General features: G+C 40.2%; 7 protein-coding genes across 12 annotated transcripts; 3 read left to right on the top strand and 4 right to left on the bottom strand.

The window, feature by feature from the left end:
* Positions 1-33,603: 33,603 nt before the first annotated feature.
* Positions 33,604-158,751, bottom strand: LOC102778662 (metabotropic glutamate receptor 8-like). Of its 2 annotated transcripts, none has more exons than XM_006782287.2 (11): positions 158,412-158,751; positions 152,116-152,917; positions 107,385-107,601; positions 75,101-75,236; positions 72,668-72,822; positions 72,440-72,577; positions 64,042-64,242; positions 48,079-48,218; positions 46,882-47,817; positions 35,005-35,251; positions 33,604-34,255 (listed from the first exon to the last, which is right to left on the bottom strand). In XM_006782287.2, the coding sequence occupies exons 2-11, from the start codon at positions 152,764-152,766 to the stop codon at positions 34,206-34,208; spliced, it is 2,871 nt and encodes a 956-aa protein (XP_006782350.2). In that variant the 5' UTR covers positions 152,767-152,917; positions 158,412-158,751; the 3' UTR covers positions 33,604-34,205. The 2 variants fall into 2 exon arrangements, with proteins under 2 accessions (XP_006782350.2, XP_087699476.1); XM_087843350.1 differs by having other exon boundaries at positions 152,116-152,914.
* Positions 158,752-171,448: 12,697 nt separating this feature from the next.
* Positions 171,449-172,138, bottom strand: LOC148102025 (syncytin-2-like). The gene has a single exon (XM_087844409.1). It carries the CDS (start codon positions 172,052-172,054, stop codon positions 171,449-171,451), a length of 606 nt encoding a protein of 201 aa, XP_087700535.1. The 5' UTR covers positions 172,055-172,138.
* A 5,408-nt stretch (positions 172,139-177,546) lies between these two features.
* Positions 177,547-193,097, bottom strand: LOC102778935 (peroxisomal succinyl-coenzyme A thioesterase-like). Of its 2 annotated transcripts, none has more exons than XM_006782288.3 (11): positions 192,852-193,097; positions 191,972-192,173; positions 190,844-190,943; positions 190,577-190,767; positions 190,327-190,496; positions 188,872-188,991; positions 188,551-188,633; positions 188,341-188,434; positions 179,910-179,990; positions 178,584-178,725; positions 177,547-178,332 (listed from the first exon to the last, which is right to left on the bottom strand). In XM_006782288.3, exons 2-11 carry the CDS (start codon positions 192,165-192,167, stop codon positions 178,202-178,204), a joined length of 1,308 nt encoding a protein of 435 aa, XP_006782351.2. In that variant the 5' UTR covers positions 192,168-192,173; positions 192,852-193,097; the 3' UTR covers positions 177,547-178,201. The 2 variants fall into 2 exon arrangements, with proteins under 2 accessions (XP_006782351.2, XP_006782352.2); XM_006782289.3 differs by having other exon boundaries at positions 191,972-192,168.
* Positions 193,098-193,143: 46 nt separating this feature from the next.
* LOC102779401 (serine/threonine-protein kinase pim-3-like) lies at positions 193,144-208,704 on the top strand. 2 transcript variants are annotated; one of them, XM_006782290.3, is made up of 6 exons: positions 202,170-202,441; positions 203,003-203,112; positions 204,175-204,225; positions 204,866-205,229; positions 205,458-205,634; positions 207,723-208,704. In XM_006782290.3, exons 1-6 carry the CDS (start codon positions 202,369-202,371, stop codon positions 207,923-207,925), a joined length of 978 nt encoding a protein of 325 aa, XP_006782353.2. In that variant the 5' UTR covers positions 202,170-202,368; the 3' UTR covers positions 207,926-208,704. The 2 variants fall into 2 exon arrangements, with proteins under 2 accessions (XP_035769616.2, XP_006782353.2); XM_035913723.2 differs by lacking the exons at positions 202,170-202,441; positions 203,003-203,112 and adding an exon at positions 193,144-193,380.
* Positions 199,359-201,342, bottom strand: kbtbd13b (kelch repeat and BTB domain containing 13b). The gene has a single exon (XM_006782291.3). The coding sequence runs from the start codon at positions 201,237-201,239 to the stop codon at positions 199,797-199,799; it is 1,443 nt and encodes a 480-aa protein (XP_006782354.2). The 5' UTR covers positions 201,240-201,342; the 3' UTR covers positions 199,359-199,796.
* A 2,914-nt stretch (positions 208,705-211,618) lies between the features above and the next one.
* ftsj1 (FtsJ RNA 2'-O-methyltransferase 1) lies at positions 211,619-218,928 on the top strand. The gene is made up of 11 exons (XM_006782292.2): positions 211,619-211,714; positions 211,980-212,117; positions 212,422-212,491; positions 213,564-213,684; positions 213,777-213,855; positions 213,952-214,004; positions 214,079-214,132; positions 215,029-215,131; positions 215,477-215,560; positions 216,979-217,082; positions 218,351-218,928. Exons 2-11 carry the CDS (start codon positions 211,997-211,999, stop codon positions 218,522-218,524), a joined length of 963 nt encoding a protein of 320 aa, XP_006782355.2. The 5' UTR covers positions 211,619-211,714; positions 211,980-211,996; the 3' UTR covers positions 218,525-218,928.
* A 776-nt stretch (positions 218,929-219,704) lies between these two features.
* On the top strand, positions 219,705-234,384 carry LOC102780366 (bromodomain-containing protein 1-like). Of its 3 annotated transcripts, none has more exons than XM_006782294.3 (12): positions 219,705-220,004; positions 221,518-222,902; positions 223,365-223,521; positions 223,615-223,743; positions 224,153-224,281; positions 225,770-226,082; positions 226,266-226,997; positions 227,111-227,240; positions 228,588-228,718; positions 229,758-229,852; positions 232,027-232,181; positions 232,781-234,384. In XM_006782294.3, exons 2-12 carry the CDS (start codon positions 221,536-221,538, stop codon positions 232,965-232,967), a joined length of 3,525 nt encoding a protein of 1,174 aa, XP_006782357.1. In that variant the 5' UTR covers positions 219,705-220,004; positions 221,518-221,535; the 3' UTR covers positions 232,968-234,384. The 3 variants fall into 3 exon arrangements, with proteins under 3 accessions (XP_006782357.1, XP_006782356.1, XP_006782358.1); XM_006782293.3 differs by having other exon boundaries at positions 226,266-227,003; XM_006782295.3 differs by lacking the exon at positions 229,758-229,852 and having other exon boundaries at positions 226,266-227,003; positions 232,781-232,942.
* Positions 234,385-258,631: the final 24,247 nt, after the last annotated feature.

Here is a 258,631-nt window from a genome sequence, read left to right as displayed (position 1 = left end):
GCGGTCGCCACTCTGTCTCTGCTGAGCCACTCCCCGTGGTGAGGTATAATGACTGTTTTTATTCTGCTCCCTCTGAGCTGGAAAAAGACAATCATGTGCACACTGTAAATTCTGAGACTGTGAAAACTGTTAAGACTGTTAGACGTGGTGGTGGTAGGAAGCTAAAAAACATTTTAGAGGAGTCTGTGTTTGCTGAGCCTGCTCCTTTGCACCGTTGTGTTCCTGCTCCCAGGGCAGCTCGGGCCCAGCATTCCCCTGCACCTGTTTCAGTGCTTCAGGTGAGGGAGGCTGAGGTCCAGCTGGTCCCTGCTCCGGTGTCCAGGCCGGCTGAGCCTCTGCCTGTCGCTGCACCCATGCCAGCTCCTCGGGTGGGGACAGCAGCTGCCCAGCCATTGACGGTGCCTGTCCTGGCTCCCAGTGTGAGGATGACCGGGAACCAGTTAGCTCCGGCACCCGTACCTTCTCCTCGGGTGGGAGTGGCTGGTGTCCGGCAGGTACCTGCACCTGTTTCTGACCTCGCTGGAGGCTCAGGTGAGCCCGTCCAGCAGTTTTCTTCAGGTTCTGGAGGCTCAGGGGAACTAGCTCAACTTACTGCGGATCCACCACCTTACCCACCATTACTACCATCTTTACAACAGTCGATGCATATTAAACTTCTCTCCGTAGCTCAGACTTTAGCTCACCTATCAGCTCAGTCACCTGCTCAGTTTTCACCTCAGTCATTTGCTCCACCGCCACTGCTGGAGGGTCCGAGGGGCCCATCCATCCTTCGCCTGCCTCCGCTGGAGGGTCCGAGGGACCGCTTCAGCCGCCTGTTCCCGCTGGAGGGTCCGAGGGGCCCGTCCAGCATCCTGCCTCCGCTGGAGGGTCCGAGGGACCGCTTCAGCCGCCTGTTCCCGCTGGAGGGTCCGAGGGACCGCTTCAGCCGCCTGTTCCCGCTGGAGGGTCCGAGGGGCCCGTCCAGCGACCAGCGCCACCACCTGCTGCTCCCACGCCGTTCCCTGCAGCGCCGCCCTCGCCTGGTCCAGCCTCCGAGTCTTCGCCCTCGCCTGGTCCAGCCTCCGAGTCTTCGCCCTCGCCTGGTCCAGCCTCCGAGTCTTCGCCCTCGCCTGGTCCAGCCTCCGAGTCTTCGCCCTCGCCTGGTCCAGGTTCAGCTTCAGCCTCTGCGTCGCTTGGTCCGGCCTCCGTGTCTTCGCCTTCGTCTGGTCCAGGTTCAGCTTCAGCCTCTGCGTCGCCTGGTCCGGCCTCCGTGTCTTCGCCTTCGGCGTCGCCTGGTCCTGCCTCGCTCCGTCTATCTTCGTCTGCGCCTGAGGTCCCCATGCCGTCTGGTCCTGTCCGGCCTGCTCGTCCTGTCCGGCCTGCTCGGCCACTTTCCGGGCCGATGACTGGACATCATTGCCGTCCCGGACAGCCCCCTGACCTGCTCGGTCGCCGCCGGTGCCTCCCGCCTGCCCAGCCCCCTGAACTGTCCTCTTGGAGATAGATAGATAGATAGATAGATAGATTAAAATATATATTAGTGTTTACACTCACTCTTTCAGATGCAAGTAAAACACAGCAGAAAATAAATAAAGTCAAAGACTAGCGGTCCTTTTGCTCTATTTTCACCTGTAAAGCAGGAGTAGAGTAGGCGGAGGTTTATCCTGGTGCAGGTGTGCCGCAGCGGTCAGTGGAAGGATACCGCAGTTTCTCTGTGAGTTTCTCATTACCACGTAGCTACTCGGTGCTTGCTTGGAAGTTTAGGGGGGGGGGGGGGGGGGGGGGGTTTCGCTGTAAAAAGAAGTTTTCTTCCCACGCACAACGGACACTAATGTTTTTGTCACTTTTTACGGAATCAAACTCAAAATAAGGTCAGTACTTCCACGCTTTAAACGCTGCACGCTCATACTCTCTCCCGCACTCGATATATTATCCATTGTTGATCTGCACACAGCTGTTGACAAGAACATCACACTCGCTTACGTCACTGTCATGAGACATTCTCGCAAGAAAATCACGGTTTTAGTAACGCAGTAACGCAGCGTTCCTACGGGAAAGTAACGGTAATCTAATTACTGTTTTTTTGCAATAGTAATCCCTTACTTTACTCGTTACTTGAAAAAAGTAATCAGATTACAGTAACGCGTTACTTGTAACGCGTTACTGCCCATCTCTGGTGTTAGCCAAAAATGTTATTAAGCTAACCTAAATCTAAGTGAGTAGTTCTGCTCGCTAAATCTGAACAAACTGCAACTGAAATTTTTGAGCATCTTTGAGCTTCTTTGTTTTCGCCAGAAAACGTCTCCCGGCTTTGCAGAAACTTTATTTTGCAAAGCTATGTGTTCACAGCAAAGTGTTTGGACAGTTTAAGTGTTGCTTGTGGAACAACATTAATTCAATAGTAAATAGACTGTTTCCTATGTAGTTTTCCTACGCAAAACTTGTTTCATTCACCCATTCAAACACATTCATACAAGCACTATGCCTTATTTTCTCTCTCCACTGAAATGCTTTCTATCAAGGATACTTGGCATGTAGACTGGAGCAGCCAGGGATAGAACTACCAATATTCCAACTAGTAGATGACCTCCTGATGCACTACAGGCACTCGATAAATAATGATGTTAGGTAAATTTAAATAATTGTGATATTGAAACACAAACACATACACTGCAAAGCCTTGTGTATGCATCTCAGCTCAGCAGTCCACCACAGGGTAACGGTAAGTAAAGCTCTATAACAGTTTTATTACTGTCAGTTCAACACTAAGAGGCAGTTTCTGGAACAGTTTGGTCCACAGCACCTACATTTAGTGTGAACACGTTTTTCTGTGTCATGATCCCTGAGTCTCTCTCACTTCCCTGCTTCTCTGTGTTGGTGTTTGTGCACATTGTACTTCGTTTTGGGTCTTTCTGTCTCTCTGTCTCCCTGTCAGCAGCTCACCTGTCAGTAATCAGCTGTCCTGACTCACCTGCTGTTCATTGTCTATTCGGCTGGCTACTCAAGGCTTGAACAAAGATTTAATCATTGCCAGTTCCTTGCGTCAGCCAGTTCTCTCTGTGATTCCCATACCTGTGAGCCCTTAGAAGCCTGCGATTCCCTGATCACCTCTCTCTCAAACATCTTACAGACACAGAAACAAAACCTAACAACTAGAAACCACCAAAACACTAAAGGATGACTAAATGAGCAAGAAATAAAAAACTAAACCATAAAAAACCACTAAATCCCAGAATTCCAATAATCAAAACACATAGACACTGGGCCTCCAGACCCAGCACCATGGCAGTAAGGGTTTAAGCATGGCACTTTAAAGGACTGTGGCCCAGTAATGAGAACAGACTCATCATATTTGTAAATTAATATGATCAGTCTTACCATTAATTCATAGTAGGACTTCTCTGAGCAGTCTTGTAGGAATGACGTCTAATAAACATGTTGAGATTTGGAGGAAGTAATTATTGAAGTTAACTCAGTAAATCAAATCAGTTAGAAAGAGTATATGTAATAGCAGTACTCAAAGTAGCTGTACACAATTATATGTCTATCAAATGGTTATAAATCATTTTTTCTCAAATAGTTAAAATTTTATTTGTGAAGAAATTCATGAAGTCATTGCTGGCTCCTTTGACTACGATGACCTGGATGACTGAGAACCTTCACAGACATTGCTGGTTAAGGTTAAAACCAATCTACTGGAAAATTGAAGGGGGGCTAATTTTTCCTGAGTGGTACACAAAAGTGAAGTTTTCACAAGAATGCATTATACATCAGTAATGCAGTCCTTTTAAAATGTGAAGAACCCCAGGAAGCTCAAAAGACATTGAGAAGAGAAATAGAAAAAAATCCAGAAAACTCTCTGCCCTGAACACAACTGTTAAATGCAACAGTCCTCTGATTTATAATATTTTTTCAAAGCTTTACACATCCAAGGTTTGATATTTGAAAATATGTCCATTTCCTCCTTTGGGATTAACAGGTCCTCACACATATGCTGTGACAGTCTGTTATTTCATTCAAGTCATAGCAAACATTTTAGAATAAGGCTCAGTCAATACAAGAAAAACACAAGTATCTCCGCTGACCACACCAGAATCAAGTGGACTTAAAACCATTGATTAAGCCCTTATTGTAAGTCCCTCCATCAGGGTAATTAGGCTGACATTCTTGTGCTTTGTTAAAAAACTGACATTTGACTGAAGACAGTCAGTTTTATTGCGTAAAGATTGTGCATTGGCATGGATGATTGTGACAAGAGGGATCCTCCAATGGCCTTGCCACTGAAGTCTCTGTCTCACTCCGTGTCTGCCCCTCTTCCATTGATTTAGTTCTCCATTCTCTCATTTTTTAACTAGAATATGCCCTTCAATGTGCATATCAAATAAATGTGTAGGACTGCTTTCTTACATTTGTGCAATATCTCTAACATTAGAAACTGGAATGATGCTGGAAAAAGTAGCTCATGCATTTACTAGTCCTAGACTTGACTGCTGTTCATTATTACCAGGTTGTAATTTAGGTTGCCTGAGAGGCTTTCAGTTGATCCAGAATTCTGCAGTGGGAGTAATGACAGGGACAAGAAAGAAAGAGCATATTTCTCCCATATTCTTATGCCATCTCTTTATTGGCTCCCTGTTAAATCCAGAACACCAGTTAGGACTATATCATCCTAATAGAGTACTTTGTTCTTGGACTACAGACATACTCATGGTTCATACAGGATATAACAATAGAATGGAAAGCAGAGGCAGCAAAGGGACTCAAACCCGGGTCGCTGCATTTCAGCCATTTGGCAAGTCTTCACCTGCTTACTCAATAATATTGCTTAAATCAAGTTATTCCAGAATTCCTCTTGTATTTGTGTTGGTTCTTTCGCCTTTTGAATTAATCTTGTTGTTTTAACTTCTGATGCATTATCTTTTGTTACATTAAATGTTTTGTTTGCTCAACTTGTCAATCTCTGTCTTGTTCTGCATTCCAGTCTACTTTAAACCGCTCATAACATGCTTCTTATATAAGACTCTCTTTGCACAAATAGCATTCTCAAATGAAGGCACAACTTATATGGACCTAATATACTACAGAGCAGTTTTGTACATAACTGTATCCTAAAATAAACTCCTCCATCAGCAGTGGCAGATATTCCATGTTGGGGTTAGCAAAAGGTTATCTGGACTGTCAATAAATTACACTTAAATTCATTCAATGTTTTTTTTATTATGATGCTCAAGATGATGATGGTTATTAGCTTGGAGGATGTTAACTTAGGCCTCAGTAAACATGGTACATTGTACCATTGTTTATACATTGTAGTTTACTGTGTAGTCTCCAACTGGAGATTAAACCCTTATGAAGGGTCCTCATTAAAAACAAACAAACAAATCAACTGGAAATATTAAAGTCTGCTGCAGGTGGTATTCTCAGCTTATGCAGACAACAGGATTAGAAGAACAGTAAAATGCTGCATTTGTCCACAGCCATGCTGGCAGTGGGTGAATAAAACACATTCAACCTAGTTTGATGAAGATATTATTCTGTCCTTAGGAAGTTAATAATAATAATAATAATAATAATAAATTGTATTTATAAAGCACCTTTCAAGACACCAAAGGACACTGTGCAATAAGATAAAACACATAATAAAACAATGACACAATAGTTGAATAAGTATAGTGAGTTGAATAAAATGAAGACATCAGTAAGACAACTTCACAGTGACAGTGGATGGGGTAAACAAAGTTCAGCCTCCTTATAGCATGGTGAATAAAGCTGTTCAACAGTGTAACGGAGCAAGCACTGAGCCTCCGATATCTCCTCCCTGAGGGCAGTAGGCTCAGGGTGAGGTGCTTGCCAGCATTGCTGATGGCTCTGCTGATGAGGCTGGTTTCAAAAATGTCTATTAAGGAGGGAAGAGGGACACCGATAATCTTGCAGACTGAGCCTTTTTGGCCAGTAATGTTGTGTCGTTGGACCAGGAGAAGTTCTGAAAGATGTGCACCGCCAGGAACTGTGCTGCCCAACCAAAAGTGAGTTCTTTCTCCCCACTGTCACTATTGCTTCCTCCATTGCTGGGGGTTGACTGTTCTCTTTATCACATTGTAGGGACTTTATCTTTTAATACAGGGCATGTTGTTACAAGTGCTGTTGTGTAATGGTCAGAGGTGGCAAAAGTACAGGCATTCTGTATGCAAGTACAGACACTAGAGTTGAAAAAATACTCCAATAAAAACACCTATTCAACCTTTTTACTCAAGTAAAAGTGAAAAAGTGCAGGCTCTGAAATGTACTCAGAATAAGAAAGCAAAAAGTAAGTCTTTGATTTTCATTTCTTTGAGCTGTTTTTGTACAAAACTAAATGAACCATGCGCTATATTAATGTAATAATATATAAATTTTAATTCAGTTTACATTTTTATTCTAATTAGTCTACTTAGCTTGAATCACCTAAGTAGAAAAAAGGCAGACAAAATAGGAAAACAAAATAGCTCTTATTTCTGTTGCCTACATTGTAGAGAGTGAATTTGATTCTAAACAGAAAATTAGTACAGTTAGAGGTTAATGTGGAAGTCAGCAGTTGGCAGAACCCTGAAACAGGTTGTAGTGGCTCAGTATGTGCAAAAGAATCAATTTCTATTATGGGCTCTGGCACATTTTCTTTGTGTACATGCTGTGATCAGCTGATCTGGACTACTGCTGCCCTACTGCTCTTTGTGAATTTAACAAGATGTAAGCAGGTGTTTTATGAGTTGTCCTGTTCCATCCGCTACACTGACAGTACACTGTTCATGCTGCCTTTATACCAAATAGTATGAAGTGGAATTCAGTGAATGAATCTAAACACCATCAGCTTAACTTCAAATTCATCTCTACTATATTTAATGTGATCCAACTCTGACCATGAGCACCACAGTCTCTGTGCACCAGTCCAACACAGTGCTTTATTTTAAATTCTTAACATTAATGCAAGCTAACCAGTTTATCATGCACTAGACTGCAGAGTATTTTCATGCAAATTTTAAATAACATAGTTTACCTTAGTTTGTTTTGCAGCATGTTTTACAATATGAAAAAGCATATTGTCACATGCACACACCCAATATCTGATTTAAAATATGATGACTTAAATGTAAACTTTAAATTTCAAGGGTTTTTTTTATATCGCACTGAACAGTCTTTACCTTTGAAACTAACCTGTCTTCTTCCTCTCCTGTGGTGTCTTTCCTACCTTTCTTCATCTCTGAGTGCAGTCTCATTCTCTCCCTGTGAAAAATAGCAGCTGCACCTTTAGGTGTGTGACAAACAGCACACACAGTTTGTGTTTGCTGATGTTTGTTGAGCTGATAGAAAAGTTGCATTTAGAATTATGCTACTTAGGAATTACCTGCTACTTAAAAAACATTATTCACTTTATGCTTACTCCGCTTTTGCAGCGCTAGCTAGATACTGAAGTATGGCAACTGCAACTTATGGAATTTCTGGTGTTGCGTTCAAAAAACTTTCAAAGTTTAGGTGTGGTAGAGAGTAAACTAGCAACAGTTTGCAGTATTATTACCTCCACTGAATAGTCAGTGTAGTGAAATTGTTCTGTCACACTCAGTAATGGTTTTCCGGCGCTAATAGCAACCCATGCCTACGACTTGGAAAAGGGTATTTTTTCTGACTTCCTGTTGCTTGTGGCAACTGTTTTAACAAAAGGCTTGATTTTAATATATCTAGACAACATGATGGAGTTCAGCTCTTCCATCTTAGCATGAAGTGAAGACAACATGTTAGATGACAGCAGGAGAGGACTGATGACTAATAACTGAACTAAAGGCTCCAGTGCAGCTCCAGGCTTCATCTGCACTGACAGATTCAGGACGGCAACTTCGCAGCATATCGCAATCTTCATTAGTAATACTCAGGAAAAAATAACAACAACAGGAATGGCATGTTTTATCTTTGGTATTGAAGAGTTCAGGTTGTGAATATTCACATTTCATAATCTGTTTTGTCAGGTATAACAAGGTAAAGGTAATGCTATGAAAACATCATCTTTTCCCTGATTATTATCAAACAGGTATGTTAGCAAAGAGATAATGTCTTCATATTTTCATATATGAAGTACTTTTATAGACAGTTTGGTGGATTTACAGAAGGCATATATAGTGACAGTTTGCAGCTTTGTATTGATAGTTGTCAGATGACAGTTGACAGTTGTTTTGTTAGTTGTCAACACGTTCTCATCCCAACGTGAAACATACCGACGAATGTGACAAACCGACGGTATGTTTGGAGGCAAGCGTGCCAGTTGGAATGAATCTATACATCTTCTGATCCTGAATCACTTTGGAAAATTCTATATGATAGGGTTAAGGTCATGGTTATGGTCCCTTGGTCATGGTCCCTTGCAAAGGGAGAAGAAGGCCCAGAAACAACAGTAAGAGAGGTTATTCAGACTCACCTGAAACTATTAGAGGACACAATGAAAACCATCAGCTTCCATTGTAAACTTCACCATTAGCAACACTATCATAGATTCAGAAGGTTGATTTATAATACGTATACTAATATATAATATTTATATATTCAAAATCTGAATTTATTTATTGCCATGGATGAAATGTTGATAACCCCTCCTTTTTCATACCTTCTTCACTTCACTTTTTGATTGCTCTGATACCACACACTCTGATACCAAGTATCAGCTTATCATTTAATCCATTGATAGGTCCAGTAAAGCACTGAATCAGAGGTACTGGTAGTCTATAACCATTCTTAAACAATGCATGAAGGATTTTGGTTTTTACAATGCAACATTTTCAAGGATTGCAACTTCTTTCCATCAGTACACCTCTTACATTTTTGCTTATACTACTTTTTAGCAGCTTCATTATAACGGACATCCAAAATGCTCAGATTCATCCCATTACTATAATGTGATTATGCACCAGTGTCTCTCTTTAATAATAATGAATTGGATTTATATAGCGCTTTTCAATGCCGCTATTCATTCACACACTGGTGGAGGCAGCTACGGTTGTAGCCACAGCTGCCCTGGGGCAGACTGACAGAAGCAAGGCTGCCATATCACGCCATCGGCCCATCTGGCCAACACCAGTAGGCGGTAGGGTAGAGTGTCTTGCCCAGGACACAATGACCAAGACAGAGAGCCCGGGGATTGAACCGGCGACCTTCCGGTTACAGATACGCTTCCCAAACCCCTGAGCCACGGTAACTTTCCTCTTTGACAAATAAAAGGAAGTGGAGATTTAATACATCATTATTTAAAGAGCAAGATTTTCTTAACTATTTCAAAAACAAGTGAGTAACACATATGTGTTCTTTTTGGAATGCAGAGTAAAATAGTATCTTATTGTTGAATTAAGAAAAAAACTCTTTAATATTAAAATTACAACAAAAACATCATCATAAGATGCCTATGCTGCCTCACCACGAGAACATATAATTAGGAACATAAGAAAACAAAAATGATAATTTAATGAAATAATTGATAAGATGGTGCAATTTCTAGTTGAAAGTTGAAAGTTGATAGGCTTTTGAAAGTTGAAAGTTCTAGTTGAAAGGCTGCCTTTGGAAAACTTTGAACATGGCAATAATTCCATGTCAACTTATTAATGGTAAATAAGGAATAGCTGTTTATTTAGATGGAGATAAAAGCATTTAACGGGTTAACTGGAAATTTATATAAGAAGTTCTACATAAATTACGTTTGGCTCATTCTTCATTGACTGGATAAAAATACTATACAGCTCTCCAAATGCATGTGTTACCACAAAGTCACTTGACCCAAACATCTTAGTGAAACTTAAAAGAGTGTGTTTAATATATAAAGTCTTACACTCCCTTGCTCCACCACCACTAAAGCAGTTCATTAGGCATAAAGAAAGCTCAGACAGGACCACTCGAGCTACAATCTGAGGAGACTTGTTTATACCCCACAGCATTTGGGCAGAACGTCCTTTCTGTCCAGGGTGGCCATCTGTGGAACAGTCTTCCTCAACCCATTAGAGAATGCTCTACATTCATTTTGTTTAAGGCAAAGGTTAAAAACTGGTTATGGAAAAATCAAGTGTGTGATCATGTATAAGTTGTATAGTTTTAATGTTTTATTTGGGAACAGAATGGTGTGTATGTGTAAGTTTGGTGATGGAGTTTTTATTTTCAATGAATTATGAATTTTCATGAATTATTATGTCTATTTTTTTATGTTTAAGGACAACAGATGGAAATTAGCCCTAGGCTATAATCTGGTATGTTTACATTCATGTAAAAAAAATTTACATTTATGTTCATTAACATTCACTGTCCTAAATAAATAAATCTCAAAATTCTTATAGAAAGACAAACCACCACAAAAAAGTTTAAAAACTCCAAAAATATTGGTGGTCTGGAATGACCAAATTTTGTATCACTACTTCTTAGCCACTTCTTAGCTAACAGATTACTGTATGTTTTAAAATGGATCAAATCAAGTTTGTTAGACAGTCCTTGCCTAAACCAAGCACTCTAAGTCAAAATGTTTGATCTGCCTGCCGGGGATCTTTCTGACCATTAAGATTCATAACTGTTTTAAAAGCCTTATAAACACTTCCCTCAAGGCATGGTGGGAATTTTTAAACATAAAAAAAATTTACAAGGTGACGCCTGTGACGGCTGCCTCTATGTTTTGATGTGCTCTTTTTTTAATTTGTTTGCCTGTTAACTTTGGGCTTTGCCATACAACAAGAACATCTTGGACCAGATATGGGCTCATGATGGGCTCATGAACATCAGGGCCACTGGTGGTTCAAGGCTTTTTCACAGCACTGTTTACAAGACTAAACATGTTTTTAAAAATTCCTGAACTGAATGAGTTACCTCTATTTTTATAGTTATCTTAAACTTAATATTAAGGTGTGCTGGCTTCCGGAGGTCTTGTTCAACTTGTCCCAAAGGGGTTTTTTTTTGGAGAGTATTCAGTTCAATTTTATTTTATTTATCCACCATCAAATCACAACAACAGTTGCCCGAAGAAGACCTTACAATAATACTACAGAGAAAACCCCAACAATAATATGACCCCCTATAAGCTAGCGACAGTAGAAAAGAAACACTCCCTTTTAACAGGCAGAAACTTGGGCTCAGGAAGGGGTGGCCATCTGCCATAACTGGTTGGGGTGATGGGAGGAAGACAAGACAAAGACTAAAGAAGAAATAGTCAGTGCATCATGGGAATCTCTAGCAGCCAACGCCTAAATATAGTTCAGCCTTTTTTTTTCCTTTTTCCTTTCCTCTCCTGTCCTCCATTTATTGGCATGAACATATCTAATTTTTAGTTCCACTGACTTTTCTGAAAAAGACAAAAAAAAAAACCAAACAAAAAACATGGGACTATATTTAGTAACTCAAATCCTTGTTTATGCACATGAACACAACAAGGTACTGAATGTGTCTTTTATTTGAAGGTGTAACACAAGCAAGTTGGTGTCATCCCACCATCCTACCTGTGATCCGCTGGTAAATTTCTGAACAATTAAAAAAACGAATGATTTGCTGAACCTGTTTAGGTGTTACTCATCACACTTATCTGTCTGCAGCATATGTTATTCTTGGCTTCTGCCTCTTTCTAAATTCATTACTCAAAAAGCATTCATCCCATGTCAACCAGTATACCTGTATGCCCAGATACACTTCACTGTTTCCTTTCTATCCCTGCTCTATTTACATGGCCCACACTGCTTGTTTGATGAGGAAGGCCTTCATCCAAGAAAGACTTAAAGTCTGTGCTGCTAAACATTCCTTAACATAGAAATATCATTTTAAAAAAGATGTTTAAAGGTAAAGCATCAGTGTAAGTTGCAAACTCAAGTTTATTGCTTGCTCTAATGAGTGGACCCACCAGCTGCAACAGGAGTATTAAGGTAACAAAATATTTATCCCCCTGAAAAACAACTCATACTAAGCAGAAAGCAGGAACTCATTAACTAATCATTATGGCAGAAACACAGAAAACACATCAAGAGGTAAAACTCGATAAAACTCAATAAAGCCCCGCTTTCCCCTCCTGAGCCACTTGATGGTTTGCCAGAATTGTTTCGAGGCAGTTTGAAAATCTTTTATCATGGCTTCACCATTTTTGCTTCCGCCACTGCCCAAGCCACATTCTGCTTAAGTGTCTAGAACATATGGCAGCACATCTGATGATACGATTACACAACTGATCATCGACCTGTGGCCTAGGGTGTTTTGGTGCCATGTGCACTTATGGACATAAACATGTTTTTCGTTATGGACAAACTGTGGTCTGCACAGAAGTCCAATAACAGAACAAGTCAGGCAGGCTGTGCCTCTCATTCATGCCCCTCCAACTGTTGTTGCCCATGTGACCATTGAAATCTCTCAGTACAACATCAGAGTCTCCAGGTGGAGCACCCTTAAGCACCCCATCCAGGGTCTACAGCAAGGTTGGATACTCTGAACAGTCGTTCAGTGCAAAAGTGCAGACGACAGTCAGGACCTGCTCCCTGACCCGAAGGCGCGGGGAACAAACCCACTGATCCACTGGGAATAACTCCAACATACAGACATAAACCTAAGGGGATACCCAGCCCACCGCCTCTCACCAAAGGCAACTGCAGACTGGGACAGTCTAGCCCCTCTCCAAGAAACTGGCTCCAGAGGTTAAGCCGTGGACACTTGTGGGCTTTCCAAGTAGGAAGAAAAAAGGATGCAAGTATAAACTGTTAAAAAAAACTGTGCTCCGCTATATTAAAATGAACAGGCTATTACTGAAATATAATCAACAGACTTAACATATCAATAACATACAAGTGCTATATAAACTATGATGATAAACTAGATCTAAAGGACACTTTCCTTCTTTTCCAGTCTTATTCATTTACCTTGTTGGTTTTCTTCTAAAATCCAGAGATCTGTAATGTTCACAATGTCTAACAAGCCTTCTACATGTCTGTGAAGGTTCTCAGTCATCCAGGTCATCGTTTCTTTCCAAGCTCCTTAAGCCTTCTACAGTTCAGCTTAATAGTTATTACATGACTGAAACATAAACATCATCCCTTTTAATGAGGATTATGCGTGTATACAGAGGTCATGACGTGCTTGTTTTTTTCTTAAGGAAGTACAGGAGAATGTCTGTCGTTTTAATGATTTAATTTAAAAGTTACAGCGTTGGATCTCAGTGTGAAATCAACGGTCTGCTTTCACAAAAAGGATGACCCTCAGATCAGGCTGTACAGTTTTATGCTACTGTCTTCTTCCGGAAGTGATGTGGTGGTCCTGCCGTCTCCCTGAGGATCTTCTCCTCTCTCTGTTCTCGTCTCACCTCACCTTGTATCTACTCCTCTTCCTGGAAAAACAGAAAAACATCTCCCTGCCTAGCCTTGATTATTAATATCATCTAGCAATCGTAAGCCCACTGATTCTACTTATTATCTAAGTTCAGGACATTCTGTTCGGACTCCCTTGGCCCAGAAAATATAACCCTGACTTTAACCAGTATGATGTATAAGCATGTTTACAAAACCCTCTGCACTTCTACATGTCAATCGTGATAATTCAATTCAGTGATAGAGCTGAATGAAGCTTTTGACCCTTATTACATGGCGGTACATACTCTTTATTGAGCACATAGCAATATGTATATAAAAATAATTAAAAACTGCTTTATTTAATCATTTTATTCCTAACAGTCGCACTGATTTTTGAACAAAAAGCACACACGTTAGATGTTGATCTGATTTTGTTGTTATCTTAGAGTTCCAAAACTTACAACAGACAGCTGGTGTTTAAAAAGCAAATGAATAAATATTAAAAAATACTGGTGGTGGCCAGTGGTACCCCTCAGCCTCCCAGTAGGTACACCTATGCTATAATTTCAAAATCCTAAATCACTTTGTTCTCAAGTTATTCACAATGGAGGTAAAAGTCATGAACTCTCACTACTCTGTCAGTTGACAGTTAGCGAAGCTAGCCGGTTGCTAGACCAGTGAAAACATACATCTCCGGAAATGTCACCCCCTTTTGCAACGAGGCTCTATCTTTATAAATTGACCAAAGAGATGTATCCACAATGTTTACAGCCACTAGCAGTCAAAAGGGAATAAAATAGAACTTCCTTCCTATTCCCGTTATATTTCTTTTATTTTGTTAACTCCTTGTCTTATGTGTTTGGTATTTGATTTTACTTTCTACAGTCTCATTTCCCTGATTGTTTGCACCTGTGTGTTGTCCACAGATGGGATTACTTCCCTTGAGTTGCTCCGTAAGTAGCCTAGGTTTTCCCCTTATTCTTTGTCACTGCATTTGTTATTCCTTCCTGCAACAAGTTGGATTTTTGTGTGTTTTCCTGCTCTTGTAGTTTTCCTTGACTGTGGATTTTGTTACCTTTTAGAATGTGTTTTCCTTTGAATGAGTGTTAGGCAGATGAAGTGTGGTGTAGCTTTGAGGCTTCTTCCTGATTCTACTGAAAAAAGATTCGAAGCCTCAGAGACTGACCCTACCAGTGACATCTAGTGGTTAGCTGCAATTATTTGAGCCAGAAACTTTCAAATGATTCATAAATCTTGTTGATTCCACTTCGAACACAAAAGCAATAAATTTACTCACAAATAGCTATGTCTTCATTCTGAGACTGTCCATAGATGCAAGTGGTAAAACAGGAACAAAAAAAAGTCAGTTTAAAATGTGACTAAATGTTGGTCTGTTTAGTATGTAGAATTACTTGAAAAACAATTTAGACTGATATGACAGGTTTGTGCTGTGAAGTGAGATGACTGTTATTCTAACATCAGTTATTTGGAGCATTGACTGAAGGCTTGTGAGATGTTCTTATTAAGTGGAAACCACTAATAGTGGTATTTGCAATTCAGTTCAATTTTATTTATATAGTGCCAAGTCACAATAATTGCCACGGATCTGGGTCAGCATTTTCAGTTTCTTGTATTTTGGTATTTTTCTGTATTATGGTTAATGTTCTGATTCTTTAGTTATCCTGTTAAGGGTTTAGTTCTTAGGTTTTGCTTTTGCACCCTCGTGTTTAGTGCAGGTTTAGTTCAGTGTCAAGTCTGTGTCTTTGTGAAATGTTTCTTGTTTCCTGTTTTACTTTGAAGGTCCAGGTCCTATGTCAGTGTATTCAGTTTTGCGTCCCCCGTCTCGTCAGGCTCATCAGGTCCAGCGTCCCCCACCTGTGTGTAATCTCCCTGTGTTCTTCAGTGTGTATTTAAGTCGTGTCAACTCGTGTGCTGGTCGCTGGTCCGTCTGTGTCTCTATCGTGTGTTCTCCCTGCTGTCCACCTTCACATGCCTCTGCTTACCCTCCTTCATGTTCAGGTTTGCTGTTTAGTAGTTTAGTTTCTTCCAGTTTAGATTATCTTTAGTTCCATTTTGTCACTTTCACCTTGTGTTTTATTTTGCAATAAACCTCATCATCCCAGCGAGTGTCTGCTCTTGTTTCCTCATTTATTCCTCAATACGGCTTACCGCATTAGCCGTAACAATAATTGTCTTCTCAAGGTGCTTATTATTGTAAGGTAAAGACCAAACAATAATACTCAGACACTTTGTCGACAGTGGGAAGGAAAAACTCCTTTCTGTCCTGATTTTCATTAAGAGAATATTATTCTAATGTAACACATAATATGATAGGATTTAAATTCACCATTGTAGAAGTACTTTTGTGGGAATGGGAAGGACTGCAAATGAAAATTAAATGAAAATTTCTATCACAGTTGAAGGTTGCTTGAAAGTATTTTTGCATCTTTTTATAACAAATGAAATGGCACATATATTATATTAATATCTTTGGTTCATTCATATTTTTCTTTTAGCAACATACTGGTGTTACCTTGACCAATCTGTCATGTTTTCTTGTGTGTTTTGAATCAGTACTTGTGTACTGAATAAACATCTGTGGTGTAAGAATACTGACTTTAACTTAGGGACTAAGGGAGTCATAGTAGAACACTTGGCAGCTTGAATGTAGGCCCAAGATTAAGATGCTAAGTGGGATGCAGATCTCAACTGGAGGAAGACAACACATGCTCACATTTTCATACATATTGTGATCTCATAGATCTCATAGAAAAAAATGTAATAGCATTCAGAGATTGTGACTAGTTGTCTTTTGCAATTTGAACGTTCATATTTATGTGTGCTCAAATATGGCAGTTTGCAGGACTGCTGGGTATCAATCTGGGTAGGGAGGAACAATGTTCTAACTTGTTCTAAACCACACCCCCTCCCAAACACTATTCCTCCACAACCCACCCTTGCCCACTCACCTCACCAATTTGAGTAACCTCAATTTCTCAGGCCACTCACACACAGACTCTATTCAGACCAAGTCTTTTTTCTTTGAACTACTTCCAAGCACTTTACAATTTGTTCTCTGTTGTGTGGCTTTCTCTTGCTTTTGTATATATTTCTCTTGATTTGTGTACATATCCCTCCGGTGGGAGAAGCTGAAGCAAGAGGGGCTGGGTTAGCAGATGGATTCACCTTACCTTTAAATGAAGCGAGTTGCTTCATCAACTCATCTTGTTGGATGACATGTGGAGCAGCATGGCCTCAAGTTTGTGAAAAGTTTGAGCCCTGACCTATTTGCAGTATTTGTAGCACTGAACTCCCTATAATGACGTCTGCAGACAGGTGGTAGGATGGAAAGAAAGAAAATGAAAAGGACCTACAGCTATCAGCACTGACGTGTCCTTGGTTCCTGAGCAGGTTTCTGTCTCCCACAGTCCTCGGGGTGTATTTCTGAATAAGCACGCTGCCTGGGAGCTATGCCGTAATGAAGAAAAATACAGCATTTCCTCCACAGCCAGAGCTAATGGTAAATAATAACAGGACAGCATGTGGCTCATTAATTTCAAGCTTCAACGATGGGTCATCTATGCCTGTAGGGAGCCCAGGGGGCCAGAGCTAATTATAGCCACTGCCCGGGAGGGAGATGAAGAGGAGGCTGTTAAAGCAAGAGAGTGTTTCCATCATGTATTGGCTTTATTATTCCTGAATGTGCAGGTGTGCCTCAGTGTGATTGCATGTGTCGTGCGCATTCAGCAAATAAATACATTTTTAGTTTAATTTGTCTTACTGTGAATAATATGCTGGGTATCTTAACAATACAGTAATTAATTGGCTTGTAATGGATGACTCTTTGACCTACCAAATAAGATAATGCTTGTATATAAATAAGAACACACACACACACACACACACACACACACACACACACACACACACACACACACACAGTGAAACAAAAAAAAAAGAAAGAAAAAACAACAACAACTTTTTTCGGATTTAGTTGCCACACTCTTGGTGTCAGAAATAGTGTGCTGTTTAACAAAAATAGCTTAGAAGTTGATGTAATTTTGTATCACCATTTCATAAAAATGTATTCGTTTGCAAGATGGTGAATGTGTTCTGCCTTGTTTCAAATTTAGTCTTTGACTCAGCCATTACATAACGCCCCAATTTTTAAGTCATTTGTTGTGGATATGCTTGTGTGATTATTATCATGTTAAAAGGTCAGCTTTCATTTAAACAGCATTTTAGTACATATGGTCTCACATTGTCTCTAATTTACTAATATGTGTGTGGAAATATTCTTATCCTAAAATAACAAAGACAGGCTAAAAGACTACAAAAAACCCAAAACAAACAACCAAAAAACAGGCAAAGGACGAGATCTGCCAGCTCAGATGAGAAACTCAGTAATGGCAAAAAAAAAGAAAGAAAAAAAAAGACCCAGATTCTTCACCTTCTATAAGATAGTGTGTGACTGTGTGATCATGAACAATGATTAGGCTGGGATGTTATAATATTACTGTATACTAGGGTAATTAGAAAATCAGACAGTGAGATCAAAACCACCAAAAACAAACAAAACTGAAATGGAGATCACAGTTAGCTGACATCACTGAGCTAGATAATATCAAGTACTAGTAAACAAAGGTCAGTAAACTAAAAATATTTCAAATTTAGTCCCAGGGATGAAGGTGAGCCAACAGCATGGCTCATCCATGTTTGTAGTTTGTCATTTTCAGTGGCTCAAAAATAAGTGGGCAAACTAACATAGTTTTAAATAAATAAGGGTTGTTTTTATTAATAACGTTATCAATTTGCACTGTCAAGTGCTGTGTGGTTTCCCAGCATTTGGCTGAATCTGAGCAGTGAGTATAAGACTACATGTAGACACTTCAAGAAACACTTACTGGCTCAGTTCCATTGGCAGCAATATCTGTGCCCATACCATAACATTGCTTCTGCCATATTTGACAAATGATGTGATGTGCTTCCAATTATGGAATATTCCTCTCCTTCTTCATACTTTCTTTTCCAATCAGTCTGGTTCAAGTTCATCTTGGTTTCTTCTGTCCAAAATGTTTATTTTTTCAGAAATGCTCTTTTAGTTGTTTTCTGGCAAAATCTAATCTGGCCTTGCTGATCAGAAAAGTGTCTTTAAGTCAACTGTTCAATTTATTTTGAGTGTCTGAAAAAGGGGAACTATGTTGTAACTAGCTGTAATTCCAAAGCATGCACAAAAGTTTGGTAAACCCCTTGAATTAAAGTTGAATGTCTACACTTCAATGAAAACTACAAAAAATGTGTCTAATACAAATTATTCAATCCAATTCAATTCAATTATATTTATATGGCGCCAAATCACAACAGCAGTCACCTCAAGACGCTTTATAGATCGTACAATAATAGATACAGAGAAATAACCCTTGTGAGCAAGCACTTTGGCAACAATGGAAAGGAAAAACTCCCTTTTAACAGGAAGAAACCTCCGGCAGAAACAGGATCAGGGAGGGGCGGCCATCTGCTGCAACCAGTTGGGGTGAGAGAAGGAAAACAGGATAAAGACATGCTGTGGAAGAGAGACAGAGATTAATAACAGGTACGATTGAATGCAGAGAAGTCTATTAACACATAGTATTATGGAGCTAATTGCCTCCGGAGTCATATGTAGTTGTACATATGATTCTAAGCTGATCCATTTTCCAGCACACACTTGAGGGATCAGAATGGTCTTTTTCTGCTGTCTGTATGTAAAGAAATGAGTAGCTGTGTTTCCGCTTTCTTCACACTCATATATATGTATTAAAAAAAATTTCTTGAAGCAGTTTTCCATGGTTTATAAATAGGCAAGTCAGATGCCTGTGTGATGCCAGTGGCAGATTTCTCATGCTAATCATGAATTTGATTTACATGCTGATATGACGAGAATACCAGTGAATGATCTGTGACCAGCCTTATTTGAGTATGAATACGTCAGTTCATGTTTGCACTGGTATTATGTTCAGTTCTATTCTGTGCCAAGACTAATTTTCAAAGCCATTTCTATTAAAAAAAAGTTGCTGATGGTGAGACTTAAAAAGATTACTTCTGTTACTTTACACACTTCTGCTATTTCACTAAAGATGGCATTTTGGTTTCAATTAAAAACATATTTTATTCCAAGTCATAAACCAAGAATGTGAAATGCAAAACTGAGCAGTTTTGGGTTTCTGTGTTCCACTTTGACAAATCCACATCTTAAAAGTTCTCTGTTCAGACTCATTTATTCAAAAATAAAAAATACCAAGTCAACAAAGACATTTTGAATTATTTATTGTGATTTACACTTTCACTTACATGCACTACCAGTTTGATAATATGATTTAGTACATTTAGAGCATTTACCCAGCTGATGGCAGAGACTGGTAGACAATTTTGCATAAAACCAATAAGGCAAGATTTCAGGATGTCCTAAAACTTCCTGAAAAGGCTGCGTTGGTCCAAAATGCGGCAGCAAGTGTACTGAGTGACTATAAAGAGATAGCATATTTCTCCAATACTTTTTTTCCATTAGTATTAAATTAGGTTTAAACCTTTCCTTTTTGACAATGCTTATAGTTAGGGGTGGTTCAGGTGACCCTGAAAGCTCTCTTAGTTACACTGCAATAGGTTTATTGAGTGTTTCTTCTTTAGTCACCTTTTTAACCTATTATATGTTGTTAGCACACAACTCTGCATGTAGTCAGTAGTTATTGTTAACGTCTGGCTCTCTTCCACAGTGTGATTTGTCCTGTCATCCTCCCATCACCCCCAAGTGGTCACAGTAGATGGCTTCCCCTGCCTGCGCTTGGTTCTGCCGGAGGTTTCTTCTGTTAAAAGGGACCATTTCAATGTAGTATTTCTAAGGGGTCCAAATTATACCAAGAAAGTACCCCACACATCTATACACTATCTGCACCAGCCTGAACTGCAAATACAATGCACGAGGCATCCATGTTGTTTATCCCAAGTTCAGACCCGACCATCTAAATGTTGCAACCAACTCAACAGACCAGGCAATGTTTTATTTCCAGTCTTCTATTGTCCAATTTTTGTGACCCTATGGAAACTGTAGCTTCAATTTCCTGGTCTTAGCTCACAGCAGTGAGACTCAATGTGGTCTTTTGCTTGTGTAGCCCTTTTGCTTTTTTCTTTTCTTCTTTTGCTTTTTATTTGACTGTTGATATAAAATTCCCACAAAAGCTGCTGCCTACTGATGATGCCTTGCTCCCCCTCTCACTGTGTGTAAAGTTTCCTGCACTGCCTGCCAATGGAGAGTTTTCTAAAACTTATGTCCCCACCTCACACTCTTACAATCAGTGTTGGTCAAGTTACTTGAAAAAAGTAATCAGTAATTAATTACTGATTACTTCCCCAAAAAAGTAATCCCGTTACTTTACTGATTACTTATTTTCAAAAGTAATTAATTACTTAGTTACTTAGTTACTTTTTAAAAACATGATTTACAACCTGAATAGTTGATAAAGCGATAGATCTTTCAGCCCAATTCTACTTTTTCTACATAATCCATCATACAAAATGTAATCAAATGGAAAAGTCTCTTTTTAAAACTTGTTTTGTTAGTTTTAATCTTTTAACTTTATGCATGAAGCAAAATTTTTTTTTGTGTTTACACTCACTCCTTCAGATGCAAGTAAAACACAGCAGAAAATAAATAAAGTCAAAGACTAGGGGTCCTTTTGCTCTATTTTCACCTGTAAAGCAGGAGTAGAGTAGGCGGAGGTTTATCCTGGTGCAGGTGTGCCGCAGCGGTCAGTGGAAGGATACCGCAGTTTCTCTGTGAGTTTGTCATTACGTCGTAGCTACTCGGTGCTTGCTTGGAAGTTTAGGGTTTTTTTCGCTGTAAAAAGAAGTTTTCTTCCCACGCACAGCGGACACTAATGTTTTTGTCACTTTTTACGGAATCAAACTCAAAATAAGGTCAGTACTTCCACGCTTTAAACGCTGCACGCTCATACTCTCTCCCGCACTCGATATATTATCCATTGTTGATCTGCACACAGCTGTTGTCACGAACATCACACTCGCTTACGTCACTGTCATGAGACATTCTCGCAAGAAAATCACGGTTTTAGTAACGCAGTAACGCAGCGTTCCTACGGGAAAGTAACGGTAATCTAATTACCGTTTTTGCAATAGTAATCCCTTACTTTACTCGTTACTTGAAAAAAGTAATCGGATTACAGTAACGCGTTACAAGTAACGCATTACTGCCCATCTCTGCTTACAATGGACTGTTTGTCTTTGTAAACAATAGCCTTTGCTAGAGAGTGTTCAAAGAGTCAACAAATGAATAGGTTGATGGAAGGTGTTTTATTCTCTGCAATACAGCTTTAAGACGACGATGTCTGATTGCAAGCTCAAAATAAAATGACTACTACTAGCCTCACAGGCTATATGTATTACAAGCACCATTATTACTAAAGGAAGCTGAGAAGTAACTAAACATCTTAGACACTGAGCAGGAAGATGCAGAAGGGACAGGTGAAGAGGCCATGCTGCTAGCGAGTTGGCTATGAATTAAGCTAAGCTAGCGAACCCTAAAGACAGTGAATGAATATTGTGAATATTGTATAATATTGTTGACATAAAAAAGACACTCACATGTGTTGGTAACCCTAGATTTATTTGGCACTTGATTATTAACAGTCCATTGGTATAATGTAGCTTGAAATTACAATTGACCCCAGAGTGGATAGCTTGCCTGAAGCAAGCTAGAGTTTGCATTCAGAATACGTTACTCACACTGAGTAACTTAACGGAATACGTTACAACTAAATTTTGGGGAATGTATTCTGTAATCTGTAGTGGAATACATTTTAAAAGTAACCTTCCTAACACTGCCTGAGCACTCACCACCAACCTTCTGGTTAGTAGATGGCCTGCTAACCCTCCAGAGCTACAGCCATCTCAAATAGTTCCAAATAGAAAAGATGGTGAGAGCAGTAAGTTGCAGTTACCGGTTTCAAACCAGCTGCAACTTAACCATTACTGCATCTTGTTATGTTAAGTATGTGGTAGGTTAAAGACAAACTGTAGTTCTTTGTTAAATGAACTGAATGTGAATATCTCAAAGCAGGAAGTACAATCTCTAAAGTATGTGTGAGCAGCCGAACCTGGTCAAACAGGAAATATTAAAACATAACCTCTATAGAAATTTAGCTGAGCTGTTTCATCTTCAGTATTATATTCATTGTAGTTCTGTTCTTTCAGTTGGCTGCAAATACAAGAAATGAGAGACGTCCGGGGAAAGTAGTCTGGATGCTTCATCACTCAGACTCTACTTGTTCCTTTTTCCTGCCAGTACATGCAGAAATATTCATTACATGCACGAGGAGTTCTCTCCAGCAGCTTGTATTGATTCCCCCCTCTCTGATTCCACAGAATGTATTGATCCCACGGACTGTCTTTTTTGTATTGAGATGCACACTGTGCTGAATTTCCTGCCAGGTTGTTAAGATGTTGAAGGTCAAATCCAGTGTAGATAAAGTTACTGTTTCTTTCGTACTAAAATATAGTAGTTTTTTTTAATCTTATGTGGATCTTGTGGTGTTGGCTGATTTCTCACATTTCCTCTATTGTATATCACATGAAAGTTATTCTCTCTTGCTAATGGAGAACTCTCCTTTACATGACCTTCTTCTAGTGAGTCTCTGGACAAATGCCCAGCAGGTGTTGCAGACAGGAACCATTTCAGTGATCTGCATGAGCAACTTTACTTAACTCATATTCACTAGAATGAATGGTTTCATACGTTCTCCGTGTAAATACTGAGGACTACCAGCTGGTCTTTGTTACTAGAAGACAGCATAAATCGATTAAACTGAGATTAGTCAACCTTTTTCCAATGTCTTGTGGAAGCACTACTCTTTTTATCTTTGGGAGCACAACACTGAAACAACAACAAGGCTTCTGTGAGAGGCCCCAGTATCAGTATGGTATAAATATGGACCCAACTTTAATGTCAGAAAAGATAAATCGATGCAGCTTTTTAACCCTGACAGAATATCCACTATACTATTACTACTATTAATAGAGCACTGCATTGCTGGAATATAAATTTAACTAAAGAGATTTCCAGTATGAAAGTGTAACCCCTATAGACATGGTTACTAGTATTTTCTTGTTTTTTACCTTGCATTATTATTTCCGACACCCCTTGAACACACTTTGATTTTCCGTTGTTCATTGAATGCAACAAAAGCACGTTGCTGCATTAAGCTAGGCAAAACGGAGCAAGACACCCGAGAGCAATTAACAAGCTACACAAGGCCTTTATGTGTTTTACTCTCGACCAAAACCAGGCAGAGCGTGTGTTTGTTTCTTGGGAACTCCGGTGAGTTACTAGAGATGATAAGTTAGCAGGAAAACTTATGCTAATTTTACATGTGGTAAACACTGCAACAGTGCGAAGTCTGTATTGTCTAAAAAAGCTAAAACCAGTCGGAGTACTTGAATTGTGTGTGAAATGGAGTGTCGTATTTTCTTTTATTGTCTATTTGATTGGGCATCTTCACAAATGTGCAAAACTAACGCAGGATGCACTTTTCTTTTAGCCATAAATGTTGTCCAATGCTTTTTCTGCACTTTGTCATTTCAGTTATAGGTTAATACATGTAAATAAGTTATTTAAAACTAGTTACGTTACAAACATTTCATGATGTGATTACATATGCCTTAAAAAGGGGTATATAAATACAATTGATTGTAATGTTGTAAAGCAATACAAATGGAATTCATAGAAACAGAACAATGTTAAAACAACAGTGTACTTGATTTTGAAAACTTTATGAGATCTCATTTTATTTAGAAAAACTGTTAAGAACTATTTTGTTTATTGCTCTGTACTGTATGTGCAGACTGGTTTTTTGTGATCCTGGATCTGAAGTGGTTCTGGATATGGATGGCGAGCCAGACCCTGTGACAACTCTCGGCGAATCCAAAAGCAGTGTGGCCAGCTGTTCTGGATGCAGGAGTAGAGCTACAGTCTGAATTACTTCAAATCACAGGATTTCAGATAAGCAAGAGCAAAAAACTGCTTACTTGATACGGATTGTTTCTCTGGGAAACTGTTGAACTCCCAATATCCTGCTCATCAGGAGTCAGGTCTAAAGAGACTATTCATTTTATTTTATTTTGTTGTTATTTTCAAAAGAGCGCTCTTCTCTATTGATCTTGTGTTAATTTTCTATGCTGTTTACATTGGGTTATTGCACCACTGTAACATTGTAATAAATCTGCCGGCTGTTCAACACTCAATTCTCTCAAATTTATTTTACTCCTCTCGAATCTAGTCTATAAGCTCAACCCTACTATACTAAGCAGGTGTTACATAAAAGTGGCGAGCCAGCCAGGAGGAGTTTGGCTATTTAATGCCTTTAATCTAATCATTGGCACACAGTTGGCAGTTTTATGACAATTTTTGCTCATTTTTCCACTGAAGTAACATGGATGTCATTGAACGTGAACGTATCAACGTACCAAATGCTGTACTAATCAGTGGGTTTTCTGGTACAGAAACTGATGAAGAAGTTGTCAAGTTTTTGCAACACTATGGTTCTATTGCACGAACAGTGGAAATTGCTAGTTCTGACCCTGACTTTAAAGATACAGTTATAGTTGAGTTTAAGTATGGCACAGCCATTGAGTCGATTCAGGGTGAACTACCCTGTCAAAGAACAACATCTGACCCAAATGTAGTTCACAGCATCCAACTCTTATCCCCAATTTACAGTGCTAAGCTAACGACTAGTACTACAGAGTCTTACCTTTCCAATTTAAAGGGTATTGCTAAGGTGAGTGGGGTAGATTATGAGAAGATGCTACTCAGTGAACTTAACAAACTTCAGGCCTTTGCTGGGGAAAGGGAGGGTACAGCCCACTCTAAGGTCATTTCAGTAGATGACCCAGTCCCTTTAATACCTGGTTCCGTTTTGAGACGACCAAGCAGTGAAACTATCCCACCCACTCTGACCACTGACACCATCAATCCTTCCCTAACTGACAGACCAGCTTCTATTTTGAACCCTGAACACTTGACCACACCTGAAGTCCAGAGGGTCATTGTGGAGCACATTGTCAAAAGTACTGACATGTCCCAATCCTATCCAAGCTCTGCAAAATTCAGGTCCTTTTCTGGAAAAACTCCATGCCCTAATACGGAGGTTGACTATGACACTTGGCGAATTCATGTTGAGTTTTATCTTGCAGATTCTTCTGTTCCTGAAAGACAAGTAGTACGGAAGATTATTGACAGCCTCTTACCACCAGCTGCAAACATTGTTAAACAATTGGGTCCCTTGTCCAGCCCCAAAGACTTTTTGAGCTTGCTTGATTCTGCATATGGAACTGTAGATGACGTTGATGAGCTGTTCGCAAAATTCTTGAGTACAAACCAAAATGCTGGCGAAAAACCTTCAGCCTATGTGCACAGGCTGCAGACTACCCTTGACAAAGTTGTAAAAGGGGGAGGAGTCCCAGTTAGTGATTTCGATCGGCAGCTTTTGAAGCAGTTCTGTAGGGGATGCTGGGATGATAACCTAATCGCTAGCCTCCATCTAGAGCAAAAGAAATCCAGTCCACCCTCCTTTTCTGAGCTGCTTTTACTCTTGCGAACAGAGGAAGATAAGCAGGCAGCCAAGTCAACTCGCATGAAGCAGCACTTGGGAATTTCAAAAGTAAAGGTGCAGTCCAATCCTTTAAATGTTTACGCAAACACTGAGTTTCAAGCTGCTGCTGCTGCTGCTGCTGACAGCTCAGCTCAAGCATCTGCCAAGAGACTGCAAAAGCAAATTGCTCAGCTGCAAGAACAGTTAACTTCCTTAAAAGCTTCAATGGAAACCATGGTTGCAAAGAAACCTCAGGCAAAGTTCCCAAAAGCTGTAAAGAAACAGCAGCTAAGGGAGGCACAAACACAGAACTCTCCGTTGAAAAATGAAGGCTTTGGCAAAAACAAAAAGCCTCGCCCATGGTTCTGCTTTAACTGTGGCGAGGATGGCCATATAGCTCCCTCTTGTGACAATGAGCCGAATCCCAGTACTGTTGAAGCCAAGCGGAAAGAGCTAAGGGTGAAACAAAAAGCTTGGGAAGACCAATGTGACTCTGATTTAAACTAGTTCCTGTTTCAGTTGAGGGACAAACTGGAACTAGAAGTGACAAAAGTCCCACTCAAAACCCCCCAACAAAACAGTCTTGTGCACAAGCAAGTATGCGTCATCCCAGATTTCCAAAGGGCTTAATTGGCAAGAAGTGCACAGCCAATGTCAACATAGCTGGAGTGAGTTGCAATTCTTTGTTAGACTCTGGGTCGCAAGTAACGACTATTTCACACTCATTTTACCAGAGACATTTGTCTGATCTTCCCATCCAGCCAATCAGTGACTTAGATGTTGAGGGTGCAAATGGACAAGTTGTACCTTATCTAGGGTATGTAGAAGTTCCAATTGGTTTTCCAAAAGAGTTTGTTGAGTCTGAGCCCCAAATTTCTACATTAGCTCTCATTGTCCCTGATTTACGTTCCAGCACAGACTTACCAGTTTTAATTGGTACAAATGCCCTTGATGTTTTATATGAAGAACACTGTAGGGATACTTCCATTTCATCAGCTGTCTATGGCTATAGTCAGATTTTAAAAATCCTTGAACGTAGACATGAAACAAAAAGCTCAGGAAAGCTTGGACTAATGACACTGAGGGGCAACGCACCTTACGTAATACCAGCTCATGAAAGGGTTTGCCTAGAGAGTTACGCCCACCTAAATTCACCACCCACTGACAGATGGGCAGTTGTAGAGCAGCCAACTTCCTCAGCCCTTCCGGGAGGAATCTTTGTAGATTGCTGCCTTATCACAGTACCACGTCAAAGTCCTTACAAGCATCCTATTTGGATCAGAAACGAAACCGATCATGACATCATCCTTCCTGGCAACTGCGTTCTTGCTGAACTACACATTGCAGACCAAGTCCTTGAAACTCAAACCACGTCGAGTGCAAACACTGCAGGCTGTTGCAGCCTGTCTGCAGACTCATGTTCATTACCCAGTGACCAGTTGACCTTTGATTTTGGCGATTCACCTCTGCCCGAGGAATGGAAAAGTCGGGTCACGCAGAGTCTTAGTGCCTACCGTGACGTTTTTGCATGCCACGATCTCGACTTTGGCCATGCCACTAAAGTTAAGCATAAGATCAAGCTTAAAGACGAAACGCCTATAAAACAGAGATCGCGGCCCATTCATCCAAATGACTACGAAGCAGTCAGGAAACACCTTAAAATGCTTCTCGACGCTGGGGTAATAAGACAGTCAGAATCTCCCTTCTCATTCCCCATCGTTGTAGTCAAGAAAAAGAATGGTGAGGTACGCCTCTGTGTGGATTACCGTAAGCTTAATGTGCAAACGGTAAAAGATGCTTACGCGTTGCCAAACCTCGAAGAGACCTTCTCCGCCCTATCTGGTTCAAACTGGTTCTCTGTCATGGACTTGAAGTCAGGTTATTACCAGATAGAGATGGAGGAGGAGGATAAAGCCAAAACAGCCTTCGTATGCCCACTGGGGTTTTATGAGTTCAATCGAATGCCCCAAGGCATCACAAATGCTCCCAGCACCTTTCAGAGGTTAATGGAGAGGTGTATGGGAGACATTAATCTCAAGGAGGTACTCGTCTTCCTAGACGATTTGATTGTTTTCTCAGACTCCCTCGAGCAACATGAACAGAGGCTAAAGCATGTTTTGGACCGTCTTCGTGAATATGGCTTAAAGTTGTCCCCGAAAAAATGTTGCTTTTTCCAGACATCGGTTAAATATTTGGGCCATATTGTCTCCAAAAATGATGTGCAGACCGATCCTGAAAAGGTTGCTGCTATCAGGACCTGGCCAGTGCCACAAAACTTGAAACAGCTGAAGTCATTTTTAGGGTTCACAGGCTATTATCGCCGATTTGTTAAGGATTATTCAAAGATAGTCCGGCCCTTAAATGATCTCACATGTGGCTATCCACCTCTCAGAAAAGGCCAGAAACAAACAGGCACTTCCAAATATCTCAATCCTCGAGAACCCTTTGCAGGCAGATGGACACCTGTTTGTCAGTCAGCCTTTGAATGGATTAAGGAGAAGTTAACATCATCCCCTGTATTGGGGTTTGCAGATCCAAAGCTCCAATATGTTCTGCACACTGACGCTAGTACCACGGGCCTGGGTGCCGCTCTTTATCAGGAGCAGGATGGTAAAATGCGCGTCATTGCCTATGCTAGTAGGGGATTGACACCAAGCGAGACCAGATATCCAGCTCATAAGCTAGAATTTCTAGCTCTGAAATGGTCCATTGTCGAAAAATTCCATGATTACCTTTACGGTAACGAGTTTATTGTTGTAACGGATAACAATCCGCTTACATATATTCTGACCACGGCAAAACTTGATGCAGCGAGTTATCGCTGGTTAGCAGCGTTGTCTACCTTCAACTTCCAAATCAAATACAGAGCTGGGAAGGCTAACCAGGATGCTGACGGCCTATCACGGAGGCCCCATCAAACTCTGGCTGCAGATAATGCGACATTGGAAGAGGAAAACAGGATTCAACAACTTACCTCACGTCTTCTCGGATCCCTTCCAAGCTCTAACAGTGTATACCCTGATACTGTAGCAGCTATATGTAATAAGCATCTTCTCAATGAGAACAGTGAGAACTCACCTTGTGTCATTCTGGTTGAGTCCTTGGCTATGAGTGCTGATGCCATTCCTGATGCATACAGTGATGCTGAAACATCTGGTCAAGTAGCTGCTCCCTTGTTTTCTGAGCATGAGCTTAAAGAACACCAAAGATCTGACCCAAGCATAAACCACGTCATTCAGTTACTAGAATCTGGTGCTGATGTTCCACGTGAAAACAGGTCTGAAACATTCGACATAAAACTGATGCTCAGAGAATGGAAACGTTTTGAAATGAGAAATGGCCTTCTGTATAGGAAACGACAGTGTGACTCAGTTACAACTTACCAGCTTGTACTCCCTGTCTCTCTTAGGTCTACTGTTCTCAAGCTGCTCCATGATGATATGGGTCATATGGGGTGGGAGAGGACTCATGATCTAGTGAGGGCGAGATTTTATTGGCCTAAGATGGGTGCTGATATTGAGACCAAAATAAAGAACTGTGGTCGTTGCATTAGAAGGAAGTCCTTGCCTGAAAAAGCAGCACCACTGGTTAACATCAAAACCACACGCCCAATGGAATTGGTGTGTATGGACTTTCTTTCTATTGAACCTGACAGTAAGAGTACCAAAGACGTGTTGGTCATTACAGATCATTTCACAAAATATGCAGTGGCCTTGCCCACCCGAGACCAAAAGGCAACCACTGTGGCAAAAAACCTTTGGGAAAACTTTTTAGTTCACTACGGGTTCCCCGAACGCCTCCATAGTGACCAGGGGAGGGATTTTGAGTCACATGTGATTAAGGAATTGTGCTCAACCACAGGCATTAAAAAAGTAAGGACCAGTCCTTATCACCCGAGAGGTAACCCCGTTGAGCGATTCAATCGCACCCTGCTTGGTATGCTGGGCACTCTGAAGGATGAGCAAAAGATTCATTGGCGTGATTTTGTCAAGCCTCTTACCCACGCCTACAACTGTTCAAAGAGTGAGGTTACCGGGTTTAGCCCTTACGAGCTAATGTTTGGTCGAAAACCCAAGCTACCAGTCGACCTTGCCTTTGGGTTGCCAGTTACAGGGGACTCACCAACATCCCATTCCCAGTATGTGCGCAATCTGAAAGCTAGGCTTGAGGAAAGTTACCAGATTGCACTCGAAAACTCCAAGAGAGTTGCTGAGCGAAACAAGAACAGGTTTGATAAAAAGGTCAGAGAGTCCACACTTCAAGCTGGGGACAGAGTCTTAGTCAAGAACGTTCGCTTGCGCAGTAAACACAAACTTGGCGATAAATGGGAACACATGGTGTACCGTGTTGTTAAGAAACTGGAAAATGTTCCTGTGTATGTGGTCCACCCAGAGAAGGGTGGTGGTCCGAGCAGGACTCTTCATCGAGACCTTTTACTTGCATGTGGTGATCTCTCAGACATTGAGGATGAGGTTGAGACAAAACCCAAACCTCCACGTCGACCTAAGACTCGTCAGAGCCCTTCTGAACCTAAAGATACAGAAATGTCAGAGTCTGAGGAGGAGTATGAATGCATTTCAGGTCATCCCTCAATCCAAACCGAGACGTTTATCAGGATTTGTGACCAAACTCAAAACCACTCCAATGTGCAAAATGAGACAACAAGCTCCGAAGTTCAAAATGATCCATGTACACTCAAAAGTGACAACTCTTTGCTTCAACCAATGGAGACAATCTCGGACGAGACTGGCCATGGACAGAGAAATCAAACTGAACCTGAACTGCTCAATGAGGAATCTCACTCCAACATCGTGGGAGAGAATCATAATGCCCAAGTTCAAGGAGAACCAGATGTTGAGATAGAAAACACAGAGCAGAGTGAAAATATCACTGACCAACATGCTGAACAAACACCTGAAATAACTCCTGAAACACCTCAAGTGAGAAAATCTGAGAGATTAAAGCGACCCCCAGGACGGTTTCATTACCCCCAGTTGGGTCAACCCCTTATATCCTTTGCACAACGATTTCTGGATAACTTTAACCAAGCTCTTGAGTCATTTAGTGGCTATGAAAACACTCAAATCTATGATGTTTAGATAAATTTTAAGTACATGAAGGGACTCATGTTTATTCAAAGGGGGAGGGTGTAACCCCTATAGACATGGTTACTAGTATTTTCTTGTTTTTTACCTTGCATTATTATTTCCGACACCCCTTGAACACACTTTGATTTTCCGTTGTTCATTGAATGCAACAAAAGCACGTTGCTGCATTAAGCTAGGCAAAACGGAGCAAGACACCCGAGAGCAATTAACAAGCTACACAAGGCCTTTATGTGTTTTACTCTCGACCAAAACCAGGCAGAGCGTGTGTTTGTTTCTTGGGAACTCCGGTGAGTTACTAGAGATGATAAGTTAGCAGGAAAACTTATGCTAATTTTACATGTGGTAAACACTGCAACAGTGCGAAGTCTGTATTGTCTAAAAAAGCTAAAACCAGTCGGAGTACTTGAATTGTGTGTGAAATGGAGTGTCGTATTTTCTTTTATTGTCTATTTGATTGGGCATCTTCACAAATGTGCAAAACTAACGCAGGATGCACTTTTCTTTTAGCCATAAATGTTGTCCAATGCTTTTTCTGCACTTTGTCATTTCAGTTATAGGTTAATACATGTAAATAAGTTATTTAAAACTAGTTACGTTACAAACATTTCATGATGTGATTACATATGCCTTAAAAAGGGGTATATAAATACAATTGATTGTAATGTTGTAAAGCAATACAAATGGAATTCATAGAAACAGAACAATGTTAAAACAACAGTGTACTTGATTTTGAAAACTTTATGAGATCTCATTTTATTTAGAAAAACTGTTAAGAACTATTTTGTTTATTGCTCTGTACTGTATGTGCAGACTGGTTTTTTGTGATCCTGGATCTGAAGTGGTTCTGGATATGGATGGCGAGCCAGACCCTGTGACAACTCTCGGCGAATCCAAAAGCAGTGTGGCCAGCTGTTCTGGATGCAGGAGTAGAGCTACAGTCTGAATTACTTCAAATCACAGGATTTCAGATAAGCAAGAGCAAAAAACTGCTTACTTGATACGGATTGTTTCTCTGGGAAACTGTTGAACTCCCAATATCCTGCTCATCAGGAGTCAGGTCTAAAGAGACTATTCATTTTATTTTATTTTGTTGTTATTTTCAAAAGAGCGCTCTTCTCTATTGATCTTGTGTTAATTTTCTATGCTGTTTACATTGGGTTATTGCACCACTGTAACATTGTAATAAATCTGCCGGCTGTTCAACACTCAATTCTCTCAAATTTATTTTACTCCTCTCGAATCTAGTCTATAAGCTCAACCCTACTATACTAAGCAGGTGTTACAAAAGATTACGCTAAACCTTAGCAATTGAGCTTACTAACTGGTGGAATTTTTTTTATCTATTATAAACAATAGAAAAATATCTGTAACCATTTTGACAAATGAGCTCATGTAGGCCCACTACCTGCAGGAGGCTTGCTGCCTGCACATTAAAGTTTTCATCAGCAGGGTTGTTTACTTGCCCCTTTGGGCCGCAAACAGGTTGTGACTGTGGTTTACGCTGTATCCAGCCTTCTTGGAGTCCCTGGCTTTAATGGTCAGGTGGGCAATGGGGCAGTGAGACCTGGAGAGGTGTGATTGTATTTAATTTTGTAAATAGAATTTTTTTACTGGCTAGCCACACTGAAAAAAGAGAATCCACCTGTTTGCTGTAATGCCCAGGTTTTTAGAGCACTTTAAAAATGATGTTTGTGTGGAGAAGAGTCTGTTTAAGTTGACAGTGTTGATTTTTTGATTTTTCCTTGTTGGGTCAGGTCAACGGACTCAGTGGCACAATCAGCTGGCAGAGCAGATATCCATAAGATATGGTGAGCACTATTTTATGCAATAAAAGTATTTTTCCCAAGCACATACAAACACTCTATACGTTCAGATTACCATATATGTCACAACACAAACATAACCAAATTTCTTATTGAACCATGTTAGGAATCCTAACATCCATCAGCAGGTCTTTAGGGAAAATAGGTTGACGTGTGTGTGACAGACCAAAAAGAAAAGAAGCCTCCAGAGAAGAGATGCCATACTTTTGGAGACCTTATTCACATGCTTTGGTTAAGAATTTCTTATATCACTACTTCTTACTGAGTGGATTACTTCATATTAAAAGGGAGGAGAATTGAAGCCCAAATGTAAATGATGAAGACTGTAGAGTAGGGTTCCATGTTTCAAATTAACCTTCCATGTCCACTTTAAAGACTCTTTCTTTTGCTAACAAATTGGCCCTATTGGTCTTTAGAAAGAGATGTTTAGGACATTAATTGGATTCACTTTTGAATCTACGACCACCTTAATATACACTTATTTTATTCAGTAGCATTTCCCTAACACCAGGTTGCATGTTGACATAAGAAATCAACCCACCCTCTATCAAGAACATTAAGAAAATGCACTCCTGAAGCCTTGCACTTAGGAATCAGCAGTGTTTCCATAACATAAACTTTTTGTCATTGAGATGACAACGCCAGTTTGAAATAAATGGGAAATCAAAAAGTTGCCACAGCCATTATGTAAAGAAAAGTTTTAATTTTGTCCATTTATTCTTTTTCAGACTTCCCCCTTCAAATAGAACAAACAATGGCTACAACTTGAGAAACATTCTTTTATTATAAATAGAGCCTTTGTATAAAAAGTGCATGCGTTAGTTAAACCATGGCATTTAATCATATCACAACCAAAACCTGCCAACCAGTTAGTCAAAAACAGTGACAGTATCATCTAAAAATGCACGTCAATGGACACACAACATCAGACAAAATCAGAATTTTCACAACCACTATTAAGTTGTTTTTGTTGTCAACATACAATTAGAATAACAACAAACACAGTTGGTCCCCACAATTTCTTTCAGAAGATTTTTAAAAAATGTATTTAAACAAAAATTTTGCTTGAGTCTCCAGTTACCATCTTCTTGTTTCCTTAATGTTTTTCAGATGGATTTTACTTTATTTTTAGGCTTTTTGCTCCGCTGAGGTCTGTTCCCTGCTGTCTGTAAACAGAAAAAAAACAAACAAACACAAAAAACTCCACAGACTCCCTCTGATCTTGAAATTGTTCAGAGTACCTTGTTTCCGTCATAGCCTGTGGTGGTGTCCTTTCCTCAAAATCTGACAAAAATGTGCATATTAAATGTCCCAAAAGGTCTTTGTGCCAAAGTTGTTATATCTTCACATCGCATGGTTGGTGTAGCTCACATAGGTCGTTTTTGGAGGTGGCACTAACAAGAGGATAGAAAACAGCAGGTTTATGAGTTGAGATATTAGAACAGCAACAGACAACTCTCACTCTTCTCTATTGGTATTTTTTTTTTGTCTCTTATGGTTTCATCAATCTTCTTTAGCCACAGTTCGCTGTATATACCTATATGGTAAGATTATGATTTGAATAATTCTAACATAATTCTTGGATTCTACTGAGACCAAAAAATGACTGATAATTATATTCTGTATACCACCTTAATTCTTATTTCTCTTGGAAAATTGAATGTTTATTACTTCTGCAGCATAAAAGAAGACCTCTTTTATCCTGTAAGAACATCAGCCTTCTATAAGGCAGAGAAATTAAAAGTGATGTGGAAGCTCCTGCTTGTTAAAAAAAGAAGAGCAATTCAGTCAGCACATCTCGAATGAGTAAACAATCTGACGTCTCATGATTTTCTGCTGATGGACTAAGAAGGAGCTTTGAAGTGTAACTCTGAGCTATAAGCAGTTTTGGCTTCAAATCCAGTCTCAGGTGACATGTAAATAAACTCCAGCCACTTCATGTTAAATGCTTATTACTGAAGAGAAGAAAAAAACTCTATTTTAACAAAATATATATTTTCTTGCACATCTGCCCGTTCTAACTGATTCTAACAACAATACTTTTACCATAATTTAAAGGATAATGTTTAACTAGATCATCTTGTTCCCTGTCTCCTCCTGATCTTTTAATGCCAGCTATCAAACATCTCCTGGTCACACTTACCACTAGCTTCCATACCCTCACAAAGCTCTGTCTTCACTTCGCCGTTGGGCCGCTCAGCTGCCAGGTGTGACAGCTTGCTGGTCACAGTGGCAGCGGTGACGATGGCCTTGAAGCTGCGTTTACGTTTGGGGACGTTCCGCTCGGGGTGGAAGATGATGATGTACACCTTTGGCATATAGAGCATGCCCAGAGAGACAGAAGCACTGAGGCTCAGAGACACCGTCAGTGTCGCCGTCTGGATGTACATCTGTGGATAAAACAGAAGGAAGAACTGGCTGAGAATGAGATTCAAAGAGGCAGTACAATGACCAAGACATCGACCTCCTAATAATGCTCAACTGCGGTGCAAAGAAACTATGAAACAGTTGGTGCTTTTAGTGACCTATAATAATTCCAAGGATTACTTTAAACAAAGTTTATATTAAAAATGGACGTTTAATTTCAGTGATCTAGTAGCTCATCCAGCTCACAATCATTCCCAATTCAGAAATTAATGTAATGTGTTAAATATAGAAAGAATGTGATTTGATATTTTGTCATTTATTGGCTGTACTGCACAAACCAATGAGAAGCCAAGAAGGCTCGCATTAATCTAGTTCAACACTAAATTAAAGTGTTTGTATTATGCATTATGAGTAAGTATTATGATTACTGTAGTAACTGTCATTAATGTCCCCTGTTTCCCTCTGTTCAGTGACAAATCAAATTCTTTTGATCCTCACAGTTTTGGCTGTAGAGTCAGGATAGGAGGAAAATGTGTTAAGTGTGCTACCATGCCCTCAAGGTCCATCCGAAGAATGAAAGAGACCCTAGGAAGAATTTTTTTTAGAAGAGCTAATTATTCTGGCTGTTATAATAGATAGTTTTCTGAAGGCCTTTTCTATACAGCCTCACAGTGCAGCCTGTTATTAGTATAATTTCATAAACCATATTTTTTTTTATTTATTATATGGGTTAAACTTAAACGTACTTAATTTTAACATACCTGATTCTATTCTGATCAGTACTAAACAATATTTGTTATCTTTTCTACATTTTTATTTTGATTTATCTTTGATTGAGAATAAAGGGAATTTACTACTAGCAAGTAAGGAATAGTGCTATTTTAGCACTCTGATCATGTTTAACAGATAAGGCTGGATGTTGAAACCTTTTACCACCTCCCAGATGTGATGACAGGGGAAAGTCAGGGGGACTTCAATCTCTCTCTGCCCCACTTCTCTCGACAGTACTAAAATGTTCTTTTTCACATAATGTATGTTTCATGCTCACATGCAAAAAATAACCAAAGCGTCCAATGATGATGTCAGTGTATGTAGAAGTATTGCTGAATGGTGATGATCTAGAAACTCCCGCTTCAGAGTGGTGTAAATAGTTTTTCTACTTGCTGAACTGTATGATGTCAGTGAAAGGTGATATCTTTAATATAAGACCTCAGTCACACAGGCCTAGAGATTGCTGCCAGAGAAAAATGTGCAATCCTTGGCTAGTTGAAAAACGAGGTGAAGATGTTAGAGGGTGCTGGCTATTGCTCTGTGAAATCAGTTGGAACGAGGGTACTCTTTGTGTTTACTTGGTTGCTCGTTAGGTTGCTGCATTTACCTGTGTTCTGGCATTAGCTGCACTGAAGCAGCTAACTAACCACCAACTGGAAGAAACCAGAGGCTGTTCAGCTTCAAACTAAAAGCCTTATTTGTTGAAGTGGTAAGGCATAAATTTTACTTTGAATGGGAACTCTTCAGTTTCACAACTGCTTAATAATTAGTTGTTGAGTAGTTGCAGACATGTTGTCATCTCCTTGCAAACAAGTGACAGTGACCAAGTCAATAGTATGTTTTTTGCAACCAATTTCACCCAGCAGCAAACAACCTGACAGTGGATAAACTGAAATACATAAGATAAATGAAAATTATTTTGAACTGCTAAGAAGCCTCTCTACTAGCGACAATAAAAACATGGAGCTGAAAATGAAAACTATGAGTGACGTAAGGGCGATCTTGGCTCAAGAGTTGGGAGTTCGCCTTGTAATCGGAAGGTTGCCAGTTTGAGCCCTGGCTTGGACAGTCTCAGTCGTTGTGTCCTTGGGCAAGACACTTCACCCGTTGCCTACTGGTGGTGGTCAGAGGGCCCGGTGGCGCCAGTGTTTGGCAGCCTCGCTTCTGTCAGTGTGGCTACAATGTAGCTTGCCATCACCAGTGTGTGAATGGGTGGATGACTGGATATGTAAAGCGCTTTGGGGTCCTTAGGGACTAGTAAAGCGCTATACAAATAAAGGCCATTTAGCATGCAAAGTTAAACATACACAATACTAACTTAAACAATATTTGTCCTTCTAAAACTTTGGCCAGAAGGGGTGAAAGAAACAAAAAACTATTTGGCTTTATTGGAAAAATGTACAAAAACCAAATAATGAATTATTTTGCACCAGAGAGTACTGATTTTGAGTCAGCTATTGAGAAAAACAGTAACTCCTGTACATTCAGGTGGATTTTATGCAGCAGAGACATGAGCTGCTGCATGAATAAAATAGGAATAGCTGAGCAGGAAAACCAGTGCAAGTGAAACAATGAAGTCACAGATCAGGTGGACATCACTGCAGCAATTTTTCTCCAACTGCTTTAACTGAACCAAAATGAAACATTGCAGCATTGAGCAGATTCTCGGATTTAAATGGAGAGCATCTTTGTGGTCTCAATTGAAACAGGAAGTATTAAAGTGTTTGTCTTCTCCGTCGGCTGACAGATGTGCTGCAGTCTGTGTTGGGATGAAAACCAACTGTCTGATGCAGCAAGGAAATTGTTGACTCAGTTAACAGAGTGAAAGAGAGAGAGAACAGTTTTCAACCTGACTCAAGCACACACACACACACACACACGCACACACACACACACACAGGGAGCTCAACCAGGCACCAAAAAGCTCATACCTGCCTTGCAACATCTGTCACAGCACACCTTCTCTTATGCTCCCAAAACAGAACGCCACCTGCTGTTACTGACTGTTTTGACACCAACTTCATTACCATGACAACCACCTCAAGGAAGCAGAGCCGGGTTAATGGCCCTTTTAACCGATTGTCAAACTGACAGCTGAATTCCTCAGTGGTGCTCTGCTCAGCCACCAGGAAAGAGAGGAAGTAAAGGGGAGGAAGGAACATTGGCGACAGATGGTGAGTTCCGTATTTAAAAGCCCAAAACAAGTAGGTGGCAGTGATTCCAGTGATGCATTAAGGAATCGTTATGAAAATGCACGACACAATTAAAGTATAGAGAAAAACAAGTTCTTAAGTAATTTATGTGGCCTCTTAGATATAAACTGTTACTATAAAACCAGTGTTTGAAGGGCACAGTAGTCTAATAATAAGTGTTAGGAAACATAGAGAAAAAAGGTAAGCCAGCAGCGTACTCATAGTTACGCACTGGTTTTTAAAGGAACATTTTAACGTGAAATGGCATTACAATTATACTCTCAAATATAGTCTTAGTCTACCAAACTTCAGATTTGTGCAAAAAGGATATAGGTTATCCTGTTATTAAGCCTAACAGAAATAGCCAATTTTCAGGATCAAATGCTCCCTGAGTTCTTCAAATCAAACTGAACTTGAGGTGCTGAAGGGTAAAAAGTAGGAGTGCAACGATACACAAAATTCACAGTTCGGTTCGATACTTTTGTGTCAAGGTTCGATATTTTTTCGATACAAAAAAAATGTTCATGCCTTTTTAATTTGTCATTTATTAAAATTATAAATATATATTTTAACTCAAAAGTACAGTTTTTAAATTTAATGTTGCTGAAACAACAAAATGATAAAAAAAAAAAATCTATCTGATCAAGAAATCACTCCATCTTCATCCGCTTTATCCGAGGCCGGGTCGCGGAGGCAGCAGCCTAAGCAGAGAGGCCCAGACCTCCCTCTCCCTAGCCACCTCCTCCAGCTTATCCGGGGGAACACCAAGGCGTTCCCAGGCCAGCCGAGAGATATATATCCAGCGTGTCCTGGGTCTGCCCCGGGGCCTCCTCCCGGTGGGACATGCCCAGAACACCTCACCTAGGAGGTGCCCAGGAGGCATCCTTGTCAGATGCCCGAACCACCTCAGCTGGTTCCTTTTGATGTGGAGCAGCAGTGGCTCTACTCTGAGCCCCTCCCGGATGGCTGAACTTCTCACCCTATCTCTAAGGGAGAGGCCAGCCACCCTTCGGAGGAAGCTCATTTCTGCCGCATGTATCCGCGATCTCGTTCTTTTGGTCACTACCCACAGCTCGTGGCCATAGGTGAGGGTAGGGACATAGATCGACCGGTAAATTGAGAGCTTCGCTTTTACACTCAGCTACCTCTTCACCACGACGGACCGGTGCAGCGTCCGCATTACTGCAGCTGCAGCCCCAATCCGTCTGTCGATCTCTGGCTCCCTTCTCCCATCACTCGCGAACAAGACCCCGAGATACTTGAACTCCTCCACTTGGTGGAGTGCCCGGAGTGGGCACTCCACCCTTTTCCGGCCTTTTCCACCAGATTTGGAGGTGCTGATCCTCATTCCCGCTGCTTCACACTCGGCTGCAAACCGTTCCAGTGCGAGCTGGAGGCCCCCACCCGATGAAGCCAACAGAACCACATCATCCGCAAAAAGCAGAGATGAGATTCTGAGGCCACCAAAGTGAAAGCCCTCCGCCACTTGGCTGCGCCTAGAAATCCTGTCCATAAAAATTATGAACAGAACCGGTGACAAAGGGCAGCCCTGGCGGAGCCCATTACCCACCGGGAATGAGTCCGACTTATTGCCGGCAATGCGAACCAAGCTCTTGCAACGGTTGTATAGGGATTGAATGGCCCGTAGCAATGGGCCAGACACCCCATACTCCCGCAACACCTCCCACAGGACACCCCGAGGGACACGGTCGAATGCCTTCTCCAAGTCCACAAAACACATGTAGACTGGTTGGGCAAACTCCCATGCACCCTCAAGTATCCTTGAGAGGATGAAGAGCTGATCCAGTGTTCCGCGACCAGGATGAAAACCGCAGTGTTCCTCCTGATCTGAGGTTCGACTAGCGGACAAACTCTCCTTTCCAGCACCCTGGCATAGACTTTCCCAGGGAGGCTGAGGAGTGTGATCCCCCTGTAGTTGGAATACACCCTCTGGTCCTCCTTCTTAAAGATGAGGACCACCACCCCGGTCTGCCAATCCAGGGGTACTGCCCCTGATCTCCACGCAACATTGTATAGGCGTGTCAACCAGGTCAGCCCTACAACATCCAGAGCCTTCAGGAACTCGGGGCGGACCTCATCAACACCAGGGGCTCTGCCACCAAGGAGTTGTTTAACTGCCTCAGTGACCTCGCCCCCGGAAATTGGCGGGTCATTCCCCTCATCCCCAGACTCTGCTTCCTCCTCGGAAGACGTGTCAGTGGGATTAAGGAGGTCCTCGAAGTATTCCTTCCACCGCCTGACAATTTTCTCAGTCGACGTCGATGTCCTAGGACGGGAAAGCGAGAAATGACTCATCTTTGGAAAAGAGAGTTTAATACAGAGAAATGGCTCTTTCCAAAATAAAAGCTATACTATACCCTTCTTCTGGGCTATATTCTCAGCAGCATATTAAACATATCAGGTCCCCATAAGGAGAATCATGTGCTAACGGCTGTCTAAATCAGCGGTCCCCAACCCCCGGGCTTTGGACCGGTACCGGTCCGTGAGTCGTTTGGTACCGGGCCGCGAGAGTTGAGGCTCAGGTGTGAAATGTATAGTTTTCAGGGTTTTTATCAGTTTTCCGCGTGACTTTGTTATCGTTTTTATCGTTTACTCGGTTTTCCTTGGTCTTTTCACGTGTGTTATGAATAAATTTTCTTTTTTCCGGTACCGGTACTAGTTTTATTTTGTTGTATTTATCCGCGACACCTTAAAGGCCGGTCCATGAAAATATTGTCGGGCATAAACCGGACCGTGGTGCAAAAAAGGTTGGGGACCGCTGGTCTAAATGACTCGGGTAAAGTTTGTAGCATGCGCGCTTGTTGTTTTTGTCTGCTTCCACTTGTCTTTGCACTAGGATGATGTCGGCGTAAATGTGCAGACATATTCGTTCTGTTCCCACTAGTGCTGTCAGCGTTAAAGTCGTTAAAATGGCGTTAATGCCATAACGCGGCAAATCTCTGTTAACGAGTTACCGCGGATCGCCCTGTGCATGGGGCTGGACAGCGTCAACACGTTAACGAGCTAACTGCGCTAACGCACTAGTTCCCACCAATGTAATTGAGCATTGCGTAGCACATCCGACATACAGTTTTACTTTTGTCCATCAGGGTCATGCTTCACATGAAAACCAAAATAGTTCCAAACGCCAGATGTGAATGAGGGTGGGGGAGGTTCAATTTGCCATGTTGCAACGAGCTTAGCTTCTGTCTCACTAGCTTACGCTGTGCTCAGTGGATCTGCGCTTGACAGTGCAGCCTAGGTGGAGTAGTCAAACGCAGATCCACTGAGCTCTCAACACAGACAGCATCGTCAGACGAAAAGTTGATAAAATAAATTTTGTATTGTTCGATACATATGCGTACAGAACGGAAAGCACTGTATCGAACGGTTCAATACCAATACGAGTATTGTTGCACCCCTAGTAAAAAGATCTCAAATTCTTTAAAAACATTCTTTAAAAAAAGTGATCAGTGTAGTATTTCTTGTTGGTGATAAGCATTAGGACAAAAGAGGTCTTACAAGTTGAGCAGATTTAGAAGTTAGCAGTAAGCTACACAGTTAACTTCCTAAAGACCTTACTGTTTGCAGGTCATCTACTAATAGCAAGGTTAGTGGTTGACTGCTCCAGGCTGCATGCCAAAGTATTCTTAGGTATGATACTCAACCCTGTTGTTCTCCAATATGTTCATCGGAATATGTGTGAATGGGAGAATGAGGAATGTTACATAAGGTTCATTGAGTTCTCAAAGCAGAGTAGAAAAACTCTGTATAAGAACCAGTCCATTCACCACTGCTATTACTTTGGATTTTGGAGTATCTGTGAAATTATGCTAGTTCACATGATCTGCCACTCCATGGCAAACTACAGATACATTCTTAAGCTATTTCCAAACTGGAAGTAATTAGCTTGTCGCACATTGCTTTGAAGCTGAAGGCCAGTCACGTACGGACAGTCCTCCAGCTACCTGGGTAGCATTGTAATGTACTATACCATACATGCCATACCAACTTCATTTTTAAAGCACTTTGGGTATTTTCTTTGGCCTTCAGACAATAATTCTGATTGCCACAGTGCCAGACAGGACAGGCAAAAAAATAAAAAAGCACTTTAGCAAAAAGTAAAAATAACACCAATTAAAAAACTATAATAAAAACAAAAACAAGCAACTATAAAACAACAAAACAAATTCAAAACAAGTAAGATCAATGTCTCATGATGGGTTGAAAAGCCAGAGAGTTTTAAGATGAGTTTCAAAATGGACAATGTAGGTGATTGTCTAATGTGCAAAGACAATTTATTCTATAATCTGGGGTCAACAAAAGAAAATACCCTCCAAGCTTCCAGTTTTTGTGCATGTATGAGCAGCTGGTCAGATTACTTGACCTTGGACATGTATGTGTGTATGTGTATGAGTAAAGCAGCTCAGAGAGGTACCACAGGCCAAAACTATTTAAGGATTTAAATAATTTAAGGATTTAAAAACAAAAGAACTTTAAGAGGGATTCTAAAGTGCACATGCAGCCAATGGAGTGTTGCCATAATAGGCTTAAGGTTCACTTCTCTACACACTGCAGTCAAAAGTGGCATTTTGAACCAACTGGAGATGTGAGAGGGAAAACTGTCTAACTCCTGCATAACCTCCTCAGGCCCAGCCTATTCTATTATGTCCTCTGTATGGACATTTGTTTTTGGTCAATATCTTGTGACTTATTTGAGCTATCTTACTAAGTCCTGATGTATTAAATAGAGGACAGCTTGGGCTTTCCACTGATATCTCATGTGTTTGAGTAGCCCCTTTAGCTCCAAAGAGGCAGCAAATCACAAATAACATTAAATGGGATTATTCTTTTTTATTTCTTGGTTCATATAGCGCATTACAGTAATCCCACAGAGACATAATAATGTCACAGTACTGGGTCTGGGACACAGTGTTTTGTGTGTCTTGATTAACTGATATTCTTTGTTTTAGTGTTATTCATGGTTTTGGTTCTCCTTATTGTTCTCTGTGTGTTATAGTCTTATTTTCTATTTCTGTTTGGTTTCTGTTACTTTGCCTTCCCCGTGTTCCACGTTTCATGTCTAGTCACCCTTCCCTCTTGTCTCCATGTCTCAGTGTCAAGTCTGCATCTTTGTGAATGTCTCTTGGTTCCTGTTTTACTTTGACAGTCTCGTGTCCCTTCTCTGCTCTTCTCCTGTGTCCCATTCCCTCGTTTCATTAAGCCAGGCATGTATTACTGTCTCCAATGTTGCCTATAGAGGATAGATTTCACCTTGGCCATGAAATGAAAAAAGGCCTTAAATGAAAGAAGCTAGACATCACTACTGCTCCAGTTTAAACTCACCATCTGTTATAAAGCCCAGATTTGCAACTGTGGACATGACATGTAGAAACCATGGGCTCAAAATTCACATGGGGAAACTCACAGGAACTAATAGGTCTAAACACCAACACTTCTCTACTGTAAGGTCGGGAGGCGGGTTCATTCCACTGCAGGGCAACTTGCATGTGGCAAATAAAATTTGAACTTGAACTTCAGTCTTCTTTTCATTAAAATGTAAATGGACGTAATATTGAGCCCTGTGGAACTCCACATGAGACTGGGGACACTGAGTCTGAATGGACCATGTTCAACACCTCCATTGGTGAGGCTGCTACACTGAGTTGTTGGTAAAGGTGGCTGGTGCCTGTCGTGGTGGTAAACCCTGAACCAGCTGGTGTACACTAGAGGTGAAGGGAGTGATCAGGCGGAATAAGGCGTCTTATCGGGCTTGGTTAGCCTGGGGGACTTGGGAGGCAGCCAATAAAATCAGTGAAAGGAATACCTCAAGGAGCTCCTTAATAGGGCTGCCACAAACGATTATTTTTATAGTCAACTAGTCACTGATTATTTTTGCGATTACTTGACTAATCAGATCACGTATCCACTGGACGTGAAACATACAGCTTATTGCACCAGCATGCATCTGCTCTTATATAACTATCATTCGCTTACAGCTTTAAGTGTTTAAGGTATGTGCTAACTAAAAATAAAGACAAGACGAAAGTTTATTAAACTTTTAATGAAATTTGCAGATTGTCTCGGTGGAGTTTAATAAACTCAGCCGTCTGCTCCCTTCTATCTAAAATATAACAGGACATTGGAGTAAACTCTCGACCATCTCACACTTCTGTTTAATCAGTTTTCTGTTTGACGATTATTCAGCTGTGTAAAAACTATAACTTTAATCTCAGCCAAACCGATTTACTCAGGAACAAATAAAACACTGAAAAAAGCCAAACAATAACATTTTTTAAGTTATCTAAGTGACTTATATATCATGTTTAACCTGAGTAGCGAAAGACTGCGGTGGTCTGAAAATGATGTGCCGAGAGTTTGCTGTTCTCGCCGGCTCTAGTGCACCTTGAACCCCGGCTAGCTATTGAGCTGGTGGGTAACAGACGTCTCCGAAAATGTTGGAGCACTTTTGCAAATATGTGATGTCTTGATAAACTGAGCAGATATTTGAAGTTTGCACTGCTACATTCTCGCCTGAAAATATCTTATAAATTTATTTTGTGACCCAGAAAGAGTAATAAGAATAATATTTAAACTAAGTAGCTGCCGCCATTGTTTGAAACTGGAATTGGCTGGGCTGCACTATAAATTCTGGGATATGCTGGGCCTTGAAGGACACCTGACCTGATTCCCTTTCGGTACGGATCAGGTAGTGACACTTTCAAATCTGGGGAAATGAAGCACGCATTTGTCGGCCGCATTTGGAAGCGTCTTCAAATTTGGACAGCCCTCGCATCGCTGTAACGCAATCGGCCTACAAATGCAGCCTCCGGAGGATGCAGCCCCTGAATTTGGACAGCTACGATCTTGGAGACTGCTTCTTCCTCTTCTGGGTTTAAGGGCAGGTGGCATCCTTGTACATGCGGTGCTGCCATCTTCTGTTTCAGTCTGTTATTACACTCTTAAATTCTACTACTTATTCCTGCGTCTTTCAGGATCTTACAAAGCTTCAAACGACGCAACCACTTGGGTGGTTTCAGAATTTCATCTCTGCTTTTTGCAGATGATTTGGTTCTGTTGGCTTCATTGGGTGATGGCCTCCAGCTCGCACTGGATCGGTTTGCAGCTGAGTTTGAAGCGGTGGGAATGAGAATCAGCACCTCCAAATCTGAGGCCATGGCCAAAAGTGCTGGCTGACCTCTCCCTTAGAGATAGAGTGAGAAGTTCAGCCATCCAGGACGGGCTCAGAGTAGAGCCGTTGCTCCTCCACATCGAAAGGAGCCAGTTGAGGTGGTTTGGGTATCTGACAAGGATGCCTCCTGAAGGAGGTGTTCTGGGCATGTCTCACTGGGAGGAGGCCCCGGGGCAGACTCACGACATGCTGGAGAGATTATATCTCTCGGCTGGCCTGGGAACACCTTGCTGTTCTCCCGGACAAGCTGGAGGGGGTGGCCAGGATAAGTGGAGGAAGAAGGATGGATGGATGTAAATTTGAAAAATCATGAATAACAATAATAATAATTAGAATTTTCAGTTCCTGGAGAAATTGCATTGGGATAGCAATAACACTAAGTGCATTACTCTTTTCTGGCATTGTTGTATTATACTCAATAGCATAGCATTTGTGTTCTATTTTATTCAATTTTATATAGTATTTTATTTATTCTATTCTATTGTGTACAATTCAGCCCCCTGTAAGTTGATTTTCATTTTCATCAAAAAAGTGTGGGTCTTTTCATTTTAAAGTTATCCAGTTCATATGATATTAGATATCCAACATGAATTCTTTCCTGTTAAGATATTATACATCTTGAAAGTGTTCTATGTTTTTTGTTTGTTTTTTTAGCAGTGTAAAGCACTGTGTAGTTTTTCTTTGGACATTGGCTCCTTTTTCACTCATTTTAAATCCAGTCCTTTTCAGAGGAATGTCTTTTTCTTAGGCCAGTTAACTCACTGTCTTTCCATGCTTCAATGAATCATTAAAGCATGAAAGGACAGTGAACAAGTATTGTAGTTACACATAGCAGAAAAATTAGAAAACCTTTGAATTCTATCTTTTGTTACAGCCTGTTGAATCTAAGAAAATAGCAAAGATAACACATTTATCTTGAAAGACATAAAATAGCATTCTTGCACCAACAAAGAACTATTAGTTGAACCTTGGCATATCTCACTATATTTCCCAATTTTCAAGCAAAATATAATTAAATGATTAATGGTTAATTAATGGTGATAAATGGTAAAATGGCCTATAATTACAGATGACGATGTCAGTAGATATTCAAGCAGATCCTGTACATCAACAGCAAAAGCTCTAAGCACTCTGTTTCAAACTGTTTTTTTCTGGTGGAGAGGAGATATCCTCCTTACTATGGTCATCTCAGGCACAGAACACAGAAGCCACACTTACCTGGTATTCTGGCATTGTGATTTTTCGGTTGATATAAAGGCAGGTGGAAAAAGAGCTTGTTACATGCAGTGAATGAATTAACAGGTTTTATCTAAGCCCAATATAAGATACATTATGATTTTCTATGAACTGGTCTTGTGTCATTTATCATTTGTGTACACACAGCATGTGTGAGAGCATATTTAGACATTGCTGATTTTTCTAGTTTCTATTTGAAAACGCTGTTAGATGGGTAAATATTACATAAATATGAAGGTGAATTATGCTGATGTGCACCCACCCGCTCTGCTGACTGTGCTGTGCCAAAGAAGATAGGGATGAAGGCAAGCCAGATAATACAGGTGGTGTACATTGTAAATCCAATGGGTTTGGCTTCATTGAAGGTCTCTGGTACACTTCGGGTCTTGATAGCATAAACAGTGCATGTGACCATCAAGAGAATGCTATATCCCAAGGAGCAGATAAGTGATAGGTCAGAAATGTCACACTTCAGGACACCCCGTGCATTCTCAGGATCCTGTGTGCGCTGCTCCCCGTAGTCCACAAAGGTATGTGGTGGGTCAGTGGCAAACCACAGGAGGACACCCAACAGCTGAACTGAGATGAGTGAGAAAGTGATAACTAGCTGCGAGGCTGGTGAGATGAAGCGTGGTGCTGTCACTGCCTTCTTTCCCTGTTCAAAGATGCGATGGATACGGTTAGTCTTGGTGAGCAGCGCAGCATAACTGAAGCACATTCCAAGGCCCAGGAAAATGCGGCGGAAGGAGCAGACGACAATATCAGGAGCAGCAATCATGGGGAAGGTGATGATATAACACAGGAAAATACCTGTCAGCAGGACATAGCTCACTTCCCGACCTGAGGCACGCACAATGGGTGTGTCATTGTAGCGAATAAAGGTTACGATGATAAAGGTTGTAGCGATAATGCCTAGGACAGAGATGAAGACAGGCACCACTGCCCAGGGCGAGTGCCATTCTAGCTTGATGATGGGGATTGGTTGGCAGCCAGTACGGTTTTGGTTGGGCCTCTTCTCGTAGGAACAGAGCTCACAGGTGAACTCACTGGCCTGGAAGTGGTATCCCTCGCAGCGCTCACAATGCCAGCAACACGGCACACCCTTTACTACTTTCTTCCTCTCACCAGTGCGGCAGGGCAGGCTGCATACTGAACCCGGAAGGGACAAGTCCCCAGTTGTCCACTGTAAGGCCTCCATCTAAGGAGAGGGAATAGAAAACTAAGCACTCGGTACCATCATAGTTGGGTCTAAATCAAAGTTCAAATATATTATAGAACTGCACACAGCAACAGTTTTTAGATAGAGCTAAACAGAACACAATCAAATAAAATACTGATTCTTCTTGATGCAGTGCGAAGAATCAAATTGAGAAACACAAAAACTCTTTCTTTGCGCTTGACTGGGGAGCATATTTGTTATTTTCATGTTTTATACCCCTTGCAAGTTAGCGGCCCTTACATTTAGATGCAACTGATTGGTCCAGTGCCCGATGACCTTGTACTCTGCCACCGACCTGTTGTTGATCTGATATTGGAAGATGTCATAGCGTCCGGGAGCATCCCCATTCTCATTAAAGATGACTGGAGTCCCTGCACTTCCTGAACAAAGCAACAAAGCAACAAAAAAGAGCAGAACATTCTGTTTTCAGAAATTGATGGAAAAGGGAAACACAAGATAAAGAGTTATCCTAATACGCGGAAAGAGACGTAAATTTGGAAAGAGAGAGATATCACATTAAATTAAAAAGGGGTATTTATAAAATAGTGCTAGAAAATACTCAAGTTTAAAATTAAAATCTTTAACTGTATATTTATTTTATAACTTATATGCACGTTTTAAGCAATTTGGAGTTCTCCAGATGTCCTGATTGATGATTTGCTGATGCTCACAAAGTAATCCATTGTAACAGGAATTCAAATACCACTAATTATTAGCAAAAATTTAACTAAAATCTTAGTAGCCTATTTTTATGTCAAAAAATTTTGTTTAATCAAATGGAATTCTTATTCCTGCCGTTTTACACTTGGGTGCAAATCGCAAACTGGAGGTCAACATCTGATGAAGCCAACAGAATACCATCATCAACGAAAGGCAAAAATGCAATCTTGAGACCACTACACCACTTGGCTATGCCTAGATGTTCTATCCATAAAAACTATGAACAGAATCAAAACAATGAGTAGTCCTCCAACACACACCAGAATAATCTTACTGCCAGCAATAAGAACCAAGCTCTTTACAGTTGTACAGGGACTGAATGGCCTGTAACAGCTGGCCCATACTCCCATACTCCATACTCCAAAAGCACCCCCTACAGCAGGGGTGTCCAAACTTTTTGCAAAGAGGGCCAAATTTTATAAAGTGAAGATGTCTGGGGGCCAATGGTTCCTTTTGACTTTTTTTTCATAACAAAGTTACATGAAAATATAATGAAGAACAATTTTAATAGTCACAATTACCTTTATTTTTAAAATAAAAATGTACCTAAATAAAAGACACTCAGGCAAGCATTTACAACTCTAAAGACACAATTCCGCCTTTCATTTATATCTGGAGAGTCAGACAACATTGAACAAACTGTATAGAATACCCTAAATTTCCATGCGTTTGCAATATCTTTGCCTAATGAACATTTAAACAGGAGTTATAAGTAATGAAAAGTGTTCTGTTATCAATAAAGTTTTTATTTTAAAGTGAATTTCACCCTTTGACTTTTACAAGTCCTTTCAGGAAGCCAAAGTTTTTCACATCTATTTTGCACAACTGAAAGTTCACTTGCCGCAAGAAATAAACACATTTGTAAATTTACACAATATGTACACAACACACTCAACTATGAATTAAGAGCATAACATCAACAGTTAAAACCAAATCTTAAGAGTTTAACAAAATACGTTTCCTTTTGTGTACTGCATTAGCGTGCTTTATGCTTTTTACTGTTCAGGAACACATGAGTAATGCAGGGATGTCACTCCTGGAGGCCTGCTCTTCATTTGATTCAACTGTGCTAAACCAGAAAGAACTAAAACATGCAAAGCAGCTCTCCAGTACAGAATTTGGGCATCCCTGGACTAATGAGAGGGGTGATACTGAGATCTAGATTTTAATAAAGCAATTAGGTCTGGTTTGAGGGCAGTGGTTGAGATGCGCAAAATATCACGCAAGTGGGAGTCACTCATCCTTGATCTCAATCGGTTCTTGTTTAAGTTCATGACAGAGAATGTTTGCTCACACAAATATGTGGAACCAAATAAGCTCAGCATTTTCTTAGCAAGAGATCGCACTTCAGGAAACCTGTCTTTGTCTAGCTGCCGATAAAAGTCAACAAGAGAACACTGCCGGTGTTTTCCGCGGCACTCATCGTCACACTGCAGCTCAATGAGCTCCAGCTGAAGCTGCGGAGGAGCATCATCAGGGTCCACGGAGAAGGGAGATGAGAAAAGCAGCATGTCTTTTTCAATAGCTGCAAAGTCCTGAAAGCGTTTATTAAATTCTCCAGAAAGAGACGCGATAGCTGTTTCGTACCTCTTCATTTGGACATTAATGTCCTCTGGGAAACTGTCAATAACCTCTTTCAAAGCTGGGAAGTGTGCGGTACAGGGCTCTGTTCGGGACAAGTGTCTTTGGAAAAGTTGCAGTTTGGTTCCAAAGGCCTTGATGTGAGCGTATAGTTGGCTCACCACTGCGTCTTTTCCTTGAAGATTAACATTCAGCGCATTCAGATGCTTCGTAATGTCAACCAAAAAAGCCAGATTTGCCAGCCATACAGGATCAGACAGTTCTTCCATTGGTTGTCCCTTCTCATCTAAAAACCGTCTGATTTCCTCTCTGAGAGAGAAAAATCGCTGTAGTGCAGACCCCCGACTTAGCCACCTCACGTCATTGTAATAAATTACGTCACCATATTCAGCCTGGATGTCATGCAGAAACTGCTGAAACTGTCGGTGGTACAGAGCTTTAGAGCGAATACAGTTGATTGTCTTTGCTACTGGTTTCATAACATCATCAAATTTGAGATGTTTGGCACAGAGAGCCTGCTGATGAATGATACAGTGAAGTTTAACAGCGTTACCTGCTTCTTCGCTGACTTTATTGCAGATCAGTGTGGACAATCCGCTTCGCTCACCAGCCATGGCAGGTGCACCATCAGTAATGATCCCAGAAACTTTACTCCATGGTAGCTTCATATCATCAACAGCTTCACAAACAGAAATGAATAAATCCATTCCTCTGGTTTGACCCTTAAGGCTTTTGAGATCCAGCAGCTCCTCTGTCACGTTCATCTTGTCGTCGACTCCTCGTAAATAAATCAGCAGTTGCGCGGTGTCAGATGCATCGGTACTTTCATCGCAGGCTAATGAGAAATAATCAAAATCCACTCCTCTGTCCCGCAGCTGTCTGTGAATGTCTGACGATATATCCTCAACTCTTCGTGCCACAGTGTTGCGTGCCAAGCAAGCATTCAGAAATTCTTGCTTCTTCTCGGGGCAAATGTTCTCCACCATCTTCATGACACAGTCTTTGACAAACGTTCCTTCAGTGAAAGGTTTGCCATGTTTAGCTATTAACATAGCCACTTCGTAGCTGGCTTTCGTGATATTTTCATGTGTCTCACAGGCCCGCGTGAAAAATCGCTGTTGCGAAGCCAGAGCAGCTTGGAGTTGCTTCACTTTTTCAGCGCGCTCACTCCCTGTTAGCTTGTTATATGTTGCAGCATGTTTAGTCTCGTAGTGTCTCCTAATGTTAAAATCCTTAAACAAGGCAACAGTCTCTTTACAAATCAGGCAAACACAATTGCCTCGAATTTCAGTAAAAAAATACTGCAATTCCCAGCGCTCCTGAAAGCGGCGGCCCTCACCATCAACCTTTCTCTTTTTTCGTACAGTCGCCATGGCAGAAATGAGCAGAAAAGGGCGGGCTCGCAGCACAGGTGCATATAGCAGAAAAAATGTGCAGCCACCATGTGGTTAAAAAAGGAATTACACATTTAAAGCCAGGATTTATTTATTCAGACTTAGAAAGTGAGCCATAAATTATACATAATTAGACTGAAGCTGTGGGCCACATGAAATCTGACCGCGGGCCGTGATTGGCCCGCGGGCCGGACTTTGGACATGCCTGCCCTACAGGATATCTGGAGGGACCCGGTTAAATCCCCCCTCCAAGTCCATAAAATACATTAAGCAGGCTGGGCAAATTCCCATGCACCCTCGAATATCCTTGAGAAGAGTAATGCTATGTCCACACGTACACGGGTATTTTTGAAAACTGAGATTTTCTGTTTCAGTTTTTTTTTTAAAAAATCCCGTCCACACGTGCAGTTTTGAAAAATATCTCCGCCTACACGTAAAAGCCAAAAATGCAGTCAAATGTTGTCAAGAACACGCCAAATCCTAGCTGTGTAGAAATGTCGGCCAATCAGAAGTCTAGAAGCCTTGGAGGGAAAGAGTAAACAGAGTTTTATGCAAATCTTAAGTGCTTCTGAAATGTTTTTGTGTTTTTCTGGCAAGGCAGCTAATTTTGTGTTACTTTTCAAGTGCCTTCATCATTTCAAATGTTAATAACCAAAAACAGCATTTTGGCTGGTGTAGGAAAGAACAAAATGCATACAGCATGCATAAATTTTAATTTAAAAAAATTAAATATACTTGCAACAATGCATCAGTCAAATGCCATCAGTCCTTCAGACAAATGATGTTCTCCGGGGGACCATCAAACTCAGACTTACATTGCACATAGTCCACCGGATTTCTAGACAAAGAAGCGTGATTTGTCACTCCCAAGAGTAAGTCCCCAGTGCACTATTGGCATTGTGCTTTACAACACTGCACCAGGTTGCATTGTGCTTGGTCATGTAAGGCAGCGGTCCCCAACCGTTTTTTCGCCACGGACCGGTTTATGCCCGACAATATTTTCACGGACCGGCCTTTAAGGTGCCGCGGATAAATACAACAAAATAAAACTAGTACCGGTACCGAAAAAAATGTATTCATAACACACGTGAAAAGACCCAGGAAAACCGAGTTAACGATAAAAACGATAACAAAATAACGCTGAAAACCGATAAAAACCCTGAAAACCACACATTTCACACCTGAGCCTCAATTCTCGCGGCCTGGTACCAAAGGACTCACGGACCGGTACCGGTCCGAGGCCCGGGGGTTGGGGACCGCTGATGTAAGGTTTGGATGCAGCTGATGGGCCATGAAAACCTCAAGCTCTTTATGCACTGTTTTGGAGCTAATCTGAAGGCAACGTCAAATTTGGAGGTTTATAGCGACTTACTTTGGAGATTGTACCTTGGCATCCACTGACCCTATTCTGTGATTTTGTAGGGCACTTCATAGCTGAGTTGTTGCCATTCATAGTTGCTTGTAATATGAATATACAAGTATAAAGAAAAAAACTGTTTTGACTGGCATATTAAAGCACAATTTGTAAACCCAAATGCTAGATCCCAATGCTTATACATTAAGGAAGAGCATTCAGAGTCTTGGTTAATCTTGCTAAACCTCTAAATGGATTCACTCTATCTTTCTTGCAGCCGCTATATTTACTGTATTGTGGTGTTAGTATACAGTTGAGCGGGATTTCTTTGCTGTGGGGTAAATAATACTGGGGACTCGAGGCACATTAGTTTAGATGTGGAAAAGGAAGAGCAGAAGATAGAAGCTAATTTGCAGAACATCAACAACAAAAGAATTCACATTCATAATAAAGTGAGTGGGTGGCAGTTTGATTCGATGCTGTCCTGATTTCTTTCTTCAGCGTGAATAAAAGTAGTCCATAACACATCACTCCAGAGATGAATCAGCACAGCTTGCCTCAAGATGCACAAACGCCCCTCCACCACCTCCTATCTCCTCCCCCACTTCACTTCACTTCACTTCACAGACTCTGCTTTGATACAGAATTAACATCCTGACTTCACATCACTTCAAAACATGATAATCACAATAACTCACTGGTGATCTCTGTCATTTAATACAATAAGAAACAGACTACAAATAAAGACTCTGTGAACAAACAAAAACAACTTGTACTATTGGTTACACATAAAATAAGACAGTTTCAATACTAGAATGTTGAGTCCAGATTGGTTTTCTATGAGTTTTGGTAAGTTTTTTATCACGTGACAACTAACTAAGGTTTTAGATCTCAGCACTTAGCTATTACGGTGGAAAGTTACAAATTTTTGATGCATCAGCTCTATTATACATTCAATAAAAATCAGTCCATCATATCAACACCAAAGTGTTGATGGGCATTGACACATGTAACAAGAAATTAATCTCTGGAGAACTTGACCATAAATATTCATTAATTCTCCTGTTCAACCTGGATCCAACAGGACCGCATCTTTTTTAGTACACTGCCAGGAAGCACAGTGCAGCAAGGTATCTGGATTTTATGGAACCGCTACAGCTGAAGCTTGCCAGGTCGTCCATTCATCTGCGTGATAATGAGTCTGAACCTATATATTCACTCTGCTCGTATTTCTACATCCTTGCTCTGACTTTAATGTGTACTCGTCTGCAGCTTTCACATTTGTTCTGCTACCTTCACACAACATCCTGAGCCACATCCACTTCAGGAATGGCCATGGCGGCTCAGGTGGTAAAGCATGACCTTAACCTTTTTTTTTTTCCTGCTAGTCTTTTCAGATGTCTTGATCTCAAGACATCTCTCAAGATGTCTTGTTCAAAGTAGAGTATAAAGAATTATATTTTAGCTTAATAAAACTGAAGAGAAGCTGACGTCTGTTTCAACAATGTCTGTTGTTGAGATTAAAAGTCCACTAAAACAGCTGAATTATTTGTTTCCTCCTTATGCCTCGCTTTGCACTTTTTTGTGAAGTCGCAGCAGGAGATGCACTTGTCACATATTCATCAGTTCACTCACTTAAAACATCTCTCCTCATCCCTCCCCAATCCAATCTGATTGCTGCTCCACAGGGTCAATCACACTGCTTTAAAACATCAGAAAGGTCTTATTGATTTTTAATAAGCATCCAATATCCAAATAAATCTGAGGGAATCTCCCTGACCTCTCCCTCTTTCTCCCTCACCCACTGCTCTACTTTCCTTAGCTAAACGTGTTCAAACAGAACGTTGGTACAAAGGCCTCATACAGATGGCTACATTGCATCTAACTAACATTAGGACAATTTTTCCGATTAACCTTCTGACGCTCCTCTAAAAATAAGCACAATGAGCAGACGGCTGAATTGGCCATTAGCCCTCTGCCTGGCCACAAAACACCACTTTGTCCTGGATTGTAGCATTGCATACATGGAATTATGACTAACCACTCTCCAATATGTTAAGAGATGTGAAGCATGAAGAAAAACATAGAAGGAGATCAAATTTGATTCATGTCAGTACAGCTGAGTATACTCCTAACAAAATCATACCAGAAAGCCTCAAACATGTGTGACATGAGTGTTTGTGTGTGTCTATACTGCAATAAAAAGAAACTAATTGAGGCACAAAGCACACATGGGCCATATACTGGTCAGCCAGGATTAATTGGTGGTGCATAATTGATGCTGCAAAGCTAAGGTGAGTTGATGTTTTCAGAGGCTGCAGATTAATTCACAGTTAACCGATTCAGTTAATTTGCTTCATCAGTGAACTGACTGGTTTATGTTTAACAGGTTTAGTTAAACTGATATCACCCATGTAAACCTGCCTGAAATGACATCTACAAGTTTTCTGGGTCCCCTCCTCGATCACCGTCAAGCCATGGAGAAGGAGTGTTCTCGATTGTCTGGGGCACAACCCTGGAAGATCACCGGCGCCAGTTCAAGGGGTGCCGGATCGAGGCAAAGGATCACCCCTTCGCCAATGCTCAGAGGGTCAGGCCATGCAGCAGCCAGGCAGATGCAACCAGGCCCTGGGGAGGAGGAAAGGTGGCTGTTGGAGCTTATTGTCTTGGAACAGCTCAGCATGTAGATACAGTTGCCAGTGGAAATGAACCATAGCTCAACAATGGCTGGAAAAGGCTCCTCAGTCCACCTCCGGTGTCACAGACTACCATGGAGCCTTACTAACTCATTTTTATCTGTTTCCCCTCCTCAGGTGCTGGTGGCTACAGGTGCTTCACCCATTTCATGGGGAGTCACACAGATGCTGGGGCAGGAGTGCTGGAGGTGGGGGTGTCTGGGATATCTCCGCAGGGAGTGTCCACTGATAGAGGTGGGGCAGATGTTTTACATCTTCAGCATCCCAGCATGTTCCCCCAGTCTGGGAGGGACATACGATGTTGAACCTGAGACATTTTTGGAGGTATAGCGTGTGGAAATTCTTTGTGTGCATGGGGATGTTGGGGACAGAGCACCTCGTTCATGTGTCGCATATTAAAAGAGCCATATGAATTTCTGGGTGTTAAATCTGTTCGGACCAGCATCTATCACGCTCAAACTGATCATCTGACTAAGACATTAAAATCCATGATTTGTAAGTTCATTGCGAATCATGAGGTGACTGTAGCTCAGGAGGTAGAGCAGGTCATCTACAGATTGGAAGGTTGGTGTTTTGATCTGCAAGCCAAATATCCTTCGGCAAGAAAAGTTCCGGAAGTTGCTCATATGAATGTGGGATTGTTAGACAAAAAGCATTTAGGTAGAAAAAGAAGACACAAAAGTGCTTGTGGGTGTGAATAGGTGAATGAGGTATTAGTATATTATAGGGCTATATGGTATAAAGAGTACTTTATACCATATATATTATATAGAGTACTCAGCTTTGAGTACTCAGAATAGAAAAGCACTGTTTAAGAACCAGTCCACCCACAAGGAAATGGGACCACTGGCTAGCCCCTATTTTGCTGGCTGTACGAGAGGTGCCCAAGGTTGTCCAGTTGGCCAGGTCTCTCTTGGAAATGAGATTTAAATCTCAATGAGACTTTTCCCTGGATAAATAAAGGATGACTTGAAGCCACCATGTTGTCTTGCTTTTTTGAATACAGTGGCCATGATGGACACCACTGTTCTGGCTAATCAGACTTTATGTACATGGCTAGAGAACAGCCAAATATGTAATATGTAGTAGTACTGTCGCAGTTACTTATTATCAGCAGATTAGACCCTGCTGTCTCCAGACAGCTGACAATAGGTCAGCTAAACAGTGGATGGATTTTTTTGTCATTATTTTTACCACTCAATTAGATATTTCACAGTACTTTTTTGTAGGTCCTAGCACACACAAGGAGATGTTTGCTTGAAAAACATAAGATAGAAAGACAGTGAGCAATTTAAATATCACTTTCCGTTTGAAGAAAAACTAAAATTACTTAAGGCGTGTATCTCCTTTCTTGTAAAATACCTGAAGTTTCAAATAAAGTGCCTTAAACTTACATAAATTACGTACACCCTATGTAAAAAAAGGTATAAAGTGTTACCCTAAAATAACTTTAACATAATAATACCCACTTGATCTTCAAAGTGATGAATTGCAAAACATAAGCAATTTTTTTATGATAAATGTCCTTAAAAGGGAAACAGCAAAACTGGTGCACAAAAAGATATGTAGATGTACACATAAATGTATTATTTCCTGAATATGCTTTATTGTCCTGAATTTCTCCACTGTTAAATTTTTTCTCTGGGTTTTAATCTGAAAGATGATTGATTTATGTTCCTACATTTAACCTGTTTCTGCTTCTGTCCTTATTTGCCTTAATTTACTGAACATAGTAACAAACAGTTTAGCATTTAAAAATGACATGCGGCCTTCAGTTCAGCCTTCACTGAGCTCAGATTAACTGTTTTGGCCCTAAGGGTGAAATTCATGACTGTTTCTTTGCTTCTGCTGTGGAAATAACAGCAGCCTTGCACATTCATCAGACCCAGTACAGAAAAAAATGAGTCCCAGTGAGCTTAGCACATCTGCTATGGCTCCTCCTCTTGCTGTTTCATATTTGCGTCTCATCTTTGCAGAACAGGCAGATAGAAAAATTATTCAAAACTCTCGTCTTCCGGGTGGGGGATACGAAGAAGGGAAAAGAGCACTAAGAAGATAGGTGCTATGTAAGGTTTGTATAAGAGATAAGCTTCTGTCTGAAAATTGAATTTAGAGGAGGATGTGGGGTAAGGAAGAGATACCGAAAAGAGAGAAAATATTTGGGTTTTTTTTAATCCATATAGAAATGAATTTATTGAGTGATCTTATTCAGATTCAGTGTTGTAATATCAGAAACTCTGACCATAACCCTCAGTTAGATTTTTACCTTATTTTATTTACTTACATTTTGCTGAATATTGTGTGCTTTATCCTTCATAAACAGCTCAACAATCTATAGCAAAACTCTACCAGCCTCGTGGGAGAGTTTTTCCTTTAGACCTATTCACTAGAAGGTTTTTGTTGTGGATGGCTTTCTTCACATTGTCTGTGAAGGTTCTCAGTCATCCAGGTCATCGTAGTTAAAGGCACAGACAACTCCTTGGAGGACAGGACCAACTTCACACCCGATCAGATTTGCACACTGTTAGACCTCTGCCTCACCACTACATATTTCAAATACAACGAAGGCTATTACAGACAAAAACATGGCTGTGCCATGGGCTCCCCCGTGTCACCTATTGTAGCCAACCTTTACATGGAGGAAGTGGAAAGGAAGGCTCTTGGCTCTTTCAAAGGAAGAGTACCCAGCCACTGGTACAGATATGTGGACGACACCTGGGTCAAAATCAAGACACAAGAAGTGGAATCCTTCACCGCGCACATCAACGCTGTGGATAAAAACATCAAGTTCACCAGGGAAGACACAAAGGACGACTGTTTGCCTTTCCTGGACTGCGCTGTGCACATTGAAGAGAATGGCAACCTCAACATCGAAGTTTACCGGAAGCCCACACACACGGACCAGTACCTCCTGTTTGACTCCCATCACCCTCTGGAACACAAACTTGGAGTAATTAGGACCCTACACCACCGGGCAGAACATGTTCCCTCTAAGCCTGAAGGGAAAAAGAAGGAACACACACATGTAAAGGAAGCACTCAAAACGTGCGGCTATCCTAAATGGGCGTTTTTAAAGTCAGCAAAGAGGCACAGAAAAGAAGATCAGACACCAGCGAGGGAGGATAAGAAGGACAGACACAATAACATTGTCATCCCCTATGTAGCCGGTGTATCAGAGAAACTCAGGAGGGTTTTCTCCAAGCATGACATCCCGGTGTACTTCAGACCCAGCAACACACTCAGACAAAAACTGGTTCACCTGAAAGACAAAATGCCAAAACACAGACTTAACAATGTGGTGTATGCTGTACAGTGCAGCAAGGAATGCCCAGACCTCTACATTGGAGAGACCAAACAGCCACTTCACAAGCGCATGGCACAACACAGAAGAGCCACCTCCACAGGACCAGATTCAGCTGTCCATCTGCATCTAAAGGATAAAGGACACTCTTTCGAGGATGCCAATGTTCACATTTTGGACAGAGAGGACAGATGGTTTGAAAGAGGAGTGAAAGAAGCCATCTATGTCCACTGTGAGCGACCATCTTTGAACAGAGGCGGTGGTTTACGACACCAACTCTCTGCCATCTATAATCCAGTTTTGAGATCCCTTCCCAGACGCCTTAAGGCCCACTCACACCCTGGGCCATCTGACCTCAGGAATTCGCATGATAAGGTGGGGCCAGGTTTCACAATGAACTCACCCGAAACTCTGGCTGATTGGGACCCACACCCAGTTCCACACCTTGGCTCAGGCGATTAGAGGATCATCAGGGGGTCCTTTTGTCCCTCTGTGGGGGGACACTCCCACCAGGTTTATATCTGGGACTCTCCACCATTTGACCTTAGAACTGAAGAAGCCTCTCGGATGAGAGGTGAAACGTCTTCAAGTAACTTAAAGAAGTCCAGACGCTTTTCTTTGCAAGCTCCTTTGACTTTCTTCACATTATTTTCAAGTTTTCAGTCACAGTTTGGTTAGGTAAAAAAATACTTGGTTAGGTTAAGGAAAAGATCCTTGTTTGGAGTAAAATCCTTAAACCATTAAGGAAAACCATTAAAACATGTCTAAGAGAGCCTGTCTGGTAGAAGCTCTGAAGGGAACTACTCCTATTTGAGACGTTGTGGTGTCTGACTGATAAAACTCAATCTAAAGTCTGGCTTTTGCTTACAGAAACAAATCATTCTCTCCCTTTTATTATGACTTGTAAATTTCTGATGCTTTTAATGCTGTTTTTAGAACAAGTATTTTTAGGCATTCTTTCTCTCAGTTTATATCAGTGGTTCCCAAACTTTTTTTGCTAGGCCCCCCTTTCTTTTACAAGAAAAATGCCCCCCCCCCCCCTAAACAACGCAGCTGTTTCGTCCACACGTAAACCAAAAACTGAGATTTTTTTAAAACTCCTTTTTTGCGTTTACATGTGGACGAGGAATACAGAGTTCGTCACGCAATGTCAAAGGTATGTGCCTTTTCTCACGTCACGCTGTTCGCCACGTTATTGTTTACATGAGATGAATTGCAGAACGGCAGATAGAGACAAAATACTGTTAATCTGACTATCTGCAGTTTTTAAACGCTTACATATACACACACTTACTGTCCCTCCGTTTAGAAAGGCAGAGGCATCACGGTGTAATTATTTTACGTGTAGCTGTTTTTTCCTGTGTAATAATAGTCAACATTGCTATCAATACATTTCTCAAAAAATGCCTCTCTGTGCAAAATGGGTTTAAAAACATAATCAACTGTGGGATACTGTTTGTCCGTGGTTTGAACCGGGGAAAGAAATCGTGGCAGGATCAGCCTGATGTTATTTGTATCCCGCTGTAACTTTACTGTATAAAGAGCTAACATCTCCAAAATGTCAGGAGTAGTTTAGTCATTACAACAAGTGTTTGCGAACTAAAAATCAAGAATGTGGGATACTGTTTGTCCGTGATTTGAAGAGCCCAGCGCTGCTCCCGACGAAGGGAAAACCAATTCTGCAGGGGAGACCCTGCAGAAACTTTGGCACCTGTGTAGGTGAAACCAAAGGGAAGATATGCTTCACCATATTTTCTAGTCTTTGGCTTAGAATGAAGTTGGTTTGAAAACATATTCAGTGATGCTTCATCTCCTGCTTTGCGTTTGTGTGGGCGCCCCGTGCTAGCAGTGTCCAAGCGTTTTGTTTTTTCCCCCCCCTTTTCATACCCCCCCCCCCCCCCCCCCCCCGCAATGGCTCTGTGCCCCCCCCAGGGGGCGGGCCCCACACTTTGGGAAGCTCTGGTTTATGTTATGCCGTGCAGATTTGCCTTTAAATTTTTATTTGTACTGTTGTTTAATGACATTCCTTCTTCTTGAGAGAAATATGGTAAAAGAAATCTATGAGCTACTGTCACTAGTCACTTTGTCAAAAAGTATGTCTACCCCATTGATGAGGGTTTGAAACAACACATGAACCCTTCTCTTGATTACACTCATGTAAAATCATGGGAAAAAGTTGTTTACATTCACATCTGTGATTGAAGATTATGTAGCATAACATAAACAATTATTTATGTCACGTACCAGCAAATAAAAATGTCAAACAAATATAAATAAACAGGCATGGTTCAACAGCTTGTGAATTGAAGCAATTGGAGTAAATATATTTTGTTTCAATTTCATATCTCTCTTTGTCAGTTGCTCACATTGTTTTGATGAATGTTGGCACTCTCTTCTTTACAGTGTTGCTTTAGTTTACTGAGGTTTGCAAGCATTTGTTTATGCACAGCTCTCTTTAGGTCCTACCACAGCAGATTCATCTTTAGGGTTTTATGTAATTTATCCAATTTTATTCAGTATAATTCAATTCATATAGCACCAAAATATTACAGTAAGTGTCTCAAGATGTAATATACTATAAGATAAAGATTCTACAAGAATACAGAGGACCTGAGCGACCCAGGGTCCCTGAGCAATCATGGACATGTGTGTTTCTCCCTGCTTGCAGGTGTATGTGTGTGTGTGTGTGTGTGTGTGTTGGTATGTGTGGATGCAAATGTATCTGGGAGCACCTGTTTACAGGCACCTTCAGGCCTGGTGGGTGTGGCCCTGCCAGGTGGTTGGCTACACCTGAAGACCATCACACACCTGCAGCTGATCAAGCCTCGTCAGAGGAGCTACTTTAGAGTGTGGTGGAGCTCTAAAGTAGCTCTAAAGCTCTAAAGATGCTGGATCATTGCGTAGCTTCACGTTAGTCTCTTGGCCAGTTAGTAAGTTTAGTCTGCTGCATTGTGGTGTGCTCAGACACTGAGGAGTGGGGACAAAGAACACTAACACTGGGAAGAGGACATGTCACGGGAGTGCCATCTAAAATTTCCTCAGAAGTCAGTGTGCCATATGATTGCATTAGCAATAAATTTAATAACACTCTATTTTAACACACTACATAGAACCACTTTATTATTTATATTATATTATATTTGTTCGCACATGTTGGCAGCTATCAGTGAATAGTTATCAGCTATTTTGAAACAAAAAAAGACACTTTTTATCCATAACAAAGACTCCATAACAGGAAATGAACTGTACAACAGAAAATACAAATGCTATTTATGGTCTCCTCACAACAATGATAAGAAAAATAAACTGGGTCAATGTGGCATGTTTGTTAATACACTCTGATCTCTGGTCTCCCACTCAGAGACACAGGTCTCCAAGTGTCCAGCATTCAGACGGCTACCTGAGGACTCATGTGAGAGAAAATCTGCTCACACAGATATGTAGAGCCAAATACTATGAATAATGCCTCTGCAATGTTCTGAAGCCAGTTAAACTTGTCAGGTAGTGATGTCCAGCAGGTGAAAATGCAAGCTCCATGAACACGCACATCTATTGATTCCAGCTGCTTCGATGTTATATGTATGATTTCTATACATTTTACGTCAGATAAAAACTTTGGTTGTAAGCTTCAGATAAATATTTAATAAAAGCGAGACATTTTAAATGAGATTAAGAAAGAAAAGTATTTATTTGTGCCCCCCCTTTCCCTGTTAATGCCCTACCTGACCCCCTGGCAAAACTTTGCTAGATCCGCCCCTGCACAGTTACCAGCTGTCAGCTACATAAAAAAGGATGCTGGTGTTATTTGTCTCTCAGAAACAGTTCATAACTTCCCTTCAACTCATTCATGTCACCTAAAAAGTAAACCTGTTTCTCCATCACCTGTTCAGCTCTGATGATTCAGTAAGAACATCTCCTGGTTTCATCTTCATGTTTCCCTCTCACCACATATCCAAACGACATCATGACCAGCAGCTTTACAGCTGTGGCTCCAGCAAACATCAGCTGATAGTAGAAATTAATATTAAATAAATTCTAACAACAGCTGATCAAGCTCAAACGTGCTGCTGTTGTTTAGCGCGACATCTGCTGGTTTCCTCTTTCTGGCGCAAAGTGGGCGATAAACAAACAAGAGAGAAAAGCCAATCAGCTGATCATTGATCAGTTTCATGATTGAAGTAGCAACAGGAGAGGGAGGGGGGAGAATGAGAGAAGAAGAGGCAGCTGTGCAGCAAAGACACAGAATAAATCCACCTTTGTGTCTTTATCCATTCTAGCTGAAGTCCGGGACAAACTGTGTTCCTTTTCAGCTCAATACGAAACGCGTAATAATTTCTCTGAATACGAGACGATTCCGTCGTTTTACGGGACGGTTGGCAACTCTACTAACTAACCTTATGAATAAAATAAAGTTCACTATCAGTAACATCATAGCACCCACCCAGCAGTATATAAACTCCGTCATGCTAGCGAGTACGCAGTATGAGTTATTGTAACTGACTGCAAAAAGTCAGCACAACGAAAATAAACTCCACCTAAACTTGGTTTATATCTGACCCAGATAGACTGCAGGTCATAACTTCTTACCTGAAGTTCAGTTCACCTGACACTCGGACCGGTGGCTGCCTCGGGGCTCTCCTCCTCCTGCCTCCCCTTTTTCTCATCCACCTGCTGGCCTCCACCACTTGCTAATTTTACTGAATCTGTGGAAGCTCCGCCATAGCCAGCACCAAACAACCGAGTTATTTTTACACACCGACCAGCATCTGGCCAATCCACCACCTTTCATTGTTTATACCGTTACAAAGAGAAAAAAAAAAGATCACCGGGCCACCGAGCAAATGCCCAGTATGCCCAATGGCCAGTCCAGCTATGGTCGTGCCATCAGTTAACCCTTTGCGTGCCAACTGTGGCACGCGTGCCTAGGGTTGCCGACCCCTGACCTAAAGAAAGGGTAGTGGTTTTAATAAGGCATCATCATTTTAAGCCTTTTGCTGTAGCAGCTTCCCTGTGTGTTTGCTCATCATCAAGACAAAAAATATTGTCCCAGTCAAGCACAACTTGAAATTTTAGAGGCATTTTTTGAGATCTTCAGTTCTCAAGAATGAATTGTGTTCACCTTTGGCTATGGAATTTTGAATCACGCCAAAGTCTCACCATTGAAGTTGACGGCGTGGATATGGGTCAGCAGCTCTTTTCCATCAATGTTGGTCATACGAGGGCACAGGCCAAGGTACCCTGGGCAGAGCTCACGGTGCATGTGGTGCAGAGAATGAGCCATCGCGTAGACGGCGTCCATCACAAACTGCACTTTCCCCTCTTGTTCATAGATGGAGTCACGGCCAACTTTCTCCAACCCTGAAACAAAGTTGATCGACTTAAATTACCAAACATATAAAATATATTACAGGCTGAAAGTTCAGTGAACCCACTATGGTCAAATGGGGGACTCAGCTGGGGTCTATTTTGGACCTTCTAATGGTTGCTTAAAGTAATGACTTGAATGAATGACTTACACATAACTTAATAATTATCATCCAATAATATCATATATAAAAAAGAGAATATTCTGCATAATTAATACTTTGACTTTTGACTAAGTTTTTTTTTTTATATAAAACCATAAATATGATTAAGCAGAATTATGACTTTCTTAAGTAAGCGGTAAAAAAAATAAATTCACCACTTGCAAAATAGTTACTATGTTAAAAAATGTATAGTGTCACTTTTTCTTTTTTAGAGCACAGAGAGCACATGAGACTAAAAACTGTCCAGTGTTTTTCTACTGTGTGCCAACTGTACATATTTGTGATTAAATGGTTTCCTTGGCAAAGTTCTTGGTCTTTTTGGTACCACTCCATTGAAAAAAATCAAGCAAGTCCAAACTGCCATGGAAAATGCCTTAAAAGGAGTTGTTTACTGAGGACCACAAATATCACTGTGGGTTTCATTCAGGCAGCAACATTAAAATGACTAAGAAACTAAAGCACTGACATATTCATCTTTAGGCTCCACAAGGAAAAAAAGAAAAGAAAGAAACACACCACACATTCAGGGAGCAAAGCAATAAGCACAATACTGTTCAACTACCTTTACTAACATATATCTGAGTCAATCTCATCCCACCTCTTTATTTGATTAATTTTTAACCCAAAGGTTACGGCACTCATCCTTTCCGTTAGGCAAGAAGTTAATAACAAAGATCATGGGAGTATGAAAAGAGCAACATTTCCTCTAATAAACCATAAACCACCTTAACCATAAACCCATTAACATAAAAAGATACTTGATCTCATTCGTTGATTTAAAAATAAATCAAAGAAGACATTATACAAAGTTTTTTCCAGATTTTCTACAGAATTATTGGTGTTACTAGAGGCACGCTGCACTATGATGTTGGTGCACGCCAAAAAGGAAAAGAGAAGGACAGGAGGGGAAGACTAACTATTGGACTGGACCCTCCACAGACAAGAGACAAGGCTTTGTTGGATTAACAGGAGCTTCAAAAATCCAATTTAATTTTGATGGCAGACAAGAGAGGAAGGATCTGTCCAAATGGAGACATTTGCTCTGACTAATTACAGATAAAGAGTGATTACATATCTATATGGCTGACCCATGAATGGTGAGCAGACAGCACAGGATGTCAAACAATTGAGACTGACAGAATGTAAATGGTAAATGGCCTGTATTTGTATAGCGCTTTACTTGAAGAGTCGGTGCAACATCATCAAAGTAAAATTTGAATGTAGCTTCTCACAACGACATAGAGAAGCTGAGACACCATCACACACTAAGACAAGCACACACACATTTTGAAACGCATTTTTGAGTGGCGCTAAATACTAAACAGCGGCTCAGACATTGTTGCTGCTTTCAAACAGAGAAAGGAAAGAGGGAAAGACGCTGAGCCTGTATCTAGGTACATCAGTTCATCTGGTTATGTCCCTAACTGAGCAAACTGCAGCACAAACAGGAACATTTACACTAGAAAACACAAGGCATTCAAATGCAATCTCTCATCTGTAATTAGCCGCAGCTGTGCTTCTGGTCCCTTTCCCCTCGTTACACTGGGTGTATACATTGTCTCAGTCTTCCTTTTGCTCTTGGTCATGTTCTCCCTTCTAGCTGTGTCCTTCCTTCTCGTGTGTTAGGGCTAGAAGAGTTTTTGGTTCTGACCTGTTTTGTTTTTCATTGTGTTTTTATAAGGCCTTTGCAATAAAACTATTTTTTAGTTTTACACCTTGTCCTCCGGGTCCTGCCTGCCTGCCACACAGAAAATTTTGACAGTTTGTCCACTAGGAGTTTCGAACTTTTGTTCGAAAAAACTTGTTACTTTAAAATTCAACATTTTTTTATTTTTTTTTATCCGATTAACTAGGAACAGTCTGTAAACCCATATGGAAAAGAAATAGTAAAAACTTATAAAAGACTTGCATAAGATGTGGCCTACTTCATAGAGGGAATCGTATAAGGCTTATATGATTTACTCATGAAAGTGGCCACTTTCTCATTACTTTCATATATTGTTTTAGTAAGTATCCAAAAGATACAAGTTTCATTTATATAATTTTTCAAGGGATCTTATATCTGTTTTCACTCTTGTATGCTTTTCATACAAGTTTCACACAAGACAGATACAAACTTTATAAGATTTATATATATATATCTTTTCCATATGTGAAGCTATAATTATCTAAATTTAAGATGCACATAGCCAGACTAATGATTGAAATAATAATAATAGCAATAAGAGTAAATTTAAAACAGGAAAAGCTGGTGCATTCACTTCTGTTTGCAAGTGTAAAATGGAGAATAAAAACAACAACACTGATGTTTTTAGTCCCCCTAAGTTATCATTTAAGTCTATCAAAGTTGATGAACAGCATTTAATTTAATATTTGCAACTTCAATATAATCTGTGTATACTAAGTAAAAACACAGCAGCAGCTTTTTTATGTTACCCTACAAATGGCCAAAGTGTTGAGTTTGTCCTTTAAAGGTGTATTAGGATAACATTAGGATTCACTCTCTTACTCTAACATGCATCTCACAACCTGAATTAGAAAACAACATGGTCATTCCCATTATCTAAACAAGCTTCTCTGTCAGCTGCTTCAGCTCGCACACAAAAACAAACAGACTGGTAATTCTAGATTGCAATCAACGACAGGCAGACAGAGAATCCATGCACTGGAGGCTTCAGAGATCAGAGACAACTCTGGGGCAGCAAAGGTTCAGCTCTCAGCCGTCAGAGAAGACGACAAGCTCACCTGTGAAAAGCATCTGTCAGGTAATTTGGCTGAAAGCTGCTTTTATCTGAGTATGTGAGTGTGATGTGTTTCTGTTGCAGTGCTACACTTCAAACAGAATACTTTCATTTTCATTAACCCCCCTAATTTATCCATTAACAAAAGGTTATTGATGTATTTTAATCATATTATAGTGGAGTGGAAAGATTAAATGATTTCAATATATGCACATTTTTGTTGGATAGCATGCACAATTTAAGGGCTGTTTAGAATTTTGTAACAAAATGAAATTAATGAAATGTCACTTATTTATTTGGACTTTAAAAACTCCCTTCATATTCCTATGGAATTAGAAAAATTAACAGATTCATTAATATATACAGGGTTGGTTTTATTAGGTGGTTTAATTGTGTATTTGAAAACAAACAAACAAACAAACAAACAAAAACAGTACCTCTGCTAAATCACTGACTGGCAATTTTTTTCAAAGAACAGAAATATTTAATATTTTAAGACACACATTTAGAATCCACGTATTTATACAAATATGATTAAAAAACTGAAAAACATGTTCTCCTATTAAATTGTCTGTGAAGGTTCTCAGTCATCCAGGTCATTGTAGTCAAAGGAGCTTGCAAAGAAAAGCGTCTGGACTTCTTTAAGTTACTTGAAGACGTTTCACCTCTCATCCGAGAAGCTTCTTCAGTTCTAAGGTCAAATGGTGGAGAGTCCCAGATATAAACCTAGTGGGAGTATCCCCCCACAGAGGGACAAAGGTGTGAAACTGGGTGTGGGTCCCAATCAGCCAGAGTTTCGGGTGAGTTCATTGTGAAACCTGGCCCCACCTTATCATGCGAATTCCTGAGGTCAGATGGCCCAGGATGTGAGTGGGCGTTAAGGCGTCTGGGAAGGGATCTCAAAACTGGATTATAGATGGCAGAGAGTTGGTGTCGTAAACCACCGCCTCTGTTCAAAGATGGTCGCTCACAGTGGACATAAATGGCTTCTTTCACTCCTCTTTCAAACCATCTGTCCTCTCTGTCCAAAATGTGAACATTGGCATCCTCGAAAGAGTGACCTTTATCCTTAAGATGCAGATGGACAGCTGAGTCTTGTCCTGTGGAGGTGGCTCTTCTGTGTTGTGCCATGCGCTTGTGAAAGCGCATGGCACAACACTCCTATTAAATTCCTACCTTACAATGACCCCATTGTTATTTTTTCTTCAGCTGTAATTAAAATACCATAAAGAAGGTACTTCTTCTTTTTAAGTCAGAGCAAAACAGCAATCAGCACGTTTTTCAAAGAATTGTTTTGTGGTATTTTAAACACAATTGTTATCTTCTAAGAATTACATTTACAATTTAAGTATCGTTTGTATAATTTAAAGTGTTTTTGTACCTTTAAAGGCATTAGTCTCAACATTAAACCATTGAGAAAATCCAGTCAGCAAATTATTTTAGCTAATTACATACTGAATGGTAAAAAATAAGAAAGTGTCATAAATTAGATTTTTTTTATTAATTTATTAAAGGTATTTCAAGGAAAATTGTTTTATCCAATGTGTAAACTCAAGTAAAAGATGGGATAGAAAGAAGATACTCCCATCCAAGCAGGCTGGGGAAAAATGCTTTGCTCTTGAATGAATTTCTTTTTAAGAGTGACACACTTGACCACATGAGTTGAGCTCAGAGGAGGTGCTGACAGACATAACAGATTATTCCTAATTAGCCCAGTTAATTACAGTTAATAAACAAATCCTCTCATAGAACATATCACACAGACACTGAAGTTTTGAACACACTGAACACATTTCCCCTCAAGTGATCTCATTCAAGATTTTACAAAAATTAAGACCTGGCTAAAGATTATACAGAAACTTACATTTAAAACTTGTTATATCAAAACAAAGAGCAAAGCTGTGAGTAAACTTCACTACATATTTGAAAAAGGAATAGAAGTTGAGTCTCCTTTAGTTTGTGCAGTTAGGCTACGTTCACACTGCAGGCGAAAGCGCATCAAATCTGATTTTTTTTTTTTGACCCTATGCGACCCATATCCGATCATGGTATGACAGAGTGAACAGCACAAATCCGATATTTTCAAATGCGATCTGGGTCACTTTCGTATGTGGTACTGAATCCGATACATATCCGATGTTTTAGAAAGCGACTGCTGTTTGACGGTCATGTTGCATTAAATCCGTCTTTTACGTCACTGACACAAGACAGACGCCAATTATCAGCTCCGGAGAAGACATCGCGAACGCTTCCTGGCCATCCAGTGTAGATGTTAGTGAAACTGTTGGGAAGGCAACGTTGGAGAAACGTGAACATTTTATTTGTACTGTATAATCTGCAGATTCTGACAGAAATCTGCAACTATCCTTTGAAGCACCGCTCCTCTAAAACAGCAATAAGGATAATTATTAGGCCATATGTAAATAACAAAATAACTTTAACTTAAAGAAAAATTGGGAACCGTAAAGTTTGAAACAAGTCTTTATATTAACGGCCATCAGTCAAACAATACTGTTTGCTCTGGGTCTAAACAGACCGCGTTGTGTGTGACATGCGGGCCGCTTTGAGCGTTCACACTAGAGCGCGTTTGCTGTCGCATTTTATTTGTAGTGTGAACAAGCAGACAAAAAAATCGGATTTGATCAAAAAATCGGAATTGAGCATTGAGACCTGCAGTGTGAACGTAGTTTGCAGTTAGTCTGGTTGTGACAGAAACCAATTAGTAGCTGTTAACAGAGAAGAATCAATGTATTGAAAACAGTTGATGGTGAAGTCGTTTTTATCTTTCAGTCTCCTGACACAAACGGATGCAACCACAAAGACTATAAAGCTCCTGATTTCAGCTGATTTGCATCCGCAGGACTGAGTTTTTATCTTCTGACTTTTAGCAACGCATTTGGAAACAGCCTAGAGTTTGCACATGAAATCCAATCATAAACTGATTTCATTTTCAGTGCAAGCAGTCCTGTTACAGAAGAGATCACAGTTCAGGGGAAATTGGAGTCCAAGTCAACAACTCAAACTCATTGCTGTGCTACTAAAACCATTGATGGAGCTGGTTCAGAAGAAAAATGCTGTGACTGCTATGATCAGGATTGTAAACGAGAATTCAGGAGAGTGATGGCTTGTACCAAAATAGCTTAATACCTATCTATAATCACTAATTACACGAGGCTAAATCATTAAGTCACTCATCACTGCATGATTCAGTGTTGTCCCTCTGGTAAAGCTAAAGTTACTTTTTCCTCATCCTCAAAGTCGGAAATAAAGTCCCTGGTGTCTCTCTCATCAGTCTGTACAAGTGAGAACTGCACCTACGCAGTTCTGCTCTTTCATCTGTGCCACACAGCATGTGTTATAGTGGATGGATAGTGCCAAATTAATGAAGTGCAAAGATGACACCCATCCTCTTGGGCTTTACCACTGTTAGCTAGAAAGGCTCTTTGCATTTTTATTACACACAATACAGTTCCATCAGTCTTTAGAATAAGAAGGTTTGATACTCACATACCACTCAACACTCATGTTGGTACAATTTAGTCTTTCAGCACTTTACAGCACTGACAAAGATACTATACACACACACACACACACACACACACACACACACACACACACACACACACACACACACACACACACACACACACACACACACACACACACACACACACACACACACACACAAGACTGCTGACCTGCCAACTCAGCTGTTTTGCCTGTGTGATGATGCAGCTCCAAAACTCAATCTGGAACTTCTAATAAAACCTTTTGAGATCTGCCCGACAGCAGCAGTCTGATCAAAGCTCAGGTAACATTATCAGGGAAGCAGTTGGTACACTGCAGCTTCTTCTAAAATGCTGACATTGCCTTGTGCTGTTTTACTTCTATCTCCAGCTGGAGGTACTCTGTTTGTTTGTACTTAGCCAAACACCTCCACAAATGCTGTTTTGCGTGTCAGACAAGTTTTTAAAGGATTTAGCCGATAGTGCACCTCTGCTGAGTGTCTCCCTGCTTAATAAGTCCTGATTCAGGGCTTCTCATGTAACAAACAGCTGCATGAGACATGGAACGAGAACAAAAACTCATTTCAGATCAGATTCACTATCAGTTAATGAGTCCAAATTTTATGCAATCATTTTGTTTGTCTTTCTTTGTCTTAATAAATTCCTTATTCTTAATTTTTGGGTGAGAGTTTAGTTCACTGGGTGAGCAGGTACAATATGCCTTAAGGCCAAAGTAGAAGTGGCCCAGGCTGAGTCTGGGGCCTTTTGTTGTGTGCATCCCCCTGCTCTCTCCTCCTCTTTCCTGTCTGCACTCCTGGTTAGGAGTGTTGCGTGCTAATGGCAGTCCCAAGCAGATTTCTTCTGTTTGTCTTTTGGGATAAAAAGCAAACTGTTGTCTTTTCCTATGTAAGGTTGTTTTTTTAACTAGTGTTTTCCCAAATCTGGGACTTTGCAGGATTATCATGGTTTTATCTGAGGTATTCAAAACAAGTCAGCTGGTCTGAGCCTTAAAAAGAAAAAAAAAACCCAACATCACCACCAACAAAAAACAATATCAATATATCAAACTTTTCTTTCATAATTTTTTTTTAATATAAATTGAAAAAAATGTCATTAAAAGCATGAAATATAAAAATGTACTTTTCATAAATTGCCACTTGCAGCTGTGTTTTGCAAGATTAAGATTTTATTAGTGTGTACTCAAATATTGGACCTTGCACGGCTGCAAATTTCTGAACACATTTCCTAATATCAGGGAATGTAACAAATGGAAAGTACCTGTTTTTTATTTCCTGTTTTAGTCCTCTGAAATCAGAGTGAGTGCAGGAAAACATTAGATTTCCATGATGTTACTTTAGGCTGCCACTTTAGGGAGAAGATTACTGCATGTGTTCTGGTATGAAGAAACAAGTGTTTATAAGGCAAAAACGTGTTTTCTTTAATTTGTGTATTGAGAACATCATCAAGGAAGTAAATTATTAGTTTTTCCCAGTGAAATCTGCTTTGGATAAAATCATACATCAGCTTCAAACTACTAAAGTATTTAAAAAAAAGGAAACTATGTCTTCAACCCATAGCTGGGTCACAGAGGTAAATGAAAATATATGATTAAGAAGAAAAGGAAAGGAATGATTTGTGATTTGTGTATCCTATCTATTAATGTCACATATGTGATGGTCTTCTCATGCAATAGTGTTATGGGCTATTGGTGCAATGGTGCATTGTGTGAATAACTGTCATTGTAAGGAAGATACATTGATAATGACAAAGACAAAGATACCTGTACATTTCTTGGGACTGCCAGGTCTCTTGCCATGCATGCCCAGTTTACAGCCAAAGTTTTCCTCCCAGAACTCAGCAAACCATATGTTCCTGCGGTTATTGGACAAAGAGCGACTCTTGAAGTAACGGTCAAATGCTACCAAAAGAAGGAAAACATCATTAAAATCAGGATTTCTTTCAAAACATTCTGAAAATCTGGTCACGTCAAGGTTGTTTCTGGCCTCACCATCCACAGATGCCCTCTTAGGAAGGATGGTGATGGCGCCTTCGGCTACCCGCTCCTGCTGGACTACCGGAGAGATTTTGGACCCCCAGCTGTCGGATCCCACCCACAGGAAGTGACCTGTCAGATTGTTGCTTTTTGCTGCATCCAGGATTCTCCTTTTAGCATCACAGGTGACAGATGAGACAGTCAAAGGGGAGAAGAGGGAGCCAATTCTCATTCAATATTTTATTCGTATGTAGCATGAACATGCAGCATAAAAAGACATCAAGAAAGTATACACACAAGACATACACAACTAAAGCACCACAAAACAAGACGCTGCAGATCTTTCATGCTTGATGCCTAAAAACTGTCTTCATCCAAACTAAAACTACTAAAAAAAACAAAACAAAAAACTATTCCCTCTACTCGGAAATAAAAGAATTTCCCAGATGAAGCTGTTTGTTCAACAACCATTGTTATTAATGTAATTTACTGGTTATTTAAATTGTTATTTTACAAAGAAAGAAATGAGGAAATAATGTTTGTAGTTAATTATTAACAGAATAATTTAAGTTTATTTATTTAAATTTTTTGTGTAATAAAATAATTGCTTTATGAATTATTTAATGTATGGCAGCTGGTAAGTAACAACACTCCAAACCCTTTTAACATACTAGATAGCGTACATCCTCCATACATCCTATAACTGCTTATTTAGTTCAGATTTGTGCTGGAGTCTACTGCAGCCCCCACACCATCTGGTTTCCCATCTTTCTTAGACTGGTAACTGGTCCATGGTGTACTTCCACACTACCACAAAGTAGAAAAGCACGGTTGTCTACTGTGCAAACTGCAAACCAGCAGCCAATTATGCCCTACAAGGATTTGTGAAGCCTGGCAGCACAACCCAATCTCCTCTGAAAAAGACCAGCATACTCACGCCAGGTAAAAAGGTGGCAAATGCTGGTAGACCTCAGGAAAGACCTGGTCTTTATGAGAAAGGTCTTGACAACCACTCTCTGATCTGATTTCGCCATGTGGTAAAACCAACAACCTTTATTTGTCACATACACAATTATACAGAGTACAACATGTAGTGAAGTCTGAGCTGCCAACAGGCTGCAGACCTAGCCGCGCCCATTGCAGGGCTTGGTTTTTTAGCATGGGGACCGGGACTAGCCAGGACCCTTACTGGATAACGGGTGGGAATTGAACTTGTGACTCCCGCTCCAAATGTGTGTAGTCATACCACTACACTATCCAGCTGCAGGTACATAGTGGAGAAGAGGGTTCTGCTCATTGAGCTGACCATCACTTGGGAGGGGGGAGTGACAGCAGCCCATGAAAGGAAATTTGTCAGTTTTTGGCGGTATGCCTCTTTCTGTCGTGAATCAGCTGTGGCAGGCAAGATGTAGGGCCCAGAATGAAGGACACTCAGACAGAAGAGTAAACTCAAAGAGGCTGCTTTTATTCCAGTAGCAGAAAAAACTCCATAAACGATAAACTTCCAAAAACCAAAACTAAACTAGAAATACTAAACACTAAGAAACCTGGAGACAAGGCACACAGAGGGAAAACCAAACAGCATGAGGGGACGACACGACACTGACTGAGAGAAACACAGGGCTAAAATACACTGAGGGATAACAGGGGAATGGGACACAGGAGGAGAGCACACCTGGGAGTAATCAAACACAATAAGACCAGAGGAAGCCAAACTAGACAACAAAGTAAAACAGGAAACACAACCCATAGACGCGGGTTTGACAAGGAGAGACAGTTGACAGGGGGACACAGAGCATCCATGGAACACAGAGAGAAAAACCAGAATACTAAGAACGCTAACATAGAAACCAAAATACTAGAAATAATAAATACTGACAAAATCAATGTTCAATAATAATGCAAACTCGAAACACTGGGTCACTGACCCATGACCGTGACACATTCATGCATCATTTCGATAGAGGATACACACGTGCATCCTCAGTGATAGCTCTTCCATTAAGCTTTTGTCTCTTTTTCTAAGTTTTAGACTCTTCCAGTACTTTTGTTTTTCATGTTTGTCCTGAATCAGCTTAAAATTAAACCTGACTTTTTGTTTGTTATCCCTGCTTATCAAAAAGACGAGCTTCAGGCTCTTATTAAGATTTAGATCTGCAATTAGTGAATGGGTAAGACATTTTCACGTCCTACTCATGTTAATGCACATGTAAAAATAATTTATTTTATACTAATGGCTGGCCCAGTTATGTGAACACATTCCTACAGTCATACTCAAGTCTTTCATCATGTTTAAGTAAAGAAATTCTTTGAACATTTACAGTATAGTTTTTCCCCTTTTTTGTACTAGTAGTATCATAAAATCATATAATCATAATAAATTATAAATTAAATTGGATCTTGCAATACATGTTAGATGCACAAGAAATAACCTTTTTTTTTTTTTACCGAATGTCGTCTTCATTGGCGAACATGATGACAGCGCGGGCATTGGGTGTCTCCACTAAACGGAGGATTATCTTATCAAACTCTCCAGGTCTTGGCTCACGAGGAATTTTCAGAGATTGAGCAATGCACACCCCTCCTGAGAGTGACAGAGGGAGAAAAAACAAATATTTAATAAACAAGACTGAGACTGCTAGGGCTAGCCTCATTTTAACCTTCTGAGGTGGTAATTATTACAAAACAATTCTATTACAGTCTTAAAGTCTACTCATGTATACTCATATAAGGACATGATGTGTGTGTTTTTAACTCTGTCCTGTCTGGCAGCTTTCGCAATTAGAGTTATGATCTGAATACACTGCTGTGTACTCTTTGCTTGTCAAAGATGAGCTCAACAAATTCTATATAGGCTCCTCTTGTTCGTGTGCTACTTTTATCTTTTTAGTTAATCATTTCTTTTTAGTGTTATTTCATTTATTACTTTATATGTGTTGTATGACAATGTGAACAAAATGAAAGAGAAAAGAATAATAATAGGAAGAGGAGAGAAAATAGGGGAAAATGTAATAAAACAAAGGAGCACAAACAGAAAAGAATGATGATTCGCCAACTATCGCACCTATACAACCCAAATTTATCTTGGTCAAATTTTTACTCTGATACTCACACATGACAGCACATGAATCATCACACTTTTATCTGCTGTCAGTGAAACAAAGGTCAGCTGTGCTCATCGAGGCATCAAGGCATTAAGATAAGATTATTAATAACATCTAATTCATGATAATGCACCAGTGTGATTCTGCATTTCCTTTTATTAATACATCTTAGATTATTTGTGAATCATTTAACATCCCTTGAATCATCCTTAAAATTTGTTTAAAGATTTCTTATATTTATTTTTTCATGTATGATTTTTAATTTGTTTTTTTTACTCTTTCAGTCTGGATACTGCAGGCGGGAAGACCTGGGTCATGAATAAGTCTTCCCGCATGACAGCGACCCAGAACCCACTGCTAAGGCAACAAAGGAATGGCTATAGAAGAAGCACATTAAGGGCACTGAGTGGCGTAGTAGTCAGTCTCCAGGCCTCAGTCCTATAATAATCTGTGGAGGGAACTGAAGCTTGGAGTTACTTAGTGGCAGCCAAGAAAACGAAACAATATTTTTGATAGATTACTCAGTGATTAATTCCAGCTCAGTAGGGGTGCAATGATCAGCTGCATGTGTGATACTGTGAGATTTATCTACAGCCAAGCAAACAAATATGGAGAATAAATAATAAACTCACTTGAATGTATCAGTTCCTTCAAATCATTATTATCTGTACTTTATATTAAATTAAATAGTTGTTTCCCATACCTTCTTAAACAAAGACTTGTTAAACAATCTGAAGAGAGAGGAATGGTGTCACCTGTTAAAGCTAAGCTCAGAGGCTGCAGAGAGAAAGGTGGAGATAAAACATTTAAGACTCTGCTGCCATTATCATTACCAACAAGTTGAAAGGGCATTTACTCTTTCTCCCAAGACACTGCTTCAATCAGACTAAAACCTCCATTCTTAACTCAGTTCTGCACTACACAGACCCATCAGCACATCAGATTGGGGATGCTGTCGGTAATTTAAGGAATTATGTTTTCGAGGGGTTTAAAGGTCATGGTACTGTCAGTGTCACTGCAGATGCTCCATCTCACATTTTAGTGAGAGCACATCTTGTCATTCAACTAAAATCTGCTTTTCTTCACACTTGAATAAAATTGAGGATTTGTTAACAACAGTTGTTTTTGTTTCCAATTTTTCTTTACATGTAATCTGTATTCTTCTGCCATGATAACAACTACAGAAATGTCATTTTAAGTTAAAAGAACTATTCAGCATGAAAGTATGCTGTTCAGTGAAGTTAACTAGTGCTCATTTTAATACAAAAAAACAAGAGCTGGTATGAGCATGTAATAATGTTCACTACATTGTAAGCTCCTAATATTTCAATGTGAAAATTTAGATAAGACACCGATTCTGTTCATAATTTTTATGGACAGGATATCTAGGCGTAACCAAGTGGCGGAAGACTTTCACTTGGGTGGTCTCAGAATATCATCTATGCTTTTCACAGATGATGTGGTTCTGTTGGTTTCATCGGGTGATGGCCTCCAGCTTGTCTTGGAACGGTTCGCAGCCGAGTGTGAAGCGGTGGGAATGAGAATCAGCACCTCCAAATCTGAGGCCATGGTCCTCAGCTGGAAAAGGGTGGAGTGCCCACTCCGCATTGGGGACGAGTTCCTGCCCCAAGTGGAGGAGTTTAAGTGTCTTTGGATCTTGTTCATGAGTGACGGGAGAAAGGAGCGGGAGATTGACAGACAGATTGTTGCTGCGGCCGCAGCGATGCGGACGCTGTCCCGGTCTGTTGTGGTGAAGAGAGAGCTGAGCGTAAAAGCGAAGCTCTCAATTTACCAGTCGATCTACATCTGTACCCCCACCTATGGTCACGAGCTTTGAGTAGTGGCCAAAAGAACGAGATTGCAGATACAAGCGGCAGAAATGAGCTTCCTCTGAAAGGTGGCTGGCCTCTCCCTTAGAGATAGGGTGAGAAGTTCAACCATCCGGGACAGGCTCAGAGTAGAGCCGCTGCTCCTTCACATTGAAACAAGCCAGTTGAGGTGGTTCGGGCATCTGACAAGGTTGCCTGCTAGGCGCCTCCTGGGTGAGGTGTTCCGGCATGCCCCACCGGGAGGAGGCCTCGGGCAGATCCAGAACACGCTGGAGAAATTATCCGGGGGAACGCCTTGGTTCAAGGCCAAGCCTTTCTGCAGCACTCTATCCATCAGGTTTGTATGGTAGAGTGGCCAGATAGATGCCACTTGTAAAGGGGACATGACAGCCCACCTGGAGTTTGTCAAAAGGCAACCGAAGCACTCTAAGGCGATGAAAAACAAAATTCTCTGGTGTGATGAAACAAAGGCTGAACTTTTTGGCCTGAAAACCAAGTGTCATGTCTGGAGGAAACCAGGCAGCGCTCATCATCTGGCCAATGTCATCCCTACAGAGAAGCATAATGGTGGTGACAGCATCATGCTGTGGGGATGTTTTTGGCAACAAGAACTGGTCAGTGTCAAGGGAATGATGAAGCAGTAATGTACAGAGACATCCTTGATGACAACCTGCTCCAGAGTACTCTGGACCTTGGACTGGGGTGAGGATTCATCTTCCAGCAGGACATGACCCTAAGCACACAGCTAAGATAATAAACGAGTGGCTGCAGGACCACTCTGGAACACCAGCCTGATGGAGCTTTTGAACTTCTGCAAAGAAAATGGGAGCTTTGAGGCTATAATTGCTGCCAAAGATGCTTCAAAAAAGTAATGAGCAACAGCTGTGTTTACTTATCTACATGTTATATTTTTTAATTTTTATTAAATTTGCAAGAATATTAATTTCCATTTCCTGCATAACAGGAAGAACTAGTACATTAATTGGGACTACTTTCATTAATCTACAGTTGACGCTGTGAAAAAATAGTAAGTAAAAAATAAACAACAGCATGTGTGTTCATGATGAGAAAAAGAGAATTATTTTATTAATGTCTGAGTTTTGAAAATTATAACTTCAGACATCACTTAAATCTTTTTCATTTTTTGCTGCTCCTTGCATTCTATATACTGAAATATGAATTGTGATATGTGAAAAACAATCTACGAATTGCATCTAATATCAGTAGTCACTGTAAACAGTAATTGCTATTGCCATAATACGTCTTTACATTACAGCTACTGTGTGTAATATAATATGACGTTGTAAGATGCTCATCAGTGTTGGATTCATAAGAATGTGGAGGCGTTTCACATTATTCTTTACAGACATCAGTAATGAACAGAGGTGACCTTCACTCTCCCTAATCTCTCAATAAACCTCTGAGCTGATTTTATCTCTCAACACAAGAGAAACCCAAACTCTAACATGAACAGAATATATGTGGCCAGGGCCTTTCATTGCTTCCAGTCTTTTTTATCCACCTCTTTTCTGTATGAAATGGTGAACGAGCTGCATTCATGTAACACTTCTAGTCTAATTATTTGCTGAAAGTTCTTTATACTACAGAGACAATTCACCCATTTATGCGCGCAATTGCTTTTTCTTTAAGGTCATGCTCTGATGGTGAATTAGAAGCAAGTTTTGGGTTCAGTACCTTTCATAGAATGTGATGCAGCTCTGAACAGTTTAATAATAACAACAGTTTACAATAGCAGCAAAAACAAAGATGAAATGTAACTGACTGTCAACACTTATGCAAAACGCATGTTTTGGATTTATTAGTTATAGTCTCACTATCTAATTCTATTACTTAGGATCTTATCAGTACTGATAAGAGCACCAGAAATATGTTAATTAGCACTATATTTCTTTTTTAGTATTGTATAGTTACAGCATTATTGAGCTCTTCGTGGTTTACTTAAATGCAAAATGTTTCCCTCAACCCTGTCATTTTTAGAAGTGTATATGTGAATTGTCTGATGTGAGATTTGTGAGCTTTTAACCTTTTTTCAATATGTCATTCAGGTTATTTGAGGGAGTATGACATTTCAGATTATTTCACAGTCATTAATCATTAGTTAAACTCTGGTTCTCTTCCACAGTGTGTCTTACTCCCGTCAGCCCCAACTGGTCATAGCAGATGGCGGCCCGTCCCTGAGCCTGGTTCTACTGGAGTTAATTTTTTTGTTAAAAGGGGGTTTTTCCTTCCCACTGTCACCAACTGCTAACTTGTAGGTCTCATCTGACTGATGAGATTTTCTCTCTATTATTGTATTGTTACAATATAAAGCACTTTGAAGTGACATTTTGTTGTGATTTGGCAAGATACAATCTAAATAAATTGTAATTAAATCAAAATGAACTGCACTGAATAGAATAGAATTGAACTGAATTGTATTGAATGCATCACAGTGATGTAGAGTTGCTATGTAAGTAGCAGCTGTCTAGTGCAAACTGATCAGTTTTAATGTGTTGAGAGTGAAATTTCATGTAGCTGTACACACTTTGAAGCTGTGCTGAGTCCAACAGGCATTCACCGTTACATGAACTCCACTGGGGAGTTAGCTTTCAAAATGAGCATGGTACATTAAAAGCTCTGTGCCCTGTCATGCTGCACTGAGATGTTGAATTAGCTGTTGTGATGTTTAACCCTAACCCTGGCAATTGCCCTAATGCGGTATCAGATTCAAAGGCAGTTACAGAGTGAATGTGGTTATGCCTCTTTACAGCAGTTGTGTTTTCTGAACAGACTTTATTTATTATTGTCTCAGCGAGCAGACAAGATGGTCTGCTTGCTGGATGCTGTACTGAATGATACACCAGATGCTACACTGTTGCAGGCGAGCTATAGGAACAAATTTAAGGACCCTAATGTTGCATATTATTTAACACATGAGACTTTAAAATGAACTACTCGATCTAAAGTAAACTGTAAATATTACTGAATAAGAAGAACAGACTGTTAGGCAACTGTAGCAGCTTGCTGAGGGGCTGCCATACAAACAAGATCCTAATCTCAAGAAACAAGCCAAATGATAGAAACACACTTTCACATTATAATCTGCCATGACAATGTCTGAGTAATATCTGATGGGTTTACATGCCTGAAGAAGCATGTTGCAGTCTTATCAAATGAGCTTCTGTAGAGAATTAATGTCATTGTCTCATCAACTACAGTATACTCAGTCCTCTTTTCACTTACTGTGTGTAACTTAACACTTATCTGTATGAAGGAAAAGGATTCTGGAAAAACTGGGAAGGATTCTGGAGTTCCAGAGGGACCCACTCAACACAGATGTGAGAGTGTGTTGGGTCACCCCGCTTTCTTTTCTTTTCTTTGTTTCTTCTAACAGGCAGAGAAGATACCTTAAACTGTGGAGTGAGCATTTCTGCTGTAAGCTATACTGAGCTAAATGAGCTAATTCCCTGAAAAATAGGGACATACATTTTTATCCAGAAAAATACAATATATAATTTACACCTGGAGCTTGTCACTATCTTGATTTAAATTGCCTCATCTTGTTCCTTTATGTACACTTACTGCTGCTTAGATTCAAGTCAATAAATCTGTTGTTGAATTTGTTGAATTACTGCTTCTGGAACAGTGTAGAATGTCTGACTAACTCATTGTTCAGCTTTCAAAATTCCCTGCAAATCTGAATCTGACAACAAACATAACTTTGGAAGCTTAATTTTCACTCTTCTGTGTCTCGCCATTTTTAGTTTGAGTAAGTAAAATGACTATTCTAATGGCCCTGTTGTGTGTGTGTGTGTGTGTGTGTGGTGAATGCATAAATGGTGGTTGTCAAACACAGAGTTTAAAAGGATAAAAGAAAGTATTCCCCTGGATCTGAAGTAAAAAGTGAATGTTATGTGCTAAAGATAAATAGATAAATAAAGATAAATAAATAAATTAAAGTTGAATCACATAAACTGAAGGAAACATTAAGTGAATTATATCCATATGTGATTCAGTGCTTAAATGTGATAGAATTTCTGTGTTAAGAATGAAAAAAATGAACTTTTAATTAATGGATTAAAGTAGTTCAAAGTTGAAATTTTGTCTTAAATCATGTAAGTCAGATTGACAGAGAGAGCATAAGAGAGCAGAAAGTGTGAGTGGACATCAGATGATTGGATGTTAATAATGTGATTGGATGTCCCCATGGGTGAGGTTAAAAAGATGTGACAACCAGTGGGAAAGAGAGGAGAACAGGTGAGCAATATAAAAGTGAGGTGACGAAGAGTTTTGTGTTTCTTCTCTTTTGTCTTCTGTGAGACGAGCAGTTCAGAAGATTAGATTTAAGAGCTTCACAGTTTAAAATGACAGCAGAGACGCTAAAGGGACCCAGGCCGACCTGTGAACCTGCAAACTGGTTGTATATCTTTTTAAGAAGAATAAACTGTTTGCTTCGAAAGGAATGTATGAGAAAGTCTCACATATCTTATCTCAGATTTAGTGTGTGACTAGAAAAATGTATAAAAAGGATCAACAGGATCGCCTAGATGAGCACGTGCATAGACTTTCACTGTGTATGCTGTTGCTCCCCTGCAAGTAAATAAACACATTAAACTTGCTGCTCATTAACATTTCTGCTCTGTGTGTCTCACTTTATAAGAACATTTTTCTGACAGCTATCCTCAACGCTCATTTTTACTGTGTTAGATGGTCAATTCAGAAGGAGTTTGATTTACTTCCACTGAATGCCCATGGGATGCTGCTTTCCTGCTGGGTGATTATCATGGACTTAGAACAAGAGGATGAGTGCATCTTTGGATCCAGTTGTGCTCCTACCTCTCCTCATCAAAGATAAGAAAATGCTCAGCGTTAGCTAGATAAGTATAGTTTAAGTGATTTAATTATTGTTTAGTGATTTTTTATTAATTTATTTTCCTTTTGAATTAGTCCTGCTAAATTGCTATGATAAAATTTCCTGTTCCTTAAAGTCTACATTGCTGACATTCACTTTTTCACTCTTTGAGGACCACTAAAGGTAACAGTCCCTTGGGGCCTACGGTATGGACCTCTATACCCACTCCAGATTAACAAGTGCCACGACTGAGAGGGGAGCTGTGACTGATGCAATGTGACCTGCAAGGCTACACAGGTTTTCTCATATCAGGGCAGGCAGGGAAGACACCTGGACATCAAGGCAGTCGGGCTTGAGTCCCTTCACCCACATTGGCTCTGCATTAGCTGAGAGGGGGTGGCTGTAGCTCAGGTGGTAGAGCAGAGTCCCGTCTGCTCCAGTCTGCATGGGCAAGATGCTCTGATTCATCACATTGTGAACGTTAGGTAGAAAGAGAATAGAAGAAAAAGGGCTTGTGTGAATGAGCAATGTGTAAGGCACTATATAAGAATCAGTCAATTTACCATCTAAGACTTATAGTGTAAGAGATTAGGACTTTTCTATCAGAGAGCTGAAACAGATTTCTTGTATAGGGTTGTGGGTACTGCAGACTGACTAAATCAAATCTTGTAGTAAGTTCTTGTACTGTTTAAGTTGCCAACTTCGGGAGCAGAAGAATCCTGATTTGCATTTGTTGACCTCACCACACTATTTATATTCAGACCTGTTAAAATACAGACCTGTGGCCATAGTGTGGATGGATGCATGGATGCAGTTTACAGTTATTTAATCAGCACTGAAAACTGACTTAGTACTGGAAGGTTTCATTTCTGGTGTCATTAGGATTCTTTTACTTTTTTCAAGTCAAGTGCACCAAAAATAAATATATTCCTCATAAAGTTTTTTTTAATGATGTACACCATAATAACATGGGAATGGTTGGTGATATTAAAGTCCTGTTTGTGGCACATTAGTATATGTGAGGGGACAAACTCCTCAAGATGGGTGGTGACCATGGTGGCCATTTAGAAGTCGGCCATCTTGGATACAACTTTTGTTTTTTCAATAGGAAGAGGGCCATGTGACACATCAAACTTATTGGTAATATCACAAGAAAAACAATGGTGTGCTTGGTTTCAACGTAACTTTATTCAAGTCTCATGTACCAGGCTTTTGAGATTTAATGAATTTATGATTCCTTTCGGGTTCAAAAGTCATTTAAAATGGAGTTTTGTTCCTTATTTCTTTTGTAATAAAGGTAATATAGGTTGTATCATATTTATATATATTGCTTACTGTTTCTCCAGTGACTGTTGTATATGCTGAGCCCATTGTCTGAGTATTCTGGATGGAGTCATATGTAAGTCTGGGTTCTATTATTAAACTATTCTTACGTGTGTTTTTTTTCACATTGTTGTTCATTCTTAAGGGTTTATTTTATAACCTTTTTATATGAATCTTCTGGTCTTAGTTTTAGTTGCTCTGTCTTTCAGGTTGTATTTGGCTAGTTTTGCTTAGTTTCCATTCGGTTCTCGTGTCACATCTGCTTTGGCTTTTAGTGATCGCTTGTGTCAAGTTAATCTTGTTCCCCCATTTAGATGTTTAATTTCCAATTTATTTTATTAGTGGTTTGTTATTCTGTATCTTCTCTAGCTTAAGTTCATGTCCCTCCCATTATTGATTCCCTGATTCTCCTCAGCTGTGAATTAATCTCCCTGCACTTCTTCCCTCATTACCACTTGTATATTATTGTCTCAGTCTTCCTCTGTCATGTTGTCAAGGAAGACTTAGCTCTGTTTTCCCAGTCTTATGTTTCTAGTGTTCTCTCTATATTCTGGAGCTTCGCTCTCAGTTATTCTCTGGTTTTGGTACTTTGCTTATCTCATGTTCACGATAATCAGCTCATAAGTTATAAGGTTTTCATGTAACATGCATGACTAAGTGAATGGGTTAAATGCAGAGAGGAATTTCCCCACGGGGATCAATAAAGTATACATAACAGAACTAATTAGAAATTCATTTAAGCCATTTGTTAATATTCAATTCGATTTGATTTATATAGAGCCAATTCACAACAACAGTAACCTTAAGGTGCTTTGTACTCAAAGGTAAAGACCCTGCAATTATAAGCTTACAACACCTGTTATTCTCAGGCAGTCTCCCATCCAAGTACCAACCCTCTCCCAGTGGGATCAATACAGTTTTTAATTGTGTCTGAGGAAAGCATACGTTTAAAGGCAGTAATATTAATGATAATAATAGCAACAACAACAACAACAAGTTACGACTAAACTGAAGTGTCTTAGATGGAAAAAGTATTTTGCTGTTTTTAAAAAATAAACTGTAAAAAAAAGTTTTTAAAAAGAATATTAAACGGCAACACCAACAGACTGTAAAATCCAAAACAGTATACCTCTGTAGTAGAAACTGAATTACTGCTAACAAAGAGAACATAATCAAGAAAAGTCAAGAAACAGTACATAATCACATACATACATCACAAGCAAGTAACATAAAGTGTATTTCTGTCTATAGAAAAATACAATACCAATTTGCTTTTTTGATATTTACTTTACAATGTGTATATTACACATTTCACCATTCAGAAATTCACATCCTGTTTTCTATAAAAATAAGTACGGTTTTATTTGTCAAAGTGTTTTAAGTTCAAGCTAAAACATGAACAAAACTAAGCCAATCACATAAAAGCACATAAAAGGGAACCAGGAAACTACTAAGAAAACTAAACTGGAAAAATGTAAAACTAGAGATGCTAGTAAAGAGTAACACCAGAGCCAAAAGACACGGAGGGAAAGTGACGAATCCTCATGATACACATGAGAGGGTGATTAGGAGAAGTGGAAACACAGCTGGAGCAAACAAGACATAACGAGACGGGGGAAGCAAAACTAAACATAATGCACACGGGACAAAAGACTATCACAATAAAACAGGAAACAGACTGAGACCAGCCACAGGAAAGAAGGGAAACACATACAGAGACTCGGACTGACTAAATACAGGGAAGGGAGGAAGGAGACAGAGACAAGAGTTGGAAGAGAGTGGGGGACAGAATGGGAGACAGAGAGAGAGCGAATGGGTGAGAGACAGAGACAGAGAGTGACACCAAATTTGACATTCATAAACAGACACAATAGACTACACACTGGGGACACAGGGGAGGACACAGCAAGGACAGAGTAAGACAGACTGGACACATAAGGAAAGAGAATAAACCAGAACTAAGAACTACAATCATAACAAAACTCAGCGGCTCTCCAAAGTGAACATTAGCATCTCATTAACCCTCAAGAACTGAACAACAGACTACGCAAACTCAAAAACCTGGGACAAAGACCCAGGCCCATGAAACTAAACTAATACACTAAGGAGCCAATCATCCCCAGTTCTTAACTTTCAGGGTTGGCAGGTGGACTGCCAGAGCTAAAAATGTTTCTTCAGCCATCTAAAATTTCATTGGTACATGTTTGGCAACAGACTCAGATGTTAAAAAACATATTGGAGATGGGATTTCACAATGAGGCATCCCAGTTTATTACTCAGCATGGATCAGATGCAGTCAAATCCAGAAGGTTTGGACCAGAACTTCACATATTTATAAAAGAGAAGACAAAAATGAATTGGTCAAAAATGGGACACTTTCATTTGCAGTATGAAAGGTTTTTTTTAGCCTCACTTTGGGCTTGTTGTTCAGAGAAACAGAAATTTTGGCACAAGCTTGGCTCTGTCTCATGTACCCACATTTTAAAAAAAAAACAGCTTACAGTGCTATGTATAGCCTTTGAATAAAGTCTAAAGTGGCCTCATTTGCCAAAATTTCATAAAGTGGGCACCATGTCTTTAAAATGCAAATGAGGATAAAAGAAGAGTGTCTCAGTTGCAGGAATTATTTAAACAGAGCTTGTCGTGCAATGGTTAAGCTTGTGGGGTGTTTCCAGTCACTGCAGTACGTGTAGGAGACAGAAAGGGCATCATCAGAAGTCTTTTAGACACTATGTGTTTAGGTTTTAATGCTACTGTTAGGTGCTCAAAAGACCAACGGCATATTTCGCTTATGTGATCAAAATGTTTTGACATGTCAGAAATATAACAGAGAAATATGTTCTAAGTACATTGGTTGGTGAAAATAGAGTAAAACTAGGTGGCTTTCAGCGTTCTTTGCATTCAGTTAGCAAATATCAGCAAGCAGCTTCATTCTACATCACACATATTCAGTGAAATAAAATAATAACAGTTGTCAGTGATGCCTGCTCTGTTCTGTCTTGGGTCTCTTGGGGGTCCCAGAACAGAGCCATAGTACCAAATAAATGAAAATAGCTGAAGATAGAATCTGCAGATGGTCCTGACTGAAATTAAGTTAACCTTTTCACACCAAATATTTTTTTTATATACAGATATAGACAAAACGTGCTTTGTAATTAATCTGCAATCATTATTATACCAAGACAAATCTAGGAAAAGCTCTCACATGACATCTTGCAAATTTTGGATTTGTCAAACACTGTTCATCCCTCAATTTAACTTTTCTATAGGTTTCAGTTTCACCGAAAAACTTCATCATACTATAACTAGTTTAGCAAATGACGAATATGCTGATAGACCATATGGCTGCCAACTCTGGTTGCGCTTTGCAGTTTGCCTCCACATCTGTCTCCAAACAAAATGAAGGAAATGAATTAATGGGAAAAAACCATTAGACTACTTTTCCTAAAAGGAGTAATATGTGTACCAGGATACTAAAGAAAGTCAGTGGAAAATAACTAAAAAACCCACAGTGAGGTGGCTTGCAGAGGTGGCGAGATTCTTTCTTGTGAGGGAAATGTGTTCAAAATATGTTCACTTAGGTTTCTGTTTGCTTAAACCATCTCTGATGATTAGCACAAGAAGCAGCAGTTACTGAATCAAATGGAAACAGACATAGAAAATAAAGGCCGTGGTAATAATAATAATAAAATACCTTGTGCCTAGGCTCCTGTGGAGGTAAGGTGAGTAACATAGTCCTGATGACATTACAGGGATAGAATAAGGTGAATATGTTAATGTGACAAAACACTATGAGTGCTCAGTAAGAGGACAAAAATAAAGTCCATAAATAATACTGTATGACAGAAGTTCCCAAAGTGTGGGGCCCGCCCCCTAGGGGGGGCGCAGAGCCATTGCAGGGGGGGCGCGGCATGAAAAGGGGAAAAAAAAACAAAACAACCTTGGACACTGCTAGCACGGGGCGCCCACACAAACGCAAAGCAGGAGACGAAGCATAGCTGAATATGTTTCCAAACCAACTTCATTCTAAGCCAAAGACTAGAAAATATGGTGAAGCACATCTTCCCTTTGGTTTCACCTGAGGGAAGATGAAGTGCCGAGGTAGGTCTCCCTGCAGAATTGGTTTTCCCTTCGTCGGGAGCAGCGCTGGGCTGTTTAAATCACGGACAAACAGTATCCCACATTCTTGATTTGTAGTTCACAAACACTTGTTGTAATGACTAACTACTCCTGACATGTTGGAGATGTTAGCTCTTTATACAGTAAAGTTACAGTGGGATACAAATAATATCAGGCTGATCCTGCCACAATTTGTTCCCCCGGTTCAAATCACGGACAAACAGCATCCAACAGTTGTTTATTTTTTTGAACCCATTTTGCAGAGGGATTTTTTGAAAAATGTATTGATAGCAATGTTGAATATTATTTCACAGGAAAAAAAAACAACTACATGTAAAATAATTACACCGTGACGCCTCTGCCTTTCTAAATGGAGGGACAGTAACTGCCTGTATATGTAAGCGTGTAAAACCTGCAGATAGTCAGATTAACAGTATTTCGTCTCTATCTGCCATTCTGCAATTCATCTCATGTAAACAATAACGTGGCGCACAGCGTGACGTGAAAAAAGGCACATACCTTTGACGTTGCATGACGAACTCTGTATTCCTCGTCCACACGTAAACGCAAAAAAGGAGTTTTAAAAAATCTCCATTCTCGGTGATTCGAAACGCCGTTTACGTGTGGACGAAACAGCTGCGTTTTCAAAAATACCCGTGTAGGTGTGGACGTAGCATAAAAGACTTTATTAGTTTATTTTCTTACTACCTGTAATTTATTGCAGATTACTTGTATTTGCTTAATTGTTTACTAAATGTTTGAGGTGTGAAATAAACCGCAATGGAGCAAAATATGGGTGTGTGTGGTTGGAGGATGTGTTCTTGCGTGCGTGCGTGCGCGCGCGCGCGAGGGGGGGGGGGGGGGGGGGCGCGAACATTTTTCTTGTAACACAAGGGGGGCCCAGCAAAAAAAGTTTGGGAACCACTGCTGTATGAGATCTTTTGCCCAGTTTAAAACTCTTTACATCCACCAGATCACCAGTGAACCTGGGTATGGTTAGGTTGCATTATAACTACATGCTAAACAACTGTGGTTTCAGAAATTAGGAACTGCTACCTATCAAGTTTCTTATTTGCATTGTGGCCTTCACATCATTCTGATTTCTATTTAATTGTGTTTCAATACTGTGCAAAAGTTTTGAGCCACCCATTAGTTATTTATATTCTGCTACCACAAAGATGCAGTAGTTTCTTGAAACTAGACTATAAAGAGACAGATTCGACATATTTCTCCTATACCAGCTTCCCTTCACTGGCTCTCTGATTAATCCAGAATCTAATTTAAAATACTTCTCACCACATACAGGTCTTCAATCAGGTCCCATCTTAAAGACCTTATATAACTGTATGGTCTGATGGTTGGGGTTACTATGTGGTATTGTAGGGTCTTTACCTTACAATATTAAGTTCCTTGAGGGAAATCTTGTTTCAATATAAATAAAACTGAACTGAATTAAAACAACAATAAATGGAGAAACAGTATATACAACAAGGCAAAAACAGGGTTTGTACAATTCTAACAAGTTCGAAAGTCAGTATTTGCTGACTACCGTTATTCTTCATCATCATCATCAGCCTGAATTTTCTTGTGATGGCTTTTTGGTAATTTCTTTACTTTAGTCTATTCAATTGTTCCACAGTGTGCGTTTTTCTATCCAGGTATGCTTTTTTCTGCAATTGTGGTTGGCATCACTGTCATGCTCAAAATGAAACTGCCTTTTGTCTGTTAGGTGTTTTCCAGATGGTATTTCATGGTGGATCAAAATCTATTGGAATTACAAACACAGAAAAGTACCATCAGTTTGGGCAGTTATCAACACCATCCATCCATTCGCTTCCGCTTATCCTTTTCAGCGTCGCGGGGGGCACTGGAGCCTATCCCAGCTGTCATAGGGCGAGAGGTGGGGTACACCCTGGACAGGTCGCCAGTCTGTCGCAGGGCCAACACACAGGGACAGACAACCATTCGCACTCACATTCATACGCACATTCACACCTAGTGACAATTTGGGTTATCCAATTAACCTATCCCCACAAGCTGCATGTCTTTGGACGGTGGGAGGAAGCCGGAGTACCCGGAGGGAACCCACGCAAACACGGGGAGAACATGCAAACTCCACACAGAAAGACCCCGGCCTGACGTTGGAATTGAACTCAGGACCTTCTTGCTGTGCGGCAACAGTGCTAACCACCGTGCCACCGTGCTGCCTATCACAACAGAGCCTTTGTTATGTTACAGATAGCCGTAGACACCTACTGCTGCTCTCATCAGTCTCTTTTGTACATACTGAAAACAATTTGAACCAAAAACCTCAAGTTTGCATTTGTCACTCCAGAAGACCTACTGCCGCTACTTTTCACTCCAGAAAAATGTCATTTGACATAACTATCTTATCTCACTGCGTCCCTTCCTGAAGAATGGCTTCCACTGAGGCCTTTTCTGATTAGGTTTTGGTAAACAGCAGATGTGTCTCTGGCCACCGCCAGAAGGCTAGTAATAATAAAGTGGCAAAAGTTACTGTTTAAAATTGGCTCTTTGCTAAATTGTCTGTCATGTATAGATGTGACACCACTTCAGCCCTTGAATTCAGTAAATTTTTTATGCTTGAATAATTCATAGGTCAGTGGTAAGTGGCTTAAGCAAAACAACAAACAAAAAGAAAATGTTTTCCTTTGAAAATGACTATGGACAAGGACAAGACTAAAAACCAGCAAAGCCAGCAAGGTGTGCATATCTAACCCTATACAGTGGTAGGCTTGAGGATTAGTTAGCAGTAGTCTGTAAAATGCTGCCAGTTAATGTTACAGATTGCTGCTAGAGCTAACCTATGCTTCGTTCATCATATCATTTTATTTTATTTTGTCATGTTTGTGTATTCTTCAGTATTGGTGAATAAATCGGCTGGTCTACACCTCAGCTCTGTCCCCTGTCTTCTACTTTAATCCATTTGCTATTGTTCATCGACATCCTAACAAGAGATAAGCAAAACTCTAGTCTTTATCTCAAACAAGTCACTGGTGACCTGCTGTTTGTTGTGACTTTAAAAATGCTTTGATGGTCTTAACCCTGTAAAGCCTGCTCCAGTGTCTGTTGAAAAACATATTAATTTATTGCTTGTGCAATTTATTTGGCCTTTTCAAGGGAAAAAATTACACTGATTATGTAGAAATCTCAATACAAATACTCATGTATCAAATTCGATGCACAAGGCTTTAAGGCTTTAAGGGGTTGACTGAAACAGAGTCAAAGCCTGAAAGAAAAATCTTTACACAAGGTTTGTACAAAGATTGACAAACAAGAGAAACTAATAAGCAACTCTAGTTTAAAGCCTAAACCCAGCATTAGCAAAGCCCTTATCTTAAGGCTAGACATGTGCTCAGTCTGCTCATTGGTACTAGCTAACATATTTGGAGACATTTTCAAGCTGTCCCTTTCCCAGGCCACTGTGCCCACTTCAATCCCACCACTATTGTGTCCTTTCTAACACTTTTCACTGTTTGCTTTTGTTACTTATACTTTAGCTGTATTTTTTTTTTTTAAATCTCATTTATTTTAATATTGTTGGAAGTTTTATTTCATGTTATTTATCATATTAGATTGTTTTTATGTGTGTTGTGTGAAGGAACTCCAGTAAAATAAGAATTTCATTATATAGTATAAACTCAAACTCTGCTTGTGCATATAACAATAAAACTAACCTTTTTACTTCTACCAACAAAAGCTTTTTGTACTTCCAGAAAAAAAAGCAACTTGTTATTTCTAACCTAGCTCTCCTGGTTGTGCACACAACTTTGGTGTTTTCTGGCATTCCAGAAACCTGCAGTATGTTTCTGTTGGTATGATCCTTTGATGGTAGAACTAGAGTCAGGTGACAGTCATGTTTAATTCCTACATAGCTGAGCTCTCATTTTACTTCTAGTGTCTTCCCTTTTCCTTTCAAACACTGCAGCTGCTGACTCAAGCATCATGATGACATGGGTTTGGTGTGTCCTTTCAGTGCAAGCATAAGCTGTGATGAAATCTACAGCAACAGTTCATCACTGTGACTCAGTCAGGACCTGTGTGATACCTCTCATGGTTGCTCTATGTGTCTGGAAAAGAAGAAAATGCGTTGCTTTATTGAAATGTGAGGATGCAAGTTTCTTCTAAATGGGTCTAATGTCTTTTTTTAAGAAGCACATTCTGGGATATTTATCCAAGCTGCATCTATGTCCGATATTATACCTCAATATGGTAAATGGGCTGGTTCTTACATAGTACCTTTCTACACTTTCTGAGCATGCAAAGCACTTTACACAACTTGCCTCATTCACATAAGCACATTTTTTTCTATATATTTTTTAAACTGCTTGTCTGTGTCTGTGCTCTGTCTAACATTCACACTCCGATGGATGCATCAAAGAGCAACTTAGGGTTAGTATCTTGCCCAACAGTATTTGGCATGCAGACTGCAGTAGCCAGGGACTGAACCATCAAACTTCTGATTAGCAAATGACCTGCTCTACCTCTTGAGCTGCAGCCACCACCACTGATTTTGTTTTTCCTTGAGATTGTTTTATGTCCCTTTGCAGCTGATTTATGAATTTGGAGGACTGTTTTTATATCTTTAGTTACTATGAGTCTTTCCCCTTTTTTTGCATTTGCATTTTCTTTTTCGGCATCTTTCTGTAGATCATCTGAGCTATGCAACATTCTCCAAGGGCTATTGTGCCAACTTGGCCTGTGATGATATTCTATAATTCAGCTTTGTCTATTAATCTTCTAACATTTGATTTCTTGAGAGCAAATGGTATCCAGTTGCTAATTCCTACCAGTAAGCTACAGCTATCAAAACTAATTTAGCTTCCACCAGACCTGTAAAAGCCCCAAAGTATCTCGAAATTTGCTGTTCCTGTTTTTGTTCTTAATATTTTTTTTCTTCTTTCGCGTCCTTAAAAATTCTGCTGTAAACAGTCCTGTTACTTCAGCAGCCTCTTACTGAAATCCTGGGACTAAGCTCCCAAATGACACACCCTTCCTTCTTAGTGCAAATGACTTTCACCTCCCCCTCACCTCACTGTGTCCGACTGGCTGCCACTAATGGACTGTTTTATGTGTTGGAGAAAAGGTTAGTTACTAACTGCAGATGCTCTCCTCTCAAGGGAGGAAAGGTGGAGGAATCCCTTCCCATGAAATATTCATCCACTCCTTTGACTGCATGCAGAGCATAAGGATGAAAAAAACTCCTCTTCAGGAAAAAGTGAAAATAAATAAATGAGTGATAACAACAAAATAGGGTAAAAGTCAGAAAACACATTTCATCCATGACTGGACAACAGCAAATGTGAAAAACATATATTTAACAGGGGGACAGTTAACAGAAAGCATGTATGCTGTACGGTAGAATGGGGAAAAAAAGACAAAAGTTTAAGGGCTAAAGAAATACAGATGAGAAGACAGAAGAAAATGGGGAACTGAGAGAAACAAAAGCAGATTATCTTGTACAGGATTTTACACTTCAGAAGAAGAAAAACGACAGCAGAGTTTTTCCACAGCTGATCCAACAGAAAGCCAGTGGAAATACAAACAATCAGTTTCTCTAGTTAATCTGCTGCAAACACACAAATACACAGAGGACTATACTATATTTGACTAAAAACTGAAGGAGGGGGAATATCTGCTGCTATTCAAAAAAATAATATTTTCTTGTGACAGTTTTTCATTATTAAAGTGCTAAACTTTCACCCTGAGTCAAGGAAAAAACAGCAGATAAATCTGCATCTTTGCTTCCTCGAAAGATGACTGAAGCTGCTGGATATTTATTCATTACAACAAATTTACATCATTACACCTTATGAAAATTTTAGAATACATTACGAAACTCTTGTTAAAGTTTACACATTTTATAGTGATTCCTTATATATAGTGTACTCTTTTTTTTCTTCTTCTTTTTTTTTTTTACAGCAGAATCGTTTTAAGCCAACACTTGTTTGCAGGTTTTGAACATGAACACATAATTAACAGCTTCTGAGCTGGATGTCATTTTGGAGGCAGTTGGTGTCATCTCAGTCTGATATAAGTTCAAATAGGACTCAGTCTGCTGACAGCTATGATTTCCCACTGAAAGAAAGCAGGAAGATCACACTTCTCCTGGTGGGGAGGCTCCAGGATTAACTGAACGGTGGTGAGACAGTGACAGACTGAAGAAAGCACAACAGCTTTTCACTGTCAGAGATCAAAACAGTTCTGTTGTTCCCTCAATATCTTTACTAAATGATGTGGTAATATCCTCAGCAAAATACTGAAAACTACAGCCTTAGCAGAGCATTTATTCTACCATTAGACTCAAATGTATGTAGAATTCAAAATGCAAAAGAACCCACCGACCACTTTCATCACTCTCTAGATCTTGTTCTGACATATGGCATAGAAACTGTACATTTAACGGTATTCCTTAAAAACCCTGTTTTGTTGGATCATTTCCTAATAACATTTAAATTCACAGTAATGGGTTTCACAGCAATGGGGAATACATTTTATCACAGTAGATGCCTTTTTAAATGTGCTTTAAATAAGTTTAAGGATTGCTCCACTGTTATCTTCTTCCATGCTATGTGCCAACACAGAGCAGAACAGCTACCTGAATGCTACTCCCACAGAGGTCGATTATCTTGTAAATAGTTTAGCATGTTTACTACGTATAACTCTGGATATTGTGGCTCCTCTGACAAAGAAAGTATTTGACTCCCTGGTATAATTCTCAAATGTGCATCTTAAAGCACAGATAGCAAAGATGGAAGCAAAGATAACTAGTAAGAAATCTCACTAATTTAGTGACCACCTCTAGTTTTAGTCATAGGTTATTTCTATTCTGTTTCTTTTAGTTTCCATGTCCAATGTTCAGCAACTTCCTGTCTTATTTTTGTTAGTCTCTCATCTTGTGTGCGCTTTGTTTCGTGTGCTCCCCTTGCTTTGTCTGCCATGATTAGTTTTAGGTTAAGTGTTCCCCACTTGTTTCCAATATCTGTGTTATCTCTGTGTATTTAAACCTTTTCCCTAGTTCCTTGTTATGTCATACTGTTTATTCTCTGTGCATTACCAGTGTGTTGTATGAGGTGCCGTAAGGGACATTATTACTGAAACGCTCTCACACACACTACTGAAATTTTAGCTCTCACACACACTACTGAAACGCTCTCACACACACTACTGAAAAACCAAGGCGTTTCAGTTGAACAGGAAGGCGTTTCAGTTGAACAGGAAGGCGTTTCAGTTAAACAGGAAGGCGTTTCAGTTGAACAGGAAGTTAATTCTTGACAAGGAAACTGAAGGAAAAAGTGGTAGATTTCAAACAAACCACTACACAGATGTCTACTCAGCAACCTGCTAGTTAGGGGTGGGTTTTTATAATCGATTTATCAATTTTGCCCGAAATGCCAGAATCTCAGGTGAAACCTCACAAAATTTCAACAACCACCAAACAGCTAAAACAGTAAATGAGAGCAAGAACAGGGATTCTGCACAAAGACGTAAACACACAGCGCGGACCCGGATCAGAATCAATGAGATGTCGCCTTTCTTACCCCACGGCGTGGACACGGTCTGGGCTGAAAGCCAACAGCTGGCTGATTCTGATCTGTCGGTGGTCCGCGCTTTGTTTTCACGCCGTTTTTGCGCCGATTCTAAAGCTGTTAGTTTTATCTCTCTCCAAACAATGTTGACTGAACCAGCAGCAAAAGAAGATCCAAACTGCGCTTTACATAAACATCGTCATGAATTCCCTCTGACGTTTACTGTTTTGCTTCCACCACGATAAAATCACATGTCATGCACAGCTCTCTCTCTCTCTTTCTCTCTCTCTCTGTACTTCAAGAACAGTTTCCCGTCTAAAAATCTGTTTTCTGCATTATTCGCTTGCTTGTTAAGCACAAGTCTACTGTTGTTTACAGCGCAGTCGGCCGCTGTTTTTTTTTTTCGTTTTACATACTTCCGAAAAGAAAACCTAATTTCTGCCGTTCAATACTGAACAAATTTAAACATTTAAAAATTATGCAAAATGCAAAACGCTTAGCCGTGTCTCTAATAAAACCGCTGGAACGTCAGAGGTAACGTTCATATGTTGATTAATGGTTTTCTTTCGTTTTTGATGTACTGCAGAATATTTTTTATAAAATCCCAGGCCAGGAAAAATCACCTTCATGTTTTTCTGTGTTTTATCCTCAGCTACTTTGACACAAAGGTATCTGCTGTGACGCTTACACCTTTGATAAAGTCTTGCGTGTGTCAGCTTCCTTTTTTTAGATACAAAATTATGTAAATGTACTGAGCTGAATTATAATATTGCTGACTGTAAAAATTTCCCAGAATCAAATTGAATTGAATTGAATCTAATCGAATTGAATCGAATCGTGGAACGATAAGTTAGACAGCTTAATCTTAGTGAGACAGCTGCATTACTTAAAAAATATATTAGCCTCAGCATAAGTCAAAATTTAGAATAGCAGGAGACGGGCATTATCCTGTTTTGTTTTGTTTTTTTTTTTTGGCATATGTGCTTTTTGTCTTTTTTAGCAAAGAAAAAAATATCTTAAAATCATCAATAAAACCAGGGAGAGAAGGCTTAGCGTTCCTCCATTTAGCACAATGGATATGATATTTACTCAAACGTATGATGATGTTAATAATGTCTGAGACACCCAATGCTAGATGATCCAAATAAAAAAAAATATGATGTAATTCAAATAGTGGCACATCATTAATATTTAGGGAAATCCAATTTTTTAAGTTGCACCAAATACATTGTGTGATAGGGCATAGAAAAAAAAAAAGATGTTCTAGGGTTTCATTTTGATCAGTACAAAAAGAACACTGATCCACCTCAAAGCCAAATCTCTTTTTTTAGAAATTCTGCCACAGGATTAATTTTTTTTAAAGTGTGTTTCTTTAACTTTAGGTAGAATAGGCTATTTCATAAATTTTTAGTATGCTTTATCCAGTGTATATGAAATAACTAAATTAGAACCATGCAATGTAACCATTCTGTTGTAACTATGAAATATTTTTGTCTTTTGAAGAAACTACTAACAAATTTCTTATTGCATTTTTATCAAACAGCTGACATTGCCCTAGCAATAAATTTGGGAGCACTGATGAGAAATTATTGTATATCATAAAATTTTTAATCAAATGAAGCAGAGGCAGTGGGACCAGTTCACAAAATTTGTTATATTCTCTTTGAGAACAGTTTAGACAATATTTTTCTGAAAAGTCTGGGTAACTTAGAATTACACCGTGATCATCCAACAAATCTGTTATGAATATAATCTTTTTGTTCAAACCAGTCACTCTTGAAAATTGATTTTTGATTAAGTGTTATTACCCTATTATTCCATAAGGTTGAATTATGGGGAGAAGTTGTGGGTAAATCTCATTTTCCCAAAAATGCACAGTCTGTTTTGGAAAGTTTGATATCTTTATGAGGATTTTATTTACCACAAAATCACATTTCAAAATAAAGTCTAATCCTGTATACTATTTTATTAAACAAGGATCATGGGATGTGGAGCTAAGTAGAGTCTGGCTGTGACAGACAAGATTTTAACCATTTAATTCTAAGGGTGCCATCCATAAATTCTAATTCTGGAGTTTTGATATCACCTTTATTGTATTCCTTCACAAGCTGATATCTTTCTATGTAATGGGTTTTATTCCTCCACAAAAATTCGAAAATAACTGTGTTAGCCTTATTAATGCTTTTAGAGGAGATATATAGAGAGTGGTCAAAGGAGCTTGCAAAGAAAAGCGTCTGGACTGGTCTTGCCTTCAAGACTTGGAAAAGGACAAAATCATTGACCGCCTTACTTATCACCGCCTTTACCCAGGGGATGCCATACCCTGCATTTACGGACTTCCAAAAATCCACAAGGAAGCTGTCCCACTCAGACCCATAGTCAGTAGCATAAACTCAGCCACTTATAACATTGCAAAACACCTTGCTACCATCCTTGCTCCTCTCGTGGGGAACACCCCACACCACATCAAGAACTCCACCGACTTCACTGACAAGGTCCAGAAACTTACCCTGGATCCAGATGAAACCATGGTGTCCTTTGATGTAGTCTCTCTCTTCACGTGCATACCCACTACGGAGGCAGTGGAGACTGTCAGAAAACGACTACAAGAAGACAACTCCTTGGAGGACAGGACCAACTTCACACCCGATCAGATTTGCACACTGTTAGACCTCTGCCTCACCACTACATATTTCAAATACAACGAAGGCTATTACAGACAAAAACATGGCTGTGCCATGGGCTCCCCCGTGTCACCTATTGTAGCCAACCTTTACATGGAGGAAGTGGAAAGGAAGGCTCTTGGCTCTTTCAAAGGAAGAGTACCCAGCCACTGGTACAGATATGTAGACGACACCTGGGTCAAAATCAAGACACAAGAAGTGGAATCCTTCACTGCGCACATCAACGCTGTGGATAAAAACATCAAGTTCACCAGGGAAGACACAAAGGACGACTGTTTGCCTTTCCTGGACTGCGCTGTGCACATTGAAGAGAATGGCAACCTCAACATCGAAGTTTACCGGAAGCCCACACACACGGACCAGTACCTCCTGTTTGACTCCCATCACCCTCTGGAACACAAACTTGGAGTAATTAGGACCCTACACCACCGGGCAGAACATGTTCCCTCTAAGCCTGAAGGGAAAAAGAAGGAACACACACATGTAAAGGAAGCACTCAAAACGTGCGGCTATCCTAAATGGGCATTCTTAAAGTCAGCAAAGAGGCACAGAAAAGAAGATCAGACACCAGCGAGGGAGGATAAGAAGGACAGACGCAACAACATTGTCATCCCCTATGTAGCCGGTGTATCAGAGAAACTCAGGAGGGTTTTCTCCAAGCATGACATCCCGGTGTACTTCAGACCCAGCAACACACTCAGACAAAAACTGGTTCACCCGAAAGACAAAACGCCAAAACAGAGACTTAACAATGTGGTGTATGCCGTACAGTGCAGCGAGGAATGCCCAGACCTCTACATTGGAGAGACCAAACAGCCACTTCACAAGCGCATGGCACAACACAGAAGAGCCACCTCCACAGGACAAGATTCAGCTGTCCATCTGCATCTTAAGGATAAAGGACACTCTTTCGAGGATGCCAATGTTCACATTTTGGACAGAGAGGACAGATGGTTTGAAAGAGGAGTGAAAGAAGCCATCTATGTCCACTGTGAGCGACCATCTTTGAACAGAGGCGGTGGTTTACGACACCAACTCTCTGCCATCTATAATCCAGTTTTGAGATCCCTTCCCAGACGCCTAAACGCCCACTCACACCCTGGGCCATCTGACCTCAGGAATTCGCATGATAAGGTGGGGCCAGGTTTCACAATGAACCCACCCGAAACTCTGGCTGATTGGGACCCACACCCAGTTCCACACCTTGGCTCAGGCGATTAGAGGATCATCAGGGGGTCCTTTTGTCCCTCTGTGGGGGGACACTCCCACTAGGGTTATATCTGGGACTCCCCACCATTTGACCTTAGAACTGAAGAAGCCTCTCGGATGAGAGGTGAAACGTCTTCAAGTAACTTAAAGAAGTCCAGACGCTTTTCTTTGCAAGCTCCTTTGACTACGATGACCTGGATGACTGAGAACCTTCACAGATATATATAGAGAGTGACAAGGATAAATCAATTTGGAGATGCCTTCAGCTTTAGACAGGATGTTTCTGCCAAAAAAAGCGAGGTCTCTGATTAACCAGTGGCTAAGTGATTTCTTCATCTCCGTGATACAGTTAGAAATATTGGTGTCTTTTCTGCTAATTGGGTTTTTTAGATATTATCAGCCCTATATATTTAACTTTAGATTCAACTCTAACCAAAGCTATTGAGGAGTCAGAGCTTGTATGAATCGGGAGAAGTTCACATTTTTTGATACTGAGAGATAAACGAGAAGCTTTAGTTTTCTCTACCATGTATTTATCTTTCAAAAACATAGATGTGTCATCTGTGAATTGACTTATTTTGAAGTCTTTATTAAAAATTGATATTCCTTGTATGTCGTTAGAATTTTTGATTAATAGTGTTAACAACTGAGTTGCCAATATAAAAAGCTTAGGGGAAACAGGACATACTTGCCAAATTCCCTGTTGCACCTTGAATCCATTCCTTGATTCAAGGAAGCTGAAATATTGTTAAGTAATGCGGCTGCTTCACTTAGGCTACAAGCACAGCCGTCCCCAACCCCCAGGTCCTGGACCAGTACCGGTCTGTGAGTCGTTTGGTACCGGGTCGCAAGAGTTGAGGCTTGAGTTTGAAATTTATGGTTTTCATGGTATTTATCATTTTTTTTATTTTTATATTGTTTACGTGGCACAAAAAAGGTTTGGAACTGCTGTACTAGCAGGTTGCTGAGTAGACATCCTTGTACTGTTTTGAAATATACCACTTTTCCCATCAGTTTCCTTGTCAGGAAAAAACTTCCTGTTCAGTGGAAATGCCTCTGGTTTCAGTGGAGTGTGTGAGAGCGTTTCAGTTGTGTGTGTGAGAGCGTTTCAGTTGTGTGTGTGAGAGCGTTTCAGTAGTGTGTGTGAGAGCGTTTCAGTTGTGTGTGTGAGAGCGTTTCAGTAGTGTGTGAGAGCGTTTCAGTAGTGTGTGTGAGAGCTAAAATTTCAGTAGTGTGTGTGAGAGCTAAAATTTCAGTAGTGTGTGTGAGAGCGTTTCAGTAGTGTGTGTGAGAGCGTTTCAGTAGTGTGTGTGAGAGCGTTTCAGTAGTGTGTGTGAGAGCGTTTCAGTTGTGTGTGTGAGAGCGTTTCAGTAATAATGTCCCTTACGGCACCTCATAGTGTTTTCCCATGCTTTGATTTATGAACTTCGTTTTCTGCCACTTCCCATTTGGATTTTTGGACTTTGTTTTCCCCTGTTGCCTTGATTTTGTGTTGCTTCTTTATGCTACTCTATCTTAGAGTCTCTATTTGGGTCCGCATTCAACACGTCATGTGACAGTTGTGGGTAGCTTGCTCTGGTGGTAACAATGAGCATTCAGGCTGCAGCAGCAACAGACAGCTGTCGGGATGCAGAGGTGAAAATTCAGCATTGGGTTGCAGGACAAAGGAAGAAGCACACTTCTAAGCTGCCTGTTAGGGTTAGTTCATATTGCAAATTTTTCCTTTGCTGAGAGTTGTCATTGAAGCTGTGAGACGTAGAGCCAGAAGCCAAAGCCTTGGTTAAAATGTAATCATCTATAAAAAACTAGTTGCTTCAGCCTCTTATATGAATTACAGGATTCTATTACAGACACATGACAAAGGACAAGGGTCGGCTTTAAACATCTGAACCTTTCCTAGCAAAGCTCCAAAGCAACAATGACGTTTTACCGAGCTTTATCCAGGGATGGAGCATTCAAGGGTTGACCTGTTTGCGCTAACATGCTCTGAGAAAGAAGAAACATTTGAGAATTTGCCCAACTCCACAGATCAAGGATATTGTGGGACATCAGGAATTTCACTGCAAAAACAAAGCGGACATTTTTTCACGTTTTCGCAATATACTGAATGAAAGGAAATGTTGTTGAATGTTGGGGAATGTTGACTGAATAGTGATAAAATGTTGTTTTTACTATTCTTGTTTCATATTTTTCATTGTCTAATTGTGAGTATTAGCTTACTGTTACCAGTAGAGCAGTTTGTGAAGAGATACAATTAAAACTGAGTTCATCTTATTGCTCTGGCCTTCTACAACCGTTCCAGTTTCTCATGTGGCCCCTTGGGAAAATTACCTGCTTACCTCTGTCCTAGAGTCATGTAATATCATTCACTGAAGTGGAAGCACCTCTCAGCAGCCCAGGAGAGCAGCTGGTGGCCTTACAGATGGAAAGTCTCTCTCCATCTGCCAGCTGTCACACTTTTACAAAGATGAAGAAGATAGAAGGAATTTTTTTATTTTAAAGTTTTTCTGGATTTTAAAGGTTTTCATTTTTTCTAACCACACAATGAAATATGTATTCATTCATTCATTCTCTGTGTATAATTTGCAATATTATCATCAGCTTGCTTTTTTGTTAATTACTTCATGATAAAATTCAAACCAGACACTTGTGATTTTCTTAACATACATTCTGTTGCATTGTCCAACATTCATATCTTCAATTTAGCATGTTGAACTAGTGTTAAATAACAACAACTGAGTAACCTCACAGAGGCCTGATCTCAGCATCAAGTGCCAAAAACTGCAGTTCTTCTAATGATCACTTTGGGCTGGTCCCAAAAGTGAGTCAATCTGAATAGACTACCACTTTAAATGCCCAACTTTACAGCAGAAAAGCACGTTTACAGCTCCTACAAAAAGTATTTTTCTCTCTAACGTTCCCCAAGCTTAAAGTTTACATTTTAAGATCGTTTTATACTGGCTGGCTGGATGCTGACATTGGCAGCTGTAACTGCTAACTGTCTGCTAGGTTTCACTACAAACGTGAGTCACTACTATGGAGCCTATAAGTCCATATAACTTAGCACTCTGATCTAAATATAGTCACTACTGTTGTGTCATAGCAAGAAGGTCCAAGTTTTTAATTGTGGCAAGACCCTTCTGTTTGCAGGTTGCATGTTTTTCCAAAGGCTGTGCAGATTTTCTCTTTCAATAAAGAATTTGCGAGTTTTCTGCTTAGAAAAAAAATTAAATAATCAAGGCTTGAAAATAGTTCATTGTGGCTAGATTAATCTTTTATGGGTACTGTAGAAAAGACAAAAGACACTGAGATAGCCTAAAGCCAGATGATTTTTCAGTTTCTGCTTTTGTTAAATAACAATTATTAAAATATCCTCACTTGATGAGTGTTTGGTAAAGGGATCAACTCAAGGGGGAGATGGGGGTTTCATCAATCTGACCCTGAACTGCTCACCACGCTACAGTCAGAGCTGCAGTTGTTGTCATGGAGACAAACTACATAAGGTGGTCGTGGCAGCAATCCTGTGTTATGTTGTAGTTGAGCAGGTCTCTATGGCCCTCAAGTTACCCACATTAGTAACATCTGGCAATATCTCAGAAGTTGGATCATCAAATCACAGAGAAAACCACATTACAGGGTGCAGGGAGTTACCCCAGAGATAAACCTCTTTCCACTTTTACCACCTTCATTGTCTTTTCTCTTTTTCCTTTCGACAGACACTTCTTTCCTCTTCTCTTTCATAGGGGCTAAGGTGAAAAGTCACATCGCTCAATACATGAGCAGGGCCAAGAAAGGAATTGGCATAGAAACCAGGGGGGCAAAACACCAGCTACTGGTAGATAGAGGAGTCAGTCAACACTGTAGGACCAGACTGATCCAAGTTAGCATTACTTGGATTGACTACCAGAAAGGCTATGAAATAATGCCTCACACATGGATCTTGGAAAACCTATAACTATACAAGATCAACAGGATAAGAGCCTTCATTAGAGAAATGAACATTTTTATGGTAGTTTAATTTTAATGGACAGAGAAAAAAATTTTCAATTAAAAATCCAAAAACCAAACATTTTCATAAAAGTTATAAATTGATTTGCAAGTTATTGAGTAAAATGAGTATAATAACAAGTGGGATAACAAGTGAGATAACAAGTGGTCTTGTTATCTCAATAACAAGACCACAGTCACCAAGAACACCATTATTAACACAATACACTGAATGGATTTAACTGCCCATCTCCTTTCTCATGAAAACACACGTACAGACCAATCTTAGGTTTGTGAGTGAACCCTTAAATAATTTAGAGAAAGCTTGGGAGAAACTCCTGTGTTCAAAATTAAGATAAAATCAAAATTGTGCTCTTTGACCACCACCAACTTGATCCCCCATGATTGGAGGAAGAGAAATGCTTAGTGTTACCCAAAGAACACACACAGTCAAGGACAGAGTTGAAAATGTTTAGCAGAGAAACAGCTAAAGTTTCTCTGCTAAAGGTACAGAACAACTTCACCACATTGACAGGCCAAGGGATGTGACCAAGTACTGTAACAATTTGGAACAGAACCTCCCTCCTTCAACCAGAACACTAAAGACAGCTTTGTGTGGGTCCTCCAGCATGACAACAACCCAAAACAGACAACCATGCCAACAAAGGAGTGGAACCACGTTAAGGTCATGGAGTGTCCTACCAAGTCTCCAGACCTCAGCCTTATTGAAAGTCTGTTGAAGGAAGTGAAGCTTCCGCCAAAACACTTAAAGGATTTAGAGAGTTTCTGCTAAGAGGAGTGGGTTCAATCTACTCCTGAGATGTGTGCAAACCTCATGACAAGAATTGTTTTACCACTGTACTTGCCAGTACATAATACCGTCCCTATTATAATAATTAAGCAATACGATGTTGCAAACCTGCAAAGAACTGCATGTTGAGAAAGCCTGGAGAACTATTCTAGAACTAAGACTGGTCAAAGAAATTACGAGCAAGCTTTCTTGAAATTTCAGGTTGAACTTAAAACATAAAGGTGGTCATACCCGTTACTGAGATTCAGGCTTGTTACAAACTGTTCTTTACCTATATACTGTATTTCTACTCACGTCTGCACATTTCAATAAATAGCTCCATCCATTTTCCTTTTTCCAAGCAAAAAAATAAAGAAATCAGGGGAAACAAGAGACTTTTGCACAGTATTGTAAATACATATTCACTCTGTTAATGAAGCCATTTCCATGTGCAGCATCGTGTGTTTGCACAGTGACAACAGCAGCATAGATGACACCTCACTGAGCCCACACAGGAGCCACAGCTGCTCTCTGCACAGTTATTAATCAGATGCTTTTAAAAGCCTCCATCGCAGCCATTTTTCATCATTAGTACTGCTGCCGTCATTTGCGCAGAGATTACAGCAGTGTTGCAAAGCCAGGTAAATGTGTCAGCAATAAAGCAACAAGGTGATGAAGCAGAATACATGACAGCTGGAAAATGAAAAATGTAATTGCATTTAAATTAACTTTTTCTAGTCATAGTTCTTCTTTTTACTGTAAGTCATGCACAGAGAAATAGTCTTTTCTCTTATAATCTGAACTAATTCAGCACTTGCTTGAATATCATATCATAAATATCAGCAAAGTATGTTCATGACATTTTGGACATATAATAAATAGAGTGCCCTTTGTCACGAATCCAGGTTTTGCACCCAGTGTTTTCAGTTTTGGACTCTCTGTTTCTGTCAAACAGAAAATGTCAATATTTCCCATGCCCAATCGTTGTTTCTGTTAGGTCTTCCATGTTCATAGTCACTTTTGTCTTTGTTTACTTTGGTCTGTCAAGTTTATGTGTTTAGTCTCCATCTCAGTGTTTATGCTTCCTGTGTTATTTTAATGGCCTCTCATCTCATGTGCAGTATGTTCAGTTTTGCTTCCCCTCTTGCTTGTTAATTGATTCTATTCACCTACGCCTTGTTTTCCCCAGCTGTGTCTCTTTCCCTGATTACCTTGTGTGTATATTTAACCCTTAGTTTTCCTTAGTTCTTTGTCATGTTGTACTGTTTGTCTGCCTGTGTGATTTCCCCACGTTTTACCTACTTCAGATTACTTTTGAATCCTGTTTGCTTCAGCCACCAGGATCTGCTGCCTGACCTGAATAAAGGTGAATTTTTCAAACCTGTCTTGGAGTCTGTATTTTGGGTCCAAATTCTACATAAACTATGAATCCCCTTCCTTCTCAAAATAAGATACAAATAGAACAAAGAAGAACAATACACTATGGTGTGTATATATGAACACATGTATAGTATGGGTGGGGTATTCTGTGGGAGGTGTTTCGGGAGTATGGGGTGTCTAGTCCATTGCTATTAGCCGTTCAGTTCCTATATAAACATTGTGGGAGCTCCTTCTGCATTGCCGGCAATAAGTCAGAAACATTAAGTTGTTCCCAGTACATGCTGAACACCGGCACTGATTCTGTTAATGCTTTTTATGTACAGAATTTCTTGGCGTAGCCATGTGGTGGCAGGCTTCCACTTTGGTGGCCTCAGAATCTTTCCGCTTTTTGAAGATGATATGGTTCTATATGCTTCATCAGATGGTATCCTCCAGCTCAGATTTGAGTGGTGCACAGCTGAATGTGAAGCGGTGGAAATGAGAATCAGAACCTCCAAGTCTGAGTCCTCAACCATGAAGGGGTTGAGTGCCTAATCCAAGTCAAGGATGAGTTGCTGCCAACAGTGGAGGAGTTTAAGTTACTCAGGGTTTTGTTCATGAGTAAGTGGAGAAGAGAGTGGGACATCGACAGATGGATTCAGGTCATGGCTGCAGAGAAGTGGATGTTGCATTATTCCGTTGTGATAAAAAGAGCATGAAAGCAAAGCTCTCAGTTTACTGGTTGATTTATCTCTCTGCTCTCCCCTATGATCACAAGCTCTGGGTAGTTACTAATAGAATCAGACTGTGGATACAAAGTGGCAAGGGCCATCCACTCTTCAGAAAAGGGTGGATGGCCTCACCCATAGAGACAGGGTGAGAAGCTTATCCATCCGGAGGGGTTCAAAGCAAAGCAGCAACTCCCCCACATTGAAAGGAGCAGGTTGAGGTGGTTGGGGCATCTGAAAGGATACCTCCTGGGTGCCTACTGGGTGAGATGTTATAGCAATGTCCCACCAGAAGGAGGCCCCCTTGTAGACCCAGGACTTGCTGGAGAGATTATATCTCTCTGCTGGCCTAGGAACACCTCTGTGTTTCCCCAGACAAGCAGGAAGAGGTGTCTAGGAAGATGAAAGTGCATCCTATTTCAACTAATCATCTGTCATATGTTTCTAGAACTCGATCAGAATCTACCTGTGGTAAATTATGTTCTTCAGTAAATACAGATACAGTTTGAATGTCAGAGCAGAAACCAAGCCATGAGGTCTCTATATTTTTGAGACAGGATTTTATCAAGGTACAGATCTGGGAAAGAATACCGAAAAATTTCATCATTTTCCAATGAGCGTAGTGGCCTCATCATTTATTATCCATAAATGGAAGAAGTTTGGAAACATCAAGACTCCTCCTAGAGCTGGCTGCCCAGCATTGCAAGCTCATCTGTTTAAATCATATCATAAGCTGTCATCATTCAAAGTGTGATAGAGCCAGTCCCAGCCTCTGATTAATTTATGTAACAAAACAGAACAGAATTGAACAACTACATACAAACAAAATGCTAATCTCTATCAAACATGTGGTCACTGATTAATTTCAAAAGTTTATATTAATTAATGTAAGGGCTTAACTCAATGTGATAACATTTTAATCAGTAAGCGCCAAACCTGATTACCTCACAGTGACCAGTCAAGGAGAAATGTGTCAACTTCTGGCATAATAAGTTCAATAATCAGTTAGAAGACATCTTCTGTTCATTCATCAACAGAGTGCAGCAAATTTATCAGATCAATAGCTTTCGGTCCCATTTCACTCAATTAGTTTTAAAAGTTCGATATTTAATTAATCTCTCTCGAGTACCAAAGTATAAAAAACTTTTAAATCTCACTTTGACTTGAATTAACTGTATATCTGTTTACAGTTTCCTACCCAACTCTCTGGAGATCTGGACAAAAGCATCAACGCCGCTCTCGCCGTAGTTTCCCTCTGAGGCAAGGGTGGACACATAGTTCCAGCCCATCGCTGTCACAATGTCTAGCATGGCCTGAGCCTGATAGGAGTCGGGAGGAACCACACGGGAGAAGAAGTCATAGCGTGTGTTGTCACTGAGCTCTGGAGCTGTCGACGCATAGCTGATCTGAGGAATCTGTGGAGAAACAGCAAGGTTAAAACCACAAGACCCATAGAAGTACAAATAATGCAGGCTATGTTAGATCACACTGTAAATCAGTCTTATTCTGAGTAACTACCACTGATTTAACTTACTAACTTATTGATCTGCTGATTGATACTTTTGCAAAGATGTTTCTAGTCAAACTGGGATCAACAGCACTGCAACAACATTTGAGCTACAGCAAGGCTGATATATAAGCCAGTTTTAGTTTATTGCAACTTTCCATTGCATCAGTCATGAAAAACTCAAAATTACACTGCAAAAAGCAAACTAATAAAACAGACAATAACATGTCCTATAATTTTGGGATGATATAGAAAACTTTTAACCATAATATGTCATGCTTAAGCATCTTGAGCAAATGATATGTATCAGTGTTGTTTGTTTGTACATTTTCTTAACCATTTTTCTAATGTGCTTCTCCCAGCTGAAACTATAAAAGATCTTATAGAAAAATAGTTGCAACATGTTCTTAATTTTCCATTCATTCGCATGTAAAAAAAAACTTGGCTGTACAACAAATAAAGAATAATAATCAATATATATGGAAAAACTTTCAGCGCAAAAGGCTAAGAGAAGATTTCAGGAATAGAAGATCCAAATTGACAGACAATCTCAAAAACAGAAATACTGTAGCTCACAAAAATATTCAAACATTAACCTATCGAAGTTATCAAAAGAGTAGTGGAGAAAACATATATATGTATATTTAAACATAAATGTATATGACTCTCAATGAGGAAAAAAAACAGCTCACATCCATTTCCCCTTCTCTTCTTCTTATGACTTTGAATAATGACCAGAAAAGTTTTTCTTAATTGAAGGACTTCTTCATTTTATCATAGCCAAAGAACCAACTGATCTTTTATAAAATAAATTTACAAGCAAAGAAGAGACACCACAATATCTATGAAAAATCAGGTAAAAGCGGTACTGGCAATTTATTTTACTGCTCAAGAATTTATAGAACTGATTGTAAAAACAGAAGATTGGGTATTCAGGCCAGAGAAATAGTTTGGATGTGTGTTTTTGTTTATTTATTTATTTATTTTTATTGAAGTCACCTGAAATCATACAAACCAAACTATGAACTTAAAATATATGGAGGAATAAAGTAGTGATTTTACTCAGACTCTTAAATATTGTCCACATTCATTTTCAAACATCTAACAGCTGATTTGTTAAGATTTAAACAAACTTCCAACTCCTGTCAGATTCAAATTAGTGAGCTTTACGTTGTGAAAAAGAGAAGCGGATCAAGTCATAGATCCTGCTGTAGGCAGGCCAACAGGCCTGCCGGGGCTGGATAATGGTCCTTTAGAGAAAGATTGAAGAGTTGATTGATTTCAATTTCAGTGTGTTGAACAGAGCACCACTGGACACCTCATCAGGATTCACAGAGGGAAAGGAAGAGGGAGGAAGATAGACAGCTGGGGGCCTAAAAGCAACACAAATGTCACTCAGCCTGACTTGCTCAGTGACAGTCTACAAATTAAACACTGTACTGTAAATGCAACCCTGTCCGAGAGCTGACACTATCAGAGCACTGCAGGTTTAACACATCAGAGAGAAGCTGAAGTTTATTTCCTACAGAACTGCAGAGCCTACATTTCCTGCAGAAATGAAGAACATCCCTGAGGTTCTGCTCATATTGAAAAGAAACTAAAAAAAGGAAGGGAGAATATAAAAAAGAAATGCAGTTACTTTTATTTAAGTTACAACTCTGATAGAAGTCATCCAATATAGTTTATCAGAATTCATAATAGGCATGTTTTAATTGCTGATATTGTAACGTGCGGTGGAGATGAAGCCAGCCGCGGAGGTGTGCAGGTAGATAGCGAATGAGCAACAGCTTCTGACTTTCCAAAAAGTACTCATTTATTTACAATATCAAAAATAAAAGTGCTACCTCTACCACACATTACTAAAGAGCACACTAGTCCGCGTACACACGGGAGCATCCATTACAGGAGGAGTGCGAAGAAGAACAAAAAGGGGGTGACACACCAGTCATGAGACAGGAGGCGCCGGCATGTGGTGATACACTGCATTACAATAGCAACTGTTACAATATGAATCATAAAAAGTACAACACAAAATAAAAAACATAAAAAATAAAAAAAAACTTTTTTGTATTTGTATTTTTCATTGTATTTTTCCATGTCAGTGATCCTACAGCTTAACCAAGTTTTCATTTTAAGGCTCAAACAATGCAGGATTTAAAAGATTCAAGTAAATAGATGTCAAAGAAAGAAACCATTATTAGGTAAAAAAAAATAAAATAACACGTTCCAGAGAGAAGTAAAACATCTTGTAATTGGGGACCAAGAAACAAAGCTGCATAGGAGCCCCTAGTATGTCTTTTCTGTATGATTATACTGTTATTAACATCAGCACCAGTTACACTAGCACCTTCTTTAAAGGGCCTTTTCACTTTTTTGGTGATTAGCTGATTTAAAGTTTCTCTCCTGGTATTGCATTGCTTAAACTTTCTTGTTTTTATTAAAATGACACAGCACAGGCACTAATCATGGCACCATATCAATGAGCTCTAAGCACAAAATCCATGAAGACTGGGCTCTACCACACCAGGCTGTGCCCCTGAGACAATCCAGCACATAACTGCAGGGTTCAAGATGTTAGCAGGCAGGGCATACATTGAACACCATAACCAGGAGGCTGGCATAGTATACCCAGTAACATCCCAGTATAGTTTGGAAGTCCCTAGATCAAAACGGGATACACCCCCTATAAGTGGGTGGTTGAGAATGACCCTGCTAAGGTCCTGTGGGACTTTTAGATACATACGGAAAAATTGGTCAACCAGACATAGTAGTGGTGGACAAGCAGAGGAAGACAGCCGCAGTGATAGATGTAGCTATACCAAAGGAACTGTAGAAGCTTGCAGCAAAAGATATTGTGCATTGTACCCTCAAGTTCCCAGGGTTCTGGTAGAGGACCTGGGCTTGATAGAAAAAAATTATACAGTCCCAATCAAAAGTTTAGAACTACTTGAAAAATAGAAAAAAAATCATATATTACATGATTGGATCTCAACAAGATTCCAAGTGAAGCTTCAACATGCAACAAGAAGAAATGGGAGTGAGAATTTCATGCTTAACAAAATGTTTTGTCTCACTCCCATAATGGGGTAATAGGCTGGCCAAAGGAGGAGATAGAAGGCACTGACATAAAGACAAGAAAGCTCCTTACCATGCATGGAGGGTTTCACCCCAAGTCCAGCACCCTGAGGCTGTACGCTAAGCGGAAGGAAGGGGGCCGGGGACTGGTGAGTGTCAGCACCACAGTCCAGGATGAGACAATGAACATCCAAGAATACATCACGAAGATGGCCCCAACTGACAGCGTGCTCAGTGAATACCTCAGGCAGCAGAAACCCAAGAAAGAGGAAGAAGACGAGGGACCATCATGGAAGGACAGGCCCCTGCACGGTATGTACCACCGGCAGATAGAGGAGGTGGCTGATATCCAGAAATCCTACCAGTGGCTGGACAAAGCTGGACTGAAAGATAGCACAGAGGCACTAATCATGGCAGCACAAGAACAAGCTCTGAGTACAAGATCCATAGAGGCTGGGGTCTGTCACACCAGGCAAGACCCCAGGTGCAGGCTGTGTAAAGATGCCCCAGAGACAATCCAGCACATAACAGTAGGGTGCAAGATGCTAGCAGGCAAGGCATACATGGAACGCCATAACCAAGTGGCCGGCATAGTGTACAGGAACATCTGTGCCGAGTATAACCTGGAAGTCCCGAGGTCAAAATGGGAAATGCCCCCAAGGGTGGTGGAGAATGACCGAGCTAAGATCCTGTGGGACTTCCAGATACAGACGGACAAAATGGTGGTGGCTAACCAACCAGACATAGTGGTGGTAGACAAACAGAAGAAGACGGCCGTAGTGATCGATGTAGCGGTTCCGAATGACAGCAATATCAGGAAGAAGGAACACGAGAAGCTGGAGAAATACCAAGGGCTCAGAGAAGAGCTCAAGAGGATGTGGAGGGTGAAGGTAACGGTGGTCCCCGTGGTAATCGGAGCACTAGGTGCAGTGACTCCCAAGCTAGGCGAGTGGCTCCAGCAGATCCCGGGAATAACATCGGAGATCTCTGTCCAGAAGAGCGCAGTCCTGGGAACAGCTAAGATACTGCGCAGGACCCTCAAGCTCCCAGGCCTCTGGTAGAGGACCCAAGCTTAAAGGATAAACCGCCCGCAGGGGCCTGCTGGGTGTTTTATATATATATATATATATATATATATATATATATATATATATATATATATATATTCATAGATTAATGAAAACATTCTTGGCAAATGTTTTCGCTTTCGTCCGTCTTGCGCCGGTCCAAGAATTTCACCTCTAGCGGCACAATACGAATGCCCCCGGCCGTCCCTCTTAATCATGGCCCCAGTTCAGAGAGAAAACCCACAAAATAGAACCGGAGTCCTATTCCATTATTCCTAGCTGCGGTATTCAGGCGACCGGGCCTGCTTTGAACACTCTAATTTTTTCAAAGTAAACGCTTTATTTATATATATATATATATATATATATATATATATATATATATATATATAGAGGGGCAGCACGGTGGTTAGCACTGTTGCCGCACAGCAAGAAGGTCCTGAGTTCAATTCCACCATCAGGCCGGGGTCTTTCTGTGTGGAGTTTGCATGTTCTCCCCGTGTTTGCGTGGGTTCCCTCCGGGTACTCCGGCTTCCTCCCACCGTCCAAAGACATGCAGCTTGTGGGGATAGGTTAATTGGATAATCCAAATTGCCACTAGGTGTAAATGTGCGAGTGAATGAGAGTGCGAATGGTTGTCTGTCCCTGTTTGTTGGCCCTGCGACAGACTGGCGACCTGTCCAGGATGTACCCCGCCTCTCGCCCTATGACAGCTGAGATAGGCTCCAGCGCCCCCCGCGACCCTGAAAAGGATAAGCGGAAGCGAATGGATGGATGGATATATATATATATATATATATATATATATATATATATATATATAAACACCCAGCAGGCCCCTGCAGTACCTTGGGGGCATTTCCCATTTTGACCTCGGGACTTCCAGGTTATACTCGGCACAGATGTTCCTGTACACTATGCCGGCCACTTGGTTGTGGCGTTCCATGTATGCCTTGCCTGCTAACATCTTGCACCCTGCTGTTATGTGCTGGATTGTCTCTGGGGCATCTTTACACAGCCTGCACCTGGGGTCTTGCCTGGTGTGACAGACCCCAGCCTCTATGGATCTTGTACTCAGAGCTTGTTCTTGTGCTGCCATGATTAGTGCCTCTGTGCTATCTTTCAGTCCAGCTTTGTCCAGCCACTGGTAGGATTTCTGGATATCAGCCACCTCCTCTATCTGCCGGTGGTACATACCGTGCAGGGGCCTGTCCTTCCATGATGGTTCCTCGTCTCCCTCCTCTTTCTTGGGTTTCTGCTGCCTGAGGTATTCACTGAGCACGCTGTCAGTTGGGGCCATCTTCGTGATGTATTCTTGGATGTTCGTTGTCTCATCCTGGACTGTGGTGCTGACACTCACCAGTCCCCGGCCCCCTTACTTCCGCTTAGCGTACAGCCTCAGGGTGCTGGACTTGGGGTGAAACCCTCCATGCATGGTAAGGAGCTTTCTTGTCTTTATGTCAGTGGCTTCTATCTCCTCCTTTGGCCAGCCTATTACCCCAGCAGGGTACCTGATCACGGGCAGGGCGTACGTGTTGATGGCCCGGATCTTGTTCTTACCGTTCAACTGACTCCTCAGGACTTGCCTGACCCTCTGCAGGTACTTGGTGGTTGCAGCTTTCCTAGCAGCCTCTTCATGGTTCCCATTCGCCTGCGGGATCCCCAGGTACTTGTAACTGTCCTCTATGTCTGCAATGTTGCCTTCTGGTAGTTCAATCCCCTCAGTTCTGACTACCTTCCCTCTCTTTGTTACCATCCGACTACACTTCTCCAGCCCGAACCACATTCCAATGTCATTGCTGTATAGCCTGGTAGTGTGGATCAGTGAATCAATGTCTCGTTCACTCTTGGCATACAGCTTGATGTCATCCATGTACAGGAGGTGGCTGACAACTGCTCCATTCCGTAGTCGGTATCCGTAGCCAGTCTTGTTAATGATCTCACTGAGGGGGTTCAGGCCTATGCAGAACAGCAGTGGGGACAGAGCATCTCCTTGGTAGATCCCGCACTTGATGGTGACTTGTGCTATGGGCTTGGAGTTGGCCTCTAGTGTTGTACGCCACATCCCCATTGAGTTCCTGATGAAGGCTCTTAGGGTCCCATTGATCTTGTACAATTCTAGGCATTCCAGTATCCAGCTGTGGGGCATTGAGTCATAGGCCTTCTTGTAATCAATCCAGGCAGTGCACAGGTTGGTCAGTCTGGTCTTGCAGTCTCAGCTGACTGTTCTGTCTACCAGTAGCTGGTGTTTTGCACCTCTGGTATTCTTGCCAATTCCTTTCTGTGTCCCGCTCATGTATTGACCCATGTGCCTGTTCATCTTAGCCGATATGATGCCTGGCCTGTTAACTAGCAGCTGGTTCATTTGTGCTGCCAGACGCTCGTGGAGTGCAGTCAGCTTCTTTAGCCAGTAGGCGTGAACCATGTCGGGCCCTGGTGCTGTCCAACTCTTCATACTGGAGACCCTTTCTTGGATATCTGCCACTGTGATGTAACAACACAGTAACTGTGATGGTCCAGTAACCATCACAGTGGTTACACACCATAGGTCGCTATGGTCTGCCCTCAGATCCACTAGCCACTGAGCATTGCCGTTATGGGTTGCGTCCTTCTCCCATATGCTCTTCCAGTATTGCTCCGTCTCCAGCCTTGGTGGTTCCCTTGCCACTGAGAGTACACCTTTGCTGGTTCTGTGGAGAACAGCTGGTTTATTCTCCTGCCTTCTATTTCTCTGGTGTACCTCCTCAAGCGGCTGGCCAAGGCTGTGAGTCTTTGCTTGCTTTGCTTGCTTTGCTTTGCCAAGGCCAAGGTCCAAGGTATGGACAGCTTGCTGTATTTCTTATGCACCTTCTTTGTCGCACCTTTCTGTCGCTAACCTCCCTCCGTGCTACTTTGATCTTGGCCTCTAGCCTCCTTCTCCATGGAGGGTACTGCCCCTTGTGGCTGTTCAACTTGTAGCCAAGCATCTCACTGATCACTGCTGCCGTATTGTAGATCAGCTTGTTAGTGTCGGTAATCGTGGTTGTAGGTATTGTCCGTAGTGCTGCATTAACATCCTCTAGCAGGCTTCGGGGGATCCAGGTTTCAAGCTTGGCCATGATCCTATATTTCAGGTCAGTTCCTCTCGCACTCAACGATCCTTCTCCTGTCGCACTTGGGGCTATGTACCCAATCTCGGGTGGGGGTGATGATATCTCCCCCCTGACCTGGCGTCCTGACTCCTCCTTGCCGTAGCATTTATGTTGTACCTCGTCAATCTCTAGCTGTGAAAGCAGTCCCTTCTTTCGAATGTTGGAACACTGAGCTACTAGTTGTTTCGCCGTCATTGTGGATGTTGGGTATCGAAGAATCCATAGGTCCCTCATCCTATTCATGTAGCCCCTTCCGCCGGGGTTACTTGCGTAGTAGCATTTCAACAACGCCCTGTTTTTGTCTCTTGCCCACCGATGCCTTCTTGTGCAGACTGATGAATATAGAATATTAATGAATATACAAATTGCTCTCTAGCAGCAGCTCTTCCTGCTACATTCCCTCTGCACCTGTGTACCCCAATTACTCAAATTTACCTTGTTAGGTGCAGGGTGAGTGGAGCAGTTTCAAAGGAAAACAGGTGGTCCATGAGAGTGTTCTTTCTTGAATGTTTAATGAAAGCATCAAGAAATTCAACTGGCATCATAGATGTAAGCAAAGCTTTTTTGCTTTTACAAAAACACAATAACAAGGTCTCTACAGGGTGAAAAAATTGATCAAGCTTTGTGGGGAATAAAACTGACTTATAAGAATAAGTGATGCAATAATACAATGATAATAACAATAATAGTAATAATGATTACTGTGCTACAGTTTGTGAAATAAGAGGCCCCTTCCAAATGTGTGTTAAATAAATTGCAGTGACTCACAGACAAAAACCTCTCTTGTCCTTTTGGTGGCTTTTGAAGGACTCTTTGCTATGCTGAAGGCAGTAATTTTAGTTAGTACCTTATTTGGAAACCCTGCTGGTCAGTTCCAAGCACTCACTTCTCCCTCAACACAGAAGTGTAATCATCAGTTTTAACAAAACATCACGATACTACTGCTGACTTTATTACATTGGCTCTGGATTGACCCGAAATCATTGATATCTGATACAACTTTCTGACCTTACTGATATCCAATCCAAATATCATATCGCTCCATCTATCTATATGATCTTCTTTTAAGTTCATGACTTTGGTTTTATATAATATTTTGGAATCGTGGTGAATTCTCCCACTAGTTTGATCGATGGCAACAATCATTACCCTCCACACCAGAATATTGCTATTGTAGAACAGGAACAGATCCATCTGACACTGAGCTCATATGTTCTTTTTAGGATATCTCTACACATTTTAGCCGTATGTGGACATGTTTGCTGTTTTCTGCCATCTCAGGCTGCTTTCTGTCACAGAGACTGATGCTTGTCATTCTGTGACAGCTAAAGCGTTCCGCTTGACTGAACAATAAAAGAAGGGATCCATCATTGGTGACAGCTCTCATCCATCATCTTGCATTCTGTGCTCTGATTTTTATGATTTAAGCTGTTTAGTATCAACAGCGTCTGCCCTGGACAAGAAACAGCTTTCCCCTAGAGGTGAAATTCTGCATGGTTCCTGCTGTTGCATGTTTTTCATGTTTAATGTTTTCTTCTAGCAGTGATCAAAATAAATTCAGGGTAGATTCAAAACGACTGACCATCTCAGAAAATTCTCCCTTCTGGAAAGGCACAAAAAAGTCAATAACTAGAAATTGAGTTTTCTTATTTAATGAAATGTTCTTCATCAGTGATGAGAGCATTAGCAGCTTTACTTATATCAGCAGGTGGTGATAAAGGTGAACTAAATAGTGGAAGAAAGGATTCAAGGATAACTTCTTTGCTGGATTTACACTACTGTACACAAAACAATGACATATATATTCTATCATTTGTTCCCTTTGTTTAATAATTTTTCGTGGGTCCAAAGTGTAGTTGTTTATACATTAAGCCAAAGATTACTGGTTTGTTTCAAGCTGGAGATACAAACACTCTCAGGGGTCAGCAAGGACATCTAGCAAAAAAATTCTGCTAAATCAAACTAAAGCTACCTGCTGCAGTGACCCTTCTAACGAGTGAGCAGCCAAAAGTAGCTTTCATAAGCCCTAAAAAATGCAAGTTGGTTGATCCCTAATTACAATTACAATTTGTACGGGAGAAGCAAGACCACACGCTCAGATCAGAATTTTAATCACAGTAATAAGAATAAACATTTTTCTTCCACTGAATGAAATATTCATATTCTAAGACTTTTAAATGTAAATGTACTGTTTCAGACACATCTTTCCAGAATTGAGCCTGACAGTTTTGGCATCTTTGAAATGCTGAAATTTCCACTAGTATTTCTGTGGGGTTTCTTTCAGTTTGAATGAACAACATAAGTTTGTAAAAATTGTCACATATTTGCTTTCATTGATTATTCTCCAAATTATAAAAATGCCTTTATTCCCCTGACACTAACACCAGATTAATTTTCTACTATTGTCTTTTGGGGGGGGAGTTGTTTGTTTTTTGCTCACTGGCATGTTATTCATCTAAGGAACAGAAAACAGCTGACAGAAAGAAACTGATCTGACTGTAAGCTCTATCCAGTCCTACACTTGATAATTGTGAACGCCAGCTGTTAAAGGTGGGCAGGCAAGCAGACAAACTTCAAGATCTCCACTGACGATGACCTCACTTTACGGCCTTACTTGATGTCATTGAAGAGGAGATTTGGAACCATCACAAAAAAAATGTGGTAACTAACATCTCAGCCAGCCAATCAATTTTACCAACAAGGTAAACAAACAAAAACAAAAGGTTGATGCTGAGAAGTCCTCTTAACTTGAGGGCTTTAGCTATCAGTTACATTCTCTCAATGTCTCTATTGAAGATGCTTGTGTTTATCTCATCTCCACCCTGAGAGTATTTTGTAACATTTTCAACTTTAAGGATGGTCCTTCAGCTCAGCAACATATTTGTATTCAACACACCAGCTCAGTGGAGTGTGACGAGAAGCTGTTACATTATGGACATATATTCAGATATTTCAAGTATGTATGTAGGTGTTTCTACTCCTGAGACAGTAGAGAGAGGACACTGTCTGAACAAACAGTGTTTAAGTAAAACAGACAGCGAAATACACAATACACAAGAAACTGTTTGCATTTCATGACTGAATAGCTGTTCATATAAAAACTATGAGGACAAATTCACCCAGTCCAAAGAGGATCATTTCAGTAGTATTATCACAGATCTTTCCACCCATCCATTCTTTTTTCATGCTTTTCTGGGCCTGGGTCATGAGGGCAGCAGTCTAATCAGAGAAGCCCAGACTCTATCCATCTCTTCTAGCTCTTCCAAGGAAACACCAAGGAGTTACCAGGCCAGCTGAGAGATATAATCTCTCCAGCGTGTCCTGTATCCGCCCGAGGCCTCCTCAGGGCCTTCTCCCAGTTGGACATGTCTGGAAGACCTCACTCAGGAGGCGCCCAAGAAGCATACTTGTCAGATGCCCGAACCACCTCAACTGGCTCCTTTCACTGTGGAGAAGTAGTGACTCTACTCAGAACTCCTCACCTTATCTCTAAGGGAGAGAACAGACACCCTTCAAAGAAAGCTAATTTCTGCAACTTGTATCGGTGATCTCATTCTTTCGGTCACTACCCAGAGCTAGTGATCATAGGTGAGGGTAGGGACGAAGATCGACCAGTATATTGAGAGATTAACTTTTACATTAAGCTCCAATCCGTCTGTTGAGCTCCCGCTTCCCTCTACCCTAACTCTTGAGGAAGACCCTGAGATTCTTAAACTCCTTAACTACTTTCACCATTTGGCTATGCCTAGAAATTCTTACCATAAAAATTATGAACAGAATTGGTGACAAAGGGCAGCCATGGCAGAGTTCAACACCCACCGAGAACAAGTCCAACCTATTGCTGGCAATGTGCACCAAGCTCTTGCAATGGTTGTATAAAGACCAAATGGTTCATAGCAGCATTTAGCTGGTCCATCATTTATTTTTCAACAGAACATTGATCCCAAACAAACCTCCAGGCCGTGTAAGGGCTAACTGACCAAGAAAGAGAGTGATGGAGTGCTGCGCCAGATAGCCTGGTCTCTACAGTCACCTGACCTAAACCCAATCAAGATGGTTTGGAATGAGATGGACCGCAGAGTGAAGGCAAAAGGGCCAACAAGTCCTCAGCATCTCTGCGAACTCCTTTAAGTCTGTTGGTAAACCATTTTATGTGTCTACCTCATGAAGCTCATTGAGAGAGTGTGCAAAGCAGTAATCAAAGCAAAGGGCAGCTATTTTGAAGATTCTAAAATATAAAACATGTTTTAATTTATTTTATACCTCTTTGTTTACTACATAATTCCATATTTGTTCATTCATAGTTTTGATGCCTTCAGTGAGAATCTACGATGTAAATAGTTATGAAAATAAAGAAAAAACATTAAATAAGAAGGTATGTCCAATCTTTTGACTAGTAGTCCATATTACTATTGTATGTATATGCATACAACAAGAATTCTGTGTCCCATTATGGTAATTTTGGTTTGAAATCCAAGACACTTAGCTTATGGCGTTCCATGTATGTCCTATCTTAAACCCTGCTGTTATGTGTTGGATTGTCTTAGGGGCAGCTGGGGTCTTGCCTGGTGTGGAGCTTGTACCTAGAGCTTGTTCCTGTGGTGCCATGATTAGTTTGTTAAAGTGAATTGTTAAATGTTGTCATTTTTATGCTTACCACCTCTACATTGTTTCAAACTCTGTGATCAAGGCATTCCTTTGTCCACCTCCCCAGCCTCTCGAGGTTCTGGGGGGAGGCTGTAGTGTTTTATCACAAGGTTTGTTTGATGTTTGGTAAGCTTCCTGCCCTTTTTATCGTTTCACTGTGTTGTGTATGGTGAACCGATACAGGAATTGAGCCATATATTGGGTGTGGGGGAGATTACCTTTTTATGACCAAGGATGTTGTTAGTAACAGTTGTGATCAGGAGGTCACACAAACGCACCCCCATGACACACACACACACACACACACACACACACACACACACACACACACACACACACACACACACAGAGGTATGAATGTGAAGGTAAATCGGAGGAGGTTGAAGCATTATTGTGTGCAATAAAATTTAGAACAGTCAAGAATACCAGCTGCTTTACCGTAGAACTATGTGATAGACAAGATAATTGTCTATTTTATTCAGATTTTGCAATTTTGCATCAAATTCATTTTAAAAGTTGTTGAGAGTTTGTTTAAACTGTTTTGAACTTGAAGTGCTTCCTAGTTCAGAAGTTGCTGAGCTATTGGCCTAATGTGGGCTTTGATTGATAGCTTTGATCACACACGATCATAACAGCTTGACATGTCTAACAGACTTAAATGAAGACATTTAAATTAGCACTAAATGTGAGTGGTTATTCACCCTGAAGTGTATTTGAGAAGTAGCTAGGCTACTTATTTTAGAAATGAGCTGAAATGATTCTGGATTAGATTGTAGTGTTGAATGGGAGACTCAATAAAAAAATGACCAAATACTAGAAACTCTCTTTCACATCTTCTAAATGCACACACTTGAGAGTATCTTTAATAATTCAGCAATACAAGGAAAAACATAGGCTCAACACCTAACACTGATGATGCAAAATTAGGGTGTGTCATTCATCGAGGTATGCAAGTAATCTGATTGCATTACTTTTTGAAATGTTTGAGTCCTAAGGTGTAAATATTCATTCATGATAATCACTGGTAGACCTAGCAGCAGCGCCAGTCTTTAGCTGTAAGGGTAGTCTGTGAAAAAATCCTATTTTTCAAGGATTGAACATTAAAAGTGCATGATCTGTATTACATATGCAGAATCATAGCCTGTAATGATCCTTTTAATAGCAAGACTCATCGTTAAGGACTTTTTCTGCACAGTTCACATTTATCAAAAGAAGAAGGATTTAAAAATTGCCCACTGCTGTCATGCTTATAGGAGCTGAAGCAGTATTATGTTATCATTAAAATAGAGTGATGATCCAACATGAAAGAGTGAGGTTTCACACAGTGGGAATGACGGATGGTTTTCAAGAAAAACAGTGAGAGAATGACAAGCTTAATGATTGCTTCACAGAGTCATACATTAAAGGTGGATACTAATGGATACTAACATAGGAGCTAATGAATCGCAACAATAAAGATAAATGTTGTAAACATTCCGGCTTATGTCAGAATGAACTGATAGAAAAGCGAACATCTCATTTAGGCTGTGCCATAATCACATCTGTTTACTGTGAATGAAAACCTTGAACAGTGCTGCAAACAGTTAAACTGTTTTGATGTTTTACCTCAGCACTGACAGCTCATCCTTTCATCTGGTTTTATGTTCTGTTCTGGTTTTTCAATTAGATCTTGGAAAGTTGGCACATCTATCTGACAAAGAAACAAAAAGTCAGAGGCCTTCTTTGTCCTCATCTGTCAATAGTCTATGTTCTGATGAACTGTCTTACAGTCTAAGAAGTTCTGTGTTCCTAGAACTTTAATTCAACACATTGATGTGAATGCTGCTTTTTCCTACATGCTGACTCTCTAGTCATTACACTCTGCAGGATAAATGCTTTGTCTCTCTCAACCCCCGACTTCCATGCTTCCTTCAGAATTCACTCTAGTGATGTTCAGAACTTTCGAGCAAAAAAAATTGCATCTTAACAAAAATGACAAGACTGGAACAATCTCCTTTGGAGAGATAAGATGAAAATGGAGATTTTTGGACATGATGCCATGTTTGGTGAAAACCAAACACATATCAAACACCTCATACCAAGTATTAAACATGTTGGAGGAGGGGTGATGATTTCGGCATGTTTTGCAAGCCCAAGACCCGCACACCTCGCATTGAGTCACTGAGTCAGCTATTAACACCTCTGCATATCAGACTATTCTAGGGTCAAATGTGAGGCAATTTGTCCAACAGCTAAAGCTTGTCTGTTATTGTGTCATACAACAATACTAAAGCAGAGCAGTACATCTACAACAGTAGGGCTAAAAACAGAAAACTCATATGTCCAAAACATCTGCACACACACTTACTTCTCTCACACGTACTCATCCTACTACAACTCAAAACAAAGAAGCATCGCCACATTAATCCAGAAATTGACAGGCTCAGAACAGCAAGCCAAAGTAACTGGGAGTCTACAGTGCCCGCTAGCCCATTGTGGGGGGTGAGAGCGGGGCCCTTGAGGAGAGGGAGCAGCTGAGATTGTTTGGATCACCTAGAGCTCTGCCTTGTCTTATACGTAGCTACTCTGTCTTGTTCTTTTTCATCTTTATTGTTGGGTGAGGTGCTGGTGCTGGGGCTCTGAGTGGACCAGCCGGACTACCCTTTGCAGTGGGGATGATGGGTGCTGGCCGTTGGTGCAGCGTTGCCCTGGGTTGCGGTTGACACAGTTCCCAGGTCCACTTTTCCTCACCCTGCAGAGTGATGTAGGAAATATGGGTGCTTACTAAACAAGCTTTGCTGGGACTCTGCTTCTGGGGGTGGTCTTCTATCTCCCGTTCTTGATCATCTCTAGCCTTCTTCTCCCTCCACATCCTCCGACAACACATCACTCACACATGGAGGGTCTTGGGGGGAACATGAGGTACATAGGCCACAGTTTCTAGGGCCATTCATATGGCTTTGCTGGAGGTACTGTGTGAGTAACGTATTGTGAATACTTTGGATTACTTAATATATTATCATGCTGGGGGTCTGGGTTCTGGGGATATTGTCTCTCACCCTCGTTTTTCAACTATGTTTCATGATAAATGCTAATACACAGACTCTCTCTTTCACACACACGCACACAAACACACACAGCTAAACTGTATATTTGTTTGTGCACTTCCCTCTGTTTTGTCTTTGCGGTGCTTTGTATTGTTTGAGTGTGGTTTGTTACAGATGCAGCAGTTGGAGACCCAGCATGTCTGTTTGCCTCATCCTTGATACTCCCCCCTCCCCTTTTCTCTCTTTATGTCTGTCCCTTTTCTTTATCTATTCTTTTGCTTTCTTCTCCTATCTTTTGCCAATCTGGCCTTCATGCCATGCCCACTCCAGCACAATATACACATAGCTGATAAAATGAATAATAAAATAAAAATAAATAAATAAAACAAACACATTAACAAGATGAGCCTATAGTTGCACTAGGTGCTCCTCTTTGGAAAGCAAATGTATTTGTCAGAACAAAGCTTTCAGACCACGATTATGCTAGCTACAACTGCCGGACAGGAGGAGTTTAAAACAAAACAAAAAAAACCCACCAACCCTCAATGAATTAAAACAAATCTGTAAAGAATTGGGCAAAAATTTACAAAAGAAGAGTTCCCTTCTCTTTTTCCAAATTGCTTTTAAATCATATTTCAGTTGATTAATAAAATAAGATATAGTTTAGGCTTGCAGAGTTTTCCCAGGACTCCATCCATCTATCCCAGCTGTCAAAGGGTAAAAGGCAGACAGGTCAACAGTCTGTCACTGGACTAACACAGAGAAATGGACAGCCACTTCCATTTTCCAAGTTAACCTGTTACGCATGTCTTTGGACCGTAGAATGAAGCCAGACCACCTGGAGAGAATCCATGCAGCCACAGGGAGAACGTGCAAACTCTACAATTTTATTCACATTATCACAATTATCATGTTTTACTTTAAAAGTTCACGTACATGACAAGATTATATACAACTTTTGGACTTGACTAATTGATGAATCACTGATAGAAATGTCAACTGAGATAATACAAGTATAAGCTGAAACACATGGGACACCATATTATTGTATATCTCAAAAATGAAGGCCATGGGACGTGATACAACTTGAAACAAATGTACACATAAATTTTTTGATACCACAATCAAAAGGCAACAAATAGGATTATGAATAAAGCTATAATGAAAATGTATTCACATCATTTAAATTACCACATTTGTTATTTTGTTTCATACTCTTTTAGCTACAATATGACAGTTGTTCACTTCACTGACATGTGAGCCTTAGGGTTTAGCTGGATGCCCATATCTTGAATGTTGTCAGTAAACAATCGTACACTGTATACAATCCGGTGTTTAAGGGATGACGTATGAACCCTGCTTCCAGGTCCAAGCTACTCTGTGTTTATTAAGACTGTTGTATTTTTAATGTTTTACTGCTTTGCATCTTGTTCTATTTAATCTGAACAAGCCCCTAAAAGAGGGAAGTGATCACTGTCGGCCTCTCTCGGTTTTTATTACAACTGTTCATTTTAAAGCTCAGATTTTAAAACCTTACAGTGTAACTACAGCCCTGCCCATGCAGCAGTAAATTAAAAGAACTTACTTCTAGATGTTTCTTTAGGTTGGAGTCTTTTGATGCTGAGAGCAGCTTGGTTGCTGGCAAACAGAGTTTGCATTGAACGGTCATATTTCGCCCTTCCCTATCTACTTTAAATATGAAGTAGTTTCAGAATGCTGTGTGCTATGGCGGAACCTGTGTCTGTGTGGTTGGTCCCTGGTTTTTAAGGGTGGGGGATTGCCCTCCTTGGCTTGTTGCCCACTGGTGGTCACCTTCCCCCTGCCTTGGAACTTAGGCTCTTAGGGGCTCTGGAGTACTTGACTGGGGGGTTTGGCATGGGTGCTGGCCTGCTTCCTTGAGGGTTGTGGTCCAGGGTGGCTTGGGCGTCTTTGTTGCATGATGGAGATGCCAGGTGTCAGGTGGTTCTGGGGCCTGGGGGTATTGTCTCTCACCCTCGTTTTTCAAGTGTGTTTCATGATAAATGCTAATACACAGACTCTCTCTTTCACACACACGCACACAAACACACACAGCAAAACTGTATATTTGTTTGTGCACTTCCCTCTGTTTTGTCTTTGTGGTGCTTTGTATTGTTTGAGTGTGCTTTGTTACAGATGCAGCAGTTGGAGACCCAGCATGTCTGTTTACCTTTGTATTGTGGATGGATTATCTCAGTTGTTCTCCTGGCTGAAATTTGGTCTGTTTACAGCATCCTGCCATGCAATTGCATTTGTCCCTAACCATCAGGAACCCTCAGGTTAACCTTTATCGACTTGAAAAAAAGTTAGCATTCATCCTCCAGGTTCACTGTGTTTATATTATGCTAACCATAGCTGTGCAGCTAGCCACCACCTAGCACATCATTATATACCAGCTAGCCCATCTTCAGTAACCCTACAAAACATCACTGCTGTTTACTTTCCTGTCTTCATTTATGTTAAGTGATAGCAAAGCGCGCTCATGCTCACAGGTGTACACACGGGTGCTCACACACACAAACGACACCCTTTTTGGCTGCTACCTTAAAAGCACACTGTGCGCTGTCGATCTTACATGCTGCACAATAATATTTAATATTTAGTATTTACTGTTATATTCACATAGCTCATCACGATGATGTTGTTTAGAATCAGAATCAGACTCAGAAAGGGTTTTATTGCCAAATGTTGAGCAGGTTTACAACATTAGGAAATTGCTGTGGTACTTAGTGTTTATTATATTGCTCTCTTTTTCTTTGCTTATTTTCTCTTTTTTCTTTCTCAACAGGTGATCCAGGTGATTGAAATATGTATTTTTTGTCTGTTTGTTTTGTTGGTTTTTGGTTTTTGCCCCGCTCTTTTTCTTTCCCTCTTACTTTCTCCCTTTTCTTTTCCCCAGTCAAGTCTGTCCAGTGTTCAGCAAATGAAAATAAAATAAACAATTAAAAAAAAGAAAAGAAAAAAAAGGAAGTGATAGCAAAGCTGTACGTTTTAATTTATTCAGAAATCCCTCTGTCAGAAGATGGTATATTATGTTTGGGTGGATACTAGCGAGCTAACTCCCTGCTAACTTCTAACTCGATTAATTTTTATAAATTCTGTTTTCATGGATGTCTGGATGTTAAACTTAATTGTTACACCTGGTAGAACAGCCACACAGATAACTTTAGCCAGATTTGACCAAGAAACGGCTAATGACGTCAGACTTAGGCCAGATTAGTCATAGTGGACTGGAAGTTTCTTTTTCTTTTCATTCATATTTTCATTAATATAATATTTTTATGTACATTTTTATGTACATTCAGTGTCATCTTCATAATGCATTTCTTTTTTAACATACTGACACAAGTTAAATTCATGGAGACTTGTGTTTCATGGAACAGTCGATGGCTATAGTTACTGTATTTTTCGTACCTCAGGTGTTGCACATACAACAGAGCATCAATTGCTATGCAACTATTCCATATCCATATCCATTCTCTTTGGACTCTTGTATCATGTTGGCTGTGATGCTGGCAGTAAGAATATCCATATTGCATGGTTTATCCTCCTAGGACTTGGCGTCCACATATGTGGACATCACATTTTGGGTTATTTAGACCAAAATACTCAATTTTGCTCTACAAGGGCCTGATATCCACTTACGAGGACATTATACTGCTACTGTTCTATCAAAGTTTAAAACAAATATCTTCATATGGCTCTTATTTTTCTTAAAAACAAAAATAAGGTAAAAAAAAAAATCTGGTAATTCTTTGTTTTTACATTCATCGGGCCCCAATCAGCCCAAATATCAAAGAGAAATTAAAAATGCATGCCGTGGAAGAGTTTGGGTCTTAGGAGGTTAAAATTGCCAAACAGAAGACATTTTACGGTTGGACATAGTGTTCATAATCAAAGACCTAAAAGCTTGTTGGGAGAAGTAAATTGACTCTTCATACTTTGAATACTTCATATTTTAAATGTCATACATACCTTGATCAGAGTGGTGTAAAAATAGACAAAATGGAAAAAATGTTGCTCTCGGATACATCCACCAGAGTATGAATGCAGGTGATTATTAGACAGAAAGCACTTAGAAACAGCATAGTAAAAAAGTGCTGGTGTGAATGGGTGAATGAGACAAGTTGTGTAAAGCACTTTGAGTGCTTAGCATAGAAAAGTGCTGTATAAGAACCAGTCCATTTACTATTTACCATCACTTTGTCACATTTATGGACAACATTGGGGGCCATGTGGTAAATATCCAGTTATAAAAACAGTGAGATGAAACTGTCAATCCAGATTTCAATTTGCAGGGTAACTGTTTTAAGGGGGAATTTTAGTCCAAAATCATGCATGGAGGAAGATGGCTACAGCCGATCACGTTCTTAGTGAATACCTCAGGCAGCAGAAACCCAAAAAAGAAGAGGAGCAAGGAGAAGAACCATCATGGAATATGCACTGTATGTACCACCGGCAGAGAGAAGAAGTGGCTGTCATTCAGAAATTATACCACTGGCTGGACAAAGCTGGACTGAAAGACAGCACAGAAGAACTTGTTGGGTCTGTGTTTAGAGACTTTTTCCTCATGAAGAACACAAGACATAACAGAACATCTTCAACCGGTCTTTTAACTCGCTAACGAGGGAAGCCTTGGTCAGAACCAGGCGGTGGAGCATAATGCTCATCACCTGTCTCTAGCCCAAATCCTTCAAAGAGTAGCTGTCCTCGTAGCCTTTTTATTGACATGACAGTTACAGTACACATCACAGCACAAGCACCTCCCCTCATAAAGCCCCCCCCCCCCCCCCCCCTTGGTTACAAAGACAAGGCACTGTATGTGTGTGTGTGTGTGTGTGTGTGTGTGTGTGTGTGTGTGTTGAAACCATTTTAAAACTGTTTTAAATATCAAGGCGGGGTGCAACTGTTATTCTCAAACAATCATAAGGCTACTTTTTGAACCACCCCACACACAGGTGGACACAGATAGAATTTTGGTTTCTACTGTGTTCAGCGTTATATCTTTAGCAATGAGGTAAGGTTCTTTCGGCAGAGGAAACATGCAGTTCCTCTGAGAGCTTGGTTCAACACAGCTAATTACTAACCATTCTTGAAATAACAATAGACAGACAGATTTAATTGCTGGGTTTTTAGGGGTGACTGTGGAGGCGAGAGCTGCAGCTCATTACGTATGGGTAAGTGCAGAATTTCAGCAGGTTTGGAGGATTTGATGGGGCTGAAGAAGAAAATTACCACCTTTTAGAATGAAGCAAGGAAATGTTAAGTGTAGCTGTTGGGCTTTTTATTTCTTAAAGTGAAGAGGATATACTAAGAAACTTTTACTAAAACACCCATTTACTTTTTTTTCTCCATTTACATCAGAATTTGCTTCTTTTTTTTTCCCAACACACAAAAATACTTTTGTTGTACTATTTTTCCTACATTTCTAAATCCTCTAATGATACTTCCACCAAGCGACAAACTATGAGAGGGACATTATGTTCTCACACAACAGATTTAAATTCCAAGTTAGCTTCCAGTCTGACCAGTTTCACACTTTACAAAGTCTCCATGTTTCTGCAGCCAGTCTCCATCTGACCTAAAACACCCCAGTTTAACAGGATTTCTGACATACCTTCTGTCCTGCCAATTGTTTTTGGCCAACTTGATATCTTTCTGAAACTGGAGTTTCTGCTCCACAGGGGCCCTTTGAGGTCGGTTCTCTATCTCCCATTACTTTATAAAAATCAACTGATGCTGTCCTACAGTATATCCAACTAGATGATCAGGTGAAGAAACTTTACCAAGACTAGAATTACAGTTTCTGTGTGTTTAATTATTATTTGCTGCCACTATATTCATGAATACTCGTGGCCAATTCCTGTGTCCTAAAAATTGAATTTATACATACAACTTGTTTGCAAAAACAAATTTGAGACCTTCAGAATATATCTTCTCTTGGCTGCAGTAAAACTGTGGCCTGGTTTAAAGTGTTTCTGCACACCTTTGTCTGCACAATGCACACACTCAATCATCATTATTGTTATGTAAGGAATTTAAGGGCTCTCTCTGTCACTGCAATGAAATACCTGTTGGTAGAGTTAACTTCAGCAAATCTGATAAATGCTAAAAACATACACACTTTTTTTTTTATCTCCACAATGGCATTAACGAAAGTAATGTACAGACAAGCTAATAAATACAACACAACAATGTAATGACAACAAAATGATTTAAATGCTGGCGTATGTGACTCTCTGACCATAGTTTAAATTCTGAGGAATAATTAATGAATTGAAAGTGTGAATTAAAGTGAGAGGCATGCTAGCACCAGTCAAAACACAAACTAGTACTGTGGTGTGTAGGTAAGCTTATGCAGAGGAAGAAGAGAAGAGGTACATACATAGATATTAAATCTACATGGCACTTTCTTCTCAAACCCTATTTTATGTCGAATCACTTTATTTCTTTAGAAATAATGTTTCACATACCTACTAAGCTGACCTGACCAACTGCACACTGTTGTAGCTATAAAAAAGGTTTGAATTGAACACGACACAGTGCTTCACACTACTGAAGTAGAATAATTTACAGAATGAAGCTGCCAAATCGCTACAAATACAGTGAGTCATAAAAGGTAATTCTTATCAAAGTTCAGAGGTTATATTTAAACACCAGCAAAGAGCACGTCAACAAAACATTCAACAGCACAATTTTTAAATTATATTATGGGGTTTTTTTAGTCTTTTGGGTTTGTTTTTGTTAGAACAGTGGAGAGAAGACATGAAAGCTGGGGGGAAACACACAGTGAATGGCCTCAGGGCCGATTGAAACACAGGCCTCTGTATAAGCCTTGCAGCATAAGATTCATCTGCTTAACCCTGTGAGCTAAACTGGCATGTGAAAGGCACAGGGTGGGTTTTAAACTAGTGTACCAATTTGCTTTTCATCTTCATCAACTGGATTTAATATTTGCATTGTTTTTCTGCTTTTTTAAAGCACTGGCTATGTTTACTTGAAAAAAAATAGCAGATCATCACAAAGTGCACATTGTTGTTTTTTGTATCATGCCCAAATCATGATCTGAGTAGTATCTTTTTGTTTTTAATTGTATTTAGTATTTGGTTTTTGTCTTTGTGTGTTTATCCTTATTTATGGAAGCTGTAGTAGCCGAAGTATCCGTAACTCAAAATTTTGAGTCATTGTTCTCAAAATTTTGACTTATTAACTTGAAATTTCGACTTATTAATTGGAAATTTCGAGTTACTATTCTCAAACTTTCGAGTTCGAGTTAGCTCTGCCAATCAGTAATCTACGTGGAATGCGCACTCAAAACCGGATCGCAAGAGTACGTTTGCTGATAGTAACGCCATGTGATTCAACTAATAACACAAGGATTTCATCATTTGTGAAGCCACGCTGAAAATAATCAGCAATTTGTGCATTCATGACTGGCTGTAATACTGGTAGCTTAGCTGTAGCATTTGTAGCTGAGGGCTTCAGCTTCCGGGTAACAAGGAAATGACATCATTCATGTAGATTACTGATTGGCAGCACTAACTCGAAATTTCGAGTTAGCGCTGCCAAAAATATTTGCAAAAAGTAAGTCAAAATTTCGAGCTACTTTTCTTGAAATTTCGAGTTAATAAGTCGAAATTTCGAGTTATGGATACTTTTTTTTTTTAGTGGTGGAAACGGGCTTCCATACCTATTAGTGCTGTACAATCAGCCCTGTTTATTGTTTTGTTTCTTCCCTGTCAGTTGTGAGTTTATCTTAGACCCCAGGAAGACAGGGCTAGAAGTCTGTCAATAACCCCCTAACATTGTCAGGGTCAAATGGAAGACGTCAACTTGTCAGCAAACACTTGGCAACTGCTGGCTAAACAGCAATGAAATGTGTGCGAGAAACCAAAAATGATATGAACTATAAAATGGAAACGAAATAGCTGCTGCTTCTTTTACCTCTATGAAGCAGTGAAAATAGAATGTGAATAGAATGTGAAGCAGAGAAAATAGAATTTATGACAAATGTCACAAATCTTACAATCAGAAGCTGAAAAGCAGTTAAAAATAATCTACCTTCAGAGGCTGTCAGGTTTTTGTTAAACTGATGATTTCACTTTAGACAGAGAGAAAGAATCAAAGGAGCACTTCAGAGTATCAGAGTATGGCATCAAATCAATTAAACTTCTGAATTATTATTCAGGTTAATTAAACCAAGTGGGGTGTTAATCAGTTTCAGCTGCTTTGTTGTTAATGAAATTAACAACAGGTACACTTGACGAGCAACAATGACACAAACAACAAAACAGGAATAGTTTCAAACGTAGAGGCCAGGGACATTTTTCCCTCCTCATCTTTTCTTTTTTGCGTTTGACTACAGGTCAGAGTCCCTGCTGGTAGCTTGAGGCATACCTAGACTGTACAGAATGGCACATCAACACATGCCATTGCCAGAAACTTTGCTTTGTATCTCAGCATGATCTGAAATGCATGGGAGACAGGCAGTTACTCTAGGAGAGCTGGTCAGGGCTTCAAGAGGGTGGCCTCAGGGGCCAGTGCCCTCTAGTGCTATTGAATACCATAACTGGCATCCTGTGGTTTTAAGAGCAGGGTCAGGCAGGCAAGTAGGTTTAACCTGAATAAATGGGAGAGAAGTGAAGTGGAAACTGTAAAAGCCACGGAGGATGTTAAGCTGCTTAAAATATTGTTTAACATGACCAGTTTGGTTGTGGGCCAGTCATGGGCTATGGATGCATATCCATGGAAGGATGCACATACCTCTACAGGCAAGGCAACAGCACCCTGAATGCCATGAGGGGTCAGAATGAAATCCTGGACCCATCTTTAGACTCTAAGCTTGTGCAGTGGATCTTCAGTTGCTCCTGATGTGCAACAATGCCCAACCTCATCCAGTAAGCAGTTTTTGAAGGATAAGGAAACTGTTACCACTGACTGGCCCACATGCTTTCCTGATCTAAATCCAACAGAGCACCACTAGCATATTATGTTTTGGAACATCCAACACCGCCTGGTAACACGCCAGATTGTCCAGAAGTTCTGATCTGGGAGGAGACTCTTTGTAGATAATACAAACTACTGAAAACCATTTTGAGTTACTGCTATGAAATTTTGGGAAAATAGACTATTCTGCCCTCATTTTTTCACTTTGATTTTTGAGGTGTTTTTCATTTCAGCCCCATGTAAGTTGATCACAAGGGCCACTACTGAGGAAGGCTGCGCAGAGGGTAATTAACACCGACCAAAAAATTATTGGCTGCAATCTGTCACCCCTGGACACTATTAACAGCTCCTGTCTCAGGGAAACCAGGGCCATCACAGGTGACACCTTGCACCCCGCCTACCACCTGTTTGATCTACTGCCCTGTGGTCAACGCCTCAGGTCAATCAGGTCCCACACCTCCAGACTCACAAGCAGCTTCTTCCCCTAGACCATTCGGACTCTTAACAATCATTATCCCCCCGCACCTCACCCCTGCCCACTCACCTCCCCAATCTGAGCCACGGTCTAAGTAACTCTCGTCACTCAGACACATGGACTGAGACCAAATCCTTTTGCACTGCTTCCAAGCACTTTGCGCTCCAACGTGTGCCTTTCTCTTGTTTTGTATATATTCCTCCTAACTGTATATATTTCTTCTGTTTGTTATTTATTCCTGCTGTCTTACTATTTATATTTTATTCCTGCTGTCTTACTATTTATATTTTATTCCTGCAGAGTTAGCGTGTAGAACCCATGATTTTGTTGTAAATGTACAATGACAATAAAGGGCTATTCTATCATATTCTATTGCTGTTGGCTCTGAAACAAGGCATTTCTGTTTTAGTCATTTATTCAGCAAACCTTTCCATAAATTTATAGAAATCGTGTCTTTTGACATATTTCCATGTACTTAAGAATCATGTTATTAACATATCGAAAATCATTCGTTTCAACTGACTCAATTTTAGAGTGTTTCTCTACTCTATGATTTACTGTTTTACTTCAGGGAGTTGATGTTGTAATTTGATTTATTTGCTGTCTGGATTAAATTGTTCTACATTGTCTCATGATGTGTATTTTCTTATTCATAGTTTTTTTCGGACCTGCCACGGACATTTACATATGCTCATTAATATGCACTGTCCCTTTAAAATGAATATATATATATATATATATATATATATATATAGTAAATATCAAGATTTAAGCCAGCTACAGCAATATTTACTGCTCAATTTGACATTTGACAGGAGCATTGTTTTCTTTTTATCCTATCAGCATGATTTAAAAAAAACAACAACACCATGAATATGAGATGTTTGTACTTTCAGTTTATTTCTCCCTGAAAATAACAGTGTGATGACAGGAAGCAGGTTTTCTGCTGATCTGGAGTGAGGCAGGAGGATTTGCCCTGAGGATGGAAACGGGCAGGGTGAGCTGGGGAGTCAGGGTTGGTATACTAATCAGTACTAAGAAGCTGTCAGGACCAACAAGTACTGTATCAGTGCTAAGGAAAAGGCTGCAGAAGATGATGTGACAAATAACAGATCAGGAGTTAATTCTCATCACCAATATTTTCATAAAAAGAAGAGATAACAGCTAGCTTGATTGCTACAAGTTCTCACTCCTCACTCTTCACATTCTCGAAAGAAACTTGACAAAAGCTCTTTTTGTAAAGACAAATTGACAAGTAATAAAAGAAAAGCATGTCAGGAAAACTGGGTCTGATTAGTACAGAAACCCTTTATTATTAGTTATACAGGACATAAGAGTTTTATCACTTGTGGGGACCAGTTTCTCAAAGGATTTCTAGACTATATAAAGCATGGTCAGTGATTTTTCTTGGCCAACATGACATCTTCATGACATCTTCAATTGTTTGTTTTCACCTCCAAACACAAAATTACTGAGTTTTCTATCCCAGAGAACAAAAAAATAAACTTGAAGATTTTCTGTGTATTTGGTTTGGATAAAGGACTTTGCAGTTTTTGTTTACTTTACTGCTGACTATTGGTTTCATTTCAAATATGTCTGTCTGACTCCTGAAATTTGATGTTTTCAGATACAAAAAAGCTGCAAACTGTTGTCAAGTGAAAGCAGTAAGCAGTTTTGTCCAGTCATATACTGTAGCTCAGTTTGATGGTTGAACATTGGCTGTGTGTCACCACACACGTGTCAGTAGGGATCACATCCTATGGCAGGCAGTGAGCACCGCCCTCCCACAGCTTAACCCAAAAACGTCATGGCTACACTGGGCTGCTGTGGTGAGAGGTGAGGAGATGAATCTGAAGAAACATTTGATGATAATCAGAAACAACAATGTTAGCAACGGCATGCTGTGACATCATTATCCTAAGGCTTTGAGAGAACTAATGCAACACATCTTTGTGTTGACCCAGCATCCCATCTGAAGCCTGCAGCTGGGAACATCAGGATGCATGTGTGGAGTAACTTAGTCCATTACACACATAGCTGTGTGACCAGTGACACATTCAGCATTAAAAGTAAGCCAGCTTTTTAATTCTACTTCTATAAAAGGAGGTCTAGAAAAATAGAAGAATTGATTGAAAATGTCTTTGTGTTCACATTCAATTATACTTTATTTCAATTACAGTCTGACTGACTGTGCTGCCAACTCACGACACGCACGCATATATGAAAATTATAAGTTTACACAAATCTGAAAGGAAGATTTGGAGGTACAACAGGAACACAACAAAACTGAGCTTGACAACTAGCTTGAGGAAATCTATTGTTATATATTGTAGCGGTTTTCTTACAGCACCTTCAACTTCAATGCTTTAGACCAGGGGTGTCGAACTCCAGGCCTCGGGGGCCGGTGTCCTGCAGGTTTTAGATATCACCGTGGGTCAACACACCTGAATGAAATGATTAGTTCATTACCAGGCTTCTGGAGAACTTCAAGACATGTTGAGGAGGTCATTTAGCCATTTAAATCAGCTGTGTTGGATCAAGGACACATCTAAAACCTGCAGGATACCAGCCCTCGAGGCCTGGAGTTCGACACCTGTGCTTTAGACAAATCTCTCTACCCTCTGACCTGTAGGCTCAACAAAAGCACAAGAATAAAATAAAAATAAAACGTCGATAAAAGACCAAATATTATTATTACCATTTCGCTATCTTGTTTTGTTTTTAACGAATATGCTCTCTTTTATAATACTGATGGAACAGCAGAGCTGGTAGGTGCAGATCTCATTAGTCCTTCTGCACAGTCACTGTTGCTGATAAAAAGATGGAGAGAGACACAGGATTTTATCCCACATAAAGCATGAAGCAAAAGTAGCATAGTCTTTGCTGGTGGGACAGAACGGATCAATGATAAAAGATTTAGCTTAATATAAATAGTGAACACAAACATACAGATCTAAGTTGAACAACACAACATAAATTGTATTGAGGCATGATTTTTCACGGTTCTTTTCCTGAATGCAGAACTGTTCAAAAACTACGTCTTTCATGACTCCTTGAGTTTTTTAAAATAGATATCAAATAATTTCATAACCTTGAAAAGTCCAGATAACCCCGTAAAGACTGCATGTACTTCAAGAACTATCTTTATTATTATAGCATATTATCTTTATGCTCCAAGTATTCCAGCAAAAATTAAGATTAATGTTTCACATCAGTATAAACACTGAGACATTGTCCAGTTAATCCTCTCGGTGCGAATTATGACTTCTGACATAAAAAACTGGCAGAGATATAGAGAGAGCAATATTAACATGAGGAATGTGAAAATAGAATCTGGGGCAAAAAGGGTGAATAAACATAGTGATTAAACCATCACAGATGGATCTGGCTTGGTAATAGCCTTTTCTACACACACGGAGCAAGAGGGAGTGAGTGAAAGAGAGAGAGAGAGCTTTAGCTGAAAGCTAGAAGCACAGTGGGGTGTGTAGTGAATTGTTTGGTTCCTTGAAAAAAATACAGTTAACCTCCTAAGACCCAAACCCTTCCATGGCATGCATTATTAATTTCTCTTTGATATTTTGTCACGGCTGCCGGGGCGAGCCGTGTGGTGAAGGAGGAAAAGGACCCAAAATGCAGGCAGTTGACTGTTGATGAGAGTGACGTTTATTTACAGAAGTGGCAGTGACAGAACAGGCAGTGAGGAATGACAAATGACTGGAAAAACCTAAACTGGGAAAACTAAATGACAAACCTGAGAGCATAAGAAACGGGGTGCGGGGCAGAGAGACGCAACAGAGGAACTGAACACCGTGGAACACAGACAAACCGGCAACAGGCAGGAGAACACGCAGGGCTTAAATACACACAGCAGTAATCAGGGGATGAGAGACAGGAGGGCAACACACCTGGGAGAAATCAGAGCTGACGGGACAGGGGAAACGTAATCTGAACACACTCACATGAGACGGAGACCTTCAGAATGAAACAGGAAACTCAGACACAGAATCAGACAAGACACTGAACTAAACAGACAGATTCCCAAGCAGACAGTGGCTGTATCCCAATTCAGGGTCTGCAGCCTTAAAGGCCGCATTTTAAGGCCGATTACGTCACCGCGACGCGACGAAGGCTGTCCCAATTCAAAGGCTGCTCGAAATGCGGCCCTCAAATGCGTCCTTAATTTCCCTGAATTTTAAGGACGTGGCGGTGTAGACTTCGTGGCCCAACGTATCCCAGAATGCATAGCGCGGTGGATGAAGGGCGCCGGAAGAGTAAACTTTAAGTAAGTACTGAATATCATGTCACTTATTTATGTGCAAATGTTTAATAACGAAGAACATTAAAACATTACTGTTGGCCACATGTCGGCAAAGTTATGTGACATTAGTGACGTTTGTACTAACTTGGTTTTACAGCCTTTACTTTAAAATATACGCCGTTCAATAGCTGACCTTAATCTTACAGAGAATGATCAAAACTCATGTAGAAACAAACAAACAAATGAACAAAAGATTTTCTCCTTCATTTCTGTCAAACAAAGCTGTATGAAACGTTTCCAGCTGTTAGTATCATGGTTGCTAGGCAACCTGGGCAGCGTAACGGAGGCTAGACCGTCCCATTTCACAAGCCTCGCACTTCCGGCCTTAGCGGTCTTTAAGTACGCGGCCCTTGAGGATCGTTGAGGCTGCGTACTTTAAGGCTGCAGACCCTGAATTGGGATACAGCCAGTGTGACACCATAGACAAACAGAACACAGTGGGACCAGGGCAGGCACAGAACAGAAACCTAACAAATGGAAAATCATAACAGAATACATACTCAGAATAAACAAAAGAATAAAGAAACACAGAACACTGAGTTGGCAGACTCAGGACCATGACATATTTGGTCTGATTTTGGGACCTGATGAATGTAAAAACAAAGAATTACCAGATTATTTTTTTTTACCTCATTTTTGTTTCTAAGAAAAATGAGAGCCACATATAAGGATATTCATTTAAAATTTTGATAGAACAGTAGCAGTATAGTGTCCTCGTAAGTGGATATTAGGTCCCTCTAGAGAAAGGTTAAGTATTTTGGTCTAAATAACCCAAAATGTGATGTCCACATATGTGGATGCCAGGTCCTAGGAGGTTAGGAGGTTAAAGGTTTTGTTCAGTTCCGGTTTGGAATTTAACAAAAGTGTAATATTTAGTAAAGGCACATAAGTCCTGACGTCCTGTAGCGCATTCAAACTTGCAGCTGTTCACTTCAGATTTAGGTGTTAACACATTCTCACTATTTCTTGAAGCTCCCACACAGGAAGAGGCTCATTTCATCTGAAAGAAAACAGCAGGGACTTGTGCCTCAAATCTGCCACCAGCTAACATCAAGATATGATGGAATGACGAAGAAGGTCAGAATGAATGACCATAAACTGTATTTATGTAGTCAGCATTTTTGTCATAAAAACAGACTGAAGTGATCTGCTATCTGTGGTGCTAAAAATGAGCAAATTAATACAACTAAATGTCTAGATAGGGGATGAATACGGGAGAATCTGCCACAAAGCTAAGGGAGGATTCAGGGTCACCCAATCCAGCCCTAACTATATGCTTTAGCAAAAAAGAATGTTTCTAATCGTAAAAGTAGAGAGAGTGTCTGTCACCTGAATCCACACTGGAAGCTGTTTCCTCAGAGACCAGAAAGCTGAAGGCTCTGTCTCCCATTCTACTTTTAAATATTAAATATTTTAAATGAACCACAAGTAAACCCGCAATCTGCAAACAAAGTTCTCTAATGGGTGATATGGTACTATATCCATCATTAAGATAAGATGGGGCCTGATTATTCAAGACCTTGTATGTGTCAGGAGCAGGATTTTAAATTAAATTCTGGATTTAACAGGGAGCGAATGAAGAGAAGCCGATATAGGAGAAATATGCTCTCTCTTTCTAGTCCCTGTCAGTACTCTTGCTGCAACAATTTGGCTCAACTCAAGGCTTTTCAGAGAGTTTTTAGGACATCCTGATAATAATATCTTAGAAGCCTAGAAGTAATAAGTGCATGAATTCAGGATCATTCTGAGACAGGATGAAGAAAGCAGTCCTACATATTTGTTTAATATGTGCATTGAAGGACATATCCTGGTCAAAAATGACTCCAAGGTTCCTCACAGTGTTACTAGAGACCAAAGTAATGCCATCCATAGTAAGATTTCTGGTGTGTGTTATCTGGCTTCATGGACAGTTAAAGCTGCGTGTCATCTGCATAGCAGGGAAAATGTATGCTATGCCTTCTGATGATCATTGATTTTTGATTGATTCTAGAAGGAGGCAAAAACTCAGCCTCATGAGCTAGTGTACTTCTCAAGCACTGGTCCAAAGCTTGGATAAGTGGGATGTTTTTTCCAAGGAGGAGTATCTAACAAAACACCTCTTGAGGTTGTGAAGGCCCAGCAGGGACTTAGGGGGATCAACCTGAAGAGGGAGCTGCTGACCATCTTCTTCCGCTGCTAAATTGAGAGTGTGCTGACGTATGTGCTGACGTATTGCATTTCTGCGTGGTTCTCGAGCTGCACCATGACACACACAAAGGCATTACAAAAGGTTACTACAAAGAGTTAAACTTAAAAGTTGTGCTAATGCAAACATGAAGATCCTTTTACTGTGGCAACCCCTTGGGAAATAAGGGGACTCCACAAAGTGCTTCTATACGGTATAGTGTCCTGTAAAATAAAACATATTTTTAAAAACTACCAAAAAGAGCTAAAAACCAACTACAAAAGTTGCTGATCAAAATTAATGTATGTAAGGTGATGTAATTTAATGTAGCTGGGAGAAGATTTGCTTCTTCTCTTGGTTTCATATCATCGTAAACGAATTATATTTAGTCAGAGAGACATTTTAAGACATCAACTAGGCCTTTTAGAAACTTGAATTAGGATGTTTCTATAAATTATGATATGTTCTAGACATACTAATTACTCAGTTAATCAAAAAAAAAAATCTCATTCCTGTTCCATAGCTGAGGTACAACTGGCAACACTGAGCGGACTAGGGAAAGCCTCTCCCACAGCAGTTAGAGCTACTAACGCATTCAGACATGACGGCCGAACAGCAGAGAGGAAGAGACGAGCATGGGAGTGTGTCAGAAACACAAATGAAGCATGAAGTGTGTACAAAGACAGAATAAGAAGATGGCTCCTCCATTTATGACAGAATCTCCCAAGATGACAGCCCATCCCTCCCCATTTGACCGACTTATTCAAGCATAAAAACCCTCGGCGTTCCAATAAATGTCTTGTTACTGTTTGATCTCATCAGTGTCACTTCCAACCCTGACTCAACACTTACCATGCATCACCAATGCATTTTAAAACATGGTGATGGGGAGGGTGGAACCAAACCCTTGAGCTTATCTGATAAATCAGGTAGCACAGTGAATGACAAATTACCAATCACCACAAAAAACAGCTGCACAGGAGCATCTGAGCACTTCAGATATTGATGGAAAAAAAAAAAATTAGTAGCAGACCGTTTAAGTCAAACACACATTCACATCTTCTGTGTGACTCAGAGCACTTAAAGGAGAGCATCAAAGTCAAGGGTTTTTCAAGGCAAATAATAGTTTTTAAGCAAATAATGGATTCATCATCACTTAGTTATAGAAATCCAATGGAAAAACACACGGACTCTTCCCAAAAAAAAAAACCATCTGCTGAGTGGGTGGACGCCTGAAGGACATAGTTTAAAGAAGTTTGATTGAGAAAAAAATGAAACTCTAAGATCAAATCTAAACAGATGAAAATACACTATCTTCAGTCAATAAATGTCAGAAAATATAACTTTCTCTGATTGATCTACAACATGACTAAAATTACTAAACTTTATTTTTAAAGTATATAATGACAGGGTACAGCATAGTGGAGGTAGTATCACTAATGAAAGGGACAACTGTATTTTCCAGGAGTGACTGCAGTTCATTCAGTAGGTAGAAAATTCACCACATTCACTTTGCAACCCCTGCAGCCGAGCTGGAAAATAATAAGTGCCTAGGAACCTAGGAAAACCTTGGAAATACAACATTGACAGAGCTGCTTTGTTTTATTACTTCCGGCAACACAGAAACATGTCAGTGATAGAATCCAGTGTAGCAATATCTCAATTGACTGGAAACATATACACTCATGCAGCGCAGATCTATAAGGTGAAGTGAAAAGATTGGCGATAGATTGGTTGGTGGTTATGAATGAGTTACAGCTGCATTGACATTCAGAAGGTCTATAGACAATGCATGTTCAATTCCAACAGGAGAGGTAAAAGAGTCATGTTAATTGAAATTCTCTGAGATGGACAGGAGGGGAGTGAGAAAGGCAAAGAAGTGCTGGAGTGGGGAAATAAGGCTGAATGAAAACCTCCAGACTAAGAAATAATTAACTGGAAGGCATTTTAGCAATTTCAAACAAAGTCAGACTACGCGTAAATGCCCAGGCTAAGACTTGACATTAATTGAAATAGTTGCATGTTCCTTTTTTTGACTCAACTTACACTGCTAAAAGAATTAAAGGAACACTTTGAAAACACGCATGTCAATGGCAAGAAAAAAATCATCCTGGATACTTATGCTGAACTGAGTAATGTGTTAGAAAGGATGCCATGTTATTTGATGGAAATGAACATTATCAGCCTACAGAGGGTTGTATCCAAATACACTCTAAAAATCAAAATGAATAAATGATATACCATGCTAGTCCATTTAGCTAAAATTTTATTATAGCAATTAAAAATGGAAAAAACTCAATAGTTTTTTTTGGCATGCTCCTAACGAGACAACAGATGATGGCTCCTTCCAGATCTGGACAGATATGATCTGGACAAGATATGCCTGCATACTCTCAGGAACCCAGGCTGTTCATGCTGAATTGTGTTACAGGCAGGATATCAATCTTTGTGGCATCTCCAGATGAATTCACACCTGTCACATGTGCTCAGGGAAAATTTGTTCTCATCTGTGAAAAGCACAGTGCGCCAGTGTTGTCCTGTTAGTCTATGGCAAATGCAAATCGAGATTCACTGTCCCAGGCAGTGAGCACAGAGCATAGTAAAAGATGTCGGGCCCTCAGGCAAATTCAACTCAATTCAGTTTTATTTATATACTGCCAAATCACAACAGCAGTTGCCTCAAGGCCTTTTTTGTAGTGTAAAGACCCTAAAATAATACAATCCAAGATTCCTAACAGTGTTACTAAAGGCCAAGTTAATGCTATCCAGATCAAGTATCTGGTTAGACACTGTTTCCAAGATTTACAGGGCCAAGTACATACCCTTAGTTTAATTTGAATATGTGTCTTGATCATCCAGGTAAGGAAATTCCAAAAGGTTGATTCTGTTCATCTTGATGAAGCCTTTTCAATGGGAGAAATGTTTCATCAGTCATCCAAGTGACTTCTTCAGTTTTCAGTCACTTGGATGACACAAACTGAAATCTATCAGTAATTTTTCAGTTTTTCAGCATATGATACTGGCACGCTTCATATAATTGAAGGAAGAATGAATGGAAAATAGATAAATAGAAAAGAGTTATTCTTGACAAAAAATCTGCTAACATCTACCAGGTTGATGAAGATGAATGAGTGTGGTTGTTGACATCTGGTGAGAATTTGATTGTAATAGCACCTGTAGAAATATATTTACTTAGAAAATTGGTGACATGTTCAATACTTATTTTAATCCCTGCATGACTGAAACTTGTGCTATGCAGTACCTTTAATACCCAACTGATACTACTTAAAAAGGACATTGCTCTGCAAATGATCAGTTAGCTGTTTTACAACCTTCAGAGGCCACCCTCATGGAGTTTGTTTCTGATTGTTTGGTCAAACACATTCACACCAGTAACCTGCTGGAGGTTATTTTGTAGGTTACTTTGTCACATAAAGCTGCAGATACTGGTTCTGCTGAAGAATTAAAGACTTTCTAGAGGCCTCCTAGGGTAACTCTGTCTGAATCCTGGAATGTCCTCTTGACAGTGGGAGACACAGCAAACCATTTCAATGTGCAAAAGATGTGTGTGTTGACAGACCATTTTTCAAAAAATTATATCTTGAAGTTTTCATTTCTTTGATATATGAAGCTCTCATTGAAACACTCATTTTATATGTTCAAAATCTGGACCACAAATATTTTATTCAAATCAGATGGTCAAGCTTGTGGGTCATTCCATTTAAGATTAAATGACCCATAAGTCAAAACTTCAAATGACATCACACTTCACTTACACTGGGTTAGATTGTCTCTAAGCAGTAATAAAGTGTTGAGAGAATGATAAAGAGTGGGTCAGTGGTCAACAAACCAGTTGCAGTTGTGACTCACTGTAGGGGGTTTCACTTCCTTGAGCATGTCTTGATCCAAATCTAAAATAACAATGTGAGGAGACAGAAGAGGAGTCGCACTTATTCCTGTTGCGTAAGCAGTTGCCTGTAGGGCTCCCATCCACCAATCAAGAGCTGCGAACTTTCCCTCCATCTTTTAGTAATGCTTCAGTTCACACAGCCAGCTAGGCAGTGATGCAATATTATCACATGATAGGTTCCCAGTTTTTCCCAGTCCTTCCTGAAGCATCCTGTCACGTTCTGCCTTTTACCAAAACTGGTTTCTATCTACAGCATTGTTGGTAGGAAACAGGTCTGCATAGAATGACTCTTTTATTATGCTGATTTTTCTCCATTATTATTTTTTCCCCATCAAGAAAAAAATAAAATAAAATGAAATGTGACTCAGCTATCTGGGACTAGCTGATCATTATTATTATTATTATTATTAATATTATTATTATCAATATTATTATTATTAATAATAATATTAATATTATTTGGCTAAATAAAAAACCTCTTGTGCAGCCTCTCACATCATTGTGGAGGAATTTTGACTCACTTTTCTTTACAATGTTGTTTCATTTTAGTTTCACTGAAACATCTTGGCTATTTTCTTATTCAGCCATTCTTTTGTATTATCTTTGGACAGGGGATTTTGTTTTTATTTTGTCCTGCTGAGTACAACTTAAGAAAAAAAAAACAGAGGGTGCACGTTGGGTGTGTATACTGTACATTTTAGTATTTTCTACATCAGTTAGTTTCATTCAAAGTCACAAATGAGTCAATTCAAGTGTATTGGCAGAAAGCATTGCACTTTTCAATAAAGACAATTTCACCATTTTATTAAAATTAAAAAGCTTAACCATAATTTCACTGAACATGAAGAAATGACTATAAGAAAGAAGTGGCTTACGTGATGTATTATCCAACTACAAACAGTAGTTCATCTTATTCTGCATCTGTGTTGAAGTTATGTCAACACAGATGCAACTCTGTGTAGATGTCAACTCTAAATTGGAGTTTCACACCTACAGGTTATAATTGTGTGAAGTCAACATGACTTACTAATTTAATTTCCCCAAACACCATCACACCACTTTGCTCAACTATCATTCTGAAATGATGTGGCTCTGAATCAAAGATGAAGTCTGTAGTCTGTGTGCTTGAATATGAGTCTTTTCTTAAAACCAGCAGACCTCTGACCATTATTCCGGTTCAGCTGATCATAGATGATCTCTGCAGGTCATACTGACCACCAACAGCAGCTTGAGATTTTCGAGCATTAACCCCACCCTACTCGGGGCTGTTTTATTCCTAAATGGCTAAGATTTGGTACCCAGTGGAAGAATAATGGGATTTTTATACATCTGAGAAAGGCTGAGAAAAACAAGAGAAAGTGCAATACATTTACACAGAGATGGTAAAGGTTTGAGCAAAACAATGTTGATATAACTGTGCAAAACTAAAAATAATCACTTTCACAGAAAGTGAAAAATTGAATTTGTCTTTATTAGCAAACTTGAGGTCAATAATAAGATAAAAACTAATTTAAACTTACTGACAAAGTTAAAATTTAAGTGGAGACTTTTACAAACCTTTTGTTATTGTGAAGGCTTTTATTGATTGATTGATTGATTGATTGATTGATTATTGATATTAATTGCAACATTTTCTGGTACTTTTACCTCTTTTTTAGTGTTCACATTGTGCAGCTTTTGTTTTGACCAATATAACTGGGATGAGAATATCTCCATGTATTACCTTGCATGATACACAGTATATCTGTCTGGTTAAAGTCTGACAGTTTAAAAATTGTTTCATTAAAACTGGATGAATTACAAATTGAAACCATAAAAATAAGTTATGAAAAGCTTTATTAACACAAAGACAAAAAGAGAGAGTGGCAGCTTCAGACAGCATAATGAGGTTGTGATTATGAACTAAACACTTATAAATTGCTACTACAGTGAGCAAATTCTCCCTCCAATTCACTTCTGTCCACCCTCTCCTATATTTCTTTCCTCTCACATTTTCATTTGTTTTCAAACAATAGAGTGATTAGGTAATCACGACAGAATAGCCACAGGACACCTTCAGTGTGCATTCATTTTTATAGAGGCAGGAGTGATTTCACCCTCACATTCACAGTTTTAGGACATTATTAAGAGATGGTCTTGTGTGATGGTGCCACTAAGAGGTCACACTGTTAGATATTCAACGATGAATAACAAATTGTTAAACCTCCAGTGCCACCTACTCTTGGTTTTTAGCCAGTATTCAGTTCAGGTCAAGATGGTTGTGTCACTCCATAAGAATTTTTACCATAGAAATACTCTCACTGGTACTGTATTTGGTACAACTTGCCGAAAAGGTTTGGATCCCCTTTGCCTTCAAAGGTGCTTTAATTCTTTATGTTACATATTTCCAATATAGTCCTGAAAAAATTCCTCATAGATTTCAGCCCATATTGACATGATAGCATCGTGCATTTGCACATGCATCAATGATGCAAATCTCCCATTCCACCATATCACAATTGGCTCTATGCAGAGGCCGTGTGAGTACAGTAAACTCATAGTCATATTCAAAAAAACATTTTGAGATGTTTCAAACGCCTTGACAAGTCATCAAAGCAACCAACAGAAGATAAAGGGACATACCAGCCCAATATCACAGTAAAACATGTAGGAGACGTGCCGGTCCAACATGTCCATTTCACATTTTGAAGAGGCAGAGTGTGAAATGAATGGTCGTTAGGTAAGGGTAGGATAATACCATTTTTTGCGCATCTGTCACACTTTCATATTTCAGCTCATCAAACAAATTAGGTAGTTTAAGCTTCCGACGTCACCTTATGTGAAAAAGCAATGACCCCCACCCCACCCCCACCCAAACCTTATAATTAGCTGTGTCACCCTTGTCAATATTAAAAACACTGAACCAAAAGCTAGTGCGAGTTGTGTGTAAAGACCCAAGATAACTGTCAACACACTAATGAATGACTTAGCCGAGTCTGGAATTGTAGTCTCAAAGAAGACAACCACTTAGGCTACGTTCACACTGCAGGTCTTAATGCTCAATTCTGATTTTTTGATCAAATCTGATTTTTTTGTCTGCTCGTTCACACTACAAATAAAATGCCTGCGTGCATGCGCAAAAGAAGACGTCACACACAACGCGCTCTGTTTAGACCCAGAGCAAACAGTATTGTTTGACTGATGGCCGTTAATATAAAGACTTCGGACTTTACCTTTCCCAATTTTTGCTTAAGTTATTTTGTTATTTACATAATAATGTAGATAACCTAATAATGATCCTTATTGCTGTTTTAGAGGAGCGGTGCTTCAAAGGATAGTTGCAGATTTCTGTCAGAATCTGCAGATTATACAGTACAAATAAAATGTTCACGTTTCTCCAACGTTGTTTTCCCAACAGTTTCACTAACATCTACACTGGATGGCCAGGAAGCGTTCGCGATGTCTTCTCGGGCGCTGATAATTGCCGTCTGTCTTGTGTCAGTGACGTAAAAGACGGATTTAATGCGACATGACCATTCAAACAGCAGTCGCTTTCTAAAACATCGGATAGGTATCGGATTCAGTACCACATACGAAAGTGACCCAGATCGGATTTGAAAATATCGGATTTGTGCCGTTCACACTGTCATACCATGATCGGATATGGGTCGCATAGGGTCAAAAAAATCGGATTTGATGCGCTTTCGCCTGCAGTGTGAACGTAGCCTTAAACCCTGCACAGGAATGGACTGTGGTTGAAGAGCAAGAAAAACTCCACTTATGCAGGAGTCTTCTAGCCAGACTGAAGTATGCTAGGGAAAACTTGGAGAAAGACTATGCATGCTGAAAGTGTGCTCTTTGGTCAGATAAGACAAAGCTAGAGGTCTCTAGCCACAGAACTGCTGCTTATGTTAGAGAGGTGTATGACAAGTAATCAGTTTAAAAATCTGATTGGAATAAAAATGATTCATGTAAACACACCAATCCAAAGATTCTGACCCGAACACAGTCTTGTATGATTATTATTTCCTCTCGATTGACAGAGGTGTCAATCTGTAAAGTTACAAGGGTAAGGTCACCAAGTGACTAAGTGACTTCTCTCATCTACTAAAAGAAATCTACTGCTTTTGCTATAAATTCTTCTCTTGTTTGATACAATGTCCTCAACTGGCTTTTAGGTGTACTCTTCTTAAATGTTTTAGTATGCATGCTATTGACCAACAACAGTATATTAGAAAGTAGCAGTAGAAAGTGCCCCATTATTTAAAACGACCCACATATTGAGTAAATGTATTTTATCCTTGCTAAACTCACAAGTAAACTGAAGGTTGTTCGTAAACGCATTTAGAACATGTACAAAAAATATGTCATCAGTGAAACTATCAAATTTAACATAACAGGAACCATGACAAAAATCTTGTAGCTCAGGATAAATATCAATACTGTTACAACCCAACAATGTATTTCCTATAGTAGTTAGCTTCTGAACACCACTGGATCCAGATGCGATGAATCTCCTGATAATTACTTTTATCGGCACTGGAATGGATTTGGTGGTTTGTTTACATTTGATATTACCATGCTGTCGTAGTGCTGGGAGACTGGAGGCTCAGATCTTCTTCTTCGTCTGACTGTTCAAATAGAAGGGTATAAGAAGGTTCCTTCTGTTTTCATTGCTCTTTCTGGTATTTTCTCACCTGATTCCTTTTTTATTTTGTGTTTTTGGCTAAACCTGCAGCAGATTCAAAACACAGACACCATGGTTGAGTTCCTCCCATGCAGACATAACGCAGCAGCATGAAGCAATGTAGCAGCAGAGTGTCCTGAACACAAGACTGTGCTCACGCTGTGTGTTATAGTGTGAAAAGGATGTGCAAATATTATGCAAATGAACTTAGAGGATATCACAGTTTTAGATGGAATATCTCACCCCTTATATCCTCAGTGAAGTGTCTGAAGAGGAGGAAAAATGCTTTTATTAAAAGCAAATCTCTTTGCAATCAAGACTGGAAATATTAATATTTTTTACTGACGGAGGAAATAAAATTGTCATATTTCACCTCAGGAGTAAAAGGTTGCAAAAGAAGAAAGGCTGTAAAGTCATCAAAAGGTTCATCCTCTGGAGAGAAGGAAGGAGATCAGCACACTCTATGGATGACTTATTATTGAAATGACTGATTATCACTTACTGCTGTGTGTTAGTAATATCCTATCTTGGAAAATTAAAGAAAGTTGAGGTTTGAAAAGGATGATGGCTTGTACAGGGTCACGTGATGTTTGACTTCAGTAAACTATTTCCATGAGTTTAAGCTGGTCGTTCTGAAGCCATATTGAATACAATTTCAATAAGTTGTATCCCTTTTATAAAGTTGCCACTTTGTGCAGTGCATTTTATCCAGCCTGGTTTCAAAACATCACGTGGTTGATGGGGAAAACCCCCCCACTAAACACAGGGTTTCACAACAGCACATAACTAACAAATGGGTAATGTCATGGAAATTAATTTATATACAGTCCATGACTGTATTGAGAATGTTCATTTTGTGAAATAGCACACTCATTAAAAATATGAGTCAAGTGCTTAAAAACAATACAACTCTATCTGGATGCAGAATCTGGATATGTGGTTACACTATTTTTTTTAGTTATTACCAAATGGGGTATAAGTGGGATGCCTATCGTAGTGTCTTTACTCAGAGTATCCTCAACTAAAGAGAGCCTTTTCAATAAGCCTTGTTATCTGTCAGTGTTGTGACTATAGCTGGAGGCTGTGACAGCACTGGTGAGGAAACCTCTGCGTCAGCATTATCTGGCTATTCCCATCACCACCACCACCCCCTCCCCCACCGCCCCCAGAGGCATCTCTGGCTAATTTTAGATAAGCGATGTTGTTGGGCCTTTCCGTCCTCATTAAGCTGTTAGGGTTCTAATACACACACACACACACACACACACACATTAAAATCATACACTTCATGACTAATTTAACGCAGTGGAGTATGTCTGCTGCTGTGCACAGCAACTCGCTGCCTTCAGACACAGTTTGTCTGTGCAGAGAATGAGGCAACAGCTGAGATCAACGTTTTGTCAGTGATAAACACGTTATCTATTCTGTATCCAGCTGAGAGAAGGATAAAACTGAAGCTACATCCTCAATTGGAAGCCATTAGCATTGGCATGTTGACCAGAGGTCATAGAAAGTTAATAACATTCAGCAAATTTGAGTGATTACGGGAAAAACAACCAGTGGTGACATGAAGTGGGTGGTATATGAAGTAAAGGTTTTTGAAATTTCAGACCAGCAACTTCAGTGGCTGCCAAAGAGAGAGTGGGATATTATTGACTGGCATATGGTTATGGTTGTAAGGTTACTAATGCAACTAGAATATCCACGAGCAAGCAGCTGTCAGCTTTAGAGCAAGGCAATAAGTGCTTGCAGTGTCAAATCTAAAAACAAACAAATTAAAATGTGTTCCTTCATATCAGAACATGCTGTTATAAGCTCCAGCCTTTTGGAATCAATCCTGTACATTACTGACATCTGGGGGGTGCAGTCAGCTATTGTTGCTGAAAGCGCTGCTTGTTTCATAGTCATAGGAAAGCAGGCTAGCTTAGATTAGTCTCCATTTTAAGGGTTTTAACAATGGCGGAAACAGGGCAATCTGAAAAACCCAGAGTTTTTTTCTGGTGGTTTATGCATGCACACTGTTGATAAACCTCTGATCTTTCTTGGTAAACCGATGCAAGACTAGCATACAAGTCAAGCTGTCTCCAACTCCCTTCCACATGATGTATGGAAACCCAATTTGCATTAGCAAGTAAACAATTGTGATTTATTATGGGAACAGATGAGTTTCAACTTGCTAACCATCTTAACATGTGTAATTTAGAGAAGATGGAGTGTAAAAATTTTGTTAATTAGTGCAACTTAAGATTAATGATTTGAATCCCCCTGTAGATATTGACAATGGATTTTACAATCAGAACTGCTCCCAAAAAACATAGATGTTTACATCTGCGCTGTAACTGCAATAAGTTAATTAACCGATTCGCATTACAACCTGGTCTGCCTCTTATCTGCAGTTATTTTTATTTAATTTAATAAAAACTGTACAGTACTCTCTGTATATAGTAACCACTGTCTTTAATGTAAATATGTAAGAAAAATTGTGTATGTTTCTGTTCTGTGTCCTGAGTACTGTTTGTTTGTATATTTGTCTTTTTGGCTGCTGTTACAACCAAATTTCCCCTTGTGGGACAATTAAAGGATTATTCTATTCTATTCTATTCTATTCTATTCTAAACATATCATACCATATCACACACTGCTCAGTGTTTTTGATTAAGCTGGTTTTTCTTTTGTTATTAATATATTTAATATATTACACTTTAAAACAAACAAACAAACAAAAATTAAGATGTAGGCCTATGTCTCATTAATGGGTTTTTTGGGTGTTTTTTATAGAGATATGTGGTCCAGAATATGTTGCTGAACATTTAACAGAATGTTAAGTATTTAAAACAAGCTCAAACTTAAACATATACAACAGTATTATTAATCCATTTAACGGTGCTTGGGAACATTTTTCTGTAGAATAATTATTATTTGATACTTTATGTACAATTTTCCAATAATACAGGTGTATGTTTAATCAGGGTTTTTTTTTTTATCCCGTGATGCATGCTCAATAATCCAGGAAAGGAAATCCCAAAAGTTGATTCTGTTCATCTGGACGTAGCGTTTTCAGTAGGAGAAATGTTTCGTCCCTCATCCAAGGGACTTCTTCAGTCTCAGCTGACTGCAGGTTTCCCCAATCTTATAAACAGTACATTTGCACAATGACTGAAACCAGCCCACTGAATGAACAATGGACTGTGAGGTTAGGTCCCTGATCATTAATATGCAAATTCTCATGACCATGGATCAACAACCACTGATCAATGGCCATGAGTACCATTCACAGAGAGTTGGGGAAACAGTATTGTAAGATACTGTTTGACAGGCATGTCAAATAAAATTTATCTTCGTAAATTACCAAACAGTAGAGGAAAATGTCTCCTACTTCATTGTCAAGTTAATTTACAAAGGTAAATGCTTAACTTTCCACTTCATACATGTTACACGATGGATCATGGCTGAATAGAAGATGATTGCAATATCACAGAATTAAATTGTACTTTAATGTCTTAAATTGTGATTTTTGCAAAGAGAAATCTTTAGCAGATACAGAAGTGTGCAAATGTTTTGACTCCTTTCTTTGCCTTGTTTCTTAATATTTTGGTCCCAAGGAGTCAGATTTTCTTGTGCTTTTTAAACACGATCGGTTGAACAACTCAAATATGCTTTCTGCATTTACTAACATCACTATGGTTTATATCCAAGTACAGGCACATCACTAATGTTTATTCATATAATCAGCGCATCGTCTCAAATAAAAATATGTTCACCTTACTTGACTCAAGCAGCTTGGAGATTTTTTGAATCCACAACTGCTGACAAGTCGATTTTTTCTTCACACTGTGAATCTTTTCACACTGTGGAGGTCAACAGAAGATTTAGCCAGGCTGTGAAAACACCCAGTAATCTGCTTCTCACACCAAACATAGACCTGTCCCTCTGTTTTGGGTTAAAGATGCTTTTGTCAGCATATTCAAATTTTTTGCAGGATACTCCCAGAAGTTTTCCCAAAGATGAAGATGTTGCGATATTATAATATCTGGTTTTAAAAAAGGTGTCTGGCAGATAATTTATATACACTGTAAGACCAAAGGCTGTACATAAAAGATCCCATGAGAAGTATCTTGTTTTTTTATAGTGGACATGACAAGCAAGGGCTGAATCTTATTATCTTAGGAACCATGACACTGCATTGCAAATGGTAGCAACTCATCAGTCACAGGGCAGCCATCCCCAGTAGCATACCCTGATTAACTGTGGATTTAATTTTAGATGGATTCACAATTTATGAAAATAAATGTAATTATTTATTAGATAAGACCTGAAGCTAGTGATGGAGGCCATAAACTTATCAAAGTATTTACTGAGGTCAGTACTGAGGTGTACTGTGTGTACAACCTCACTTTTGTGTTTTGCAATGTTTACATCTTAAAATACACTTCAGATTGATTGACACAATAAATCTCTCTACATGTAAATATTTTACATGCTTTCAACAAGTACATTTAGCATTAAACTGACATACAGAAGATTCTGTATCTTACTTGTATATACACATGATTTACTTTATCAACTTAATGGGTATAAATGTTCTTTCAGTTAAAAAATCATTAGTAAAAATAATGATTCTAAACATTATTTTGAGATAACAATATTAGCTTTCTAACTCTTGGAGTTGTCATGGAGTTAGTGACAGTGTATGAAGCTGTTAAATATTAATTAAATAACATTTGATTGTTCATACAAGTATTTATCGACATATATATTCAGAATTTACGGCTTTAGAGACTGGTCCTTACAAGTACTAGGACTACCAAGCGTATGATGAGGTACAATGAAGTACTCCAACAACCACAAACTTCTGTTGACTGACCCAACCTAACACCAAAAACCGATACACAAACCTCCTCGAATCACTGCTATAACCAAGCATTATTCTTAAAAACAAACAAACAAAAACTTCAAGGAATCACACAGCATTCTTGTACCTTGAACAGTCGTAGGATGTTCGCCACCATGATCGATACAGAGCTGGCCGATGCGCCGATGACTCCCACAACTTTATCTGGCTTCGCAAAGATGGGAGGATCACCATTAGTGCAGCGAACATCAGAGCCATCCCTCTCAATTAGTGCCTGGACAAAAGTAAGGGACTGCTCCAGGGCATAGGTGTCACGTGAACATGTGTCCAAGATTCGTGCCCCAAGTGTCACATTGGGCAGCAGGTCTGGGTCTTTGTTGATGAGGTCGATGGCAAATAGCATGGCCTCCAGTCGATGGATGCCTTTCTCCTTCTTCAATTCACCACATGGCATCCCCCTCTCACCACGGGAATGCACAGGGAACAACCCACCCAGAATGATGTCACCATCCAGGCGGATTGAATGGGTATACTCCTGTGAGCCCTGCTGGGAGTCTGCTAACACAGCAGGCTTCTGGGAGGTGGAACCTTGCAGCCAGCAGCTCTTTAGCATCAGCACAGAGAGAAAGCAGTGACTGTAAAGAGTCAGGGGCTTTGACTCCCTCACCATTTTTGCAGTGACAAGAGGTGTGGAAAAAGTAAGTGTTGATATTATCACACAATCAACAGTCAAATGACAGTGCAGGCTGTGTGATAACGGAAGGCTGGGCCAGAACATGGAATATCCCTTCACTTGGGGCAGGGTTTACCATTGCAGGCAGGTCCACTTTGGAGCAGTGACCTTGAAGATTTCCTGTAGTACAGGTTCCTGTGGCAAGAACACCTTTCTTGTCTCTACAGCTCCAGCTTCACATTCTTTCAGAGACCTGCTTGAGAGAAAAATAAATCCAGATAAATAAAAAATAAAAAACCTTTAAACAAGAGATTGCACAAGTTTTTCTGAGCAAAGGCATGCCACGCTGTTTCTTTGTTATTCTGCTTTACAACCTTTAAATATTTGTGCTGCCAAATACCAGAATAACTTTTCTGCTCAATAATAACAACAAAGAGTCCTACAGGAGCAGAGTTTCTGTCTCGGTGTTTAAAAAGCAAAGATGTGATTACATCCCCATGGCTCTACTTTCAGCGTTTAGAAAATACATATGGGAAACACTGGCCAATTAAAGGGTCTTATGAGAGCAAAATGCCATTCCTACTATCCGATTTGTGACACCAGATGTAAGCACATCTTCCTTCAGACAACCCTGCTTCAACTCATACAAGTTGAAAAAGTTGCCATTGCGGCATTGAAAACATCTGTCTAAGCTGCAAAGATGAGCCAAGCGTTATGATATAAAGTGTAATTCCGCAAAACTTTTGTTCTGAATTCTAGATACTCCATTTAATTTTTTTTTGAGGATCGTGTCAGTCCATTTCTGCACACCAAAGCTGGTCACAAGTTTTTACTGATGATGATGTGTGCATCAATTATGTTTGCAGAGGCAGTTCTCACCGGAATAATTACTGTTTCTGTAGTGCTCAAGGCTTTAGTAAAGTTTTTAGATATTTTTGGCCTTCTAACAGTTGTACAAAAAGATCAAGGCACCAACTTACACTCTCTGCACAGGTGATTAATCAGCTCAGCATCTCTCAGCATTATTGCAGTGCATACCACCCTGAAAGCCAGCGCACGCTCAGGAGGTTTGATCAAACATTCAAACATGTTCCAAGGATACAGTTTTGAGTTTGATAAAGACTGGAAACAGGAGGTTCATTTTATTGCTGAACGGGAGGTAGTTCAAGTCATTTGGCTTTAGCCCAGCTGAGCTTGTGTTTGCTCGTGTGCATTGTGCATTGGCCTCTGAAACTCCTGCAAGAGAAATGGCTTAACAATGATAAAAAAAACAAAATATCCTGGGTTGTGTCAGTGCTTTCCATTTTAAACACCGCTGGGCCTGCAAGATTGCAAAACACAATCTGGCTGCAGTCCCAAAAAGGATGAAAAGTTGGTTTAACAAAAAAGAAAGAAGCCAAAGCCAGGTGACAGGGTGTTAGTTTCTGTGCCCATTTCCAGTACTAGTCTGTTGGCACATTACAGCAGCATTTTTGTAGTGGAGAATTTTTTTTTTGTGACACTTATTACTTCGTTGCCATGTTCTACTGCAAATGACGAAGCAGACTGTGTCACATAAAGATGCTGAAACCATATATTGAACAATGATTTGTCTGGTTCAAACGTAGTCGCCAAAGTAAAAACTGCTTTGACGTCATTTTCTCACCACCAACCTGCATGTGATGTGCTAGCATTTCCACCGGCATGCCTGTAGCAGCAGATAACAAAATCGGTGATGCTGATGGACCATCTATGGCAATGGTACAGGGCAACTGAAATAATTCTTAGATTCTGGCAAAGCTTAACTCATGTTTTAAACATTTGAGTGGGTCACAGCAAACTGACATGATTAGTCTTATTTATTCACACGGGTCTCTGGTCTCTGTTCTCTGACATGCAATCCCAAATGCATATGTTAACATATGATGTAGATTTGGCGGTTTCTTACTTCATAAAACAACATCCATATACAGTGAACTAAGAGAAGTGACAACATTTACAAAAGGAGAACTACTATATGTTGGCACATGGTATTGCAGAATTTAGCTGTAGCTCATGGAGTTCCTCCTTCCAAACAGCCAATAAGTCGTATAGCTTTGGCCATTTTTATACAGACTATAGGAACAGGAACAGTGTCTCAAAGTTACCCTCTTCCACAATTGGAAGATTGTGGGAACAGTGTTGGCTTAGCAGCTTTTGTGATTAAGCAGGACCTCTTAAAAGGCTCTTGGCAGGTGGCACTGTGATGCCAGACGGTTCTCTACAATACACAGTTATACCCTTTGGAGTCCGCAAAGCACCTGCCACATCCTGGTTTTGACTATGTCATGAATCGCTGTGTGGCAGGCAGGAGTTGGACCCAAAATGCAGGCACTCAGGCACGAGGTTTAAACACAAAGAACTCAGCTTTATTTGCTGGCAGGGGAAAGTCATACAAAAGCAAACTAAACTAAAAACTAAACTAAACTAAACTGGAAACTCACAAACTAAACTCACAGTGAGACACAGGGAGATCCACACAGCATGAGGGACGACACGACACTGACTCAGAGAAACACAGGGTTGAAATACACTGGGAAGTAACGAGGGGAATGAGACACAAAAGGAGAGCACAGCTGGGGGAAATCAGAACTGACGAGACAAGGAAGCATAAACTGAACACACTGAGATCAGACGCGGACTATCAAAATAAAACAGGAAACACAAACACAAAGACAGACTAAGAGACACGGGCTTAACACAGAGACGTGACTACATTACAGGGGATACACAGGCATACACAGGCATACACAGGCAGAGACGATGGAAAACAGAGGGAGCACCGAATAAACACTGGGAAACCAAAACACAAACTGTCATAATTCATAATATCAAAAATAAGAGTACAAAAATCAAAAACACGGGGACCCAGAACCATGACAGACTAGGGTGCCAGGCTGTAAAACATATATAGATGATATGGTGATTTATTCGGGTTTGTGGGTTTGAGCATGTTGAACAGCCGAGTAGTGTTTGAGAGGGTGGCAGATGCAAATCTGACCATAAATTTGTGAAGTGTGAGTTTGGGGGAGCTACGGTGGTGTACATGTGTAAAATAGTGGGTAGTGGTGAGTGGACAAAGAAACCCATCAAGCTATTCTTATTTTCCCATCGCCTTCACCCAGGTTTGAGTTGCAGCACTTCTTGGGGCTGGTGGGTTATTATAGACATTTCTGCAAAAACCTTTCCCCTGTTGCTCCACTCATTTAACGGTTAAGTGCCCCCAAAAAGTTCACCTGGTCTCCAGATTGTCATCATACATTAGGAAATATTAAAACTAGTGGCATTCCGTCAGGACAAGCAAGGCCAGCAGTGCTTTCCCTGTCATATCTAAAAATATACATAAATTAAAATTTACCAAAGTAAAGCAGTCTCTCTTCTTTCATCGCAGACAACGCTGGCATAAAGCTACTTCTGTTTGTATCCATCCTGTACATTACTGCCATCTTGTGGCCAAGGTTGCAATTGCCACTAAAGTTTCTGCTTGTTTCTTACTTACTTGTAGCTAACTCCGTTTTATCCATCTGTCTCTGGTTAACAATAACTAGACCTAGGCAAGCTGAGAGGCCAGCAGATTTCTTTCTGGGGGATAAACCTATAAATAAGACAATAGTGCATATACAAAGATAAGCAACACTGTGTAGTCTTCACCTTCTCCAGATGAAACAACTAGTATTCCATTTGGGAGCCCTTGGGACAGTGACGGACACTGTTGTTGTTCTAAAGACAATAAAGTACACCACATTTAGACTATAGAGAAAAGAACAACACCAGTTTGGAAAATCTGACAAATTTGTATTTGGAGAACAACAGACAATCGTAATATTAGGATTGTCAAAACATTATTCTCAGATACTAACCAGCATTAAAATTTAACAGATATCAGATTAGATACTTTTTCATAACACAATCAAAACCAATAGTGCTGTCTTTGCTTCCTCCAGGTGAGACAAATACAACACTGGTGTAGACAGCCAGGCACACAGCACCTCCTCTCACTAACAGTAGTTGGCATTCACAATTATGAACAACACTTTAGAAGGAATTGTGAAAGTCAGTAATGCTCCTGTTTGAACAAGAAGTTCTTAACAGTTGTTACAAATGTTTACCTGGCCAGAATACAAATTAATGTTAGCCGCTTAACTATTAGAGGTTACCATGTAGCCACAAACTCAGCCTCAGGGAACACAAGCTAATGTACTCTCAATGCCAGTGCCAAGCCTAAATAATTGGGAGGACTGTGTCAAGAAGCCTATCCAGCATAAAATCTTTGATAAATCAAGCGCCCATCTGCTGTGGCAACCACTGAAAAACAAAAATAATAATAATAAGTGGAGTGGTTTTTATTTTGTTCGTTTTGGTTTGTTTTTTGGTTTGTTTATTGGCACTATAATAACTGAATTATATATATATATATATATATATATATATATATATATATATATATATATATATATATATATATATATATATATATATATATATATATATATATATATATATATATATATATACACTTTACTAGTTTCTTAACATATTTCTGCTCTACACCAGTGACCTTTAAAATAGTGTTGTGACAGATTTATTATTATTATTATCATTATCATCATCATCATCATCCTCATTATTATTATTTGTATTGCTTTCAGCTTTTTTTAAAAAATATGCCTCTTTACCGTTTTCCCCAGGGATCAAAACTGAGCTGAGATCCCAGTATTGCAACAACCCTTCCTTCCTCATATACCAAAGTTTGTTCAAGTTCATACATACACCTGGCTATAAGTGTATTTAAACAATGGTTGAACAGTGAGTTTCTACCTGCCTTATGAACTTTGCTGTAGCCATCAGAACTAGATGATGGGTGATGATGATGATGGCAGTAGATTCCAGGTAAATAGATAAAGCCAGCAACTTCTTATTGGATGCTGCACAGTGGAAAAAAATAAAAAATTATATATATATATATATATATATATATATATATATATATATATATATATATATATATATATATATATATATATATATATATATATATATATATATTAACTGAAGGAAAGGATAAAAAGAAGTCGGTGAGCTGCACAGAAACAAAGTGCAGCTCACAGAGACAATGCCGACTTCTTTTTATCCTTTCCTTCAGTTAATACTGCTTTATTTATTTATTTATTTATTTTTATTTGCCCCTTTTTCTATGCCTCTTTGCCATTAAGACACACACTTAGTGAGCCTTGCACACGCAAACTCATCATAATAGGGAGCAAACACCTTTCATCCTAAGTACAGTATAGGTTCTTAAGCTGAGCGCACTGGCACGTGCCTGAACATTTTCCCAGTGGGAACATGCAGAACACGCAAGCATTTTTCAGGTATGCGCACGAAGTCACCAAGACGCATCCATAAAAAAGGAGGGGTGGTGTGTGTGTGTGTGTGGGGGGGGGGGGCGTAAAAGCGTGCCAGCACTGTACACTGTGGGCTCATGTGCACGATTGAGTCAAATGCATTCAGAACTAGCTACAGTCCCAAAATCTATTTTTAATTGAAACATACAAACAGCTTGAGAAGCAAACTGGCAGCTTTGTAAACTGCTACTAAATGATTAACTGATTATTGAATGCAGAATCCGAAGCTCCAACATGTTCCCATAGATCACAAAAACGTTATCAATTACATGCGACATACTTTGTAGCTACATTTACAGAAAATTTAAATGTAATGTAATTAAAATTTACCTGCCAAATATCGCCGGTAAATCTTCAGGAATCTTTTTTATCCTAGTAAGAAGAGGTTTTTTCGTCAGCTTCGCAAGTCAGCCAGTGGTCTTGTGTCTCCAGCAGTTAGTAACATCACATTAAACCTGTTCTGTCAAATTCCTCCACTGAGTTTCGATCCAGCATCCGCAAACAAAAAAGTGATGTGAAAATTCACCTTTTCCTTCGTGTCTTTAGTTAGAGATCAGCGCTGATCATAGTTCTGTCAGAGAAATTGTCATGTCTTCAGGTTAATAATATGAACCCTGATCGCCTGCAAGTGTAGGTTCGACTCACACGGGAAAATCCCAGGACCCTCCCTCTCCAGTCCTGATTGGTCTCATATCAAAGTGTCCGACAATTCAGAGAAACGACCTTATAAGAGCAGCCGGTTGCGTCCACAAGAGAGAAGCGCACGCTTTTCTTCACCTCTCGCAGCTCTCCAAAGTGCAGTGTGGTGCGGCTGGCCTACGTCACAGAAAACACTGGCGGCTCTCGTGCTCGTCACACGAAGCTGATGAGAGTTTCATATCAAGCTCCCCCTAACAGAACCAGTGACAGACTTGTGCAGGGACTGCACGATCCTGGACCAAACTGAAATGATGTCAGTCACATCACAGAAGAGAAGAAAAGAAGCCCGACTGGTGCTGTCACACATAAGGTTAATAAGCTAAGCGAATACTGCACAGGGATAGGGGTTTCCGAAGTTAAAGCAGCAGAGATGGAGAAAAGACGCCACCTAGCGGACACAAGCCGTAGTTACAACTAGATGCCGGTTGTCCGATGTCAATTCATTATATGTCTATAATAAATAAAATCACAATAGTCACTTTAAGGTACGTTACACTAGAAGGTAAAGAGACAATTAGATCCTATTATTGTGGGAAAGCGATGGTGTGAAGGAACCTCTTAACAGAAAGTAACCGCTGGCAGAACCAGGCTCAGAGATAGGGAGCCATTTGCCCCGACTGGCTGGGACTGAGTGGAAAGAGAAGAGAAAATGAGTTCATAGGCATAGAGAACAAAACACAAAATATGGAAATGAAGATAAAGTATATATGCAACTTCAAAATAGGAAAGTAGTTTTGTTTTGTTTTTTTAAGTATTGCTATTAAAAAAAAACAAAAAAACATTTCATCCACCAGAAACAGTTATAAACTTGGCACCTAAAACCTGGTTTTAAAAATGTGTGCCTGCAGGCATAGAAATGCAAAATACATGCAGACAAAAACATACAAAATCCAATTAGTATTCCAAGTATTCCATGCAGGACAACATGTGTTTATGTTTTCTCTTCAGTTTGTTTGTTTTTTTGCTAATTGTTGTGGGGGAGAGGTGTTTATTTGCTACAAGAATACATACATCATGTCAGCTGTTTGCAAACAAACACACAGATCTCTGGATTTCTTAATGAAATGAAATGCAGTGAGTAAAAAGTAACACTATAACTAAAAAGCCTCTTAGGAAGGTTTTTGTTATGATCACCTGCATCTTGTTTTTTATGATCATAATGGTGTATAGAATTCAGTCATCTACTTGCAACAAAACTAGCTGGACATAAAATATAACTCTGTGCGCCACAATTCATTTTGCCTGCCAGGACAAAAAGCAATACATGATGATGCCAATCACTTGCTGAAAACAAGACCAATAGTTTTTGATCTTGTTTTGCTCCTACAGTGTTGTGAAAAAGTTTTTGCCCCCTTCCTGATTTTTCCTATTGCTTTGTATGTTTGTCACACTTCAATGTTTCCAATCATGAAACAAATTTAAATATTAGACAAAGCTAACACAAGTAAACACAAAATGCAGTTTCTAAATGAAGGTGTTTATTATTAATTGGGGGAAAAAATCCATACCCACATGGCCCTGTGTGCAAAAAGAATGATCTGATATCCTCGTGTCGGTGCTGGATTGGCAGACAGAGGCGGTTTCTCGCAAGTTAAGTAGATTTTTTTTAAGGCCATTTTTTCCAAAGTCGCAAAAGTATGACATCACAACAATGTGATTGGTCACTTGCAATGTTGAACCTGGAACCAACATTTATTATGATGATGTGGGAACAACACCGACATGAGGATATCACCATCCCCACAGACACGAACACCATCCCCACAGACACAGCGGCCAGGGAAGCAGAAGAACAGCACCTCAAGGAGGCCCTGAGTAAATGTGGTTATCCCAGCTGGACTTTTGTCAAAGCTCGGAAGGCACCTAAAGAAAGCTCCAGCCGATCCAGGAGAAAAGGACAACCGCTGCCTAAGCAAAAACCTGTAGTGATCCCTTACGTGTCAGGAGTATCGGAGCAGTTGAGACACATTTTTTCTAAATGTCCTGTATCTATGACTTTTAAACCCCAAAACACGCTGTGCCAAAAATTGGTCCACCCCAAGGATCGGGTCCCCCGACACAAACAGAGTAACATAGTGTACGTTGTTAAATGCCAGGAGGATTGCCAGGATTTATACATCGGGGAAACAAAACAACCTCTGGCAAAGCGGATGGCACAACACAGAAGAGCTACCTCGTCAGGCTGCAGTCTGTTTACACCTACAGGCCAGTGGACACTCTTTCAAGGATGAGGATGTACACATCTTGGACAGGGAGGAACGCTGGAGGAGGAGTCAAGGAGGCCATTTACATGAAAAGGGAAAGACCATCTCTGAATTGAAGAGGGGGCCTAAGGGTACATCTTTTGCCATCTTACAATGCTGTGATTGCAGCCATTCCCCAACTCTCTGTGAATGGTACTCATGGCCATTGATCAGTGGGCTTTGATCAGTGGGTTTTGGTCAGTGGTTGTTGATCAATGGTCATGAGAATTTGTATAATTAAGATTAAGGAACTGACCTCCCAGCCCATTGTTCCTTCAGTGGGCTGGTTTCAGTCATTATGCAAATGTACAGTTTATAAGATGAAACCTGCAGTCAGCTCAGACTGAAGAAGTCACTTGGACGAGTGACGAAACGTTTCTCCCACAAAACGCTACGAACAGAATCATCTTTTGGAGTTCAACCTTTCTATCAGCTCAAGAAACATCAGTAAACACGTAAACTGTATGTAGTTTGTTGCACTGCGTCTGCTAGCTAAAGATACAGCTGCTGTGTTTCACAGGGAGAGAAAAGAAAGGGAGCTAACTTCACTCAGAGATGGAGAAAGATAAGAAAGAGGACAGGTCATAAAATTTAGGGTTCCCCAACCTGCTGCAATCACAATTTAAAGATCAGGTGACTGAGGAAGGACCTAAAATCCATTGACACTATTTGTCATGTTTTGGAAGCCAGACTGAGAAGATTTCACTTTGGTAAAATTATGCATTGTCATGCTAAAAGTAGCTATTAGATCAAAAACTATACCTATATCATGATATAAAGGCATACTTTAGAGTTCAGATCATCATGAACTGGCCATAAAGGGCCTGTGGAACACCAAGGAAACACTGTCCACAGTCATTACACAACTAGCCTGTACTTTTGATATACGGCAGTTCTGGTTATTTGGTAACATGTTAAAAAATAATGGCAGTTAATGCTTATGTAAGCTGGTAGAAGTGAAATTAAATCAGTGGCTGTGTGGAGGAAGGGGAATCAGTCTGATGAAATGGAAGATATAAAAAGGAGTCATCTAAAATAAATATGTTTTCCCAAAGCACTTCACTTAAATTTCAGCGGTGCCTCGCTTTTCAGCGAAAACAATCAGTCCCCATGATCACAGATGTTCCCTTTGTGCTTTGTGTCATTTGGTTTTGGTTTTCAGACTCCCCAACCCAACCTAACCGAATCCCGTCAGCAAAATAATAGAGGTGGGAATCACCATACATCCCACGATACGATATTATCACAATACTTAACGCACGATACGATATTATTGCAATTTTTTAAAATATTTTGCGATATTCAGATTCTGTACATAAAGGTAAACTTTATCAATATTCATTTTATCTAATATCAAAGTCTCGCATTCAGTCTTTCTCTCATTTCAGTCAGTTTTATTGTTGACAAACTGAACGGTTTGTATTACAGTCTAGTCCAACTTAACTGAATTCAACCATCTGGTACAATTATATCTATTCTGAACTATGCAATTTATGAAAACTATGCAGCCCATTCAGCAACTGAAGAATTTGAAAGTAAATTAAAAAAAATATAATTTTACATTAAATAAAAAAGTTTTAAACTTAATTAAAATAAAACATGTATTAAATTAAAATAAGTAAACTGTCATGTTTATTGTTGCCAAAAAAAAGTTAAACACATTTGGACAGTGAAGGATTCTTGCTCAGAAAAAGGATCAACATGCTCTGAAGTCAGAGCACAAAAACAAAATATCGATTTCTGCTGTCCCTGTATCGATACATTATTAGCAAACAAAATATCACGATACTACACAGTATCGATTTTTTCCCCCACCCCTACAAAATAACCTGTGACTCTGGTGAATATAAAATGTATGAGTTGCTGAGCTTTTCTGTCTGACTCTCTTTAACTAGTCTGTGTTGTCAGGCATTGTGTGCATGTTTCTGTGGACAGAAAAGAGGTGTGGCTCATTTTTCACCATGTCAGTCTCTGCTGACCTCTGACCTCTTAACTCATTTCAATATACTTGTTTTCCCTCACTGAGTTGTTACCATGATTAACTCCATAGCATCCAAGAGAGTGTAGTGAGCACAGAACCCGCAAGAGGACAACGATGCCCTCAGGCCAGCCTCATAAAGTCCATTTATAATTGGTCAGAGACATTCACACAAGTGGCCTCCTGGAGGCCTCCTTGCATAAAGGAACTGATATTGGTCCTGCTGTTGGGTTAAAGATCTTCTAGCATATTGAGTTTGCTTTTGCACAGGCAATTAGACCATATATACACACATATCTATATACATATACACATATAGACTGTGTGTGTCCATACCAAATATTGACTTTTAAGCTAATTAGATTTGTACAAGTTCTGTTTTTGCCTTATACTGTATTTACCTTTATGTTTTTAGATGTTTGAGTAAATGACTACAGCCATTTTTCCACTTTATAAAGACTGACTATTAATAGTTTAGTATAACTGTTTATGAAGCTTGAAGTTCTGAATGATGACTATTTGTAAGATTTCCCTTGGGTGCCCCAGATTATGACTGCTCACCATGGCGTTTCCCTGTTTGATGATGCCATCTTGTGTCTAAGCAGAGGTGGTACACATGGTGGTAAGCACATCTCTGTGGGAGGACTGCAGTTCCGTGTAACATTTACGTGAAAGCTCTGTGGAGTTAACTGTTGTGGTGACCCACCTTTTAAAGCCAGAATCTTTGCCAGACTCCCCAGCTCAGAGGTCTCCTGCTAACAGAAAGTGGTTCACGTAATTTAACAAATAAAGGTAAGGAGTCTTCCACATTCACTACAGTGTTTATGCAGCTGTCAATGAGTCTCAAATGTGTTTTTCCACTGATGTGCTAGACTACTATCACAGTCTGTTATATCACTTAAATTCAGGTCACTATACTTCATTCAGTATTATATTTCTTCCCATACATGTGTAATAAAGATTAATATAGCTTCAAGCCTGGTTGTCACCAGCAAAAACTAGTATTTTAATGATTTGTCAGAAAATTTCAAAGTTTTTACATTTTAAAGTAGAAAGTGTAGATCAGTGGAGCACAGTATTGAGTGGTCACTGAATAATTGCAAAAAAAAAAAAAAATGTAACAGTTGTTCTTGTTAAAAAGTGAGCAAAGTTGCTAAGCACACTTGCACACTTTTTTCCTAAAATTGTGACGTGTCAGGACATTCGAGATTTTCGGTCTGGGAGCATGTTGTTTGTGTGTTATCATTAAAATGTCCTAACAGGTCATGAAAACAAGAACACACACACACACATGCACATGTTCTGGAGGACGAATGCTGTTGTCGTCACTGTCTCACCTCTGCAGTCATACAAAGTCCTCAAAAGACCCGTGTTTTGCCAAACATGACGTTCATGCGTGCTAGTTTGACAAACACTTCTCTTAAATATGCACTGCAGGAACAAACTGTTCTAGCAATTGCCAACTTAACTGGACATTAGCCAGTTCTTATTCTGTGAACTTCACAGTCAGTGTCGGTCCTAGCCTGTTTGGCGCCCTGGGCGAACGCTCCCTCTGGCGCCCCCCCCCCACAAAACATATTAAGGATTGTACATTAACATAAAACTGTTGTACACACACATATGAAGAGAGAGAGAGTATGCATAGTATGCAAACGGCTACCTAACAGCCATCATAATTTGTCATACAATGAGAACAGGACAAATCAACAATGACTAATTAATATTAAAAACTGTAACATAATGTATTGTTTGGAGTTTAGTCTGTTACTGTTACTATTTTTACCATTTCTTCTTGGAGCAACTGTAACGCACATTATTTCCTTAGAGATTAATAACGTATTCTGATTCTGATTGTTTCAGGATGACCTGCCATTATCCAATGACACATCTGCTTACCTGTATCTTTTACTCGTTTCTCTTCCTCTTCTTTTCTCTTTTTTCTAAACTGAGGACCTGATGGCGTTGAACTTTTCTTGTCCATCTTCCATTGGTTTTAATTTTGCACTCCAGTATGAACACCCATCCCTCAACCCGAGGGTCACCACAACATGATCTAACACACCTACACCTTAGTTCACAGATTCACTTTGTCTAAGGTGCATTTCTGAGATTTCACACAACCCAGGATTCATATCATGAATCCATAATGGACTTGGATTTACAACATTATAAATGAAATGTGGTCTATTTGGAAGCAGCAGGGCCCACCGCCCCTTTCGACGGGTTGTGTGTGAGACTTTAAATCATCAAACTGTAAATTTTACATTTTAAATTGTTATTGATCCCTTTACCCCGAGTCCTAACGTGTATATTTATTTTCTTACTCTTATGTATATTGTTTGTTTACTTGCACTGCTGTAACTGGAGCCTCGTCGTCTCGTCTCTCTATATACTGGACTGTAGCGGAGATGACAATAAAGTTTACTTTGACTTCAGCAGCGAGTAGGCGCGCCGAGGGCTCTCGCGCTCACTTTTCGTGTATAGAATTTAAAAAAAAAAAAAAAAAAAAAAAAAAAAAACCACACAGATAAAATAAAAAAAACATCGGTGAAAATTATAAGTCTGTATTATAATGTCTGGTGTTTTTGTGTTTGTTGGTTTGTTTTTATTTTGTTTTACTTTGCGAGTTGGTTATTAGATACCCTGCGGTTAGAAAATCCCCCGCCGCCCCGCCCCCTCTTCCCTGTGTCACAAGCAGCAGGCGCTCCTCGCAAACGAAGGGCGCCCTTACTCCCAGCAAATGGGCGATAGAAAACCAATCGGTGCCTATGCCATTCCCAATATGCGCTGGCTGAAGTCGGGGCAGCATGAGTACGAGCATTTTTTTTTTGCCGATGCCGGTGATGGCGCCCCCCACCACGATGCCGCCCCGGGCAACCGCCCGTGTCGCCCGCATCTAAAACCGCTACTGCTTATACACTGTAAGGTATTGTACTTTCCATGGAATCATTTTATATCTTCTATATTACAAATATTGTAGACATCTTTAAAATATATTATGAATGACATTAAGTGAAAATTAAAATGAAAGTATTGTGAATTTGAATTACCCATTTGACTCAGAGTTTATTATAAATTTCTATTCAGAAAAATAGGTTTATCCAATGTTTTTGCAATAGTCTATTGCGTTTTTTTTTTTTTTTTTTTAAACACCATTTCCCCAGCTTTGGAAAACTCACAGGAACAGATGAAGCTGGGGTACACAAAAGCTGTAAAGCCAGGTGGATAAGGTTCTGATAAGATATCTTTCCATCAGTACGTTACACTCTCTCTCCACAATACTAAGGGGTTGGCAGTCCTTTATAAAATTCAGGACTGCCTGGTCCAGAGCAGTCTTCCTAGATGAAAATAAAACACAATATAAAAAAAAAAAAAAAAGGATGATAAAGATGTTCAGTGTCTTTATAGGCCTACCAGTGTTCATTCTCGGTGTGTTTGTCTCCTCATTTTCATGTTATGCTCTGTAATGCCTAAACACTGAGGAGGTGCTTTTGTTTGTAAGAAAGCTCCGCAGAACAGATGCGACATTTAACCTGCATAAAATGAAATAAATAATTTACCCAAGTCACATTGCTGTTTTTTTTCTATTCTGATAGATTACCCTGAAACAAAGACAGACAAACAGTTACCTTATTTGCAGTTAAAAGATCAAAATGATCCCACACAGCAGAAACTTCTTTTTCTTTCGGGCTCCATTTTGATATGGAGAGATGTGTATTATTATTTTTTTTTTTTTATCTTTGCGAGAGTAATTTTGTGTTTTTAGGTGGCGACTCATTCTGTTGGCAGATACGGATGCGGTACCTTTTAAACACAGTTTGGCAAGTTGGCAATGAGCGATACAGCAGCTGTATCGCTCACGTGACTTTCTTAAAGCGACACACGCACCGATACAGGCATCGCTAGGTGAGCTTGATACATGCGTTGGTGCGTCAGTGTTGCTGGACCCATCACTAGTAAAAAATGTTTGGAATCATGTATGATTTTCGTTCCACTTTATATGTGTACACCACTTTGTATTGGTCTTTCACGTGGAATTCCAATAAAATTGATTCATGTTTGTGGCTGTAATGTGATAAAATGTGGAAGAGTTCAAGGGGGCCGAATACTTTTGCAAGCCACTGTATATCCCCTCTGACCTGTCATCCTGGCTCCCCCTTGCTGTAACATGTTTTGTACTTATCAATCTCTAGCTGTGAGGGCGACCTTTCACAGTCTGGCGAGGGCAGACTGTATGAATTGACGAGAAGGACCCAAAATGCAGACTCCAAGGAACAGGGAATAAAACTTGAATGTTAACAAATAGCGAGCCATTTAATTGAGGCTGGTAAAAGGTACAAACAAAAGGCGAGGCAAACTGAAGCAAAATTAACACAAACCTAAACTGGGAAATCTAAACATCCAGGCGACGGCGTGGACCGGGCGACGGCGTGGACCGGGCGACGGCGTGGACCGGGCGACGGCGTGGACCGGGCGACGGCGTGGACCGGGCGACGGCGTGGACCGGGCGACGGCGTGGACCGGGCGACGGCGTGGACCGGGCGACGGCGTGGACCGGGCGACGGCGTGGACCGGGCGACGGCGTGGACCGGGCTGACGTGGCATGAGGCTGGACCGGCTCCTCGGGCCCCCCAGCTGACGTGGCATGAGGCTGGTGCGGTTCTCCTGAACCCCCAGCTGAAGAGGCACAGAGCCAGCGGGTACAGAGACCTCTGGCAGAAGGGACGCTAACTGAAGCTGCACAGGGCACACAGGCAGCTCAGAATGCAATAGCTGGGGCTGTGCAGTGCAAACAGTCTGTCCGGGATTTATTAGAGAGATGGGGCCCCCTCTGGCTGAATTAGCTCACTGGAGCTTCCAGCAGAGAATGGAAGTGACTGAGCAACTGACTGAACTGGTGAAAAAGCTAATGACTGAACTGGAAACCGAGCTGATGCCTGAGCTGAAAACTGAGCAGGTAGCAGAGCTTACAGAGCTAGAGACTGAGCTAATGACTGAAGTAGAGCTTGTAGTGGTGGGCTCACTAGAGCCTCCAGCAGAAACAGGAAAGGGTGCAGGCACCTGCTGGACACTAGTTGCTCCCACCCGGGGGAGTGGGAGCAACAAACAATATGAAAAAACCTGGACATGAAACCTAGAAACCTGGTGTAAAGAACATGGCGTGAACAACAGACGACCTGACAAGGAATGACTGAAGACACAGACTAAATACACACAAGAGGATAATGAGGGAAATGGAAACACATGGGGAAACAGCTGACACACATGAACATAACGATGTCACAAGGGGAGAGTAAAACTAAAAACATTGAACATAGGAACACAGGACCCCTTCAAAATAAAACAGGAAACATAGTTAGACGCAGACATGACAACCTGAACTTGACAATGTAAGACACAGACATGAAACACATGAAGGGCAAGGGAGACTTAACAGGGGTTGGAAGACACAAGGGGAATCTAATAACAAATGAAATAGAACTACTAATGAGCTTAACCATATACTATAAACATCAAAATAAAGGTACGGGTGCAGAGACTGGCTGTATCCTGGCTGACCTCACCTTGGGGACCGGCATGGGTGCAGGGGTGGACTGGTTCACAACCCCCCTCACCCTGGAAGCCGGGACAGGCACCGGCAATGGCTGGGCAGCTGCCGTTCTCACCCGAGGAGCTGGTACGGGTGCAGAAACTGACAGAGCCTCAGCTGGCCTGGAAACCAGAGCAGGGACCAACTGGACCCCAGCCTCCCTCACCCAAAGAACTGATACGGGTGCTGGGGCTAGCAGAACTTCAGCTGGCCTGGGAGCAGGGACAGGAGCCATGATGCAGGCTCAGATAAAACAGTCTTTTGAGGTGTCACATGAACAGTTTCAGTGGATATCGACAAAAAAATCATGGTGAGCTGATTCAAACATAAATGGCTGTGGAACACAAAACTTAACTTAATCCATTAGCTCTGAGGCAGTAAGTCCAAGTAGTTTAGCCAGTTTAAATATGGTGGATGGCACCTTGATAGCTGTAACATTCTCACCAGTCACATCATACATCCTTAGTTCACTAGGGACAGATACAAAAACTAGGGAGTCCCTTAAAACATTGTCCTTTTCTGAGACGATGGTGTCACTTGTGCTTACCTCCGGGGCTTTCTCAATTGTGGCCAAAACAAAGTTCTTAGAGTCTACCGGCAAGTAGTCCATAAAACCTGGGTTGGCCATTGCTATCCGAGCTAGTTGGGCCCGAATGGAGTCCTTCTCTTCCTCCTGCTTCCCTGCGCAGGAAATAATCCAGAGTCCTCGAAGTTACGTGACACGAATTTTAAATTCAACAAAGTCACTGAAGTAACTGTCTGCTGGGTCCAACATGGTCAGGTCATTCTGTCACAGTCTGGTGAGGGCAGACTGTATGAATTAACGATTTAGGATGAGCCAAAATGCAGACTCCAAGGAACAGGGAACAAAACTTGAATGTTAACAAAAAGCGAGCCATTTAATGAGGCTGGTAAAAGGTACAAACAAGAGGCAAGGCAAACTGAAGCAAAATTAACACAAACCTAAACTGGGAAATCTAAACAAACAAACAATATGAAAAAACCTGGACATGAAACCTAGAAACCTGGTGTAAAGAACATGGCGTGAACAACAGACGACCTGACAAGGAATGACTGAAGAAGACACACAGACTAAATACACACAAGAGGATAATGAGGGAAACGGAAACACATGGGGAAACAGCTGACACACATGAACATAACGACGTCACAAGGGGAGAGTAAAACTAAAAACATTGAACATAGGAACACAGGACCCCTTCAAAATAAAACAGGAAACATAATGAGACGCAGACATGACAACCTGAACTTGATAACGTAAGACACAGACATGAAACACATGAAGGGCAAGGGAGACTTAACAGGGGTTGGAAGACACTCTCACTGTGGCTAAGTTAGTCACCTTGGATGTTTAGTATCACCAAATAAAAATTTCTTATCTCTCTAGCAAAGTCAGTAAGTTTAACAAGATCTTTTTCTGAGACCCCTGAAATGCTACCTGTAGTGTTCTGGTACAAATTCATATATTTGTAAGATAAGCATTTCATAAAAGAGATTTTATTCAAAAGACAGACAGGGTGGAATAAATCTCCTGAGCCTTACCTGTCAACTTTAACTGTAACATTATACTCAGTGCATTGTGTGGCCAATGTAGCACAATAGCTATATGCTGAAAGTAAGTATCAATATCTGTCTCTGAAAATACAGGAACCAAGCAACTGTTCTTACTCAAGTCAAATAGTGACACACACATTGGTTCACCAGTGCTAATAGCAATATTTTTGCCATAATTAATATCACAAAATCCAGCTGGACAAGTCTCCTGCACCTTAATGATATGTTTGTGGCAGCTTTGGCTCAGGTGGTAGACTAGGTCATCTACCAATCAGAAGGTGCATTGCTCCATCACATTAAAGAAAAGCTGCAGGACACTAGACTGCTGGTCAGTACAAGTATTCCCAGGACATGTTCCCAGTGTTGGAGAAATTGTTTATCCTTCATTACAAAACCAGCATTAAGACATGGAATTCCTGTTATGACATTATATCACTAGAACAGGGATAACATCTTTTGGTGATATCACAACATGGAATCACCAGAATTCTAAAACAGCTGTTGTATTGTTATAATTTCCACTTTAGAAATGTAGCAAAGCAGAAGGGGCATTTTAACAGTCAGTGATGGGTCTGTCTAGCACAACCCCTCGCTGGAACGAGACAATTTAACTACACAGCAAAAGCATTGAACACCAAGTAGGCAAAGTTCTTTGTGTTACTCATGCATGAGGGAGACCTGACCTCCGTCAGACTTTCATCTGCTCCCTCGTAACACTGCTCTTTATTGAGGTTACATGAATATGCATAAGGTCATTAACATATGACGTCTTACATAGGTATACATGTGGACAAAGAATACCTTGTCTGTGTGTGTGTGTGTGTGTGTGTGTGTGTGTGTGTGTGTGTAGGGGGGGGGGGGGGGGGGGGTTCACGATCCCGTGAAGACTCCCCACTCTACTGGCGCCAGGGAGTCCAGCAGTTCACATAAACAAAGGCTCTTACATTCAAACAGATATATGTGTGTTTGCTATGCCATATATCAACAAGAGAAGATACGACCTCTCCTAGAAGGTGTATGATCTATGCCAGAACACTCTGAAGAGGAGTGAACGCACTCCCCTCTTCATGCTACACAGAGTTGTTACAGACCTCCTAGGATGAGACATTCTTTCAATATGCAATCAACTATATACTTTCAAACATAAATGATTATATGTTTCTCAATACAAATGACAATAATAAAATATAAATCCAACATCACCACCCTGTATTGTCATTTTTTAAGGCTATTTGGCGTATATATCTTCAGCTCTACACAACATTTTCAGTGCAGGCTTCATTCATACACACATATTAGCCTTGGCATCCATGTCACTCTGCTGCAACAGTATATAGTTGGTAAAGGTGTTAGCAATCATTTTATTCACCATCGATCTTACACATGGCAAGATGCAACCTGGAAATAAGCAAAACAATATCAACAATATAAGAATGGGAGTCAAGAATTTCAAGAATATATTCCACCATGGTCCAGATGTCAACCAGGCTATCCAGCCTTGTGATGCGTCTCCTCCTGATGTATGGTCGGCAACATATTTCTGCAGAGCAGTTATGTTCTGCAGTGCTTCATAGATGTCTCTTCCAGTCGTGTAGCCGTCCGGGATAAACGTACAACACGTCTCTCCAATCAGCTTACACACTCCTCCTTGTGATGCTGTTATCAAGTCCAGGGTCAGCCTGTTCTGTAGTACCATCGTTCTGATGGCCTTCTGCTCCTCCGCTAAGGCTGTTCCAAGAGTCTTAGTGAGATTAATGTGTCGCAGTAGGGCATATAGGTTGATTTCCACATAATCCCGTACCTCTGCATCAGGCTTCAAGGGATATTGCTTCACTCTTGGCCTAAAAGACGTTTTGGGCTTTATTACTACTGGACTTGCTGTTGTCATTAACCCTACATCAGTCTTCCCGGTAGACCAGAGCTTCTCTGGGACCTGTTTAAGCTCCGGGTGATCTCTGACATCTGCAACATATCATTCTGTTGTGTCATTCTCACCCCCCTTTAAGTGTGTTTGTGGTGTAGTATGTGTCACCCATCCCAGCTTTTTACAAAAGATGCTGCGCTGCATGTCTGTCTCCCAACCCCCTCCAGCTTGCTGCCACATTCCAACACTCTCCCCCTGTCTCACCAAAGATGCTAAGTCTGTCCACTCAGCCGTGCCACTCTTTGTCAGTGAAACATGTGGTGTCTGTCCTGTAAAGAGTTGTTGTGCAGCTTCAGAAAGGATCACACTACATCCAGCCATGGTTTCACCATCAGTGTATATTGCTTTTATGGTGATTCTCTGTGGCCCTAGTTTCAGCACTTTATCTGTGTAAGCCTCATCAGGCTCAGGCGTGGTCTTAAATCTCAGTGTAACATGAGTTGTCAACATTTCCTCAGCTGCAGCTAACAGTTTACAGTTTACTTGATCAGGTCTGGAGGCTGACAGGTCCAGTGTCCAGTAATAATGCAAATCCCCACTGTCCTGATGAACCATTGTCTCAGCAGTTTTTCCTTTTCCTGCAGCTATCATCCCAGTGGATGTTGGAATTATTGAAATTCCAAGTTTTATCATCATATCTCTTCCCAAGAGGTTCACCGGACAGGTTGGGCACATTACAACTGAACCCTGAGCTGCCTCTCCTGTGGTAGGATCTCTAATCACACTGGTTTAGAGATTCTATGCTGATTTAACTGACTATTTGCAGACTTTACATAAATTGTGCCACTTGAAGGGCCAACTCCTGACACATGATATTTTAACAGTTTTATCTGCTCCTGAATCACACAAAAATTGAATGGTTTTGCCTTGCACAGTTAACGTGCGAACTGGTTTCACTTCTTTCCCTGACAAGTTTAACAATACTTCAGTTAAATCTAATAGAGTCTGGATCACAGGCTGTTGTAGATTCTGGCAAGCTAAAGAATCATCTGTGCATGTGTTGGCAGTGTCAACAGGTGCTAGTCAATCGTTATGTGATGGATTTTGTGAGTATGGTCGCTTATATTCCTCAGATTTGTTTTCGGGGCACTCTCTGGCAAAGTGGCCCCTCTCCCCGCATTGATAACATCTCTCGCTCTTCTACAGTTATCCTGGGGTCGCCATGGGCCTCTACCTCTCCTACCCCTACCTCTATTTTGCCCTCTTCCAGCCAGTCCCTGAAACAAAATTTCATTTGCTAAAAAGGCAGCGGTCTCAGAGCTTTGTGACCTCTTTTTCTTATTTCTCTTATTTCTCCATTTCTCTTGGCTCTTGGCGAAGGCGGTTGCACTTTTCTCCTCTCCTCCTTCCCTTTATCTTCCCTGCTTAGCCTCTTGTGTCCTGTCCTTGTCCTGTCTCGTGTGTATTACTTTCCCTGAACAGTCTCTCACTGTCGTTCTCTAAAACCTAAAAGAGAATTATGGATTTGATCAACTGGTCTCTGAATGCTATTGACACCCTTTTCTCAACGAGAAGTCTGGGCTCGGGAGAGCTCGAGTGCCCTGGAGGGACTTTCCCTGCCGGATACACGATGGACGGGTGGCAGAAATGGAGGATCTTGTGCCTGGCGGGACTGTCGATCGAGGACGCTGAAGATATCAACCTATTCGGAACCATGATAACAGGGTTCTTGCTGATCGGAGCTGGCTTGGCCCTGGCTTATCGGAGAATTAAGAGAGCGGAACCGGCTGTTCAAACCCCCCCCAAGGCTGCCCGCTGGAATTCAAACAATGGGACGAGGCGCGACTTCTCACAACAAACGCAGCATGGTTAACACCTTGGAGACGCTTACAGCTGCTGTGAAGACTCAACATAACACCACTGAGCGTATGGTGGGATACATCAAAGAGAGGCCTGCTCAAAATGAGACCCTTGAGCGAAAGTTGGATCACATCGCAGAACGGATCACTGCAGACCCAGTTTCGGGACACACACCCACTTTCGGGACACAAACCCAATTCCGCGGTTATAGAGTCGCTCTCCAACTTACTTGGTGTTGCTTATTGCGTGTAGCATCAATCCCGTCAGTCACCATCCATCGAGGAGAAAAAAACAGATGGCTAATCCACTGGCCCGATGACGAATTGTCACGCCTCGGGGCTTTGCTGCAGGAACTTCTATAAGTCCTGGCTGACGTCAGTCTTGGGGCGTGTCTCTTTTCTCCTCGGTGAATGTCGACTCCAGGGATCCGGCCTGGAAGGACCAATTAATGGTGGGTCTGTCTAGCACAACCCCTCGCTGGAACGAGACAATTTAACTACACAGCAAAAGCATTGAACACCAAGTAGGCAAAGTTCTTTGTGTTACTCATGCATGAGGGAGACCTGACCTCTGTCAGACTCTCGTCTGCTCCCTCGTAACACTGCTCTTTATTGAGGTTACATGAATATGCATAAGTTGATTAACATATGACGTCTTACATAGGCAAGGCAAGGCAAGGCAAGTTTATTTATATAGCACAATTCAACAACAAGGTGATTCAAAGTGCTTTACAGAGACATTAAAAAAACCAAAAACAAATAAAAAGCATGATTTATTATTATTATTAATTATTAATTAAAAAAAAAGAGTAAATAAAATCAGAACAGTAGATAAAATCAGTGGTTAAAATGTAAGCACTTTTTCACACAAGGCCATGTAGGTTTGTGCTGAATTACAATTCTACAAAGATGAGTGGGCCAAAACAATCCTCCACAGAGGTGTAACAGACTCATTGGCAGTTATTGCAAATGCTTGGTTGCATTTCTGGTAAGCTTTGCTCAACCAGTTTAATATGTTTATTGGGCAATCTCTTGTCACGCACGATCTGATATCCTCGTGTCGGTGTTGTTCCCACATCATCATAATAAATGTTGTTCCAGGTTCAACATTGCAAGTGACCAATCACATTGTTGTGACGTCATACTTTTGCGACTTTGGGAAAAAGAACGCCTTAAAAAAAATCTACTTAACTTGCGAGAAACTGCCTCTGTCTGCCAATCCAGCAATTTGAATTTGTTGCATTTCAGGATACTGTTCTTTAATAAACGGTAAGCATTATACATATTGTCCTTGCAGCATTGGAATTTCATAAATGAATGAATCGCTTGGCTTGCAAAAGTATGACGTCACAAAAATGTGATTGGTCACTTGCATTGTTAAACCTGGAACAACATTTATCATGATGATGTGGGAACAACACCGACATGAGAATATCAGATCATCCGTGTTGGCTCTGTGTTGAAGCGTCCTGATGACACCCAGTTTGTGCTCCAGTGGATGATGAGAGTCAAACCTTGAATACTGATCCATATGCGTAGGTTTACGGTACACATCGGCTTTTAGATGTCCCCCATTACTGATGGAAATCTCACAGTCTAAGAAGGTTAACCTGCCACTTTTCATATCCTCCCTGGTGAATTTGATGTGTCGGTCCACCGAGTTTATGTGATCCGTGAAATGTGGTACGTCCCGAGATTTGATTTTCACCCAGGTGTCATCCACATATCTGAACCAATGGCTCGGTGGTGTTCCAGAGTAGGTGTTACAGCCGGTCTAGGAAACCCGACCGCAACAGGAAGAGTGATCCATCCCCTGCTCTACCCCAAGCAGCACATTACACCATAAGTTAAAATATGAAATGGTTAATTTGCAAACAAGAAGCAAAAGATGGGTTCACAGGAGTCACTCAGGCTTCGGAGTAGACCCACACCAAAATAACAAACAAAAAGGGAAACTAACTCAGAGGAGCGATTGCTTACCTAGCCCCAAAGAAACATAACCAAACAACAATCACTTACATCCCTAACTAACTAAACATGAGAAAACTGTACCCAACTGAAAAGGCGATCCACCCCTACTTCCTCCTGGACCTGCAAAGCAACACAGGGCATGTTGCAGCCCCAGCCGGTTGGGGTAAAACCGAGGATGGATGATTGCTGTCCTCAACTGTGCCGTCTTATACTCTGCCTCCAGAGCAGCATCCAGTCCTGGCGTACCATCTTCAGGATCCACCACTCCTGGAGGCGCACCTGTACACTCACATTTGCATGTCATAATCCCAGTCCACGACGGCAGCCGTAACAGTAGGATAGCAAAGACTTCTTTTCCACTTCTTCCATGTACAAATTGGCCACAATGGGTGAAACTGGGGAGCCTATGGCACACCCATGTTTCTGCCTGTAGGACTGACCCTTGTATGCGAAGTAGGTGGAATGAAGACACAGTTCCAAAAGCAAACACACTTGGTCGATGCTGAGAGTGGTCCTGTTGCTGAGGTTGGGGTCATCCTGTAATCTCTTACGGACTTACTCCAACGCTTTCCGTGACTGGGATGCAAGTGAAGAGAGATGTAACATCGTACGAGACCATGGTTTCATCTGCCTCCATAATGACATCTCTCACCTTCTCAACAAAATCCAAAGTGTTCTGGATGTGGTGTTTAGAGCTGCGCCTAAGGGTACATCTTTCGCCATCTTACAATGCTGTGATTGCAGCCATTCCCCAACTCTCTGTGAATGGTACTCATGGCCATTGATCAGTGGGCTTTGATCAGTGGGTTTTGGTCAGTGGTTGTTGATCAATGGTCATGAGAATTTGCATAATTAAGGAACTGACCTCCCAGCCCATTGTTCCTTCAGTGGGCTGGTTTCAGTCATTATGCAAATGTACTGTTTATAAGATTGAGGAAACCTGCAGTCAGCTGAGACTGAAGAAGTCACTTGGATGAGTGACGAAACGTTTCTCCCACAAAACACCACGTCCAGATGAACAGAATCAACTTTTGGAGATTTACTTACCTATATGATTAAGCATGCATCAAGACATAGAAACGTTGAATTTGAAATAACCTGCTACTTAAAAAACTTTACTCTCTTTAAGCTTTTTTATGCTTCTCTCACTTGTAGTAGCTAGATGCTGAAGTACCTCAACTGCTACTTGTGGATATCTGCACTCGTTCTGGTGTTGTGCCAATGCACAAAATAAAGCCACACAAAAACACACCAGTTTGTTTTAACCCCTGATTATGGCACACTTTTGCTTCTTTCACCTCTTTTTATGCAACATTCTCTGGTGATTAATACACAAAGATCACTGGCTTTCACGTTTTACCATTTAGGCTCAAATTGGTTGGATTTGAGCCCAAAGGCTCACAGTGTCATGAAAAAAATAACAAATTTGTTTAACCAAAAGTAACGAGCCTGTTTTGAAAATGTAAGAAGTAGAAAGTACTGATATTTGTTTAGAAATGTAGGGTGTGAAAGTAAAAAAATGTCACACAAATAAATACTTAAGTACAGACACCTAAAAATTCTACTTAAATATAGTAACGGTGTATTTGTACTTTGTTACACTCTACATTCATTCATATTTTAATTGTCCCTATAGATATTGAGAGTTAACAATGTCATGTAATGATCAAACCTTTTAATTCAGCCTTTATTTGTTATTAACATTTTAATACACTTTACAGACACAGGCCAACATTTATTTTTCACAAATAACTTTTTTCCAGAGATCCCCAAAGGACAACTAATGCAGACATGATGTATAGAATTTGATGCTGGAAATTAAACTTATAGTCAGTCTGAATGCACAGTTTTCAGTAGTACATTTTTATGTGTACTGATGTGGTTTGAAAAATTTCTTCACCACTTGTCATTTTCACTAATAATTTTTAGTAATATATTAGATATTTATTTAATCATAGTAGTAAAAACATTTTACAATTCATCAGTCAAAAAGCAGTGCACCTTACCCAGTTTATCCTGTTAAATCAGTATAGTGCAGGAAGATATTTTGGTTTGTGTGAGTATTTGGTGGGGGAACAATTGTCTCTGCTGTCTTTCTGTAAAAGTAGTTTATGATTTAATGATCATATGAAGCCATTACACCTGTTAAGTATTTCTATTAAGAAGACATTTTTGATAAGTAATATTGAAACTGAATCCAAAGGTCATAATCAATATCTTCATAGCAATGCATTATATACTGATTGGCACAGAAGAGCTTCCATTGTCGCCTCACCTAACTATGTCTTTAGGCAAATACTTTCACCTTGGATTGACTTTGGAACTTATGTCATCATCTTGACTACAGGTGAGAAAATGAGGTAGGGTTTCTGCCACCATACAGATTCTCCCTGAGAAAAACCAGGATCTTTTTCCAGGCATCCTCCTGAGCTCGAGAATGTTCCACCATTTGTCCACCCCACAGACACATCACTGCAAAAACAAAACAGACATCAGGACTCACCAAAAAACTGCTGTTACCAAAACTGGTACCACAAGAAATTTACTGATAATTTGCATGTGTAGTCCAGAGTTTTTTTCACAATCATTTTCTTGCCACAAAATTACCTGAACATCAACTATATATAACATTAATTTCTCAAACCTGCCAAAATGTGGACCCCTCTGGTCCTCAAAGAACAACTGAGACAGTCAACAACCTTGCAGTGTGAAAGTGAACCTACCCTTCTCTTCTATTTCAATGGTCTTGAAGGTGCTAGATCTGGCATGAGTTGTGTAGGGCGGTTCTATCAAGTGACCTGCATTTGGGTATGACAGGACAGTGAGCAGATGACTGTTCCCCGCTCGTGCCATCATTTCCTTAATCTGGAAAACATGAAAGTAAAACTTTCTTATATTTTTGAAATAGTTTTGTTGTGTCTTTTTTATGTGAAGCCCTTTAGTTGTCACATAATTTATTCTTTACAGACACAAACTTGAAAACATTTTATTTAAAAAAATCATGTTGATACTTACTAGCCAGAGAACTCACAAAATTATGTCTAATGATCTTCAATAAGTTATTACCCATCCCGAATGTAATGCACCAAAAACCTGAGAAATTCTATTTCGATTTGAATTTTATAGTTTTAATCCCCTTTACCCCCTATAGCCTTTATTTTCTGTTTTATTTAGTAGAATTTTTTCAAATATATTTTTGAGATTTTTGTGAAATATTGTTCCAATTGGATGTTGCAGGCAATTATATATTTAACTGGCAATCCAGGAACGGGAGGATAACGCAGGTGATGTACCAGTACCGAGTGGCTAAACTGCTGGGGGATGGATCTGAAATGCCATAGAAATGCAGCACGTCCTAACCTCTCTACTTTTGGTTAAGGTAATGAAGGAGCAGGGAGTGGCAACCAGCAGGGCTATGACCTCCTTCTGGATAGCAAAGCACTGCCCTCTGGCTATCTTAGGTAGAAAACCATGGCTGTCTACTTAAACTACTTGTGGTTCCATCTGCTATATCTGAGCCACACACAAGCTCGATGCTATAGGAAGCAGCACTCAGTGTGGTAAAGCTGAACAAAGCCCACAGAAAAACAAGGGTTGGAGCCAGGGGCTACAAAAGCCTCCTCCCTGTTTCTGAAAGATTTCAGGACCAAGCCTCTTCCTGCTACCTCACTGGGTGGCCAGTGTCCTGGGGAACTCTTGGAGCTGCCCCAGTGTCCCCTGGGGCATCAGCTGTCCTGGGAGGCCCTTGGGGGCAGACCCTTCGATGGTTTATAAAATGATGCAGGGTTATCATTTATAGTTCCTGTGTTGGCCATCAGTGATGGCATTAACCACTTTTTTCCCCAATGGTGACACATCCTCAGCACGGGGAGGTTCAAGCAATGGAAAGCTCCACTTTTCTGACAAGGAAGGGCTATCAGGGAGATGACAATCATCAGGCTATCTTGGCTTACACATGTCTGCAGCATCGCATGCAGATTTTTAAAATCCCATTTCTAACCTTATTTCAACCACCTTCTTTACACAGGACGTTGTGACAGGAAACTTACATCCAATGCAGACTCTTGGGCTGGCCAGTTCTGATCATCCTCACCTACAACCAGCAACAGAGGACACTGTAGCCGTCCCACCTGAACAGACAAAAACAGCAGAAGTTTTGTTTTTTTCACCCTTTTCAACTATGGAAGTTTCATGAAATTATGCATGGCTTTCTATCACCTCTTGCTGGCATGGTTCTAAGGGTTTCTGTTGTTCGTTTCTGTTCTGAGTTTTGAATTCTTAGTTATAGATTTCAGCTTTGGATTTTTAGTGAATATTTTTAAGTTTTGCTTTTTCATTGTTGGACAGTTGTAACCACCAGTGGCGTTGTTGTTAGCACTGTTGCCTCACAGCAAGAAGGTCCTTAGTTTGATTCCACCATCTAGCCTGGGCCTTTCTATGAGAAGTTTTTCTGGGTACTTCAGCTTCCTCCCATGGTCCAAAGACATGGAATTAGTTGGATTAGGTTAATTGGTTCAAAATTGGCCATAGGCCAAAAATACTTTTGAATACTTTTGAAAAAAAAAATACAAAAATAAAAGAAATTGGGAAATGGACAAATACTATTTCATAGCACCTTAGCTTTGTGTCACCCTCACCTCTTGTGCTGTTTGACTAATGTTGACTTTGGACCTTTGGCTCTCTGTTGGTTATTTATTTACACAAATCCAACCTTCCTTTTATCTTCCAACCTCCCTTTTATCTAAAAAAAATCTGAAGGTTAATGGCCAAAAAGCATCTGCTTCTAAAAAGAAGCAGGATAACAGTATTAGAAGAGAAAAACATGGTTGCTGCAAGTGAGGTGGATAAAGGAAATCTGTAAGGTTAAATCTGTTCACAGAGGAGCTGACATAAGTAAGGAAGGTGTAAGAAACAACAAATGAAATGTTAAGGAAACACATATATACACATGGGGTTAATTAAGATAACACTGTATGTAATATTAATTTCTGCTAGAAGAACTGAAAAGGGCTATACAAAAAAGGAGAAACATAGCATTTGCAAGAGATAGCATTAGCAATGAGATTATTAAGAGACTAAGTGATCCATTTTTGAAGAAATATTGTCTCTTTTGAAAAATATATAGAATTAGGGAACTATCCCTAGTTCATGGTATAGAAGGAAGTAGTGCTGCACGATTATGGCCAAAATTATTTACTTTATTTATGCCCTACAAATGGAGTTTTAGTTGCAAATATTTACCCCATAATTTTATACTACATTGATTAAAACTGATGGTGGGCATCCTGAGAAATAAATTACTTGTACCTACTATCTAGAACCTACTTAAATTATTTCTTCATTCATTAAGTCTGGCAGTCATCAGGCCTGGGTATGGTTAGTTAATTCATGATTTACCAAAGGTGTGCAATTACCTTTTCACGTAGGGCCAGGTAGGTTTGGATAGCCTTAATAAATGAAATAACCTTTTAAAAACTCAATTTCATATTTTCCCAGGTTATCCTTGCTAATATAAAAAATTATTTTATCATCTGAAACATTAAGTCTGACAAATTTGCAAAAAATAAATAAATAAATACAAAAATAAAAGAAATTGGGAAATGGACAAATACTATTTCATAGCACCTTAGCTTTGTGTCACCCTCACCTCTTGTGCTGTTTGACTAATGTTGACTTTGGACTTTTGGCTCTCTGTTGGTTATTTATTTACACAAATCCAACCTCCCTTTTATCTAAAAAAAAATCTTGAAACAATAATTGTAAAACAGCTACATGATTATCTGGAAAGGAATGGTTTACTGCAGAATTTGAGTCAGGGTTCAGAATTTATCAAAGTACAGAAATAGTAGTAGTGAAGGTTATAAATAATTTTTTATGGCCTCTAACAGTGGCCTCATCTCTGCAGCATTTGTCACTGTTAACCATAACATTATATCACACAGATCACTGCATGCTGTAGGTATTAAAACTAGTATGCAGCACTGGGTTGAATCACATCTGTCTAACAGACTTCAATTTGTTCATGTAAATGGGGATTCTTCCTGACACACTAAGGTCACTGCTGGCTCTAAAGGAAATGTGTTCATCTGCTTCAGAGGTTAGGGTGGATATGGAAAGATGTATCTTTGTGCAGTGTGCGTGTTTAGGCCTGGGTCTGAGGCGCTCAGCACTGTTAATTAATATAGTCGGGCTCACCTCTACGCATGGCTTGGGCTCTGGAACCGGTCTCTTGGAGAGGGGCTGGACTCTGTCTCAGTCTGGAGTTGCCCCTGGTGAGAGGCAGCGGGCTGGGGTGGGTATTCTAATATCCCCTCGGCTTGCTGCCGGTACATTGGGGTTTTTCCTGGTGGATGAGAGGGTTTGTTCCCTGCGCCTTAGGGTCGGGGAACGGGTCCTGACTGTCATCTGCGCTTATGCGCCGAGTGGCAGTTCGGAGTACCCAGCCTTCTTAGAGTCCCTGGGGGGGGGGGGGTGGGTGCTGGAAGGTGCTCCACCTGGAGACTCTGTTGTCCTGCTGGGAGACTTCAATGCTCACGTGGGTAACGACAGCGAGACCTGGAGGGGCGTGATTGGGAGGAACGGCCTCCCTGATCTGAACCCGAGCGGTGCTTTGTTATTGGACTTCCGTGCTAATCACAGTTTGGCCATAACGAACACCTTGTTCGAACATAAGAGTGTCCATAAGTGCACGTGGCACCAGGACGCTCTAGGCCGTAGGTCGATGATCGATTTTGTAATCGTATCACCAGACCTGCGACCATATGTTCTGGACACTCGGGTAAAGAGAGGGGCTGAGCTGTCAACTGATCACCACCTGGTGGTGAGTTGGATCAGGTGGCGGGGCAGGACGCTGGACAGACCTGGTGCACCTAAACGCGTAGTGAGGGTGTGCTGGGAACGACTAGCAGAGGCCCCAGTCCGCGAGATCTTCAACGCACACCTCCGGCAGAGCTTCAACAGCATTCCGAGGGAGGCGGGGGACATTGAGTCCGAATGGACCATGTTCAGCGTCGCCATTGCCGAAGCTGCTGCATTGAGCTGCGGCCGCAAGGTGGTTGGTGCCTGCCGTGGTGGTAATCCCCGAACCAAATGGTGGACACCAGAGGTGAAGGGAGCCACCAGGCTGAAGAAGGAGTCCTATCGGGCTTGGTTAGCCTGTGGGACTCCGGAGGCAGCCGACAGGTATCGACAGGCCAAGCGGAATGCGGCTCGGGCAGTGGCTGAAGCAAAAACTCGGGTGTGGGAGGAGTTCGGAGAGGCCATGGAAAAAGACTTTCGGACTGCCTCGAAGAGATTCTGGCAAACCGTCAGGCGTCTCAGGAGGGGAAAGCGGTGCTCTACCTGCACTGTGTATAGAGCTGGCGGAGCACTGCTGACGTCGACTGAGAAAATTGTCAGGCGGTGGAAGGAATACTTCGAGGACCTCCTTAATCCCACTGACGCGTCTTCCGAGGAGGAAGCAGAGTCTGGGGATGAGGGGAATGACCCGCCAATTTCCGGGGGTGAGGTCACTGAGGCAGTTAAACAACTCCTTGGTGGCAGAGCCCCTGGTGTTGATGAGGTCCGCCCCGAGTTCCTGAAGGCTCTGGACGTTGTAGGGCTGTCTTGGTTGACACGCCTCTGCAATGTTGCGTGGAGATCAGGGGCAGTACCCCTGGACTGGCAGACTGGGGTGGTGGTCCCCATCTTTAGGAAGGGGGACCGGAGGGTGTGTTCCAACTACAGGGGGATCACACTCCTCAGCCTCCCCGAGAAAGTCTATGCCAGGGTGCTGGAAAGGAGAGTTCGTCCGCTAGTCGAACCTCGGATACAGGAGGAACAATGCGGTTTTCGTCCTGGTCGCGGAACACTGGACCAGCTCTTCATCCTCTCGAGGATACTTGAGGGTGCATGGGAGTTTGCCCAACCAGTCTACATGTGTTTTGTGGACTTGGAGAAGGCATTCGACCGTGTCCCTCGGGGTGTCCTGTGGGAGGTGTTGCGGGAGTATGGGGTGTCTGGCCCATTGCTACGGGCCATTCGATCCCTATACAACCGTTGCAAGAGCTTGGTTCACATTGCCGGCAATAAGTCGGACTCGTTCCCGGTGGGTGATGGGCTCCGCCAGGGCTGCCCTTTGTCACCGGTTCTGTTCATAATTTTTATGGACAGGATTTCTAGGCGCAGCCAAGTGGCGGAGGGCTTTCGCTTTGGTGACCTTAGAATCTCATCTCTGATTTTTGCGGATGATGTGGTTCTGTTGGCTTCATCGGGTGAGGGCCTCCAGCTCGCACTGGAGCGGTTCGCAGCCGAGTGTGAAGCAGCAGGAATGAGGATCAGCACCTCCAAATCTGAGGCCATGGTTCTCAGCCGGAAAAGGGTGGAGTGCCCACTCCGGGTCGGGGATGAGTTCCTGCCCCAAGTGGAGGAGTTCAAGTATCTCGGGGTCTTGTTCGCGAGTGATGGGAGAAGGGAGCTGGAGATCGACAGACGGATTGGGGCTGCAGCTGCAGTAATGCAGACACTGCACCGGTCCGTCGTGGTGAAGAGGGAGCTGAGTGTAAAAGCGAAGCTCTCAATTTACCGGTCGATCTACGTCCCTTCCCTCACCTATGGCCACGAGCTGTGGGTAGTGACCGAAAGAACGAGATCGCGGATACAAGCGGCGGAAATGAGCTTCCTCCGAAGGGTGGCTGGCCTCTCCCTTAGAGATAGGGTGAGAAGTTCGGCCATCCGGGAGGGGCTCAGAGTAGAGCCACTGCTGCTCCACATCGAAAGGAGCCAGCTGAGGTGGTTTGGGCATCTGACAAGGATGCCCCCTGGGCGCCTCCTGGGTGAGGTGTTCCAGGCATGTCCCACCGGGAGGAGGCCCCGGGGCAGACCCAGGACACGCTGGAGAGATTATATCTCTCGGCTGGCCTGGGAACGCCTTGGTGTTCCCCCGGATAAGCTGGAGGAGGTGGCTGGGGAGAGGGAGGTCTGGGCCTCTTTGCTTAGGCTGCTGCCCCCGCGACCCGGCCTCGGATAAAGCGGATGAAGATTGATGGATGGATGGATGGATGGATGTATTTTTCGGACCATAAGGTGCACGGGATTATAAGGCACATTAAGCGAAACAAAGCAGTCAGATAAATCAAACTTTATTCAACTCATTCTTCTTGCTTCCTCCACTTCTGTACCATTGATTCATTAATGCTGTACTCTATCACAGCTGCTCTATTCCCGTGTTGTTACAATATATTAATGACTAACCTCGTATTGTGGAAGGATTATCTCAGTTGTTCTCCTGACTGAAGTTTGGTCCGTTTACAGCATCCTGCCATGCGATTGCATTTGTCCCTAACCACCAGGAACCCTCACGGTAACTTTTATTGAGGGGAAAAGTGTTAGCGTTCATCCTCCAGCTTCACTGTTTATGTTATGCTAATGTAAGGGGCTACTAGCCCCGTTATGTAGGGGTGAAGAGGCGCACAGGCTGCCCTGAACGACTAAAGGGTGGTGGGATCTGAGTCCGTGACCCCCCCCCTAGTACAGTTGACCCTTATACTTACTTCTGTAAGAATGGTTTTAGCTGTCTGGCTGCTACAGGCACAGAAGAGGGCTCCGGGGCCCAAACCTGCGAAACAACGACTGCCTGGACTGTACTGTTGAATATTAACACAGCCTCGCTTACCTCCGTTTTTCTGTACCTAACCAGACAACTCAGGTGCCCCTACTCCAAGGCAACCTGAGTTAGACAGAAGCATACAACGTCTTTTTAAACAATGTGGCCCCTTTTATTTTTCCGGATGGCCCTCGTGAACCAAGATTGATTATAGATGTTAACAGTGCCCTGGAGAGCAAAGTGCGACAGTAAGGAAACTCCCCAAGACCAAATAAATAAAAGAAGTAAAATAAAATAAATCAAACAGGCTGTTGTGACCCAATGTTGTGAGTTCTCGACCCCTCCCACCACACTAGCCACCGGAAAAGGGTGCAAAGATCACAATACAGCAGAACAATTCAGGTTAACACAGAAATTCTCTTATCTAGAATGGTTAACACAGCTTCATCACATTACAAACAGCAAAAAAAAAAAAAAAAAAGTTCCAGTCTTTACAGTAAAGTCCGATCCAGTGAATTGTCCCTGGTATGTGAAACCAATAAACAGTTCTAGGTGTAGCTGTCGTGAACCAGAGTTCCTGTCTGTTAGGCTGCCCAGAAATTCCACAGCTGGAGCAGGATATCCAGACTCGGGTTCACAAAAAAACAAAAAAACAAAAAAACAAAACTGCTGTAACCGGAGTCGGATTCCACACACGGAGGGAAATTCCACATAAACAGACAGGATCACAGCTGTCTGTTTGCCCCACTAACCTCCCGGTTACTCTTCGTTCAGGTTCGTTCTGACCGCGGGGCTTTCTTGGTGTCTTCCGCTGTAATGGCACATGCGGGATCAGTACCGCACACCCCGCTCGCTCCCAACAGCGCACCACCCTGTTTTTTTTTTTGCGCTCCCACGGGCTCTCCTCAATATGTCACTTCCTCTTGGCTTATTCAGACAGGCCGCTAAAAGGCCCTACGTGACAGTTTTCCACAAGTTATATGCATGTGCCCTCACACTAACATAGCTGTATCGCTAGCGATCACGTAGCACATCATTATATACCACCTAGCCCAACTTCAGTAACCCTACAAACGTCACTGCTGTTTAGTTTCCTGTCTTCATTTATGTTGGAAGTGATAGCAAAGCAGTACGTTTGAATTTCCTCAGAAATCTCTCAGTCAGAACATGTTATATCATGCTTAGGTAACTAGCGAAACTAGCGAGCTAACTTCCGCTAGCTTCCTGCTAACTTCTAACTCCGTTAAATGTAATAAATTCTGTTTTCATGGATGCCTTGATGTTAAACTTCATAGTTACACCTGGTAAAGCAGCAATGCTGATCGTTTTATTAAAGATGAAAGAATTTAGACAGTTTTTAACTCTCAGTGATGCTGTGTGTTCGTTTGACTTTGGGACCTGAAGGGGACGGAGTTTAGGATCCAGATTACTCCCAGATTTACGAGCACTTTAGTCCGACAAATACGGCAATAACGATGGCCCGCTTGCATGTTCTACAAAAAAAATGTGCTTTGTTGTGTATCTGATGGACAAACACCAGACCAGTTCCACATCACTGAACTTGCACCATTTTTACAAACCAATTCTGGTTCATCCGTTTCACTCAACAATCGGCCATGTGCGTATGAAAACAAAGGCACTGCGCATGCGCGTTTTACCCATATTCATTTTCTTACCGTTGCCTAACATTGTACCGGTATTACCGTGAACGATATAATATGGCCCAGCCCTAGTTGTGAAAGAAATAAAGTGAAGCGATGCTGAGTTTATCTTACTGCATCCCACCTCAGCAGCAGGAATAATTACGTGGTTGGTGTGAATGGCTACATTAGATGAATCCAAAGGCAGTGTTGGGAAGGTTACTTTTAAAATGTATTCCATTACAGAATACAGAATACATGCCCCAAAATGTATTTTGTAACGTATTCCGTTACGTTACTCAATGAGTGTAACGTATTCTGAATACTTTGGATTACTTAATATATTATCATGCTGTTTACAACTACATGAATGTACTATTGCTGTGATTTATTACTGTTACTGAAGGTCCGCGGCTCCGAACCGTAGTAAAGGGACCTCTGGCTAATACGGTGGGTTCTGTGTCGGGCTCGTAGCCGAAAACTAGCTTTACTTTGTTGTCTGGGTCAACTTTGCTAGCGAGAGACAGAGAGAGGCGTTGAAAGGCTGCTCCAACGGAACTTATTGTTTTTGGAGGAAAACACGAACACGGTGTACAGTCGAGTCTTAATAGCTTACTTACAACTGGGCTCGTCAGGCACTCTTCTTGGCTGCAGTGGTTATTATTATATTTACATGCTTCCAGCTCCCGTTTTTGCTCGATGACAGCTCGTACTTTTCCTTTTTCTCCCTCCCTCGCTCACAGACACATAACGTGTATGACAGTCCATTCTCCCTGCAGCACGAACTATACTGCCTATGATGCTACATTCTTTAGAGGTATACCGGTAGCATTCTGCCTATTAGCTTAGCACAACAACAACAGGCGCTCTCTCACCCAGGAAACACGCAGAGAGAGAGCGTCACCCTGTAACCATGGCAACCGTAACGCTGCCACCTGGAACAACAGAACGTAGCTGTCAAACAAAACCCAAACAGTCCTGACCCGCCACAATATGAAACAGGGAAGTACCGCCGTGTAATCCATTTATTTCAACAAAGTAACTGTATTCTAAATACCACCTTTTTAAACGGTAACTGTAACGGAATACAGTTACTCATATTTTGTATTTTAAATACGTAACGGCGGTACATGTATTCCGTTACTCCCCAACACTGTCCAAAGGTGACTTTTAATGCACAAAATATAAGCATGGATTTATCATCTCTCGTGTGTAAGGGCTTTAAGACAGAAATATGCTTTAGCTGGTTGTACCCACATTGACTTTGAGTGAAGGGTCGGTGGGGATGGGCAACAGCAGATCTCGCCAGATCACCTCGTTCTTTTCACTGAAGCGAGTCTTGTCACCATTTCTGATGGGACAAAAAATTAAAAGGGAAAGTTAAAAAGGATTATTCTAACATCTTTCTATATATTAGATTTCCAATTTGGCTTTAACTAAAAAGTAACTGACAACACGTAAACTTACTTCTGAAAGAATCTCAATATTTCTTCCACAGATCCATCAACTGGCTGCACATGACTCCCACTGATACAGACTGCAGCACTGAGCTGGAAAAAAAAACACATAAAATACACAGATGTTATCAACTGACAAAAAGACCTGATTAGGAATAAGATGGGTAGACAAGAATATTCTAAGAAATGATGAATTAGCAATTTGCCAAAACCAGTGACTTTAAAAACACAGCCAGTGGTCAACCTATTTCTTCATCCTGACCATGCATTGTTGCTGAAAACAGACTGATGTTGATTTTCCAGCTCCAGTGTCACTATAAAAATGTCTTACTTTTATAACTTCAGAGTAAACAGCCATCTTGAGGGTGATACTGGTGCCAAAGGAAAGACCTATCATGGCGATCTTGCTGCCGCAGACCTGAGGATGTTGCTGCAGGACTCTGTAGGCTGTCTGTATGTGGAAAAATATATCAGACAACAGGTAACACCAAAACCAGGACTTTCATTTTGATCTTTAAGGTTAGATAAACGAATTCTTCAAGAGGATTTTTAGGGCCAGGAAGTGTCAAACCCAATTCCTCAAAACATAAAGGTACCAACATAATTACTAGACAAAACACAAAATCTTGTACAAAAGCCAAAAGATATAAACTAAAACTCAGGATGACAGAAACCATAGTCCATGGTATAATATCATCTATATTTTAAAAATCATGCAGGGACCATGCATGCCATAACACCTGAACAACAAATTTTAATTGATTTTAAAAAAGTTTTAAACTAAAACAACTTCAACACTTTTCATTCTCGTTTCTGTTGTCTGATTAAAGATGTGTGTGAAAGAGAATGACACTTTGAGACAGTTTTTCATGGAGCTAGTTACCTATAAACACACACACACAGCATAGTGACAGCAACGTCAAGGGCAGTTTGCATTTCAGTATTTGAAATTAAAGAAACTGAAGATCTTTTAAGGCATACATGATCTGAGATGATCAGATGTTCCATTTCTTTGTAGCATCTCGTGACATCACCCAAATGTTTTATTCAGGACGCAAATGCTGTCTTAATCAACCTGACATGAATCATGGTGCATCTAAAAGCCCAGAGCTTTGTAGCATTCAAAGTATTTCAGGCTGTAAACTGTCTCGCTGTCACTCTAACTTCATCTGGTTTACATTATACAGAGATTTTTGAGCTGTTTTCATACACCAGAAAGGTTAAGAGAATTTAACCAAGTACAAGGATAGTGCTTGGGTAGGAAATGCTGGAGGCAGGATGCTGTTGCATGCATGTAATCAGACATTGCAGAGACTTTGTTTGAGGAAAGTGGCATTAAAGATCATTTAGTATCAGATCCAAAAGTGCATGACTACTTCATTTTTACCACAGACTCTATGAAAACCGATTTTATTCACTGGTGTACGCAACAGTATCAAGAAGTCTAAGTGTATTAAAACATTCTTCCATGATCCACATGGTGATTCATCTGGTTGCAAAAAGACATGTATGGAAGTCTATGGAATGGACCTGAAATCCTTCAGTCTATGACATCAGTAAACATTCTTGTTTGGCTTTTATGGGCTTAATTGCTTGTTTCAAGTCTTTTTGAAGACAATGTGATTTTGTAAACTACAGTCTTCATTGGAGTCAAAAAGAAGGATAACTCAGGTGGAAGCCCAGGGTGGTCAACATTGCTATAGAGGTGAAAGAGACAAGCTGAACCCATCTCCTTTTTTTTTACGTTGTTTCCTTGTAACCAAAACATTAATTTTCTTAGATGTACCTCAAAATACTGGTTGTCCACCATCTTTCCAGTTTCCATGGTGATTTTAGCGGTCAGGTAGTCGATGGCCATACTAGCGAATCCATGAGAGGCCAAAAGCGCTGCACGGTACTCCACCAACTGCCCTCCACCCCCCCATAGATCCAGCAGGCCAGGAAAAGGTCCAGGACCTTAAGACAAGTTAACAAACATGTGCTGATTTAATTTACACCCACAGGATATCTCACTGTGGACCTTCTTCAGGACTTACCCGAGGGCAGAAAAAGGGCTGCGGTGAGTCCACCTTCTGTAACTGGAATCCTACGCACACCAGGTGCCATATACCAGCGCTCCACCACCACACCAGAGAGTGGCACCAGATCTGCGAAGCCCTCTGTCTGGTGACCCTGGTAAACAGAAATTGTGACCTCCATGGGAGTCTGGATGTTCTTCTTTCGCATCCTGAGGAGAGATGGGAGAATCATCTATGGTGCCAATACTGGATTCTGCGTTGGTGTCATCTCCACAAAAAGACTACCTCAGTCCAGGTTTGCTGCCTGGAATTGGTCTGAAGCTCCACAGTAAACCCATCTGTTCGACTCCGGAATATGTCCCACCTATACTGGGATCCTCTGAAACTAAAAAAAAAGTAAAATAAAACACAATCTTTTAGATACTTGCACATAGGGGTGGGCGGTATAAACGGTATACGGTAGAAGCGATATGAATTTGGCCAACGGTAGATATTTTGACTATACCGCTCTACCGCATGTTGATGGTATCATCAATCTGCGCCTGTTTTGGTCGAAAGCATTGCAGCGGCTGCAAGCAATATCATCTGCAACTTTTGCCAGGCGACAGTAATAGCCAAGAAACAAAGCACCTTTTGTTGACGACAGAAAAAGTTATCTAATTAACTTTTTAATTACCTCATTACATTATGTTATTTCTGTCATCTATAATCCCAAATTTGGGTGTAGCTTTCATGGCTACCATTTTTTTCTGACAATAAGGCGCACCGGATTGTAAGGCACATTATGTGAAACATAACAGTCAGATAAGTCAAATTTTACTCATTCTTCTTGCTTCTTGTTTTCTGTCTCCATTTATGTTGAAAGTAAGAGTAGAGCTGTACATTTTAATTTTTCAGAAATCTCTCAATTAGAACATGGTGTATCATGTTTAGGTGGAAACTAGCGAGCTAACTTCACGCTAACTTCTAACTCTGTTAAATTTAAGAAACTCTGTTTTCATGGATGCATGGATGTTAATCTTAATTGTTACACCTGGTAAAGCAGCAACACTGACCATTTTATTAAAGATTTTAACTCTCAGTTATGCTGCGGTATTCATTTAACTTGGGACCTGAAGGGGACCCAGATTACTCTGCGAGGCTCCTGGCTGCGGTAGCCGTAATGCTTCAACAATCCATCAAGCGGTGCGGCTTCGAAGCTTGCCAAAGTTGTACTAAAACATTTTTGACAGACTTTTGAGCACCGTGTACCACATAAAATCGGTTTAAGGTCAGTAAGCACAACCAGAGTTACCGCACGTGCTTCAAATTATACTGCGATATAGATTTCAGGCCATATTGCCGAGCCCTACTTGCACATCTTTCTACATTTTCTTCTCTTAGTTTTCCAGGTCTCAGTACTGAACAATGTACCATTGATGGTCCCTATGGTATCAGCAGTGTAGTGACCAAACGCTTCCCAGCTGTGTCCATCTTCACACCGGTGCAGGGCACGGATGGTCAGTTGGGAACCAGGCAGGGCATTCTGGACGAGGACAATGAATTTCTCATCCATGAGCCCTCTGGATGGCTGAACCGACAGCTTCACACAACACTGCTTCCTGTCCATCCTGAACTAAATACACAAACACATTACTTGACTTGGATTTGGAATTGAATCACTCAAGCATTATATGCATTTGTATTAAATACAGTTCCGATCAAAAGTTTAAGACTACTTGAAAAATGGCAAAAAAAATCTTATTTTGCATGGTTGGATCTGAACAAGTTTCAACATGAAAACAAGAAGAAATGGGAGTGAAAGAAAACATTTTTTGGGGCATGCAATTTATTGAAAACAACATTTAAACTAAAACGGCTATTTTACAGCTGATCAAAAGTTTAAGACCACACCTCCAAAAACCGGACTGGACCTTTAACATGACTGACACTTCTACTGTAGAATGTGGTCAATAACAAGAACAACTGTTACATTTTTTTTTTCCTTTTTGCAATTATTCAGTGTCATTACTGTGCTCCACTGATCTACACTGTATACCTTAAAATGCCAAAACATTTGAAATTTTTGGACAAGTCATTAAAATACTAGTTTTTGCTGGCGACCTGTCTGGAACCTATATTAATTGTATTACACATGTATTGGAAAAAATATAACACTAAATGAAATATAGTGACCTGAATGTAAGTGATATAACAGACCCTGATAGTAGTCTACCACATCAGTGGAAAAACACATTTAAGTCTCAATGACAGCTGCATAAACATTGTAGCGAACAATGCGAACATTTCTTACCTTTATTTGTTAAATCACGTGAACAACTTCCTGTTAGCAGCAGACCTCTGAGCTGGTGTCTTCGGGTTTGTTGCTTCTCCGTCGATTTTTGGTCTGCAAGTTCCCTATAAGGGTCTTAAACTTACCGAAGAATCTAGCTTTAAAAGTTGAGTCAACAAAACTGCGAACTCAAAGCTTCCACACAAGCTGCGTGAAAGGGAGCTAAAGTCTCCTCTCACAGGGACGTGCTCACTAGTTGACGTGCTTTGGAGTTGACGTCACGCCGCAATGCATTGTGGGAGCGCGGCACCATTTTCGGGGTCTACGAATCAAAACAAACACACTGTGTTGGAACGACGATTACAAGATGCTTAAAAGCAGCTCAAAAGAGAATGGACTGTATAGAGACCGATTTCGTTCAGAGGCGAAGCAGTGGTACTTGCAGAAAATAGCGTGCATTGGAAATGTGGACCCGTATGAAATACGGCCGTGGAGTAGAAACCCTGAAGACCAACTGCCGCTGGACACAAGATGGCGTCATCAGACAGCGGTAAGCGTTCATAATCTAGGGTACCCAAGGGAAAACTTAAAAATAGTCATCATTCAGGGCTTCATGTGATCAATAGAGAATTATACGAAAATATTAATAGTCAACCTTTATAAAGTGGAAACACTGCTGTAGTCATTTACTGAAACATCTAAAAACATAAAGGTTAATGCAGTGTGGGGCAAATACAGAACATGTACAAATCTAATTGTCTTAAAAGTCACGCACACACAAAATTATCTTGAGCAAGCTTGCTTGAAATTTAAGTTTTTCATCAATAGTTCTCAAGGCTTCTTGAAGGGATTTGCAAACCTTTTCTTTAGGTGTTTTTACTATTTTACTGCCATGATGATCCCATGCTGCTTTAAAAACAGTGAAGCCATTGTCATGCTGAAAAATGAAGCCAATGATGTACATTCAAGAAGCTGACTGCTTTGAAAGATCCCCAAACCACTTCCTTTAATGTAGTTGGCTGTAGATATACTGTTGTACCTCTCCCCTGACTTCCAGTCTACATATTGATGCTTATTTGGAGGCCTGCCATTTCTTCATTTGTTAGAGTTGGATGTCTCGAGACCGGTCTTAGTCTCGAGACCACTTTTACGTGGTCTTGTCTTGGTCTCGACAGACTTTGGTCTTGGTCTTGGTCTACAAGTTGGTCTTGGTCTCGCTGTCTAGGTCTTGCTTTCTCAGATCGACATAGTGGTCGGGAGATTTGGAGTCAGTCAACAGTATCCATGACACACAACGTAACGTTTGATAATGTGTCATGCACAAAAGCATCAGCTCTTAGAGAGTGCTTTATAGTGAATCATAGTGGACTCCCATTGAGCAAGAGCCGGCTCCTCACTTAATTTCCTTTCGCTGCTCAGCTCTCACACAGTGGCTCGGCTATGCTCCAATCCCTCCATATTGTGGCCAATCACATGCGAGGATATAGGATAATATCATTATGTGAAAAACGGAGAGCGTGGGAGACACTACAGTCAAGTGGAGCGTGCGTCTGTCCTCTCAGTAAGTGAGTGAGACAGTATACAGCAGTGAGGAGGGCTGTGCGAGTGCATCGCAAAAACACATAAATATGCCTGACACCCGTAAACGAAGTAGCATCTGGCTGCAGTTTAAAGACTTTTTTGTCTCTGTCTTGGTCTTGGTCTCGATACCTCTGGTCTTGGTATTGTCTTGGTTTCGGTTTAGGCGGTCTTGACTACAAGTCTATCATTTGTCCTCCCCTTGTTGAGATTTTTTTTTTTTCTTTTTTCATAGAACACACTACACACCCTTCCAAGATATTCCAATTTTTCAGCCACTTGTTCTCTGGAAATCACCTTGTTGGTCCAAAAATACTAGTTTGCCTGTAGAACCATGTTATCTTTGACATTTTTAATTTTGAAACAAAAGAAATGTAAAAAAAAAAAAAAAAAAAGGAAAGTTTTTTCGCTCACATTGATCACCTTTTAAAGAGGAGATAGGGTACACATGCAAACATTTATATGTATATATGTATATGTATATACATGTGTGTGTATACATGGTCTAACTACCTGCCCAAAAGCTATCTCAATGTGCCTGACGGTCCTTAACCCAACAGCAGGACCAATATCAGTTCCTTTATGCAAGGACCTCCAGGAGGCCACTGGTGTGAATGTCTCTGACCAATTATAAACGGACTTCATGAGTGTGGCCTGAGGGCATGGCGTCCTCTTGTGGGCCCTGTGCTCATTGCCTGGCACAGTGTAAATCATGATTTACCACAGAACACAAGAATTGGCAGATCCACAACTGGTGCCCTCTGCTTTTCATAGGACACCATCCATCATCTCATTAGGAGTTTGTCTTAGTCTTATCTTCCTTTATTTTTAGCTGTTTATCAACCTACACTCTCTTGGATGCTATCGAGCTAATCATGGTAACAACTATGTAAGGAAAAACAAGCATATTGAGATTAGTTAAGAGGTCAAAGGTCAGCAGAGACTGACATGGTGAAAAATGTCTTCAGCCACGCCTCTTTTCTGTCCACAGAAACATGCACACAATGCCTGACAACACAGACTAGTTAAAGACAGACAGACAGAAAAGCTCAGCAACTCATACATTTTATATTCACCAGAGTCACAGGTTATTCTGCTGACATGGGTGGGATGGGTGGGGAGTCTGAAAACCAAAAGACACAAAGGAGGGAACATCTGTGATCATGGGGACTGATTGTTTTCTCTGAAAAGTGAGACAAGACTGAAATGTAAGTGAAGTGCTTTGGGAAAACATACCATTTATTTTTGATCACAACAACTGATTTAATTTCATTCTACCAGCTTACATAAGCTTTAACTGCCATTATTTTTTAACATATTACCAAATGACTGGCTAGAACTGCCGTATATCAAAAGTACAGGCTAGTAGTGTAATGATTGTGGACAGTGTTTTCTTGGTGTTCCACAGGCCCTTTATGGCCAGTTCATGATGATCTGAACTTTAAACTATGTCTGAGTCATAATGCTAATGTGTATCCTGATATGGGTATAGTGTTTGATCTAATAGCTACTTTTAGCATGACAATGCATAATTTTACCAAAGTGAAATCATCTCACTCTGGCTTCCAAAACATGACGATTAGTGTCAATGGATTTTAGGTGCTTCCCCAGACAACAGATCTTAATGGAATGGAGCATCTTTGGGTTTTACTGGAATAGTGGAATCTTAAAGGAACATAGAGTCCAGAGAGTACGTGCCCATGTCACGGGTTCCTCATGGCAAAACTTGTCTTGGTTTTCAGCACCAAATGTTGGATCTTGACCAGGCATTCTCAATCCATTGCACTGAATCAATCCATAGAAGGAATCGTGGGCAGCATGATGGTGTGGTGAGTTCAACTCCACCATCTGGCCATGGCTTTTCTGTGGTGTGGAGTTTGCATGTTCTACCACCAAGTACCATAGGCATAAATGGTTGTTTGTCTTTCTGTGTTAGTCCTGCAACAGCAACCTGTCCAGGCTTTACCCTGCCTCTTCCCCTGTGTTAGCTGGGAAACGTGACTTGTTTTCAGTAGCCTTTTATTACCAAAACAAAACACTTCATTTTGTTTGTTTAGGTTTGTTGACGTTGTCCTTCAATTAAGTGTGTGTGTCCAAAAACTTGAGATCTGCAGCTTGTATATTTAAGGGTTTTCCCCAGCTATTTCCTCCTCGAAGTGAAGATATGGGTAGGCGTATTAGGTCAGATCTAGTGTGATCTATCATTATTATTATTCTTGGCTTCTACTCATCCACCACGATAAATACTAAGATTCATCTTCTTTTTTTGACTATATGTTACATTTTACTTAATATTTTAAAATATATTATAACTTGCATGAAACAAATCAACAACAAATAATTGGCATGTTTTTCTTGTTTGTTTGTTTAAAGTGTGTAGTAGGATTGGTTCATGTGTGTTTGCAGAGAAGCAGAGCATACAGAGCATGCCCCCAACACTCAAGACAAGATTAATGTCTATAGACAGACGTTCATCCATCACCTAGGCTGGGTCCTGGCATCTGTCCCAGACTAAAGCTGACGGGGGTCACATAGGGCGTCCTCCCATGTGTGCAGACCAGACATTGGCCTTCCCCTCATTCTTGGTCACATTTACAATTACAGAAGATCTAGAAGAAGATAGTATTAGGAACAGTCCCAGGGTTGTATTTGACACAATTAACATTGTTGTTTGTCTCCCACCTTAGCATGCTCATTATTGTTCTCAGTCTTTCTCAAAATAAGGCTGTGTACCTGAGATCCAAAATCTGAATACTTTATTAATCCCTAAGGAAATTATGTGGGTTACAGTTGCTCCAAGACAGTAACAGTAATAGACTAAACTACTTAATTAATACAATATGTTACAGAGTTAACACATTTAAGAAATAGCACTAATATATACAAAGCGCTCAATTATAAATATCAAGAATATTAGACGGGTGGGAATATCACAGAGGTGAAATATATATGATTGACATGTACCTCTAACCTGTGAACTTTGTCATTTGCTATTTTACTGTACAAAGGTACTGTGCAAAAGGTGTAACTATTTCAGTCTACATTGCATTAGGTGGAGTTGTTGTACAGGGAGATGGCCATGGGCAGGAATGATTTCCTGTGTGGTTCAGTGGTGCTTTTTGGAAATCTCAGTCTCTCACTGAACGTGCTCCTGTGACTAGCCAGCACGTCATGGAGTGGGTGGGTGGTATTATCCAGCATTCTATTTATCTTGGACAACATCTGCCTCTCAGACACTATCCTAAGGGAGTCTCGCTCCATCTCCACAACATTACTGGCCTTGCGGATCAGTTTATTTAGTCTGTTGGCATCTGCAATCCTCAACCTGCTGCCCCAGCACGCAGCAGTATAGAGGATGGCATTGGCCACAACAGACTCATAGAAAATCCTGAGCATTGTCAAAAAGATGTTGAAGGACCTCAACCGCATCAGAAAATAGAGTCGACTCTGGCCCTTCTGTAGAGTGCAGTGGTGTTTTTAACCCAGTCCAGTTTATTGTCAGTGTGTACTCCAAGGTATTTATAGTCCTCCACAATGTCCACATTGACCCCCTGGATCGAAACAAGGGTCAAGGTTTTCCTTCAGTCTCCCCCCTTATGAAGATGGCCTGAATCATTTATCTCATTTTTCATTAGACTGGATTGCCTCATATATATTTGATGGGACTTTCTCTGTTAAATCATTGCATTTGTTCCAAGACTCTTGTGCACTGGTAGAAGGCAATGTGCCTTCTACCAGTGCACAAGAGTCTTTTGGACAGGTGTCCATCCTAGTTCAGTGTCAGGCCTGGATAAATGACTGGGTTTACTCCATATTTATATTCTGTTTTTCTAAACATATACATTGATAATAAATAATAAACTAGGAAAATGAATAGCATGTCAGTTATTTTGTGTCCTTTCCCAGTTTGTTATACTTTTATACAGTCTGCTGCTGTCTGCTGAGCTGCCTGGGGATGCTTCATTCACTTGGAAATAAGAGTTCACATGTACCATTATCCCAATGACATGGATAGGAGAAAATGTGTGGCTGAATTTAAAAAGAAGAAAAAAAAAATAGAATCAATAATCTTAGCTATGGATTAAAAACTATATATTTCACATTCAAGCACCACATTTTCATTTTTTTTTTTACTAACAAAAGCCACATGGAAATTATAACCAGAACCCTAAATACTAAACTGAGAGTATAACCAAGCAATCTTTTACAAGAGAAATGACGCAAAGCTCAAAACACCATACAACAGTAACAAGAAAGAGCCAGAAAGGAAAACATGATAGAGAAGACCTATACAGTAGACAAACTAAGAGTTAAATTAAACAAAATAATAAAAACTAAAAAGGACCCCCCCCCCCCCCCCCCCCACACACACACACACACACACACACACACACACACACACACACACACACACACACAAAATGCTGAGTCAAAGAGCAAGGACTGTGAAATCCACAGCAAATGCAGATCTTCTGTTGTGCGCTCTCCACATTTTAACTTTAGAGACTGAACCTAAATTTAATGAATTTGTTCAGAGCCAAAATAGACTAGATTTCTCTCACTGAACAAGAATAAAACTGAAAAGCTGCACCTGAAGTAATTAAACTGCAATCAGAGTAGCAAGAGCACCTTGTATAAAATTGAAAGTGTTTGAAATTTTGCAAAAACGTATACATTTTGTTCAGTTGTTGTGGGTAATGCTGATAATAAAATGTTATCATTTTTACTATGCTTGTTTCACATTTCCATTTTCTAAACATGTACTCTTACCAGTAGCACTTCATAAAGAGATAAAATCACTACTGAGCAAAACTGAGTTCATTTTATTGGCTCAGTCCCAGTCTCTTTCTTCATGTGACCCTTTGGGAAAATTATCTCTATAAATCTCTGAATTGAGGAGGGGGCCTAAGTGTACATCTTACATCTTAACCCAATTTCCCTCGGGGTGAATAAAGTATGATTAATCGATCACTCTTACAGTACTGGGATAGCAGCCATTCCCCAACTCTCTGGGAATGATAGTCAACTTCCATTGATCATTGATGATGACAATTTTCATCTTAACGATGATGAAACTGACCTCAGGGTCTGTTGTCAGTCAGTGGTGCTAGTTTCAGTCATTATGCAAATGTGCTGTTTATAAGGCTGGGGTAAGCTATGGTCAGCTGAGAATGAAAAAGTCACTTAAATACGTGATGAAACGTTTCTCCCAAGGAAAACACTACATCCAGATGAACAGAATCAACTTTCTTTTATTCACTTACCTGGATGATTGAGCATGCATCAGGATTAAAAATAGTAATATTGCTGTAATAAACAAAAAACAAACAAAACCCCATCTGAGTTTAATTTAAATAATACTGATAATCCAAAAAGCAGACAGTGCCACTACTGCAGGCTGAGAGCTTTTGGCAGCTGAAGCAGAAATGTCCACACAGATCCACTTCTTGGGAAACCCTTCATCTGCCGCCTAGGCTTCCAGGTTTTACCTTCCACTATGTATTCTAGAGTCATGCTTCTGTTCAGTGTAAACACAGAGTCCCCTCTTACAACAGCAGTGAATAGTGAACCTTTACTATTGGCGAAGTGTCCAGGCAGGGTTGACCACTGGCCCAAGCTCAGATTATAACAGTCTATGAGGCATCTTAGGAAGTCATCAGATGGTCCATTTCTTATGATGAAGAGGTTGTCCCTGTGGCCCACCATGCAGTGACCATAGCTTTGGTGCCTGATCAGTGTGGTAACTAGATGCCACTCATTTTCCCCAGATGCATACTCGTAGATCTCAGTGGTCTCCATTGGCCTCCATAAACACACAAATATTCTGCTCATGGTTTTGGTGCAAGCTGCTCCTGCTGCCGGCCGAGGTAGATTAGCAGCAAATGTCCACGTTCTGTTTTTTACATTGTATATTTCCACAGACGACATTACTGTTCGCTCATACTCCCCTCCTATGGCATATAAATGACCATGGAGACCCATAAGGCTAAGATTGTAACGCAGCTGTGCTGGGCTGGGAATCCTGCTCCAGCTGTTGCTTTCAACACTGTAGCAGAAACAAGATTCCACAACTTGTTTATGGATGCCATGAATGCCACCAATTATGAACAGTTTGTTGTCTAAAACAGTCACTCCAGCCATTGAGGTGCTGGCCTCTAGTGGAAGATCTGTTAACACTTTCCAAGTATTGCCAGTTTCATTGAGGTAGCAGATGGTCCTTGAGGCAGCATGTACAGTTTCATCCAAACCACAAGTCACATGGGCTCCTACAGCCATGAAAACATGGGGGGTCAAAGACTCCACATAAGAGATAAGCTCTAATGGTAAGGTTTTCTTGACCTCTACCTCAAGGTCAGTGTACATGTCTCGAATGAACAGTGCTGCTGCATGGTACAGATCCATAAGTCCAAAGACTGCAGAGGTGTGATACATCAGCAGACAGTTTTCTGCATCAAGAAGGTCAATAAGATGCCTAGTAAGTGGGGGCACCTGCAAGAAAGCTGCACATTCAATGGCTTCCACAATGCCGTCCTCATCCAGAATTGGCTTCTCTCCATGTAAAACTGCTAAAGCTAAAAGGAATCCTTGAGCTCGCAGAGACTTGAGGTGGATTTCTTCCTGCTGACATTCCTTCATACCGGAGCGATACAGAGCTTGAAAATAGTCACAGCTCTGCACCAGTAACATTTTCTCCTCAGAGAACTGTCTGTCTCCAACCACGATAGTTAGTTTAGCCGAGACGAGACCAGAGCCAGCACATGGTACATACCTTTCACAGTCTGCACCATTGAAGCTGTCACTGTCCTCTGATTCTCCATTGTACACTGACATTATAACTTGCTGGCAGTAACAAATATCTTCTGTAAAAATTACACAAGATGTTAAAGCATTTCCAAAACTCTTGGAGTAGAGCTCAAGAGCAGTGATTCACTCTTTAGAGTGGATCAGTTATTGCACAGGCTTTAAAATAGAAGCAGCTAAATATAGCAGAGAACAAATGATCGGGGTCACATTCATGTAGTGGACAGGACTGGAAGGGGTGAATACAGGGTTAGTGGTTGTTGCTGATACAAAAATCAAAAAATCAGTTTGCCCCAAATTTACATTTGCTTACATTTGCAAAACAAATATGCCTTAAGAAATCTTTTTTTAGTACAATACTTTTATAACTTAAAATTGCTACTTTATGGTATTTAACAACAGTGGTCTTGATGGTCTATACATAACATGGACAATCAATGGTACAACAAAATTAAATCTTCACATTGACCCAAAAAGTAACATATGAATAACTGGAGCTTCCAATAGCAAATCATCTCCATTACCAGTCTTTAGCGAATGATTTGGAAAAAAACAAAACAAAAACGACATCACATTAACTTTTTCTCATTGTCCAACCAACCTTATTACCATAAACAATAATATCATTTTAATTCAAATATTAAAATTATTGCATTTTAATATTATTTATTTATTCATTCATTTATTGTTGGGGGAAGCGCTTTTTCGTTTTCGTGTGCTGCAGCACTTCCGAGTGACCGTCTCCGAATTCCTGCACTAGTCGCGTAAAGAATAAACTAGGCCGTGGGTTTCTCATTGAATTACGACTACATTTTCAAGCAAATGACTTCACATATACCTAAAACTGGTACAGCATGGGGCACTTTTTTTTAATTTAAGTGTGTTCGTGTAGTTTTAATGTAGCAAGCTTTGTGGTACAATTTGGTGTGTCAGCGGGGGTCAGGCGGAAGGATTTTCTTGTATATACTGGCAGCAGCGTTATAGCGGAGCAACCTCGGACTTCGGGGTTTGCGCTCTGTGGACCACATCCGGAATGGATTTTAGGTTATTATGTTTATCTCTCCCGTGAGAAGAGCCGAGGACTATTTTTTTTCTGAGGATATATAGCGCTAATAATTTCTCGGTGCGGTTGAATTATTCGGGAGAAGTCAGGAGCAGCATGCTGCTCTCTAAACTGGGCACCCTCTCACACATGTCGTTCAGCATGGACCTACCGGTGAAGCTCCAGCAAGGTAACAGCCTCGACTTTGCAGCTGTGTCCATTTCACGTCACTTTATTTTACCCGCCACGCTTCAAGTCTTAATTAGAAATGGATTATTCGAAGCCGGAATTTCGAACCGGGTTGGAAAATCTGGGTCATCTGATACAAAATACAGATTTTTCTGGACTTAGTTATTAATTTAGCTAACATGTGACTAAACTAAATGAATTTTTTTTTTTATTTTTTTAAGTATTGAAATCAACTCAGCCTGAATGGAGCTAGGACACCTTGACCCCAATCGGAGGGACTTAAACCACTTAAAGTTTCATATATCTGCCGAATACATCGCGCTCATTGTTAAATTAGGACATTTTCAGGCCAAGGACGGGACCATTTTGACATCTAGATGTCTTGTATAACGTAAAGTGAGTTTTTGTCTTTGCTTTAAACGTTGCAAGTGTATTCGGTGATGTGTACGTTTGTGTCGACGATTACACGCAGTTCTAATCGCAGGACGTACTATGTTGGGGTTTATTTGCAAAGTTGACATGACTTTGATTAGCCCTGACTTTTCTTCCCTGTGCTCTGCAGCCAACGCAGAGAAGCAGTCGCTTGAGAAGCAGTACCGGCTGGGTCCGGTTCTCGGCAGTGGGGGATTCGGTACCGTTTACTCGGCTGTTCGCCTCGCTGATGGTTTGCCGGTAAGAGCCGAGGGGCGGCTTTGTTTTGGTCGCAGCACATGGCCAACTCTCATTGTCAAGATGCCTTGTAGCAGACAGCTAGTTTCCTGTTTGACCCTTCAAAATCAAGCCGTACTTGAATGTTCGAGTTTAAAAACAATAACTGACAATCCTACTTAAATATTTTGTATTAGGCCTCAAGGTTCTTGCATTAAAAAGGAAGACTGAATTTGAGACTAAATGAAAACAATTATCTCAAATACGAATTAATTGAATTGAAATAATGAATTAATATACAGTCATTATTTTTTCAGTCTTTGTTAATTTGGTCCAGTTTTTCAACAGCCAGCATGAAGAGGCATTGCTTTATTTAAGACCAGTGTCTACATGACTTGTAGTTTGCTCTGAACTTAAATCTTGTTGTTTTCTCCAGTAAATGTGTCACATTCGTATGAATTCACTTAATCTAGGCTTTGTTTTTTTTGTTTTTTTAAATTGTTGTTTTCAATTACAGCATCTCCTTAGTCTGTTAAAAGTATTGGCTTCTCACCTAAATTATCATTACAATTTTCCATAGCTGTAATTTTATCTATAATCATTTTATTATGTAATTAACAAAAAATTGAAAATTCCGTTTCATTTTGTCAGTTTGGAAGAAAAAAAACTTTTTCAGATGCTGCTTTTATTTGAAACCCACATCTGTCACTCTTACTTCCTCTTTTACTGCTATCAGCTGTGCAGCTTGACTCAGTGCTGGCATGCCTGGCTCTTGTCTTTGTTGTCACAAAGAAAGCCGGTTATTAAACAAAAATGCTTTACTCTCCGTACCTTCTGCTAAATAATCTTTACTTATTGGAAGTAGGAATTTGACAATAATAGTGATTTTAAACACGGTGGGAAAATAAAGTTATTTCATAAATCAGGAACAACATTATTAGACCAAAAGATTCATATTATCAGCATGCACAGATCTACCCTAAAGCTGCTGTATGATGGTTTGTATTTTAGTATAGAAAGAGAATTTATTCAGTTTTATTCTGAGGATGCGTTTATAATATTTTGATGGTGTTTATTTACATGTAGGTGGCAGTGAAACATGTGAGCAAGGATCGGGTGACTGAGTGGGGTTCTCTGGTAAGGGCTGCCTGCATTTTTACTAACAGTTTTAATTGCCTTACTACCTGTTTTCTTACCACTTCAGCTTCTATTACTATGTGAAATTATCTTTCATGTTCACAAATAGATGAATAAAATGAATATGTCTGGTCAATAACTAAGTCTAACTTTCTACTGCTGCTATGTATGGCCCATGAAGCTTCTTACTGTGCCCTCAGTTTCTTTGTGTTCTTTGCATGTTTTGGTATAGATGCATGACTGGTTATGATTAGACAAAAAAGTCACTGTCAGAGTGAGTGTGCTTTTGTAGGATGAGGTGCTTGTTGCATGAATGCATTAAATGATTTAAAAATCAGGATATAGGTTTTGTTTACCTTAACTTTATAAACTGCTGTAACAAAGGAACATCACAACTGTCAGGACAAATAAAGTATATCTTGTCTTTATAATCATAAATTTTTTACCAAGCAAAACACCCCAAACACCTTAGTTCCTTGTTTTTAGATTTGTTTGGATTTCCAGCAACCTGTTGGTCCTCATGTGCCATTCTTCATAAAAACCTACATGATCGTCTTTCTCTTCTTTGCATACTTTTATCTGTATTTAACTTGATGTAATTTAAAGGACAACATCCTGATTATTTAAATTGCTCTCTCAGTGCGGAGCTTTAGTTCCTTTAGAGATTGTGCTGCTGAAGAAAGTGAGTGGGACCTTTGCTGGCGTGGTGCAGCTCTTGGATTGGTGGGAGCAGGCGAATGGCTGGTTTATAGCGATGGAGCACCCCAAGCCATGTCAGGACCTGTTTGATTACATCACAGAGCGTGGCGCTCTTAATGAGGAGGCAGCACGTGGCTTCTTCCTGCAGGTACTGGAGGCCATACGTCACTGCTATGCCTGTGACGTTGTCCACCGTGATATTAAGGACGAGAACCTGCTGGTGGACCTGAGGACCGAACAGGTCAAACTCATCGACTTTGGCTCAGGGGCTGTTCTTAAAGACACTGTCTACACAGAGTTTGATGGTGAGTCCAAATGTCCCATTATCTGTCACTGTTTTTGTGTCTGTCACTATTTTGTGCTCCCACCCACACATCCCCCACTCACACACACACAAAATTACCATTTAGAGATGGATCATTATGCTCAGAAAGTTGCCTTCATTGATGAGGAGGAGATGTTCCTGACTCTATAGGCAGCCAGGAGTTGGCTTTAAAATGCCTGATGCTTCTCTGTATTTGTCCTCCCTGCAGGGACACGAGTGTACAGTCCTCCAGAGTGGATCCGATTCCATCGATACCATGGGCGACCAGCCACCGTCTGGTCACTCGGTGTGCTGCTGTATGACATGGTGTGTGGAGACATCCCCTTTGAACATGACGAGGAGATCCTAACGGGACAGGTCTATTTCAGGCGGAAAGTCTCCTCAGGTCAGTCTACCCAGTGATAGAAATTGTCTATTACTTGTCTCTGTTCCTGTTTTGCAGCATTGGTATTTTTAGTGGCAAAGAGGGTGGGAAAACTGACCAATGAACTGACATCAAACACACAAATGCTCACAATGTTCATATTGAAGCATGTAAGAGGCTATCCTGGGCTCTGTTTCATGAAACAACTTCATCCACTCTGAGTTGATTGACTCTATTTACTAACACATTGTGCCAGTGCAAACTGGATTATGGCAGAAAAAGAAGTGCCAGTATTTACAAAGACAGTGCAATGACAAGATTGTGTATAAGAGCTGGAAACTCAGATTGTTGTGACTCACCCTATTGCAGGGGTCTCAAACTCCAGTCCTTGAGGGCCGGTGTCCCTGTTGCAACACACCTGAATAAAATTAGTAGGTCATTAGCAAGAGCATAGAACTGCATGCTGAAGTGGCAACCCCTAACTCTACTCAAGTAAATTTAAGTTAATGTAAGTGTTTGGAAAAATGTACTTCTAAAAATACTTTTGCACCATTTTCATTCACTCATGAGCTGCTGTAAGATGAATCAAATGGCTGAATTGCCACCTCAGCATGCACTCAAGGGTTGTATCCCAATTCAGGGTCTGCAGCCTTAAAGTACGCAGCCTTAACGGTCCACAAGGGCCGCGTACTCAAAGACCGCTAAGGCCGGAAGTGCGAGGCTTGTGAAACGGGACGGTCTAGCCTCCGTCGCGCTGCCCAGGTTGCCTAGCAACCATGACACTAACAGCTGGAAACGTTTCATACAGCTTTGTTTGACAGAAATGAAGGAGAAAATCTTTTGTTCATTTGTTTGTTTCTTTCTACATGAGCTTTGATTTGATAAGTATCTGAGGCTGAGACCACGGGACTGTGAAATCATGATTATTGGGCTTGAGTGATTCTGTACTGAACAGTCATTTAAGATTAGCTAGTAAATAACAATTAGCTAATGTTGTTCATGAGACTAAAGTCATCTCACTTTGGTAATGTAAATACAATATGGCCAATATTAAAGTTATAATTTCAATCAGTATTAGTTATTACAGCAGTGAATGAACTCTGTTTCAAATGCTGAGCTTCAGTAAAGATTCAAGCTGCATTTATTTATATTATTTATATTTCCTATCACCTTAAATCTTCACTCAAAGACAGGTTTCTTTGGCACTGTATATATAACTGTGTTATATATATAAGATAAGATGACCTTTATTAGTCCCACAGGTGGGAAATATGTTATATATATATATATATATATATATATATATATATATATATATATATATATATATATATATATATATATATATATATATATATATATATATATATATATATATATATATATATATATATATATATATATGAGAGAGACAAATATTGTTCTATTAATATGTTGGCATTACTGAATTTGTCTCAGTGCTTACTTTAAATATCCATAAAATCATCACATTCTCTGTAAGATTAACGTCAGCTATTGAACGGCGTATATTTTAAAGTAAAGGCTTTAAAACCAAGTTAGTACAAACATGGCTAATGTCACATAACTTTGCCGACATGTGGCCAACAGTAATGTTTTAATGTTCTTCGTTATTAAACATTCGCACATAAATAAGTAACATAATATTCAGTACTTACTTTTAAAAGTTTACTCTTCGGCCGCCCCTGTCCCGCCGTTTTTTTTTCCGGCAAAATTATCCACACCCACCGCTGCGCTATGCATTCTGGGATATGTTGGGCCACGAAGTCTACACCGCCACGTCCTTAAAATTCAGTGAAATGAAGGACGCATTTGAGGGACGCCTTTGAATTGGGACAGCCTTCGTCGCGTTGCTGTGACGTAATTGGCCTTTAAGGCTGCAGACCCTGAATTGGGATACAGCCATGTTCTACAGTCTTGCTAATGACCTACTAATTGTCTTCAGGTGTGCTGCAATAGGGACACATGGAAAAGTTTCAGGACAGCGGCTCTCAAGGACTGGAGTTTGAGACCCCTGATATAAATGATTGGTCATTGGTCAGTGTGTTGTGCCTCAAGCTTTTGTACTAGTAGTTTATCTTTCTGTTGCAGAGTGCCAGCAGCTGATTGGCTGGTGTTTGTGCCAGCAGCCATCCGACCGGCCAACCCTGGAGCAGATCTTCCTCCACCCTTGGTTGATGGGCAACAGGGCTCAGCGAACAGACGAGGCGGCCATCACACTTGATGCTGTTAAAGATAACACCTCCTGCTCCTCCTTGAATCCATCTTCCTCCTACTCCCCTCCGAACCAGTAGAATCTCATGGTGGGCATGGTTTGGACTTGACTGACAGCTGTCCTTCAGTCTCTATGACTTCATGTCGGTGGGAGTTGTTCACAGTTGTGGATGAAGTTTGCTGCTGTGGCGCAGCTTTGTGCTGCGTTAAAAGTGCCTTGAATTTGTTTATTTAAAGCTGCTATGGGGAAAGTGTCATTCATTGGCAAAAACCAGACTGCAAAGGGAGAGAATCTCTAGACGTTGAGCCAATGAAAACATTTTTGAACATCTGGTTAAATTCTGCTGTGTGGAGCCACATCAGGGCAATGGAACATCTAATCGTCTGTAAGGCTGCAGGGGATTTTAAGTCTTCCAGATATATCAAGTAAGTCTGCAATGTAACACTTTTTTTGTTTGTTTGTTTGTTTGTTTGTTTGTTTGTTTCTATGGTTAAACAATCATCTGGACAGTCGGTTTTTCAGTTGATTGGGTTTTTTTTCTCGCAGGGCTGATTTTACTTAAAATGTGTCCACATCCAGTGTGCTTGACAGGGAATACCTGCAGTCAACCTCATCTGTTTGTCAGGGTATAAAATGCACAGTCAATGCAAATATTGTGTTTTTTATTTTGAAAACATGCATTTTTGTTATATGTATATACTTTTGTATGCATTTATTGTATTTTGTAAGTTATCTTGATAATTGTTTTTTAAAATATTTTATTTGTTGACATTTTGAAATGTAGAATCCTGGCAGGAAAGGTTTTGTCATGGACATTATTCCAATTAAACTTTTTTTATATATATTTTTTTTATATAGAAGCAGACAATATTGGTCTCAATTCTTTTCACTATACTACACAGCTTTTCCCTGTCACAGCTGCCACCACCAGTACTCTGACTCAGTCTTTCTCTATTAATAGCTGTCAATGAGGGTCAAGGCCCTCATAATGTAGGTATGATCAGCTTTGAAGAGCAGAACTGTCTACAGGAACACTTATGGCAAGCCAAATATAATAATAAGTTTGTTTAATACTCTACACACAAGCGCGACGGCCAGCAGTAATGTTGGCCACTCATGTAGGTTATGTTGTACGGCTCTGCAGAAACGTGTAGTTATGTAAAAATATGGCAACTGTTTTACTTTACGTGCTGGAAAGTTAAAAGTTGACAACTGCCGGACAGGTGCCAATCTCTCCTCCACATGGTTAATTTTTATGTGACTGAATAACAAATAGGTAAAGGTTAAAAACACTTTTTTAACTTAAAGAAATCCTACACAGTCCTACTCTGTGCAAACCAGGATTTGCATGTAGCCGGAGTTTACCATTGCCTGGTATATACCCTCTTAGTATGTTACCGGAGCCCAGTATGTCTCTCCTGAACCAGGGGAAGTTGTCGGAGGGCTGGTGCCGTGGAACATCACGAGGATGTGTCCATGCTGCCCGCATCTCCAGCACTTCTGCCCTGACAATTGCACAGCTTCTGAATAGCCGGGCACAGTTTCTGTGGCTGCTGGGAACTGTGGAGAGACAATGCATTAATCAAAGGAAATGGCTGTTGCTCAGCAGAACCTTGAGAAACCTTGTTAAGGCCAGGTCTGCCTGACTTCCTGCCGCTGGCCTCGGCTGCTCCCGCGATGGAGCTTGCCGCGCTGCCGGATGGTCCTCAGCCAGGGTCACGGCAATCTCAAGGCTCGAGGACCGGTGACAGCGGATTCACTTTGCTGTCCCAGCCAGGAGCCCCTCCATGAATTACTCCAGAACCACTATGTTCAGCACGAAAACTTGTCGCGGGGTAGGGTCAGGCTGCAGAAGATCTAAAGTAAAGCGTAAAAATTCATCTTTACGCTTTCTTCCTTGAAGGCTTTATGAGTTTTTGTACATGTGCGTCTGTGTGTTTAAGTGTGCAAGTAAATGAGTGAGTTTGTTTCTGCAAGCCTTTAAAGCGAAATGTGGTGGCTGCAATGTTGAGAAGCAAGTATATTAGCATTCTGAAGTTTGCCCTGTGCTTTGATGCAAAGTTTTTGTGTTGAGGGTATGTTGGTGTACATGTTAATCAATATTAACAATTATTCAGTGTCCAAGTTCAAATCCCTCAGGTCAGTGGCTCAGTTTTACTGACCCATGTACATTTTTATTAGCTTGTCATTTTTAATTTTTTTTTTTAGAAAAGATATTTTTAAATATTAACGCAATTTAGTCGAGTCAGTATTTTATAATATTTCACTTTCAGTCTGAAAAATGTTATGAAACTACAAACCTATAACAACTCTGGTCACAAGACTGAGACAGTTAAGTGTGTTCTTCTGTCATGCAGACAATCCATGAGAAAAAGGAAAGAAATGATGGAAACTGAGTCAAGGACATAATGTACAACGTAGAAGTGGCGTACAGTGATTTAGTAAGTGCAGCACTATTCAGTTTTCTTCAGAGGTAGCAAAAGTGCAGACATTTTGTACATTTATTAGAAGTACAGATACTTATGTTATAAATACTGTAAAAGTTAAAGTACTGATTTTACTGCTTTACTCAATGAAAAGTGAAAAAGTACAGCCTCTGAAATGTACTCAAAGTAAGAAAGTAAAAAGTAGTCTTTTAAGGCCATTTGTAGGCTACCAGTTATTATTGTGCAAAGCCAACTGAATCCTGTATTAATATGATAAAATTATATTAGTACAAAGGAATATAAACTTTCAGTCTTAATATGCTCTATGCTAAACAGTATAAAACTGGTATGAAGGTGGAATTCAGTGAATGAATCTACGTGTCGTCACCAAAAATGTAAAATAATTTCCAATTCCCTTCATTTAACCTACCAATGACCAAGAACATCACAGCTTCTGTTCACCAGTCCGACACAGTACAGCAAACCAACCTATTTATCCTGCATTAAACTGCACAGTATTTTCATGCAGCCTTTCAATAATACAAAGTTACTAAGCTATACCTCAGTTTGTTTTGCAGGATGTTTCACAATATGAAAAAAACATATTTTAATGTCATATAAAGAGCAAATATCTTATTTTTTAAAAATGAGGATTTACATGTAAGCTTTAAATTTCCCCCTTATCAAATCCCACTGGCTAGGCCTTAATTTTAAATACAACTTCTCTTCTTCCTATCCTGTCCTGACTTTCTTATCTTTTTCCATCTCTGAGTAAAGTTAAGTTTAGCAGCACATACACCTTTAGCTAGCAGACACACTGTGTGAGAAACAAACAGTCTGTGTCTTTGTTGAGCTGACATAAACCTTACATTTGAAAATACTTACACTTACAAAATGTTACCCCCTTTGTACATGCTTCTCTTCTATAGAGCTAGGTAGATGCTGAAGTACCGCTAACCCCTGGTGATTGACACACCATTAGGACTTCCTTTCATGTTTTACTGTGTTGGCTCAAATCAGTTTAATGTTTGAAGGCCCGCTGTGGTATGGAATTAAAAATCACTTCAAATATGTTAAACCAAAAGTAGTCTATTTTGAAAATGAAATGAGTAGAAAGTACAGATATTTGTGTGAAAATGTAGGAGGAAAAGTAACGTTTTCAGAAAAATAAATACTCAAGTACAATTTTCAGGTATCTATACTTTACTTAAGTACATTAACGAAATATTTGTACTTCGTTACTTCCCACCTCTGGCGACATAAGAGGATCAAGAAGCAAAATGATTGGCTAGTGACCTTAAATGATTCGACAATCCTACAGGAGGCAGCAATGCACCATCCTGGATGCCAATTGCCGTTAAGCACCAAAGAAGAAGAAGAGGCGGAAGGACGAAAAGAAGAAGAGCCTTTTCACAGTCGACAACAGCAAAGCCCACGTGAAAGTAAGTGAATCTGGATGTCGTGAACCAGTCTTTGTGTTTTTACGTGTTTGTGTAGTATGTACTTGAATTTAATTCACACAAAGACGCTAACCTACCTTCAAACAACAAGGACGGACAGCCATGCAGCGGGTCTTCTCCTGTAGTAAACGAAATCCAAATGCAACAATACTCAAGAAATACAGCCTGTGTTATACAGACAGCTTCCATTATAGCGATAATACCTCTAAAAGTATAGGGGCCATTGTGACTGTGTGTTTTCCTTCAGAGGGGTCATAGGTCAATATGGGTCGGTCCTCCAAAGACAAACGAGACATTTACTATCGACTGGCCAAAGAGGAGGGCTGGAGAGCGAGGAGCGCCTTCAAGCTGCTGCAGCTCGATCAAGAGTTCAACTTGTTCACAGGTGAGACCCATAGGTCACCTGAGAAAGACTTTTATCAATAGTTCAGTATATGTATAATATGTAGAAAAAGGGTTCTTTAGAAAACCCTGATGTGACTTTTTCATGATATAAAATGATTTAGTATTGAGATGTTTTGTCATGAGCTTAAATAGGGCATACATTCTTACAAACCCTCTAATGTGGCTGAATTAAAATAATTCTCTAAAGAATAGTGGGCCAAAATTTCTCCAGTGACATGAAAAACTCACTGCCAGCCCTTGTACTATTGTGTCTGTTGATAAATGTCTGTTTTCTTCTTCTTTAGGTGTAAACAGAGCAGTGGATCTCTGTGCAGCCCCTGGAAGTTGGAGTCAGGTTCTCAGCCGGAAACTCAGGTAACATGTTACTTATTTGAATATGCCAACATATAGTGAACATATCCTAGCTGAGCAAAAATGATTTGCATGGATGCAGTATATTACACTTTTATACAACAAATCTTTTTTTTTTTTTTTTTTTTTTTTAGAAATATACCATTAAAGAAATAACATGGGCCTTAGAGTTGAACTCTTATCCTATTCCTCTTTTTATAGCATATAAACTGCTGCAGGGGTGTATTCTCATATTTATATGGTGTTTTCACAATTTAATCCATTTCAATTGAACTCCGGTTCATTTTCCTACCTGGTGCAGTTCATTTGTGCAAGTGTGAACACAGTATTCGTAATGAGATGCGGACCAAAACAACCCCACCAAGACAATTTGGAGGAGGTGGTCTCAGTACCATTACAAATAAACTCCAGAGCAGTTTGTTTATGTGTGAACCCGATCCAACTACGTCACGAGTTTGAGCTATAAAAAACCCCATCCCATAGCCATCCATGTATGCTTGTTTTCTCAGTGCAGATAGGTACTATAGATGTGCAAAGGTCTGTACGGGCTAGCAACAAGCTCTGAAATGAAGGTAAATTCTGTGTTCTCCAATAAACCAGAACATAGCACCTTCTTCCTGTATTTACTTTTGTTGTACTTGCTCCAGACACATCTGGCTAATGAGCTGACTGAACATTCTCATGTTTTTTGTAGTGACGCATTTTAGATTTTCCTCAGTATGAAAACAAGCTAACCCACAGGAAAAAAACTACAAGTTTACAAACTCATCAACTGATTTGGATCAAATTAACAAACTATAGGTATGAAAACACCTATAGGATTAAAAAAGGTGCTGGAAATACCAGAATATCATGCTAAGAATAACACACCATCCTTATGCCACTCTTGCTGTTTCTGCACCAAGTGACCCCTAGACTGGCATCAGCTGTGGTTGTCTTTAAATCTAATCTAATCTTTTTGGAGCCGCCTTATTTCTATTATAAAGTATTTGGATTATGATATATTTATAAAATGTGTCTACTTACCAAAAAACTATTCTGTGCATTTTGTTTGTTTGATTGTTTTTATTAAAAGAGGGTGTGCGGAGAAAGTTGAAAAGGGTGAGAGCGGTGAGGAAGTGAAGATTGTGGCAGTGGACCTCCAGGCCATGGCTCCTCTGCCCGGAGTTACTCAAATCCAGGGAGACATCACCAAGGTAGGGACATAAGCACAATGATGTCAGTAATGACAGTAACTCAACTCGTAGGCGTGGAGGAGTGAAGACCTATGTCAACGTCTTTCTCCTAGGTGTCAACAGCTCAGGAAATAATTCGCCACTTTGAGGGTCAGCCGGCTGACCTGGTAGTGTGTGACGGAGCTCCAGATGGTGAGAGGCTTGCTTTCTGTCTGACGTCATTGGTTCTTAAGTCTCCTCTGTCCCCCTCTTGTTGTTCTTATTCTATTTCTTATGTTCTTTTCTTAGTAACTGGACTCCACGATGTGGATGAATACATCCAGGCTCAGCTCCTGTTAGCTGTGAGTACAGAGATGTGTTTGATTGCATTGTCAGATTTCTTGTGATGTCACGCTAACAGCTGTTTGTTTCTTAGGCTTTGAACATTACCACACATGTCCTGAAGCCTGGAGGAACGTTTGTGGCTAAGGTGAGCTCAGGATTTGTGGTAATTCATAAATGTACACTTATAACATTTGATGTTAAATAAATGAGTCCTGTCTGCCAGAGAGGTGACAGTCATTTAAAATCCATCCACCCATTCTCTTAAAGTCTCATGGACACTTCCCGTCCTTCTTTTCCTGCTGTCATTTATGACAGACTAGAACTTCAAACTATTGCCACAGCAGTAGTAGTGCTGTAGTGCAACAATAGTGACAGAGTATTATATGTCAAATGTATATATCAAAAGTATTGTACATCAAATGTGAGCACTAAAGCATCCAAGGTCCCATGAAATTTTAAGTATAACATAAGTGCATAACGTTTTGGTTTACTTAATAATGGATTGGATTTATATAGCGCTTTTCAAGGCACCCAAAGCGCTTTACAATGCCACTATTCATTCACTCTCACATTCACACACTGGTGGAGGCAAGCTACAGTTGTAGCCACAGCTGCCCTGGGACAGACTGACAGAAGCGAGGCTGCCATATCGCGCCATCGGCCCCTCTGGCCAACACCAGTAGGCGGTAGGTTAAGTGTCTTGCCCAAGGACACAACGACCAGGACAGAGAGTCCAGGGATCGAACCGGCGACCTTCCGGTTACAGATACGCTTCCCAACCCCCTGAGCCCTACTTAACAAGAAGTAAAACTTAGCTAAACTAACTAAACCTTGGAACTCTTCAGGAGGCGGCACAATAATGTTGCACGCTAAAACTGAAATTGAAAAATATTTTCTACCTGGGTTTGGTTGGCTTTCTTACACAGCTGCATAAAACCTTCCTTTTCCACCATTTGAATTAGCCCTGTTGTGGGTCCTGGGTTTCATGTCTCTTGTCAGATTGGTCTGTACTGACAGCCGGGCTTTTACTCTCTCTGACAGATTTTCAGAGGTAAAGATGTGACACTGCTGTACTCCCAGCTGAAGCTCTTCTTCGATGGTGTGACCTGCACCAAGCCTCGCAGCAGCAGGAACTCCAGCATCGGTGAGCCACCACAGTCATAACCCACTCGTATGGATCTAATAGAAGGAAAATCTCATCTCCATTTCATTTACTTATTTTATTATGAAATCCAAAGCAAAAAAAAATTATATTTGCTGGGGGTTTTATTACATGTTTCGGCAACACTCACACACAGACAGTGGGCTACACAAAATCTTATACTAATAATGAATGGCTGCCTGGTCTTATAAAATTGTTTGTAGATTCTCTCTGAGGAACTTTCTAATCCAGTATCCATTGTTTGATTTTACACACCCATTCCCATCTCAAACATTTGAATGACCTCTGTTGACATACTGCGTGAATGATCTGTCTTTCTGTGTACAGAGGCCTTCGTGGTCTGTCAGAATTACTCTCCTCCCAAAGGCTACATCCCCAACATGTCTAATCCTCTGCTGGATCACTCCTATGGTAATTATCAACCATTTAACCACATAAGTCTTTACTTTGCTATCTGAACTGGATCAGGAAACTGTACTTGGGTCAGAATTATCACCCTGTTCTGTAAACCAAGTCTAAATAATAGTTTTTAACCATGTAGTTTTAGTTGCAAGACAATAAGTTGTCTTAAAATTTACAGACGTAAATTACTAAGTGTGTAACATACATTGTATTGCCAAAAGTAATAGTTCATTTGCCTTTACACACATATGAACTAGACTGACATCCTATTCTTAATCCATAGTGTTTAATATATTGGTGGGCAACCCTTTGCGGCTATCACAGCTTTTGACTCTTCTTGGAAAGGTTTTCTACAATGATGAAAACAATACAATGATGAATGAAACAAATGGGCTGAGCCCAAGTCTTGAAAAACAACCCCACACCATAATCCCCCCTTTACTTTATACTTGGCACTCTGCAGTAAGAAAAGTACCGTTCCCATGGCAACCGCCAAACCCAGACTTCTCCATCAGATGGAGAAGTGTGATTTGTCACTTCAGAGACACCTCTGCACTGATCCAGTGAGTCCAGTGATGACATGCATTGTGCTTGGTGATGTAAAGCTTGGGTGCAGCTGCTCAGACATGCAAACCCATTCCATGAAACACTATTCACTGTTTATGAACTAATCTGAAGGCTACATGACGTTTAGAGGTCTGTAGCAAAAGTTGGCGACCATTGCGTACTATGCACCTCAGTATCAGCTGACCCTGCTCTGTCATTTTACATGGCTACTACTTCGTGGCTGTCCTTCCCAATCGTTTCCACTAGTTGGTATAACACCACTAACAGTTGACTGTGGAATATTTAGTAGTGAGAAAATTTCACACTGGACTTCCATCCTATCATGTAACACGCTGGAATTCACTGAGCTCCTCAGAGCGAGACGTTCCTTCAAACATGTTTGTAGAAGCAGTCTGCATGCCTAGGAGCTTGATTTTATACACTTGTGACCATGGTGTTGGTTGGAACACTTGAATTAAATTATATGGATAAGTGAGTGAGTACTTTTGGCAAAATAGTGTATGCTAACAATAATTTTGTGGCCACATTTGGTAATTCTTTTAAAAAAATACCCTGTGGAGTTTTCTTGCACATAAGCTAAAGTTATATTTAGTAAGTTTTATTCAAAGCTAAAGTTTAAATACTACATTGTTTGCATCTGTAGGTCCTGGAACGTGTTTCTTTTTCCTTGCTTGCACATTAAGCCAACACAAGCTAGTTACCAAACCATGGTGTATTGCATGAACAGAACCTCAGACTTTGCAGCACTGCATTACACATCTTTTGCTTCTTCCTTTGAATGTTGAATTAACTTTTGCAAAGTCTCTTTCTGCAGCATAAATTCACACCTATAAGTTTCTCTTCTGGTCTCTGTGCTTAAGATGTGGATTTTAACCAGTTAGAAGGTGCAAACCGTGTCATTGTCCCATTCCTGGCATGTGGTGACCTCAGTGCCTTTGACTCTGACAGAACCTACCCTTTGCAGGTGAGCTACTTTATCCTCTTGATCCTGATACAGAGTCAAACTTGCCAACCAAATTTAAAGTAGACATGAAACCGTATGTGTATAAAGGTTAATTTACACCATGGAGCCCTGCTCTCAAAAACTGACAGATATAACTCCGTCTGTGAAGCTGTATTTAAGATAGAAGTGCTTAAAGATTTTATAACATGTTTAGCGCCATCTTGTGCCAGTACGGAATGTGTCATCACTGGTTGGTTGGTTGAGGCTAATAGACACATTAGTTTGTGTTAGCTAACTAGTGACAGAACTGATAAATTTGTGGAAAGCACTAAACTACACTAAAACTAAAAATCAGTCTAAAGGGGGAGGGGGCCACTTTTGTGCGGTCTCTGGCAGCAACAATGAGTTTTATGTTAAAACTGAGGATATACTGTCCACTTTCACTCTGTTTCTTAAGCAATCAGTGGTTTGTTATTGTTTTGCTAGCTAATTGTGACATGGGAAAATCCAGCTGTTAGCTGTAATGTTCAGGTTTGTAAAGCACTTTATAAATGAAAACTGTGTGGAAGAGAGTGTGCTTGAGCCTGGTGACGGGTGGTTCACCGGCCCAACAAGCTGGAGTCAGAAGCTGATATTTCCTCCTCTGGCCGAGTGTACTGAGTGGGGAAATCAGCAGATGCAATAAGCTCTATTTTATGCAATAAAATCTTTCTTTTCCCAAGCACGTCCAGACAGTTTACAACATAGCAGCACACTACATGCACATCACACCACAAACGTAACTATGTTTCTTACCGAAGCACGATCGGGAATCCCATCAGCACGTCTGCAGGGAAAGTAGGTCAATGTGTATACTGACAGAAAATGACGTTAAACATGTTTTAATAACTTACATTTTTTTGAGCAGAGCTCCATGGTGTAAATTAGTCTTTATATGTGTAGTGTTTCATGTCCACTTTAATTAATGTATTTTGGAAAAAAATGTCTGTTTGAGTGTAATTTGTAATTTAACTTTTGTTTTTCTTGTGATGTCTTGGTTTATATTGCTTTATATTTTTTCACTCTAATATGGAATGCATAATTATTCCAATATCTTAATACTGAATTTTAATGGTTTAACAATAAATGAGTGAAATAGAATAGGGGGTGCAGTTTTGCTTGACTCACCGTTCAAAAATAATCCTTATTTACCTACATACATAAATACTGTTGTACAAATTGTCCAAAGAAATTAATGTATTTTTCTCCTTGCTGTCATTGTGTCCTGGCTGTTTCTTGCCTTTCCTCAGCTTGATGCTGGTAAAGAGTACCAGTATACGCCCCCTACTCAGCCACCCATACGTCCCCCATACCAGCAGGCCTGCCATCTCCGCAAAAAGAACCTGCTGTCCAGAGAGGATGCTCCATCAGTCTGTCCCACCCAGAGCCAAGATGAGCCAGAGCCAAACGCTGAATCAACCTGATCCAAATCAGTTATGTTCTTGGTGGTTTAAAGAAAAAAACAAACAAAAAACAAAATTGGCCAACACCCGGATACGGTGGATAGTTACTATTAAAAGAACTCTTTCCTGACAGATGAGAAGATGGCTAGCAGTTTAATTTCTACAAGGCCTGTAGTGGTATGTCTATCAACAAAGACACAGGAGGCTGTGGAGATGTATGTTTTTATTGGTTTGTATTTTGATGCAAAATTCTTTGAAACAAATGTTTTTATCCATTACTTTTAAATTAAGAAAAATGTTATCTTAAGCCAAACCAAGCACAGTCAATGTTATGTTGTTTTTTCCATGACTAATAATTGTTCAGTTGTCACACTATAATAAAATTGTATTAAAAAAAAGTGAAATAAAAGCACTCACTATGGTGATGTTTAGTATTTAATAATGCTACTCTTGCCAATAACCCCAAGGATTATCTACTTGGAACAGTAATAGTTTTAAAATATATACCTAATATAATCCGTAAGTCTCATAACATATGAGACTTACGGATGGTATTTTTAACTCACTGCTCAGCATTTATACTGGTGCAGTTTCTACTTATTATATTTTATTTTATATTTAAAAAAAAAAAAAAACACGAGACATTTTTTCAGGATCATAAAAATAGATCAATATATGGTTGACTGATATTGGCAGTGCCAGAAGTATACATAAAGGCTGTCAAAAATCATTTTATGCGAAGAGAAACTACCAGTAGTATATATTTGGGCCAGTATGTATACTTATGAATCCACATGGATTAGAGAAAATTCAAAATAAATTCAGATTCAGTCATAAAATATATATTAATATACATTAAATGTATATATTTAAAAGAAAAATAAAATTTACAATTACAAACACATATATGGCTCATAGTTTTATATTCCTTGAATCGTAATTTACCTTTTACTAAAGTCCAAAACGTCTTTCAGACGACCCCACAAGCGGTTAGCGCGTGTACCATATGGAAGCGATGCGGTCGGAAAGTCCATACCCTTTCGATCGGTCATCTGTTGGATGCCAGAACGACTTTAATGTTTTTAATAATCTTTGCGTATCGTATTTAGAGACCATATGCTCGTATTTAAATATGAAATAATAATAATAATAAATATATATAAACTTCCTGGTTTGCGTGGTGACGTCGCGGCATAGCGACTCACACAACCGCATTGTTGTGGGGGAAGAGGAGCTCAGGCAGCCGCTGAGCCCTGCCACTTCTTACTGCTTTTCCACAGTCCCAGCGATCGATTTTAAGCCTCATATCCTAGTATATCACTTGAAACCGCTCCCGTCGCCCTGGATACCTGTCGGTCACTTCTAAGGTTCACTCGGTTCAGCGCGAGCCGCGGTCGCCTTTGGATGACCAGACTGAATGTGGATTTAACTGCTGCTTCGCTCTGCAGGCCGCACCGCCATTGCTGCTGTTTTTATAAGCTTAATTCTTGAAAATAGCGAGGTAAGTTTTACCTCACTCTCGTTTTACCCGTTTAATGTTTTTCCCTGTACCCTGGATACATTTAAGTTAAAAACCAAACCGTGCTACTCATAGAAAAAGACAACTTTTTTAATTGAGGTAGTTTCTTGTGTTAGTCGCCATATTTCCTTCCTCTTCAAGTCCCTGTAGTAGCAGGCTAATGTTAGCCCGGTTTCTGGACGGACTAGCAACTAGAGAGGCCACCGCCTGTTTATTAAGGGGAACAACATGGTTGTCTTTTCTTGTAACCCGCCAGTGTTTGATTGGTCGTCCTAAAGCAGGTTCGAAACATAGCACGGATCACTGTCTAGACGGACTTACCGTACCTACCCGTACCGGACATGGATCTAGTAACAAGCTGCAGCTACATGGAGCCGCTGTTATTCAGGAAACAAACCACACAGGTTGCGCAGATCGGAGGCTCCTTGTCTTCGGCATTGCTGCTTCCTGCTCTCGATGCATTTCTTTCATTTGTCCAGTAAAGGTTGAAGGTACTGTTAGCGCAGCCGGCTGAAAGCGCATTGATCTCACGAGTTAAAGGTGCACCAGCACACGTTGGAGCACTATGTTCAAAGCTGCTAGCTTAACTTCACTTGCCCTGGTTTAAAAAATAAAATAAAGTGTGTCGCGAAGGTACAAATCTAAGTAATAGCGTTATTTGGGGGGAGTTGGATTTCAGGGAAATCGATATACATATGCAAACATGGCTGGAATAATTCATTTGACAATGGTTTACCTGGCCAATAATAGATAAGCTTGGAAAGTAGGTTTTGGTGGTTTTCTTCGTCTATGACATTTAACTATATCTTTCACGTTTTGGTTACAGAAAGATAGATCTTTTTAATGGTGTGTCAACTTTAGATTTGCTGAGAATTCATAAAGAGCACAAGAAATTAAAATCCAAGTAGCCCCAGTCCTGATCTGTTTTTCTGTCAATAGATCAGATTTACTGTAGGATTAAAATTTACGTCACAACTTTATTCTGGATCTCACATTAAGGTTTTTATTTAATATTTACTAATTAGCATTTTGGAGTATTTTGATATGATTCCCTAACTAATGTAATGAACAGAGTTTTGTTTAGCAACTTTAACACAGAACTCCTTTAATATAGTCAAAACAATTGCACCATCAAGATCAAAAGACAGCAGTCGATCATTTAAATGTAGAAGGCTTACTACTACTTTAAATTAGGCTTGACAAAGAAGACACAAAATACAGAGGTGAAAACTTTGTTTCGGGACATTTTTTCCCTTATCTGTAAACAAGGGTTGGAAGATGTGACAGCAGCCAGTTGTGTACATGCAGACATGTACAGTGAAATCCATGACATGACAGCTTTCTCAGCAGCTGCTAGATCAGCGAGTTATTTATAATAATAATAATAACTTAGATTTGTGTAGCGCTTTTCAAGAAACCCAACGATGATTTACAAAAGAGTATACATTTTAAAACATATATTTACACATTTGTTTCATTGCTTGGGTTTTTTCAGGGTCCTCATAGCTCAAACATGAAGAAGAAAAGTCGAAACCAACGCCCAGCAGTGATTAAGAGAGAGACTTCTCCCATCAAGCCATCGCCCAACCGGGAGACACTGACATATGCACAAGCTCAGCGAATGGTGGAGTTGGAGGTGGATGGCCGTGTACACCGGCTCAGCATCTACGACAAGCTGGATGTCATCACAGACGATGACCCCACAGCTCAAGAGATCATGGAGTGTAACAGCAACAAGGAGAATAACGAGAAGCCCCAGCAGGTTCTGGTGCGCTCTGTCCGCCTCAAAAACAACCAGCAGAAGAAGAATGCAGCTCTCACCACCTCACATGGTGGTAGTGCCACCCACAGCAGTGCCAGTGGCCTATTGGAGCCGAAAGTTAGAACAGTTGAATACAATCTGCCAGTGGTACCGAAAAGGCCAGCAACCTACTACAAATACACTGAGAGGACGCCCGAGGAGCTGGATGAGGAGGTGGAGTATGACATGGATGAGGAAGACTATGCCTGGATGGAGATCATCAATGAGAAAAGAAAAAGTGAGGGCATAAGTCAAGTGTCACACAACCTGTTTGAGTTTCTCATGGATCGCTTTGAGAAAGAGTCATTCTTAGCCACGCAGGGTCAGAGTGACCTGCAGTCACTTGTGGATGAAGATGCTGTGTGCTGTATATGCATGGATGGAGATGGAGCTGACAGTAACGTCATCCTCTTCTGCGACTCCTGCAACATTGCCGTGCACCAGGAGTGCTACGGTGTGCCATACATCCCTGAAGGCCAGTGGCTTTGTCGCCACTGCCTCCAGTGTCCGACGCGACCGGCTGAGTGTGTTTTCTGCCCGAATCGAGGAGGAGCTCTGAAGAAGACAGATGATGACCGCTGGGGCCATGTAGCATGTGCCCTGTGGGTGCCCGAAGTTGGCTTCTCGGACACAGTTTTCATCGAGCCCATTGACGGTGTCCGCAACATCCCACCTGCTCGCTGGAAGCTTACTTGCTATCTGTGTAAGGAGAAAGGTGTCGGCGCGTGCATCCAGTGTGACAAGATCAACTGTTACACTGCCTTCCACGTTAGCTGCGCCCAGAAAGCTGGTCTCTGCATGAAGATGGAGCCCGTCAAAGAGGTGACTGCATCTGGTGCCACCACTTTCTCTGTGAAAAAGACTGCTTACTGTTGCAGCCACACACCTGAAGGCTGTGACCGCCGGCCACTCAACATCTATGAGGAGCCCCACCCTAAAAATGGAGCCTTTCACAAGCGAGCTGAAAAGAAAGGGAAGGCCAAGGGCTGGCAGAAGAAAAAGAATAAACGAGCAGACCCTGAACCAGAAACGGAACCTGAAACTCCGACCAGCTCTGGACCTAGCATTACTGCTTCAAGGTAACAGTCAGCCTTAGCTCACCAAATCAACACTCTCTATCCTTGGTCTTTTGTCCTCTTTATTTCATTTGAAATTATAATTTTTTTCTGCTTCTAATTTTAGTTGAGTGCTATCTAAGGTAGTGATTTTTAATACATACAGAAAACAGTAAAACTGTATGAATCTGGAAAAAGTAAATATTAAAAGTTTAACTTGAGATAAGTGATATTTATCAGTAGTACTTCAAGAGAACTTTGCCAGCATTATTCCAATATAGTTGAGTTAAAGGTTTTTTCCACAGGTGTGTCAGCAGTGATGTTTATAAGAGATGAATACAAATACAAATACAAAGATATCTGATTGGTCAAAAATGACAAGCCAGAGATCTGACAGCTTTTTAGAGCTACGGAGAAAATATTATCAAAAATATTATTATTATTATTCACTGATTAATATTCCCCTTTTCTTCTATGTTGGGTTAGTTTTGATACCATCCTCAACCAGGTATCAGTTCAGAGGAAGCGTTCATTTGTTGAGGGGGTGCTGAGCTACTGGGTGCTGAAGAGGCAGTCAAGGAACAATGTGCCCCTAATCCGCCGGTTACAGGCCAACCCACAGCCACCCAAAGCCAAGAAGACGGTCAGTTCTGTTAACAGCTAGCAACCTCACACAGTAGGGTATTGTCCTTTTTAATGTAGTTCTTGTTATTAAGCTGATGCTTGTTTCCTGCAGGACCATATGGAGTCTAACCAGGCACTGAAGGAGCAGTTGAAAGAGTGGCACCGCCTCCGTCACGACCTGGAGCGAGCCCGCCTGTTGCTGGAGCTCATCAGGAAGAGAGAAAAACTGAAGAGGGAGGAGGTAAAACCCTTTCAGCATTTACTACTTCACGATTGTCTAGTGCAGAGCTTCATCATTTCTTTTCAGGACACATTGTTTATTCTCAAGTTAAAGCTAAATATTTTACTTTTCATTTACTACTCACTATTTTAATTATATTTGTTCTTGTTTAGTTAACTCATTACTACCCACAACATCCCAAATTCCACTGATTAGTTGGACAGCTCCTCACAAATTTGACTACTGGACTGTTAGTCTAAAACCTTTTATGTGCCTCAAACACCCAATGCGCTAAAACATAAACATCGACCACAAAATGGGATTTACTGTATACACACATTCGGTTTTAATAAACATTGACCTTGGACTCTTGATAACACCTCATGCCATTCATGTGGATTAACATTGTTTGGCTACCTTCTTTCGACAGATGAAGCTTCAGCAATCAGTGCTGGAGGTCCAGCTGACTCCCTTCAACATCCTGCTGAGAGCTGTGCTCAGTCAGCTGCAGGAGAAGGACCAGTACAGCATATTTGCTCAGCCTGTCAGCATTAAAGAGGTCAGCAGTTGTTCATTATTCACTTTAAAACAGTTTAAAGCAAGTCTTTTTCCCCAGTTCAAATGAAATGGCTAATATATAACGACATTTAGCAACACCTCTTTTTCCTGCCATAGTCTTAGCCAAAGATGCTTATTTATAAAGTCTGTTTAACATCTACATAACTGTATTAAACAAATCAAGTGTGTCTCCATCATTATACTAAAAGTAGTTCACTGAACCGAAATCACCAGTTCAAGAAGACCCAATTTAATGTGAAAGTATTCTCATTTCAGAAAACATTTCACGCATTGCATTTAAGATGACTGGCTTTTCATTACATTATAGTGCTCTATCAGTTGCTCTAAGCAACAGTTGCATTCCTTAAAAGCATACTTTCCATTGAAACTCAGGAACGATGTCCCATGTTCACGTGATGAAAATTTCAGGATAATGAGATGCACTGACACCAATTTGTTAATGAGTATTGGTTTCGACTAATGGTAAAAGTGTAAATAACATACTACCAGGGATATCATGGATCACCACCATGTCACCATATTTGCAAGTTTAACAGCAGATTGTGTGGTATAAAGCAGAGCTCCTTGTGTTATTATGTGGGACAAGTCTGGTTCCACCATGCTCAACTGGTACAGACAGGGTTTCAGGCCTGTGTACTTCCACAATGTGTATTTGGCTCCACACTCTCTTCACCCTAATTGAAGAATATTTGTCCATGTGCAAATAGAGAGTGTATGATAGGGGCCTGCGATTCAAATCAGCGATTCCTGTGCATCTGTGGTATTCTCTCTACTGTTTTCTTTTTTTTTTTCTTTTTTTTTTTTTTTTACAGTGATATTTACCACGATGAAACATCCATCCGTCCTCTTCCACTTATCCATATCAGGGTCATATCCCAGATACCATAGAGCAAGAGGCAGGGTACACCCTGGACAGGTCACCACTCAGAGCCATTCACACTTTAATCACCAGTTAACCTAACCCCACTCATTCCATGTCTTTGGAGTGTGGGAGGAAGAGAGAACCCATGCAAGCACCACACAGAAAGGTCCCAGCCAGGTGGTGAAGTCAAACTCAGGACCTTCTTGCTGTGAGGCAGCAGTGTTAACCACACAACGCCGTGCTGCCCTGACAGTGAAACATGTAGCACGGATTCCGTACCTCAGTATCAAGTGGGTTGTATGAACATCTAAACAGTGAAACTAATGGCACCTTTTGTGCCAATGATCAAAGAAATGCAATTTGTTTATGTGAGTGCAAAGCTTCTTGATATAAATGAAAGCATGCATTGTTTTCTAAATTTGGACAACCTGTGTTGCAATGGTTGACCAGTGTAGTGCCCAAACCGATCATCCATAAAAATCAAGCTTTAGAGGGTCAAGGCTCAGTACCTTCCAGCGTGCCTTTCGAAAAAAGGGATATCGTGAACCAGAATTTCTTCCTCCTCTTAGACTGCAGCCTCTGATGTCTGTTCTCTGTTCTCTGCAGGTACCTGACTACCTGGATATCATCAAGAACCCTATTGACTTCTCCACCATGAGAAAAAGAATCGATGCTCACTTCTACAGGAGCCTGGAGGAGTTTGAAGCCGACTTTGACCTCATAATATCCAACTGCATGACATACAATGCCAAGGACACCTTCTTTTACAAGGCGGCTCAGCGGATGCAAGACCATGGTGGAGCCATCCTTCGCAGGGCCCGCAGAGAAGCAGAGAGGATTGGCTTCGACTTCCCCGGTGGGTTGCATCTTCCTGAAGTTCCGAAACTGGAGCCAACACCGCCATTCACCTGGGAAGATGGTAGGTTTATAGTGCTTTATGAAGTAATAAATATCTAAAAGTGATAAGTAACTTATCTTTCATCATTATCTCTTAAGTAAATTGAATAATAATAAATATTTAAACAGTGAAAGTGTGAGTTCAGTAGTAAAATAGTCATGTAATCAGGATAATGATGTGGTTATATGTCACTGTCCTCCGTAGTGGACCGCTTACTGACTCCCACGTACCGCCAAAAGACTCCTCTGGAGGATCAGCTGAAGGAGCTCCTGGAGAAACTGGACCTGAGCATAGCCATGAAGCACAGCCCGTCCCGCAGCAAGAGGCTAAAGCTACTCAAGAAAACCATCACGGAGGTCCGCAGTGAGATAAGCCTGAAGAATTCCCTGCCACCACAACCCTCTACTCCAGATCCCAGCCCATCTCCTGCTGAATCTGAAGACCAACCACTACGAGAACTGCTGGCAGATCCCAGTATGCCACAGGAAGACAAGTCTTTACCTCCACCACCATTAGAGACATTAACCTTACCATCCCAAATTTTGCCTATGGACTTAGACCCGACCCCCGTGAAGCTCACAAAGCCCTTGGACCAGACACCCACAGAGTTTGAGGACGTCACCAACACATCTACCTCAGTGCCATCGGACACCCCTAATGGGCACATCCCAGAGTCGTTACTCCCCAAAAGTGACCTCTACGTGGAACGCTATAACCGGAGGACCAATGTGCTCTTTCGGAAGTCAAAAAGTGCTAGCCCACAGAAACCACCCCGGACCCAAGAGGTCTCCTCTGGGTCCCCCCCACCCCTGGGCGCCAAAACCTTCCTGTCAGTAGTGATACCTCGATTGGAGACGCTCCTTCTGCCAAAGAAAAGAAAACGCAGCAGCAGCGCTGATGGTGAGGACGACGAGGAGTCGCCGATCAAACGCCTTGGTACAGGTGTCTGTCAGATATTAATTATTTTATTTCAATTGCAAACAAAGTCTCGCTGGTGACAAAAAGATTCAGTGAGTTTAAAACAATTCTTGTATTTTTATCCCTCTCAGGAATGGCAAATGGATTTGTGGTGGAAGAGGAGGGTGTGGTCTCACAATCTCCCCGTTTGCTCGAGCCACGCCGACGCTGTGCCTCCGAGTCGAGCATCTCTTCAAGTGGAAGTATCCTTTGTGACACAAGGTGAGTGAGAAAAGAACCAACCAAATCCTGAGTGGCTATGCTTATTTTCATAATTTTGTCCTTCACTTCTGCCAGTGTTAACATTGTGGTGACCAAGTTTATAGTATAATCAGAACAATTAATATATGCGCCTCCAAGGCGAAAGGTGCCAAGACACTTTCTGTTTTCAAACCAAAATAGTTAACCGTCTGTTGCACACAGAGGTTTTCCACAAATGACAATACTGTCACAGTAAGTCTGCTTCTGTGGTCAACACCAGACCTTTAACAAACAAAAGATCATAGCAAAAAAAAAACCTCACGAGGCAAAATGAAACGACTGAAATTAAAAAGGTGCTTGTTTGTGGTTAGAACATATAAAAATAGTAGAATAAAAAATGTGATGACTTCAAATTACAGAAACAAAAGTCTTGATAGTGTCTATAAAAAGAACTAACCAAGAACAGTCACAGGTGTCACAGCCGGTTTATTTAACGTTTTCTTTTGTGTGTGGGGAGACGCTGACATGCGGAGTTTAAAACGGGCTTCATTTTGCAGTGGATGACTTTTTAGCTGGTGGAATAAATTTGTGGTGCTGCAACCTTTAGCGGCAATAGTTTTACGGCATCCTTCCTGTGAAATCCAAATGATAGTCTCCATCCCTCGCTCGTCTGAAACTCCTGCTGCGATATGTTTTTTCCTTATCTGGTTGTATATAAACACACATGCTCAGTGCAGTGTGCCAAGTAGAAACATTTCTGGTTGGGAGCGGGGGATTAATGAAATGAAAAAAAAACTGCTAGTGAATCCCATGCAGACAGCTTATTATTGCCATGGCAATTTATAATTGTTTTATCCATCGTACATGGAAAACTTGCAATAGATCAAGTATATTCGATATATCACCCACCCCTAGTTTGATGTATTATCTATTAGCTTATATTTATCTGTCAGTGTGCCCCAGGGTGGCTGTGGCTACAATGTAGCTTGACATCACCAGTGTGTGAATGTGTGTGTGAATGGGTGGATGACTGGATATGTAAAGCGCTTTGGGGTCCTTAGGGACTAGTAAAGCACTATATAAATACAGGCCATTTACCATTTACTAAAAGTTCCTTTGAAGTATAAAATTTGATATTTAATAATTTGGAACAAAATGTCATCATAAGACAAAAATGTCTTTTTAATAATATGAAGTAGGTTTCTTTTGGTTTCACTTGCTTAACTAGATTTGGAGTTTGAAAATGAATTGGTGAAGACAAAATTAATAATTGTAAGTCAATCATTCCAGCAGCTCATAAAATGAGTTTTTTAAAAAAACTAAACAAAAAACATTTTCCTCATTGACCTTTGCTCCTGCATCTTTCAGGACCGTTATCCTGTCTAAAAGTGGTAAAGGGCGACCGGCCACCGCTCGACGTAGCACTGTGGATGACAAAAGCACTCTAATGACCTGCATTGAAAATGGCGAGTTCATCAAAGCTGCAAAGATCTCTTCAGGTGAGCCGATCAGCTCTGGATTGTGACCTAATGAGTGTGCATGAAACAGCTTGGCAAGCTTTGATTTGTCATTTCTTACTTCTGTCTTCTGAAGGCATTTACTAAACTAATTAAAGAGTGGCTCTTTATTGGGATACTAATACTTCTTATGTCCAAGCATGCAGCATTTTATTAAATTAATTTCTTGCTTTCATGTTACATCCTCACTTTTCTACTTTTACACCTGTGTAATACAGAGCAATTGAAGTTGAATGAGTCATGTTGAGTGTCATAGGTTTTGATGTAAAAATCCTTTAAATAGAAATCCTTGAAAAGGGGTTACTACAGAACCATGAAATCACCGATTCATCAATGAAGTCTTCCACACTGGTTCTGAAACTGAGGTTCAGTGGTTCATCAGGTACTGGATTTAAGTCAGCATATTCTGTGCTCACACTGTGAGTTCAAGCTACAAAGGAAGTTGTGAACGCAGGAGAACAACAGAAACGGGAAACCGCGGATGGACAAGGTGGAAGTGAACTAAAGACTGGTATTTTCTTTGTGGATTCAAAGCGAATTATACACTCGTGCCCGTCAGCTACATTGTACTTGAGCTGATGTGGTGCAACTTCTAAAACTGCATTGTTCATCATTACTGCCGACATTAATGAGCATTGCATTATGACAGTCTTAAAGTTAGGAAGTTGGATTAATTGTGTGTGTGTTTGTGAGAGTGTGTTTGCAGTTTGTTTTTGAGTGTGAGTGTTTGCAATGGTAAAAGCAAATCTAAAGAAAGTTATTTCCTATGCCATTCATGAAAAGTATCAGCAGTACGTGAACTTATTATAGAAATTAACACTGACATATTAAAAAAAAAAAAAGAGCCAGTACCCACACATGCCTTCATTTTATATACACACGTACATACAATATACACCCTAAAAATGGTTTACATGGTCTACTTAATAGAAAGTATTATTGGCGGTGTGTGTGCGTTGAGATTGGTTGTGCTCTCTGTTGCAGTGTATCCTTCATAACTTGCTTGTTGTTGTTCCTGTAGAGGTGTGGAAACCCACTGCTGCTTCTCCATTTGTTCTGGAGCCTCTTAAACTAGTTTGGGCTAAATGTAGTGGATATCCCTCCTTCCCTGCCCTGGTGAGTGAGTGTTAGTCCCCTCTGTATCTCATTACCCATCTGCCCCTCTGCCATTGTCCATCCTGTAGCTCGTAATTTGTGCTCATGGCCACGCAGGAGCTTCCAGCTGGCTGATAGTGGAATGGTTGTTGTTGTCGTGTGTAGTGTGGGTCGCTTCGCTCTGGGTGTATTGGGCTTGACTTGGCCTTGCATGCTTGTCTCTCTGAATGCTGCCTTCTTTCACCAGGTTATGCACTTCTTCAACTTTTTTTTTTTTTTTTTTTTTTAAATACTGGAAATCAAGTGCTTTGAATTGGTATACAGAAAACACAAAGGACATGGAAGTGACTAAATATGTCAACAAACAGGGCAATAATTTAAGATGCATCAGTTGAAAGAAATCTCACGCATTCACACAACTGTCAGTTCAAGGTGGGGGATTACATTGGATTAGTTTATCTAATTTTACTGGCTTCTGCAGATTGTTTCACTTGTGTGCAGCATAATAAAAGCCAGCTCCCTAAATTTTGTATTAGGATAATGAATTTCAGGACCAGTGAGTCATGGAGCCGCAGAGCAATGTGAAATTGATCTCTAGTTAAAGGATAGTCCCTGAAAGTTGGCCCTCTTGGGCAAAGGATGAAATTTCCCTCTATAACATGCATTGAGAACCAGGAAAAAGGCTAAGTGTCACAATGGTAAAGAATTGTTCCAAAAAGCCTGGATCCTTCTCCTGATTGAACCACAAGTTAATCACTCAAGTTGGGCCAAGAACCCACCTCTGCTAAAAAATGTCATGCTAACCCCATCCATAACATTTTGAGTAAATCTGCTAACAAATAGAAACACTGAACCAATCCCCCTTTTTGGTGGAATTAACAAATAAAATCCAGGAAAGTTCTTTTCAACAACTACATCCCAACTTTCACATATGGAAAGAAACAATGCATTCTAGAATCCATCCCCTGTTACCAATGACAGGGTGGAAAGAGACTGCGCTGAAGGGTTTAAGGTCAGAGGCAGTCTAATGCAAATACATTACATCATCATGTATAACAACAAATCGCTCCTTGCAAATCTGGGCAGAATAGTCTCTTTAAAGAGCTTAAGTTCATTAATATGATTTTAAAATACAGTTTGCAAGTCAGAAACAAAGATCTTTTGATCAGTATCACTTAAAAAGAAAGTCACTTTACAGGAACTGTTAGTTTGTATAGAACAGCATCCTTCAGTTTTAGTTACAAACTTTAAAGTTAGCAACATGAAAATCAAGTCCACTTACAGTTAAGCATGTAATTTATTTCTTACATTGTCAAAAGCCTTAGCTAAATAACTTGGCTGGCACAATGTCAGTGTCATGTAAGACTGCTCACACAGTACTGTCTAAAAATAAAGACAGTACTCTGTATTTAATTGGTATAATATTTGCCAACTCCTTAGTCTGAATGTCTAACTAACTGGGATGTTTTTAGTCACTGCACTTAGATGTAAAATGTAAGTCGAGTAGTCAACTTGTAGCAGGGCTACAAATAATGTCTTTAGCTTTACTTGATCAGCTAGAATGGAAACAAGTGAAATGAGAATCATTTCAATTAGGAAAAAAAAGCTCAGGGTCAGATTTTTCTAATGCAGAAAACACTTTCAAATATGCCCATCCAAAAAAAAATAATGTTCATTAAAACATCACATCTACTGTAAGAATGAAATAAAAATGGAGTAATTATGGAACTGTTTAGATCTTCTCTATTTCCTTTACTTCCGAGTGGAGACAAAGCTAATTTTGCATTTTGAATTATTTGATCGAGCTCAGTAGGAATTGAGCCATTTGGAATTAATAGTTTTTTTGGACTTCTTAGTTATCAGTACCTTTTACAGAAAGATTTTCCCCCAAGCAAGACGTGGACAACTTACAGCTTAGATGTGGAGTTGATGGCAGAAGCAGATATTTAACTCTTCACAGAAATGGCACTGACTTGGTGATGTTAGTGGGCTGTTCAAATAACACAAACAAACCAAAAGTAATGTACTTATCAAGACAAATTAGTATTTTTGCAATTTTTCAGCCAGCCATTTAAATTAAAATAAACAAAACAAAAAAAAAGTCCCAAACTCCAGGTGCCAATTTTTGGCCACACGTTTTCCTGCGAGAAGTCTGCCTCCCTCAGTGTCCCGCTCCATTTTCTTGATCTTCACAGATCATGGACCCCAGGTCACGGAGGACAATGTGTCGGCACAGCGGGGTGGAGCTTCCCCAGCCACCGTTGGACGTTCTCAGAGCCGGAGAGCGGATGCAGTTCAGGTCCGCAGAGAAACTCTTCCTCGTCCACTTCTTCGACAGCAGGCGCAGCTGGTGAGGAGCTAACTTCCTTCACTGTTAGCTGGGATTGAATTAATCTTGCTTAAACAAAACATAAGACGTGATCAAGACAGACTGTACGTTTGAAACCTATTTAACCTGGAAAGCAACATTTGATCCACTCTAATCTACTCCCGCTGTTGTCGACGAGCTCCACCAGTCATATCTGTGGCGAGCCAATGTATGAGTCACTGTAGCCTGCTTAATGACAGCTTTTTAATGTGTTCATAATAGGAAACTTAACTATTGTGATGGGGTCCCCAAACAGTTTTTCTAGAGACCTAGTTTGGGAGAAGAGAAAAAAAAAAAGAAGAAAAAAGGAAAGCTTCACTTGAACAAAAATTTACTTTTGTACTGATGTTGTTTAAGAGTGACTTCTGAGACAAAAAACAAAACACATTAGCCACTTAATACAGACCTTTTTTGTCCTATTTCAAATTATTACTATATATGTAAAACAAAACCAATTTAGACTGATCAGACTATGAAAGAGATGCTGAACTGCATTCTGTGTGTTGTACAAAAGGTCTTGAAAGGAACTCCACTTTGTCACATGTGAAAATATTTTCCAAAATGGTCTTCTCTCTCATCAGGCAATGGCTTCCTAAATCCAAAATGGCTCCCTTTGGCGTCAATAAGATACTCGACAGAATGAAGCTGATGGAGGCTCGGTCGTCCTCTGTCCGAAAATCTGTGAGACTCGCCTTCGATCGAGCCATGAACCATCTAGACCGAGTTAGAGAGCTGGAGCCGAACACTGGCCTTGGCGTCACGATTTGAAGCCCCGCCACCTCAAGAATCCTCCCATCACCCATTTCTTAATCATGTTTTTGTCACTGCAGCGAACACGGTGTCTGCTGTATACGCACAACACAAACACATCTTGTTTACTATGTCCTTCAAACTGGAACCAAATCATTTCCACCCTTCCTCACACACAGGTTCCACCTCTCTGAAATACTGTAGCTTGAAACAGTTGTTCTTATTTGTCAAGAGCTATGCAATGAAAAACGTCTTTGTTAGTGGATTCAAAAAGTTGACGGGGAAAAGAAAAAAAAGAAAGAAATGAAATCTTGGCTGCGAGGACTGAAAAGTAGCAGGTCTAAACCTGTTGAATGTGGCAGAGTTTGGCCTCTGACCTCCTTAAATGTGCTGCAAGACTGCTGCAATCTCACTGCCATGAAATTGTCCATCATTGTGTGTGACAGCAGCAGCTCCTGTAAATATCCTGTACAAGGCCTGACACTAATTTATTCATTCCCTCAGTCAGTTTTGGTACACAGCATTCTGATATTTATACAGTGAGGTGATGATCCGCGCTGTCAACAGCACTGACAGTGTTGGGATTTCTGCTGGTGCTATCTCTACAGAGAAAAATCAAACATGCATACTGTATTGAACCTTTTTATTTCACCTTCTTTTGTATGTTTTTTTGTAAGTTATTGAGTTCTCAAGCTTCAAGTTCTCATCTTTGGCATTAATGTGTTTTTGTGTGTGCTTTTTTTTTTTTTAAATTCTGAATGTTTTTACTGGACTTTTTTTTTTTTTTTTTTTACTGTTTGTACATATTTATATAACATCTATAAAACTCTCAAAGTTTAAAATGCCCAAAGTGCATCATTCACACCAAAACAAAGAGAAAAAAAAAGCTGCCCACAGGTTCCCCAGTTATCTTTTATGGGGTTTTTATTAGATTTTTTTCAGGTTTTTGGCCTGTTTGTTTGCTGTGATGAGTTCAAGTCTTCTGTAAAAATGTCATAGAATCATCTTCTCAACCTGGAGTGGACAGTCAGCTGTAGGCGAGAAGAGAATGTGCCTGTACTAATTTATTGTAAATTCAAAAATGTATATGCATTACTTTATAGAGAAAGTAAGAAAATACTACAGGTGCACTAGGAGTCACACATAGAAGCCCCTTCTCTTTTTCCTGTGTCAGTCTTTGTTTTCCCATATTGATAGCATTAAATCCGAGGGGTGAGGTGACAGTGTTTGATGTTTTATTTTGGCAGGGTAGCAGTGGGTAGACTTCCTGTTTTCTTTGGTCCTTCTGAATGTGGATGTTGTGTGTAAATAGATTTGGTACTTTAGCTGATTCTCTGGGAAAAACCACAGTTAACAGGGAACGGAAACCAGCTGACAGCAGGCTGGTGGGATTTTTATACTAAAACACTGAAATTAAAATATGTTATTAAATCAATCCAAATGTCTTCTGGCTTTGTTTGTACACATTTTTCATTCAGACTTTACAAGAAAAGACAAATCAAGGCTGTTTGCCTGGTTTTATAGTACTTCTTATACTGACAAGTTTTTATATTGAAAATAAAAAATTTGAGTAAACAAGTTCAGCAACTTGCCTGTATATCACCAAGTGACCATTAGATGGCGCCATTGCACCTTAGCTGATTAAAGGAAATACGTCTTATTAACACAAACAAGAATAATAAATGCAGAACTCAATGCATTGTAGCCATTTGGGGACAGGGATAAGTCATCTATTCATTCAATATACTACATCTCCATGACACTGTTAGACAACACAAATCACAAAGTTGCACTACTTTATAGAGACACGTGCTTCTTCTGATAATGTGGATAGAAGTTGTGCTTTAAGAGCTGGAGCTTCCAAAGTCTGCCTGACCTCAACTCTGCTGTGGATGTTGTTTTTGATTTTAATGTCAGGTCTACTACATTTTCCACATGCCTTCAATATGAAGTCTGACCAATTTAAGTGTTAACTGAACACTAAAATGTCACAAAAGAAGGAAGAACCATTTCCACAAATTACTGCACTAATTTTTCAAGTGAGAAAATATAATTTCATTCAATATTTAATTGCACTCATTTGCACTGTGAGTATGCATTCACTAGAAGAAGAAAAAAAAAAAACTACTTTGAAAGACTACGATTACACAAATGAAAAGTCATTCTGCTCCATTCTTCAAACTGTGGCTGCCGTTTGTTTTTATTATCATTGCCGGTTCAGTTTTGACAGCCGTCCCTCATAAATGTTTTCTGATGACTCATTATCCTCCAATTAGAAGCAGATATTTTATTGCCCAGCTGAGTAGTAGACAGGGTTAGGGGTTTAAATGTCTTTGAGGTTGGAAATTGTTAATTACCCGTTTGGATGGATAATTAACAATTTCTAGCTAATCAATAAACCTAACACGTGTTGACAACAATGCAGCTGCCACTGCTGAATATACGATGCTGGCTGAATCAACCAGCTTGCATCTGTTTGTATGTGTTGAAGGTCATGAAACTTATTTACTCCAGAGTGAAATCTAAAAAGCTGAAACAGTTTCTCTAAAATTCTGACAAAAATTCTGCTGAAATCTTCTTCCTGTCAGCACCAGTTGAATTCCTGTTATACTATGTAAAAATCATGGTGTCTGATGCAGCACCACTCAAGCCCTAACCAATATCTTTGTCAGAGTACAGTTTTCAGTTCAAGTTTTTGTGTTTTGTTTTCTTTCACTTAAGCCAAGAGGTAAGGATAAAAGTGAATGTGCATTCATGTGTATGGAGGAGGATTTGGAGGACAATTTGGAGGACTGATCAAGTCTAAAAATTCTGGGGGATTGGAAGGTTAAAAACACAACCCACTTTCAATATTTTCCTTGTTACAGGGACAATACAGCTAATGTTAAGGCCACAAGTTCACATAACACAATCTTATTCTGGTTGATGAGATGCCATCCCACAGTGGGTAACCATCAGGAGGCGGTTCCATACTTGTGGTTCCTCTACATGCAGAGGGACCATTAACTCAATAAATTGTTATGTTACCAATATGACTAATCATCCAGTCCAATAAATGATGAACATGAGTCAATATCAGAGTAAAGAAAGATTGTGCACGTTTTTCATAGAACATAGTGCATACACTCACATCTTACGCTCAACCCAAAAATGCATTTTCCTTACAAATGTGCCACCATTTCAAGGGAAATAACGCCAATAGCATACGATTTATTGGCTAGAAGCGCTGCTGCAACAAAATAATCATGGTTTCACAAAGTGTGCCAAGTTTAATTCCTTCCTCATCGAGGTAAAAAGGAAATTAAAACACAGAAAGGAACTTTAGTCTGAAGTGATGCCTTTAGTTGAAAAAATACGTTTTTAAATCAAGAACTCTGGTAAAATCTATTTAGTGTGCACTTTGCATAAGTCTGAGCTGTGAGGGATTATGCTTAAAACTGGCATAAAACTGGGTTAATATAATTCAGTTCATTTGTATTTGCCAACTGGCTATTAAGAATTCTGCTAAAATATGTAGTTAAAAAAAAAAATAAATAAAACCAACCACTGCTGAGATACCTGGAGTATTCCATTAGTGAACAAACTGCTCCCAATATATCAACAAAGCCTAGAGCTGGAGGCAGCCACCTGCCACAGCAGTAAAAACAAAGAGGACAGAACAACAAATATGAAAAACACAGTTATTAAATAGCTAAATAAACAATACTTCAAATGAAAGCTAAAAAAAAATAAATAAATCCCAGAATAAACAGCAGTCAGTGCTCCTGAAAAAACAAAACATAAGTTAGCTATGGCACCTACAAATTACTAAATGGAAATATACCAGTACAAAACAAAACACTGGAGTGGGTAAAACTATTAAAAAAAGTCCACTATTTCAGCTCACCAGGCAAAAGTATAAATCAGTTCAACCCACAAGGGAGCCGAACCAGAGTCCAGGACAATGGCAGGAAGCAGTCCCCACACCTGGCTGCAATCACCTATTTAAGCCTTTGTATTCCCCTTATGATTGGCTGTTCAACTGCCACACCTGTATGACTGATTCTAAATCCAGCAATAAACTTTGAAATGAACTGTAACCAAACACTTTTATAATTGTCTTTTTTCTCTTTGCTTGTCCTTTTTAAATCTCTAAATAGGACTTTTTTTTTGCCAGCTCAAACCTTATCAAGTATGAGCTTCATAAAGTATTCTCACATATCCTTATAGTGTTATACATACTTTAACTTATGTGTGTGCATTACTCCTCACTGTACTCAGTCCAGGTTTTACCATAATAGCTTTACAGGGTAAAAGAGAAGAAGCTGCAGGCTTTATTAGAAGCCTTCTTCTTACCTTTTAATTATGGGGAGAGTGCACTGCAAGAGCTGGCTGATTGACAACACACTAATTAACCAATCAACAAGTGCTTGGGCAAGTGGTTACCTGTGTGATCACTCTGAGTGCAATTTCCTTCTGCCTCGTCCCCTGATTCCTGATCTGCTAATGAGACAAAAGTGTTGGAGTCTATCTTAATGAAATTCAGTCATTCCCTCACTGCCGCCATGATGCTGAAGCAAGTGCTCAATCTTTTGTCACCTGGGCTTTTTGTAGAAGCCCCTTGGCATTTGAATTCTTTTTAAAGAGGAGAGATGGTTTCCTGATTTGGATTTTTGGATTCTCTCCTCGAAGAGAAATAGGTGTTGGTGGAGGGTGGCAGGCTCTCAGCATGAAATGAAAAAAACCTCATCTGATTTCTTTCCCTGCTCTTCCACTTCTCATCTCTTGATGGCCAGGTCATAATTGGCTGTGACTGGATGAAAATAGCACCTTCAACTTTCCCGCTGCTTGGAAATAATATTTCCTCATATTTCTAACATGAGAAAATCTAAAACCAGGTGAAAAGAACGAGGTGGAGAAAAAAAAGTACTTTTGTAAAATCTTATTTGTTTACTGCTGTAACATTTTGATTTACAGGACAAAAACCAAAAAGTATAAAACCTTAGTTGAGAGATGAATTTTTAAGTTCTTTTAAAAATTTTGTTTTAATTCAAGGTAATATGTCTGAGATATTAACATTACTACTAATTCCTAATTACTACTATTAAATCTTTCTAATTGTACACTATCTAAAAACTCATCAGTGCAAATTTGGATTAATCACCTGCAGAAATGTAAGTGTTTGAATAGCTTTTGAGAAAAAGTACAGTCCCTGTTTTTTCCTTTCCCTGGAAACTATCAATTTCAGGTTCGCTATTCTGGCCAGAACATTTTTTCAAGCACTAATCAAAGCAGAAATAGAAAACAATGATGTGGCTTTATTAGATACAAACTGATTTGCAAAGTTTAAAAAAAGGAAATTATTTTAAAAAAAAACCCACACCTATGAAATATAACACACACAAAAATACCGCTGGGGTCTGCATGACCCTGGTCAATAAGATGAGGGTCCAAACATTTGAGAAGACTTTAAATGAGATCTGGATCAATATGAGTAACTGATGTCTTTATTAAGTCAAGTCACAGACGTAAAGTAAGAAAGAATACATTGTTGTTGTTTGACAGTGATCAATGCGCTTTTAAGGTTGTACAACCTGCCATTATATCCAATGGGATGTTGGACAGCTCTTTGTGTGTGTGTGTGTGCACTTGTGTATATTGCAGGGAAAGTGATAGTATAATTTGCAGAGGTATGAATATTTTATGGAGTGAACTCATTAGATGCTTGGGCTCTCGGGAGCTGAGAGGAGAGTTTGTTTTGTTCCAGATTATTTGTGTGATAAATTATACATCTCTGAGACTCAACAATATGAAAACAACACAGTTACAATTAGATGAAGGGGGGGGTGAAGGGCTGTATTTACACTCCACACATCAAAAAGAAGCCTGGCCCACTTTTTTGTCCGCTATGCACAACTTACTCTGTGAAGGCCACTCTGAAACTAAATCTAATTCTTAGATCAAGTCATTTCTGTTATGACATATTTTAACGGCAATTCATTTTTAATTCAAGGCTCAAGTTTGCACAGTCAGAGTAGATACAAAATGTCAGTGATCTGTCATCATTTCAAGATTTCGCTCACTTAGTCCAAATTATCTGATGGAATAGTTCACATACACTTCCTTTTGTTTTATAATACAATTCAAATTTGTATGTTTTCATCATCACTATAAAAATAATTGCTTAAGGGCTGCTGTCAGAGCAAAAATGTCATATTAATTTAATTATCGTATCCCTTCTTTCACACAATTGCAGCTACTTCACTAGAATTTGTGTCATCATCCAATCCAAAATTAAAACAATATAATTTTTATTTGGTTTCTCTTATCGCTGGTCTTGGTATAGCTCTGATATTTTTACTTCTATCTGTTCTATTCTATTCTTGTTCTATTCTACACTATAAATTACCATATTTTACTTGGTACGTAATAATAAGGCAACTTTAAAAGGAAGGGCTACCATACTAAATCACCCTCTTCTTTGAGATCAAACTTAAAATAGAATGGGAACATCTATTTAATTCTTGAATACTGTAGGAAACTGGTAGAAAATCCGTTCCATTTCTAAAACGCATTATACTTTTAACAGCATGGTGGCAATAATGGTGGTGGCACTGGTAACTGTGGGGTTGTCTCCAATCTCCTCTGGCTCTATTAGAGAGTTGACAGGCTGTGAATGGGCTAGAGGCCCTATGGCCTCGGAGCAATCACCATGGCCATTTCACACCCTGCTGATCTCCTCATCTGCAGCAGATATTGGGGTGGGGTGGGAGGGTTGTAGAAGGTGCAGAGGCCCCAAATGAAGTTTTGTCCTCACTCTCAAGAACTCACAGGATTAAAAAAATTTATAAATAAAAAATTGTCATCCTGTTCAAAGTTAAAATGGCCACTTTTGCTAAGCAACTGAAAGTTTTATATTGATATGAGAAAAGTGACTCCGGAGTACCAAGACTACAAGAACTTGGTAAATTGTAAATGTTTACCTATGAAGTTTATAACTTGTCAGATTTAAAAAAAAAAAAAAAAAAAAAGCACGACTTTAACAAACTTCTGATTGAGTCACTGCAAAAGATGTTAGAGGAAAAACTATGTTTTTAGCACATGATGTAACTTCAGCACATGTTGTTTTTAGTGAGCATAATACAATAGACAGCCAATCCTTATTGTTTACAGGTACTTGATTTGTTTTTCAGTTGAAGGGTATAACTGAGCCACTATGTGATGATGAAATATAATCTATTGTGAGTGATTACTGCACAGTGGCCCAAATGAACTACCAGCAGCAGTTCAAAAGCAGACCAGTGCAATCAATTAGCTTACTGCCAGAGCTGAACTTGGCTCTCTCATTGATTGTCTGACAGGACAAATAGTGCACATCTTCACTAGCTTTGGGAGTTTGAAGGTGATACATTGAGTATGAGTATTGCAGATGGATGACTGGATGTACATCTTTTATGATACTGTTGTTATGTTTTGTTCTAGAGATTAATTTGTTTTTGGAAATCTTTGGAGCAACGGCTTTACTCCTCCACATAGAATGGATGAAATCCTAACTCTATGTCTAAGGGTTCTGACAATTGTACTCACAATTTCATTCAGTCACTATGCAAAGTTTGTGGCCATAGTTGAGGGTAAGGACGAAGATTGACCAGCAGCTTCACTTTCACACTCAGCTCTCTCTTCATCACGACAGACTGGTACAGTATCTGTATCACTGCAGTGGCAGCCCAAATCCATTTGTTGATCTCCCACTCCCCTCTTACCTCACTCATGAACAAAATTCCAAGATACCTGAACTTTCCCACTTGGAGCAGCAATTTGTCCCTGACTTAAAGTGTGCAGTCCACTCTTTCCCGGTTGAGACCAAAGGCCTCAGACTCGGAGGTCCCAGTACTCACCACTTCATACTCTGCTCCAAACCGCTCCAGCTAACAGACTCACAAGTGGAGAAAGTGGTGACAAAATGATAAGAGAGAAACCTGCACAACCAATTCAAGAAAAGTCTACTGTAGCAAACCTGATAACAGTGTCTAAGGTCCAAGTAGGAAGGCACAGATTTCCAAATTGTTTCCGTGGGAGTAAAAATCTTTTAAAAAATAGTTGGGGCGGAGCTGCTATTTAGAATTTTATGTCATTTAACTTTAGACTTGAAAAAATGTAGAAAGTGAAGACTTTTCTCAATCAACACCATAATCTGATTAAAGGTTACAGAATTTAAACACTCCAGTGTGTTAAAAAGAGCTCCAAGGCTGTGCTTATTTGTGTTAATTGAAATAGAGAAGTACCCATTTCTTGCTTTATTAAGCTCTTCATTAAAAACAGTCATTAACACTTTCGTTTGACTAACACTTTCATCACCCTGGTCACAGCAGATGGCCTCCCCTCCCTGAACCTGGTCCTGCTAGAAGTTTCTTCCAGGAAAAAAGGGAGTTTTTCCTTCCCACTGTCACCAAGAACTTCCTCAAAGGGGGTCGTTTGAACGTTGGGGTTTCTCTATATTGTTGTAGTGTCTTTACTATACAATATAAAGTGCCTTGAGGCGCCTGTTTTTGTCATTTTGTGCTATATAAATATGGTTGAATTTAAATTATTTGAACTGATTTTTTTGATTATGTACTTCCAGACTTCTTGCTGGAGCATGTTAGCACCATATAGGAGGCCCCAGCAGACCAGCACAGTCAGACTCAGAAAAACCTTACTCTAATTAAATTTGGAGGTCATCTCCCTCTGCACCTCTGCACTGCCTTCAGTGCTGATGCTATTTTTAGAGTGGTCTTTAAATGTTTTGCCAACTATTTGCATATCAGCACTGGCCGTATGCGCTGGACCTGTGAATCTTTAATGTAAATTTCGTATTGGGGAAAAGGGATTGAGCCACATTTGGTCAATATGGCAGTTGTTGATCAGAGATTGTCTATCTTGTGAAACATTGTGTTTAATTTGTACAATCTGATGCACAATATTTCTTGAACTGAATGCTCTTCCAGGTCCTCACATCCCTGTTGACAGCCTGATGCTAAGGATCAAATTTAAGGTGCACACTCCTGCCAAAAAATAAAAGAAATGATGACAATATTCCTTGTAGCACTTCTATTTGTTCTTTGATTTCACTGTTCTGATCTGGTTGATCTAAAATTATAAGCTACTCTGTTGAAAGCTGCACGCGGCGATTAACTGAATTGCATAAGGTTTTACTATTTAAGAGCAGAGGTGCAGTGTCTTACTATGAGTAATGAATGTAGCATTGAAGTATGTCATTCATGAAGCATCAAATCATAGTTGTTATAGATTGTGAGTCATTGCTGTAAGACTACAGTGCCTCTGCATGTGTGTTTTCCAAATCTCTCTGATCTAAAGAGCATAAGATGAAAACATACTATTCAGTTCCTCTTCAGAAGGTTGTACTATGAAAATATTTAGCTGAAATTTCGGGAGGAGAGCATTAACAGCAGCATACTGTATGTGTTAATGCCTGTACTGTATGTGCGTGTGTTTACATGTATGAGTTTGTGTGTTTAATGCAGCGTTTAATGATAATCTAATCTAATCTAATGATATGATAATGCTATCTGTGGTGTGGACCTATGATAACCAGCAGGCCTGCTTACTGTGTGCAGAAACTGGGAAGTAGCAATAGAAAACACATAAATAGGGCTGTAAGTGGCAATCTGCTGCCCAAAACTAGAAATAAGATGGAAGAAAAAAAAAAAAAGAAATGCCACATTCACAGGCTAATGCCATTACATTCATGTAATGATCTTGAATCAGAGTCCAATAAAAAGAGTTTTCCTCCTATGCTTTAATGTGTTATACTCATCAGCTTCTCTGCCTCAAATGGGAACTGATGTGCACGATCTCTGGCTGTTCCTAGGGAATGTGAGAATTTCACTTACTTCAACTCAACACCGGTTAATCTTAACTTCTTTCTTAAGTCATGTTCATGTCTGCATTCAGGTGTTCCATCTAGGCATTTTCCTCTTACAACAGCTTGGAGAATATGAGAGTGGCATCACTGAGCTCCATCAGGACATCGCACCGACCCCACCCGCTGCTCCCTGCTAACTGCTCAGCTCCTGGGGAATAAAGGTCAAGTAATCAGGCATCTGGAAGGACAGCTCATTTGTCACCCCTTGATAAATGCATCAGTGGCTAAACTGTGGAGCAGGACCCCACTGTGATGCACTGAACAGATAGGTTAACTGATCCAAAACAGGAAGAAATGGTGGTCATTTCTGGGCAAGTGGGGATGCTCCAGCAATAACACCCACCCACTGCTAAATGACAGCAGACTGTGAATACTAACTGTGACAAGACATTAAAAGTAAAGAGGCAATAAATTTTACTGAGGGAAGGAAAAGCTGCTCACATCAACCCCTCTCACACTGACTTTTCTCCTGGGCTCCCCTTAGGTTCTCCACTCATCAAAAGTCAACATGACAAAACTATAAAAAGTACTTTTTGCTGTTTTCCTAACACAAGAACCCCAAAGATAGATTTTATGATACATATTTATGATACAAAAATAGAATATCAGTCCCAAGAAGTACCTTCATGGCTTGTATGGATTCCCTTAGTTGTTTCAATCGTTTGATTTGGTGATTCTGAATGTCTGAGTCACAGGATGTTTGGCTCTTAAACTTTCTGAAGTGTTTCCAGACAAGCCAAGAGTCAGCAAAGATATTTCTATCTTTAAACTGAATTACCTCAAAACCCATGATTTATGAAGGGAGATTTGCATCATCAGTGGGACCTATATCCTGGAGAAACACCAGGTGTACCTATAACAATCAACTCTCAGCTTATGTAGACTGACAAAACACAGCAGCGTAATTAAATTAGTCTGTATTAGATTTTTTATTGGACAGATTTTTTTCAAGTGTCTGCAATATATAAAAAATATTCTCAACCCAAAATGTCCACTGTTTCTTTTGGAAAATAGTTTTTCACTATTTTCTTTTATTGAATTTTTGTCTTGGAGTAAGGTTACAAACTTCAGAAGGAGGCAGGCCAGCCAAGAGACAAACCGGGGGAGGGCAATTCAGCCCTTGCGTACTGACTCTGTGTTTCCTTTCACGAATTCAAGGAATAGTTTGATTCAGATTGATTCAACCAAGAAAGGATTGTAACCAAAGAATCCAAAAAGCCCATGAGAAGTGGTTAAAAGCACAATTTTTGCAAATATTGGTAATTATAAAAAATCCTAAAACCCCAAACCATACTAGAAAACAGAAGAAACACTTTAAACTTGCAAAACCCCTGAGACTTCTAAAAGAAAAAGTAATTATTATAACCTAGGATTAGGATGGTTTGTTTGGATCACAAGGCATCCTCAAAGGCTTTCAAGGGTTTAAGGCTCCAGCAGGTAACTTCAGGTTTAACCCCAGGTCTTCAGTGTTATTCTGCAGGTACCACCAATCCTCATAGATACTCTGGACTTCTGTGCACACATAGTAGACAGGCTTATAATTTTGGGTCTATAATTTATAGGCTAATTTGTTATTTACTTTTTTCCTTTTGGCCGCAAGCAATTTTTCAGTTTTTTAAGATTTAATATAGTGAAATATTCCTACATAAGCGCACTAATACTGTCAGTTAAGTATTTGTTGATGCCACTTAGTTCAGACATTCATGTTTTCTTAAGGGTGCATTACAATAGCTGATGATTCCTTAAACTTTTATCTGTTACCCTTATTAATCTAATCTTTCAAAAAGACCAAAGATCAAGACGTGTAGGCTCATATTTAATTCCACTTCATCTCGGTTCAGTCTGGAGGAGACAAGGATCAAACCACCAACCTTCCAATTAGATGATGACCTGTGCTACCGCCTGAGCTACATGCTCAGCTGCTTTTTGCATGTACAGTCTTGATGACCTTACTATCTTCAGGCTAGCAGCTTAGTCTACAGAAAGACTTAATAAGTACAATAGCCCATCAAGTGTCAAAGTATGGGATATATTTTTAATGTCTTCAAGAGAACAGATTATAAAAAATATATACAGATAAAGAATTAAGACAATTTTAAAACATAAGTTCAAGAGGAAATACTAAATTTAAAAACATATTTGAGATTTTAGAGAAAAATATTAATTCAAGAAAACAGACAAAAAAGAAAAATCTCCACAGAGGGCAGAGAGCCTTTTCACTAATGTATCCTTAGTAGTACAAAACTGTGTTGATGCTTGCCAGAGGATTAATCTTGACTTTAAAGATTGGTCTTTTGCTTTTATTTTAGAACCACTGTTAGGATGAGGTTACAAATTTTTAATGAAATATGTGAGATATTCGTGTAACATTTGGAAGCAAGACAGTCTTGCTCCTCACAGGATGAAAAGAATCGGAAACAATGCAGCAGCGCCACAACACAATACAGGGAGGCCATTATTGGCTGGCCAATAATTAGCAAATTGCATGCCAGTTACTCAATCTTAAAATATTTAACACATATTTTTCTGTCATTATTTACAATTAGCTCAAGCAGATATGGCCAAAACAATGCCTTCATCATCAGTACATTGACATTTTTGCCAGAGGCTGCATATGTCTTACCATTATACTGGTCTTGCACTATAGTCCCTAATCAATCAGAGTGATACTGACCATTGAGAAATAACCTCACTGCTTTAGAAGCCTACAAATCTACGTGAGAAACTTGGAAGACTGGTGGTAGTATATAGTATAACCTCCAGCTTTATTGGCCAGGGGACACTGGTTCCCATCCTGTTTGGATTTTGTACTTTTCTCCCAGAAACTGACTTGTTTCCCTTCAACTCCTTTATGGAGTAGACTGAACATTTCTAAAGTGTACGGTTTCAGAGTCAGTTGTAACTTTTTTTTGTTTTGGAACCTGACAACATGTCCACTGGTTTGAGTGCTTCCAGGAAACCATTTACCAGTAAACCAAATCTGCATGTTTTTGGACTTTTCGTGTTTTTTCTGTGAGAGCGTTGGTTTGTTCTAGGTGTTTGTTCACAGACAACAACTAAATCATCATCAGAAGTTGAAACTTCACTTAAAGAACACCTTAAAAGGCCTTGAGTTATTCATATGATTCAAACATTAGGTTTTGTGGGCAGGGTTCACCTCCTGTACTGTGGGGAGGCCAAAGTCATCTTTTAAGAGAGATTTCAGTCACACACAAGCACATTCATCATCAAGTCAAATGACTGATCAATCTGCTGATTCATAAATAAAGCTGGGCAATATTCAGCTGCACCACATCTGTGTGATGGAATAGAGATTGAATATCTGTCAGTCTCCACACTGACTTATTAGCATATTTCAGACCGTTAATTAGCTCTGACACGATTGGCTACTGAGCTTGCAAAAACGAAATCTTTGTACAAGGTTAATGCTTCTGTGTGTGTCTGCATTGTAACAAACTGCAGTCCAAGCAGCTAATATGCAAAGCTGCTGATTCAAAGAGAAAATGACAAACATAGTTATACATAGTAGAGCTAGCTAGAGTTAATTACAGATAGTTAAAGTGTGTTTTTCCATTTGAAATGTTTTTAAGTTGTGAAACAAGAAAAACATTTATCCTAGCAGCAACAAATGAGTGATCAACAAAGCCAAGACAGCCTCTTAAGACATTCACCTCACCCATTCTGCAGTCCAATAATATAATATGACAATCTTGACACTAGTTTGCAAAGCAGAGTGCTGCAGGCACACATCTATTGCCACAACCCTGCCAAGGAGGTCCTGAGGTAATGACCTAGGTGTCAAGTGATGCTGGGGAGGAAGACACTGTGACTTTTTTAAATGGTTATGGAGATGATCAAGGGCAGATTATGTCTAGGAGACAGACAGACAAAATACATTAACCTAACCAGATCTAAACTGTATCTTATCATATATCTGCTGATGGGTAAACAAGCAAGTTCTTTTTTGCTATTTTTTTAATATAACAGAATTTTCCCATTATTTTAAACACATGAAATAATAATAAAATTACAAAAATAAATAAAATAGTGCTTTTTGGCTAGCTATGGGGCACAAAAGAATAAGTGAGTAGCCACACTCCTGCACAGAGAGACAGAATAACTTAACAGCAGGAAGAAAAAGAGAGACAGTTCAGAAGACCATAATACCTAAACTCAGGGAACCAAAAAGGCAGTGAGAGTAAAATGCCAAGTCTGTAATCTAAAAAGCTGAGGACATTAACAGGTCATTATTCAGCAAAGCATAGTATTCTGGAAAAGGGCAGGCAAATCCAAACAGCTGTACAAAATAAAGTGCAAAAACAAGGCAAGGAAAATCAAACCTATGACTCAACAGGAAAAACATGGGAGGACACAACAAAAAACAAACAGAGGCAGACTCATGAGACAAAGGGTTACAGAACTAAATACAAGGCACATGAGACGAACGTCTATCAAAATAAAACAGGATATAACAAACACTAAGACTATTACTGAGACATGACATGGGAACTACATCTTGTTCTGGAGAAAATCATTGCTACAGAATCCATGCACAGTTATTGCCACTGTGGAAAAAGACTTCATATGGAACTATGAAACTATATTTACATGTTTTTGTTTTATATAATTAATTCATAATTTATAAAACATTATTCCTCCTTAGTATGTAATTTATAAACATGGATGTAAATGTCTTTATATGGGGGCGGGGCTGGGAGGAGGAGTTGGCCCTCCGATTGGGGTCTGGAATGTGGGGCCTCCCTGCTGCTGCGGTCTGCTTCTATCCACCCCAGGGAAGAGGGTAACGCTACCTGGGTCTTGGTGCAGTTTCCCCCTCTAGGGGCAAGGGTACCTAGACCTGGGGTATAGAGTACGCTTGGGGAGTCTGATTGTGTGTACAGTGTCTCTCTATGTCTGTCTCCACGTTGGTTGAGTGTGGAGTAATTGCCTATGAGAGCATGAGGGTGGGAATGGATGTTTGTATCTGTGTGTGCCTGTTTGTCTGTGTCTATATGTCAGGTCGGGTATCAGACGCCACCTCTCTGGGGACATCTCAGACCCTCCAAGGTATGGAGGCCTATCTCCCCTCACCACTCCCCCTGCCAGTGGCAGATGCCCTCAGACATCGGTGCATTGGTGGTTCTTTGTGTCCAGGGATGGGCATCCAGGTACGCACCCGCTCACTCCTGGTGGCTGCTTGTCGGGGCCTGGAGTCTGGGGCTCGCTCGGGCGCCTTTGGGGGTGGGGTGCCCTCGGCCTCTCAGCCTGGGGCTCGGTCACTCTGGCACAGCTGGCTGCCGGCGGAGCTCACGGGCACGTCACTGCAACCCCCTCTGGCACGGTTGCCCCTCTGTTGGTCTTCCTTGGTCTCCTTTGCTCTTGGGGCCTCTGGATGTCTGGAGTTTTGATCTCCTCCATACCTGCTTCATGCCCAGGAGGACGGGGCTGTGGCTCCCCACACCCTCTAGCAGATCATTACATGAAGGAACCTTTTAAATACAAGTGCGCTCATGCTTACAGGTGTACACACGGGTGCTCACAGACACAAACTACACCCTGTTTGGCTCCTACCTCAAAGCACACTGTGCGCTGTCGGTCTTACGTGCTGCACAATAATATTCAGTATTTAGTATTTACTGTTATATTCACATAGATCATTGCGATGATGTTGTTTATTATATTGCTCTCTTTTTTGCTTGTTTTCTCTTTTTTCTTTCTCAACAGGTGATCCAGGTGATTGATATATGCATTTTTTGTCTGTTTTGTTGGTTTTTGTTTTTTGCCCTCTATCACCGTTCGTCTTTCCCGCTGTTTTTCTTTCCCGCTGTTTTTCTTTCCCTCTTTCTTTCCCCCTGGCATGTCTGTCCCGTGTGTAGCAAGTGAAAATAAAATAAACAATAAAAGCAAAGGTGAATCAAATAGACCAATACAGCAAGGCCGGGATGGTCCATTTGGTAAAGTAAATCTGTTGGGCATCTTTAATACAATAATTCTGATGGCAAAAGAACCAAACGGGACAGGCGGGAAAGAAAAAAAAAGCAGAGAACTCCTTAAATCACAGTGAATGGCTAATTTGCATTAATTTTTCTCCAAGGACCAAAGGAATCACAGAAATGCTAAATGGGATGGCTAATCTGATCCAAAAGCTAATACATTAGCTAATTTACAAGTTAATCCTGTAGCTAACAGGAAATAGAAGTGCAGTCAGGAAATGAATTTGAACATGACATTTCCTCCTGCTCCTGGCCACTAAATCAGACCCATGTCATGTCTACAGTGACAAATGAGCAGTTAAACTATACATTTCCCTACATTGTAAGAACATGTTATGTGGTGGACGACCAGCAAATAGTAAAGTGTAATGAAAAGCTGTGAAGGAGAGTTAATGGAGCTTGATATTGGCTCTTTAAAGTTTAGTTCCCTGTAGCACTGCAGTGTCTAGATCACTACTGAATGCTGGCAGATTGTAAAGGTGATGTGAGACCATTCCAATGTCTCCACCATGATGGTGATGGATGGCTGAGTACTGCTATCATTCAGTACAAATCTGCACCAGTATAAATGTTTTACTACTCTTATGGTAACAGTTACAATGTAATATAGCTTCAATTGAAGAAATAAACACTATAAGGGGAAAATAACTGTCTGATCACATTCATTGGAGCATTTACGTACTAATAACGGGGGGAGCAAAACAAAAAGAAAAAAAATTACAAAAAAAAATTGAAAATCTGTTTTTTAGGCGCTGAAATAATATTCACATGATAGCCCTTTGATTTCACTACATTTCTTGTATCTTCTTTAAACCTTTAAAGGTTTATTACAAGATTTATAAATTTCAGTTTCCTTTCAGCACTCAAAATACTCCATAGTTACAAAGTAGGTTTGGGGCTGTCCAGAATCAATAAAAACCAAAGTAGAAATATGGTAAAATGGTGATGGGGAGATGGTTCTGATGCACTTGCGCCAAAGAAAGCATGTCAGAGAATGATAAAATAAGTACTCTTTGAGCTGCTGTTAATTTCTAAATTGACAGCTGCACACAGAGCTTTCAAAACTTTACATTGGATTCCTTCAAATAAATTAAAATATTGCTGTCCCAAAGCCATGGAAATCTCTTTAGTTCAGTTTAGAACAAAGTAAAATGTCTATTACACATATTGCCTTGATATTGTACCACAGTGACAATGTGACAGATACTTTTTGTTTCATTTACTGGTGTTAGTACAGTACACAACTTATAAAACACAACTGCCCAGCAGCAAATCCAGCATTGATTGAAAGAATCAATAAAATTGGTATTTCCAGATGATTGTGAACAAAAACTCAGAACATACTAAATCCCATATTCAGCAAAAGTTACCAAAGTGACATAGCCAGGTAAAAAGAGAGCCACTTATGTGACACTAAAAATTTCAACTTCAAGCCATTACTCTCTTCCTTCATAGTAAACCCGTCAGATGTGTGTCTGTGACAGCACTGCTTTGTTTAGTCTTTCACATCACTTGAAATCACTTTCGGTGTTTCAGAAGGTGTTTCCTCACAGTGTTTTGAGTCCTTGTTGAATTGCTGATAAAACTTAATGGACTGTGTATCTAGGTTTGTTTCTTTGCAGAATAGAAGTCCAGTTAGACTGGAGAAATTCCTTTCTACTTAAATAAAATGGTTGCATCAGCTTCGGACTTCACATCAGACGTTGATGCACCATGGGATGACCTGATTTACTTTTTTACTGAATGCTTAATTCCCCCCCCCCCCCCCCCCCGCACTTGTTGTTGTTTGCAATGCCACAGTTTTGAAACTTGCAGTAGCCACAAATTCTGCTTATAATTGGCAATGATCTATATTTAGTCTCAACAGATGAAACAACATATTGAAATCAAAGTTAGAAACAGCATATAAAAATGTTAATGACTAATGTATTTAAAATCACACATTTTGGTGAAAATGCCACCTGTTAGCCATTTTCTTCTACACATCTGAAAGTCAGGGTAGCCATCACAACAAAAGAGCTGATCCTGGCTGTTTTTATCAGTCTTCAGCCTTCAAGAGCAAGCACTTTAAAATAATAAAAGATTGTTCCATAAAAGAGTTTTATTTTTATATTATGTTAAATGTGTTTCCCTGTTATATTTTATTGAAAGGATATTAACAAACCGAAGATGTGCTATAGAATTCAAGACAGAATCATCAACAAATCTGAAGGAAATCATCAGATAACTAGTGTAACGAAGCAACTGCAATTATCAAATTTATGTATGTTTTAAACATGAATGTTTGTTTCAATCACATTTACATTTACTTAAACCTTAAACACTGCTTTTTCCCTTTTACTTGTTGTCTAATTGCCAACAAGTAAAAGGAGAAAACATTGTACACCTATCTCAGTGAAACAATGCAATCCTGTTACAGTCAAAATGTCTGTTGCAATTAAAGCTTGCAATCAAAAACTCAGTTTCTAAATTCCAGATGTTTTGGAAAATTAAGTTCATATTTTTGTTCATTCATTTTTGTTTAGGATCATATGTTTTTGACTAAGGAACAGAAAGAAAGAGGAAGATGACACTGAACTCTCTAGTAAAACAGCTCTTTGCTGATGCCCTCCTCCGACATTGCTCCAGTTTCAAATTCTCCTCATGTTTTCTGCTGCTGAGTAATAACTCACTGGAGTTATAAATATAAAACTGCATATAAATATATATAGTCTTGCCTGAAACAGTTTGTGGAGTAATTTGTCTTCAGCGCTTATGATCAGGTTATGTAAGTAAATACGGAAACAATCCATTGCTGGTGACATTGCCAGTCACCCCCAAGGTCACTGGGGGTGACTGGGAATTAGTGAGTAAATGAGTGGCAGCTTAAGATCAGCTAACTGTAGGCATCTAAAAAGAAGATTTTTTGCTCCTGCTTACTGCAGTATTTATTGGTTATAGATCAGCAAAACAAATCAAACCAATGGCTGCACATAGAGTGGATCAGCAGTCAAAGGTAAAAAAAAAAGAAGAAAAAAGATAGATTTGGTAAGGAGTAGCTAGAAGCAAGCAAATAATACTTTTTAGCATTGTGGAGACAAGCACTGTATTTACAAATGCAGAACATGGAAATGTGGAAATTTGGAGTTGTTTTAGGATTCCATTAATAAGTGAGCTAAAAGAATTGCAGCCATTGAATTATTTATTTTTTAAATGAATAAAAAATCAAACAGGGGCTGGCCTTCTAAAGAAAATTTTGAAGTAGGCAAAGTGTTTTATTTCAGTTTTCTAACCCCTATTTTAGGGGTTTTAACTTTTAAAATCTTTTTTTACTTTTAACACAATACATTTTTACTTAATAGTTAATAACAGGACTCGCCCATCAGCAACTACTGTGCCAATTTATGAGAACAGTTTAAGATATTCTAAAATTTAGGGTATAGTTTTTGTTATATTAGGAAGTCACAGAAGAAAATTAAGTTGACACATTTTTTTAAACTAGGCATTAAATGTTTCAGAATGTCTTTCTGAAAATTTGAGCCATAGCAACATTCAATCTAATATTTCTTTTTTTTAATTATAATTTAATTATTATTATCATAATTATTTTATTATAATATTTATTTTCTTTGTTCCAAGAAGCATCCTTTTCAAAAGCACATAAAATTAAGTATTTTAAGATATAAATTTTAAAATGTAAAATATATTTTTGATATTTACTTCAGAAAGGTGCAAAATTGTCTCCAAGTCCCTGCCCACGAAGATAGCTGACTTGCTTGTAAATTTTCACGCTTCTTGTGGATTCCTGCTCCATAATGCAATGCGTAATTAACCTCCTTGGACCTGGCGTCCACATATGTGGACATTACATTTTGGGTTGTCTAGACCAAAATACTAAATTTATCTCTACAAGGGCCTGATATCCACGTACGAGGACATTATACTGCCACTGCTCTATTGAAATTTTAAACGAATATCCTCATATGCGCATCTCATTTTTGTCCGAAACAAAAATAAGGTGAAAACAAATCTGGCAAGTCTTTTTTTTTTACATTCATCAGGTCCCAATATGCCCAAATATTAAAGAGAAATTAAAATGCATGCCATGGAAGAGTTCAGGTCTTAAGGGGGTTAAAGAAATACAGATAAAAACCTGTAAAAAATCAAAACAGAAAGTTCCTTCATAGAAAAACTGTAGATTGTACAGTATTTTTACAGATTTCTTTTTACAGTGTGTATGCTGCAAATAACAGTCTTGCAACTTGCATTGGCCACAAATTCTGCTTATAGCTCTTCGTTGTTATACGCTTTGTGAAATAGTTTATGTTCTATTTTCATACCTTGGTTTCCTTGTGTTTATGAGTTATTATTATTCAATATTGTTTTTCCTCTTTATTATGCATCTCTATTTTAAATGTCTCAGGTTTATTAGTTTACCCTTTAGTGTTCCCCTCCTGTCCTTATGCACTCACCTCTGTATTTTGTATTTTTTAGTTTCTTCCATGTTAAGTCTGCCATGTTTGTTTGTTTTTTGTCTATGTCCAACTCATGTGTCTTAGTATGTTAGTGTTTGTGTTTTATTTTGACAGTCCCCTGTCTCATGTGCATTATTTCAGTTTTACTTCCCCCGTCTCATTATGTCTAATTTGTCCCTACTGTGTTTCCCCGCTGTCTCCACTCCCCTAATCACCCTCCAGTGTATACATTGTATCACTTTCACTTTGTCAGCTCATTTTCCCATTTTGCCATTCATCACTTTCCCAGTTTAGTTCTACTAATTTGAAATTCTCAGTTCTTGTATTTATTTATTTTATTTTAATATTATTTTTTGTTTTTGGAATAAATGTCTCACTTTTATTAAGATTAATCCTGTCTTTTTGTAATTGGGTCTTTTACCTCAGGACTCAGTCTGCACATCTCACAGACCTAGAAACCCATATTGATAAAAAAAAAAAAAAAGTAATTTTTTTAAAAAATGGTATTCTGATAAAAAATAATGGATATACCTTTTTATGTTTAAAATGTTCATAAATGGTTGTTGTAATTACAAATCTTAATAAGTACATATTGATTGAAAGGATGTTATTACAGATAAAATCATGTGTATTTAATGCATATGAATAATAATTTTTCTGAACACTGAAACAGCTGCACTTAACAGGAATAACTACTCATCTGTGGTCTTATGTAGCTTTTTGACTGTGTCACATCTGAAAATACTTAAACCTGTAAGTTCAAGTAGGAAAAGATATCCCATGATTTCACACAATACCATTGTATTTACTTGTAAGGTGTGTAGAAAACATCTGTTTCTTCACTGGAGATGTCAGTAGGCAACATGCACCGGGGATACGCTTAAGCATGGTCATTGGAGCATATGGCTTTATTTATGTTTTATTTTGAAAAGCAACAAAAAAGACATAAAGTTTAATGCAGGCTGCTGATATATTGTCCTGCATGTTAAGCTGTAATATTCAAAAACAGACTTCATATTCATTCAAGTCCACCAGCATACAACAGACCCCCACCCCTTCCCTGAGCTAATAGTTTATTCAATCATCTCACAAATCATCTGTCATGTTATGACAACTTATTAAACGCTAAATGAAAAACATTGTTTGCCCCTGAGGACAACAGACATTTTCACTGACTGCTTGCTGTTTTCACTCTGAAAAGATTTTTGTTCGCCTTCTCCTGCCGTCAAAGTGCTGAAGGGGCCGTGGCTGCCACCACCAGCTGCTGCTGTTTGAAACAGTGATAAATGGGCTATCAGTGCTGGTGTAAACGGTGTGACGTGTGAAGGGCATGGTCATTGGCTTTAAAAAAAAATTTGAATGCCACTGACTGTAATTGAGCTTTGACTGGTGATGTCATGCTGAGGCTGTCGGCGCTGGTCATGTTTATGTGACCTCATGACAGAGTGACGATATGAGTGCTTCGAATATTAATATTTTTTGCAGGGTAGTGTTTTTGTCACTTTACATTCTCTGATTCTTATGAATCAAAGAATCAAATACTTTGGTGATGAAGTACCATCACCAAAGTATTTGATTCGTCCCAACTTCATTCAGCAGCTTCTTCATTTGGAAGGAATCCTGCAACAGAACAAGGCTCCAACAGTCTCATTTTTTAGAAGTATGAATAAAATAAGACAATATTTGGACTGTTCAAATTTATATCAGCTAATCTTTAATAAGGAAAATGTGTCATTATTGAAGAAAATTTAGCCAATATCACACATATTTGGACATAGAATACAAGACTGAGGAGAAAGAAATGCTGGTTTCTATGGTTGTTTTCTTTCTTTCTTTTTTTTTTTGCCTGTCCCGTTTGGCTCTTTTGCCATCAGAATTATTGTCTAAAGGCGAAGAAAGATGCCCAACGGATTTACTTTACCAAATGGTCCATTTGATTCACCTTTTATTGTTTATTTTATTTTCACTTGCTGAATACGGGACAGACTTGACTGGGGGAAAGAAAAGGGAGAAAGAAAGAGGGAAAGAAAAACAGCTGAGAAGAGGGACGAGGGAGAAGGGCAAAAAACAAAAACCAACAGAATAAGCAGACAAAAAAAAAATACATATATCGATCACCTGGATCACCTGTTGAGAAAGAAAAAAGAAAACAAGCAGAAGAAAATGAGAGTAATAGAATAAACAACATCACAATGATATATGGGAATATGATAGTAAATACTAAATATTAAACATTATTGTGCAGCACGTAAGATCGACATGCACAGTGTGCTTTGAGGTAGGAGCCAAAAAGGGTGTAGTTTGTGTGTGTGATCACCCTTGTTTTCCCTCTCTAGCATGGATGCGCTTGTTTTTTAAAAGGTTCCTTCATGTAATGATCTGCTAGAGGGTGTGGGGGGCCACTGCCCCGTCCTCCAGGGCATGAAGCAGGTATGGAGGAGATCAAAACTCCAGACATCCAGAGGCCCCCAGAACACAAGAGACCAAGGAAGACCAACAGAGGGGCAGCTGCGCCACTATCCCAGAAAGAGCTGAGGAGAGTCCCAGATGAGGGGTCACTCAGCAGCTGTGGAGCAGAAGCCAGGGGGGGTTGCAGTGATGTGCCCGGGAGCTCCGCCGGCAGCCAGCTGTGCCTGAGTGACCGAGCCCCAGGCCAAGAGGCCGGGGGCACCCCACCTCCAAAGTGGCCCGAGCGAGCCCCAGGATCCAGGCCCCGATAAGCAGCCACCAAGGAGTGAGCCGGTGTGTACCTGGATGCCCATCCCTGGACACAAAGAACCACCAACGCACCAACGTCTGAGGGCGTCTGCCACCGGCAGGGGAAGTGGTGGGGGGAGATAGGCCTCCATACCTTAGAAAGCCTGAGATGTCCCCCGAGAGGTGGCGTCTGATGCCCAACCTGACATATAGACACAGACAAACAGGCACACACAGATACAAACATCCATTCCCACCCTCATGCTCTTATAGGCAATTACTCCACACTCAACCAACGTGGAGACAGACATAAAGAGACACTGTACACACAATCACACTCCCCAAGCGTACTCTACGAACCGGGTCTATGGTTGTTTTCTAAATATTGTCCTTACTTTGATTTAAGGTAAGATGGAGAGCTCATTAACATATTGGTTCTTTTCCTTTGTTTATAGTTTTCTTTAAAACGTAATGCAAACCTTTCCAAGATATCCATTGTGCAAAAAGAGAACAATATGTTTTCTGTAACTGAAACAGCTAATGTAAAAACTGTAGACGACGTGTTTTTAACTTCAGAGTCAGAACCTCTTGAGTGCCTTCCCAATGACATTTACAAAAGCTTTTCAAACGAAAGCATATGAACCTCAGTCAAAATCTGTGTTTCATGCTTGTAAGTCCTCTAGAGCCCAGCATGAGTTTTATACTGCTGAGCATAGACTGTTTCACTCAGATATTGAATATTCTGTTTCTCAGCCTGCTGATTCAGAAGCTGTTTTTAGTAACCTTCAGGAACTGTATATTATGCTCCTGAACTGGTTCTTCCCAGAGAAAGTTTAATGTGCACATGTGCAGGCCTGACGAGAGACTGTTGCTCCACCTGTAGCAGTGCAGCTTTGCCTGTACAGCTGGAGCAATAGTCTTCAGTGTCTCTCCAGAGACTGAACACCCTGCACCTATAATTGCATCTAAGGTGTGTGTGGCCAGGGCCCAGCCTCACCTTCAGCTTCCAGAATTGGCAGTGGGTCCTGTGCAGCCCCAACCTTCTGACAAGACTGCATACCCTGCAAAGCAGGCCCAATCATCAGAGGAGAATGTGAACCCTGCACAGCCCAAACCCTCTGAGAATCCTGAGCTTCCAGGGAAGTCTGAGTCTTCTTTATCTCCAGTACCACTCCAGCCACCTGAACTTGAGCCAGTGGGTCCCACTTTGCCTGAACCAGAGATTTCAGAATCATTGGGCCCTACACTGCCTGAACCTGAACATAATGACCACTCATATCAATCACACCATTCAGTTCACTGTGCAGATGAGTGATGTGTTATAGAGTGAAGGGGTTAATGGGGCAGTCCAGGTTTATGCTGCCTTTTATGCTACAATAATTCAAGAATTATTGTGTTGAAACAAGAGCAGGCCATCGTGCAGATATGGAGAACTGACCTGTGGATCAATACTAACAATAGAGTCACACTTAAACAAAACAAATTGCAGTTTTCTTTTTTCTTGAATGAGTTTGGGATGAAGACAGAGGCTTGTCTCCTCAAATGCTTAAAACTTTACTTGTCGTTGTGCACAAAAGGCATTTGGCTATTAAGAAGCTCAAAATGTGAAGGACAAGTTTTATGATTCAGTGAAAGCTCTGCCATTAAGTGATTTCTGGTCATAATTCAGAACTTTAAGATTAGAACAAACTGTGGCACTTTTATTTTTAAGGTACTAGCATGAGTCCTTGGCTGACATTCCTCCACTGAACCTCCATACTTTAAAAACCTCAGTCAGCTACTCTCTCCCTCTGCAACACAACAAGTTTCAGACGTGAAATCAAAGTAGAGAATTAATAACAGTCGACAGCTTACCTGAGCTCCCTGTCTGCTACCTACTCCATGTTCAAGGAATAAAAAAAAATATTTGGGTCAGAACGTCCCCTCTGGTAACAAAGGATCTTCTGGCTGCTGTTTCTAGAACAAATTGTGTGGGGATTTCAACGGGATGGTTCCAATTCAATAGAGATTAAGCAATTAACCTCAATGTCGCTGTAATTATTAAGACATTTTAGCAAGAAATGAATTAATTTCCCAAAAGGTGTCAGAAAAAAAAAACGGATCTATTGCTCCTTGCCCAAAGAGAAACAGAGAGCAGTAACATGCTAATAGGTAATTAGAAGAAAATACAGAGTGAAAGATAAAGGTGACATCTTTTAAACACATAGAGATGTATGGAATCAGTAAAAGCTGTACTCATTCTGACTCCACAAACCTTTAAATATCGCTTTCATGTTGGTGAAGGTTCACACAGAGATGATTAAAGGTGAGACAGCATGTATGGACTAAAACCAGAAGCAGAAACTCTGAATTCACTTTTAATTTTTAAACTCAAATCCTATTACTCTGGCATGATCTTATACTATGAAATAATAAACATATAGTTTCATGAATCTGCCTGCACTTCTCAGTGCGTGCATGTCTCAGCTTATAAAGAAAGCATGTTAGCTGAGACCAAGTTGCTATGTTGATGTTGTTCCTCCAACTTTATTGCAACTGACAAATCAGTTGGGATGTCATAGCTCACACGTTTGGACAACACTAAAGTGCAGCTCATCTTGTAGTGAAAGAAGTGCATAACAACAAAGTCCACAT

This window comes from Neolamprologus brichardi, chromosome 7, assembly GCF_056152115.1.
Source record: "Neolamprologus brichardi isolate AB-2024 chromosome 7, ASM5615211v1, whole genome shotgun sequence".
NCBI lineage: Eukaryota > Metazoa > Chordata > Actinopteri > Cichliformes > Cichlidae > Neolamprologus > Neolamprologus brichardi.
This window is presented reverse-complemented; position numbering and strand designations above follow the sequence as displayed.

What these genes read in the sequence shown, in the direction of transcription:
- LOC102778662 (XM_006782287.2), bottom strand. Translation starts at nt 152,766, where the DNA reads ATGTTCTGGCCCAGCCTTCCGTTATCACACAGCCTGCACTGTCATTTG. An exon ending in TAAGAGGGCATCTGTGGATG is followed by an intron (nt 72,578 to 72,667) that starts GTGAGGCCAGAA and finishes TTCTTTTGGTAG; the next exon opens with CATTTGACCGTTACTTCAAG. An exon ending in CCACGCCGTCAACTTCAATG is followed by an intron (nt 48,219 to 64,041) that starts GTGAGACTTTGG and finishes TGCTTTGTTCAG; the next exon opens with GAAGTGCAGGGACTCCAGTC.
- LOC148102025 (XM_087844409.1), bottom strand. Translation starts at nt 172,054, where the DNA reads ATGACAACAGCAAGTCCAGTAGTAATAAAGCCCAAAACGTCTTTTAGG.
- LOC102778935 (XM_006782288.3), bottom strand. Translation starts at nt 192,167, where the DNA reads ATGGACAGGAAGCAGTGTTGTGTGAAGCTGTCGGTTCAGCCATCCAGA. An exon ending in TACCATAGGGACCATCAATG is followed by an intron (nt 190,944 to 191,971) that starts GTACATTGTTCA and finishes CTTTTTTTTTAG; the next exon opens with TTTCAGAGGATCCCAGTATA. An exon ending in TTTACTCTGAAGTTATAAAA is followed by an intron (nt 188,634 to 188,871) that starts GTAAGACATTTT and finishes TTTTTTTTCCAG; the next exon opens with CTCAGTGCTGCAGTCTGTAT.
- LOC102779401 (XM_035913723.2), top strand. Translation starts at nt 193,198, where the DNA reads ATGCTTAAAAGCAGCTCAAAAGAGAATGGACTGTATAGAGACCGATTT. An exon ending in GATGGCGTCATCAGACAGCG is followed by an intron (nt 193,381 to 204,174) that starts GTAAGCGTTCAT and finishes ATTTACATGTAG; the next exon opens with GTGGCAGTGAAACATGTGAG. An exon ending in TGACTGAGTGGGGTTCTCTG is followed by an intron (nt 204,226 to 204,865) that starts GTAAGGGCTGCC and finishes TTGCTCTCTCAG; the next exon opens with TGCGGAGCTTTAGTTCCTTT.
- kbtbd13b (XM_006782291.3), bottom strand. Translation starts at nt 201,239, where the DNA reads ATGTCAGTGTACAATGGAGAATCAGAGGACAGTGACAGCTTCAATGGT.
- ftsj1 (XM_006782292.2), top strand. Translation starts at nt 211,997, where the DNA reads ATGGGTCGGTCCTCCAAAGACAAACGAGACATTTACTATCGACTGGCC. An exon ending in AGGCTCAGCTCCTGTTAGCT is followed by an intron (nt 214,005 to 214,078) that starts GTGAGTACAGAG and finishes TTTGTTTCTTAG; the next exon opens with GCTTTGAACATTACCACACA. An exon ending in CAGCAGGAACTCCAGCATCG is followed by an intron (nt 215,132 to 215,476) that starts GTGAGCCACCAC and finishes TTCTGTGTACAG; the next exon opens with AGGCCTTCGTGGTCTGTCAG.
- LOC102780366 (XM_006782293.3), top strand. Translation starts at nt 221,536, where the DNA reads ATGAAGAAGAAAAGTCGAAACCAACGCCCAGCAGTGATTAAGAGAGAG. An exon ending in CACCCAAAGCCAAGAAGACG is followed by an intron (nt 223,522 to 223,614) that starts GTCAGTTCTGTT and finishes TGTTTCCTGCAG; the next exon opens with GACCATATGGAGTCTAACCA. An exon ending in AGCCTGTCAGCATTAAAGAG is followed by an intron (nt 224,282 to 225,769) that starts GTCAGCAGTTGT and finishes TGTTCTCTGCAG; the next exon opens with GTACCTGACTACCTGGATAT.